A 276,667-nucleotide genomic window follows, 5' to 3' on the forward strand; every position below is an offset into this window, starting at 1 on the left:
AAAAAGTCAAAAATATTTTTTTTTCTCAAAATTGTCGATTTTTTTTTATAGCGCAAAAAATAAAAAACGCACAGGTGATCCAATATCAACAAAAGAAAGCTCTATTTGTGGAAAAAAAGGACATAAATTTAATTTGGGTACAGCGTTGCCTGACCGCGCAATTGTCAGTTAAAGTAATGTAGCACAAAAAATGTCCTGGTCAGGAAGGGGGGTAAATCCTCTGGAGTGAAAGTTAGGGCTCATCTGCCCTCCCTTACCCCTCTTTGCCTGCTCTGTACAGATTTTAGATTAGAGACTATTGCTGTGCTCTCACTTTATAAAATCCATAATGCTTTGCAACACCAATGTCATGGGTGACTCTGTTTAATGTTTATTTGTAAAATAACGATTTTATATAATTATTTAAAAAAGATGTGCAACATACTTTAAAAAAACGGATGGGAAATAATTCAACCCCATTATATTTTCCTTTTAAATTTATGTGGACACTTTTTTATGTGCCATTGATAGCCCCTGCATGGGCGTGTCTTGTTGCTCAAGTCTTGTTGAAATGTTTACTAAATTAATAAAAACCATTGAAATACTAATTTATGTGGACAATGAAAACAAGAACCTTTTGATATATTTAAGTTTTTTGGGGATTTTTTTTTACATTTCACTAAGATATTTATAATGTTAAAACAGAACAGAACAGATTAGTGGTTATCTAGTTTAGCACCCTCCCAGCATAGGATACTAGGCAATTTTTGTTTTTTGCTCCTTCTGTAGTCAAGGGAACAGAGGTTGTTGGTTCTGGTCTGTTCAGTGTTTCACAGGCTGGGAGTTTGGCTGCTTCCCCCTGCCTCTAGAAGAAGCTTCCAGAACATTGCAAGGGAAATTCAAATTACCAGCCTGAATCATTTTAAAGTAGCCAGTTCCTGAAAAGGAGTGTACAGAAGGTGGCTGGGGAGGAGATAAACAGACTGAAGCACTTCGGATATTGTTCTTTCCTTGGCAGGGAGGGCTCCAAAGCCTCTGGGGCTGCTGCCCCCTGAGGCAGCCTGTAAACTGTGAAGCTGTTCTTTGAGGTCTCAACAGTGGTAGAGCTGAAGGATTGAGGCAATCTTTCAAGGAGCTGGCTGTTGGACTTCACCATAAGGCATCGGGTCTGTACAGGGATTATCTCCTTGACTGGACCATGTCCAGAGGAAGCTGGAAGGTGTGCAGCTGTCCTGGGGACTTATGGGTACTGATCCTGAATTATGATCCCTGATGACTGTGTGCTTTTGCCATGCAAGTGCCAGGGGTAGCTATGGACTGAGATACACTATATTGCCAAAAGTATTGGAACGCCTGCCTTTACATGCACATGAACTTTAATGGCATCCCAATCTTAGTACATAGGCTTCAATATTGAGTTGGCCCACCCTTTGCAGCTATAGCAGCTTCAACTCTTCTGGGAAGGCTGTCCACAAGGTTTAGGAATGTGTCTACAGGAATGTTTGGCCATTCTTCCAGAAGCGCATTCTCGGCAGTATATAGCAGCTGGCTATACCTTAGGAGCTCAGCCCTATAACTACAAATACTGCAAAAAGAAACTTTGCTCACTTCTAAACTACTTGTTGCTACAAAGTAAGGGAAGTCTGCTATTTGCTCCAGCTAAGACTTCTACATTGCTCAACTAGAGATCAGCTAGATGTCCTCAGTGTGAATAGTTCTAATTTTGGAGTATCCTACTACAATTCCCCATCCCTATCCCCAGTTGTACAATAAAACTCCAAAACAAAACAACCCCTAGACTGGTCATTGAAGACAACAGGCTAAAGATTGTGTATGTGTATTTAGCTGCAGAAATGCACTATGCCTGGCTGTGAGGTGAAGCAGTGGGAGCCCGTGGAAAACATACTAGTGGCCTCATAAGGGTTGTGCTACACTTACATCAGATTACATATCAACAACAATACTTTTAGTGAAATAAACTTTATTAGGTTTGAAAATAAACAAATCTGTACAATTGGTATAAAATTGCTATATGTGTATGGACAGCTTCATACACATCATTTGTCACTTGAAAAACCTGACCCCTGTCCATATATAATGGTGGGTATATCCTGTCTTCTGCTGTAGGGAAGTGTCAGTTTTTAGAGAGCCAATAGGATCATTCTAAAGTACAGCATATGTAAATGAAATTGTTAAAATCTCATATAAGCTTTACCTATCAATTTAATTTCAAACTTTTTTGATACTTTTGAATTTGCAGCTTTAATTTAGATGATACCCGATGATCCTGCCATGAAGTTCTTTGCTCAGGCTCTTCTTTTTATATGTTAAAAAGTTCCTCTGACTCTGCCTCCCAATTATGGTCCTAATTGTCACTCCTTCACCTGGCTTTCTGAAGGAGAATACAAGTGACTATTGGTTTACTGTTGTTACCATTAGAAAAGCTGCCCTAAGGAATTAAAGAATTGCATTCTCAATGGACAGAGTCAATTTTAAAGAATTGACATTTGTTTACAATACACAGTGTTTTAGCAAACTAAATGGCATTCAGCTAGGGTACACATCTACTTCAATGGAAACATTGTGCATGCCAAATGTACATATAATCAGTCTTATTCAATGCATGGAAAGTAAAGGCAAAGTACAGTTAATAGCTATCAATCATAATTCATTTAACTGCAGTCATACCAGTAAACCAGTGCCAGGAATGGCCAATGAGCCTACTTCACCCTTCACCTTCCATGATAGATAGGGCCTGCCTAAAGGTCTTCATGTACTCAGAATGGGATTTTTATGTCTTAAAAGATATGGGGCCCATTCACACTGGTATGTTGCACTTTGTTTCCTTCACTGTACATGCTTTAGCAGATTATGGTGCCATTCATGGACAATGGCACCCCAACTCACTAAGCCAAAGCGCCATTAATGCAGATGCATTGCAGCGCACAACAAAACAACAACTTTACTGGGGGTTATATGCCCAGCATTGGAAAATATTGTGAATGTCAAATTTGTGGGTTTTTTGGTGTGTTGGTAACCATTCAAATTAATTGGTTGCTTTAACACAATTCATCTTAAGGAATTGACTGCAGTGGATTCCACCAAAGTGATAGTGGCCTAACTAATTTTAAATGCTTCCGATTCTGACATTGTATTTTATAACATCCCAATTTTGTGTGTTCTTCTGTGTACAGCCATCTTAAAACTAGACCATGTCACCAGGTAGCATGTATCTCGATTTCTCCTTGTGCACAATGACAAACAAAAAAACAGGTGAGATTTATGGCTGTTGCAGTTTTTAGGAAAGGACATTTCGGCAAGGTTAGCTGTGTAAAGTCACGTTAAAAATGTGAGTTTTTCAGCTTTTTTTAGCGTTTTTGCTTTAGCATTTTGTTGCAATTAGTCACGTTTTCCTGCGGGTTTTTTTTGGTAAAACAAAATCCAGAAACACTGGTTTGTGGCGTTTTACTGCGTTTTGCTGTGTTTTTAAGCATTAGAGTGTTTTTCCAGCTAAAAAACTCCTCTAGAAACCCACTAGTCCTGTTTTTTTTTTCCAGCTAAAAAAACGTCCCAGCCAAAAAATGTTGATTACAGTCTATTTGTGCATGGACACATAGGATAACATGCTGGGGAATTTACTGGCTGTAGAAAACAGCCGTCCTGTTTTCCAAGCGCCGGCATCTTCAGTGTGGGCAAACCAGCTGTGACAGCTTGCGGCTTCACAGCCAGGTGCCCACTGCGCATGCGTGAGTAGTGCTGCACCTCCTGAATGGCCCCGTTATCTTCTGGGACCTGTCACATGTCCCAGAAGACTACAGGGAGGGAGGACAACTTACGCTTCCGATCGCCTAGGCGATTGCAGCGGAAGTGGGGTACCTGTCAAATTCGGGAATCCGTTCCCCCTCCGCTCCCCAAAAGTGCCAATCCTTAAAGGGGAGCGGGGAACCAATCTTTAAAGTGGAACTTCCCCTTTTGGGTGGAACTCCGCTTTAATGTCAAATGGGTGAATTTTTTTAATGAATCTCAAGAAAGCGTAAAACAAAAACCTTAATTTTTTTAATGGAATATTAACATGATAACGATGATGATGTTATTGATCATGACTAGTACATGGAGCCTGAGGAAACACATTTATAATTAGAGTTTATTAATGTAGTCATCACAGACTATGCATGGCTACTAGGTGACAAGCAGGGGTCACTTCTTATTTAGTATCTGGTGCATTATATATCAGAAGTTAATGTCAGAATATGTTTAAAATAGATATAGACACTTTACAGACATATTAACAATCAACATAGATTTTGTTAAGCATGCCATATAAATTTAATCTTTCCAAAATATTGCTAATCCCTCTCTTATTATGCTTCCTTGTGACCGCTATAGCCCCACTGCTCTATTGATGGAGTGACTCAGGCTGACTACAGGCACATCACGCTTTAGCACAGCTTCTGTAGTTTGAGGTTCATTAAAAAAAGGACACAGCCTGACTTCACTACCACAGTTCTGTCTCGGTGACTCACATGGCCAGGAAACATGAGGACGCCCTGTATGTATAAGGATACTAAAATGTGGGCAACACGCACTTTAATCAAGTGTTTGTCATGGCCATCCTTGGCTTTGAACAATCTGTGTTTATTTTCTGGATACCATTCTGTGCTGGGTAAGTGCAACAGTCTATCACCCCTTTTAACCATTTATTCCAATTTGGTATAGCTACGGTAGGCATACTTTGACTATGACCCTTTTGTTTCCTACTATGCTCTTGCAGGCTCTCATCCTTCCTCCTTTATCCCCCCTGCTTTTTAAAACCCACCTTCCAGCTTGTTTTATTATTATTATTATTATTATTATTATTATACAGGATTTATATAGCACCAACAGTTTGCTCAGCGCTTTACAATATAATGGGAGACAATACAGCAACAATACAGTTCAATACAAGAGTTTTATAAGGGTCCTGCTCCTCGGAGCTTAGAATCTAAGTTTTATGTATAAAGAATGTGGTTGGTCAGGGAGGAGTCAGCTTGGTTCACGTCAATGTTAGTGACAATGCTGAGGTGCCAAATCATTGTACCTATTGTCTTATGACCCAAAACTAAAGATGTAATATATTGCAGCTAACCTGTCATTGGATGTGGTGGCTGCATAAGTTTTCTTCTTTTCAGTCTTTTTTCACTTAGGTATCCTGCAAACACATCCTTCCTATCCCTTTCCCTGCTACGCATACTCCTTTAGTTTATCTATGGAGCTAGGCAAAGTTGTCACACAGAACTTCAAGCATGTTTTTCTTTATTCATCTCTATTTTATGGTAGTTGATGGGATTAATCATTTACAAAAAAAGAAAATTTGTTTTGGATGGCCCTGACACTTACTGGGGGATGGTATTGTTGAGGATTATTGTCACTAGCCCTGGAACTTGCTGGGAGTTTGTATTGCTGTGAATTATCATCAATGGCCCTGATACTTACTGGAGATTATTATTACTGGGGATTATCACTGCTGTCCCTGACACTTACTGGTTGTTAGTATTGCTGGGAATTATCACTGGTCCTTACACTCACGGACGGTGCTAGACTATTTTGTGCCCTAGGCAAGACCAGCTACTTGCACCCCTCCCCCCCCAAAAAAAAAGATAATAAAACTTTACCTGTAATTCTACGTCACCCCTCCTAGCAAACATCCCTTTTCATATCAAATTTTTCACCCTAGCACAAATCCTCTCCACAAAATCTCTCCTCTTAGCATAAATTCCCCACCAGTCCTGCCTCCCAGCACAAATCCCCCTAAATCCCTCCTCCTAGCACAAACTCCTCCAAATTACCCTTCACAGCACAAACCCTTCCTACCCACCCAAATCCACCCTCCTAGCACAAACCACACCAATCCCTCCTAACACAACCCACCTAATCCCCTCTCCTAGCGCAAATTCCCCCCAATCCCTTCTCTAGTACAAATTCCACTTTCCTAACAAAAATCCCCACAATCCTCTCTCCTAACACAAATACTCCCCCCAATTCCCTCTCCTAGCACAAATCCCCCCAATCCCCCCTTCTATTACAAATCCCCCCAATCCCCTCTCCTAGCACAACCCCTCAATCCCCACTCCCAGCAACAATCCTCTTCCTTCAATCCCCCCACCAAGGACAAATTCTCCCAAATCCCACCTCTAGCCAAAACCCCTTCAAATTACCATTTCCAGTATAAAATCCTCCCACCTTACCCAAATCCCCCCCCCCCCTTTAGCACAAGTCCCCCCAACCTCCCCTCCAAACCTCCTCCCACTCCTAGCTCATATCCCCTCATTCCTTCTCTTAGCACTAATCCCCCCCCTTGCATTCCCATTAATCTTCCCAGCACAAATAGCCCCTGCCCCCCTTCTGCACAAACCTGTAATTTCAGACAAATGATTGTTACCCCTCATCACCTTCATTGTGTACAGTTCCCCCGCCCTGTAAGCTCCCCCGAACTTACAGGTGAAAAACCAGGTAGTGGTGCGGGTTGTGCTGTGTTCTCACCCCTGTCCATGGAGTGATCCTCCATACAGCAGATGACACTGGATTGCTACTGGATCAGGCTGTACACAGTTTGATTACCCCGCCCCCTATCTCCTCCGCTCATTTCTTCGCAGCATGGAGCCAGAAAATGAATTAAACACTGATGCTTAATGAGGGTTAGTATTGTTGGGGATGATCATCACATTTGCTGTGGGTTCCCACATGGAAGGAAAATATATTTTAAATATATTTTAAAAATATTCTTCCCAAATATATTGACATATATTTGAAATACTACAATTTTGCCCATATTCAATATATTTCAAAATATATTTATTACAAAATATATGAAAAATATTTTTAAAAATACATTTTCAAATGTACTGTATGTCTTTAAAAATACATTTACTCTACATTTTTGGTATGCATTTACAAATATATGTAAAAATATATGTAAAATTGCTTTTTTATATGTTAAAAATAATCTGAAGAATATATTGTAAAAAATATATATTTTTTAAAATTTTGTTGATATATTTTGTAATATATTAAAAACGCATTTCAACTTGTAGTATATATATATATATATATATATATATATATATATATATTTTTTTTTTTTTTTTTTAAGTATATTGAATACGGCCAACATTGTAGCATTTCAAATATATGTCAATATATTTGGGGAGAATTTTTTTAAAATACATTTCAAATATATTTTTCTTCCATGTGAGTTAGTTTAACTGTGAATTCGCTGGCCCTGACACTTACTGGATGTTAATATTGCTGGGAATTATCATCATTGGTCCTGACATATGCTCAGGTTTATCATGCTGCCCCAATTGGGCCTGTTTTACTCCTTTGCAATCTTCAGTCTACCTCCAAGCCCTATTTTACCTAATCAAAAGAGTAAAGGTGGCAAACAATATGGCTATACAGAGTAAAGCAGCATTTTGGGCACACCCACTCTTTGATCGGGTCTGCAAATGCACCACATTAGCCCTGGAACTTTTATTCCCAGCACCTGCGCAGCACCCCCAAAAATTTTGTCTGGGGGCACCCCTTCCCCAGCCTGAGAGTGGTAACCACCCTCCCATTTTTGACACTTGTGGTTCTATATCCACGTTGTGTCCATTGAGCGGATTCCTGCCCCTGGCCAGGCCAGTTGTCTCCAGCAGAGCAATTCCTTTGTGACTTTTCCTGCACTCACTTTACCTGCCATTGGCCCACATGTGTGTGAATGAGATTTGGTAGCTTTTACTACAAAAAATAAATGATTGACTTACTACATGATGGCTGTGTTTCCTCCACTCTCCTCTATTCTGTTTTATCAGATATTGTTTTGAGCTCCTGCTGCTCTCCTGATAGGTCTAGCTTATACATGAAGTTGGGAGGGGAGTGTAAAAAACAGGTGGTTGAGTTGTGTTTTTACCACCTCCTTAAACTGCATGGGCAGCTGTATAGGAGTATACACACACTGAAGATGCAATACTTTTCATTGTGTTTCACCAAAAACTATCCCATCGCATTAGGGGGAAGTACTATCTACTGCACGCATCCTATTAAAGCAATTGGGACTGCAATGCATATGGTTGCAGCAATACAGAGCTGTCTTTTAGGGGTTAAAAGAGGGACACATAACGCCTCCTCACTGCTTGTCAAATGCCCCATGGAAAGTATTCCGCAGCAGATTACTCTTCAGAGGGCTGCTGCTAGTGTAAATGAGCCCTTACAACTGGCTGCATCACCCCCTACTGGATTTATAATAGCTGCATTTTAATTAGTTTCTTACACTGCCTCTGCCATTTCACATAATGTTACTTTATTATTGTCTTCATTCTTAGGTGTTTGTTAATCATCTTTATCTTCTTTGTCTCCCCTATCTTTCCTTGTTGTTACCTGAGTGCCACAGCATTTTTTTTGGTTCATTTAATAGCGTTGGTGGAAAGTACATAAAAATTGTCACTTCGCTCTGTTCACATGAAATACATAAATAAATGTGAAAAGATCATCTTGTAGAAGTCGTATAGCTGTTTTGGTAAATAGGCAGTTGCTGAAATCTCTTTTATGTTTTTATTGCTCTGTCTGACTTTCTCACTATGGTCACTAACACAGGAAGTAAGGACTGATAATTCCGAGGATGCAATAAATTATCACCCAATTTCTACGTTATTTTCTTAGTGAATGATTTTAAAAAATGCTATCATATAACTGGTTATTCTAAACAATGTTCCTGATTTTGATTTTTCTCATTGAGCTTTGTATCCGTCATTTATTTTTCCAAAACATTTTTATTGAATTGTACAGTTATCCATTTCAAATAAACAGTGTGAAAATTCCGTAATGCAAGATAGCAGTACCTTAAAGTGGCCTACTGAAGTTTGTAACCAACACATTGTAGTATTGGCCAAAGCTGGCCATTGATGGATCAAAATTCATCCAGTTCAACAAGAGCTGGACGAATTTTGATCCATCTTTCATCGTTCCCATTCATGAGAAGTTGATCTAATCATCCACTTCTCATGAATGGACTTGTAGAAAATGTTATGTTTGACCAGCACTGCAGCCAATCAGCTGCAGTGCTGATCTGTATATTCTGACAGTGGAGAGCTCCCTCTCTCAGAATACAGTAACACAGCGGGGAGAATTCCTCTATCCACCTCACTTGTGTGGATGAGGGAATCTGCTGATTTTTCTTTGATCAGTTTTACGGCTAATAAAGAAAAAACTGACCCATGTATGCCCAGCTTAGGAATAACAATCCTGGTGACATCCAGTGCCAGGAATAAAGGGTAAAGTGTGGGAAATGACATTCACCAATTTCAATGCTGTTTTGTTTGATTTATAAGCTGTTTCAGTGATTGGTAACATGTATAGGTGGACAGATTTTAAGAAAACCTTTGTTGACAAAAAAATGTAGACTGCCATTGCTTGCTGAAAGTGTTGGATGTCTGGCTGCCAAATTATTAAATGTCATCAACAATTTCTGAGTCACTGACCTGGAAAAAGTTTGCAGATCAGCGATTCTGTTGTTATTTAGTGTAACAATGGGCACAAAATTTGCGCCCATGCTTGTGAATTTATTTATGGCATTATGGGAAGAGGAAGTAATTTTCGGTAGACAGTGACCATGTTTGCGGTTTTACAAAAGATATATCGATGACATAATTCTAGTTTGGACTGGGGATGAGGAATCTTTACAGGATTTCATACACTTTCTAAAAGCCATCTTTAAAAATATCAAACTGACCCACACTTTTAGCGAAAGAGCGGCAAATTTGACTTACAATTGTTGGAAATACTATTGAAACTGAAACATATTTTAAGAGTATGGATAGAAATAGCTATATTCCCCTTACGAGCTGCCATAATCCTACATGTTTAAAAAAACATCCCTAAAGGTCAGTTCATTAGGATGAGCAGGAATTGTAGCAGAATATATGACTATTTTGCACAGAGCCAGATCCTCACACATAGATGTTTGCAGAAAGGCTATAATGTGAAGGACTTGGACAGATTAATACAGGTGGGATGCTTAGAGAGACCTTCTTTGTTTGCTAATAATGAGAAAGTTATGAACTCTGAGTGCTCTTGTTGGTTTATTACCAATTTCTCTACTCCACATTGGCAAATTAAGCAGATCATCTGGAAACATTGGGGCATCCTAAAAGGCGATTCTCTGTGATAGCCCAGAGTAGGGTGAGCAACTCAAGTTTAAAGGAACTGTAATTATGGGGATTCTTTTCAGTGGGTTGCAAGCTGTGGCTGGTAGAAATGTACAGTTTGTTCAATTACAAATCAAAATACAGACAAAATTTTTGTTATTCAGAGATTCGGATGTATTCAAATTTTGGAATCACAATAATAACAAATTACAACGAATCCAAAATATATTTGAATTAGAAAAGTAATTGGAATTCAAAATGGTAACATATTGCAATAAATACAATAAGGTATAAAAGTGAAATAAGATGATGATCCCTACTTAGAATAAAACAGAATAGAAAAGAATAAAAAGTAAAGGAATAGAAAGAAATAGAATAAAATAGAAGGAATATAGCCGTCTTCCGAAATTCGAACTTTGAAATTTAAATTTTGAATAGAATAGAATAAAATAGAAAGAATCTAGCCGTCTTCAAAAATGTGAATTTTGAAACGAGTATAGAATAAAATAGAAAGAATATAACTATCTTCTGAAATTAGAGTTTCAAAATTTGAATTTGAATAGAATAGAATAAAATAGAAAAAATACAGCCACCTTCTGAAATTCGAATTTCAAATAAAATAGATAAAGAATATAGCCATCTTCCAAAATTTAAATTTTGAATGGAAAGAATATAGCCATCTTCCAAAATTTAAATTTTGAAGTTCTAATTGTTTCGAAAATTGTGAATTTACTAAACAAATTCAAACATACGAAACAAATTCCAAAAAACGAATCATTCTAACATAACAATAAACGAATATGAAAAAACAAAATTATTAACTTAAAGAATGAATCAAACACCCTCTCGCCAGACCCTGGAGACTCCCATCCTTGTACACCCGAAATGGCTTGCTGTAGTCTGCATAGGCCAGTAATGGTGCCAGAGGTCAGTTTCTGTTTTAATGTCTCGAAGGCCTGCTGCTGAGAGTCCTGCCACTGGGCCTGTATAGAGGGTGAAGGCCCGCTTCTCTTTTGGGTGTTATCTTACATAACTAGTTTTATTTATATGTATATATATATTAAAAAAACAAAAACCACACAAAAAATACAAAATGTTTTAGGTATGAATCAAACAAAAGTCATATTCAAAAACTCAAGTTCAATCAATAAAGTGTTCATTCAGTGAACCCTCCTTTGGTTACCGAAAAATATGTGCATCTGTCATCAATTCCCGTGCAAAGACATCCTCCACCATATATCTGCTCACCTAATGCAGTGTGACCTCACATTATACAATGCTACGGTCCAACTGCACTTTTGGTCCCATATGGACTTGCTGAATGAAGACTCCAAAGTAAGCTCCCTCCTGATAAGCATCATTGTATGAGCTGTATTCCTCATTAAAATGGACTCAACATAGTGCTTTATCCTTTTAAACTTTTATTCATCAATTAAACATGAAATGCAATCACGTTACGGAGGTGTATTTTGCACCAGCTATGATGAACATCCAGTGATGTACTGATTAGACACAAGATGGCAGTATCATCCCAGCAGCAGAGTCCTGTACATGCTCAAAACAGACACCATGCCTATTGTAATGCAAGGCAAAGCACAGGACCACCAGTGGTGTATTTATGTTTTGTGCTGCCCTAGGCAACACAAAAATCGCCCCCCCCCCCAGTGCACCCCCACTTTCTCTAGTGCACCAATGTTTGCTGGATGGAACTTAGTTGTCTTCCACATTTTTCTGTGAAGGTGTAGTTAGTGATATGATAGGCAAGGTGGTGTCATTAGTGGTATGAGTGGCTAGAAGGTGTCAGTTAGCGGTATGAGTGGTGTGAAGGTGTCAGTTAGTGGTATGAGTGGCGAGAAGGTGTCAGATAGTGGTATGAGTGGCGAGGTGGTGTCAGATAGTGGTATGAGTGGCTAGAAGGTGTCAGTTAGCGGTATGAGTGGTGTGAAGGTGTCAGTTAGTGGTATGAGCGGCGAGAAGGTGTCAGATAGTGGTATGAGTGGCGAGGTGGTGTCATTAGTGGTATGAGTGGCTAGAAGGTGTCAGTTAGTGGTATGAGGGGTGTGAAGATGTCAGTTAGTGGTATGAGCGGCGAGAAGATGTCAGATAGTGGTATGAGCGGTGTGAAGGTGTCAGTTAGTAGTATGAGCGGCGAGAAGGTGTCAGATAGTGGTATGAGTGGCGAGGTGGTGTCATTAGTGGTATGAGTGGCTAGATGGTGTCAGTTAGTGGTAAGAGCGGTGTGAAGATGTCAGTTAGTGGTATGAGCGGCGAGAAGATGTCAGATAGTGGTATGAGCGGCGACTTGGTGTCAATTAGTGGTATGAGCAGCGAGGTGGTGTCAGTTAGTGGTATGAGTGGCGAGGTGGTGTCAGTTAGTGGTATGAGCGGTGTGAAGGTGTCAGTTAGTGGTATGAGCGGCAAGGTGGTGTCATTTAGTGGTATGAGCGGTGAGAAGATGTCAGTTAGTGGTATGAGCGGCGAGGTGGTGTCAGTTAGTGGTATAAGCAGTGAGGTGGTGTCAGTTAGTGGCATGAATGGTGTGGAGGTGTCAGTTAGTGGTATGAGCAGTGAGGTGGTGTCAGTTAGTGGTATGAATGGTGTGAAGGTGTCAGTTAGTGGTATGAGTCAGTCACCTGGCAGTCTCTCTCTGGTCAGTCTCTGTCAGCTCTCTGCCCCCCCACAATAATATACATGGTATACAGAGTAGCAAGATGGAGATCACTCACCAGGCCTGGTGGAGGGGCGGAGACTGAGGGGGGAGCCATGTACTGCCGGTATGTATCCTCCTCACAGCCGCATTTCCCTTCCCTCTCTGTGACAGATTCCTGCCTCCACTGGACACTGCCGTCCTCCGGGATCATCACTCAGCCCTGGCTCCCCACCGCCATCCACTGCGGAAAGCTCTGCCCCTCAGAGCAGCCTACAGCCTGGCCGGGGATTGTAGTTCGCTCTTGTGGAGGAGGCAGGTCTGAGGTGGAGAAAGACTACAACTCCCAACATGCAGTGTGCCCGGTCAGGCTGTAGGCTGCTCTGAGGGTTGGAGCTCCTGGAGCTCTCCGCAGTAGATGGTAGTGGGGAGCCAGGACTGAGAGATGATTCTGGAGGATGGCAGTGTCCAGGGGAGGCCTGATACTCCTACTCCTCACTGGATTCCTCTGTTGTAATGATATCACGGATGTCCCTTTTTCCGAGGCGCGGCACCGCCCCCCTGAAAAGTGCCTTATTTGCCTTGCGGCAAATACGCCCATGAGGCCTACTTAGTGAATGCTATTGCCTGCTGTAATTTCATTCCAAGAGCCGTTTACAGAGTACTACAACTCCTACCTGACGTGTTTCGTCACTAGTCACGTGACTTTATCAAGGTGATAGTGACGAAACGTGTCAGAGAGGAGTGTGACGTCACAATGTTACCATTCATCAGGACAGCGGTTGTAGTGCTCTGTAAACGGCTCTTGGAATGACATTACAGCAGGCAATAGCATTCACTAAGTGGGCCGGTGCTTTGCCTTGCATTACAATAGGTATGGTGTCTGTTTTGAGCATGTACAGGACTCTGCTGCTGAGAAGATACTGCCATCTTGTGTCTAATCAGTACATCACTGGATGTTCATCATACCTGGTGCAAAATGCACCTCTGGAACTTGAGTGTATTTCTTATGTTTAATTGATGAATAAAAGTTTAAAAGGATAAAGCACTATGTTGAGTTCTTTTTAATGAGGAGTACGGCTGATACAAAGATGCTTATCAGGAGGGAGCTTACTTTGGAGTCTTCATTCAGCAAGTCCATATGGGACCAAAAGTGCAGTTAGACCGTAACATTGTATAATGTGAGGTCACACTGCGTGAGGTGAGCAGATAAATGGTGGAGGATGTCTTAGTACGGGAATTGATAACAGATGCACATATTTTTCGTTATCAAAAGGAGGGTTCACTGAATGAACACTTTATTGATTGAACTTGAGTTTTTGAATGACTTTTGTTTGATTCATACCTAAAAAATATTATTTATGTGGTTTTTTTATATACATATATATATATATATATATATATATATATATATATATATATAATTTCAATATTAATACTTTTTTCAACAATTTGATCTTCTATATTTTTTTTATTTTTTCATTTTGTTTTTTGTTATATAATTATTGTGCCATTTCATGTAGCACAGCATTTTTTTCACTTCACAATATAATAGGATGCTGTGCAGGCAGCTGACATCATCCTTGTCAACTGATGATGTCATTGGTTGTCAGGACACTGGCGGCTAGAAGGTTGTAATGGTGCACAATGAAAACCTGTGGCTTTGTGTAACTAAAAGGCAGGCTTGTTCCACCTGCTGGCTTGTATACAAGTTTTGGCCAATTAGACATTTTGACAAGGCTCCCCTGAAGAAACCTCAAGGCGCCCCTGAAGAAACCTCAAGGCACCCTAGTTGAAAAAGGCTGTGATAGAAGACAGCTCTGTATAATTGCAGACCGGTCACAGCTCCATCAGTGTGAGGAAGTCTCCTCCCTAGTGGGCGGGGCTTTCTAGTGCACGACCTGTCTGCAGATTCCCCGCCTCCCTGGGGGCAGGGAGTGATGTTCATGCTACACGTTAATATCGTTGCCAACATTGCCCACAGTAACAATGGCCGCTGGAGCTCTGTCTCCGCCTTTACCAGGCTAGGGGAGTACTCCAGCAGGAAGTCACGTGCTCCCGGGTGTCACGGGGAAAGGAGGCGGGCGGGGTTGGTGGTCATCCCTGGATAGGACGGTGATGGCGGCGACTACGGAGAGCCTGTCCCCGGACTGGGAGTTTGATCGCTTCGATGATGGCTCGCAGAGTAAGACCTGTCATTCACTGTACACACAGGAGCGGTCCTCATGTGAGGTGTCATGTCAGAGCATCACCTGGACTGACACCCATGACAGGGCAATTCCCAATACCTGTCACATGGCAGAAGTTGCCGCAGGTCTCATCACAGACATGACAGGGGCTAATAAAGCCTGATTCCTGCTAGTCACACATCACTCGGGGCTCCTATGCTCTGTGATCACTGCATGGCACTTTGTATGTGCCATGTCTGAGCTCAGTGCTAATTGTATGTCACTATGGTATGGCTGACACTGCCCACTGCATGCCAGTGTGTCCTGTCACTGGCCCATGGCCACTACCAGACCTTATCTGACAGACTGGATGTGCTTTGTTTGTGCCCCGATCTAATGCCATCATCTTATGTACACTGGGCATTGCCCACTGCACACTCATATGTCCTGCTTGCCAAATGTCACTGTCTACTGCCCACTGCATGCCGATATCTAATGCTGCTCTATGGCCACTGCAAGCTGCTGGCTGATAATCATGTATTGGCATTGATTAGTGCCACATGTATGTGTCATGCCACCTGCTGCTATCTAATGTTTGTCATGTCAGTGCCAGCTGTGTGACACCATGCCATCATTATCCTATGTACAATGAGCATTGCCCACAGCATTCCAATATCTAATGCTTTGTTCAAGTTACTGTTTATTGTCAGAAAAGCTCATAACTATTGCTTGCCTCATGTTCCTAGCCGGTGCCTGCTGCATGCCACTACCTAGTGCTTGCCTAATGTTCCTAGCCGGTGCCTGCTACATGCCACTACCTAGTGCTTGCCTCATGTTCCTAGCCGGTGCCTGCTGCATGCCACTACCTAGTGCTTGCCTCATGTTCCTAGCCGGTGCCTGCTGCATGCCACTACTTAGTGCTTGCCTCATGTTCCTAGCCGGTGCCTGCTGCATGCCACTACCTAGTGCTTGCTTCATGTTCCTAGCCGGTGCCCGCTGCATGCCACTACCTAATGCTTGCCTCATGTTCCTAGCCGGTGCCTGCTGCATGCCACTACCTAGTGCTTGCTTCATGTTCCTAGCCGGTGCCCGCTGCATGCCACTACCTAATGCTTGCCTCATGTTCCTAGCCGGTGCCCGCTGCATGCCACTACCTAATGCTTGCCTCATGTTCCTAGCCGGTGCCCGCTGCATACCACTACCTAATGCTTGCCTCATGTTCCTAGCCGGTGCCCGCTGCACGCCACTACCTAATGCTTGCCTCAGGTCTCCATCCAGTGCCTACCTTGCCCAATGTCTAATAATTGCCTCGTTTCCAGTCAGAGCCTACTGTATGCTTCTATGTAATGCTTGTATCATGTCACCAACCACTGTCTACTGTACTCACAACCTAATGCTTGCCTTTTGTCACCTGTCAGTGCCTAATGTACACCATCACATAATGCATGCCATTTGTTCCCGGTTATTGCTTACTATACACTGCATAAAGCTCACCCCATGTTACCAGTCAGCACCTACTATACCCACTTCCTAAAGCTTGCCTCATGTCACCTATCACTGCTTAATGTACACCAGTACCCGATGATTTCCTCAGGTTAGCAGACATTGCCTACACTTCCTCATGTTGCCAATCATTGCGTACTGTACCCATTACCTAATGCTTGCTTCATGTCACCAGGTATTGCTAACTCTGATGATTGCTTCATGTCAACAGTCATTGCCTATTTTGTCCAATACCCAATGCTTGCCTCATGTCAGCAGTCAGTGTCTACTGTAAACTTCTATCCAATGCTTGCCCCATGTCGCCAGTGAGTGCCCACTCTGATGCTTGCCCCATGTCGCCAGTGAGTGCCCACTCTGATGCTTGCCCCCATGTCGCCAGTGAGTGCCCACTCTGATGCTTGCCCCCATGTCGCCAGTGAGTGCCCACTCTGATGCTTGCCCCCATGTCGCCAGTGAGTGCCCACTCTGATGCTTGCCCCCATGTCGCCAGTGAGTGCCCACTCTGATGCTTGCCCCCATGTCGCCAGTGAGTGCCCACTCTGATGCTTGCCCCCATGTCGCCAGTGAGTGCCCACTCTGATGCTTGCCCCCATGTCGCCAGTGAGTGCCCACTCTGATGCTTGCCCCCATGTCGCCAGTGAGTGCCCACTCTGATGATTGCCCCCATGACGCCAGTCTTTGCCTATTTTAATCATTACCCAATGCTTGGCTTGGCAGCAGTCAGTGTCTACTGTTCACATCTGTCCAATGCTTGCCACATGTCACAAGTCAGTGCCTGCTCTAATAATTGCCTCATGTCTCCAGTCATTACCTACTGTATACATTACCCAGTGCTTGCCTCATGTCAGCAGTCAGTGCCTACACTGATGATTGCCTCATGCCACTAGTCATTGCCTACTGTATCCATTACCCAATGCTTGCCTCATGTCAGCAGTCAGTGCTAATTGTACGCTTAGTGCTTGCCTCAGGTCACCAGTCAGTGCCTACTCTGGTGTTTGCCTCAGGTCACCAGTCAGTGCCTACTCTGGTGTTTGCCTCAGGTCACCAGTCAGTGCCTACTCTGGTGTTTGCCTCAGGTCACCAGTCATTACCTACTGTATACATTACCCAGTGCTTGCCTCATGTCAGCAGTCAGTGCCTACACTGATGATTGCCTCATATCATGTCATTGCCTACTGTATCCATTACCCAATGCTTGCCTCATGTCACCAGTCAGTGCTAATTGTACGCTTAGTGCTTGCCTCAGGTCACCAGTCAGTGCCTACTCTGGTGATTGCCTCAGGTCACCAGTCAGTGCCTACTCTGGTGATTGCCTCAGGTCTCCAGTCAGTGCCTACTCTGGTGATTGCCTCAGGTCACCAGTCAGTGCCTACTCTGGTGTTTGCCTCAGGTCACCAGTCAGTGCCTACTCTGGTGTTTGCCTCAGGTCACCAGTCAGTGCCTACTCTGGTGTTTGCCTCAGGTCACCAGTCAGTGCCTACTCTGGTGTTTGCCTCAGGTCACCAGTCAGTGCCTACTCTGGTGTTTGCCTCAGGTCACCAGTCAGTGCCTACTCTGGTGTTTGCCTCAGGTCACCAGTCAGTGCCTACTCTGGTGTTTGCCTCAGGTCACCAGTCAGTGCCTACTCTGGTGTTTGCCTCAGGTCACCAGTCAGTGCCTACTCTGGTGATTGCCTCAGGTCACCAGTCAGTGCCTACTCTGGTGATTGCCTCAGGTCACCAGTCAGTGCCTACTGTGTCCATTACCCAGTACATGCTTCATGTCATCAATCACTAATTGTTGTCCCATGCCACCAGCCATGGTGCACTGCTTGCCTTTGGCCAATTCTTTACTCATACTTCTAACAGTTTTAGGGTAATACCTTTGCAAATTTTGCTAATAGCAGAGGTGCTACTTTGGCTATACATAGCCTCTGACCAGTTATGTCTTCTCTGCATGTCATGACATTTTGTTATTATGGGCAGTGACCATCCACATCAAGAAGTTTGATTTTGTTTTTGTTTCTATAAATATATGATCTGACTTCTCTTATATGTCATAAAGCATTTTGTTATAGATTTACATTATTGTGCATTTTAGTTATTTCAGGAACGTGTAAACCTCTGACACAAAATATGTGCAAAGCATATCAATCTATTGTGTGTGTGCTTGTCTCAATTCAGAGTACTAAGTGTGATTTCTGACTGCTGCTTTGTTCTTCTGCTTTCTGGATGAGTCACTTCTGACAAGTTTTCCTGACACCAATAGAAATAAGGTGACAGGATGGAGCTCACAGCCTATGATTGATATCCTCAACTCTGTTCCTGTGTGCTGTAAAGGGGATGTGTTCCTTCCCTCTAATCATGGCTTAGAGCTCTCTTCACGATGCTCTGAATAGTGTAACTTCAGCTCCCCGCCCTCTGCTTTTTGAAAGCTCAGACAAGCTGCATAAATTGTGTACATTGAATGTCTGTAGAGAATAGAGTCTGCAGATAAACAGATACAACTTATGTTGGAGGATTTTTTTTTATCTCTGTGTGTAATCCTAAAGCCAGCCACTTCACTGGGTATATGTAAGGGTTTACATCCACTTTAACTAGAATAATTGGCAGTTATAGTAAGATTGTACATAATGATTTGTTTTATGATTTGCTTTCTTCTATAACCGTTCTTCTCCCTCATTTGTTTTATATTCTTCCTTATTCTTGCTCACATAAACATTTATACATTTGTTAATACAAAAAACAGCTATTTGTTGTTATGTCTAATTTGAACTGAACGTTTTCTTTAAAAGCATCCACAAGTCCAGGGACAAACGTGATGGTGGAAGAGGCTTTGAGCTTTCCCATACTTTCATTGAGGCAGCTGTTCTCTCCTATGAATAGAAGTCACACTGAATGAATTTAGATGCTCCATGCCTCTTCGATGAACTTGAGTTGAATTAATGAATGGGCACGGCAGCAATCTGTAAGCCTATCAAAGAAATGTCTTTGTAAAGCAGCGGCTTATTTGCCATGCTAGACCCTCTTAAGGACAGTCTTCTTCATCCAGCATCCCTTTATCTTTGATATTCTTTATAATCCCAGGCAGAATACGGAAACATAAAGGCATTATTCCTGAAGCTTGGGGTCACGAAGAGTCATGAGCATGGCTGACTTGGCTCACGAGAATAAGTCTTCCTCGCTGGGTAAAACAGACATTAACCACTTGCCCTCCTGAGGATTTACCCCCCCTTCCTCACCAGGCAATTTTTTGCGTTACGGCGCTACGTTACTTTAACTGACAATTCTTGCAACGCTGCACCCAAATGAAATGTACATCCTTTCTTTCCCCCACAAATAGAGCTTTCTTTTGGTGGTATTTGATCACCTGTGCGGTTAGTTTTTTTTTTTTTTTTTTTTTGCACTGTAAAAAAAAGCGACAATTTTGAAGAAAGAAAACAATATTTTTTACTTTTTGCTATAATTTAAAAAATTTTATTTTTTCATAAATTTAGGTCAAAATGTATTCTGCTACATGTCTTTGCTAAAAAAAAATCCCAGTATGTGTAAATTAATTGGTTTACGTTAAAGTTATAGCGTTTACAAATGGCGGCATAGATACTGGAATGTTTTTCTTTTCTTTTTACTAGTAATAGCGGCGATCAGTGACTTTTATAGCGAGACTGCGGCAGGCATTCTGACACTGGGAGGGGACTGACTTGGTGTCACTGACATCCCCAGTGTCACCAATACAGTGATCAGTGCTAAAAAATAGCACTGACACTACTAATGGCGCTGGGCAGGAAGGGGTTAACTGTGTGCTGTTTTACTTGTGTCTGTGCTTCATTGTAATCACACTGTTTTGGATGGCTGTGCTGTGCACAGCCATCCAAAGCAGAGTGCATGAGCTGACAGGGAGAACTGTATTGTTTACATTCAGTTTCTCCCTGTTGAGATGCTCGGAAAATCACTGGGCGCCAGCGAGTAATCACTGGACAGGACCTGGTGATTGACAGCCGCAGCCGCGAATGGCAGCACGGGTAGCATCATGCGTGCCCCCTGCCCAGAAATGCAAAATTACACGTGTGTCTATATTATTTATAGCCCTGTGGCAGTATATCTGCTAAAGGGCAGTTGGGAAGCAGTTACATTTCTCATAGATGCTTTTTGTCAGATTGAGATTTTTGCGAAGTATGCACAGGATCCTCAGCCATGTTTGTACTTTGTTAGAATATTCCATAAATACCTATAACTTTTTCTTGATGATTGCCTCATTTGTTTAAGAAAACAATTCTACATATGTGTGAACATAAAACACATATGGTGTTATAGTGGCGCTTAATTAATAGTAATAAATGACTACAGATAAGTAAGTTGGAAGTGACGAAACGCGTCAGTGTGACGGTGCTGCGACCGGAAGTGATGCGACGGCGTTAGTTACCAACAATCCGGAAGTGGTGAGAGCACCTACGGTCTATGGCCACTTCAGACTCATCCATGTTTATGACATTGGGCTTTTTACACTCGTTGCTTGTGAGTAACGTCCATTCGTTAAATGAAAGGATCTTGCGTTTATACTTGTTTTACATGATAAATCTCAAGACAGTGGAGTTTCATACTTGTACAATTTATAAGCATCGGTTGCAGTTCGTTTATATTTGGGAAGATTATCCCTTGAAGCCTGTTCAACCACGAGAGTGGAAGGCAACTACCTTTGGTGAGTGCACATCAATGTGGGGGATTTTGTGAAGCACTCAGTTACCAGTAAACAGCACTTGGTGAATTCTAAAGATAAAGAATTAATTTTCATGGATTTTGGATCACTATATTGTATTTCATTGATTATTTTGTGTGCACATTAATTCATGGATGCTAAATTTGTTTGTTTGATTCACATTCATTTTGTGGTATTCACTTTACCACTTTAGTACTAGGGTTGTTGGTTCGAATCCCAACCACGACACCACCTGTCTGGAGTTTGCATGTTCTCCCTGTACTTGCGTGGGTTTCCTCCGGGGTACTACGGTGTCCTCCCACACTCCAAAGACATGCAGGTAGGGTAATTGGATCCTGTATAAATTGGCCCTAGTATGTGTATGTATGATTGTGAGTTAGGGACCTCTAGATTGTACGCCCCTTGAGGGTTAGGGACTGATGTGAATGTACAATATATATGTAAAGTGCTGTGTAAATTGACAGCGCTAAATAAGTACCTGAAATACATAATTGCTATTAATTTAGCGCCTCTGTAACACTATATGTGTTGTCTAGTCACTCATTTGTTACGGTTTATGTAAACTGGAAGCTCTCTTTTTGATTTTTTGATTATATTGATTACATTCAGCGCAATTCAATAGGTGTCGCTAATTATCACAATTTTATCACATTTATTATTTTGTTTTACATTCTACATATGTGTTTGTTACTGGATTTTGTTGTTCTACCAAAGTATTAAAGGAGAACTATATTTAAAATGACCTAGTTCTCTTCTATATATAAACACCAAGCAGCTTTGCTAAATAGTAACCTATTATTGCTGCATTTTCTGTCCTGTGCTTTGCAAGCTGTTACCACAGGCCCAGGCCAGTGTAAACATTGCTGTGTTTACTTTCAGCTTGAATGCATCTGCATTATCACCTCAGACAAAAAGGGAGAGCAAGGACAGCATCTGCCTTGATTTAAAGTGGAACCTTACTCATAATAACTTCATAAAAAATGTCTTTTAGCAAGAAACATACTTTCTACATTAATATTTATTCTATCAAAATTAGTATGTGCTGTAATTGCCTACAGCATTGTTCCTGTTTCTTCTTGCCGAAGGCTGCCATTTTGCTGAAGCCCAGAGCCACGAGCAGCAGTAAATCTTTAGGTTGTCTCTACCAAGCCAGTGCCTAAAAATAGAGAGCAACTGAGCATGTGCAGAGCAAGGTGAAACAGTGTATTACTGAATTTTAACCACTTCAGTACTGGACACTTTCACCCTCTTTCTGCCCAGGTGAATTTTCACGTTTCAGCACTCTCACATTTGAATGACAATTGCGCGGTCATGTAACACTGCACCCAACTAAATTTTTATCATTTTGTTCACACAACTAGAACTTTCTTTTTATGGTATTTGATCACTACTGGGGTTTTTATTTTTTTACTAAATTAACAAAAAAAGACCGAAAAGTTTGACAAAAAAAAACACTTTTTTTTTTTTTGTTTATAAAAGTTTGCAAATTTGTTCTTCGTACATTTAGGCCAAGATGTATTCTGCTACATGTCTTTGAAAATAACCCAAATCAGTATTTATTATTTAGTCTGCAGGAGAGTTTTAGAGTTCATAAACTATGGGATGTATCTTAAAATTGATCAATCCTGAAGTACTGACAGACATCTAATTTCTTGAGGGCCAAAAATGTCAGAACAATATAGATATCCCCCAAATGACCCCTTTTTGCAAAGTGGACAGTCCAACGTATTTCATAAGAGGCATGGCGAGTTTTTTGAAGTTGTAATTTTTTTTCATAATTTTTTGGAAAATGAAGAATTGTAACATTGTACTACTTTCAGGAAGTGATCAGTATTTTTTTTTTCAGTCCTTAGGGTTCAAAAGCTGCCAGAAGCAGGCAGTACTTATAGCAGGGATGGGCGTTAACTGCTTTGCGCCGACTATAGCAGAAATACTGCTACAGCACGGAGGAGGTGCGCAAAATCATGTGTACGTATATATATATGTATATTTACATGAGTTTGCATTTCCACGTAGGGGTGTGCGCGAGCGCCCTACCCACGCCGCTGTTTGTGGCCTTGGCTGTCTATCACCGGGTCCCAGCTGGTGATTGCCGAGTATTCCCGACGGGGGGAGAAATCGGTATGTAAACAATACAGTGCTCTCCCCTGTCAGCTCCAGCGCACTGCTCTGTATGGTTCTGCATAGCAGAGCCATACAAAGCAGTGTGCTTAGAGTGAAACACACACACAGCGCATAATGTGAAACAGCACACGGTTAACCCTTTGATTACCCCAGATGTTAACCCCTTCCTGCCCAATGCCATTAGTACAGTGTCAGTGCTTTCTATTAAGACTCATCAAAATTCCAGTATCTATACCGCCAATTTGTAAACACTATAACTTTCACTTAAACCAATTAATTTACACGTATTGGTTTTTTTTTTTTTTTTTTAGCAAAGACATGTAGAATACATTTTGGCCTAAAGTTATACGAAATTAGATTTTTTTTTTTTTTTTTTTTTTTACTGGACATGATTAATAGCAAAAAGTCAAAAATATATATATTTTTTTTTTCTTCTTAATTTTAATTTATAGTGCAAAAAATAAAAAATGCACAGGCGATCAAATGCTACCAAAAGAAAGCTTTACTTGTGGTGGGAAAAAAAGGATGTAAATTTCATTTCACAATATGTATGTAAAGCGCTGTGTAAATTGATGGCGCTATATAAGTACCTGAAATAAATAAATGTAACCCTAGGTTCACACCTAAGCGTTTTCTGCAGCATTTTGCAGAAACGCAGTACAGTCCATTTAACATGATTTCCTATGGGACACGTTCACATCTGCACTTTTTCACTCGGTGCGGTTTTTGGAAAGGGTCAGGGACTTTTTGAACGCAAAAAGTTTCGTTTTTTGGTTTTGTAGACTTCAATGGACGCTGCAGAAAAGCATGTATTGGGTTTTTGATTTTTTTGTGATGCGATTTAAATGCCTAGCAACAACAACCTCCACAACCTTTAATAAATGAAGCAAAATGCGTCAAAAACGCAGTGCAGAAACGGCTCAATCGCAACCTGCATAGATGTGAACCTAGCCTAATATAAAGTAACAGTACATCAATTTTTCATGATGATTAAAGAAGTAGTAGAGCACAGATCATTTTGTTGTACTACTTTGTAGGAAGCACAGATTGAACATTTAGGGTTGATTCACATCAAAATGCAATGCGGAAAAGGCTCGTTTCATGCATGATTCACACACCACGTTCAATACGCACTGCCTTTATGATCTTCAGTGGCTTTTGATACATGACACCCAAACGCAGATAACAAACGCAGTGTTTGTGGGCATCAGATCACATGGTACCACAGTATCATGCAATTAGGTGCAGTGCATTTTACAAAAGTAGTGCATTCATTACTTCTTGTGTGGTCTGGTGCAATTTGCAGTCCATTCAAATGAACGGGCTACCAAATTGCACTGCAGGTGATTGCACATGAATCGCACTGGAATGCAGAATGAGTTCCTGTGACAGTTTGCTGTGAACTGGCCTTTAGTGAGTAGTTGTGGCTGCGCTTTGAACACGTACTTGTAGACTACACAGTTTCTTTGAATGAAGTTCAGGAAAATGTAGAATGTTCTATCGCAGTGGTTCCCAACTTCAGTCCTTAACAGGTCATGTTTTTAGGATTTCTTTCACCTTGCATGTGTGCTTTAAAGCCCAATTCCCAGCTAAAACTATATTTGTATTTATTTATTACCATCCCTCCCACTCCCCTGTAACCTATGCTACGATGCATTTTTTTCTCCTTACCTTTCAAAGACAGATATGTTCATCTAAGTCCCTCTTTCAGGTCCCTCATCAGTTTCAGGTGGGGGAGCCACTGATTCATGGCTGGGAAACCTCACTGAGAACACTAGTCCCCTGACAATTTTAGGCTGACAATTTTGAGGAAAAAAAATAATATTTTGGACTTTTTGCTATAAAACATGTCCAGTAAAAAAAAAATTAATCAAATTTAGTCATAAATTTCTGCCAAAATGTATTCTGCGACATGTCTTTGCTAAAAAAAAAAACTCCAATACGTGTAAATTAATTGGTTTACGTGAAAGTTATAGTGTTTACAAATGGCGGGAAAGATACTGGGATGTAAATTTTTTTTTTTATACTAATATAATGGCGGCAATCAGTGACTTATGGCGGGACTGCAGGACTACGGCGGACATTCTGACACTGGGGGGAACTGACTTGGGGTCACTGACATCCCCAGTGACACCAATACAGTGAGCAGTGCAAAGAAAAAAACACTGACACTGTACTAATGGCACTGGGGAGGAAGGGGTTAACTTTATTATTCAGTGAAAGGGTTAACTGTGTGAGGGGAGTGTTTTACTAGGAGGCGGGGGTGTGTACTGCACAGGGAAAGACAGAGAAACGCTTCTGTCCTGATCAGCCTGTCAGGAGCTGTCAGGGAACTGACAGAAAGCAGAGCTACTGCAGCTGTGCTCTCTGTCAGTGATTGCCGCTAATCGCCAGGACACGACCGGTAACGACCGGCTGTGACCCGGCAACTGACATCCGCGGCCATAATCGGTGGGACAGATAGGGCGGCGGCACGCCTCATGTGCACCCCCTACCTGTTTTGAAAACACATGTTTTAAAACGTGGTTTTTCCCAGCCGTGCCACCCTGCTGCCATATTTCTACAGTGGCTGGGCGGCATGTGGTTAATTTAGCAACTTTTTTTTTCTTTAATCACTTTACACCCGCCTGCCTGCAATGTAATGCGGATTGGCAGCCGCTGTAGGCAAAGTGCCTACTTCCGGGTTTCGGGCGCAGGCCCCCTTCCCCCGGCACCCGCTGAGACTGTCAGTAAGTCCTGGCCAATGATTCACGGCCGGGACCTGCTGATTGGCTGTGTACAATCACAGCCCAGTGTCATTAGAACAGTTACAGTGTATAGTATTATCACTGATCACTGTATTCATGTCACTAGAAATGTTATTGTCAGATTGTCTACCACAGTCCCATTATAAGTCGCTGATCACTGTCAGTAGTAGTAGTGTATAAAAAAAAAAATCCCAGTATATACAGTGGATATAAAAAGTCTACACACCCCTGTTAAAATGTCAGGTTTCTATGATGTAAAAAAAAATGAAACAAAAATAAATAATTTCAAAACTTTTTCCACCTTTTTAATGTGACCTATAAACTGTACACCTTTTTTTGAACAACAAACTGAAATCTTTTAGGTGGAGGGAAGTAAAAATAAAAAAGTAAAATAATATGGTTGCATAAGTGTGCACACCCTTAATTTAATACTTTGTTGAAGCACCTTTTTGGCACTCAGTCTTTTTGGCTATGAGTCTATCAGCATGGTATATCTTGACCTGGCAATATTGCCCACTCTTCCTTGCAAAAACACTCCAAATCTGTCAGATTGTGAGGGCATCTCCTGTGCACAGCCCTCTTCAGATCACCCCACAAATTTGTGATCGGATTCAGGTCTGGGCTCTGGCTGGGCCATTCCAAAACTTCAATCTTCTTCTGGTGAAGCCATTCCTTTGTTGATTTGGATGTATGCTTTGGGTCGTTGTCATGCTGAAAGATGGAAGTTCCTCTTCATGTTCAGCTTTCTAGCAGAAGCCTGAAGGTTTTGTGCCAATATTGACTGGTATTTGGAACTGTTCATAATTCCATCTACCTTGACTAAAGCCCCAGTTCCAGCTGAAGAAAAAACAGCCCCGCAGCATGATGCTGTCACCACCATGCTTCACTGTGGGTATTTTATTCTTTTGGTGATGTGCAGTGTTGTTTTTGCACCAAACATATTTTTTGGAATTATGGCCAAAAAGTTCAACCTTGGTTTCATCAGACCAGAACACATTTTCCCACATGCTTTTGGGAGACTTCAGATGTGTTTTTGCTGGACTTGGATGTTTTTCTTCATAAGAAAAGGCTTGCGTTTTGCCACTCTACCCCATAGCCCAGACATATGAAGAATACGGGAGATTGTTGTCACATGTACCACACAGCCAGTACTTGCCAGATATTCCTGCAGCTCATTTAATATTGCTGTAGGCCTCTTGGCAGCCTCCCAGACCAGTTTTCTTCTTGTCTTTTCATCAATTTTGAAGGTACATCCAGTTCTTGGTAATGTCACTGTTGCGCCATATATTTTCTGCACTTGATGATGACTGTGTTCCATGGTATATCTAATGCCTTGGCAATTCTTTTTGTACCCTTCTCCTGACTGATACCTTTTTAACAACGAGATCCCTCTGATGCTTTGGACGTTTTCAGCGGACCATGGCTTTTGCTGTAGGATGTGACTAAGAAAATGTCAGTAAAGACCTACTAGAACAGCTGAACTTTATTTGGGGTTAATCAGAGGCACTTTAAATGATGGCAGCTGTGTACTGACTCCAATTTAACATGATTTTGAATGTGATTGCTTAATTCTGAACACAGCTACATCCCCAGTTACAGTGTAAGAGGGTGTGCACACTTATGCAACCACGTTATTTTAGTTTTGTATGTTTACTTTCCCCAAAAGATTTTAGTTTGTTTTTCAATTGAGTTGTACAGTTTATAGGTTACATTTAAGGGTGGAAAAAGTTCTAAATTTATTTCTTTGTCTAATTTTTTTACATCACAGAAACCTGACATTTTAATAGGGGTGTGTAGACTTTTTATAGTCACTGTATACCATAGTTTGTAGACGCTATAACTTTCATAACCAGGCAATAAACACTTACTGGAATTTTGTTTTATCAAAGACATGTAGCAGAATACATTGTGGTGAAATATTTATGGGATATGTTTTTATATCAGAAAGTAAAAAAATATTGTTTTTTTTTATATAAATAACATTTTTCTGTCATTTTTTGTTTCCTTTTATATTGCAAAAAATAAAAACACAGTGGGCATCAAATACCATCAAAATAAAGCCCTATTTGTTTGAAAATAATTATATAAATTTTTGTTTTGGGTTGCATGACCGCGCATTTACAAGTGGGGCTCAGAGGTAAGGGGTTGAATGATGCTGGTCAGGAGAACGTCTGGCAGCAGACAAAAGTACTGTGGGGGAAGAGTCTGCATTAAAAGTGAATACTACAGCAAAAGCTAGTTTTGTTATTTTTATTGTTCAATGTGCTATTTTGTTGCTTGTTGTCATGCTTGTTTTAATACATTGAATCACTATCCCAGGTATGCAAATTAGGATTTATGGCTTTTTTTCAAGCTTTTTCTAAATGTGTCAAAGTATTAAACTCAGAACACCACCCTAACAACCAGGAAAAAAGCCTTTTTTAAGGATAAGTTTTTTTACAAGGATTTCGCCAGCGGTATCCCCCATATATCATGTTAGTATACCATGGTCCTAAATGTTTGTTCTGTAGTGCTTTAAAGGAAATGCTTTTAGCAATCTGTTCTTTCTGCCAAAGCGATTAGAAAAGAACTAAAGGAATCTATTTGAAATAAGATATCATATCTGCTGCTGACGATGCGATTTTTGGAATCTGTTAATGAAATCTGCTCATTGAATATGCAGTAATAATTAGGAAGCAAAATCACACTTTAGAAACTGCTGCATGCTGGGTTTACTGTGGAGATGATAAACTGTAAATGCTGATTCATTTCAGGAAAAGGCAGTTGAAATCAACTGCTTTTCATTTTTGTAAATCCGCTTCCCTTTTTTTTTTTTTTTTTCCTTGTAGCAGAAGCAAACCTAGAATCGTGTATTTTTTTTTTTTTTTTTCCCTAATTCTATAAATCGCACTTGTGTAATTCAAACACAGGTGTATTACCACTTAAATACCTGTACCTGACAATGCAATTATTTTCCTTTTTTTCTTTTGCCATCTTATAGCCTTCGTCCTAACTCCACATCATGAGATCATCACAATGCTGGGCCAGGGATGACACAGGCATGAAAATCCTAATGCCTGTACAGTAGCCTTTATGTTCTTGGCTCATACAGCTCAGTCTTCTGTTGCCCCTCACCCTTTAACCAGGCAGTGTAAATTTCCATCACGCTCCCAAACATCAGTCTCTTGGTTAGGGCTCTTTTAGTCTAGGTTCACACCTACCTTTTGCAGAAACGCACAACAGTCAATTTAATATGATTTCCTATGGGACACGTTCACATCTCCGCGTTTTCACACGGCTGGTTTTTGGAAAGGGTCAGGGACTTTTTTAAATGCAAAGCATTGCCTTTTTGTTAGTAGTGCACCGAAATGAAAATTCTGGTGCCAAAATCGATACCAAAAATTCAGAATGCATGTGGCCGAAAACTGGAATGTCTGCGTATGTGGGGGTGGGGAGGCTCCAATTATTATTTTTTTTTTTTTGTATTTTTCTACTTTCGTGTGTATGTATGTGTGTGCATGTATGTATGTATGTATATATATATATGTATGTATGTATGTGTGTGTGTGTATGTATGTATATATATATATATATATATATATATATATATATATATATATATATATATATTTTTTTTAACTTATGATTTTATTGCTACCACATAGGGGGACCAATAGTCCCCAATGTGATAGCATATGAATGACAGGTCCTCTTTGTAGGGGGGAGGGGGTGGGGGCAGGAGAGGAGCAGTGTATACAGTAAGGGAACAGTGTATACAAAGAGGCTCCCTTACTGGCTGTCACTATATGTCGGTGTCGATTTTTAAATGCAATTGCCGGCTTTTTTTTTTTTCTTCACTATAACTCACAGAAATAGCTGTCACTTTCCCCGGAGCTAAAGGAAACTTTGTTTCTTTTATTTTGGGAAAGAAACTAAAAGAAAATATTGTTTCTTTTAACTCCAGGAAATAAACCCCCAGCTAAAAGAACCTTTGTTTCTTTTAGCTGGGGGAAAGTGACAGCTACAGTTGTGACCAAAATTATTCAACCCCCACTGAAATTGAGTGTTTTGGCCAGTTTGACATTGCTTTTGATCATTCAGTCATCTTGCTTACATTTACATTAAAGAGGCACTTGTAGGTCAGACAAATATAACATAACAGTTATAATGAAATAACCACAAATGTCTTTTCTGTGCTCACAGCATTATCAGTTTTATTCAACCCCCAAGTGACATTCAATCTTAGTACTTAGTACAGCATCCTTTTACAGTTATAACAGCTTTTAAACGTGAAGCATAGCTTGACACAAGTGTCTTGCAGCGATCTACGGGTATCTTCGCCCATTCTTCATGGGCAAAGGCCTCCAGTTCAGTCACATTCTTAGGCTTGCGCACTGCAACTGCTTTCTTTAAGTCCCACCAGAGGTTCTCAATCGGATTTAAGTCTGGTGACTGCGATGGCCACTCCAAAATGTTCCAGCCTTTCCTCTGCAACCATGCTCTAGTGGACTTGGAGGTATGCTTGGGATCATTGTCCTGTTGAAAGGTCCAACGTCTCCCAAGCCTCAGGTGTGTGACGGACTGCATCACGTTTCCATCCAATATCTCCTGGTACTGAAGAGAATTCATGGTACCTTGCACACGCTGAAGCTTCCCTGTACCTGCAGAAGCAAAACAGCCCCAAAGCATGATTGACCCTCCACCATGCTTCACAGTAGGCAAGGTGTTCTTTTCATCATAGGCCTTGTTCTTCCTCCTCCAAACATAGCGTTGATCCATGGGCCCAAACAGTTCTAATTTTGTTTCATCAGTCCACAGAACACTATCCCACAACTTTTGTGGTTTGTCCACATGGCTTTTGGCATACTGCAGTCGACTCTTCTTATTCTTTGGAGACAGCAAGGGGGTACGCCTGGGAGTTCTGGCACGGAGGCCTTCATTACGCAGTGTGCGTCTTATTGTCTGGGCTGAAACTTCTGTACCCACATCTGACAAATCTTTTCTCAGTTCCTCAGCAGTCACACGGGGACTTCTCTCCACTCTACGCTTCAGGTAGCGCACAGCAGTCGAAGTCAGCATCTTCTTTCTGCCACGACCAGGTAGCGTTTCAACAGTGCCCTTTGCCTTGAATTTGCGAATGATGCTTCCTAAGGTGTCTCTTGGTATGTTTAACATCTTTGCAATCTTCTTATAGCCATTGCCCTTCCTGTGAAGAGAAATCACCTCTTCTCTTGTCTTCCTGGACCATTCTCTTGCCTTCACCATGTTTGTAACCACACCAGTAAATGTCTAGAAGGAGCTGAGTATCACAGTCATTTTAAAGCTGCCTAATTGGTGCTTATTATGCTTGATTGCTGCTCGGTGACATCCACAGGTGTTTTCAATACCTGATGGAAAGCACCTGTATGAACCTCTGTTCTTCAGAGTGGTAGTCTTTAAGGGGTTGAATAATTGTGGCAATGAAGAAACCACATAAGAACCATTTACTACTGTATTACATAAACAATTGATGTCATTTTAGTTGCATTTGGGTAGTTACAACGTCCTTGTAGGATTTGATTCTGAATACAATTCCAAATGTACACTATAGTCCCTAAACCCCTTTACAGCATTGGGGGTTGAATAATTTTGGTCACAACTGTAATTCTCTGAGCTATAGTGAAGAAAAAAAAAGCCGGTAATTAAATTTAAAAACCGGCACTGACCTATAGCGACAGCCAGGCACTGTATACACTGCTCCTCTCCTGCCTTTCTCAGCTGCCTCCCTCACATCTGCAGTATGCAGCCTCCTGTATTGGCTAAATTTTTCCTTTCAGCAGAATGCAGATAGTGCTATTTTTGGCCAATATGTTTCGGTGGACGAAATTTTGGTGCATCCCTACTTTTTGATTCAATAAACTTTAATGGAGATGCTGCAGAAATGCACGTAGTGCGTTTTTGATGTGTTTTGCATTTTAATCTGCCCCAAACCCCTTGCAAAACGCAGGTGCAAAAACACAAAAAGCACTGCAGAAACGGATCAAAAGCAAACTGAATAGCTGTGAACCTAGCCTTACACATGTGTTAGCCCTCTGAAGAATGATCCATGGTGAACACTTTTCAGAGGGCATTTAATAGGTGATGAAGAGGCATTAAGTTGCTTCCTCACCACCTGTTTTAATCCCTAAGAACTTGCATTGTGGCATGGACTAATTCACTGTCGCATATGGTGGGTAATACCCATTGAAAACAGTGGGTGCTCAATTTTTGCCACACTACATTGCAAAACATGGGAGCAAGGCATGGCTGCCTTTGCATTATACTCACCTAGGTGCATCTGTCCCCCGCTGGCTTTACACTGAGAACTGAGCAATCAAAGACAGGTGACTGCTCAGTTCTCCCCTCCTCTCTGAGCAGAGCCATGGCTGTCAGTCTCCGTCTCTCTGCACTGGAGCGTTGGGCTGCGGAGGGGGCAGGAGGGGCCGGTTCAGGCTCTTAGCAGTATCCTGAAAAGCTGAGCCAGCTTCTGGTCCAGGCTTCTGGGTGGATCCCTACCAGGGGCGGACTGACCATTTAGGCACTTGGGCACTGCCCGAGAGCCCGAGGTCAGTAGGGGGCCCCATGAGATGCCCCTGGTACCTTTCATACGCTTTTTTGGGTGTGGTTTGAGTGTGGGCGAGGACACAGGGGCCCCATGATTTCCTATTGCCCGGGGGACCCATGAGTTGTCAGTCCGCCCCTGATCCCGACCATATGGTCAGGATCTTTTCAGAGCTTGGACTGGCTCTGTGACTTCAGCCGATAGTGGGGAAAAAGGTCACAGGAGTGCAGAACAAACTGCACTCCTGTGAACCATAGAAGTACAGCCAAGAAAGCTTTGGCTATACTTCTATATGCATTTCTCACTTACTGTATAAATAATGGTGATTAAAGGAGAAGATTTTTTTTTTAGATCAGAAGTTCTTAACTAGGAGGATGTAAACCAAATGGTGACAGTATGTGGCTAGATCTCTGACTTAAAAAAGAAAAAAAAAAGAATTTCTGCCTTATTGACCCTGAAATCAAAGTGGGTCCAAAAATTACAAAAGCACCTACAGTTTTACCTGTCAATCAACTCATTCACTTAAACTTCACTCCTGGCATTGATCTGATTCATTCTCTGCTGGCGACTGTGGTTCCTCCTGATGACTCCTAGTCACTGCAAGACACTATGTAAAGTAGAGGTTGTTCTGGGGAGGGGGGGGGGTCCAAGTTTCATATTAATAATTAAAAAATCAAATTTACTCCTGTATTGGTTGCACTTATATATAAGTAAGATAAATCCTTGTATAACGTTCCTTTCTTGAGCAACACAATTTTTATATCGTATTGCATAAGAACTTCCTTTTAATAACACAAATGGGTATATCGATGTAGTTTTAAGTTGTTGGGTTTTTTTTTTCTTTCTATGCAGAAATTCATGCTGAGGTCCAGTTAAAAAACTATGGGAAATTTCTGGAGGAATATACATCTCAGCTTCGCAGGATTGAAAATGCCCTGGATGACTCTATTGGAGATGTGTGGGACTTCAGTTTGGATCCAGTAGCCCTGAAGGTGAATTTTCTATTATAGAGAGACATACTATATTGCATCTACAACATTAGATTATGGAACTGACCCAGTTTCCATATATCAAAAAAAAAAAGAAAAAAAGTAAGGTCAATTTAGGGGATGCTTGCCTTAAGCAATTTAGCAGTGATCTAAAAGGATGTATTTGCAGATTTAACAAAAAATTGCCTTATCTTTGGTTCAGTTTCCTGAATAGATTGGTTTCCTTGTTTAGGACAATGTGTTATTTATTACTGACTGAATGCTTGGAAGATTAATCAGTCCATTTCCTTTTGTTTGCCTTATAATGCCGGGCAGGCGATTTTTGCACTGACACAAAGAAACTGATTTAAAATGATTTTGCAATTGAATTAAAAAAATGGTGTTTGCATACAGCATTTCATATACCCGCTTGTAGCGGTTCTCCAGCCTCCTGTAAAAAAAAAAAAAAAAAAAAATTAAAGTCAGCAGCTACAAAAGCTGTAGCTGCTGTTTTTTTTTAAAAAATAGCCACTCACCTGTCTCACGATCCCGTGATGTGCTCACCCCAGCTGTTCTTTCCAGCAGTGTCCTGTCCCAGGCGCCGGCATCTTAACTGTGGGCATCAGGCTGTGACAGCTTATGGCTTCACAGCTGGGTGCCCACTGCACATGTGCTATTAGTGCTGTGCATTGTGAATGGTCCGGCAGTCTTCTGGGAGCTGTCAGATTGCCTAGGCCAGAGGTGGGCAACCTGCGGCTCTCCAGCTGTTGCAGGACTACAAGTTCCATCATGCCTCTGCAAGTCATAGCTGTAATGGTCAATTTTGTAATGTCTCATGGGAAATGTAGTTCCACAACAGCTAGAGAGCCGCAGGTTGCCTACCCCTGGCCTAGGCGGTCAGAGTGGCTCCCATCAAAATGGGATACCTGCTCCCCAAAAGCTCCAATTTCTTTACCAGAAGGAGCAGGCCTTAAAGTGGAACTTCCCCTTTTGGGTTCACATGTACACCCCCTATGGAGCAGAGCAGTTTTTACATTTCTGCTATAAATCTGTTTGGCAATAACTTCGGCATTGCTTAAAAGTAACATATATTGAGGTTTTTTAGGCCAAACAAGCAATAATAATTTATTATTTATGCAACGTATAGACATAACAGAATAAAAAAAAATTGTAATTTGATTTTAAAGTAGAAAAAAGTATACACTTTATTTTATCATTTGTTCTGTATAACCTGACACTAAAATTATGATTTTGTTATAAAATAAACTACTAAATCATCAGGAAAATGTTTATTATAAAATGAATTAGAAAAAGGGATAAAGTAGGGGTTGGTTAATAAGGGACTAAAAAGAAAAAAACGTTTTTAAAATTCGAGGGTTTGCTTTAACGGACATCATCTGCACATTGAAGCTCATCACTTTGATGTGCAGATGAAATGATAATGAAACAGAATAATTTTAAAAGCAATAATGTTACTTTGTATCTCTCTCATACCTAAACAGTGTTTTAACCTCTTCCCGTCCCGCCCATGTTGATAAACGGCTGGAGGGGAGCGCTGCCAATGTGGGTGGACATTTCCAAACATCCCTCCACATCCATTGCCTGTGCGCGCTCCCTGAAAGTGCGCAGCACCGCGATCGGAGGACACAGCTGAACACAGATCGCTGTATGGGACCTCTGTGTGAGGTCCCAATTCATGTGATCACTGATTGGCCAGTTAGTGATCACGTGAACACTAGTAAACACTTCCTGACATCATTGCTTACTACTTGTAAAATCTGTGAATGATCACAGAGGTCACATGGTTCAAGGTTATTTACAACAGCCTTGTACCATGTGACAAGCTGTGACCAATCACGGCTCGCACAGTATTTCTCAAAGGCTGCAGGAATGCAGCCATAGAGAAGGAGAAATTATTGCTTTTACAGCCTTTATGGGTGTAAAAGCAATCAGTGTAAAAAATGAAAAAAATCATCACCCCCCCACAAGTATGACAGTATGTTGAGAAAAAAAAACATAAATAATAATATAAAAAAAAATAAAAATGTATACATTGTATTTGAAAAATAATTTTTGCTTTTAAACTAATTTGGGTTTTTTTTTCTACTTGAAAGATAGATGAATACATTTGGGCCAGGATTTCTGAAGAAAGATTATTTATTTGCAACATTTTATAGGAAAAACACTTTTTTTTATTTTTTTTATTTTTGGACTTTCATATTTATATAGCAAAAAAATAAAAATCTCAGTGGTGAATAAATACCACCAAAAGTTTTATCTGTCTCAAAAAAATGCTAAAAAATTCATATGGGTACAGTGTTGCATGATCGCTCAATTGTCATGCAAAGCGTTATAGCACTGAAAGCTGAAAATTGGCCTGGGCAGGAAGGGGGTGAAAGTGTCTGGACTTGAAGTGGCTAAACACTGTGTCAGAGGGCCTGTTTTTTGACAGCGGCAGTTTTTACAGCTGCAGTATTAACTTGACTCGTGGCTCTCATTTCAATGGCTACAATTTGCTGTCAGTTACGGGGGAAGGGGAGCAGCGGCAGTGTGGTACGCTCAGTGTCTACTACTGGTTAAAGTCATCTTGGTTTATTTAACTACTTCCCATCTATCAGGAAGGGTGATATGTCCGTCATCGCTGCAGCTGTTGGGCCAGGAATTCTGAAAAAAGGAATGGTAATCAAATTGGCTAACAAGCCGCCAGATTTCTTTTACAGGCAGAGGAAAGGGGCCCCTCCACTCTTCCATGCGATCAGAGAGCCTGGCAAGGATGTGACCAGTGGCATGGTGAGAGCAACGGATGTTGTTCCTCCCACTGTGTGATATCAGAAACGGGAAGTGACAGATTTTGTCGCTTCCTGTTTTGCTTTTTTGTTTACCTGGCTGTTACTGCCCAGGAAAACAGCCAGTGAGACCGATCTGTGTCTGATCGGTTGCATTGAAGACCATAGGAGACATCTGGGGTCTAATAGACCCCAGATCTCCCCATAAAGAGGACCTGTCCTCTTGCTTTTGAAAAACTGCGCAAATATTGTGTTACATGAAAAATAGGCAGTGTCCCACCATTTTATTCTCCAGGGCCTCGGATACAAAAACAAAAAACATAATGTTTGGGGGTTCTAAGTTGTTTTCTAGCAAATAAATGATGAGAGGAATGCCAGAATTGGCTCAGACTGGAAGTGGTTAAAGTGTCTCTAAAACCAAATCTATTTTTAGCTTTTGAATGGGTAAGAAATAGGACCCTGGTTATGTTAATTACCCTCCCTAAGTTTCCCAGTAACCATTGTCTCCTGGGCAGAAAATGAGGGAAAGTCCACCAGACCAGAAATAGATCATCTACCTTTTCTATTGTTGAAAGCAAAAATCTGTATCTGTACGTAATTTGGGATGTTGGGATTGGAAATCATTCAGTGTCATTTATAATTGCCATATAAGAATGAGTTAATAATAGACTGAAAATATTTCCTGCCTGAAAATGAATATCTGTCATGATCTTGTTTACAGTCCAGGACATGATCTATTCATTCCCCATATCTGTAAATCAGGATAAAATAATTAGATCTTTTTAGAGTGCCTGGGATCAGTGTTGCTGACTAATTATATCATAATTATTACAACCAGCATACAGATTAAAAGAGCTACATAGCACCTATACATCTGGAATAAGATCAGATGCTGAGAATTACATTCGGGGTACAGAATAAGAGCAATGCTGCACAAGGTACAGAACAAGAAAAGAAGCTGTGGACTGTTGTCATACAGTATAATATAGATAAAAGCTACTTGGAACTTCAGCAACCAATAACAGACAACCCAGTTTATAAAACTCAAAAGCGGATCTCCACTTCTCAGTCAACAGAGACTATTTTAATCCTTATGCTGCTAGCATTAGTAAGTAGATAGGAAAGTATATTGTTTTAAACTTTTTTTTTTTTTTTGTACGTTTCTTCAGTTACTTCCTTGTTTCTATGCCTAGACAAATTATATCATACATCCCAGGAGTCTTCAGGAGGGGAGGGAGGGTTCTCGGTTCAGCCAAAACCTGAGTTAAGGGCAGATGGAGTCCAGAAATTAAATGCTACATGAAGCATCTGCCCTTACTCAAGATGTCCACTGTGTGAAATGCCAGGGTGTGTTTTTCAAAATGAATTCTCAGCAAAATAAAGCAAGGAGACATGGAGGGATGGGTGAATTTGCTTTGAATTTTAACCCTTTCACACCTAAGGGTAAAACAAATCTTAATGCCTAAGCACAAATTTTGAAATGTTGCTATGTGTTAGTAAAACCCTACAAATCATCACAACTACTTTGTACATCCAGGTGAATTATGCCTTGTTTTTTTCAGGACAAATTGGGCTTTCATTTGGTGGTAAATGGTAATGGATATCTCCCTGTTTTATTTTTTTTTTTATTTTATTATCAAAGGAAAACTGGCCCAAAATCATAAAAAAAAAGAATCATTTTTCTTTATTTAGCTGTTTGTTTCTTGTTACTACCATAACCTACCACCGAAGAACAACCCAAAATACATTCTCCAGCTCTTGACGATTGCAGCGATACCATATATGTGTATGTTATTGTATGTTATTTGGTGTTTGCACCCGTAGTACAGCACAGAAACAATAGTGTGCATTTTGTTTTTTTTTTGTTTTTTTTTACCTAGAACACATTGACACCAATTTTTTTTTTTGTTTTTTTTTAATCCTGACCTTTTGACTTTGACTCTGACCTTGACTCAAACACTAACCCTGGCACTGAACTAGATCAAACCTTGATCTAGGTATTTTTTCTTTATTTTTTCTTTTATCTTTTAATATTTATATATTATATATATTTTTTTTTTCTCTCTCTCTCTATGCCAGGAGTTGGAGAGATACAACGTATTTCTTTCCTCCATTCCTCGAGAGAGGAAAAAAAACAAGGGGGCTGGGCTGTACAGTGGCTATCACAGCGATTATGTGACCCAGAAACGGGAGTCCTGGGTCCCGATCATTGGAATGAGACCCAGTGCTCTCAGTGACACCGGGGTCTTTGTGCTGGGAGTGCGCCGTGTGCCGCGCTCCCAGAACAAAGACAGGTACGCAAATATGTGGCCCCACGGAAAATATCCCAGTTCTGTGAGGCCGCATATTTGTGTTACATCGGCGTCAAGGGGTTAACAATAGATTAAATAATATTTGTGGTTTGTGGTGCTTTAAATCACATAACAGGAACCCTGCCCATTGGTGTATTGAAAGCATTCTGTCCTATGTTGTAATTTATCTTTTTGCTGTACATTGCAGTTTTCTACAATCTGCTGGCGACTGTAGTTGGGAAGGGAAAAGAGACCTAAATAATGATATAATGATGCTGGTAAATACAGAAGAATGATCGGGGGGGGGGAAGTGGAGCTTGACCTGCAGATCTGGAATTAGAAGTGACATTGCTAGTCACAGAGCAGATTGTGTATAAATGATTAGGGATTGCAGAAGTGAAAACCCTGTGTTAAGAGCTGTAGGATTTCTTTATTGTATCACCTACAAAAGATTAACATTCTGACACTATTCACATTGGCAGAGCATGGATTTGGATTACAGCAGTGGTAATGAGGATGACATCATTAATGGTAGCAACATAAATGGGCACCATCCTCAGCCTGGTCCCCTATAAATTAGTGCCTTTCTTTCTGTTTTTGGTGCCAACATTTCTGATAACATTTCCGGTAGAAGATACTGGGAGACCTGAAAACCAGGGAGCCCTGATATGCAAATAGTGACCTCTACTGCCTGGGCTACCACTTACTTTCACCATGCCAATCTATAACTTACAATTGCAATTTTATTAATTAGAGGCTCGTTTACTTTGTCTTCTGACAGTGGACTAAAGGTATGTGCCAGACAAAAGTTATAACTTTTTCAAGATATATATTTCTGTCTGTGCCCTTTCAAGAGAACAATTACAGTGGGGCAAAAGAGTATTTAGTCAGCCACCAATTGTGCAAGTTCTCCCACTTAAAAAGATGAGAGAGGCCTGTAATTGACATCATAGGTAGACCTCAACTATGAGCGACAAAATGTGAAAAAAATCCAGACAATCACATTGGCTGATTTGGGAAGAATTTATTTGCAAATTATGGTGGAAAATAAGTATTTGGTCACCTACAAACAAGCAAGATTTCTGGCTCTCACAGACCTGTACCTTCTTCTTTAAGAGGCTCCTCTATCCTGCACTCATTACCTGTATCAATGGCACCTGTTTGAGGTTGTGGACAGATGTCTTTTATACTGATAACAAGTTCAAACAGTCACACTCCAAACTCCACTATGGTGAAGACCAAAGAGCTGTCGAAGGACACCAAAAACAAAATTGTAGACCTGCACCAGGCTGGGAAGACTGAATCTGCAATAGGCAAGTAGCTTGGTGTGAACAAATCAACTGTGGGAGCAATAATTAGAAAATGGAAGACATACAAGACCACTGATAATCTCCCTCGATCTGGGGCTCCACGCAAGATCTCACCCCGTGGGGTCAAAATGATCACAAGAACGGTGAGCAAAAATCCAAGGACCACACGGGGGGACCTAGTGAATGACCTGCAGAGAGCTGGGACCAACGTAACAAAGACTACCATCAGTAACACACTACGCCGCCAGGGACTCAGATCCTGCAGTGCCAGACGTGTCCCCTGCTTAAGCCAGTACATGTCTGGGCCCGTCCTGAAGTTTGCTAGAGAGCATTTGGATGATCCAGAAGAGGATTGGGAGAATGTCATATGGTCAGATGAAACCAAAATAGAACTGTTTGGTAGAAACACAACTCGTCGTGTTTTGGAGGAGAGAGAATGCTGAGTTGCATGCAAAGAACACCATACCTACTGTGAAGCATGGGGGTGGCAACATCATGCTTTGGGGCTGTTTCTCCGCAAAGGGACCAGGACGACTGATCCATGTACAGGACAGAATGAATGGGGCCATGTATTGTGAGATTTTGAGTGCAAACCTCCTTCCATCAGCAAGGGCATTGAAGATGAAACGTGGCTGGGTCTTCCAACATGACAATGATCCCAAACATACCACCTGGGCAACTAAGGAGTGGCTTCGTAAGAAGCATTTCAAGGTCCTGGAGTGGCCTAGCCAGTCTCCAGATCTCAACCCCATAGAAAACCTTTGGAGGGAGTTGAAAGTCCGTGTTGCCCAGCGACAGCCCCAAAACATCACTGCTCTAGAGGAGATCTGCATGGAGGAATGGGCCAACATATCAGCAACAGTGTGTGCCAGCCTTGTGAAGACTTACAGGAAACGTTTGACCTCTGTCATTGCCAACAAAGGATATATAACAAAGTATTGAGATGAACTTTTGATATTGACCAAATACTTATTTTCCACCATAATGTGCAAATAATTTCTTTCCAAATCAGCCAATGTGATTGTCTGGATTTTTTTTCTCATTTTGTCTCTCATAGTTGAGGTCTACCTATGATGCCACTTACAGGCGCCTCTCATCTTTTTAAATGGGAGAACTTGCACAATTGGTGGCTGACTAAATACTTTTTTGCCCCACTGTACCTAATTTCGTATATCTCTGATCAATGGGAATGCATACAAAAATAAAATCTATTTACATAAGTATGGTGTAGTGATGAACGAGATGTCTGAAGCTGAATAATTTAGAGTTTTGCTGTTTTGTTTTCTGTTAAATTAAAAATATTCATTTTAACAAAAATAAGATTATGTGCATTTAATGTTGTTTATACTTGTTACTTTCCTGTAAAAGCCCCTAAACTGCTGCTGGGTGTAGCTACTTTGGATGTGATGTCAGCAGTCCCAGCAGAATCGGAGCTGTCACTTAAATGCCAAACTATATTATTCAGTATTGCTCCTCCACTGGTAGCTACATAAAAGGTTTTGTATTGAGAGACAGTGGAGTGGTGGAGCTGTACCATCATGGAGCGTAATTAAATTCTCCCAGAAAGGAGAGAGCTCTGTTGGCAAGGGGATAGGGGGCTGTGATTGGGAATGGACTTTTGCTGGGTTACTTACATTTTCTAAGAAGATCAAACGCAATGTAAGTGAATAAAAATTTCTGTAAAGGAAATACTGCAAGCATTTAAAATGCCAAATTTTTTTTTATCCTTTTACCTTCACTTTTTACAGCTGATGACAGGGTCTCTTTAATCCATAAATGGAATAGTGACTGGTTTGTCTTTTATTTTTAATTTAGCTTGTGCCATATGAACAGTCTTCTCTTCTGGAACTCATCAGAACAGAAAACAAGGTAAAATATTCATGTCTTTTTCATGAGTCACAATAAAGGAAACAGTGTGGAAGTGTATTGTCACAGTATTGAAGTCAAGGCAGTCGGGCAACTAGCATTTTTGTCAATGGCAGCCTCCATGTTTCTTTTAGTACAGATTTAACGAAAACAGAGAAACATGCATCTAATTTGCTCATAGCAATAAGTATTTGTTTTTGGTTCCTCCCACGGCTGGAACATTGTACGTGGAAGTCAAAGGAGTCTGGGAGGTTAGGGATAAGGGAGCTCCCATTGACATATTAAAAAAAAAAAATATATATATATATATCTCTTATTGAAAAAAGCAAGATATTACAATACAAAATGGTTCAAATGGTTACATCCAACTGAACAAATAGGAATAACCCCCTGGTGACATTATGTGAGATAAATCAAAACAATAACAAGGTCCTGCATCATTGGCACTTTGGTTGGCACTAAAAAATAATAAACACATCCCCGTGCAATAGAGACCACTCTTCCCCAACCCATCAAAAGTACACAGTGTGGACATACACATATAAGAGTATATACTGCCCTGGAATATCCACTGCTTCTGGTGTGAACCTAGTCAGAGAGCCTCTGACCTGGAAAGAGCATACAGCTATGGAAGTCTGAAAAGACTTACTACCATACTGCATGCTTATTCCAAGTCACTGATTCCCTATGTAGTAAAAACAGAATCAGGGACACACCTGTAGCTTGCACCATTACAAACAAAATTCAGCAATGGCAGAGGACGTATTTCTGTGTTCACAAACAACACAGCAGCTGAGGATTTTTAAATCTGGGTGGTCAAAGCCTGATGGGGATTCAGAAACTAGTACCCCTGGTCTGCTCCTCTTGTGATTGCCAGCGAGCAGTGGTCCAATCCATAGCCGATAGACAGTCCAATATTGTCTCGAGAATAAGCCCACTGCTTGCTGTCAATCACAAGGAGAGAGCAGACCTAATGGGGAATTAGTGTTTCATACTCTCCATCAAGCTCTACCCACTGTTAGCATCACAGGTTGCTATCAGCTATGAAACCGACGGTATCCTTACCAATGCAAAATATGCCTCCTGCGACTCAGCGTACAGAGACAGGCACACTGCCTGCCTGTACAACAAGATAATAGATGGATCTATGCTGAACCAGCCCAATTTCAATCCATCATGGCTGTTCCCATTCCAAAGAAGTCTAATGATACACTTCTCTCAAGTCAGCTTGTTGGAACATTTTTTCTTTGAGGAAATGGAGTCCCTGCTATTGGAAAACAATAACCCAGCGGTGAGGATTCCTCCGTCCACCTTGATTGTGTGGCTCTTTTTCACCTTTCCTGCGGCTCCGGAGCACACTGCCCACCAGGTGACAGGCAATAGGGTCGGCAAGCCGCGGCTCTTTTAATGTAGATCTTCTGTGTGCCGGGCGCCCGCTGGCAAACATTGGCTGTCAGGATGTAGGCGGGGCAGCCCGGATGTAGGCGGGGCAGCGTGACAAACTCCTCTCCTCTCACAGTCCGCCCTGAAGACCAGAACGGCGCGGGAACCCAGCAAGAGGAACGCGCGGAGCAAAGCTAAGTGAATTCACACAATATGGGGAATGAATTACTATGGGGAATGAATTACTATGGGGAATGAATTACTATGGGGAATGAATTACTATGGGGAATGAATTACTATGGGGAATGAATTACTATAAGGGGGATGAATTACTATAGGGGGGATGAATTACTATAGGGGGGATGAATTACTATAGGGGGGATGAATTACTATAGGGGGGATGAATTACTATAGGGGGGATGAATTACTACGGGGGATGAATTACTATACGGGGGATGAATTACTATACGGGGGATGAATTACTATACGGGGGATGAATTACTATACGGGGGATGAATTACTATACGGGGGATGAATTACTATAGGGGGGATGAATTACTATATGAGGGATGAATTACTATGGGGAATGAATTACTATGGGGGATGAATTACTATAGGGGGGATGAATTACTATAGGGGGGATGAATTACTATATGGGGGATGAATTACTATATGGGGGATGAATTACTATAGGGGGGATGAATTACTATATGGGGGATGAATTACTATAGGGGGGATGAATTACTATATGGGGGATGAATTACTATAGGGGGGATGAATTACTATATGGGGGATGAATTACTATAGGGGGGATGAATTACTATAGGGGGGATGAATTACTATAGGGGGGATGAATTACTATAGGGGGGATGAATTACTAGGGGGAATGAATTACTATGGGGGATGAATTACTATGGGGGATGAATTACTATAGGGGGGATGAATTACTATAGGGGGGATGAATTACTATGGGGGATGAATTACTATGGGGGATGAATTTTCAGTTTTAAAAATGTTTCTCTCAAAATAAATTTCAATCGTGGTTTTGGCGAGATTTGGCTCAGTCGAAAAAAAAGGTTGCCCACCACTGACCTAAGGCTATGATTGTGATTATGACGATACACTGTGGCCCTGATCAACCCTTTGCTTACTGGGCCCTTAAACCCCCTTCATGACCAGAGCGTTTTTTGAAATATATGCAGTGTCGGATTTGTTTTAAATGTTGCAATGGTTTTGCGTCTCCCAGTCTTTTTTTCCCTCTCGGAAATGGGTCCAAGTGGCTCTTTATGTCTTAAAGGTTGCAGACCCCTGGTCTAGGCCATTGGATTTTGCCCACATATTTATCTGGCATTTAAATCGTATCTCTTAAATCTCATATTACCTTTAACATGATATTGTGTTTCCAAAATCTATTTTAAAACAGCAGTTTGTTGGTCCTACCTTGAATGTGTTTGGTTAGGCACTTGCTTTTGTAGGGCGACAACTCTAAATTGTGCCTCTTTGTTTTCACTGTGTCCCTGATGGAAATTACAGACAGCCTTGTCAACATGCAGGCATGGACCAATGTTGTCACTATCAGAATGCTGGTCTTGAGCAGTAATGTGCAGCTGACACTGGAGCAAATGCATGTAGACAGGATGTGGTTGGAAAAGGCCGGAAGAGCTTAGCAGCACTAAGATGGAAAAAGCTATGCCACAATTGTTTGATATACAGAGCTTTGGAAAAGTAAATGTTACCCAGCTATGGTTTACATCTACTTTAAGTTCTGAAATTTGTTTTAGATAACTACTCTTTGACAGTTTTTTGTCTTCTTTTGTTAAACCTAATTTTCTCTTGTTATGCATTTCCTTTCTAGGTTTTAAATAAAGTTATAACAGTATATGCTGCTTTGTGCTGTGAAATTAAGAAATTAAAGTATGAGGTAAGTACTTTTCTCAGGAGTTTGAGCTTGTTTGTAAATTAAGACAGACACAGTATTCTGCACACAAACGGATAGCAACTAATTGGCCAGTTTTTTTCGGCAATAGCATAGAGTGCGCCTGCGTCCAGAGGTGGTGTTTGACATAGTAAACTATTTGCCCCTGGCAGTCCGTGCGAATGGAGCCTAAGGCTGGCCATGGACAGTGCAAATTTTTTTCCTGCAACCAGTGGAACCAAGAAATGATACCCCCATAAACACGGACCGTGCTGACAGGGGAATCCCTCCTGCCGAGCAATTGTTTTCTCTCGGACGGCGTGGAGCGGGGAAGCTGTCCCCACCGGGACAAGACAGTGATTATCACTAGCGGGGATGCACTGAAACTTCGATTGCCAAATTGTTTCAGCCAATTTTGCCGATTTATAAAAAAAACAACTGATACAGGTGCCGAAAATGTCCTTTGGCTAGTGCAGTAGAGGAGAGCAGATTAAGAGACTGCTGCATCTTGGTTCTGCATTGCTCCGTTCTGACAGGGGAGAAATGTGGGTTGCGCTGACCCCTCCTCCTACAGGAGGGAGGCGCAGCTGCGCAGTGATGCCCTGGCGCATGCCCAGTGTTAGTGGTTGTGACGCTTGATGGACCCAGCTGGGCTGCTTTTAAGTTTACTAAACGGTGAGGGGAGTAGGCTATGCGTGGAGCCAGTTTCAGGGGCCGCAGGCTATACATAAAATGGGTGTCGGGCTGCAAGCTTTGCATAAAATGGGTGTCAGGGGCTGCAGGCTTTGCATAAAATGACTGTCTGGTATGTTGTAACACCCATCCCATGCACAGCTTGTGCAACTGATAACCATCCCATGCACAGTTGATACCCATCCCATGCGCAGCTGACACCCATCTTATGTACGGCCTGTGTACCTGACACCCTAACAGTGTCAGGAGGCGCAGGCTGTGCATGGGATGGGTGTCGGGGAGCGCAGGCTGTGCATGGGATGGGTGTCGAGGAGCGCAGGCTGTGCATGGGATGGGTGTCGGGGAGCGCAGGCTGTGCATGGGATGGGTGTCGGGGAGCGCAGGCTGTGCATGGGATGGGTGTCGGGGAGCGCAGGCTGTGCATGGGATGGGTGTCGGGGAGCTCAGGCTGTGCATGGGATGGGTGTCGGGGAGCGCAGGCTGTGCATGGGATGGGTGTCGGGGAGCGCAGGCTGTGCATGGGATGGGTGTCGGGGAGCGCAGGCTGTGCATGGGATGGGTGTCGGGGAGCGCAGGCTGTGCATGGGATGGGTGTCGGGGAGCGCAGGCTGTGCATGCGATGGGTGTCGGGGGGGGCGCATCTGACACCCATCCCATGCTCAGCCTACACACCTGACACCCTTTAACTACTTCCCACCCGGCCTATTATACAATGACGGCCGAGTTGAAACCCTCCAGCGTGATCTGTCACTGGCTGTGTCCACGGGACACAGCTGATGACAGATCACTACACAGGCTCGTTGCCAGTGTCTGTGTCCATTTCGGTTTTCGGCCAAGTGCATCCTGAATTTTCATTTCGGTGCACCCCTAATCGCTAGTGGATATAGCAGATCGATCAACATTCAGCCTGCCCATACACGGTTCGAATCTCTGCCTGTTCCTGCTGTACCGGGTGAGATTCGAACCGTCTGTGGCTGGACTAAGAGTGTAGTGCAAAGAAACAGATAATGGCTCACCATCCCGTACATCAACTCTGAGCTGGAGGTAATCTCTCAGCAAAATGCTATATGGAAAACTGCAACATTCCCTCTGTTATGAGCAGACCCTGAGCTAGTTTCCATTTCAGCAACTGGGAGGGGTGGTGCAGATAGACCTGAAACAGGTTTATCTGCTTAGTTATTTAGTATGACGCACTCCACTCTTGACAGTTTAATGGAATCTTTAATTACCTGGCCTGTATAAAAATGTCAATACCCTTACTGATTTATCAGAACGGGAGGACAGAAAAGAAGAAAGATAGTGGTGCTGTTGCCAATAGCAATCAGCCTGGTGTCAGCTTTAATTTTTTTGGAAAACTTTAAACAAGAACTCTGATTTGGTTACTAAGGGTAATAAATCCACTTTTTAGTTCTTGCTTTTTTTCACAGGAGTTGGTCAGCCATACCTTTGTACTGTAATCAGTATGGCAATGCAAATAGTGATAGTTTTATGACACAAGACAACACAAAGTAAGGTGTTACCATGAACTTTGACTGCATGCTAAAGAGAGGCCTTTTTTCTTTCCTAGATGCAAGCTTTAAGACAGTCTTCCTTACTATCACACATAGATATATGTAAAATTGCATACTAATACACATAGGCAAATGGACGTTGTTAAGAAATTTATAGCCAGTGTATAGATGTAAACCAAACCGAAGTGCAGGAAGCAATAGCAGCAGTTTTGATTTTAATGTGCTGAAGACTGATAAATGAAAGCTATGGGTTGTCTCGCCACACTTACTCTTTGTACCTTATTCCTGTATAAACCTGCATGGAGTTTAGTTCTAAAAGATGGAGCTATTTTCATTTCCAACAATAGAAAACAACGTAGGAGAGGAAAGCGGATATCTGCCTGCTATGGACATCCACTCCAGCTTTCTTTTGCCTTTTTCAAAGGACCTATACAGTGGATATAAAAAGTCTACACACCCCTGTTAATATGTCAGGTTTCTGTGATGTAAAAAAATTAGACTAAGATAAATCATTTCAGAACTTTTTCTGTAAAATGTATGTTTCAGTTGAAAAACAAACTGAAATCTTTTGGGGGGGGGGGGGGGGGGAGTAAATAGTATAATAAACTGGATGTGGTAATTTCTTCTCTGCTTCCATCGATGATATATTTTCTACTGGGAAACAAAAACTGTTTAGTACCCACTTTTTGTATTGTATACTCAAACTGCACTTTATATGCTGGTTTGTGTTCTAACCTGTTCTCTTTTACCATGCAGGCAGAAACAAAGTTCTATAATGGTCTGTTATTCTATGGGGAAGGAGGTAAGTACCTACTATTTTCAGTGTGCTTCTAGATCCGAATGCTGAAATAAATGTTCCCTTGATCTGACCTTTTTTGTTGCCCAGTCATGGAAGGCATGCCAACGGCGAGAACAGCAGAAACTTTTTAAAGTGAAAATGAAACTATAGAAGGACCTGTGGTTTTCCTTTTTTTTTTTAATTTATGGGTAGTTCTTTGTGTATAAAGGTTTTGTTTAACCACTTCAATACAGGGCACTTTTACCCCCTTCCTGCCCAGGCCAATTTTCAGGTTTCAGCACTCTCACACTTGAATGACAATTGCATGGTCATGCAACACTGTACCTAAACTAAAATGTTATCATTTTGTTCACACAACTAGAGCTTTCTTTTGGTGATATTTAATCACCACTGGGGTTTTTATTTTTTGCTAAATTAACAAAAAAAACCCAAATTTTGAAAAACAAAAACCACATTTCTTTGTTTCTGTTTATAAAAGTTTGCAAATAAATAATTGTTCTTCATAAATTTAGGCCAAGATGTATTCTGCTACATTTCTTTGGTAAATATAACCCAAATTCGTATTTAATATTTAGTCTTTAGGAAAGTTATAGAGTCCACAAACTATGGGATATCTCTGAAAATGTATCAGTCCTGAAGTACTGACAGCCAATCTAATTTTTGGAGGCCCAAAAATGTCAGAACATTACAGATATCCCCCAAATGACCCCTTTTTGCAAAGTAGACAGTCCGGCATTTTTCATAAGAGGCATGGCGACACTGACTTGTGACAGTACAAAAAAAATTGCTAATTTTTTTTTTTCATTTTTTTAAAATTTTTTATTACAATTTTCTCTTTTTTTTTTTTAAGATTTGTTTTTTCATATTACACTATGACCAAAGTAGTATAATGTTACCATAGTAACATTGTACTACTTTAGGAAAGAGAACAGTATTTTTTTTTTTACATAATTTGATTACTTATAGCATAGAATTTCTTTGCTACAAGCAAGCATTTAAATGAATGAAATCGATTCATTCAGGTTTTTTTGTTGTGATTGGCCACAGCTAATTACATGACACAGATGGAATGTAATTGGCCAAGCCTGTGCATGTGATCACTGTGACCATTCACAGCTAGACACACTTGAATACAATGGATAGCATGAAAGGAATCCATCCATTGTATACAACTGTCATGTGACCTGCTGTCATTGGTCACAGCAGGTCACATGGTACTGGCAACGGGCCGGTACACAGATCTGTCATCGGTCGTGTCCAAGGTACACAGCCAGTGACAGTGCTCACCAGAGCGCGGCCCTGTGGGCACATGCAGGGCGTGATTCGGGAAGGACATCATATGACGCCCTTCCGGAGGGAGGGCGTCATGAAAGCCTTACAACAATTTTGTACACGTTATAATGTGTAACATTTTCAGGTAGACCTTATTTGTGCCACTTGTAGAATGTGTCACTATTGCGACAACAAATTCAGATTTTACCGCCAGTTCCTAGATAAGGAAACTGAAGTTAATTAAGACCAACTTTAAGTTGGTAGAGAGACAGATCAGTTTTGCGCTGCCTTGCAGTGTGCCTTGTCTCTCACTCTTCTTCTCCACTTGCTCTGATTGTTGCACTCTTGCTCTCTCCCTGCCTGTGGTTGTCTCATCCCTCTCTGTGTAAACAAAATGGCATGGATGCTGGTTGGTGTCAGTACTCAAATATGATGGTAGTCATATATGGTCAATGACATCAGTCAGCATCCCCACCCCTTTGTGTACACTCACCTTTCTCTTTTGAGGTTTCTCCTGACCGGCAGCTGCATGTGGTCGGGAACACCTCTTTGGTTGCTAGGGTGCTGATGGCTGCACAGCCAGTAGTGTTCTAACAAGGGTTTGAGTATGCACCAAGGATTGAGGGTTGGCAGTATGGACCCTCCAGCCTCAGTGCTGCTGCCCATCATCAGACCGATTTATGTACCTGTGACGGGTGCATGGATGTGTCATATAAATACCCTCAGGGCAAAGACCCCGAAAAAAGCAGTCACCAACCATAGGAGGAATTCCATCAGCAAAAAGTTTTTGGAACATCATTCTATAAGTAAAAAATAACCTTTTTTTTTTCATCACAAGTTAAGACATAAAGTGCAAAGCATGCCCCCACCTTTTATGGGACAAGACAAGACAACGTTGGGACAAGACAACGTTGTCTTGACCCATAAAAATAGAAAAACATTCGGACACTATAGGGTAATTATACCCAGATCAAAATTGACCGTCAGTGCATTAAATATAAAACAAATGTGGAGTCTGATTCGGACATAATGCCCTTTCCCTGCAAACATCACTGCAGTGCCAGAAATCTTTGCAAGCCATATCATTAAAAGATATACAGTGATGGCCAAAATTATTGGCACCCCTGTATTTCTGTCAGATGATGCACCACTTTGCCCAGAAAATTGTTGCAATTACAAATGTTTAGGCATTCTCATGTTTATTTCCTTTGTTTGTATTGGTATGAAACAAGTGGAAAAACAAAAAGCTAAATCTGACACATTCCACACAAAACCCCAAAAATGGACTGGACAAAATTATTGGCACCTTCAAATGAATATTTGGTAGCACACCCCTTGGAATAAATAACTGAAATCCATGGCTTCCTGTAACCATCAATGAGTTTTACACCTCTCTACTGGAATCTTGGACCACTCTTCTTTAGCCAACCTCTCCAGGTTTCTCAGATTTGAAGGGTTCCTTTTCTCAACTTCTGTTTTGAGATCTCTCCATGGGTGTTCTATGGGATTGAGATCTAGACTCATTGCTGGCCAGTTCAGTACTCTCCAGCACTTTCTTAAACCATTTCTGGGTGTTTAGATGTGTGCTTTGAGTCATTGTCCTGCTGTAAGACCCATAACCTCTGTAAGACCCAACTTTCGGTCACTGGGCCTTAAATTGCATCACAGAATTCTTTGTTAGTCTTCAGATTTCATAACGCCTCGCACACGGTCAAGATATCTAGTGCCTGAAGCAGCAAAGCAACCCCAAAACTGTGGAATGATGGGCCAAAAAGCTGTAATTTTGTTTTGTCTGTCCACAGTACAATCTGGCTTTTTTATGTTTCTGTGTCAGCAGTGAGGTCCTCCTGGGTCTCCTACCATAGAGTCCCTTTTCATTCAGATGGTGACAAGTGCAAGCTGTCACAGTTGTACCCTGAGCCTGAACGTCAGCTTGAATTTGTCTGGAAATTGATAGAGGTTCTTTATCCACCATTCGAACAAACCTTTGTTGCGATCTTTGATCAATTTTTCTCTTTTGTGCACGTCCAGGGAGAGTAGCTACAGTGCCATGGGCTGTAAACTTTCTGACAATGTTGCGCACAGGGACACAGGAACATTAAGATCTCTGGAGATGGACCTTGAGATTGTCTATGCTTTTCCACAATTTTTTTTTCTCAAATCCTCAGACAATTCTTTGCTGCTTTTTCTCTTCTCCATGTGACATACAGAGACACACAACAGAAAGGTTGCATCAGGTTTTCACCATTTTAACTGGTTGCCGGTGTGATTTCAATATTGTCATCACTTGTTAATTGATAAAGGAGCAGGAGCATCACAAGCCTGGAATGCAATTATTTCTTACAATTTTCAGAAGGTGCCAATAATTTTTTCCAGTCCATTTTTGGAGTTTTGCGTGGAATATGTTAGATTTGGCTTTTTGTTTCTCCACTTTTCTTTTGTGTCATACCAATACAAACATAAGAAATAAACGTGAGAATGCTGAAACGTGTCATTGCAACAGTTTTCTGGGCAAAGTGGTGTGTTATCTGGCAGAAATGCAGGGGTGCCAATATTTTTGGCTGTATATAACCAACCTAAGAAAAATGTCCACTTAATTTCCCAAAGGGATAGGTGTTATTGTCCAAAGTAATAATAAATCCCTGGCTCCTGAAGGGGTGCAGTTTTTTAACTTCTTGGCGCAGGCCGAACGCAAATTGGCGGGCTCCCGGCGTCTGGGCCTAGACGCCGAGCGACCGGACATTTGCGTTCTGTTAAAAAAAAAAAAAAAAAAACACACTGAGAGCGTGCGCTCTGCGTGCTCCCTGCACACACATTCGGTACTCACGGAAAGGTCCCGATCTCCTCTTTCGATCGGGACCTTTCCCGATCATGTGACCACCGTGACAGCAAATCACGGCGGTCACATGACCCTAAACCCCGCCCTGCCTCCCGGCTTCTGGAACCCTTAAAGGGTCGGGAGTCGCCGGTGCCAAGGGGTTAAGCTTTGCTGCTTAATGGAGGCTCTGATAGCATGCAGGTATTTGTTGTCCACATACTAGGAAGATCCCATTGACACATACGAGACTGTCTGCATATAAAGGTATCTAGAACATGAAGTTGTTACTGCCTGATCCAGCTAATTTTCACTCAAGTTGGCTGATGAGCATCATGTCCTCAAAACAAGGACTGGTTGTGTATTCTTTCCATTCTCCCACCACATTTCTCATTTCATCATTTATACACATTAATATTCACACTCTGGCAATATGAGCAAGAGTCAGTGGAATAATTGTTTGGCAGTTGGAATGCCTTACCCCCATCCAACAATGTCTATTGCTAGTGTCAGAGAGTGAAAGCTAAAATTGGCTTGGCTGCTACCGTCAATAGCCCAATTTTTTTTGTTTGTGTTTTTATAAACAGACCTCAGTGTAAACTATTCACGTTTTACTGATTTTAAATGTATTTTTGGTTTTCAGCAACAATTTTCCTATTAAGCTTAAACCGGAACTACACTTCATCTGAGCATCAGAAACCAGAAATGCTATTTATTTCATTTTTTAACTCATCCACCCATCCATGTGTGTGTGTGTGTGTGTGTGTGTGTGTGTGTGTGTATGTGTATATATATGTGTGTGTGTGTGTGTGTGTGTGTGTGTGTACATATACAGTCAGGTCCATAAATATTGGGACATCGACACAATTCTAACATTTTTGGCTCTATACACCACCACAATGGATTTGAAATGAAATGAACAAGATGTGCTATAACTGCAGACTGTCAGCTTTAATTTGAGGGTATTTACATCCAAATCAGGTGAACGGTGTAGGAATTACAACAGTTTGCATATGTGCCTCCCACTTGTTAACGGACCAAAAGTAATGGGATAATTGGCTTCTCAGCTGTTCCATGGCCAGGTGTGTGTTATTCCCTCATTATGCCAATTACAATGAGCAGATAAAAGGTCCAGAGTTCATTTCAAGTGTGCTATTTGCATTTGGAATCTGGATCTCATCTTGAGAGTTGACAGCAACAAAGAGCTGTCACTATCAGTGAAGCAAGCCATCATTAGGCTGAAAAAACAAAACAAACCCATCAGAGAGATAGCAAAAACATTAGGCATGGCCAAAACAACTGTTTGGAACATTCTTAAAAAGAAGGAACGCACCGGTGAGCTCAGCAACACCAAAAGACCCGGAAGACCACGGAAAACAACTGTGGTGGATGATCGAAGAATTCTTTCCCTGGTGAAGAAAACACCCTTCACAACAGTTGGCCAGATCAAGAACACTCTCCAGGAGGTAGGTGTATGTGTGTCAAAGTCAACAATCAAGAGAAGACTTCACCAGAGTGAATACAGAGGGTCCACCACAAGATGTAAACCATCGGTGAGCCTCAAAAACAGGAAGGCCAGATTAGAGTTTGCCAAATGACATCTAAAAAAGCCTTCACAGTTCTGGAACAACATCCTATGGACAGATGAGACCAAGATCTACTTGTACCAGAGTGATGGGAAGAGAAGAGTATGGAGAAGGAAAGGAACTGCTCATGATCCTAAGCATACCACCTCATCAGTGAAGCATGGTGGTGGTAGTGTCATGGCGTGGGCATATATAGCTGCCAATGGAACTCGTTCTCTTGTATTTATTGATGATGTGACTGCTGACAAAAGCAGCAGAATGAATTCTGAAGTGTTTTGGGCAATAGTATCTGCTCATATTCAGCCAAATGCTTCACAACTCATTGGACGCCACTTCACAGTGCAGATGGACAATGACCCAAAGCATACTGCAAAAGCAACCAAAGAGTTTTTTAAGAGAAAGAAGTGGAATGTTATGCAATGGCCAAGTCAATCACCTGACCTGAATCCGATTGAGCATGCATTTCACTTGCTGAAGACAAAACTGAAGGGAAAATGCCCCAAGAACAAGCAGGAACTGAAGACAGTTGCAGTAGAGGCCTAGCAGAGCATCACCAGGGATGAAACCCAGCGTCTGGTGATGTCTATGCATTCCAGACTTCAGGCTGTAATTGACTGCAAAGGATTTGCAACCAAGTATTAAAAAGTGAAAGTTTGATTTATGATTGTTATTCTGTCCCATTACTTTTGGTCCCTTAACAAGTGGGAGGCACATATGCAAACTGTTGTAATTCCTACACCGTTCACCTGATTTGGATGTAAATACCCTCAAATTAAAGCTGACAGTCTGCAGTTAAAGTACATCTTGTTTGCTTCATTTCAAATCCATTGTGGTGGTGTATAGAGCCAAAAATTTTAGAATTGTGTTGATGTCCCAATATTTATGGACTTGACTGTGTATATATATATATATATATATATATATATATATATATATATATATATATATATATATATATATATATATATATATATATATATATATATATATATAATTTTTTTTTTTTTTTTTTTTTTTTTTTTATTGTTTTACAAAATACCTTTTGTAAAACATCCCCTTGCATTTATGGCCATGGTTATCTTAAATAAGGGCAGAGGATTCATTTAGTTTTTACTTCCTGGAATCCATCTACTCCTAGCTGATGCATGCAGGCAGGAGGGTGTGCTTAGTTGAGAAAACCCCTCCTGAAGAGTCCTGAGATGTATGACCTAATTTGCCTAGTACTGGAAACCAGGAAGTAATGGCCTCCAGCCTTCAAAATTGCCTCCTGTACGCCTTCTGCTGCTAGACTGCCCTCTGAAAAACAATCCACCAAGGATCACTTTTCAGAAGGTAGTAAGTATTTCCACCAGTGTGAAAGAAGCCTTCCTGTTGTGTCTCTTGGACAGGAAGTTATTATTATTATACAAGATTTATATAGTGCCAACAGTTTGCTTGTCACTTTACAATACAGCAACAATACAGTTCAATACAAGAGGGATAGGAGGGCCCTGCTCCTTGGAGCTTACAATCTAAGAGGGAGGGGCTAGTGGTACAAATGGTAGTAACTGTGGGGGATGGACTCGTAGGAAGAGTAGAAGATTCCATTATTAGCTGAGGGCAGGATAGGCTTTCCTGAAGAGAGAGGTTTTCAGAGATCTCTTAAAAGTGAGCAGAGTAGGCGATAGTCTGATAAATTGGGGTAGAGAGTTCCAGAGGATGGGGGAAGATCTGGAGAAGTCCTGGAGACGAGCATGGGAGGAGGAGACAAGGGAGCTAGAGAGTAGGAGGTGTGGCGAGGAGCGGAGAGTACGGTTTGGGTGATATTTGGAGACAAGATCGGTGATGTAATTTGGGGCACAGTTATAAATGGCTTTATATGTTATTGTTAATGTTTTGAATTTTATCCGTTGGGCAACGGGAAGCCAGTGGAGGGATTGGCAGAGAGGGGTGGCAGATACAGAAATGAAAAGAAATTTTCTCCAGGGTTACACAGACAAGGAAAGAAAACCTGACCGGTGTATTAACCATTGCCTACACTATCCAAAAAATAAAAAAAAACTATTTTGGTATATTTACTATAAAAAGTAGAAATGTTGCAGGATTTATTGACACAAGGAATGTTTTTTTGTTTTTTAGCTGCAGAATCCAGTATTTTGGAGGGAGATTCCCAGATTCAGATGGGAAGGTTTGTTTCATTCCTACAGGTAAATTTTCCTTTGGAAGGAAATTTCTCTTCTCGTGATGATTTGACTTCTGCTATTTGTTGGCATCATTTGCTGCTAACGTTTGCTGATGTCAGACGGGCGTATTTATGAGAAATGGACAAAAGCAAGATCATTGTTTTGGCCTTCATTTTAAATGCTTTTACTGATTTGCTCTCGTTTTCTTTTTCATCAAAACAAAGAAAAACGCTGGAGGTTGGGGATCGTTTCTATTCAGCAATTTATGCATTTTTTTGTCAAAATATTTGTTGTGTATAGATGGTAGTATTTGTGCATATTTGTGTGATGATGGTTATTATGTTTTGGTTTAGAGCAGGGGTCCTCAAACTTTTTAAACAGGGGGCCAGTTCACTGTCCCTCAGACCATTGGATGGCCGGACTATAGTTTAAAAAAAAAAAAAAAACTATGAACAAATGCGGACACAGTACAGGAGATGACCAGAGACTGCGGATATAGTACAGGGGATGACCAGAGACTGCGGATATAGTACAGGGGATGACCAGAGACTGCGGACACCGTACAGGAGATGACCAGAGACTGCGGACACCGTACAGGAGATGACCAGAGACTGCGGACACCGTACAGGAGATGACCAGAGACTGCGGACACCGTACAGGAGATGACCAGAGACTGCGGACACCGTACAGGAGATGACCAGAGACTGCGGACACCGTACAGGAGATGACCAGAGACTGCGGACACCGTACAGGAGATGACCAGAGACTGCGGACACCGTACAGGAGATGACCAGAGACTGCGGACACCGTACAGGAGATGACCAGAGACTGCGGACACCGTACAGGAGATGACCAGAGACTGCGGACACCGTACAGGAGATGACCAGAGACTGCGGACACCGTACAGGAGATGACCAGAGACTGCGGACACCGTACAGGAGATGACCAGAGACTGCGGACACCGTACAGGGGATGACCAGAGACTGCGGACACCGTACAGGGGATGACCAGAGACTGCGGACACCGTACAGGGGATGACCAGAGACTGCGGACACCGTACAGGGGATGACCAGAGACTGCGGACACCGTACAGGGGATGACCAGAGACTGCGGACACCGTACAGGGGATGACCAGAGACTGCGGACACCGTACAGGGGATGACCAGAGACTGCGGACACCGTACAGGGGATGACCAGAGACTGCGGACACCGTACAGGGGATGACCAGAGACTGCGGACACCGTACAGGGGATGACCAGAGACTGCGGACACCGTACAGGGGATGACCAGAGACTGCGGACACAGTACAGGGGATGACCAGAGACTGCGGACACAGTACAGGGGATGACCAGAGACTGCGGACACAGTACAGGGGATGACCAGAGACTGCGGACACAGTACAGGGGATGACCAGAGACTGCGGACACAGTACAGGGGATGACCAGAGACTGCGGACACAGTACAGGGGATGACCAGAGACTGCGGACACAGTACAGGGGATGACCAGAGACTGCGGACACAGTACAGGGGATGACCAGAGACTGCGGACATACAACGGCGGCGGGAATACTGGGCCTGCCGCTCCATAAGACGCACAGACATTTCCCCCCAAGTGTGTCTTATGGAGCGAAATATACGGTAAACGCAGGACACCTTGTTGGGTCAGATCTGTGTACAATGTAAAGAGAGGGGGGGGGGGGAGAGAGGAGGGGGAGGGAGAGAGGAGAGAGGGGGGGAAAGAGAGAGGGAGGAGATCGATCATCTATTGCACTTATCTAGGGTACGTGGCCGTGATACCCAACATGCAGCGATGGAGTCTCCTCTCTTGCTCCCCCTCTTCATGGTCAGCTCTAGGCTCCGCCCTCCAGCCGTGACGGTTACATGCACTGATCAGAATAGATGGCCGGCTGGCTGCAGGGAGGCCAGGTGAGTGGTGCGGGTTCATAAGCCGAGCCCACCTTCCCCTGTTCTAGAATTGCTGATCCCGCCCTCCTGCCTCCCGCCCGAGCCCTGCCGAGCTCTCCCGACCTGCCAAACCCTAGTCCCTTGCCTCGCCGCAGATATGCCCCTGCCCGGCGGGCCGGATAAATGTCCTCGGCGGGCCGCAGTTTGAGGACCCCTGGTTTAGAGCTTTAAAAGTAGATAGGTGGATTTAGTCAAAGGTTAGGTTTATATTAAACTTCCTGCCACTGAATTCAAATGAAAGGTTCTTTGTATCCTTTCTGTGTGTGTGTGCGTGCGTGCGTGCGTGGTGTGCGCGCGCTGGGGGAAATAGGTAGGCAGCCAGTATAGCTACTAAGATTTGCCTTCTAAACCTAACCCCACTCCACCATTTAGGTACTTCAACCCCTTTCACAGGCTGTCTAACCCCTCCCATAGGCTTCCACTAAAAGGAACTCAATTGGAACCTGCTGATATTGTCTCAAGACAGAAAAATATCAATATCTGAAAAAAGGAGGCATATAAAAATATTTTTGGATGACTTCAGGGGTTGGAGGGGGGATTTATAATGTTTTTCTCCTTTGCCGGAGGATGATTTTTAATTTGTGGTGACTATTAGACCTGATGAGTTGGTGTTTAGGGTGTGATGAACTGGGTGTCCCCAACACTACTGCATCCAAACAACTGTACCAATGTTCTTACTTTGAAAGTGAATCAGCTGGAACCTGCTTGTTTGAGGCGGCTTTTCATAAGTATTGTTTATGTTCATGGGTAGTAATGATATTATTGAGGCTAGCTGTTCCTCACATGAACAGTTCGGCTTGGTTCTTGAACTAAGCATTTGGAAGCCCTTTAGGTCTCTACATGATCTGACATCATCAGATAACAAGCCAAATCCCATCTCAATGTTTTATGTAAAGCAAAATAGGCAATCGCTTTAGAAAAAAAGTGTTGCCAAACATTTTATTGAATTATGTTGTGTTAAAATATGTTATTGCTTGTTTTCCTATGAACCTAGGATTAAATCTCTTTGCTGTTGAGGAATTTTACTTACTGTTCACAATCATCTTATAGGTTTCACACTGTTTGGTTTTAGTATGCAAGAGATGAGATGACTGCCAACAAGAAGTTAAACCTCGGTAGCAAAAAGCATAATTGTCCGTGTAGACAAAAGCTAATTCTATAGTTTTTATTTTTTACACTTCTGTTAAATTAAATTTTTTATAATTTTTTTTTTTTTTTTCAGGAGCTTTCATGTTATGTTACAAGATGTTACGAGGTAGTAATGAATGTTGTCCATCAGTTAGCAGCCTTGTACACAAGCAGCAGGTAATTTTTGCGAGGAATGTACAGGATGCTATATCTATCTGTTCATATTGGCTATCCAGTTCCTAAAAAAAATAAAGGAACTGGAGTTAGAGTGGAGTTCCAGCCTAAGCCTAGGTTCCCACTACAGCGGTGCGGTAAATCCCTAGTCTGCTCTGGTGCAGTCACATGACCCTCGGCTGCGGATTCCCATGTCAGTGAGTGGCAGCTGCAGGGGAGAAGAGGGAGTGGCGACAACGGCTGGGCCATGGGAGCCTATGAGTTATGTTAAAGCTTTCAGAATTCCCAGCTGCTGCTCTCCCAGCCCCCCGTGCAGCCATCACCCACTGACACATGGGATTACTACCACCTTATGATGTTTACTATATACCACTTCTCTTATTTTTTTTTTCTCTTTGCTACTGCCTTTCCTAGAGGTTTTGCAGCTGAGGGAAAATGATTTCCTGCTGTTGAGAATTGATTCAAGTAGTGTAAGTACTTGAATTTAGCTTAGTATTAACCTTTTGCAATGAATGTACATCAAAGCTTAGAATGGAAGAGTGCATGGAGTCAGTTCATGTACTGACAAGAAGTATGCTGCTATTGGAGGGAAAAACACAGTAACAAAAAGACGAGACTATCTCTATGGTATGTCTCCCTCAATGCCAAGTCACAGGCTGGGAGCAGGTCCATGATGGCCTGGTCTCAGATGAAGTGGGTTAATTGATGCTGGCCATCATTCAACCTGCAATACTGATGACAGATGAGAAGTAATGTGGGGCACAGCTCTCAAATGAAGGTGAGTATTGCAGCAAGAGCAGTTTTGTATTGTCTAATCATTAGACTCTAATGGGCTATTTTTTGTTTTCTTTTTTCTGGAGTTTTGTTGAAACTTTAATTTGTCTTCTTTGCCACAGTGCAAGACATTGCTGGGTGTGTGGTGTACATGTAGCATTTGTATTCAAATTGTCTTTTACTCTGAAGTGTAATACATAGAGATATATAAGCTAGGATGTTGCTGGGTGTGTGTATACCCATACAATTTGTATTAATAGGCTATCGTGGCAAATTTTAGTGAAACCTTTTTAAATGAATGTTACTCTTGTGACTTTTTGCAGGAATGAATCGAAGATAATTGAAACATCAGGAGTTCATTTTCTGGTAAGGATTTTAAATGATGATGACACTTTTTTAAGGGTTTTTTAAAAATATTTAAAGGAATAAATTATAATTTGGGTTTGTCTAGGGAGTCGTAGAACACAACACATAATCTCGCCTAACAAGGTCATGCATCTGTTTGCCATGTAAAATTATACCCAGAAAAAGTGTATAGACCTCATTCTGGTATGGCTTTTGTTTAACCACCTTCCGCCCGCCCTATAGTACAATGACGGGCGCAAGGTGGTTCTCTCGTTCTGATAGGACGTCATATGACGTCCTACCATTCTCACTGCGCATGCGCGGCTCAGGGAGCACGCAGCGCGGCGATCGCCGGTCGATCACGGAAAGAGCCGAAGATGTCGACTCGGTCATGTGATGAGCTGTGTCCAATCACAGCTGATCACATGTAAACACGGAAATGCCGGTTATCAGCATTTCTCTCCTCTCGAGCTGTCACGCTGACAGCTCGAGAGGAGAGGAGAGCCGGTAATCGATGATGATCAGTGTGCCCTGATGATCAGTGTGGCCCCAGAAGTGCCACCTGTCAGTGCTCGCCAGTGCATACCAGTGCACATCAATGCCACATATCAGTGCCCATCTGAGCTGCCTTTCAATGTCACCCATCAGTGCCAGTCAGTGCCAGTCATGCCGCCTATCAGTGTCATGTATCAGTGTCCTGTATCAGTGCTGCCTTTCAGTGCCCATCAGTGATGCCTGTCAATGCCCATCAGTGCAACCTACCAGTGCCTCCTTATCCGTGTTCATCAGTGCCCATCACTGCAGCCTCATTAGCGCACATCAGTAAAGGAGAAAAATCACTTATTTACAAAATTGTATAACAAAAACTAAGAAAAAACGTTTTGTGTTTTTTTCAAAGTTTTCAGTGGTTTTTGGTTTGTTTAAGAAAAATTCAAAATCCCAGAGGTGATTAAATACCACCAAAAGAAAGCTCTATCTGTCTAAAAAAAAAATGATACAAATTTCATATGGGTACATTGTTGCATGATATCTGTGTGACTTACGAGCCAATTTATATCCACCCAATATTAACCTCCCAAAATCATCAAAAAAATCAAAAAAATGGACACACACTGTCCCAAATATAAATAGGATCGCTAACACTCAACACACTACTACCTCTGTGTCCATAAAGTTAATAATTCATATTGTGTTGCGCTCCCAGTGAGAAAATCTGTGATATTAATAACTCTATTTACCCTTGGTGAACAAATATATAATCAGGGGATTTTACAAAAAATATATACAGAATAAAAAATATATATATTATTAAAAAATTTATATATATATAATCCACTGATGAAATTATAAATGTGGAAATAATATCCCCAGAAACAATAAGTGATAAAATATTGTGTACTAAAACATAAATATAAATAAATCAATATGCATCATGATTGGTGAATAATCAAAAAATACAAATAACTTAAAATATATATATGTACTGCAAATTAATTTGTGATATTAATGTCCTTTAAATTCAGTGACTTTGTGCTTGATTAAATCTTGATTTCGTGACTTATTGTGAATCCGTGACTCTCTTTGAATCCTTAATTAGTGAAGATGTATGCTCACCTCCTTGTTAGCCTGCAATTAGGCTATACACACTTGTGGTTCACCTCCTATGGAACCTGCTTAGATGGAATTCCTCCTTTACAGATTGTAAAAACGTGGATATCCGTTATCCTCAATTAGCCCATATGCGTTTTTCCATATGTGGGGACAAATTGCCAAACATAGTGTTTTATCCTTATAAAAAGGTTTTGCTTTATTGCTCTCCAACAGGTACACTCACATAAATAGTATGCGGTATAGGATGAATTGCTCAGCTCAAGTAATCCGCCAGCCGTCTAGCCATGCACTCGCCGTCTGTAAAACACTCCGGCTCTCTCCGAGTGACACCGCAGCCCCACCCCTACGCGTTACGCCACTGGTCACGTGGCTTCATCAGGGGGTTGTGATAGGTTAGTCACTCTTCCATTGCCGGTTTAAATAGCCCAGCCGCGCCATTTTGTTGTCTATCCCATGGAGGCGGCCATATTATTGGGGGCACTTTGCACAGCGATATTAGTGCCAATTGTTTCATTTGTATCCTTACTGCTATGTCCACCCGGAGAGGTACATAGTGACATGACTCTACGGCTGAGCGGTATGCAAATCAATCATTTATATACATAAATGTATCAATCTAATACCTCAAAAATAACAAGTTCAATAATACATATAGATGTATGTGTGGAACCACACACACCCATATATAAACAACTATTTATTTTATATAAAATGTATATGCCAATAAAAATATATACACAGAATGTACTGTATATATATATGGATAGAAAAAATATATAATAAAATAAGGAAATATACAGAATATTTTGAACAAATACTCTAAGTGTGTATCTCCTATACAACATAACTACAGTCTGCCATTCTTCTGAACTATAGAAATGTGAATTATATATATAAAATACATAAAATTAAAATTATAAAATAAAATAAATAAATGGAATATACATTATAAACCACCTAAATATAATTCTACTACCCCACATGAATAGGTGGGCACGGATTTTGCCTTTAACCATAGACCATCAATTATATACTCTTCTAACCTAATGGTTACCTGTATAGGTAATGACTGACATGTATATATATCTGTGTGGCAAAATGAGAGAAAAAACCAATATATAGTATCTCTCCATTTTCATCAAACAGGTACATATACTAAACCAGATGATGGAACAGGAGCCATGTGTAATTTATAATAATATATCATGCTAAATTCTACACATCACTAATGAAGCATGATAGATCGAATTCCTTATTTAACCCACCTGGTGCTAAACTACCCAACTCGTATATCCAGAATGACTCTTTTTTACTAATTTCTCGCACCAAGTTATCTCCCCTCCAATGTGGATTATGTTTGGTAATACCCCAAAATTCTACTTTCTCAGGATCTTGGTTATGGTGCACTTTAAAATGTACTGATAGATGATGATATTTATAGCCTATACTAATATTGTGTATGTGTTCTTTCACACGTTCTTTAAGACATCTTTTTGTGCGTCCTATATATAAATAATTACATGGACATTTCAGGGCGTATACTACACCCTTACTATCACATGTAATAAATTGATCAATCTCATATTGTTTCCCATTTTTGGGGTTAATAAATGATTGTCTGCATCTTGGATTTCCATGCGTTCTTTTACAGCTATAGCAACAACCACATCTATAAAACCCTGTCTCATTAAAAAAACTCAAGGTACTAATAGATTTCCGGGGAGGTTCTAATACGTTTTTAACTACTCGATCTCGAACATTAGATGCCCTTTTATAAATAAACCGGGGTTTATCTTTAATAATAGGTTTAAGGGTCTTATCTAATTTCAGTATGTTCCAATGCTTAGATATAATTTTCTGTATATCTCTATGTTGTTTATTATAAGGTAATATTATCGATATATCTTGTTCATCTGCTTTTTGTTGTACTTTCTTTTCTAATAGTGTTGATCTATCTATGACTTCTATTCTCCTACTTTCTTCTACTATAATTTCTCTCTTATACCCTTTATCCACAAATCTTTGAGTCAATATTTTACTCTGCTCTCTATAGTCATCTACATTGGTGCAATTACGTCGCAATCTTAAGAACTGTCCTCTAGGGACATTCTTAATCCATGGTCTGTGATGACAACTACTAACAGGAATATATGAGTTACGATCTGTTTTCTTAAAATAATTTGTTGTTATTAAACCATCCCCTGTATTTGTAAGATTAAGGTCTAGAAAATTTATCTCTTTCTTATTAATATTCCAACTTAATGTGATGTTTTTAGTGTTCTGATTCAAATTCTGGTAATACTCAATCAGTGATGGAACATCCCCTCTCCATAATAGTATAATATCGTCAATAAATCGACCATATTGAACTATATTGCTGCTAATGTCATTGAATATTACTTCCTCCTCCCATTTCGCCATATATAGGTTGGCGATGCTAGGTGCGAAACAGGCACCCATCGCCACACCCCTTACTTGTAAGTAATACTCTCCTTTATACCAGAAATAATTGTGTCTAAGAGAGAATTGTATGCATTTAATCAAAAATTTAATTTGTTTTTTGCAAAGAGAGGAGTATTTATTCAAAGCCCATAATGCTGCATCTAACGCTCCTGTGTGATCTATAATGGTGTATAATGAGGAGACGTCCTGTACTAAGAATCAAATCACTATTTACCTCAATCGTTTGTATGGTGTTGATAACATGTGTAGTTATCAACATCCAGATAACATTCTGGATATACGAGTTGGGTAGTTTAGCACCAGGTGGGTTAAATAAGGAATTCGATCTATCATGCTTCATTAGTGATGTGTAGAATTTAGCATGATATATTATTATAAATTACACATGGCTCCTGTTCCATCACCTGGTTTAGTATATGTACCTGTTTGATGAAAATGGAGAGATACTATATATTGGTTTTTTCTCTCATTTTGCCACACAGATATATATACATGTCAGTCATTACCTATACAGGTAACCATTAGGTTAGAAGAGTATATAATTGATGGTCTATGGTTAAAGGCAAAATCCGTGCCCACCTATTCATGTGGGGTAGTAGAATTATATTTAGGTGGTTTATAATGTATATTCCATTTATTTATTTTTTTTTATAATTTTAATTTTATGTATTTTATATATATAATTCACATTTCTATAGTTCATAAGAATGGCAGACTGTAGTTATGTTGTATAGGAGATACACACTTAGAGTATTTGTTCAAAATATTCTGTATATTTCCTTATTTTATTTTGTTATATATTTTTTCTATCCATATATATACAGTACATTCTGTGTATATATTTTTATTGGCATATACATTTTATATAAAATAAATAGTTGTTTATATATGGGTGTGTGTGGTTCCACACATACATCTATATGTATTATTGAACTTGTTATTTTTGAGGTATTAGATTGATACATTTATGTATATAAATGATTGATTTGCATACCGCTCAGCCGTAGAGTCATGTCACTATGTACCTCTCCGGGTGGACATAGCAGTAAGGATACAAATGAAACAATTGGCACTAATATCGCTGTGCAAAGTGCCCCCAATAATATGGCCGCCTCCATGGGATAGACAACAAAATGGCGCGGCTGGGCTATTTAAACCGGCAATGGAAGAGTGACTAACCTATCACAACCCCCTGATGAAGCCACGTGACCAGTGGCGTAACGCGTAGGGGTGGGGCTGCGGTGTCACTCGGAGAGAGCCGGAGTGTTTTACAGACGGCGAGTGCATGGCTAGACGGCTGGCGGATTACTTGAGCTGAGCAATTCATCCTATACCGCATACTATTTATGTGAGTGTACCTGTTGGAGAGCAATAAAGCAAAACCTTTTTATAAGGATAAAACGCTATGTTTGGCAATTTGTCCCCACATATGGAAAAACGCATATGGGCTAATTGAGGATAACGGATATCCACGTTTTTACAATCTGTAAAGGAGGAATTCCATCTAAGCAGGTTCCATAGGAGGTGAACCACAAGTGTGTATAGCCTAATTGCAGGCTAATAAGGAGGTGAGCATACATCTTCACTAATTAAGGATTCAAAGAGAGTCACGGATTCACAATAAGTCACCAAATCAAGATTTAATCAAGCACAAAGTCACTGTATTTAAAGGACATTAATATCACAAATTAATTTGCAGTACATATATATATTTTAAGTTATTTGTATTTTTTGATTATTCACCAATCATGATGCATATTGATTTATTTATATTTATGTTTTAGTACACAATATTTTATCACTTATTGTTTCTGGGGATATTATTTCCACATTTATAATTACATCAGTGGATTATATATATATAAATTTTTTAATAATATATATATTTTTTATTCTGTATATATTTTTTGTAAAATCCCCTGATTATATATTTGTTCACCAAGGGTAAATAGAGTTATTAATATCACAGATTTTCTCACTGGGAGCGCAACACAATATGAATTATTACAATGTTGCATGACCGCGCAATTGTCATTCAATGTGTGACAGCGCTGAAAGCTGGAAATTGGCCTGGGCAGGAAGGGGGTAAAAGTGCCCTGTAGGCTAGCCGTTAATTGTTGTTTTTTTGTTTTGTTTTGTTTTTTTCTTCAAGTGATTGTACTTTTGGCTTTTTCTGACTGAATTGTTTCTTTTTATCGTATATTGCTTCCTGTCATGGGTAATGTATCATTCTATTGTTTTATGTAGACTATGTATGAACACTTAGGAGAACTGCTGACTGTTCTGCTTACTCTGGATGAAATAATTGAAAATCATTCCGCATTGAAAGATCACTGGACAATGTATAAAAGGTATGGTAGTTGTTTTGGTTTGGACCTTGTTAATCAATTTGTGCATGAAAGTGATGTTCCCTTCCATGTCTTTTTTCTGAAGATGATTCATAATATTTAATCATTAATGAGCAACATCTTGTTCTTTTCTAAGCTTGCCATGTGTAGATTTTCAGACGAGAATATTTGTAAGAAACATTGTATGAAAATGCTTTGAATCTTCGATAAATGGAAGAATGTCTTTCGAAACTTGTCTTTTGCTTTTAATATTCAGCTTTAAAATGAATGTAATCTCTGAACTATAACCACATACACTGGCCAAAAATTCCTTTGAAAAAACTTGAGAGGTTTTCCTTCCTGCCCCTACAAATTTTCCCATCACTGATATCAAAAATGAACATTGATTTGACCCCACTAACGATTATCAAATCAAATGAATGTTCTTGAAACTAAAATTCTCAAACGAAAATCTATATGTGTATGGCCAGCTTTAGTCTTTTACAAAAGCCAAAAATGTGTTAAAATTATACCACCTATTGGAGAACTCCTAGTTAAAATATTAATGTGATTACAAAAGGTAAAATTAAAAAGGACATGTATTGTTTAGTCTGCCACTAGTATTAAATATGTAAACCCAACATTTCATATTCCTGATGTGTACCTGCTGTACCATGTACTTGTATGAAAACCTATCCTGTTCTCTTTGTATGGCTTCCTTTGTGTGAAATCTCTGGTGTTCCTGCAAGCCCCTCTGTTTTCCTATTAGCAACTGACCACACTAGGAATGAGAGCACAGCGTGGTCCATTTTCTAGCTGTGCTGGGAACTCAGCCTGCCCTCCTCCAATTACCAAACTTGTCCTGACATGCCCCCTCCCCCTGCAAAGCCATTTACTGGGAAGTTCAGTGTGCTGCTGTTTCTCATACAGCTTTTAATACAGCTGAGAGCAAAGGGTATGTGATCGCTTATGAAAAAAGGTATTCGTAACATGTTTTTTATCTTTTCATTTCTATTTTAAACTGTTATAGGTAAAGTTTATCCAGGGATAATCCGAATGCCTCTTGGGGGATCAGGAAGGAATTTTTTTCCCCTGCAGGAGCAAATTGGATCATGCTTTGCTGGGGTTTTTTTGCCTTCCTCTGGATCAACTGTGGGTGTAGGATTATAACTTTTTTTTTTTTTTTTTTAATGGTTGAACTGGATTGACTTTTGTCTTTTTTTCAGCCAGACTAACTATGTAACTTTGTAAGAGCTGTTTTACAAGGTGGGGGTTTCAATATATTTTAAAGCCTAGCAATAGCTTTGCTATCACTTTTAAATTGTTTGTTCTAGGCTGGCCCAAATGAACTATTTTATTAATTCTAATACATGCAGCAGCTGTTATGTGGAGGGGCAGGAGGATGACGTCACAATCTCCACCTCAACCACTCATTGGAAGCCTTGCATGCATTGATAAAATACAAGATTTCGTGAATGGCTGAGTAGCGGTCAGCCCAAATCCATTTTGTTCTGGGAATAGGACAGGAAGTTCCTGTGCCACTACCGGAACTCAGCTCTGTATACTGTATGTAACTGATGCAGTTTATATAACCAACAGCCTCCGGTATTATTAATGGATATAGTTGGTTTGGGCAATCTTGGCCTAAACAAACTATTTAAAGTGATAGCAAGGCTGGCGTTAGGTTTTAACGAACCAGTCTTTGTTTTTTTGAGTCCCCCTGTAACTTATTTTTTTCAACCTGTTGATCTGGCTGTTTTTTTTCAATTTTAACATACCAAGCTGTCCAGAAAAGTGGCACTTAGAGGGTTGAGACAAACCATTCAACACTGACAGCTTACAGTGGTCAGTTTATATATGATAGTCACTTAGAAAACTCCATCTAACACTACCCTCTTAAAAAAGTGTTGCTGTCCAAGATTGGCTATGCTGCTCCTTCATAGATAGAGGAGCCACCCTAAGAGAGAGAGTGTGTTACTGGACAGGTCACCAGTTGAAAATAAAGGAAAAAAAGACTAAAGAAAAGCAGACTTATGCAGGCCATAGACTGGTTGTTTATCGGCCGAATTTTCGTCCTGAAGAATAATGCGTCAATATTCGCATCGTTAGTGGGCAATGTCGTCGGCCGATTTTCGCGGTTCCTTCTCGTTTCTTTTATCGGTAATGCTGGAAAATCTACAAAAAAATGGCCGATTTTCGTAAGCATTGTTGGCAACAGAACGACCGATTTTTCTTTTTTCGGCCGACAATTTAGCCGATAAACGACTCGTCTATGGCCTGCATAATACAACCAAGACATTTAAGGATTGGTAAGCTACAAAATGTAAAATATTTGATTAATTTCCTTTATCAGCATATTTATCAAGGATGCTGTAATCTAAAATGGGCATATTTACCTGTTTTGGTTTTATTTTTAAAGTGATATTAAATACAGATCATTTGTGTGCAACAGAGCTTGGTAAAAATGTATATTCATGATGCTTCCGGTTCTCATTAAGTTCCAGGCTGCGGGAAAGATCTGAGTTTCCTCTAGCAGCGCCTGCCATTTCCATCTCTCCTTTGGCTAGGGACATGTTGACATGGAGAAGGAGGGAGGGGTCACAATACCTTTTTAGTTCCACCCGCCCAATGGCTAAAAACACATTGGCATGGAGGGCGAAAGAGGCAGAGGTCATAAAGCCTGTTAGTTTGCCCCCCCAATGGGCTAGGAACATGTCTGCATGGAGGAAGAGAGAGTAAGGGGTCACACCCACAAATGTAGCTGTATAGTCACTTGTGATGCCTAGAATGAGGCAAAAGAGAAACAAACAGCGTGCCTTGCCAGTCACTTCTGACATCATTGCTTACTACTAGTGAAATGTGTGAATGATCACAGAGGTCACATGGTACAAGGCTATTCACAACAGCCTTGTACCATGTGACAATCACCGCTCTCACAGTATTTCTCAATGGCTGCAAGAATGCAGCCAGAGAGAAGGAGAAATGATTGCTTTTACAGCCTTTATGGGTGTAAAAGCAATCGGTGTAAAAAAAAAAAAAAATCTTCATCATCCCCCACAAGTAGTACAGTGTCACTATGGTGTAAGTAAAAAGATAATGAATACATTTTGGCCAAGATTTATGAAGAAAGATTATTTACTTGCAAAATTTTACAAGAAAAACACTTTTTTTTCCCCTCAATTTTTGGGCTTTTTCATTTATAAAGCAAAAAAATTAAAATCCCAGTGGTGAATAATTACCACCAAAATAAAGTTTTATCTGTCTCAAAAAATGCTAAAAAAATTCATATTGGTACAGTGTTGCATGACCGCGCAATTGTCATTCAAAGTGTGATAGCGCTAAAAGCTGAAAATTGGCCTGGACAGGAAGGGGGTGAAAGTGTCCAGACTTGAAGTGGTTAAAATGTGAGCATAGGATCTTTTCAGTTCTCTGCTGCTATTTGTGATCTTAGCTCACATAAGTGGAGTACAGGGTGAGAAACAAGGGAAGATGATGAAAGAGAAATACATAAACATAGTAGTGTTTTGAAAAAACTTTGTTTCAGTGTGTGTTCAAAAAACGATCTGTAATGTGTGCTGTGCAAAAAGCTTGATCTATAAATCAGAAGACAGCGGTACATCATCATGGCCTACTCTCAGTGCAAATAAACCCAGTTCTTTAATGGATGGCTGCAGAATACAGGATTCTGTATAGTACGGCTTTTTGGGAGCCTCCCTATAGACTTTCAACTATCCTCTGTCTCCGTTGGCTCAATAATATGTTTATTCTTTCCTGCAGGTTATTAAAATCAGTACATCATAACCCAGCAAAATTTGGAATTCAGGAGGATAAGCTGAAACCTTTTGAAAAGCTGCTATTAAAACTGGAAAGTCAGTTGCTCGATGGCACACTGTTGCAGGTAAAAAGCCATATCAGGTGCACTGGTTAAGGATCTTGTAATTGAAGCTTTGTTTTCATATTGCTGGTAGTGAAATTGTGTCTTTTTTAAGAGAAATATCACTGAATATATTCACTATTAGGATAGTTCCACCACTGTGCTTGTTTAGTTTTGAATCCTATGTTTGGCAAGGTGGCCGACAAGTTAATTTATGATTCTAAATACTTTCATGTGACATAAGAGTTTGTGTGTATAGTACAGCACAGCACTAGTCTTTGCATACTGTGTGATCTGAGCCAAAAGTAAACACACCCAAACTCAGCAGAGGTACTCACTGCTAGTTCCGTAAACTGGAGTAGCAGGGACATCTACAAATCAAATTATAAACAAATTCAAAGTAGACATTATTGTATACAATATGTGTTTACTTTTATGTTTTTTATTTCATCCTTTCTTGACTGTATGTATACTCCTAAACACTGCAGATTTTTCTTGGGGAATTTTTTCAGTATAATACTAGTACATGTAGTTAGTTTCTAAAGTGTTTTGAGTGAGACACGGGGTATATTTTGCTAGTAATGCATCTGATGAAATTATTTGTTCTTAATGGGCATTGTAGCAGAGCAAACTATACCCATTGAATATTTTTTTTTATCGAACGTGATTCTATATAGCTTGTATCTGCAAAGTGTAGCTTTAGTCATCTGAAACCCTAACTTCTGGTGTATAGTAAGATGTGGCATGCCTCCTTCCCATAGTGTCACAATTACCTGTCACTAGGGATGGATGGATGAACAGGTAGTAGGGGGGGCTAGGCTGCTGGGCTATGGAGGAGTCTTTTTGGAATGTTGAAAGTATGCTTTTACCCCATCTAGTTAGCATCAAAAAATGTATATTGTGTACAGCTGTATTTTGGTTCAATCATTGAAAATATGTGAACTTGCATGCCCATCTATATATAGTCCTACCTTTTCATTTGTAACACCTTGTGACCATAAGTGCTCTTTTATGTCTCACAGGGATGTGTTGAACAACAGTTTGACTCCTCCAATGGGGGAATATCTGTCTCAAAGAATGGAACCTTTGCTGAAGAGTTTGCACATACCATTCGCACAATATTTTCTAATGTGGAAGTTAAACTAGGTGAGTCCTGTTCAGCTAGGAGATCTACAAGCTTTCCTTCCATGACCTGTGATGTCAGCTAGTTTCCTTCTCCAATACTCTGCAGGAGAAGCCTCTGAAATCGATCAGCGGGAGCGATATGTGGGGCTCTGTGGCCTGTTTGTACTTCATTTCCATATTTTTCGGAGTGTGGACAAAAAGCTTTACAAGTCTCTCCTGGATGTGTGTAAGAAGGTATAGTGTCATTTTGCATAAGGCACTCAAAATATCCTTCAAGTATTGTTGATTTGAACCCAAGAGCAAAAATGTATATTTCCTTACCAGTCCTGTGGCTGCATTGCTTTTCTTTTCAGTCACAGTACATTTCTAGATGTCTGATATATCTATGATGAGGTACTGTCCTTGTAACTTTCTGTGCTGGACGAAATTGGGGTGTTCGGGGCCGTGCACTTGCATGGATGTCACACTGGAAGCAGTGATTGTGTCCATGCAGTCACCGTGTCCCAGTTGACAGCTGTGGGACTGCCTGCACGGGGATGCATAGAACACTGTGCATCCCCATGTGGAAAAACCTGGACCTGACATGGTGCACAGATTCATGTGCTTCGTGTGAATGAGGCCTAATGCAGCTACTTCATCCAAGAACTGATCAGCTATTGTGTATACATTTTTTTTTTTTCACTTGGGTTTAAATACCCTTGAACAATTGCAAAACGCTGAAATGGTATACTGCCAAACAGAAATATAAATGGATAAACCAGCTTCAAGCTTCTCTACGGTATTTATAATACAGTACATCTGACACAATATATTAATCCTTTCTTGTTAGAGAGAGAAATGCAGTGACAACATTCAATTGGCCTAATGAATACGTTTAAAATTGAAGCATTCTAATATTCTGGATCTCCTCATCTGGCATGAGAGAGATAAGGAAGCATGGATGCTTATGTTTAGTATTAAGTTAGTTTTGAAATGCTGCTGGATCATATAGTATAATAGTTAATGACTGTAGCCAAGGTGATAATATACAATCCTTAAAAACAATCTCATGTTGGTAAAAGAGTTGATGAGCAGAGCCTTAAATATAATTTAAAATATTTTAGTGTATGTAAATGTGACCGGAATAATATAAACGAGCATTTGCCCATTCTTTGAACTGAGAATTGCAAAGGGGAAATTTTAAACGAAATAAGGTAGAGCTACCATATCAAGTCTAGACCAGTGTTCCTCAACCTCCTTTCAGTCAACTCACTCTTTAAAATTATGGACAGTCTTGAGGCACCCCATTCTATGGCCTCATGTACAAGGGACACTTCTGAACGATGGAAACCGACTGCTGGAAAACTTAGTTTAAAAAACGTCTTGTTTAGCCACGTTTGCATAAAGAGTTTATGTGCATTTGCGTTTAGAAGCGTTTTTTAAAGATAAGCACAGGAGAACCTCCCAAATGCCCAGAATGCACTGAAAAGTGGTAAATTAACTATTTCAGACTGTTTCAGAGAAATACAAAGAGTAGAAGGAGAGACAGCAGTAGGTGTTGAGATTAGCTTACCTGTGAGTTGCTCATTAACATTTCTTTTGTTTCCAAGGGTGGGAAAGGTGTTTGGTGGAGTGAATCAGTAAGGCCACCTGGCAGGGGGTCTGCATGAGGAATTTGAGGTGTGAATGGTCACTAACATATCTTTTGTTTCCAAGGGTGAGAGATGTCTGAGGTGTGAATTGGTCATTACAGTGTGACAAGCTTGGTAGGAACATCCTGTGTTCAGTGTTTTGTCCATTTGAGTACCTTGAATACGTATTGCATGCATTTTTCATGATGAAAAAAAGCTCTGAACAGCATTGGGAACTGGAAGAGTTAAAAATATTTTTCAAACACTTGTAAACACGATTTGCCGCGTTTAGAAACCTTTTGCGTTTGAAACACTGCTAAAACCGTTTGCTGAACGCAAGTTTTCTGCGTTAAAAAAAACAGCTGTAAACTCAAATGCCTGTAAACGACGATGAGTACATGGACACATAGGCAAACATTAAGGTGAGTTCAGGGGCTGCTGAAAAAAACGCTTAACAACTCCTAAATGTAAGTTTATCAGCTGCAGTGTACATGAGCCCCAAAATTGGGTACCTCAAGACTGTCCATAATTTTAAAAGGGTACCCCATTCTAAAATGTAAAAAACTATTCTAACAACAACATCCACACATGTAGGACACCCAACATTAGAGGTGATTTATTCTTCCAAAGCAAATACACTTTTTGCACACTGGTACTGACTGGTACGGACTAGTATTCCATTGTTTCTCTTCTCTCTGTTTTGTTTCCGTCACTGAGCTAATGTAACCCCAGGGCTGATGGAGAGGGGCAGGGGAGGGTCAAACTAGGATGCTGTGCAGGCAGCTGACATCAACTGATGTCATTGGTTGTCAGGACGCCGACATCAACTGATGATATCATTGGTTGTCAGGACGCCGGCGGCATGTGGCCTTGGTGTGTGGTATTTCAATGGACTAAAACACTTTTATATATGTTTAGTTTTATGTAAAAATGTGTTTTTTGCAAGAAAATTGTGTTTCAATTTATTGCACATTAGCACTGGTTTACTTAGAGTGCAGGCTCTTGAATTTATTTCACAAACTTGGTTGTAGCTTTGAGTGCTGAGCTTTTGTTAAGGGAATTTATCATTCTTGGAACATTTGTTTCCACTTAATTGAGGGGTAATTGGCACAACAGCTCTATATTGTAGGGGGTTCATTTATACTGTCTTATAACGTGGAGTAGAGGTAATTTTTATGTATCTTGCATTCACAAATGTTAGCATAGTAAGTAGTTTTTTGCTAGTAACTCCTAAATGTACATGCTAGACAGGTTATTCTGCAATGCTATTCCGTCACATTTTTTTCTGTACATTTTTTTGCCAAGAAAAACTTAGAAAACAGTGACTTAGAGTATGTAAGATAATACACATAACATGAAAAAATGAGAGCAGGCTCACTTCATACTGCATAAGAATATTCATAATAAATACCGTAAAAATGAATTCTTGTTTCAGAGATCCAGTATTTCTGTCTTGTGACTAGTTTAATTTAATGTGGATTTTGGGAAGTGGAAAAATATGTGCATCTAATTTGAACATTTTCTTTGAATTATGTAAATCTGAGGTTTTGCTATGCACATGTTTCAGTATAAAGTGGAACTTTTTATCTGTATTGTAGGTCCCGGCAATCACTTTAACAGCCAACGTTATTTGGTATGCTGATAGTTTTCTAATTCAGAAGGTACCGCCTGCAGCCAAAATGATGGACCGGAAGAGCCTGCTTGCTATTAAAACTCATAGAGAAACTTATCTACAGGCTAAGGCCCAGTCTCTTACCAAGTAGGTTCATTAAACCTGCTAACCAATTCAAATGTATGTGCTATAATTATAATCACAAAGATTAAATGATTGTGTTTTGGGTAACTATATTTCTTTTAATAGTTGAAAGTTGGGTTATTCAAATCTGCTGTTTCCTTTTAATTTGGCACATTTTGATTTAAAATTTATGTTGTTGTAGGTGAAACTGGGTAAGAAAATGCCATTTGTTATCTCTAATTGGCTAGACATCTTCCTGTCTTATGCTGGCCATACATGGCATGAATTTATTGCTGAACTGGCTGAAATTTGAGCCGTGGGTGGCCCTGTTGGCACCACTCAGCTATACGAACTTTCATCTGAAAACCAGAGGAGCTGGGTGGAAATTCCTGGCCAAACTGACTGCATCCAATCAGATGCTGTCACAGTTTGGGTTTTCTGAATGCATGTCAGAAATACATTAGCAAGCATGGGAAATTCCTTTATCCACACCATTTAACATGGATGGAGAGTTCTATTGAAATCTTTACATCTACGGGTTAGCCTTTACAGATCCTGTTAGTTGAAACACACAGGGGTTTAGTCTGCATCAGTTTGTGTTCCTGCTCAGAAAAACTACATTTCAGTTGTTTACATAAGCCTACATTACTGGACATTTTCTAAGGTAATTTTTATACTAGTCATAAAAATGTAAATAGATTGATTTGTTTTACACTGTGTGTTGATTGTGACACAGTTGACAGCAACATTTTCTGTTGCTGGATGTGTGGTCACCATTATTCAGCTTTAAAGCTAAGCTAAACTCACCTTTTCTTCAATGGCCCATGTCCCTTGGTGGCGCTGGCAATATCTTTCTGGGTGCTAGTCTTCAGCCGCCTTCATTGGCCAGCATGGGATGACACCACTCTTGAGCATGCGCAGGAGTCAGTCATCTCGACACAAAGGGACCACGCCAGTGGTGTAAGCTGAGCTGCGCATGCGCAGCTCAGTTTACGTGCCGGGGAAGTCAGTGGGCAGGCAGGTAGATCTTTTCTGCAGTAAAGAGCCTAACTGCTTTCAGTTTGTGACAGTGGAACTTTAGTTCTAGTCTCTGTCCACATTCTCGTTTCTTAACCACTTCCCATCCGGCCCATGTAGATAAACGGTTGAACAGGAGTGCTGCTGAAGCGGGTTGATGTTTATAAACATCATCCGCATTCTGCCTGTGTGTGCTCCCTGGGAGCTCGTGACACTGCGATCAGTGCCCGCTGTGTCCTCCAGACACAGCGGGCACCAATCGCTGTATGGGACCTCTGTGTGAGGTCCCGATTCATGTGATCACTCATTGGCCAATCAGTAATCACATGAATAGTAGTAAACAAGATGTCACTTCTTGACATCATTGCTTACTACTTGTGAAATCTGTGAATGATCACAGAGGTCACAAGGTGTAAGGCTATTCACAACAGCCTTGTACCATGTGACAAGCTGTGACCAATCACAGCTCTCACAGTATTTCTCAATGGCTGCAAGAATGCAGCCAGAGAGAAGGAGAAATGATTGCTTTTACACCCATAAAGGCTATAAAAGCAATCAGTGTAAAACAAGAAAAAAAATCTTCATCACCCGCCACAGGTAGTACAGTGTCACTGTGGTGACACTGTACTGCTAGGGTGACAGCATGTTTATTAAAAAAAAAAAAACAAATAATATAAAAATGTAAAAAAAAAAGTTGCAAAATTATAATTTTTGGTTATAAACTAATTTGGGTTATTTTGTTTTTACTAAAAATATAGCTGAATACATTTTGGCCAAGATTTATGAAGAAAGATTATTTCTTTGCAAAATTTTATAAGAAAACACTTTTTGTTCAAAATTTTTGGACTTTTTCATTTAAATAGCAAAAAAAACAAATCCCACTGGTGAATAAATACCACCAAAATAAAGTTTTATCTGTCTTAAAAAACCTAAAAAAATTCATATGGGTACAGTGTTGCATGACCGTGCAATTGTCATTCAAAATGTGATAGCACTGAAAGCTGAAAATTGGCCTGGACAGGAAGGGGGTGAAAGTGTCCGGACTGGAAGTGGTTAATTCATAAAATCCATCTAATTAAAAAAAAAAAACTCAAAACATTGTTTCAAATGATAAGCTGTTACAATTACAAATTTCTAAACTTTTCCCTGCATATGAATTGGCAACTAATTTACAGTTCAGAACATGACATAATGAAGAATTGTGTCTGTGCCCATCCCTTCACTTGACAGAGGGTTGTAAGAAGACAAGGAGTGGCCATGCTCACAGATCCTATCTTACTTAGGTATTTGTGTTTATTTTTGAATCTTCCATATGTCTTTGCTATCAGAATCATTTGGGTCTGCTCAATAAAGTGTATCTGAATTGTACCTAAACCTTAGGGATGCATATATTCAATGGAGAAGATGGGACTTTCAGGGTGCATGAACATGAATACCAAACATATTAAAAAGTTTTATAAAATGTTTGTTTCAGATTTTTTTTTTTTTTTTTAAATATCAAAAGGAAAAAATACAGAAACATAAAAACAATTTCAGTACTAAGGGATATACTTAGTGGAGTACTTAGGGATGCATGTGAAGCAAATCATAAACTTGTCAATATGCTCAGAACAATGTCAGTCCGGCAAGTGTATGGCTTTCCTGAATTTTACTGTTCATTTCACACTATAACCAAAAGCTTCAGTGACCAGTAGTTTGGGATGGGGCCCACTGTAGCTGTAGGAACAGAGGTTTCCATTTGCATATTAGGGCAACATGGGCCTCAGGGCTTTTTAGATCTCTACAAGGTAGATGGCAATATGTGCAGGTCACACCCGTGCATGCATGCAGGTCACACCCGTGCATGCATGCATGCATGCACGTCACACCCGTGCATGTATGCATGCATGCATGAGAGTTCATTCATCTGGGCATTGCTGATATTTATACACTGTGTATAGGGCATACAGGGCAGGTAATTGAACTTTACTGCAGGGGAAACATAGTATGTCTCTTCTGCATTAAATTCCTGCCTGCTTGCCAAATGTTTTTCTTCCTACCTAAAGCTCCACTTTAATGTAGGTAGTTTTTTTATAATGTCTGTTGTGTGTTGCGATTCTTAATCCTAAATTTCTAAGCTGTATGAATGTGGCCCTTGTGTATTAAAATTGTAGAAAAGAAAAATTGTTGTGTTTTCAACAGCAAGAGTGTGCTTTAATATTCTGCTCTGGAAACATTTTTGGATAGAAGCACCATGTTTCTGTCCTATACCTTTTCACTGGTTTCCTTTTTCTCTAGAGATGTCCAGTCCTACTATGTGTTTGTAACCTCTTGGATGATGAAAATGGAATCTATTTTGTCAAAAGAACAGAAAACCGAAAAATTTGCAGAAGACCTGACTAGCAGATGTAATATATTTGTACAGGTATGCTTTTTAAGGTCAGAATTTGTATCTTTTTTTGATTGATGAAAATGTCCATTTACACTTTCTTCCTTATGAATATTGTGATGCAATTGTAATATTACTACTAAATGGAAAAGACACAGTTTTTTCAGGATTTACTCATATTTAACCCAAACATTCCCTTCTCCCTGGTATATCATGTCCCAACATTATTATAACTTTTTTTTTTATTCTATCTTGTTCTTTTTGTGAGAGCTTTTTATGTACGTATAACCATAATAAGAAGTATCTAACATGGGATTGTTATAACAACTGTGCAAGAGTTTGCAGCCTGAGTAGTTGACAAGCGGAAGCGATATGTTGCCTCTTTAGTCTCTTTAATCCTCAGTAGTCAGCAATGTCCCTGTGACATCACCAGGCTTCTAAAATTCGTGCTGGGGTAGCCCCTGGGAACAATTTGACATAGGCACACCCCCAGAACTACATTTTCCTACAGCCCATTTCCCTATACACAGTGTGTAGCAGGCTGTTGGAAATCAAGGCGTTGTTAGCATTGTATTGCTGGGAAAGACAGTATGCATTTGGAGGTTGATTTTGGGGTGGTGGGCAGGAAGTAGGAGGGGTTCTGTAGTTCAGCTGACAAGACTGATCATGCTCGTTTGGATTTTAGAGCAGCAGAGGCACCAGGTTAAGCCGGCCATACACAAGATGAATTCCGACAGAGTTTTCTTTCAAAAATCTCTTCTAAGCATTTTTGTTTGAATGTCACACCATTAGTGGGTCACAGAAATGGGCGATTTCCGTGTGAACATCCGAATTTGAGTGATCGGACATGTTTGGAAATTTTTTGAAAAACAAACGAATTTCGAATCAATGATGGAAGAATCGGGCAAGAGATGTAATTGAAAAAAGAAATAAGCCTGAGCTGTGACCTGAATAGAAAAGAAAATACTCGGCCATGAAAATTCTTTTCTGTTGCAACTCGAAGTGAAACTGAAGGCTTGGTTGGTTGAATTTCGAAATCAATGGTGGCACCGTCAGATTACAAAACGCACAAAATGTCCGATTTTTTTTAAAGAAAATGTGTTTGGAATTTGACCCATGTATGGCCTGTATTAGCCCAAACAGGAAAGTTAGCACACTGGATTTCTAGCAAAAACACAAGGATTTTTCTGTCCTTTTTTTTTTTTTTTTTTTTTTTTTTTTTTTTTTTTTTTTTTTTTTTTTGCTTGTATTGCGGAAGCATACTAAAGGTTTATTTTGCCTTGACATACACTTTAAATTGGTTCTTAAATTCTTATTGAATTTGTTGTGAATGAATACCTTCTGGCCTCATCCACATGGGTGGCCAATAAATAAGGGAATGAGCTGCTCAGGGTTGTACATATGCCATGACCATGATGCTTTACTTTGCAGTCACAGCAAAAAACTATATATCCTCTGCATGACCCATTTGAGTGAATGGGGGCATGCCGCTATCATCCTGCAACTATGTGTAATGCACAGGAGGAGGCAACGTATTGCCTCCCAGTTGTCTGTCAACTACTGCTGTCAATTTGAACGAGTTCTCAGGCTGCAAACTCTGGAACGGTTGTTACAAGATAATATTCGTCATATGTTTGGGTCAAGCACTTGTTAAATGACGATATTTAACTTGTCTTTTTTTTATCCAGGGATTTCTTTATGCTTGTGGCCTTAGCAACATCATCAAAACCACAATGAATCTGTACATGTCTATGCAGAAGCCAATGACCAAAACCTCTTTGAAAGCATTGTGCAGGCTTGTAGAGCTTCTCAAGGTACTGTTTGAGTTAGTGTGAAATAAAACATACTTGAACATCAGGCTTAATGTGTACTCTTAGTAGAGATGAGTGTATTGATCTACTTACTGGGTGGATTTGGTGAACCTGACATCCTGTCGTCAAATCATGGTTCTCCTGAATATGAGCACATACACCCTGTTCCAAATTATTATGCAAATGATATTTTTCTCATTTACCTAAATAATTGATGTAAATAACAGTCAGCATAATTCTCATGTTATCAACTATTAGGAGTACAATTCAAATTATATTGAACAAACCTCCTAATGATAACAGTATTTTTGTTAAACATAAAAAACTTCCAATGCACTGTTCCAAATTATTACACACAGTAAGTTTCCAAACACTTTATAGGTTGTAAAGAACTGAAAATTGTCATTTGTTGTGTTTGCAGCATATTTACTGAAATCAAAAGCTATTTCAATCAAACTTTTAACAACATTTTAACTTTTTAAACATTTTAACAGGTCACGTTACATTGTAACATAGGACCCCTTTATTTGATAGCAGCTTCACAAGTCTTGCATCCATTGAACCTGTGAGTTTTTGGACAGTTTCTGCTTGAATTTGTTTGCAATATGTCAGAATAGCCTCCCAGAGCTGCTGTTTGGATGTAAACTGCCTCCCACCCTCATAGATCTTTTGCTTGAGAATGCTCCAAAGGTTCTCAATAGGATTGAGGTCAGGGGAGGATGGAGGCCACACCATGACTCTCTCCTTTTATCCCCATAGCAACCATTGTTGCAGAGGTATTCTTTGCAGCATGAGATGGTGCATTGTCATGCATGAAGATGATTTTATTACGGAAAGCATAGTTCTTCCTTCTGTACCAGGGAAGAAAGTGGTCAGTCATAAACTCCACATACTTTGCAGAGGTCATCTTTACACCTTCGGGGACTTTAAAGAGGCCGACCAGCTCTGTTCCCATGATTTCGGCCCAACACATGACTCCACCACCGCCTTGCTGACATCGCAGCCTTGTTGGAACAGGGTGGCCGTCCACCAACCATCCACTGCTCCATCCATCTGGACCATCCAGGGTTGCACGGCACTCATCAGTGAACAGGACTGTTTTAAAATTAGTCTTCATGTATTTTTCTGCCCAGTGCAGCAGTTTCTGCTTGTGAGCATTGGTTAGTGGTGGCCGAATAGAAGGTTTATGCACAGTTGCAAGACTCTGGAGGACTCTTACACCTTAATGTCCTTGGGACTCCAGGGGCATCAGCAGCTTCAAATATCTGTTTGCTGCTATGTAATGGTATTTTAGCAGCTGCTCTCTTGATCCGATGCATGGATCTGGCAGAAATATTCCTCAGTGTGCCTTTATCTGCACAAACCCGTCTGTGCTCTGAATCAGCCACAAATCTCTTAATGGGTGCGATGATCACGCTTAAGTTTTCGTGAAATATCTAATGTTTTCATACCTCATCCAAGGCATTGAACTATTGCACTCTTTTCAGCAGCAGAGAGATCCTTTTTCTTCCCCATATTGCTTGAAAATGGTGCTCTGCTTAATAATGTGGAACACCCTCCTTTAGTAGTTTTTCCTTAAATTGGGCTCCCCTGCCAATCTAATTATCACAGGTGTCCGAGATTGTTTTCAGTGATCAAAAGAGCCCTGACACACAATGCCATCCATGAGTTAGGGCTCGTTCACACTTGACTGTTTTACCAACGCTTGCCAAAAGCCCCTATAGCGTTTGGCAAGCGTTGGTCCGACGTTTGCGGAGCGGTTTTTAACGCTCGGCAAACGCTCTGCAAACGCATGTGCGCTTTAGCGGCGGTTGCTAGGCGTTTGCTGAGCGTTAAAAACGCCCCACTAACGCCTAGAATGAAGTTTGAATGGTGTTACTGCTCCGCAAACACCCCGCATCCATCAATTGCGTATTTCCAGAAATATGTACTCGAGTAGTTTGGAAAACGAATTTGCTGTGATCAGATTTTCCCAGTTTTCCTATCACTAATCCTAAGAATAGAACAAAATATCTATACATATCCTGTCTATCAATCTATCCTTGATTCCTTGTAACTTGATAAATACAGTTATGCATATGTGATTTTGTATGGGTCAATTTTTTTTTTTTCTTTTTATTATTATTTGGTAATTTTCACATACCTTTGCATGTGAAATCCAGCGAACTTCTGTTCTCTGATCTTTCCTACTAAGAAGTCAAAAGCGACGTGAAATGTCACTTTCAGGTTTGGCTGTCACTTTCTCTGGGGAAGAAGATAATGTAGTGCGATCTGCAGTCCATTAGCTTCAGTAGAGGTTAGGTGAGACATCAGAGAACCTTTCACCAAACAAATAAATAAAATGACATAGGGGACTTTTTTATTCCCTATGTGATGAAAAATAATGCATAGAATGCATGAAGATAGAAAAAAACCTTGTGCCTTTAAAACCACTTTAACTAAACTAAGAGCTGTAGAGGGTGTAAAAGCATTGTCTATAAAAAATGTAGGTTACCAAAATTTGCCGCTTTTTCACATGCACATACAATTTTTAGACTTAACATGTGGGGTTTTTATTTACTTGACACAATATATAGTGTTTTAGAGGTTATAAGTAATCATGAGGCCTAAAATGAATTTTTTTAAATGTGCAAAAAGATCAAAAATGGCCCTGGCAAAGAAAGGGTTAACGGCTAAGTCCCTCTTTTGCAAAAAAATAAAAATAAATGCACATATATTTGCAGCAAAAAAAAAGTGCATTTATTTTTTGCAAATGAGCCTGCAAAGCATTGCACCCATGATGAGTGGCTTGCAGGTGCTACACACAGTCTCCTGCAGACTCTTGTTCCATGTGAATGGACTACGTGTACAGTAATCACCGCACTTCAACTGAGAATTACAAGTCTGTCTGCTGTGGTAGTAGATTGGACTTGTAGCCTATTCATTCACAGATCTCTGTGAGTGAGTAATGTGTCTGTGTGGAACAGAGCCCTGCATAGGTGTGCAAAATTCAAAGGTGACAATTGTTGTGGAGGAGACGAGCCCCTGCACACTGTTTTGAGGTTGGGGAGGTCTGCTTGGCACTCTGAATATGGGTGTAACATGGCCTAAAAGGTGGAATTAGCCTTTAAGTAGGAACATTCCTTGTATTTTTTTTAAATCTTTTGAAAACGTAGATGTATAAAATAGAAAACAAAATATATGTACAGTGACAAAAGTTATACACTGTATATACACATTTTATTTGAATTTACCTATATTTTTTTCTTACCACCAGGCAATTGAGCACACCTTCCACAGAAGGAGCATGGTTGTGGCAGATTCCGTAACGCATATCACTCAGTATCTGCAACATCAAGCATTGAATGCTATTGCAGTTGCAAAGGTAACATCATTCCTAGGGATATTGTGGTATCTGTGGTTAACCGCGTTTATAAGCGTTTGCGTTTAGGAGCGTTTTTTAACTGTTCCATATCCAGATGCTGTCCAGAGCCTTTTTTTCATCATCAGAAATGCATGCAAAGTGGTTTCCATGTATTCAAATGGACCCAGTACACCAGTGCAGTCAGTTCCAGGTTTCGTGAGAAGGAAAAAATGGTAGCACGTGCTGCACTATGCTCATGATGGGATCCATAGTGAATACAACCAGAAAAGACAGGTCATCTCAACACAGACTGCTCTCTCTATTCCTCTAAAAATGCCTGAAATAGTTAATTTTTTACAATTTTCAGTGCATTCTGGGCATTTGGGAGGGTCTCCTGAGGTTATCTTTTAAAAAAGCTTCCAAACGCGGTATGCAAACGCAGGTAAAGTAACGTTTTTTAAATTACATTTTCCAGCAGTCAGTTTCCATCGTTCAGAAGAGTTTTCTAAACTCCCCGTGTACATGAGCCCTTACACTGCTTCTTTGATGTGATTTGGGGAGCAGGGGGGTCACTATGGCTGAAAATAAAGACTGTAATGGCAAATAACACATTTGTTCTAATTTTGGTGCATTGAGCCATAAATTGATGTAGTGTTTTTGTTGTGTATTTAGAAGCGGGTCATTTCAGACAAGAAGTACAGTGAACAGCGATTGGACGTTCTTTCTGCTCTGGTACTGGCAGAGAATACACTAAATGGACCGAGCACAAGACAGCGAAGACTTGTGGTGTCACTAGCACTAAGTGTTGGGACACAGATGGTAAGTGCAGATAGCGTGTAAAAACACAGGCCTGTGGAATCCTTTCATTTTAAAATCTATATGGCTTTCTGCTTTATTGCTTGCATTTGTTAGTCTTTGTATGCATGCGAAATGTTAACCTGTAGCTATAGTGATGTTATTTTGTATTTTTGTAAATTTTATTTATTTTTTTTTTATTTGGTACATGCCTAGCCTGTTTACTGTGTTTATGCTCTCATTTTTTTGTCCTGAAGAATGCTTTTCTTGCATTACATTTGGGGAAATGAAAGCAATACTTAAGCTGTGTTATCAGTCACATGATAAAGTACCTTGTCTGTACTGTTTGTATGTATGCCATGTGTATCTGTATGCAGCTTTTTAGTTCTATGGAGACCTTAGGGTAGCCCATAAAGTAATATTAAAGAATGCCTCTATCTCCTGTGAGACTGGAAAGTGGAAGAGCAGTGCTGCAGCCGGAGACCGCACTGCTTCAGTGAAAGGATTCAAGAAATCGTTAAGGGGTAGGCTGTGGGTGGGGAGTTGAGTTAATGGGACATTTGTTACCTTAATGCAGAGAATGCATTAGGTAAAGAAGTTTACTCTTTAGAACCACTTTAATAAATCAAGATGGAAGGGTGGGGGATGGAAAAGTCTCTACACTGATATGTATCCAAAAAATAATTTCGGTTTGGCTGCCAAACGCCAGCTGAAATTTACATTCTACTAGTTGGTTCAAATGTTTTCATATGTCATGCATATGACGCCAATGTCACTTTCGATCAAGTCAGTGTGACAGCCTAGGAGTTAGCATTTTCAGGAGAGATCAGAAATGGCAGCCTTCCGTGCTTCTATTGTTACAGGTTTAAGCACTGCCAGACATAATGGGGAACCAACCCATTGTATCCTGCTGAAGAGGGAAAAATAGTTTTGAACTGAAGAGTATTTACATTGAAAAGCTTTCTCTGTTTTTTTTGATTTGCAAAGCAGTCTTCCCCTTTTAATTTCTTTGCAATTAGACCATTAGGACTTTTATTCTATTCAGGTAATTTAACCGACTTCCATAATATTTTACAGAAAACTTTTAAGGATGAAGAGCTTTTGCCTCTGCAGCTTGTTATGAAGAAATTAGACCTCATAAGTGAATTACGGGAAAGGTAAAGATTATGGACTAATACTCCTGATATGAGCGGATATGTGTTTGGCCCAAAACAGTCTTTAGGCTCCATTCACAGAGCTGGAACACAAGGATAAGTATCTTTATTTTAGCCCAGTGGCTGCAGTTTTCAAATCTCACTGGACTCTGTGGAACAAAATGACCCTTTATCCAGCTAAGATTTTTTGACATGAAGTTAGGTCATGTTTTCTGTTTGTAACAAATGTTAAATTGGTTTAATGCTTTAGTGGAGGTAATTTGTCTTCTATGTTTGACCATATTGTTTTAATGAACAGAGTGCGAGCTCAGTGTGACTGCTGTTTTCTGTACTGGCATCGAGCAGTTTTTCCTATCTACCTGGACGACGTATATGAAAATGCTGTTGATGCCTCTAGAATACATGTGAGTAAAGTTTACCCTAAATACTTAATATTTGTCTCATATCAAATATTAATAACTGAAGTAGAATCTAGTTTTCATGATTTCCATTGAGAGAGATTAATGCAATTCATTTGATGCATTTTCTGTGCAACTTTTGATGCAGAGTTTATTAGACAGCTCTGCTCCAAATGAGGCCTTCCAGGGCTTTTCTAATGGCTAAGATTTTTAGATATAATCCAAAAACAACTGTGTCCGTTAGGGATGGTTGAAAACACCCCTTTTGGCTGTCGGCCAAAATGAAGAAAAGTACCTATACAGGTGCCGAAAAAACCCCATCCCACGCCACCGGCCGCTGCCGCCACCGCCACACTGGCCATCGCTCAATAGTTCAGCCTTACCTGAGAAGCCATCGATCCCAGCGCTGGGCATAGAGATAAGTAATGGAAAGATGGCTGCAACACACCTCTATGCCTTTGGAGGACCGGAACGATGTCACTTCCCTTTCCGGCCATTTTTGTTTTGTTTTTTTTTCATCAAAAGATCAATGCTTTTTTTTTTTTTTTTTTTTTTTTTTTTAAATCCAATGCTTTACATTGTAGAGGAGAGATGTGGGGACAGTGCAAAAAAAAAAAAAACAAGCTAAAAAATATTAAATACATTGTTAAAATAAAGTTTAAAGTGCCCCCATCCCCTCGTGCTCACACATAGTGGTGAACACATACGTAGACCATGCCCACATATGTAAACGGTGTTCAAAGCACACACGTGAGGTATCGCCATGAATGTTGGGGCAAGAGCAATAATTCACGCACTAGACCTCCTGTGTAACTTTACACTGCTAACCTGTAGACATTTTTAAAACCTCACCCATGGAGATTTTTAAGTACCGCAGTTTCACGCCATTCCACGAGCGTGCACAATTTTAAAGCGTGACATGTTGGGTATCTATTTACTCGCCGTAATATCCTTTTTCATATGTTACAAAAAAATTGGGGTATATATTGTTTTTTTTTTTGTTTTTTTTAATCAAAGTATTTTTTCACAAAAAAATATATATTCATTTTCAAAAACTGAGCATTTCGGTTTTCAGCACCAGAATTTTCATTTCAGTGCACCACTAGTGTCAGTTACTGAATCTGTGTAATTAATTGATCTCATATAGCAGACACCCAGAAGGATTTACTGTCTTTTGTCTTTCCTGCTTAAGATTATCCCTTACATATAAACCCTGAAATAACTAGCCTCAGGTGATACACATAGATTAATTAAATCCTAAATAAGTTGTACCTATTTATCTGCAGCGCTCTCTTCTCTCCAGCCTCCTAAAGCACATGTTTTACTCGGCATCTCTGAGCTATAGCAAGGTGGGGGTGAGGATTTGATCTTGCACACTGCAGAGCAGGGAGCAGAATGTAATCTGAGACCTGGGTGGAGGGAAAGGGCACACATTCTACAAAGTCTCATAGGGAAACATGCAAAGCTGAGGCTGTTAGTCACTTGTTGTGTGCTGGAGGGGGAAGACGCCCTTCCTCTCCAATCTATGGTATCAAACGTGTCTAAAGTGACTCATGTTAAAAGAGAGAGAGCAGGTAGGAACCACCATATGCGCTTTAGCTTGAGGCTAGCGCACACTATAGAGGGATATGCTTTGTTCATTTTCAGTGGTTTACAACCACTTTAAAGTTTATGATCAGGGTGCAATAATGCTATATGTGCCTGCTGCCTCCATAGACAAAAGTTAAATGGGAAGGATGAGTGACCATACTCAGTTTCTGTTATATATCAATATGTTTTACCTTCCAAGCAGGTCCATCTGAAAAACTGAAAGGTGGACCTGCTCAGAATGCCTGTGGGAAATGGGCCTAAGTGTACCACTTAGCTCTCTTAATGTGAACTTAAATTATGAAAAGTCTGGAACAAGTTAGCTAGTAATCAGAGAGAAGAAATTCATCTTGTATCTTGTTTTTCTAGGCCTCCATACCTGTCACTGTCATGCTTAGGGGAGCTCTAGCCTTTCTATTTATTGCGGGGAATTTATCAAAACTGGAGCAACCACAATCTGTAGGAGTTGTGCATAGCAACTGTTCAGCTTCTATCTTTTATTTTCAAAGCTTAACTGAACAAAGCTGAAGATAGACGCAGATTGCTTGTCATGCACAGCTGCATCAGATTCTGTCTGTTCTAAGTTTGATACATTCTCCTCATTGTATTTTATAACTAGAAAATCTACAATTTCTGGGGAAATTGTGTAAAGTGTTCTTGCCGCAACCTTTACCAAGTAATGATGACATGTAAGCAGTGCACATTGCAAGCCTGACAGAGGGAGAAATGCATTTCAGCTTGTATTTACCATCTCACAGTCCAGCCTGTGTGACTCAGCTGTGTGTGAGTCATGTTTGGTTGCTATAGCAACTCACTCTGTCAGGAATGTCATTAGCTGTGCTCTAAACACGCTTTTTAAACTTGGCAAGTTCACTGGCGATTGCCATCTTCAAATGCTTGTAGTTTTAAAAGTATAAATGCTACCGTGAAAAGGTTTATATTGTGACAATCACAAGCAAAAGACCTAAATTTTGATGTATAGTATGTCTCTGAAAGATAAAAAATGAAGGCACAGTCGGAGTTTAAAAACGTTCCTTAAAATGTCTGGTGTCTAGAGTGGAGTTTCAATGAAAGTCAATGGGAGGGGTGATGTGCAAACAAATGGTCATATTCTGAAAACTATCAGGAGTATGTCCTAGCCGTGAACATTTTTAGTGACAGCAGGGTTAGCTGAACATTTGATATAAGATATGTGTAGGTGGGCTTGAAAATGAAAGAGTGATGGCAGTTTACAAATCATGTTCTGATTTTTCTGATTTTTCCTTTGCACACTCTAGCTGTGCTGTTTTGCTCAATGCATTCCTATGGGAAAATTTCGCCACAAAAACCGCGATATTTCTTGAACGATTCGGCGAAACGTTCCACAAAGTAATAGCAATCCGATCGGGAACAATCCGCACGTTTTGATATATTACTTGTCTTTGTAGTGTAAAAACTGTGGGAGGAGTTAGCGTGGCAAATTTGCTATAAGAATAAGAACTAGAAAATCTACAATTTCTGGGGAAATTGTGTGAAGTGTTCTTGCCTCCACCAGTAGTCTACAACTGGAGTGGGCGGAGTAACTGGGCGGAGTAGCTTTTGTCACTCTGCTGCCTGCTCACACACCTGGGTTCCTATGGCAACTCACTCTACAGGAGAGGCATGGTTATAAACAAACTGCTCCAACTTGCTCACTTCACTGGCGGTTGCCATATTCAAACGGTTGTCGTTTTGAAACTATAAATCCTACAGCGAAGAGCTTTATATTGTGAGAATCACAAGAACCAGACCTACATTTTGATGCATGGTATGTCTCTGAAATATGAAAAATGAAGGCACAGTCGCAGTTTAAAAATTTCCCTTCAAATTTCAGGTGTCTAGAGTGGAGTTTCAATGAATGTCAATGGGCGGCGTGAGTTGCAAACAAATGGTCATATTGTGAAAACTATCAGAACTATGGCTTAGCCGTGGACATTGTTAGTGACAGCAGGGATAGCTGAACGTTTTGATATAAGATATGTGTAGGTGGGCTTGAAAATGAGGGAGTGATGGCAGTTTACAAATCATGTTCTGATTTTTCAGCTCACACTCTAGCTTTTGTCAGCTCCCACTCTAGTTGCGCCATTCATTCCTATGGGACCAATTTCACCACAAAAACAGCAATGTTTCGTGAACCATTCGGCGAAACGTTCCACAAAGTGATAGCCCACCAATCGGGAACAATCCGCACGTTTCGGTATATTACTGTCTATGTAGTGTAAGAACTGTGGGAGGAGTTAGGGTGGCTATAATAATAAGAATCTATATGTGAGATAACAGGGAGGGGTCTGCAATGCAGGAACACCTAAAAAAGAGAGGCAGGGAACAACGCTCAACTTCCAAGTGTTCTGGAATGGGGCTCAGAGAAGTCTGTATTGCCCTCAGTGTCACTGAACTTCTCTGTGACATCCTCTTTGTCAGTATCATTGAACTTCCCCAGAGAGATCCTCATTGTCCGTATCACTGAACTCCCCCTGAGAGATCCTTATGTATCACTCCTGTCAGTAATCACTGAACTTCTTTCAGAGAGATCCTCACATCAGTATCAATGAACTTCCCCTCAGAGGAATCTTCACATCAGTGTCACTGATTCGGCCCCAGAGAGATCCTTCACCTGGTGTCCATTGAGCTTTCCCAACCTCTCCATCTGCTCAGTAAGCTTCGAGTCTTTTTAAACCGTCCGAACTACCAAAATATCAACCTATGGAGAGTCAAATTTGAATTTAACATTAAAATCTTTCTTTTGGCTTGTATGTTCACTTCCAAATATTTTTGGCTCTATAAACCATCTAAAAACACAAATAATTCAGATTTGATCAATCCTGAGGTGGCAAAACCCATTTCCCAGAATCCTTTGCAAAGATATGCAAATGAGCAGGTTCAGCCAGTAACATTCAAATCATACCTGTGCTGATAACTGTCACCAGTGTACCTATGAGAGCTCTCAACTGACTTTTCATGCCATAGCTGGACACAGGAGCAGGACCACGGCAACCGCCTGTAAAATGACAGCTTTCTTAACTACAAAGGTTGGGAGGGGGAGGGGGGATTCTGCTTTAACCATTTGCCACCCGCCCTATGGCCGAATGGCAGGCGGGAAATGTCATCAGCGTTCCAGGTGGACACCACACAGCGTCCTCCCGCACATGCGCAGATTGCGCTCCTGCAGAGCGGCGCGATCTGTCACCGGCCGTGTACCTCGGACACAGCCAATGACAGATCTGAGTACCGCCCCCCGTTGCCGGTACCATGTGACCTGCTGTGACCAATCACAGCAGGTCACATGACAGTTGTATACAATGGATGGCTTCATTCATACCATCCATTGTATACTACTGCCTAGCTGTGAATGGTCACAGCAGGTCACATGCACATGTCATGTGATTAGCTGTGGCCAAATCACAGCTAAGCACCAAAAAAAAAAAAAAACCTGAATGAATCGATGTCATTCAGGTAAATGCTTGCTTATAGCAAAGTAATTCTTTGCTATAAGCAAATTGCGGAAAAAAAAAAAAAAAAATACTGATCACTTCCCCAAAGTAGTACAATGTTACTATGGTAACATTGTACTACTTTGGTCATAGTGAAATATGAAAAACAAATCTTAAAAAAAAAAAAAAATAAATAAAAAATAAAAAAATTAAAAAAAATAATAAAAAATAAAAAAATATATAATTTACTGTCACCACTCATTGTCCCTGATCTCCGCCATGCCAGTTATATGATGACGCTGTACTGCACTGGTGACAATATGTAAAAAAAAAAAAAAAATAGTGAAACTAATTTTTTAAATTTTTTAATTTTCCAAAAAATGACAAAAAAAATACAACTTCAAAAAACTCGCCATTCCTCTTATGAAGTACGTCGGACTGTCTACTCTGCACAAAGGGGTCATTTGGGGGATATCTGTACCGTCCTGACATTTTGGGGATATCTGTACCGTCCTGACATTTGGGGGATATCTGTACCGTCCTGACATTTGGGGGATATCTGTACCGTCCTGACATTTGGGGGATATCTGTACCGTCCTGACATTTGGGGGGATATCTGTACCGTCCTGACATTTGGGGGGATACCTGTACCGTCCTGACATTTGGAGGGATACCTGTACCGTCCTGACATTTGGAGGGATATCTGTACCGTCCTGACATTTGGGGGGATATCTGTACCGTCCTGACATTTGGGGGGATATCTGTACCGTCCTGACATTTGGGGGGATATCTGTACCGTCCTGACATTTGGGGGATATCTGTACCGTCCTGACATTTGGGGGATATCTACCGTCCTGACATTTGGGGGATATCTGTACTGTCCTGACATTTGGGGGATATCTGTACCGTCCTGACATTTGGGGGATATCTGTACCGTCCTGACATTTGGGGGATATCTGTACCGTTCTGACATTTGGGGGATATCTGTACCGCCCTGACATTTGGGGGATATCTGTACCGTTCTGACATTTGGGGGATATCTGTACCGTTCTGCCATTTGGGGGATATCTGTACCGTTCTGCCATTTGGGGGATATCTGTCCTGCCATTTGGGGGGTATCTGTCCTGCCATTTGGGGGGTATCTGTCCTGCCATTTGGGGGGTATCTGTCCTGTCATTTGGGGGGTATCTGTCCTGTTCTGACATTTTGGGGATATCTGTCCTGTCCTGACATTTGGGGGATATCTGTCCTGTCCTGACATTTGGGGGATATCTGTCCTGTCCTGACATTTGGGGGATATCTGTCCTGTCCTGACATTTGGGGGATATCTGTACCGTCCTGACATTTGGGGGATATCTGTACCGTCCTGACATTTGGGGGGAAAGTGGGCGGAGTAACTGTTGTGTGGTTGGAGTGGGCGGAGTAACTGTTGTGTGGTTGGAGTGGGCGGAGTAACTGTTGTGTGGTTGGAGTGGGCGGAGTAACTGTTGTGTGGTTGGAGTGGGCGGAGTAACTGTTGTGTGGTTGGAGTGGGCGCAGTAACTGTTGTGTAGTTGGAGTGGGCGGAGTAACTGTTGTATGGTTGGAGTGGGCGGAGTAACTGTTGTGTGGTTGGAGTGGGTGGAGTAACTGAAAAGGTTGGAGTGGGCGGAGTAACTGTGTGGAGTGGGCGCAGTGAGTAAAGATAGTAAACATGACACTAACCAATTGATTGATCAAATTTAAAAAGTGCCCATGGCAAGCTTGATAGAGTGAGAAATGCATTTCAACTTTTATTTTTCAGCTCACACTCTAGCTTTGGTCACTCTGCTTCCTGCTCACACACCTGGGTTCCTATGGCAACTCACTCTACAGCAAGGGCAGAGAAGAGTGGTTAAAAACAAACTACTCCAACTTGCTCACTTCACTGGCGGTTGCCATCTTCAAACGGTTGTAGTTTAAAAATTATAAATCCTACAATGAAGAGCTTTATATTGTGAGAATCACAAGACCCACACCTACATTTTGATGCATAGTATGTCTCTGAAATATTAAAAATGAAGGCACAGTCGCACTTTAGAAATTGCCCTTCAAATTTGAGGTGGCTAGAGTGGAATTTCAATGAATGTCAATGGGCGGCGTGAGTTGCAAACAAATGGTCATATTGTAAAAACTATCAGGAGTATGGCTTAGCTGTGGACATTTTTAGTGGCAGCAGGGATAGCTGAACATTTTGATATAAGATTTGTGTAGGTGGGCTTGAAAATGAAGGAGTGATGGCAGTTTACAAATCATGTCCTGATTTTTCAGCTCACACTCTAGCTTTTGTCAGCTCCCACTCTAGTTTGGAACATTCCGCCATTCATTCCTATGGGACCAATTTCACCACAAAAACCGCGATATTTCATGAACCATTCGGCGAAACATTCCACAAAGTAATAGCAATCCGATCGGGAACAATCCGCACTTTTCCGTATATTACGGTCTTTGTAGTGTAAAAACTGTGGGAGGAGTTAGGGTGGTAAATTTGCTATAAGAATAAGAACTAGAAAATCTACAATTTCTGGGGAAATTGTGTAAAGTGTTCTTGCCGCAACCTTTACCAAGTAATGATGACATGTAAGCAGTCCACATTGCAAGCCTGACAGAGGGATAAATGGATTTGAGCTTGTATTTAGCATCTCACAGTCCAGCCTGTGTGACTCAGCTGCGTGTGAGTCATGTTTGGTTGCTATAGCAACTCACTCTGTCAGGAATGTTATTAGCTCAGGTCTAAACATGCTTTTTAAACTTGGCAAGTTCACTGGCGATTGCCATCTTCAAACGCTTGTAGTTTTAAAAGTATAAATGCTACCGTGAAAAGGTTTATATTGTGACAATCACAAGAAAAATACCTACAGTTTGATGTATAGTATGTCTCTGAAAGATAAAAAATGAAGGCACAGTCGCAGTTTAAAAACGTTCCTTAAAATGTCTGGTGTCTAGAGTGGAGTTTCAATGAAAGTCAATGGGAGGGGTGATGTGCAAACAAATGGTCATATTCTGAAAACTATCAAGAGTATGTCCTAGCCGTGAACATTTTTAGTGACAGCAGGGTTAGCTGAACGTTTTGATATAAGATATGTGTAGGTGGGCTTGAAAATGAAAGAGTGATGGCAGTTTACAAATCATGTTCTGATTTTTCTGATTTTTCCTTTGCACACTCTAGCTGTGCTGTGCTGCTCAATGCATTCCTATGGGAAAATTTCACCACAAAAACCGCGATATTTCTTGAACGATTCGGCGAAACGTTCCACAAAGTAATAGCAATCCGATCGGGAACAATCCGCACGTTTTGATATATTACTTGTCTTTGTAGTGTAAAAACTGTGGGAGGAGTTAGCGTGGCAAATTTGCTATAAGAATAAGAACTAGAAAATCTACAATTTCTGGGGAAATTGTGTGAAGTGTTCTTGCCTCCACCAGTAGTCTACAACTGGAGTGGGCGGAGTAACTGGGCGGAGTAGCTTTTGTCACTCTGCTGCCTGCTCACACACCTGGGTTCCTATGGCAACTCACTCTACAGGAGAGGCATGGTTATAAACAAACTGCTCCAACTTGCTCACTTCACTGGCGGTTGCCATATTCAAACGGTTGTCGTTTTGAAACTATAAATCCTACAGCGAAGAGCTTTATATTGTGAGAATCACAAGAACCAGACCTACATTTTGATGCATGGTATGTCTCTGAAATATGAAAAATGAAGGCACAGTCGCAGATAACAATAAGGCTACGTTCACACTAGCCTTGTGTGCAGGCGGCAGAGAGGCGTTTCGGAAGCGTTTTTACCGCTTCTCAAACGCCTCTGCCAACTCTGCACATTACAGCACATGGTGCTGTTCTAACGGGAGCGTTTGCGTCGCGGCAAAACGGACGCCTCTGGTCGAGTCAGGAGGCTTTGAAGCCTCCTATTCTCGTCTATGGTGCCGCTCCGCAAACCCCCGGCCGGCGTTTGCGGTGCGGTTGCGACGCGGTTGCGGGGCGTTTGCGGAGCGGTAACACCACTCAAACTGCATTATAGGCGTTTGTGGGGCGTTATTAACGCTCGGCAAACGCCTAGCAACCGCCGCTAAACCGCGCATGCGGCGTTTGCGGAGCGTTTGCCGAGCGTTAAAAACGCTCAGCAAACGCCGGACCAACGCTTGCCAAACGCTATAGGGGCGTTTGGCAAGCGTTGGCAAAACAGCCAAGTGTGAACGAGCCCTTAGTGTTCCTTGCTATGCAAGAACACTTAATAAAAAGAATGTAACTTGGGGAATGACATCAATCCAGGCTGCCCTGGAACTCCCAAAATAGTCAGTAGCAGAGTTAGGCAATATCACAGCAACGCTTTCCTCTGGTGTTCCCAAGATACGTCAGGGACAAGTAAGGCATTCCGCCTATTAGACTGCATACAAATTGTATTGATGCCTTAGGATGGAGCTGCCACTAATTAATCTACTAATTTTTATTTCATATAGTATATGTTCAGTGCATTGTGGAGCTGTGTCCCTGCAATGATGCATGCCAGACACTTGGAGTCCCATGAAGTGTTGCTAAACAGTTATGAAAAGGAAATAATGGATGTTTTAAATGAGGTAAGAGCAACTTGTCTCAAAACAGTTGTTCTGTGTTGGCTTTGAATACACTTTTTATTTTTAAAGAGGTTATTCTGCTGAGATTCTCTTCTGTACAGCTGCTGCTGGGTCCCGCATCATGTTCATCTGTTACATCGTCCGGCTATTCCAGGTTCTTATACAGCCTACCATTAACGTGCCACTAGGCCTGCCCCCCCTTCTCCATTGGTGAATGGAATGACGTGTGGGGCTCTTGGTGCCTCCTGAGATATGCATGTCAGATATCCCAGGAGGTGCTGGGGGCACAGACATCATTGGCCTAGGCCAGGGGTCCTCAAACTGTGGCCCACCGAGGACATTTATCTGGTCCGCTGGGTGTTTTGTAACATCCGGCACACACAGGAGATACAAAATTCACTGCCTCACCGGCCCCACCCCTCACCCTCCAACCAAGCCATCGTTATGGAGATGACACGATGGGCGGGGCTCGCACAGTTCCCAGCATGCCGCAGCGGAAACATGAGTTCCCCTATGACAGGGGTCCTTAAACTACGCCCCGCCATATGCGGCCCGCCGAGGACATTTATCCGGCCCACCGCGTGTTTTGTAATATCCGGCACACACAGGAGATACAAAATTCACTGCCTCACCGGCCCCACTCCTCACCCTCCAACCAAGCTGTCATTATGGAGATGACACGATGAGCCGGACTCGCACAGTTCCCAGCATGCCGCAGCGGCAAGTTGAGTTCCCCTATGAAGATGTATGTCCCTGACGCATCTGTGCATGTCACGGTTTTCGGATCGCCGATCAACAACCATAGCACAGAGCTGTCACAGTTAACCCTTTTCTGCTGCACTGCTGATTACACTTACACACGCCGCTCATCCCGCGGATCACTAGTCGCCGATGCTCCAGCAAGATGGATCAAAGATGCATGTTGGGGAGCATCATGGATCGGAGAGAGGACAGTTACATGGGGGAGGGCCGTGACATGGGGAAGACACTGGCATGTGGGGGGCTAGTGACATGTGCTGAGGACAGTGACGTGTGGGGGTCAGTGACATGGGGGGGCTGTGACATGCGGAGGACAATGACGTGGGGGGCCAGTGACGTGTGGGGGTCAGTGACATGGGGAAGACACTGACATGTGGGGGAGGTTCAGTGACATGGGGGTGCCATAACGTGAACAAAACTGCGGGTGTCATTAACTTTTTTTTTTAAACTATAGTCCGGCCCTCCAACTGTCTGCGGGCAGTGAACTGGCCCCCTGTTTAAAAAGTTTGAGGACCCCTGGCCTAGGCGAATGATGGCAGGCTGAAACTAAATTGAAAAAGAGTAAACAAAAAACAAAATACAATAAATTTGAAACTGAGAGTGGACGGGATGCAAAGGAGCCATATCTTTGGAAGGGGTGAAGATCTGTTTTAATGTCAGTAATTTACTGTTGGACTGCTGTCCCCCCTTCATTGCTGCTTCCTGTCTATCATTTTTATCTGTTTCTTGGGGTTTATTGTATTTTTTGACACAATCAAAGGAGCAATTTTGATGGTCACTAAATCTGTTTAACTTGTAGTCATAAAACTTGTACCATGACTCAATTTCTTTTGTTTGCATCACTTGTAATATATAAAATCTATGATTCATCATCACTTGGGAATGAATCATTTTAAAATTTTTATGTTGTAATCGTAGAGTTAACACCAACACCTCAATTTCACCTTTTTCTCACTTTTAGCATTTATTAGACAAACTGTGTAAAGAAATAGAGAAGGATCTCCGCTTGTCAGTCCACACACACCTGCAGCTAGATGAAAGAAATCCTTTTAAAACTGGGATGAAGGATTTGGCCCATTTCTTCTCCCTGACTCCACTTCGTTTCTTCGACAGGTTCATTGACATTAAAGGTAAAGCCAATTTATCCTTCTTTTAGGAACACGTAGGCATCAAGTACCCTAAGCAGCTGCCTGATCTTGTCATTTTTATCCACTTGTAGCCATAGCTAGAGTTATTAACAAAATTCTTGTCAGAATGTAGTATTCTCATTAGGGACACAACACTACTAATATAAAAGTCCAGTAGAAGACAGCTTGATTTTGTTATATGCAGAACAAGCGTTCCTGGAACTTTAAAAGCTTAAAAGAGTTTAAAGATTCACCATATGCTGCGTGCTGACATTTTGTCAGTGCTAGTTGTTTGGCAAGGCTATCAGAATCAAGAATATACGTAAATCCTGCAGTTCACATAAATGTCTCTACCACTAAGACACCTGATCCCTAAAGAGAGCAGTTAACACTTAAAAGAGAAGTTTTTGGGGTTTTTTTAAGCATACTTACCTAGGTGGATGTAGCATCAATCTAATGCTGCATCTGTCCACTTCTGGCTCGAAGGGTTAGAACTGAGCAATCAAACACTGCTGATCACTTAGTTCTCCTTGCAGCTCCCTGTCTGCTCAACCCCCCCCCCATGCTGGAGTGCTGGGCTGTGGAGGGGGATCATGCTCTCAGCGATTTGCTGAGAGGCTGAGCCAGGTGCTGGTCCAGACTTCTGGGTGGATCCCGGTTTGAATCTTTCCCCAGCCTGGGAGACGTACAGGGGAGACATTGGGGTCTTTTAGACCCTAAATGTCTAACAAAAGAGAACTTGTCACCAAAAATCATCACATAGGGGACTTTTTGTCCGCTATGTGATTAAAAAAAAAAAAAAAAAATTTAATTTTTAAAAAATGGAAGTTGCACCATAGCATATAACCGCCCCCCACCCTCACATATGTACGCACGAACAAACGTAAAAGCACGCACTGGGGGCGCCTACACATAAAAACGACGATTGCAATACACGTGACATATCACCACGCATGCCAGAGCGAGAGCAATAATTCTAGCACCAGACCTCCTACCTAACGCTAAACTGATGACTTATAAGGATCTTTAAAAGCGTCACCTATAGAAAATATAGGGTTGTAAAGTTTGTTGCCGTTTCACAAGCACACACAAATGTAAGGTCTCACATGTTGGATATCTATTTACTCGATGCAACCTCGTCTTTTATATTTTACAAACAAATTGGATAATTTATTACTTTTTGTGCCCTAAAATAAACTTAAGTGTATTTTTTACTGAAATTTTGCGTTTCCTAGACCTTTATGATAATATCATGTGACATAAAAATTTGGAACATTCGCTATTTTATTCTCTAGGGTCTCTGCTTTTGGAAAATATATAATGTTTGGGAGTTTTGTGTAATCTTCAGTTATTAAATTATTTTTTAAACTTGCAAAAACCACAAAAATGGCTCTAGCAACAAAAGGGATATAATATAAGTCCAACACGCCTCTCTCCTAACTAGCAGCCAATCAGTGCTCGTTAGACTGCAAGGTCTCCCCGCCCTGCTAGTCCCCGGGTGCAGTGCTGGAGACAGGCAGGCAGGGGTGGAGATAAAGGTTTAATATTTTTAACATTGCGCTGGATAATTCGTCATAAAGCCCTTTTTGTTTTTAAAAGCCTCAGACATTCCATAAAGCACCTCCGATTTAAATACGGTTTTAGTTAAATTGTATTTATTTTGATCAGGACAAGTAGATTGTCATGAGGGACAAGTTGATTGGGGCACCGATTTAGTCCCTGGACAAGTAGTTTTTTAAAAAATTTCCACACCCCTGTACTAACATAATCACATGTAAGTAATATGTTTTATAGGCTTCTCTTCTGGACACTGCAAATGTGACCTATTTTCTATAGGTCAGATCTCCATAAAGTGTTTATAACAGTTACAGTACGTTTACAAATATATTGTTGTGTTTTTTGTTTTTTTTTTTCTAGCTTACGTTACACATTATTTGGATAAAACTTTCTATAACCTGACAACTGTAGCACTCCATGATTGGGCCACTTATAGCGAGATGAGAAACTTGGCGACCCAACGCTATGGTTTAACGATGACTGAGCCTCATTTGCCAAGCCAGACATTAGAGCAGGTATTCTTTGTTGAATCCATGGTTATATGTTGTCGTGTTAGTATTCATTTAGTATAAGTATTTAGTAGTATTCTGCTACAGTGTTTTAGTTGTTTGATCACTTATGGATTGCATTATCAGTTGTATAAGAGAAAGTGCATGGTACAACTGTTCTGTAATAGCTAGAATGAGCAAGACCCTCCTAAACCTCTTACATTGAATTGTATTGTAACTGAACTGTTTTCCTTACAGTAAAGTGCAGAGCAAATTGTTGGCCCTATATAAATCCTGTATAATAATAATATGTTTTATTCATAGCAGGTTCCCTGGCTGTCAGTCTTCTCAAAATCTGAATCTATCTAGTTACAGCAGCTGGTACTGTTACTGACTTGTTCTGCCTTTCATTTCAGGGCCTAGATGTTCTGGAAATCATGAGGAACATTCATGTCTTTGTGTCTCGCTATTTGTACAACCTCAATAACCAGGTGTGTTTTGATTATTATATGCTTTATCATTCGAACTTTCCGGTAAAATTTACATGGATGTAATTAATCTACTGGGAACATTCAAAATGTTTAGTAGTTTTCACTACTCTCCAATTATTGATGTTTTCTTGCGAATGCCTTAAAATGAACCAGCCAGGAATGAACATTTTGCAATCCTAACTCCTTTCCGCCACTGCCTTTTAAGCGAATTAAAATACTGGGAGGCGGGTATTCAGATCATGTTATCGCTGTGGTTGGTTGTCACACTGGTCGACTGAGCGAAAGCTCCCGATTGCAAATATGTATCAGGGGCTTTCTGTGAAAACTTTGTTACTGTGCTGGGATTGCACAGTCAGCACAGTAAACTGTTTATATATAGATGCACATACACATGTGGTTGGCAGAAGAGGTTAACCACTTGCTCTCCAGAGGATTTACCCCCCTTCCTGGCCAGGCCATTTTTTGCGAAATGGCGCTGCGTTACTACAATTGACAATTGCGCAGTTATGCAATGCTGCACCCAAATTGAAATTTATGTCCTTTTTTTTTTTTCCCCCCACAAATAGAGCTTTCTTTCGGAGGTATTTGATCAACTGTGCGTTTTTTTTTTTTTGTTTTTTTTTATTTTTTTTTTATTTTGCGCTATAAAGAAAAAACGACAATTTTTGAAAAAAAAAAATAACAGTATTTTTAACTTTTTGCTATAAAACATGTCCAGTAAAAAAAAAAAAAAAAAATAATAAAATTTCGTCATAAATTTAGGCCAAAATGTATTCTGCTACATGTCTTTGCTAAAAAAAAAAAATCTCAATACGTCTAAATTAATTGGTTTATATGAAAGTTATAGCATCTACAAATGTCAGTATATATACTGGAATTTTAAAAAAATAAATATATTTTATACTAGTAACGGCGGCTATCAGTGACTTATAGCGGGACTGCAAGATTGCGGCAGGCATTCTGACACTGGGAGGGAACTGAGTAAATGCCATTGACATCCCAATGACACTAATACAGTGACACTGGGCAGGAAGGGGTTAACATCTGGGGTGATCAAAGTGTTCACTGTGCGCTGTGCTGTGTTTTACTGTATGTGCTGTGTGTGTTTTACTATGTAAACGTGCTGCTATGTATTTATCTGCTGTGCAGAGAAGTACACAGCAGCATGTTACTGCTGGCAGGAGAGAGACCTTTGTTTACACACAGGCCTCTCCCCTGTCAGTGTTCCTCGGCGGGTGCCGGCGGGGAATCTTTGGCCGGGACCCGGTGATCAACATCTGTAGCCGCCAATGGCGGCACGGGTAGGGCAGGACGCATGCCCCCCACCTGGAAATGCAGAATCTCATGTATATATACGTGATTTAGCACAGCCCTTCCATCCTGTAGCAGTAGTTCTGCTATAGGCCAGTGGAGAAGCAGTTAAAAGGACACAAAACTCTGCCTGTTGGAGGGTGGCTATGTTTGTTCTCCATGATCCCATCGGATGTAGGAACATAACCACACTTTGTTTAGGAGCTCACTGATGACATTACAAGAAGGCAGAAAAACACAGTAGGAAAGAATTTCATGAAAAAAAGATTACATGGCCATTAAGCAGAGGATTTGTATGGATTATGTTTGGAGAATAACGATGTTCTTTTTAGTGTCCCTTTAATCCTCACCCAGAGAATGTGGCTATGAATTGATTTTTTTCCTCTGTCGGAGAATATCAGTGTTCAGCTATCTGACGCTAGACTGTCTCTACCTTGAGCATACAGTATGTGTGACTAATGGCAAAGCACGTTCTTTTGTGTTATCGGGACAGGAGATTAGCTGTATGGAAGTTTTTGTGTGTCTGCTATCAGCACTAAGTTCAGGCTGGAAACTAGGACATGTGAAGCTGCACTATTATATCAGTTTAAGGTGGAGACTCCAATTTCTATAGATGTCCGTTGATTTGGTGAAAACGGCTTTAAGAGGAGAACTACTCATCAACAGTCAGTGGGGACAATTTAGTGAAACATTTGTGACACTATTATAGCATTTTGACCAAAATTCCTGAGCCAAATTCATGCAACTTGCAGTCTACAACATTCAGTGTTTCTGGCTCCTGCTCTTGTTGTGCTGCTTCCCTGAACTTCTGATCTTCAAAGAAAAGGGTTAACAATGGACAGTATAGACTGGGGCCAGTCCTTTCAGTTGGAGAGAAAGGATAGTGAGGAAGGAGGAGGAACAGGGCAGTGCCTTGCCCTTCCGAGGCTACAGGGCTTTGTATTTCAATTGATGCACACAGTGTAGGGAGACACAGCTGTAGTCCCTGCATGCAAGATGAAAGAGCCACCCTAAAACAGGAAACCTGGGACAGTGGTTATGGTACCAGCTTAATCTGGAAAATAGGCAAGGAGTGAAAGGTAATAAAGCTGCATACTAAGTAAATTATTAAACCAGTTGCTGAAAGTGAATAAAATGCTGAGGGTTTGGACACAAACGTGAAGAAACACCGCTCAGGTGAGTGGAGTAGCCAGTCCCAAAGCCTTTCCCACTGACAGGTGCCAGCCTGGCACGCCACCATGATGAGTTGTAAAGAAAAGGAAGGATGGCTGCGCTCCACAAAGGGATGCTGAAGATAAAATGTCTTCATTCCAGATGACCGGATACAGGGAAATGGTTGACAGGTTTCACACAATTTCAGTGCTTATTCATAAAAAAATGTTGAGGGTTTATTTGTACTTTCTAAAAATGCAGTCAGTACGTCTAGTGACTGATGAGCTGTAATATATTACATTTTGTTTTGGACTTGTACTTCGTCTAGTATTGTATCCTCAATCACCAAAAAGGAGGGATATGGAGGTAGTCCTGCTACAAGGTGCTACAGTGATGCTTTTTCCCATTAAATTGTCAAATCCTGTAAATATTATAATGTAATGTTCCCCCCTCCCTTTGCAGATATTTGTAGAGAGAACCAGCAACAACAAACACCTGAACACCATCAATATTCGGCACATTGCTAACTCAATTCGAACACATGGCACAGGAATCATGAGTACAACGGTAGGTGTTAGCCTTTTGGTAGTAACAGACATTGCTGAGCTTATTCATGTAGTCATTTTCACTTGCCCTTTAGCTATCTAGTGAATGTTAAGGTGTATTAGTCATTTACATACTCTATTCCTAAGCAGACATGACCCTTCTATAAGTACTATTACTTGACTGATGTCCTTTGTGCTCTGTTTTACATTCAACCTTGCTAGCTTTCTACCTTATTATACTGCATTTTATTAATTAGGCTGTCTGGTGTACAGTGTATTGCCCAGGATATGCTTGCATTATTTTAGAACAAAGTAGTGGAATAAACATTACAGCATACTGTATGTAAACACTGTGGGGTTGATTTATTGAAACTGGAGAGTGCAAACTCTGGTGCAGCTCTACATAGAAACCAATCAGCTTCCAGGTTTTATTGTCAAAGCTTAACCACTGCAGGTCTGGACACTTTCACCCCCTTCCAGTCCAGGCCAATTTTCAGCTTTCAGTGCTATCAAACTTTGATTCAAGTACAGTTCTTAGGTGGAGGTGGGGTAGGCTTCCTTGAAGAAATTAGTTTTCAAAGATTTCCTAAAGGCAGACAGGGTGGGGGCTGACCAGACATACTGTGGTAGGGAGTTCCAGAGAATGGGAGAAGCTGTGGTGAAGTCCTGGAGGGGAGCATGGGAGGAGGTTATGAGGGAGTTAGAGAGGAACATATCTTGGGAGGAGCGGAGTGGGCGATATCGGCGATGTCTGCGGATGAGGTTGGCGATGTAGCTAGGGGCAGTGTTGTGGATGGCTTTGTAAAGCTGTGGTTAGTATTTTTAATTTTATACATTGGGTTAGTGGAAGCCAGTGAAGGGATTGGCAGAGAGGGGCAGCAGTCGCTGATCGGTTGGGAAGGTGTATGAGTCTAGCAGCAGCATTCAAAATAGCCTGTGTAACGGTAGACCAGTGAGGAGGGACTTGCAGTAATTAAGGCGGGATAAAACCAAGGCCTGGATAAGTTGTTTTGTGGTGTCATTGGTCAGAAAGGGGCGGATTTTGGAAATGTTCTGGTGGTTGAGGTGGCAGGATTTAGCCAGTGATTGAATGTGGGGCCCAAAGGAGATGTCAGAGTCTAGGATTACGCCTAGCACCTTGGCATGAGGGGAAGGACCAGTGGTTGTGCTGTTGATCTTAATGGTAAAGTCGTGAGTGGAGGATCGGCGGGGAGGAAATATTACAAGCTTGGTTTTGGAAAGATTGAGTTTAAGGTAGTGGTGTGACATCCATGCTGATATGTCACTTAGTAGATTTGTGATACCTGAGGAGATTGAGCTGGGAAGTGGAGAGATAGATCTGGGTGTCATCAGCATTGAGGTGGTATTGGAAGCCATGGGAGGTTAGGAGTTGGCCCAGGGAGGAGGTGTAGAGAGAGAAAAGGAGAGGCCTAAGGACAGAACCTTGGGGTACCATAACAGAAAGAGGGAGAGGAGCGGAGGAGGAGGAGTTGTATGTGGCACTGAAAGTGCGCTGAGAAAGGTAAGAGGAGAACCAGAAGAGAGCAAAGTCAAGGAGACCGATGGAGTGCAGTTTACTGAGGAATGGTTGACTGTGTCAAAGGCAGCGGAAAGGTCAAGGAGTAGGAGTATGGAGTAATGGCCATTGGTTTTAGCAGTTAGTAGGTTGTTGGTGACTTTTAGTAGGGCAGTTTCAGTGGAATGTTGTGGGCAGAAGCCAGACTGTAGGGTATCAGGAAGGTTGTTGTCGGTGAGGTAGCAGTTCATACGGCTGTGAACAAGGCACTCGAGAAGCTTGGAGGCAAACGGGAGCAGGGAGATGGGTCTTAAGCTATTCAAACAGGTGGGGTCCAGCTAGGGTTTTTAGAGTATGGGGGTAACCAGTGCATGTTTGTGCGGGGAGGGAAAGGTGCCCATGGAGAGTGAGAGGTTGAAGATGTGGGTTAGAGAGTTTAGGATAGAGCAGGAAGGAGGCTGCAACAGTCGTGAGGAGACAGGATCCAGGGCACAGGTGGAGAAGTGGGCCTTGGAAAGGAGTTCGGTAACTTCCTCAATGGTAACCGGGTTGAAGGAGGAGAGTGTTGAGTGTGTTGGGACTGGTATGTTGGTTGGAGGAGGAAGCTTGACACTGGAGATCTCATCACGAATTGTGTTGATCATCTCGAAGTGACTGGCAATCTCCTGTGCAGTAAGTAAGTTGGTGGGTGGGGGGTGGAGTAAGGAATTAAGGGTAGAAAAGATTTGACAAGGATTGGATGAGAGGGTCTTGATGAGAGTGTTGTAGTAGGTTTGCTTAACAGTGTGGAGGCTGGAGTTGAATTTGAGAAGAGCAAATTTGCAAAGGGTAAAGTCTTTCAGGGATTTAGTTTTACGCCATGCTCACTTAAGAGTGCGGCTGTGTCTCTTGAGATTTCTGGTGTCATCTGTTTGCCAGGGTTGTGACAGGCGAGGCCTAGTTCTGCGTGTAGAGAGTGTGGTGGTGGAGGTTTCTACAGGTAACGGTTTGCTGGTTGCAGGCATGGGAGGTAGGAGGCAGGGAGAGTGTGAAGCTGATAAATTTGTGATCAGAGAGAGGAAAAGGGGTGTTAGAGAGGTTACAGGGAGTGCATAGGTGGGTGAATACAAGGTCGATGTTGAGGGTGTTGCCATTGGGTGGATTGTGTTAGGTTAAAAGAGGTTAGGTTGAGTAGTTGAGAGGTGGCAGAAGTGTGAACATTGACTGAGATGTTAAAGTCACCGAGGATGATGGCAGGCACCTCAGGAGAGAGAGTACGGTAGCAATGCTGAAAAGTCATCAAGAAAGCGTGAAACTGAGCTTAGAGGCTGGTAGATGATTGCGATCAGACAAACAGGAGAAAAGAGACGAATACAGTGCACTTCAAAAGAGCGGAGGGACAGAGACGGAGGGGCAGGAAGAACCTGGAACCTGCTTTGTGGGGAAAGAAGAAGTCAGACTCCACCCCCTTTTCGTCCACTGGGTCTGGGCGAGTGAGTCCAGAGGTGGCCACCATGAGAGAGTGCAGCTGAGGAGACAGTCGGAATCCTGGAGCCAGGTTTCAGTAATAGCAAGTAGGTTGAGGGAGTGGGAGAGGAAGAGGTCATTGATAGTAGAAAGTTTATGAGAGGCTGAGCGGGCATTCCAGAGGGCACATAAGAGGAAGGGGAATTGAGATAAGAGAGTGAGGGTTGCGGCCAGAGAGGCGAGGCTGCTGTGGTTGGAGTTTGATGGTGGAGGGCCAGGGTTTGGAGCGATGTCTCCAGAAGTTAGTAGTAATAGGAGGGTGAGGGAGATGAGGTGGAAGTGAGATTTATATGAGGGAAAATGCTGCAGTGCTTTTGTAGTGGTGACATTAGTGGACCAAGAGAGAACAGGAGATAAGTGCAATGATAATAAGAGGGTAGAAGTGAGGGTGCTATGTACAGGCTGTGGGGTGGGGCGGAGGGGTAAACAAGAGAGGGCATTATAGGAGTATTGAGGGTACAGGCATAACATTTATAACAAGTATTAGCTGATGCATTGACGTGTTTCGTACTCAAACATGCTTTAATTATAAGGCATATGATAAAAAACATTTTGAGTGTCAAAAACGTCAAGGCTGATATGTTGTAATTTGTGCTTTTACCTTCAATAAACCTTACTGTAGAGAACTTACAAAAGCATTTATGGATTCAACAGTAAATGTGACTTATAACAAAGACTAAATGAGGATGATTCTTAGATCTGTACTCAATGAACCACTCTCCAGTGCTCAACTAAAATTTACTAAACGGAAAACAGATCATGAAATTGTTAATCCTCTATAAGAAATAGATTTACAGTGTTCTGCTGGCAGCTTTTCACATGGCTAGATATTTGTCACCTAGTCTTTGCTGACGGGAGAATCAGCAATGAGGCAGAACTTTTGATTTGTCTGCTGTGCCTAAGCCTTATTTCTAGAAACCTCTTCCACAGCATTCTAGTAAACTGTTGCAAACTTGGTAGTTAACTTAGTAGTATGTTCTCTTGTTTCTATTAAATACCTTGGTTTGTATGTAGGCTTACTAATCCTTTAACTGACATATTATCCTTTTAGGTAAATTTTACATACCAGTTTCTGAGGAAGAAGTTTTATATATTTAGCCAGTTCATGTATGATGAACATATCAAATCCAGGCTGATCAAGGACATTCGATATTTCAGAGAAGTGAAGGACCAAAATGATCAAAAGGTACTTGTTACATTCATAAGTAAGGAAGCTGCTGCTACTTGTGGCATGTTATTGCAGAAGTTCCTGAACCGTGACTGTTGGCTGTGTTGGATGTTGCACAAGGCAGCCTTTTCCTAGATGCCCTGTACATTTCTCATAAGCTTGAAGTCAGTCATAGATGGACTGTTTTAGCTAATGTTGTTAAAATGTTTCACAAATGTGATTCTGAATGATAAAAGCTGAGATGTTGGTAGAAGTTGAACTGTTCTTAAGTAAGATTTCTTGTGCTCATGGTCTATTGATACATTAGATTAGTGATCTAAAGCAGTATTGTGGTAAGCCTTGAACAGGGTCACTGACTCTCTCTGAGGACTTTATTAAATTCAAAATACCGTATTTTCCGGCGTATAAGACGACTGGGCGTATAAGACGACCCCCCTACTTTTCCTGTTAAAATATAGGGTTTGAGCTATACTCGCCGTATAAGACTACCCCTCTTCCAACGCACACCAAATAAAAATGAAAAAACATCAGATTTGATTTCAATATGGTAATTTTAATTCAAATGCTTATGACATGCAAATACCTAGCAGGAAAACTGTCACTTATAAACATAAGGCTGTTTGTCATCAAACATGTAAACATAAAACAGTGCAAGTGGATTAAACTTTTCCTAATTCACTCTAAAGCTGAAAGGAAGGATAAGACAATAAACCCATGGCAGCTGCCATGCTGTTTGTTTTCTAAGCAGTCAACCAAACTGGAACTGATGATGATAGGCGGAAGATAAACAATAGAAAGAGATCAAGTTCCTGGCGAGTCAGCAACACCCATCATAACTGCAAGATTTTGCTGGTGTGACAGTTTCCCTTTAAAAGCCTTCAAAATCCTCCTGTTCGTCATCTGATATCATAAGTTCATCAATGACATCTTGTGATACATTTGTAAGGCAGTCATCGTATGGATCTAATTCCGTATCAGATGGTGTGCTCTCAGCTTCCTCTTCATCTTGCCACAAGTAGTCATCCTCCATACCATCTAATGAATTTGATATGCCACACTTCTTGAAAGACTTGACTACTGTTTCTGCATCAATATCATTCCAGGCTTTTATGACAAACTTGCACAAAACATCCAACTGTGGAGAACGCATGTTTCCTCCTTTTGTGAATGACTTTTCGCCGCTAACCATCCACTCATTCCACTGTTCTCGAATGCGATCTTTAAATGGCTTGTTTAGGCACACATCCAGTGGCTGTACCAACGATGTCAATCCTGCAGGAATAACTGCCACATCTGTGTTTATTCTTGCAAGCCTTTGCTTGGTGCTGGGAGTTAAATGAGCCCTGAACATATCCCACACCAGTAGACTACGTTTTTGACGAAGTCCACCTGGTCGCCTGCTCCATACATTATCAAGCCATAGCTTTACCCCTTCTTCATCCATCCAGCCTTTTTCATTCACATGTGCAAAACAACCAACAGGGAACTTGAGTTTCGGCATTGTTTTTCTTTTAAAAATAATCATTGGTCTCAGTTTGGCGCCATCAGCTGTGCATGCTAGTACCACTGTAAAACTGGACTTCTCATGTCCTGTTGTTTTAATTAAAATTGTTTTTTCACCTTTTGGATGGACAGTTTTATTTCCAACCATATCAAAATTCATTGGAGTTTCATCCATATTTCCGATACTACTTAACGCATAGCCATGTTTATTGCGCTGTTGTATTACGTATCGATGGAAACTATTTACTTTGGCATCAAGATCTGCAGGTAATTTTTGTGCAATTTTCGTCTTTTGCCTCAGTGTCATTATTATGCCTTTCCAAGAATCTAGTACACCAGGATACAGTGGCCTTAAATCTGTTGCTGTGATCTGGGTTAGATTTGGCCCACTGAAGTGCAAACAAACGTATTTTATTTCGTGTCACTATATAACCGTTTTGGCGATGCTCATTCACCATGTCTGCTACATGTTTTTCGAGTTCTGGCCAATGTGGGGTGCCTCTTCTTAATGCACACTTACCCCTTGGCATACTCTTTAATGCTTTTTCATTTGCTTTCCAGTCCCGAACCATCTTTTCTGTTACTCCATATTTTCTTGCAGCAGCACAGTTATTATGTTCCATGGCAAAGTTTACAACTTTAAGTTTGAAACTGGCTTCATATTTCTTTCTTCTTGCTGGGGGAGCCATGATGGGGTCTTGACTGTTATCCATTTGTATACTGTACTGTATGAACCGGTACAGATACTGGAGCTGTACTGTATGAACCGGTAAAGATACTGGAGCTGTACTGTACGAACTGGTACAGATACTGGTGCTGTACTGTACGAACCGGTAAAGATACTGGTGCTGTACTGTACGAACCGGTAAAGATACTGGTGCTGTACTGTACGAACCGGTAAAGATACTGGTGCTGTACTGTACGAACCGGTAAAGATACTGGTGCTGTACTGTAAGAACCGGTACAAATACTGGTGCTGTACTGTAAGAACCGGTACAGATACTGGTGCTGTACTGTATGAACCGGTACAGATACTGGTGCTGTACTGTATGAACCGGTACAGATACTGGTGCTGTACTGTATGAACCGGTACAGATACTGGTGCTGTACTGTATGAACCGGTACAGATACTGGTGCTGTACTGTATGAACCGGTACAGATACTGGTGCTGTACTGTATGAACCGGTAGATACTGGTGCTGTATTGTATGAACTGGTAAAGATACTGGTGCTGTACTGTATTCACCACCACATGTATCTGCTCACCAGATAGACTCTGTTTTTTCACCACAGATAAGATGCACACCAAACTTCATTAGAGATGGCCAACATTAGAATTGGCTGAAGTGCAGATGCTCCTGCTTCCCCCTGCCTTCCCTCAGAATAGCCTATACAACAACCAACCAATCACGGCAAGCGATGTACAGTATTTTCTGTGCACACTGTGCACACTGCATACAAAGCCTGCTTGGATTGGGTGGGTCAGCTCTCCCTGCCTGCCCAGCCCTGCCTGTCTCCAAGATACCATAAATTGCACAGAACTGCCACAGACATTATAATATTAATAATTACCGTATCTCATAGAAGTTAAGGGGACAAGGTCGGATGCAGCAGTACCATACCGGTACTTCCGAGCTGACGCTTCTGCACATGTCTTCGGCAGCAGTAGACGATCACTGATCACCATTCCTCGCAGAACTGCATGAGACGTCGGATGCAGCCGTTCAGTGCTCGATTGATCGTGACTGAAACTGTGACATGCGCAGAATCACTGTGTATCCCTTCTCTGCATATCAGTTTCAGTCAAGCTCAATCGAGCACTGCTGCATCCGACGTCTCATGCAGTTCTGCGAGCTATGGTGATCCGCGATCGTCTACTGCTGCCGAAGACATGCGCAGTAGCGTCAACCCGGAAGTACGGTAAGGTTTCAGCACAGCACCCGGCGTATAAGACGACCCCCGACTTTGTAGACGATTTCAGGGGTTAAAATGTCGTCTTATACGCCGGAAAATACGGTATGTTTTCTTTGAGAAGCAAAATTAGAAACATGATCATTTTTGTTGACTGTAAAGGTAATTTTGGGAATTCTTCCAGACTCTTAATACAGTTAGTAAAATCATCAACAATAGATCTATTCGTTATCACTGTACACTTTTGAAGCACTAGCTGTGTAAAGTGCGTAAGCCTTAATGAGATAACTGTCACCAGATCATCATTTCAACAAAAACCTTCCTATAAGAGCATGTGGACTTAACATATTTTATGCATGTTATTTACCTGTAAAACCCTCCTCTGTGTAGACATCCTAAAGCCCTGACACTGCTGCTGAGCACTGCCATCTTGGATGTGATGTCAGTGGGTCCAGCATCCTCAGACCTGTCACTCAGATGACACTGCAGTATTTGTAGCATTCCTCTTTTGCTCCTTACCCATTAGATACATAAAAAGTTACCAGGGGGGCTGTTCCAGCACAGGGGGTAGTTGGAGACTTCCAGAAGGGAGAAGGTCATGATGTGCAAAGAAGAAGGCTGTGCTAGGGAATTAACTAGTCAATGTTTCTATCCATTTAAAAAGCAAGTTGAGAGTCTAAAAAAATTTATAGAAAGGAAAAGCACTTCATGTAAGCATTTATCATTGAAAGTGAAAATAAAAGTTCTGGTGACCTGGGGGTCCCCAAGGAATTCCCTTAATTTGCAAGAATTACTTCTCGCTTCCTTTTTAGCTATGGGACAGGGTATCTCCGCAATTGGACACAGATGGCGAAAAAAATAACGTGATAGGGGTTATAATCTTCCCTTACTCTATCCAAAATGAAAAAAAATACCTATAGTTCTGCTTTAATTTTGAAAATCCTTGGTGATTATAGACATTTGTAGTAGTTATTTGTTGCACAGCCTCTGAAAAGATGCAAGGTTTATTTATTTTTTATTTTAATGAATTAATTTTAACATAGCTTTCACAATCCAATTTACCCTCACCCTTGGCTATCCAATGAGAGTATCTAAACATAGCCTGCTATGAGGAATTGTTGATTCATAGTCACCCAGAATGCCCTACTTTTAACTCCATCAGATCAAACCAAGAGCCGTATTTCCTGAATGAATAATATAAAACGCTTGTGATCTGTGAATGTGATCTGTACCCTACAGTTTTCTTTATCTACTTTTTACATGTATTATTATGGGCTGTGTTGTTTACATAGCTGGAAAAAGTAACACTGGCAGATCTGATTTTGTGATACTAACTTTTTTTTTTACATTTTCTGATAGTATCCTTTCGAGCGAGCAGAAAAATTCAACCGTGGAATTCGGAAGCTTGGGCTCACCCCAGAAGGACAGAGCTATCTCGATCAGTTCAGACAGCTTATTAGTCAAATAGGTGAGTAATTTTATTACAAACTCCTACTAGCAACTGATATCTTGTCATTTTAGAAAACAATGACACTTATTTAAGATAGCTGCACACCAAACATACTCCTTTATCACTCAGAAGTTCAGCTGATGCATGCACCTTAAATCTGCTGTGAAGTAACTGATCCCCCCACATCACATGCACATTTACAGTACTGCTTCCTCCACGCACCCTCTGGCCAGTTGATGAATCTAAAATATATAACCTTTATTCAAATATATAAAAATGATGCTCAGTTGTTATTAATGCCTATTGGAGTGGAATGTACTGCGCACAACAATATGACTGGATACCATTGCAATTATTTACCTTACATCCAAATGGTTAATAACACCAAACCAAATCAAATACCATACCGTTTTAGATAAAGTAATGGCATACAAAGAGGCACTGTAGTTTGATCATAAACCTATCAGCTTGAATATATAATCTCTGTTAAGGAAATGGAGTTACCCCATGGATAAAACTAATTAGATAGTATAATCTATCTTGCTATGGATATGTAATATGGGTACACTCATCCACGGGCTTAAATGTCAGCCTCCCATGGATAAGCCCCATACGTCACCATATCCACCAAAAATACCTCACTGTCTTGAGGAATGCAAATGATGCACTGTAAAACGCAGTACAGACCTCTCCAAAAAAGGGGGGTGAGGATTGAATAACATGTGCATTCAAAAAGTGCTCCCAAAGAAAGACCCAAAGAAAAAAAGAAACTCTATACGTTTCCTTCCAGAACACAGAGCTTCGTCAGAAGTATAAAGAATTAAAATAGGTCACATAGTGGCTGGAAGTTGTGCTCAGCTGCACATGGTGGCAAAAGCATTTTTTTTAGTATGATGGTGAAATTCCCTTCATCATTCCAGCATGTCCTGACCTGACCCTTGTCATCTATGGAGTTTCTCTGTCTACAGCTGATGTATTTGCCAAGCTGCTTCTTTGAGGAAACTCAGTGTTCAGATCACTGCAAACTTGAAAAATAACCTTTTGCAGTTAGAAATGTGGTTATTGATTGGAGTTTCTCAACTTTGTATTGCCCTTGTCATAAAGCCAATTAAGGATTGTTTTTACACTTAAAACTAAGACTTCAGTGTAGGTTTACTTTTTGGTGCTTTGAAATGCCACTGCCAAAGGGTCTGTCACGTTTATTCAGATCAGTGAGAAGAGGTGTGCACCCATTTTATATTGACTTTACCTACGGCTATGTACGATTACATAGGGATTAAGTAGGAAGGAATTTCAATAAACTGGATAAAAAAGCATGTTCATTTTGCAACTCTGCTTCTAAAAATACAGAGCAGTTTACAGGTCCGCCTGCCACATGCATGTAGGAGGTGAATCTTATCATATATAACAAATTGGTTCCGTTGTATTTATGAGTTAACAGTGTAGCAAGGTGTTCTAGCTATTTCAAAGATAGAACTGCTGTTGGTGGCTCTTATACACAGACTGGGACCTCGGCTGTCAAACCAACAATGTAGGAGTGTGTACAGTGGTGAAAACAGGAAATGTATGAATTACTCCTTTGGAGGTTTTAATGAAGTACTAAAACTGGAGACATGGCCCATCCGTGGCTGCTTTGATGTTCTTTACCAACCCTTCCAATTAGTTTGCTTCTATTTTTAAAATTAAGCAAATAAAAGTAAATTGATACATACGTGAAGCTTTTTAAAGTGACAATGTGTTTGTATTTGATATTGCAGGAAATGCCATGGGTTATGTGAGGATGATCCGGTCTGGTGGACTCCACTGCTGCAGCAATGCAATAAGGTATTGATTGAGAATTTAATTGGGATGACTTATTTGCTTCTTCCGTTAAGCAGTATAACTTTATACAGCTCTGATGACTAAGCGACATTCCCTGTTTTATTCACCTTGTGTAACGGTGTTTGTGATCTGCAGATTCTGTAAAAAATGGAGTTTTGACATGAGGACCGATGTTCGTTTATGGTTATTTTACCTTGATGCATTTTCTGCATTAAGGTAAAAGCACATCTGTGTTCAGCTCCCCCCTCCCCAAGCCTTGTCTTGCCTGAGCCCAATCTCAATCCAGCACTGTGCCCAGGAGCAGTGGCTCTTTCTTCTCTAGCCCTGCTCACAGGGCATATTGATAGCTGTGTGAGCAATTGGCTCCTGCTGCTGTCAATGAAATCCCGTGACGAAGGAGCAGGGTGAGGGGCTGAGCCCCGCTGTCTGTCTATAGATGCAGGCAGCACAGCTTCAAGCTTGCACAAGTGTCTCTGTAGGAAAAGGCTTCCTATTATTTATTACAGTTACTTATATTTACACACACACACACACACACACACACACACTTATGGATCATACAATCTAAGGTCCCTAACTCGCATTCATACATACTCATACTAGGGCCAATTTAGACAGGGGCCAATTAACCTACCAGCATGTCTTTGGAGTGTGGGAGGAAACTGGAGTACCCGGAGGAAACCCGCACAGGAAGAACATGCCAATTTAGACAGGCGCCAATTAACCTACCAGCATGTCTTTGGAGTGTGGGAGGAAACTGGAGTACCTGGAGGAAACCCACCCAAGCACAGGCAGAACATGTAAACTTCAGGCAGGTGGTGCCGTGGCTGGGATTCAAACCAATGACCCTAGTACTGCCAGTCGGAAGTGCTAACCATTTAGCCATTGTGCTGCCCATGAGAGCACTTGCTGAAGAGGTGGAGCCAGGAACACCGGTGGGGGTGCTGCTCTGTGCAAAACCACTGCATAGAACTGGTAAGTATGACATGTTTAATATTTAAAAAAAGGAAGAGAAAAAAAAGGTTTACAATCACTTTAAGGCAGGCCATTCATTTAAATTGGCTGTGTAGTGCACCAAAAAAGTAGCCAAAATGTAGCATTTCCACTAGAGATGAGCGAATTATTCAAAAATTCGATTCGGCGAATTCGCGGAATAAATTCGATTCGAGTCGAATATATTCGCTGCGAATTTAACTTATAAAAAGGGTGTTTCTAGGCTTCAGAGAGCCTTTATATTAGTGCAGAACACTGTACCTTTAATTTAAATGCCCTTGGAGTCTGCTGGGGAAGAGAAATAATACTGTCAGTCAGTATGACATGCAGATGAGTGCCGTCGATCTTAGAATCACCGCACACTTCACTCATTTGGGCAGTCACGGGGCCAAAACCAGAGTGTGGAGCCACAGTGTGGCGGTGGAGGCAGCAGCAATGGGAGGCCATACAGCACCCTATGACAAAATGGAACCCACCAGCAGTGTGAGGAGACCTGAAAGTGGCACATGGCAGAGTGTGGCGATGGAGACAGCAGCAATGGGAGGCCGTACAGGGACCCATGACACACTCTGGACCTGGCAGCAGCAAGAGGAGGCGGTACAGGGGCCCATGGCAGAGTGGCGAAGCGTAAGCAGCTTAAATTGAAGGCCATACAGAGGCCTATGTTAAAAATAATAATAAATAACATGTTTGGGGCATGATTCATGGCGGATTTAGTCAGTTGTGTCAGGAACTGGTGGTTTGAAATCCAGACTAATCCACGCCTGATTCATTTTCACAAACGTGAGTCTCTCCACACTTTGGGTGGACAGTCGTGTCCTCCGCGGAGTTACAATACCTCCTGCCGCACAACACGCACTCCGATGCCACGCTACTGGCCGGGCATGACAGCCTTTCAAGGGCAAATTCAGCTAGTTGGGGCCAAAGGTCAAGTTTCGTTGCCCAGTAGTCAAGGGGATTGTCTACCTCGGTTGGCAGGGTGCTGTCCAAGTAGGCCCAAGCCTGTTGTTTGAGGTCCTGCTCTAGGTCCACCTGATGCTGCTGCTGCTGCGGCTGGTTAGTAGTTTCCTCACTGCGCTGGTGAAGAAAGCTACTCATCATCGACTGCAGAGGCAGCCGCTGCTGGTGGAGCTGCCACTGCTCCTACCACCCCACCCCTCCCCTGCTGCCATGGCAGCGGAACGCGAGCGCACAGGGCCCACAGTGTCTGAGGATGGACGTTGGCGCAGAAAGGCAGAGACCAACTGACTACATAGGTGGTTTTTATAGTACGTTATTTTGGCCTCCCTCTCAACAGGTGTGAAAAAGGCCACCATTTTTGAACGGTAGCGAGGGTCCAACAAGGTGGACAGCCAAAAGTCATCCCTCTGTCTGATGGTTATTATTCGGCTGTCGCTACGCAAGCAACCGAGCATGCTATGGGCCATTTGTGCCAAGGAATGGGAGGGACACCCTGCCTCCATCTCCACAGCATACTGCCACGGTGCGTCTGGGTCCTCTGTCTCCTCCTCCTCCTCTACCAGATGCTCCTGCTCCTCCACTCCTGTCCGCTGAGTGGAAAAACCACCCACTTCACTCAATAATTCCTGAGCACCAATGTCCTCCTCTACCTCCTCCTCTTCTTCCTGTCCTGCCCCCACAGGGGTCATGTGGCGTTGAGATCTGTGCGCCACGTCTACCGCACCCTGACCAGCCATTGTTAACAGCATTTGTTCCAGGACGTGCAACAGAGGAATGACGTCGTTCATCCCATAGTCCTGCCGACTCACGAATAGCGTGGCCTCCTCAAAGGGCCTGAGCAAGCGGCAGGTGTCACGCATGAGCTGCCAATGGCTGACATCTAAGTTACACAGGGGAGTACCTTTATCCGCTTGTAACATCAGGAAATCGGTGATGGCCTTTCGCTGTTCGTAAAGGCGGTCTAACATATGTAGGGTTGAATTCCACCTTGTTGCAACGTCGCAGATCAGGCGATGCTGTGGAATTCCGTTCTGCCGCTGCAGCTCAAGGAGGGTGTGCTTTGCGGTGTAGGAATGGCTGAAATGCATGCAAAGTTTACGTGACATTTTAAGGATGTCTTGCAGTGGGATGGTGGATTTTAGGAACCGCTTGACAACCAGATTGAACACGTGAGCCATGCATGGCGCATGGCACAACCTTCCTTGATGCAGAGCAGACACCATGTTCTTTCCGTTGTCGGTCAACATGGTTCCGATTTTCAGTTTGCGCGGAGACAGCCATCTGTCGATTTCTCTGTTCATTACACTCAGAAGTTCCTCCCCTGTGTGACTACGTTCGCCAAGGCATACCAGGTGCAGCACAGCGTGACACCGTTGCGCCCTGCACATGTGATATGCCGGTCGGGTAATGGGACTTGGCACGGGGGTGGCGGCTGAGGACACGGCGGAAGAAGAGGTGGTAGAGGCGGACATCTTTGCTGGACCAAGGACGTGCAAACGTGGAGGCAAAAGCGGCGTGACCTGTCCAAGTTGCTGGTGCGGCTGTGCCGGCACCACGTTCACCCAGTGGGCCGTAAATGACATGTACTGTCCCTGACCGTAGTTACAGCTCCACACGTCGGCGCTGCCGTGCACGTGGCAGAGACCGACATGCTCAAAGACTGGCCCACCATCTCTTCTACATGTGAATGCAGGGCTGGCACTGCCTTTTTGGCGAAGAAATGCCGGCTTGGCACTCTCCACCGCGGCGCGGCACAAGCCATCATTTCTCGGAAAGGTGCTGAGTCCACCACTTGGAAAGGGAGGGACTGCAGCACCAGCAACTTGGACAGGAGGACGTTCAGCTTCTGCACAGTCGGGTGCGTGCTCGCAAACTGTTGTCTCTTGGAAACGGATTCCAAGAAAGACTGCTGACGGAATCCGTGAAGAGGAGTAGCGGGAGAAGGAGCATCTGAACGAGCGGAAGATGCCAACGAGCGACAACTCCCCTCAGCAGAGGTGTTGGAGCCTTGACTGGCTGATAGAGGGCGATTGACGTCGGGTGACGGAGCAAGTAACGGAGCGGGTGATGGAGCGGGGGCTGGGGCAGGCAGAACCGCTGTATCTTTATCACGGTTTTCCCAGGCCACCGAATGGCGACGCTGCATATGCTGACGCAACGCTGTAGTCCCAACATGAGCCCCCTGGCCACGCTTGACTTTCTGGCCACATAGTCGACATACGGCTACGTTTACTTCCTCGGGCGGCTTGACGAAAAATTGCCACACCGCCGAGTAGGAAACTTTGCCCCCGCTACTCCTCACTGGCTGACTGCTACTTCCTCCGTGCACACCGGCGCCACTACTGGCCGTGGTGGTAGGCTGCAGTGGAGCTGGTGCTCTACTCCGTGGCCGTTTGCCTCCACTGACACTGCTGCGACCCTGCTGCCTCCTGGGCAACCCACCGACTGTTTTGCTCGCTGCCAAGCTGGCACCCTCTTCTCCTGATGATGCGGAAGCAATAGCCTGATGACGACGAGGCTGCCAAGTGCGATCAGCCTCATCATCAATTAGGGTCTCCGCGTCACTACTAGCCCCCTCGGCTGCCTGTGGGTCAGGAGACAGACCTGTCTCTAGACCGGCTACCTAGCCACTCTCCTCGCCAGTACTTCTTCGCCTGGCTGCTGAAGAGGCGGATGTCTCCCCCCGTTCCTGACCGCCCTCTGTTAGCTCTTCCTCACTGTACAGTGGGGCTGAGCCCACAGCATGCGATACTTCGCTTGGTGAGGGAACACCAAAGGACAGGGGCAGGTAGAGGACACGTGATTTCAGTGGGCTTGCTCCCGGGCCATGCCAACTAACGGTTGTGTCTGACGTACCCACCGACCGTTGGCTGTAGGTGTCAGAGGTGACCTGGGAAGAGGAAGACGACCGAGCCAACCAATCGATGACGGCAGGGTTGTCGGTGGAGACACGACCGCTGGATGACACCGGGAGCACTGGCCTCTGGCTGCGACTAGTGCTGCCTCGACCCCTTCCTCTGCTGCCACGTCTGCTCGCTCCTGAAACATTGCCTCCTCTGCCACTCCTCTGCGTGTTGTCTGACATACTCTTTAATTCAACGATTCTGTGTCCCTGAGTAACGATTCTGTGTCCCTGAGTAACGATTCTGTGTCTGTCCCTGAGTAACGATTCTGTGTCTGTCCCTGAGTAACGATTCTGTGTCTGTCCCTGAGTAACGATTCTGTGTCTGTCCCTGAGTAACGATTCTGTGTCTGTCCCTGAGTAACGATTCTGTGTCTGTCCCTGAGTAACGATTCTGTGTCTGTCCCTGAGTAACGATTCTGTGTCTGTCCCTGAGTAACGATTCTGTGTCTGTCCCTGAGTAACGATTCTGTGTCCCTAAAGTCTCTGTGGCCCTAACTCTGTCCCTAATACACAGAGGTCTGTCTCTCTTGAATGACCGGAGGCTAATGGAGAATTCTAAGATGGCCGCGATTTATAGCTCCACCATTACACAGTGCTGGCTGGCTGCTGATTGGCTAATGCGATCACGTCATGAATGAATGCATTATGGGTCAGCGCGCCTTGTCTGCGCGCCTTCCCAGAGATCCCCGCTCCGTCGCCACACATGTCGCCGCCATTTTTGGGAAAATTCGATTCGTGCTTCCGAAGTTTGCTAATTTTCGGATTCGGCGCGAATCGAATATTTCCTAATCTTCGAAACGAATTCCACTTCGTCATGTTCGATTCGCTCATCTCTAATTTCCACAATGCATGCTCATATGAAAGGTGGCCCATCACACCAGCTTATATAATGTGCATTTCTGGTCGTTGCATTGATCCAGTGCAGTTTCATCGTGTGGTGTATTACACTTGTAGCTTTTCATAGCTCATGCCTGTGTATATGAGCAAAGTACAGTGTATCTCTTTGTTCGTAACTGATCCGACCTCTTATCTCTCAGATATTGATGAACAGACAGGCAAATTCTACGGTAACATTGCATTGTGCTGTTCTACATTTATAAAGCTTCTCCAACTTTCCAGCAAATAACATAAGGTTTTCACTGCCATTAGTGGTATTCTTCATGGTAGTTGGTGAAACCTAATTTGACATTGTGACAGGTCTGTACAAATAGAATGTACATTTGTGAGAATGTACTGACTGTGAAGGTATAGCTTTCAGGGAGTGCCATAAGCTCCTCATAGAAGGAACATATGACAACCATTTTTGTGTAATGTTTCTGCTGTTTTTATAACTGAATAGTTAGTATGTCTGTATAAATGTATTCTAATCAGTGCCACTGTCAAAAGTTACTGGGACCTTTTATAGAGCTCACACATCAGCCTTTTCGATTTTCAGATTCGTTCCAGACTTAGAAGACATAGTCAATTTTGAGGAGCTTGTAAAAGAGGAGGGTCTGTCAGAGGAAACTCAGAAGGCTGCAAGGTAAGATTCATCTCTACTGAATGTGATCCGTTCTAGCAGCACACTGATTGGTGAAAATGTATAAATAACATTTGACAGTCAATGTTTCATCTGAGTGTAATGCAGTCATACTATACTTATTGAATTGTATTTTTTTTTATAAATCTATAGACAGCTGGACTCTGTTCTGAGTGATCTCACCCGGAATTCAGCAGAAGGTACAGAGTATTTCAAAATGCTTGTGGATGTGTTTGCTCCTGAATTTCGCAGTGCAAAGAACATTCATCTCCGAAACTTCTACAGCATTGTTCCACCTCTGGTGTGTATTAAACATGTTTTATTGCTGTGCTTATTGCTGATTTTATGTTTGTGTTAGAGTGAGCACAATTTCTAGCTTGCTGGTTCATTGAAAGGCTATAAAAAAAACTCTCTAAAATATGTGCTAAGCAATGAGTGATGGTCAGTACATAATTTTTCATTATTTTATTAAAAGTAACTTCAGTATTATACTCATAGAAAGCAAAAAACTTTTCACCTTTGTTATTTTTCAATGGATTTCCTTGTTCTCAAATTTTGTGCTTGTACTCTTGCAACCAGTGTCCCAGGTATATTAACTGATGCAACCAGTAAAAGGCTAAAAGGGAGAGTGCTGAGCTAAATATGTAGTTCTAGGAAATATGTGCTGTGTCATGTCAAAACCTATCAATGCTTCTCAGCTGTTTTCTGTTAGGCCTAGTTCACACTGGCATTGAAAGCAGGCACGTTTGAGGGGTGTTTTTAACGCTCCTCAAATGCCTATGCAAATGATACTATGGACCAGTGTTTCTCAACCTTTTTTCGGTCAAGGCACCCTTTAAAATTATGGACAATCTTGAGGCACCCCATTCTAAAATGTGTAAAATGATTCTAATAGTTTTATATCATACAGCAACATCCACACATGTAGGACACCCAACATTATAAGTGATTTATTCTTCTGAAGCAAATACACTTTTGCACACAGGTACTGACTAGTATTCCAGTGTTTCTCTTCTCCCTCAGTTGTTCTCAATGTGACCCCAGCACAGATGGCGAGGTGCAGGGGAGATTCAAACTAGGATGCTGCGCAGGCAACCGACATCCTCATCGATTGATGATGTCATTGGTTGCCAGGACGCCGGCGGCTAGAAAGTCCTAAAGGTGCACAATGAAAACCTGTGACTTTGTATAACAAAAAGGCAGGCTTCTTCCACCTGCTCGCTTGTACACAAGTTTAGACATTTTGCTAAGGCACCCCTGAAGAAACCTCAAGGCACCCTGGATGGGAGAGGCTGCTATGGACAGCACACAGTGCTGTTCACTTTGTCAAAATATGAAAATCTGTAGTATGTCACTTTCCATTCTTTTATTGTGCAGGTTGGTATTCAGTGCTGGAAGCCTGGCACCTGATAGTTTATAGCATGTTCACCTGATCCAAAAATTATATGTATCGTTTGGGGTACCTCTCAAACTTTCCACTTTCTTTCAAACTCTAAAACTTCATCTGATACCTAATAACACTTGATCTAATCCTCAAACTTGGCATGTAACCCTAACCACCCAACCTTAAAATCTGAACCTGAGAACCCTTGGTCCCATAAAACCTTTCCTCAACCCCAAGCCCCAACTCTTCAACTTTTACGTTAACCTCTTCAAATCCATAATTCTTTACATCACCTTTAAACCCAAAGGACCACTTCACACAGCAGTAGGTATCAAAAGTTTCCTTTTTCTGTGCCAAGCAGCAGATGTGCCATGATGTCAGTGGTAAAACCACATTACTTGCATTCTTTATTATCATTCTGACAAGGCAATATATATTTTTAATTTACTATAGGTACTTATTGCATTGTCAATTTACACAGCGCTATATATATATATATATATATATATATATATATATATATATATATATATATATAAAAATATATATTTTATACATTCACATCAGTCCCTGTCCTTAAAGTGGTTGTAAACCCAAAAAAATCAAAATTGAACTGAACATTGTATCTAACTCAGCAGTGCACCTCAGTTTGGCCAGGAAAACAGCATCCTATCATCAGCAATCCACTCCGCTCTTCTACAGTAAAAAATTCCGACACCTGAGTAAGAAAGGTGTCGCCACGCCCTCCTCCCCTCCTTTGAATGACAGACTTAATGAGGTGTCTCACGCAGCCGCAGCTTGAACATGGAGCCCCCACTGTCACTTGCTCTCCCCTCCTCTCTCCTCTGGACCTGCAGCATTGCCATCCAACAGACTTACTGGGCATTGAAAGTGACCGGCCGATGTGCGCACTGCTATACTGCGCTAGGGAGAATGCCAGGGGTGTGTACAGCTGGGAGGGGAGTCGAGTGACATCATGACTTCTCCTGAGCTTCAAGCAGTGTACACGCCCACAGGCCAGCAGATATTCAGCAAGCTAAAACAGGAAGACATGGAAAAACTGAAGAACAAATAATGTGCTTGTGATGTTCATTCTACAAATTGTAAGGAGATGTGCGTGTTTGATATTGGTAGATATTGGATTTACAACCACTTTAAGGAGTTTACATTCCAAGGTCCCTAACTCACATTTTTGCTTACACATACTAAAGCCAATTTTAGACAGGAGCCAGTTAACCCCTTCACGCCGGCCGTATGCATATATGTGGCTTCTCGGAGTGTGGCCCTTAACACCGAGAGGCCACATACAGTTTTGTTCAAAATAATAGCAGTCAGACATCACTAACCTGATCAATCACTGTTTTTGGTAGAAATGATATTTCTACATGGCAAATAATTTACTAGCAGGTGTAGTAGAGTAATAGAAATCCAACAGACCCAACAGTCATGACATGCATGCTGCTGATTCTGTGTAATTGAATCACTAATTGAAAGGGGCATGTTCAAAATAATAGCAGTGTGGAGTTCTATTAGTGAGGTCATTCATTCTTTGAAAAACAGGTGGCAATTATTGCCCTTATTTAAGGAAGGAAGGCAGCAAATGTTGTACATGCTGGTTACAGTGCATCTCTCTCTGAAATTCAGAGGAAAATGGGTCATTCCAGACATTGTTCAGAAGAACAACGTACCTTGATTAAAACGTTGATTGGAGAGGGGAAAACATATAAAGAAGTGCAGAAAATGATAGGCTGCTCAGGTAAAATGATCGCAAATGCTTTAAAATGGCAACCAAAACCTGAAAGATGTGGAAGAAAGCGAAAAACTACCATTTAAATGGATAGAAGAATAGCCAAAATGGCAAGAACTCAGCCAACAATCAGCTCCAGGAAGATCAAAGAAAGTCTAAAGTTACCTGTGAGTACTGTTACAATTAGAGGACGCCTATGTGAAGCCAAGCTATCTGCAAGAAGCCCGCGCAAAGTCCCACTGTTGAAAAAAAAGACGTGCTGAAAAGGTTACAATTTGCCAAAGAGCACATTGACTAGCCTAAAGAGAAATGGCGCAACATTTTGTGGACTGATGAAAGTAAGAATGTTCTTTTTGGGTCTAGTGGCCGGAGACAGTTTGTCAGATGACCCGCAAACACTGAATTCAAGCCACAGTACACTGTGAAGACAGTGAAGCATGGTTGCGCAAGCATCATGATATGGGGATGTTTCTCATACTACGGTGTTGGGCCTATTTATTGCATACCAGGGATCATGGATCAGTTTGAATATATCAGAATACTTATTGAAGAGGTCATGCTGCCTTATGCTGAAGAGGAAATGCCCTTGAAATGGGTGTTCCAACAAGACAATGACCCCAAACACACCAGTAAATGTGCAACATCTTGGTTCCAGACCAACAAGATTGATGTTATGGAGTGGCCAGCCCAATCCCCGGATCTTAATCCAATAGAAAACTTGTGGGGTGACATCAAAAATGCAGTTTCTGAGGCAAAACCAAGAAATAGAGAATAACTGTGGAATGTAGTCCAATCATCCTGGGCTGGAATACCTGTTCACAGGTGCCAGAAGTTGGTTGACTCCATGCAACACAGATGTACAGCAGTTCTCAGAAACAGTGCTTATACAACTAAATATTAATTGATTCAAAATCTTCAAACATTTTTCAGTTTATATAGTGAATGTTTGAGTTTGTAAAGAAGAATACAAACACTGCTATTTTTTTGAACAGTCTAATATTCACTTTTCTTCAATTTTTTTAGAGGAACAACACAAATTTGATATATTTTTCTTCATGTTTTGATTTGGAATAGAATGTGTAGTGTTCCCAATGCATTTGTGTGTATGGAAATAAAAGCTATTAGAAGGATTTTGAGCTTTATTCACTTTTTTCAACACACTGCTATTATTTTGAACACAACTGTATATGCATACCAGAATGTAGGCAGAACTGTGCCAAGAGCCTGTGCCCTGCTCACTCCCGGCACAGTTACCGGCGGCTTACGGAAAGCTCCAAATCTCTGCATGCAGTTGGGAGCTTTCCGTTCATGCGCCCACTGTGACAGCCAATCATGGCAGTCACATGATCAGAAACCACGTCCTGCTTTTCAGCATCTGAAGCTCTTTAAAGGGCTGGGAGACACCAACACCATGGGGTTAACCTACCAGCATGTCTTTGGAGTGTGGGAGGAAACCGAAGCACCCGGAGGAAACCCATGCAGGCACAGGGGGAACATGCAAACTCCATGCTGGCAGTGCCGTGGTTGGGATTTGAACCGACTATCCTAGTTTTGCCAGACAGAAGTGCTAACCACTTAGTCACTGTGCTGCCTTGTTTAATTTTTTTTTTTTTTCCTTTAGACGCTTAACTTTGTTGAGCATTCTATAAACTGTAAGGAGAAGCTCAATAAGAAGAACAAAGTTGGTGCTGCTTTTACTGATGATGGCTTTGCAATGGGTAAGTCGTACTTCTTATTCCATGGTGAATCTGCTAGACAATATGTAAACATATATTTGGCGAAGACAGGTCTTTTTGATGTATGCTTGGCAGCTTCTGGGGCCCTTGTCTTCAGTAAGCTAATACCCATATATCCACGTGTTTTACATGCAGGTGTTGCATACATCTTGAAACTCCTGGATCAGTACCAGGAGTTTGACTCGTTACACTGGTTCCAGTCTGTGCGAGAAAAGTACATGAAGGAGAAAAGAGCCGTTTCCAAACAGCAGAATGTACAGTCTAATAATCAAGATGAAAAACTGCTCCAGACAATGAACTTGACACAGAAGAGGCTGGACATTTATCTCCAGGTACACATTCTTTGTTTTTATAGATTTTATTCAAATAACATAATTATTGCTTGGAACACAAGGGCCTGACCAGTAATTGTTTCAAGTGTGTCCATTTGGAAAGAGGAGGGTTGTAACCAGCTAGATCTTCCTGATGCGTGCACACAGCCTCTGATCTGTAGAGCTTTTTTGGAACCTGAAATCTAAGACGTCATTATACAAATAATGATTACAAGGAGATACCAGTCCTTCCTTGGCAGTGGATCTTGGCTTGTTGTGTGCCACCTCATGTGCCTTACTACTGGCCATTATCTGTAATAGGCAGTCTTTCTAGTCCATTAGAGAAACAGGCCAGAGCAGAGCATGGAGTTTGGTTGCTGTTTTCAGGTAATGTCCTGCATTTCAGGGGTAATGGGGCTACTTGTATCAAAGCTATAGATATGGTGGGAGATGGGGGCAAATGTCCCCAAATCCTTGGTAAAGGGATTTACTGGTACCACACCCCTTGATTGAAACACTGTGAATGTGACCCTAACCAAAAAAGCTAATGGGGTTTTAAAAGTACCATACTATACATTAGAAAACACTCAGCAAGATTACTTTTATTAATTAAATTAATTAGAAAAACCACCATAATGGTGGAACATATCATTAGAACACATAGGGCATATTGGACCCGAATACAAAGACAAACAATATTACAAAATGCAGCCTACTAACACATGTACTAACACATGAAACAGATTGAAGCTCAACATCGTTGGTACAAAATAGTACTTGTAGGTTGCTCCAACATATTTGATACAGTTGAACGCTTATTCGTTACTCCAACGCGTTTCACGGGACAAGGCCCGCTTCTTCAGGGAGACAAGGTATAAGTTTTTAGAATCAAGCAAAAGTAGGCCCAAAACATGTTCTAAATATATAACCATTACAATACTCAAGAAATGGAATAAAAAACTGTCAGCATTTTCCGGTTGGTAATATTGATGACTGCACATAAGGCCAATGAAAGACAACTCAAGCACTTGTGTTCTGGGAGGACGTCATACGACGCCTTCCCAGAACTGGGTAACCCTGCTGTAGTCGTTATTTGTCTATAACGCAGTTAGCAAGTGGTTAACACACATGTAGATTTCAACATCATTTTTCTTTAATGTAGAAGTAATCCTGTGTTTAATTTGTATAGGAGTTCGAACTACTTTATTTCTCGCTGAGTAGTGCAAGAATTTTCTTTAGAGCTGATAAAACGGCGGCTGAAGAAAACTTGGAGAAGAAAGAGAAGGAAGGTGAGTGCAAAGTGTGCTGCTGAATTAGTTTTTCTCTTATGTTGTGCCAGTCACCAGTTAGACCTTCCAGACTACATAACCAGCTCACAATATACTGCTTTTGAGTGAATTTATTTCTTTTTCAGCACTTGCAAGAGGTTTTGTGTGCTCGATTTGAAATGCTAATGGTTGTGTTTTATTTTTAGGGGTTCCCTTCCAAGGCTTGGAAAGGAATGTTTAAAATTGGGATAATTTCCATACTACATCCAGATATGGAAATCCTAAAGGACAGATTAAATATTCACACATAAGGGGAGGCTGCTCAAAAGATGTGCATTTAAAAGTTCAGGTTGTATGGCTTCAAATCCAACTCAGTGTTGGTTCCAAGGCATATGCAGGATGAAATGTTCAATTTGTCAAGGGAGGATTCCGTGGAAAGGAGTACTTGCCTTAATCCATGGTTTCACAGGCTTCCTTCTCACATGTTTCAGTAGTTTAGACAGGTCCCTCAAAACTACTTTTCTCTGGTCGTGTTGCTGCTCCTCTCACCAATGTTATCACATACAGCGCAAGACTAGCAGCCACCACTGGTTCATGCATTGTACCTGATGGTGCAAAGGCCCACCCACATTCCGCGATCGAGACAGGAGCTGCAGGTGCCATGGGATTGTGAATTGAGGCATTATTCTGGAATCTTTGTTGTCTTTTAGTGCTACACCGGCCACTGGAATCCTCATCATCCAAAACTTCTGTGTGTGGCAAAGCAATACTGTTCACTTTGTAGGTTCACCCATCAGCCGCTATGTCACTAATACGTCTCTTCAGAGCTGCAGGGAAATACTAGCAACAGAGCAGGTAGCAGAAGGAATCGCCACACACAGTTCTGGATGCAGGCATACACCACAACTGTGTTGGATGATGAAAATTCCATCAGCAAGTGTAAGATGCTAGAGAGCAAAGATTCTATGCATCATGGACTGGAAATTTTTATTATTCTTTTTCAGGCTGTCTTTATTTTATTTTGTTGGTTTTAATTGGCGGGGGCATTTGAAAAAAAGGTTTACCTGCATTCAGAAATACTCTGCATGGCTGCTGGAAGGTGTACCAATTTACTCTACATAATGACTTTTGAGTGCAGGGCACCTGTGGCTACCAGTAAAATGTGGAAATAGAAGGATGAATCAGAAATGAACAACCAAGGCAAAAATGTGAGAACTGGGAGTAAATATTAAGGCCTCGTGCACACACAGCGTTTTTGCAGCCACTTTTAGGAGCGTCAGGCGGTTTTTTTTTTTATTGCTTCCAAACGGCCCTCCATATTATCCTATGTTTCCATTCACACATAGACTTGTAGAAGCTTTTAGCAGCAGTAGCATTTACCAGCAGGAGGAAGAACCCAGGGTCAGTGCGTAATCAGGGCAGAAAAGACTCTTGACAACTCCTAAACTCTATTAAACTCTCCTAAACCTTGGGCACCAGCATTTAGCAGTTTTTTTTTTTTTTTTCACTGGTTGTTAAGGAGAGGGCCGGGATGCCGCTCACCCTGTCCTTAACAAATGAGTCATCAGCTGTCAGCCTGTGAAAGAAATGGCAATCCATACCAGACCCTTTGGATCGGGTATGGATTTCAAGGCAAACCCCGCGCCAAAAAAAAACAACAAAAAAACGGTGTGGGTTTCACCCCCCCCTAAAGCCATACCCAATCCTTATCTGAACATGCAGCCTGGCAGGTCAGGAAAGGAGTGGAGGGTGATGAGTGAGTGTACCAGGCAACTTGCCCTCAACATGCATGAGGAGTGCTTTGGGGGAGGGCCCCCCCCAAAGCACCTTTTCCCCATGTTGAGGACAAGGGCTTCTTCTCCACAACCCTGGCCGGTTGTGGGGGGCAGGGGGCTTATCGGAATCTGGAAGCCCCCTTTAGCAAGGCCCGCCCCCCCCATTTGAATGAGTATGGGGTACTCCGTCATCAAAAAAAGTGTACAAACTAAATAAAAACACAAGTTTTTGCAAGTCCTTTATTGAAAAATCTACTTCGGGGGGGGGGGGAAGGCGGGGCATTTTTTTTTTAAATAAAGGACTTGTAAAGGACTCAAAAACTTTTTTTTTTTTTACACTTTTTGGGTGAATGGGTAGAGTTACTATGTACCCCATATTCATTCACATGTGGGGAGGGATCTGAGGGCCCCTTCTTAAAGGGAGCTTCCAGATTCTAATAAACGCTCCACTTGCAGACCCCCACAACCACCAGCCAGGGTTGTGGGGGATAGGTCCTTGTCCTCATCAACATGGGAACAAGGTGCTTTGGGGGGGAGACTCCTGCCCCAAAACATCCCCCCATGTTGAGGGTATCGCTCCTGGTATGGTTCGGGGGCACGCCCCCTCACTCATCTTCCCCCATCCTTTCCTGACCTGCCAGCATTTTTTTTTTTAATTGCCAGCAATGTGTTTTTTGTTTTCTTTTACATCCAGCTTTCAGCGGAGAACCCCGCTGACAGCTGATGACCTATCTGTTGTTAAGGATTTCCTTAACAACAGCAGCCCCGCTCCTTAGCGCTGAAGCTACTAAACGTAGCTTACACACTAGGCTAAACGCCAGCAAAGAAACGCCAAAAACAGTGTGTGTTTGTGCAGTGTTTCTAAAGCAGTTTTTAGTTTTTCTAGTGTGCATGAGACCTAATGAGAATAGAAAGCATGCACAGCACATAGGCCACAGGTAGAGTGATTCATGATGGTGAACAGTGGATTTAAAGATTACATGAATAGCACAGTCTGACCAGCATTTATTTGTTTTGTAGAGTCTTCTAAAGCAGATGACAACATTCCAAATAATTCCTCAGCTTCAGACTCCGTTATGAAGTGAGGGTGCTTTAGAGCTCACCTCAGTGCCCCAGGAATATCTCATCTCTCAGCTTGGATGCGTTACATGCAAGAGACTGGAAGCAGACATTGCACTTCACACACAGCTCTGATCACTGTGATTCCAAGGAACATAAAGTGTGTGCACAGTTATCCAATGTATACTGTGAAAGCCATTAGGCAGAGCTAGGAAGTGGACTGCAGATATTTTTGGAAAAGTAATGTGTGTCTCCTTACTGATTATAATGTAAACATCTCAGAATGCAGGGATCCTAAGACTGGAACAGCCACAGACGGATGCGACGCAGAAGAGATTCTTCTTGTTGAAATTCACATAAATGAAGTTGCAGACCTATATATCTGAGAGAAGGTTATCAGTTTGTATATGTGTACATGTGCACTTTTTGTACATCATTTAAGTATTGTAAATGTCGTATCTTCATATGTAAAAATGTATAAAATATATACATTATTTCAACCTGTTAACGTGTCTTCTTATTCTCAATGTGTTTCTTCATGTTGAGGCTCTTGTAATGTGAGAGTTCCAACTAGAGAAACTCCAACCTTATCCAGGGCTGTCTTCCTTCGCACTCAGTGCTGATCCCCTTTCCTCAATACATTAAATAGCTGACCTGAATCAAGAACGCAGTTAAGGGCTTCTGATTTTTAATTTGCATGGTTATTCTGGTTCAGTAACTCAATGAAAAAAGAAAAAAACATTTACAATCACTTTAAGAATTGTAAGCTGCAACATATTAAATGTCAAGTCTTCCATTCACTTGCTGTTTTATAAAAGCTTGAAGTGGTATTAAACTCAAAACCAAAAATGTAATATAATGAAGCGTACCAATCCTTAGATGTGGCAGCAGCATTCGTTTTTTCTTTTTTTAGGCTTTCCCCCCCCTCTGTTTTCACTTGGTGATCTGGCTATTCATCGAGAGTGCCCCCACTCTCGATGAATGAGCACAGGGGCACCTTAGGACAGCAGCAGTGTTAGTCTGGGGGGAGGGGAGTGTTTAGATTTAGATGCACTAACATATTTAAGTAAAACTCCAACTCACTTCAGTTACAGCAAGTTTTTTTTTTTCTCTTTTGGGATAAAGGTTTTACGTAAATGAATTAAAGTTGATCATTGTAAGCACCCGTCAGTGGTAAATGGTTTGTCTCAACACAACTGGTGCAGTTGAAGGAGAGCTTGTTGTGTTGAAAAACTGCAGACTTACTGGCCAGATCACCAATTGAAAATAAAGGAAAGAAAGTTTAAAGACGAAATTTAGTGAAGCCATCATATCTAAGAATTGGTAAGCTGCAATATAATGTTTGCTTTTGAGTTTAATACTGCTTTATTAGTTCATTAGTCATTAACATGATGTGACAAGTTCATGCCATGTGTGGCTACCTATACGTTTTTGTAGTGAACAGGTTTTGGTAATGAAAGTTTCAATTATTCCTTTCTGTAGATGATTTTTGCTAGAAGTCCATTGACTAACATTTCTAGGTTTCATTTCTGTGCCCCTTTGGCTATTTTGTGTACAGGTTTTTGATGATCATAAATGTTTAGTCCTTAAGAGACCCCCTACAAGTAATTTGTTCAGGGTTTCTTAATTTTCCAGAGGAATTTTAGTCTGAGAAATAAACCAAAGGTGATATATTAAGGAATATTGTGAGTAGCTCACTTGCTGCCTGTCATGTTCATCCCCTGGCTTAAAATGTAAGCTCACCTTTTCCCAAAAAATGAGAGTGAACTAATACCTTACACCCTTCCCATCCTCTTGATCCCTGCTGCACTTACCTCCAATTAGCTGTCACTGCCCATGGGGCCGGTGCCGTGGTCTGTGGATTTGAAAGCCTTGCTTTTCATTTCTTAAGGTTTTCAGGATGGATCAGAACAATTCTGACTGGTCACGTGCTAGGGGTTATAAAGGGGCTAAAACATAAAAATAAAGTTTTTTTGTTTTTTTTTTTACACCAAACTGTAATTCATGATTGCATAATACAATTGCAGTATTTATATATAAATGTGGAGCAGGGCCAGATCAATCAAAATGATAACCCAGTCTTGTAGATTACATAGGTGCGCATATTTCCCTGTGCAATCATCAGAACTCCATGACAGCAAGGTGATGTGCTCTTGATACAGAGAAGACTTAAAAATGACAGCAGTGTGACACTGGTTAATACAGGGAGAGTCATGATCTTTCAATATAATCTGCAGGACTGAGCTGTCAATTTGACAGCTCAGTCCTGCACAGTGGAAGAGATGACAGAGCAATGCAAAAGCAGGAGGCTCCCAGCTCCATCCCCCTCAGCACCATGCCCAAGTCCAGTTCATCTTCTGTTTACAATGAAATGTAAAATCAATGACACGTATTTAGACAGCCTGTCAGTGATGACAAAATACAGAAATCTGAGTAGAGCTTAGTTGCAAATATTATTCAAATGGTTCTCACTGAGAAATGCAAAGTCTGTGCTATTATTCAAAGTTTCTTTCCCATGCCAGCAATGGTTAACATTTAAGTAACCAAAATGCATAACAACTGTTTACTTTTCATTATGGGACTGTTCATTTTATTTTCTAAACATTAGTGGAGTCAAATCAACATTCATTTTGAACTGCAGTGGTGAGAAGATTCAAAGGAATAGAATGGAACATTTTTCTTAAATGAAGTAACGGTGTATATGTTTTTGATTCGGGGAAAGTCATTCATTCTTAAGTCGAAATTTTTGAACATTTGTTAAGTCATGCTATGTACTGAGAATTTTCAAATGTTTGTATGAAATTCTACTAGTGCCAGCTTTAGGGTAAGCATTGTTTCACCTACTCTGTAGACGCAATCATTTTTCTCAGTAGAATGGCAGGTGGTACGACGCAGTGAAAGAACATTACCACTGCCCAGTCCAGTAATGTAATCCTAAGGTTATGCAGGGAAGTGTTTTGTGGTCACATCTTGGTTACTGAATGAGATTTAGCATTCTCAGTGGCTCTGTCATGATAGGCCAGAGCTCCTGGGAAAGCTGCATGCCACCTAGCAGATGGTGGGCACCATGTGAGGAGTTCTACAGTAATCTTGAAATGACCACACTGGGCTAGGCAAAGGTAATGTTGTTCCAAACTTCCGTGAATGCTTTCCACCATTTTATCAAGCGTGTGGAAGTCTCCCTAAAAAAAAAAAAAATGCTACTCCCAGAGCCACAGAACATTGTCCTTGATACGCTAGCATTATCCACAGCAACATAGACTTCCTGGTGGCATGACAACACCCTGACAACAACTAGCTCTAATGGCATTCTCTCCACATGCAGATGTTACGGCGCTCCCTCTGATAATTTCCAGTTTGACAATCTCTCAGATCACAGGGTAGACCTGTCCAATAATATAGCATGGTAACATAAGACACTCTTTGTATATAGTAACACCCTGCTAACAAACCTGCCCTTAAAAATTTACCAGCTGCAGGTGTGCATGTTGAACTGTTAAGCAGAACTCCAGAAATGTAGTCGCTTTTTTAAAAGGTGTTTTTTTTTTTTTTTGTTTTTTTTGTAGGTAGCGTACATGAACATACAGCCATAGGCACTTGTCACTTTTTAAAAACTTGCTGGCTTATAATGGTTTAAAGTGCTTGTACAGGCTGGACATTTTTTTTTCCCCTTAATGCATTCCTTGCATTAGGGGAAAGAAAATGCCCCATTACTTGTATTGCCCCCATTATGTCTCTTCTCCTTACCCGAGTCTTTTCTCGATCCTGTGCTGTACCTGCTTGAGTGGCTCTCTCCTCCCTCTACTCTCATAGGCAGCAGCAGGAGCCATGGTTTTTGTTTTTAAGTGATTGTAAGGCATCCCATTTCTATATGAAGTCCAATGAGGTGTATGCTACCTCATGGACTTCTATTATTTTATTTACAGTTTATAACTACTGCACAAGTGACTGCAGAACTGAATCCCAGTCCTGTGAAGACTGAGATTGAGCTTTGAAGTCTTTTGCAGCAGTTGCTTTCTTATTCTGGGTCACAATCCTGCGCAATGTTCGTTTTGTCTCTCGGTCAGTTGACCATGTTGACCCATGATTATGCATGCCTCACAACGTCTGGGTATGAACCTAATGAGACAACAGATGGTGTCCTGGGGTATTTCCTCCCAGATATGGACTAGGGCATCACTGAGCTCCTGGACAGTCTGAGGTGCAACCTGACGGCGTCAGATGGACCGAAACATGATATTCCAGAGGTGTTCTATTAGATTTAGGTCAGGGCGAGCGAGGGGGCAATTCAATGGTATCAACTCATTCATTCTCCAGGAACTGCCTGCATACTCTTGCCACATGAGGCCGGGCATTGTGCACCAGGAGGAACCCAGGACCCACTGCACCAGCGTAGGGACTGACAACGGGGCCAAGGATTTCATCCTGATACCAAATGGCAGTCAGGATGCCATTGTCTAGCCTGTAGGGGTGTCAAACTGGCAGCCCACCAGCTCTTGAAAAACTAAAAGTCCCATCATGCCTCTGGGAGTCATGCTTGTAACTGCCAACCTTGCAATGCCTCATGGGACTTGTAGTTTGGCAACAGCTGGAGGGTCACAAATTTGACTCCTGTGCTGTAGAGGTCTGTTTATCCCTCCATGGATATGCCTCCCCAGACCATCACTGACACACCACCAAAACAGACACGTTGAACAATATTACAGGCAGTATAACATTCTCCATGATGCTCCTGTTCCTCTTTGTACAAAGGAGCAGATACCTGTCCTGCTGATGGGTTAATGACCTGTCAAGCTCTCCTAGAGTAACTGCCTGTCTCCTGGAATCTCCTCCATGCTCTTGAGACTGTGCTGGGAAACCCCACAAACCTTCTGGCAATGGCATGTATTGATGTGCCATCCTGAAAGAGTTGGACTGCCTGTGCAACCTCTGTAGGGTCCAAGTATCACCTCATGCTACCAGTAGTGACACTGACCCTAGCCAAATGCAAAACTAGCGAAAAGAAGCCAGAAAAGATGAGTAGGGAAAAAATGTCTATGGCCTCCACCTGTAAAACCATTCCTGTTTTGGGTGTCGTCTCATTGTTGCCCATCTAGTGCGCCACCTGTTGTTAATTTCATTGACATCAAAACAGCTGAAACCGATTAACAACCCAGTTAATTAACTGATCAGATCAATATCCCAGGAGTTTATGCTGATCTCTTCCCTTGCCAATGTAATAGGAATTTTGTAATCTGTAACAACCTTGGCTTTAACTCACAATTTTTGTGAATTCATAGAGTACCATACGATCAGCACTTATCAGCTGACATTTCACACACAAATATCTTTATCAAGGTTTCTGAAACAACTAGTGATGTATAATTCATAGTATAACACCTGAAAGTAAAATAAGCAAGACCATCACATTTTAATTTTATTAGTGCAAAAGGATAGTGGGCTTAGATTCCAACCATATAATGTTCACCATTCCCCAGGGTGGTGCTGGATTATTAGAAACATGTACATATAACAGATACATCTTCTGCATTGTTTCCTCACTACTAAATTCCATTTCACGACAGACATTCAAGATTTAAGACTTCTGAGACAGTAGAAATAATTGATTGAACACTTAAATGATTAGCAAGTTTATGAAAAATTCCAGTAAGGTATAAAAATAGAATACATTTTACTGTTAATTGGTCATTGTTCTTTACAAATCAATCTATATGCATATTATAGTGCAGAAATGGCCATCTGTATTCATTGCAAATGCTGAATAACTATTCCTTGTAGGAGAAGTTTATTGTATATCTAATATTAATCCCCATTCAGGCATTTTTTTTTTTAAGCTTTGGCTATAATGGGAATGGTCAAATTGCTTGTATTGCTGGCTTCTATCTCCACTTGTAAGATTTCCCCTTTTCCCTGGCCCAGCAATCTACAGGATGTCACTGGAACAGACAGCGTGTGTGAGGAAATCTACCCAACTGGGACACAGAGAGCAATAGGAATACTTACTCTACTAAGGCCCCATGCACAATGAGCTTTAAAAAAAAAAAAACGCTGTTTATGGCATTTCACTTTTTTTTTTTATTTCAGCCTGTAGAAGTATTTCTATGTTAGCCTATGTGGCCATGCACATTTGAGCAATTACAGCCATATTTGAAGAGGAGTGTTTACAGGCTTAAAAAAAAAACATAAGTGCATTTGTGAGAGAAGCTTTCGGGCACATAAAACTAGATGGGCTTAAATGTGGAGTTTAGGCATGTTCAGTATTTTCAAGTGTAAACTGATTATAGTTGAAAAAAAAATATGAGCAGAAGGGAATGTTTTGGGATAAATGCATGTGAAATACAAGTGTTTTTGTGACGGTTTTCTGGCAGAGGTGTGGGTATATTTTCAGGCTCCTAGTGTGTATGGACCCTTAAAGTTTAAGTCTTGCTCAAACTCTTGTCACTAGAACAGGAAGTGAGCGAAAAAAATCTCTCTAATCAAGCCCAGATAGCAGCAAAACCTGACAATCTTTCCACACTCTCTCCCAAAAAAAAAAAAGAAATTCATCACCTATATATTGTGAAATTTCACAACATACATTAAAAAAAAAAAATCTCTATTCAATTCAAATCAGATAACGCATTTTTTTAGAAGGCTCACAGGTCTGACAGATAAGGCCTCTTATCTAAAGAAAATATGTTCTTGCCAGTTGCCACAAGTGATATTTTTGTTTATATCATAACTGCAAAAATAATTGTTGAAATCTGACTGTATGGACAGCAAAAATACTTGTTTTCATAAACCAATTCATGAGCTCATATGGTTCATTTTATTTTTTTGTACCTTGAAAATCGAATAATGGTGCCCTTGGTCTTGTTTATAATTGCATGCTTTTTACATAGTTAGTATTGTCTTAAAGTATACTTAAAAAAAAAAAAACTTTTTTTTTTTTTGGATGGAGTGAAGAGGAGGGATTAGAACATCTGTTATGTTTTTACTGGTTTCTGTAGCCCCCTTAGGGAGATTCACCCTCTCTGTGTCTCGTACTATTGTCACCAAATGTGAAAGTAAAAGAAAATCCCATTGTTTGGAATGTCACCAGAACAGAAGCAGAGGAAAAAAAAAAAAAATCTTACAATGGAGGCACTAGTTCTGGTGACAACCAGAGATTCTCTCATTTTGGGGATTTCTTTTCACTTCCTATTTTTGGCTTTGGGACAGGAAGCAAAGGGAAATCTCCCCAATGGGACATATGGGGGATGGGAACCTGACAAGCATTATAACCCTCTCTTACTCTACCCAAAAGAAAAAAGTTTTGCCTTAAGTCCTACTTTGGGAATAAGTAGATACAAATCAAGCTATATTTTAGAATCAAAAATGCTTTTCTCTTTGATAAAAAGAGATCTACTGTTACAGTCAATAAAGAATACCAATTCTTAAGAGCAGCATTCCATAGCACCCAATTAGAATTCATGCCTTTGATTCCTCTTGTATTGAATTGTAATGTAACGTGTCTTCCTTCATTTTGTAAAGCGCTGCGCAAATTGTTGGCGCTATATCAATCCTGTATAATAATAATAAAAATAATAATCATGCTGAAGCCAGATCAGGACAAGAAGAATTCAGACTGACTGAAATACTTTGTTGCTCTTATGAATTAGTATTTTAAGTTAAAAAAAAAAAAAAAAAAAGGAGAAACACAATCTATCATTTTAAAATAAATCTATATCAAATAAACAAAAAGTGTCACATGAAGATGGCCCTCAGAAAGAGCCCCAGAAACCAACAGTCACTGAACAAGGCAAGGGTTCTGGTTGAGCTGCTAATGGCAAAATTAACAATACATCTTAAATGAATACAAAAGCATTCTATTATATATAATTTCTCTTAGAAATGAACAAATAACGGCTTTTTCAAGATTACGTCAAAATGTAATCCACTTGCACTTTTATTTTTTTAAACTTGATTTTAGTTTGACGTCAAGAGATGCTTTCAAAGGAGAAGTCCAACTTTGTTGTGTCATATTCGAACATGCCAAAGCTACAACGTTGATGTACTGTATACGTTGTTAAGAAAATGAATCTGCTAAGAGATACAAGATGAGCCACCTGTTATCTCCCTGTTTAGCTCTGGCCTTGCATGATCCCCTATGTAAAGCTATTAACAGTCATACGCATGAATCATTTCTATTTTATGGTACACACTTAGTTATTTTGATTAAGTTGCCTGCCCACTCACAGACAGAAAAATGTAAACACTGGAGAGGGTTCAATTAGGAGTACTCGGAGTAAATAAGCATGAAAACCTATATCAGGCATCATGCGTGGCCTTCACCCGTTACCTATCAAGTGACTCAAGAAACAACTGGATACATCTACTAAAATTTCAAAGAAATTCTGTATTTGTATGGTGCTGAGACACAGATATAGTAAACACTTCATATGACCGGACCTCAGAGAATCACATTGGCTTTAGCATCACAGTGTTTACCAGTATTGAGAAGGTCTGTGATAATAGGCTGCCTGCAGCAAATTTATGGAATCGAAAACATTCAACACCAATAGGTGGCCCAATTTTAGCTCTAAAGTAATTATTATTTATTGTCTTTTGTCAAATGTACTCAAAGCGTGGATCTGCCACTACAGAAAAAATACCCATATTACATGAAATGATTGAAAATTATAAGCACAGATATTATAGTATCATATATGCATGCACAGAAAAATGGACAAAAGTGTTAACTTTTGGGTATCTTTTCAGGAAGATGGACAGAGATGATCTCTTCTCTTCAAAATTATTAACAGGACTACAAAAATTTGAAAGAAAATCTCTGCATTATGCTCCTGGAGAGGTCATTGTTATTTATGCCATATTCATATTCTATATGTAAACATCCGTAACCTGTTATTGATAAGGTTATAAAGAGCACATCCAAAAGTTGCACTTAGGGTTTATTGAGCTGTAAGGATGCAGGGCCATCAAAGTACATAAATATTCATGGTGTACAGCATTTCATACTGTATATATAGCTCAACTGATACTAGGAGCTCAAAATGCTTACAGGGGCAACCTCCTCTACACATGAAAGGGCCACACACACACAGGAGCTGATGAATTGTGGGATTACCCTATTTGTGTGCAAAGCTGCATTCCATGATGTGGACTCGCTCACAAAAGATGAAAAGGTCCCTCAGCTCCTGTGATCTTTTCAAGCACAGACAAACGACCCCAAAGCATCATTCCATTTAAGTTGGATACACACAATGTTTTTTTTCTTCATTCAACCAGTGGGTTGAATGAAAAAAAAAACTCAAGAGATTCCTGCAACCACATAATAAATGTGGATGCAGGAATCTCCCCCGGTGCGCTCTTGTATTTGAGAGTGGGGACTCCCACCATCAGAATACACTGATCAGCACTACAGCAGCTGATCGAATGCTGGTTTTCCAGCAGGACCATTTGACAGAAGCCAGTTTAATGACCAGTTTCTGTTGGTCAGACAGGATAACACACAAATCAAAATTCAAACATTACAGCTGAACTGGCCAAAAATCAGTATGTGTGTACTTGGCTTTAGTCTACCTCTGAATAAATATGTACAGTGCTGACACCTTGCAGGTATGAAATGACTGCGCAGTACCAGCTGAGCACCAATCACCCTGTACGGAGCAATGCTCAGATCAAACCACAAATATGGAATCTGAGCATAAAATCTTTATGGAATTAACCGATTATATATGAACTAATGATAAGGCTAGTCATGTTGGTATCATTAAGTGTGACTTACATTACCAATCCAATTCAACTGTTCTGCCTACCCTGCCAGATTTACAATACAGACTTTGTCACAACTGGTATACAATCCCTTATATTGATAATCAAAAATTACCAGCAGAAAAATGTATTTCAACAATGTGGAATCTAGACATTTCACCAACAATCAAAGCAGCCTTGAGAATGTATAGAAGGATTTCAGAGATGCTATTTAAGCTTCAGATTCCAGTCCTTCTTCGGATGGTTGAATTTCATCACTGTCTTCTGACTTGACATTCAGAAGAACAAACTTGCCATCATTTGACAGGGGAACTGACGACATAAGTTGTGCCAATGCTTCTGGGTCCTACCAAGAAAATATTGTTAAAAATTCAATTTATACAAATTGAGAACAAGCCACGTTTATAGTAAGCTACTTCCTGTATATGTATTTTGTACAGTTGAGCAAAACTTTGTAAGCAATCTTTAGCTATGTGAGCTGCAGCCCAATTGTCAAACCATTATTATACAGTATATTCAAGATTTAGTAGTAGAATATAGCTTTGCTTATACACCTTTAGCTGACATCACACATTCTACACACTGTTTCTAAATCTGTTAGACACACCCTTCAGTACTTGGAACATATAAAACCAATTGCTCTTGGCATTTTAGGATTTCCAGCAGTCGTACTCTCTGCTTGTACAAGGTTTCAGTAAAGTTCTTTGTATGTTTGACACAGACACAAGAAAGATAATTTAGGACAATGTTATGAAAGTGTCAGGTCTTATGTCTCATTGGCACATCAAACATTTCCCTGCACTCTCCCACTACAAAAATTCCTCTCTTGCATGTTTGAAATGTTGAAGCAACAGTGAGTCCTATTATTAAGCCACACAGTGATGTAGTGGGTGCAAAATGCTGGCCCAATAATGGCAAGTTTGAGATCAAGATTTCTACTTACTGTTGGTAGTCCCCATACATGTGCCTCATTATGAGCTTATAAAAATGTGTACATGTTTAGCAGAGTCTAATTGTCTTTGGTTTTCTGCAGTCAGTGCATATCCACACTTACTGCCTTATAAGACAATACAGAATGGCTCCAACCTACTGGGTCTCTTGTGACTCTGCTCTACAGAAAGTGCACTGCTCAAAAAAAATTAAAGGAACACTTTGAAAACACATCAGCTCTCAATGGGGAAAAATATCATGCTGGATATCTACTGATATGGGCTGGGTAATGTGTTAGGAACATAAGGATGCCCCATCGTTTGATGGAAATGAAAATGATCAACCTACAGAGGACTGAATTCAGACACTCCGAAAATCAAAGCGAAAAAATTATGCAGCAGGCTAGTCCATTTTGCTGAAATTTCATTGCAGCAACTCAAAATGGTACTCAGTAGTTTGTATGGCTCCCACGTGCTTGTATGCATGCCTGACAATGTCGAGGCATGCTCCTAATGAGACGACGAATGGTGTCCTGGGATATTTCCCCCCAGATCTGGACCAGGGCATCACTGAGTTCCTGGACAGTCTGAGGTGCAACCTGGCGTTGTTGGATGGACCAAAACATGATATCCCAGAGGTGTTCTATTGGATTTAGGTCAGGTGAGCGTGGGGGCCATCCAATGGTATCAATTTCTTCATCCTCCAGGAACTGTCTGCATACTCTCGCTACATGAGGCCGGGCATTGTTGTGCACCAGGAGGAACCCAGGACCCACTGCACCAGCATAGGGTCTGACAATGAGTCCAAGGATTTTATCCTGCTACCTAATGGCAGTCAGGGTGCCATTGTCTAGCCTGTAGAGGTCTGTGCATCCCTCCATGGATATGCCTCCCCAGACCATCACTGACCCACCACCAAAACAGTCATGCTGAATGATGTTACAGGCAGTAATATGTTCTCCGCAGCTTCTCCAGACCCTTTTCTCATCTGCAACATGTGCTCAGGGTGAACCTGCTCTCATCTGTGAAAAGAACAGGGCGCCAATGGCGGACCTACCAATTCTGGTGTTCAATGGCAAATGCCAATCAAGCTCTATGGTGCCGGGCAGTGAGCACAGGGCCCACTAAAAGATGTTGGGCCCTCAGGCCACCCTCATGACATCTGTTTCTGATTGTTTGGTCAGAGACATTCACACCAGTGGCCTGCTGGAGGTCATGTTCCTGGACTCTGGCAGTGCTCATCCTGTTCCTCCTTGCACAAAGGAGCAGATACTGCTCCTGCTGATGGGTTAAGGACGTTCTATGGCCCTGTCCAGCTCTCCTAGAGTAACTGCCTGTCTCCTGAAATCTCCTCCATGCTCTTGAGACTGTTTTGGGAGACACAGCAAACCTTCTGGCAGTGGCATGTATTGATGGGCCATCCTGGAGGAGTTGGACTGCCTGTGCAACCTCTCTAGGATCCAGGTATCACCTCATGATACCAGTAGTCACACTGACCCCAGCCAAATGCAAAACTAGTGAAAACCAGTCAGAAAAAATGAGTAGGGAAAAAAATGTCCATGGCCTCCACCTGTAAAACCATTCCTGTTTTGGGAGTTGTCTCATTGTTGCCCATCTACTGCACCTGTTAATTGTTATTATTATACAGGATTTATATAGCGCCAACAGTTTGCTCAGCGCTGTACATTATAATGGGGGACAGTACACAAGACAGTACAGTAACAATACAATTCAATACAAGAGGGGTTCGAGGGCCCTGCTCCTTGGGGCTTACAATCAAGGAGGGAGGGGATAGTGGTACAGGAGGAAATAGCTGTGGGGGATGGAGTGGAGGAGTTCAGTAATTAGCTGAGGGCGGGGTAGGCTTCCCTGAAGAGATAGGTTTGCAGAGTGTGCCTAAAGGTGAGGAGAGTAGGTGATAGTCTGATGGATTGGGGTATGGAGTTCCAGAGGATGGGGGAAGCCCTGGAGAAGTCCTGGAGACGGGCATGGGAAGAGGAGACCAGGGAACAAGAGAGTAGGAGGTCTTGTGAGGAGCGGAGAGTACGTTTTGGGTGGTATTTGGATACCAGATCGGTGATGTAGTTTGGGGCAGTATTATGAACAGCTTTATACGTCAATGTTAGCATTTTGAATTTTATCCATTGGGCGATCGGAAGCCAGTGGAGGGATTGGCAGAGGGGGGTGGCAGATACGAAGCGGTTAGTAAGGTGGATGAGTCTGGCCGCAGCATTCAAGATAGACTGAAGCGGGGATAGCCTGCGGTGAGGTAGGCCAGTGAGGAGGGAGTTACAGTAGTCAAGTCATGATATAATAACGGAGTGAATGAGTTGCTTAGTGGTTTCCGAGGTTAGGAACAGACGTATTTTGGAGATGTTGTGGAGGTGAAGTCTACATGAGTTTGTCAGCGAATGGACCTGGGGCTGGAAGGACAAATTGGAGTCTAGGAGGGACTGATGGTGGTGTTGTTGGTCTTGATAGAGAAGTCGGGGGGGGGGGGGGGAGGCGCGGGCTGGGGGGAAAACTAGGAGCTCAGTTTTGGAAAGATTTTGTTTGAGGAAGTGGAGTGACATCCAATCCGATATATCGCTCAGTAGGCTTGTGATACGGGTGCAGACTGAAGGGGTAAGGTGAGGGGTACAGATAGATAGATTTGCTTGTCGTCGGCATAGAGATGGTAGTTGAAGCCGTGAGAGTGTATCAATTGGCCAAGGGAGGAGGTGTAGATGGAGAAGAGAAGAGGCCCAAGGACAGAACCTTGAGGGACCCCAACAGAGAGGGGGAGTGAAAAGGAGGTGGCAGCGTTATAGGTAACACTGAAGGACCGTTGTGATAGACAGGAAGAGAGCCAGGAGAGAGCGGAGTCTCTGAAGCCAAGAGAGTGTAGTTTTTTGAGGAGGAGGGGGTGGTCAACCATGTCGAAAGCCACAGAGAGGTTGAGGAGAAGGAGCACTGAATAGTTGCCATTAGCTTTGGCAGTTAGCAGGTCGTTGGTGAGTTTGAATAGGGCAGTTTTGGTGGAGTGTAGGGGGCGGAAGCCAGACTGTAGAGGATCAAGGAGGTTGTTGTCGGTGAGGTGGGAACTCAGGCGATTATAGACTAAGCGCTCTAGGAGTTTGGATGTAAATGGCAGCAGGGAGATGGGTCTAAGGTTGTTCAGGTCAGTGGGATCCAGGGAGGGTTTTTTAAGTATGGGAGTGACGTGCGTGTGTTTTAGAGGGGAGGGGAATGTGCCAGTAGAGAGGGAAAGATTAAAGATGTGTGTGAGGGAGCGTAGGATGGAGGAAGAGGGTGATCGTAGGAGTTGTGAGGGGACAGGGTCAAGGGGGCAGGTGGTGAGGCGGGCTTCAGAAAAGACCTTAGTGACCTCTTCAGTGGTAGCGAGGTCGAAGGAGTGGAGTGATGAGGGGGTTTTAGTGTGAGGAATGCTAGGTGGGGTGGGAGTTAATCAGTTTCAGCTGCTTTGGTGTAAATGAAATTAATAACTACCCCCTCTGCTACTTAACTGACCAGATCAATATCCCAGGAGTTTAATTGACTTGATGCTATACACTGGTTAAAAAGTGTTCTTTTAATTTTTTTGAGCAGTGTAGTATTAAATCTATAAATTTTTTAATCTTTTCTTACTGTACGGTATTTCCACCTTGTGATCTGGCCAGTAAGTAATTTTCCAACTCCTTTTACCAGAACAAGCTGTGCAGCAAAGGGGCAGTTGAAAAAAAAACATAACACTGACAGTGCTTTCAACGGTCAGCATTTATTTGTGTAGAACCTTGATCCCAAAAGGAGAACAAAGTAATTTTGTCTCGTCTGTAAATTCCACATCTTAAACTACACAAGCAACTTATGCATACACCATGGGTTGTACCTTCATATAACTGGACACTGGCAAGCTTTTGAGGACATGCCCCCTGGTGTACCTTCCCTATAACCCTACTCAGCTCCACGAGTCCTCAGTTTTGTAGCAAGCAAAGCAAAATAACAAAAAGAAATTAGGGAGGGTGGCCTGTGTCCTGTACTGTACTCTAAGATATGGAATTTACAGGTAAGTAAAAATTCCTCTGATTTTAATCATACAGAACAGGACACAGGCAATTTATTCACACAACATGGGATGTCCCCAATTAATTAATATAAGGGTGGTAAACAACCAGGCAAATGGAACTGTGCCAACAAGCCCAAACAATAACATGGGTAAAAGATCTATGTTTAGAGTGTAGCTGCAAGAAACTTGCAAAGCTGCATCTTCAGAGGTTGGATATCCAACTGGTAAAACTTTGAAAGAGTATCAGACCAAGTGGCGGCCTTACAGGGTTGGGCGACTGAGTATCCTGGGCCTTTGGGTGCCAAGCCTCTGAAAGATCTGGTGGTGTGGGTACATAAGACTGCATGAGGGGGTTTTTGTTTTTGAGCAAAAAATCTTGCATTCAAATTCGTTATCCACCCTGCAGTTGTAGATTTTGAAACAGGATGGCTATAGAGAGGTACTGAGGGAAAAAAAAATAACAGGGAATCTGTCTAATGGAAACAGTAGCTTTCAGGTACATTGGAATGGCTTTGACTACTTCCAGGCAATGTAGAGAGACCTCTATTGGATGCTTAGGAGCATCCAACCAAAACCAGAAATATGTGGAGGAAAACAGAAAATTACCATTCAAATGCAAAATTGAAGAACAGCTAAAATGGCAAAGACTCGGCTAATGATCAGCTTCAGGGTGATCAAAGAAGGTCTAAAAGGTACCTGTGAGTACTGTAACAATTAGAAGATGCCTGTGTGAAGCCAAGCTATTAACAAAAAGCCCCTACAAAGTCCCATTGTTGAAAAAATTAACATTTGCCAAAGAACACATTGACTATCCTAAAGAGAAATGGTGCAACATTTTGTGGACTGATGAAATCAAGATTGTTTTTTTGGGTCTATGGGTTGCAGACAATTTATCAGACAACCCCCAAACACTGAATACAAACCACAGTACACTGTGAAAACAGTGAAGTATGGTGGCGCAAGCATCATGATTTGAGGATGGTTCTCATACTATGGTTTTGGCGCGTATTTATCGCATACCAGAGATCATGGATCAGTTTGAATACACCACAATACTTGAAGAGGTCATGTTGCCTTATATCAAAGAGGAAATGCCCTTGAAATGGGCGTTTCAACAAAACAACAATCCCAAACACACCAGAAAGTGAGCAGCATCTTGGTTCCAGACCACCAAGATTAACGTTATGGAGTGGCCAGCCCAATCCCCGGATCTTAATCCAATAGAAAACTTGTGGGGTGACATAAAAAAATGCTGTTTCTGAGGCAAAACCAAGAAATGCAGAGGAATTGTGGAATGTAGTGCAGTCGTCCGGGGCTGGAATATCTGTTCACAGGTGCCAGAGGATGGTAGACCCCATGCAACACAGATGTGAAGCAGTTCTCAAAAACAGTGATTATACAACTAAATATTAGTTCAGTGATTCACAGGAAATCTAAATATTCAAGCATTTTTCAGTTTATACGTTAAATATTTGAGCTTGTAAAGAAAAATGCAGACTCTGCTATTTTTTTGAACAACCTAATATTCCCTTTTCTCCACTGTTAACAAATTTGAAACATTCAAAAAAGCAGAGTTTAGTGAGCGCTTGAACAAATACACAGCAGCTGTACACCAAAAAAGGCACCATATACAACCTTCTGAAACGTAAATATTCAAAAAAAAAGGGGGGGAGGTGCAGCGCTTTACAAAACAACAAACACTAATAAAATTAAAAGTCAAACATATAATGAATAGTGACTGTGTGCAAGTAAAATAAAGCCACTAAATGGTGGCTATAAAGTGAAAGAGGTGCAAAATGAATAAATAAAAGAGTCCAATGAAGGGGTGCTCTTAAGATCCAGGATGATCCTCAGACGTCCAATGATTGGAACAGCCAGGTGATAAATAATATAAGGATTGCGCACTCACCAGATACGCAATCTTTACGCGCATTTATATATCAAATCACTGGACCTCTGGTGTCATCAAATTGGTCTGGTCAGATCTGGTCATATGGCTCTTGCTGCCTGGCACTCGAATAGATGCGGCTGCTCTGTAGATCTGGCTGGTTTTCACCAGAGCTGGAGCAGTGCAGGGTGTCCCATTGAAGGAGGGCTGCAGGCAGGGATGGGAAGGGCTGACACCGAGGGGCCTGCAGCATACAGCCAGGGGGTGCAGGGTGATGGGGGGCCTGTAGACTACAATAAATGGCTGCAGGTGGTCGCTCCTCTGGTAAGGGGCGTGCAGACTATTCCAGTCCAGTGCAGGCTGCACACTGTAAATGGGAAGAATTGTCAGAGGTACAATGAAGACGGGTCTGGAGGGGAGGTGGACCTATAGTGGCCGCACTCTCCGGGGAACCTGCCGCTGGAAGACGACGACGCCCTGCTTACAGAAAGGCCTGCCGCTCCGCTCAGTTGTCTCTTCAGACCCTCCAGACAAGGTCAAGTTGGTTATTCATTGTCCTAGTCCATTTATCTGCAATCTGATATGCAGATATAGCAGCAAGAGCTGGCTGCAGGACTGAGCCTGTCAGGTTCAAGAGAGCTTTTAAGAGCATCCCAACATGTCTGTCAGCAGAATCTTTAAAAGACGGAACATCTTCATTACATAAAATGAGAGGTTTGCTTAGGAAAGAGATGGCAGGGGGGGTCAATCACAGGAACATCCCGCTTTTTTTGCAAACACTTTTTTCACTGGGCAGGGTTCAGCAAACATTTTTGAGGGAGTGAAAATCCTTTCAGGAGTGACCCAATCATCATAGACTGCACATTCTATCTTTTTATGGACAGAGAATGAATTGCAAGTTTTAGTAGGCTCCTTTGTGCCCAAAGGGGTGTGCAGAGACAGAGGAAAGCAAACCTGCACAATGTCAAGGCTTTTACAGACAGAAGCAATGAGCTTTTCATTGTTAGCAAGCAAGTTGCGTGATGCTCCCACTTCAATAAATTGATAGTGTGGGGGATAGAAATCTTCTGCAGCTTCCTCAACATCCTCTTTATTACTCTCTGATTCAGTGTCCTCTAGAGCTGTCATATCTGAGTCCGACTCAGGCTGAGAAACTGGAGTAGGGGAAGAGTTTATAAACACTGGAGGAACATCCCCTCCCGCTGCTTGCAATGGCATCACTCCGGTGTAACCACCAGGGGAAGCGGTTAATATGTGTCAAGTATTTCTTTGAACCTCAGGTACCCCCCTACAAGTATTTTCAGAGTTTACAGAGGCATTTAAAAACTGAGAAACCAGAGGTGATTAATTAAGGACAATTATGAGACATTGAAGAGGCTTTTTAAACGGAGAAATAAACCCGCAGTAATTATTAAGGAAAATTTAAAAAATATGACCTAGCTCACTGTCTGACTGCCACACTCACCCTCTGGCTTATGTAGACTAAGAATTACTGGTGATCTAGCATCACCTACTACATAACTTGTTGGAGGTTGGTGACTGAACATACATATTTTTTTGGCTTCCATACTGGCTGGTTGTCTGATTTTCAACTGCTGTATGATTGTTTCATGGTTGTGATTCAGAAGTATTGAAGCCAGAAACAGCTTGGGTAATTAGCATTTACATATAACACCCAGCAATAACAATATCTTACGAAGAGCATATTTTAAAGTGGTTTGTCTACAGTAATTGCTTTTTTGATCTGTCACAAATACCTTGCCAGCCTCCTTGCATTTAGAATGAGGCTAGTCCAGTTTTTTAATGTGCTTCTTTGGTCACAAAGACTGTAGCTGCTGACTTTTAATAAGCAGACATTCACCTGATCCAGGATCTAGCACCATCCTCACCCGGGCCAATTTCTTCACCGGTCTTCGGTCCCTTGGCACCAGCATATTAATTGTGGGCAGCCAGCTGTGACTGCTTGCAGCTTCACAGCTGGCTGCCCACTGTCCATGCGTGAGCCATACTGTGCTTTGTGAATGGTCCTGCTGCCTTCTGGGACCTGTTACTTGTCCTAAAAGGATGCTGGCAGGGATGGCAGAGGAGAATTTCTGCTCAGATTGAGCGGAACTGGGAGAAGGTACCTGTCAAAACCAGATGCCCGCCTACTGCCAAAAAGAATCATGTATCAAAAGTGAAGGGGGGGGGGGGGGAGTAGGAGGAGATGTGGAACTTCCCCTCATGAGTGAAGATCTGCTTTAATCGCATACCTAATCTTAACCTATGTAGTTAAAAATTAAGCTTACCTTTTCGGCAGCAGCAATTTCTTTTCCAAAACTGATTGAGAAACAAATCTGTGGAAAACAAACCTTTATTATACCCTATTTAGTACTTGCCATAGGCAAACATTAAAGTCAATGTTACACAGCATAACGTTCTCTTAATACATTGTGGAGAGTGTAAACTTGGGTTTCCAAGGTTGAACTAGTCCCAGTTTGCATGTGCTAGAGGTCCAAGGCACAGTCAACCAATGCACATACCTAAATATGGTGGACGGTTTATTTTGCGTGGGTGTTACCCCATGAATAAGTTGCACAGGAATGTCTCTCCAGATTTACATCTGTCAGTCTATCACCACCTGTAAGTATGTGCCTGCAATGTCTGATAATCTGTGGCCATGGATCATAGCCTACAATATTTCTATTAGTCAGTCTTAGAACTTTGCAAGACGTTATGCTCAACGCTTATAGCTGAACTTCACATTGAATCCCAAAGTCATTATTATAACAAATGACATCAGATGGCACATTAGACCACACATTTTAAAAGATGAACTCATTAACAGTACAAGAAGGCAATATAATGTGCAAAAGTCAGATACCTACAATGACCAGATTTTACTTTAATGTGCCCAGATGACTGAAGGTCAGTTATGACTGCTTGCTAAAAGATATTATCCATTAGTATGCTGTAGAATTATGGAATCCGGATATGTAGAACAGGTTCAACATAAGCCTGATAGATAATTTCTGGAAAAAATTATGTATCCTGTTCCTCCCTTTTTACTAACAATTGGTGATGGGAAAAGGTCCTCTGGCACCCAAGGAGAGGATGCTAGAGTGCTCCTCCCTTCTCTGAGCTCTTCAAATCAATGGTACAAAAACCAAAACAAATTTAAAACAGAAAAGAAAACTAGGGAAAGGGAATTAAGGAGTGAAATAAAACAATCAGGAATTAACTAAAGTTTTGATGACACCTTTTAGGCTTTAAAACTAATTAATAAATATAACAAGGCACTGAAATCATGTTTCTGGTACAAAGCACTTTTTTTTTAATTTGGTGCTACAAACAAAAATTAAAAGCTGCACTAAACCCATTAAATTACCAGTTTCTCAAAACAGTTATTTTCAAGGTATGTTGTGAATTATAACTGTCACTAACAGTTCATGAATAATACAATAGCAATATCATTGAAGAGCAGGACCACAACTGTCAAACAGATTCAGTACTGCAGATTACACAGAGAGAGTGCACAACTCCCTGTGCAATTGCCAGAGCTTCATGACAGCTGGATGATGTGTTCTGTTCGATCTTGATACAGAGCAGACAGTTGTCAAAATGACAGGAAAACAGAGTGCTGCTGGTTACACAGGGAGAATCATGATCCTTCAGTTTAATCTGTAGGACTGAGCTGATAGTTTGACAGCTCAGTCTACACCCAGCAGGAGATGGCTCGGTGATGCAGATGCAGAAAAGGCTCCAAGCTGCAGCACTGCCCCCAAGTTAGGTTCACCTTCTGCCTCAGCCAAGGCCTGTTGTAAAATCAATGACTTGTATTTAGATGACAACATACAGAAATCTGAGTTCAGCTTAGTTGCAAATATTATTCAAATGATGCAAAGTCTGTGCTATTTATCAAAGTATCTTTCCATTTTCAGCAATGGTTAATGATTAAGTAACCACAATGCATCAGAACTGTTGCTTTATAAACAAACAAAAAAAAAAGCTGGACCCCTTGGTTCTGATGTGTGCTTACTTGACGGAAGCTGGCCATAAAGCAGTAGATTTTCAAACGAATGTTCCTACGCCCATTCTCATCAGTACATTTGATGTACAACTGAATGGCCTTTACTGAATTAAACCACATTCACTGTTAGATATACATTTGAGAAAAAATTTCATTGAACAAATGTTCTTAAAACAATTATTTTTTAAAATAGAATTCTACTAGTGTATGGCCAGCTTTAGGGTAACTATTGTTTCATCTACAGTTACACTGTAGACACAATCATTAGATGTAGACATCTCAGTAGATGTGAAAGACTGGAAGGCAGGTGGTACATTACCACTGCCCAATCCGTAACGTACTTCCAAGGTTACTAAAACTGCGCTGGGAAGCTTTTCTCTGGTCGTCCCTTGGTTAGTGAAAGAGATTTAGCATTCTCAATGGCTTGCTCAGGTGTTATGATGGGCCAGAGCTCCTGGGAAAGCTGCATCTTGCCCAGCAGGTGGTGGGCACCACATGAAGAGTTTCCCTACATAGCTCTACAATAATCTTGGAATGATAGCACTAGGAAGGCAGTGGTAATGTCATTCCAAAATACCATGAATGTTTTTTATAATTTTATCAATACTTTTCACTCACTTGGAGTGTGGTAGTCTCTCTAGAACTATACATCACTTCTCCCTGAGCCACAGAACATTGTCCTTGGCAAGCTACCATTCTCTAAGGCAACTTAGCAGACTTCTTGGTAGCATGGCAGTTTCTTGGCAACATCTGGCTCTCACGGCATTCTTTCAAGTAACATTCAGATGTTATGGCACACTCTTCGATTATTTCTAGCTTGTTTGGCAGATAACAGGGTAGACCTTTCTGATATCATAGCATGGTAACATATGATGCTTTTTGTAATATGGTAGCACCCTGCTAACAAACCTGCCCTTAAACATTTATCAGCTGCAGGTGTGCAGGTAGAAATGTTTAAAAGCAGAACTTTGGGTATTTAGTCACTTTTTAAAATATGCTGGGTTATAATAGGTTACGTTCAACGAGGTTAACACCTTCCTATATGCCACCTCATGGACTTGTCTCTTTATTTACAATTTACGGTTTTACTGGGTGTCGGGAGTATAGCTATCACTATACTCCTGGTGTTCTGACAGGTGCATTGTCACTGAAGCTGCTCTGCCCACCCCTCTCCTTCACTGTCAGTTCACAGAAGGCTTTGTACTTGTGAATGAGTTGACATAATACATAGCATTTCATGACTGGGAAAGAAGAGAGGCGGGCAGAGCTGCAAGGAATGGAGACCAGAAGTTCCAGTGTCAGACCCTCGAAAGTATATAAATTGCTATACTTTCTGTGCTCAGTAAAAAGGAAAATTGAAAACAAAACTGATAAGTCTGCAAGGTGGTATACAGGAAGGCATGAAAACTTGTAACGTACAATATCCCACGCTGCAGTATGGGTGTTACTGCAACATGAATAGTGTGAATGGGCTCTTCCAGCTTCCATATTTTACAGTTTCCTTCTTTTCTGCCAGTTACAATGCAAATAAATTATGTTAAAATTGTTTTTCGCATGGAAAGCCCACTTTCAGTGCTTAGTTACATGTATAAAACTTTATATAATTGCAAATTATTTTGGTTTTTCCTGTGTACTTGTAGTATAGAGGCGTTATTCAAACTGTAGGTTATAGCTAATTGGCCGCAGGGACACCCAACTCCTGATATAAAAGAACATAAATAATGTCTTCCAAGTTCCATCAATAGTACAAATATGAAAAAAAAGGGTTAAGACCTTTTCACCCTCTGTGTTACTTTCCAAGACATATGCACTCAGTGATTCTCCTCCAGATGCTTCAGGGGTACAAACCACAAATCCCACCAGTCGCTTGTTCTCTTGATGGGCAGCAAATTGTGTGATGTTTTCAAGGTCAAACTGTAAAAGACACAAATTTTAATTTCAAATGTAATATGACCTAACTTATACAATGATGTTGGTACATTTTATAAAATAAAAATGATTTCTACCAAAACACATTGGTTTTAGTATGTTATGATTCACAAACTCCTACAGGCCCATCTTCAGGTAAAAAAAAAAAACTTTACAATATTCAAACAAATTATACTTGGTATATTCCAGGCCCTGTGTTTTTTTTTTTTATAACACACACAACACACACACACTATATGATATATGAATATATGTTCCTTGACAGGGAACAGTGTGAATGGTATGTAGTCTGCATGCTAAGCAGTACATCTACAGTAACAAAAAGCTACAGCTATGGTGTGGCTTTAAGAAAATCATTAAAAGACCAGAAACAACCTTTTGTGATCTAAAGTCGATCTATAGGAAGATATAAAAGACACACATTTTTGCAACTATGCATGCAGTAATACATCACGAAATGTATTTTTGTAAATGCAGGCAGTGTTAGTAAGTGATTTATTAACTAGTTAACCTTTTGAAGTCCCTTTACAGTAGAGCTCAGACTGGGAAAGGGAGACGCAGCACAAAGGAGATAGTAGTGCTAAAGTGCTCATGCGCTAACAAGGAACATGCCGATAGGAGAGAGCCGAGAGACAGATTAGCTCCTTAGTCTACTGTTTCTCTTTGTACTATCTCGGCACAGTATGGGGCAGGGACAAGACCTAGTTGTATTACTTAAAGTGCTATTAAACTCTCATTTTAAAGTCTACCCTACAGGTAAGCTTAAGTCTTACCTGTAGGTACCTTGGAAATGAGCGAAAACTTGTGCCATTTAGTAGATATTTATGTTGGCTTCAGCCAATTATGTCCCAGGCACATGCGCAGTACACTTTTCACTCATGACACACTGAGTGTGCCATAATTGCAGAGAGTGCTGCCCTGCAATAGAGACTCCTTCGTGCATGCATGGAAATGACGTCATTGCGGCCCGGCCATTCAAACAGCCAGAGTGCAAAACCTGAAAGGAAGAGCATGTGAGGATAGAAGTGCCAGAAGCGGTTACTGCTCAGCGCTGGAGGGTTCCATTTGAAAAATAGGGCTATCATAATGTGCTAGTATGCGGTACATACTAGCACATTATAGCATAAACCTGCAGGGGGCCCATTTGAGAAAAAAAAAAAAAGAACAAAACAATTTTGTAAAGTTTAATGCCACTTTAACTGCGGCAGGAAAAAGTCAGGTGTCTTGCGTTGCTGTATGGCCATAATATAAATCCTTTGGCAGATAAAACAGCTCAGTTTGAATGCACTTCAGAAACCAAGTGGTTAAGAAGCAGAATATTAGTGACAGCGTGATTTGACTAAACAAAGTTCCATACTATTTCAGAGCACTTCCCATTCAAATGATGACACCAGAGAAGTGTCTAACTGAAACAGCTGGTGATAATGTTTTCTACTGCTTTTGTAAGACAAAACACAGTTGCATGTCGAAAATCAGATGACTGATCATTCTGACTGCACAATATGGACTCAACAAAAGAGTTACAACTTACTAGTAAAACTAAAATACATTTTGATATTTTGCCCACACTGTCCCATGCCAAGAAATATAACCTCCTGGTGCAGCAGGAATCTTAAATCTCCTTGGTGGAAATAAAAGCGTGAGAAGCAAACTATGAGATTCCTTGTAATGGTTTCAGCAGGTTATCATTATACTCACACTTATTCTTGTAACTTGTGTTTGTGGATCTATTAATCTAGAGGTAAAAAGAAAATGACCAGTTAAACCCTATAATTTAAAAAAAATATGCACAATTTCTAATTTCCATGATAACACAAGCTACCTCATAGATCAGTTTTCTTGTTTCTAAGTGATAAATATCTGCACAATACAATGAACTGCTGTATTTACCTCTGCAATGAAAACAGCTGTCCATGATACCTTTTTTGTGCACTAACATCTACATTTTCAGGACAAGCTTTCAGGGGGTTCCTTTGTTCTCGGTTCAAGCAATACCAATACATAAAGTTTTCATAAAATATTAAGTAGGATAGATACTGTACTGAACAAAGATCACTGCTGTACAAAAGGCATATACAGCAGACTAAAATCAGACAGAAGGGGGCGCCAATCTGAGTGTAGAGGGTTAATACTTTAATGGTATCAAAAGGAGTAAAAACTACTCACAAACATATGCAGTTAAAAGGCATGGTATAAAATCATCATCTGGTAAGCCTTTTGTCAGCCAGAAGTGTAGTAGCGTGTCCTTGTTGCTGCCTTCTCTTGTCATTCCCTATCTGGGACCCTTGAACTTTTTGGACTTTATGCCTATAATATCATATTTCATCTATATTGTATGATTGTAATTGCTGCATTTATTCCCACTAGGATCTCCCTACTTGTGGATCCCTCCCAGCGCCAATTCTGTCTTTATTCTCCTGGATATACAGCAGACTATGATCATTACAGCTTGAGCGAGGATGTACTTACCATTGAAGAGGGTAGGCCTGAGCCCATAGGAGTCGGTACAAAAGAGGAGGCTTTTTGTGTATTTATCAATATACAGAGCCTTGACATAGCGGTCTCACAGGATGTAGGTGAATGGCACTGGGCACCATTCAACCCTGAAGACAAGCATCACAGGATCAGTGATCGGATAAGTCTGTGGGGTACAGCGTGGAAGATAGGGCGAGTCCAAATCTCAGCGCTACTTTTCAGTTTCAGGAGCTGCCTGGGTAACCGTAAATCTTTGCTCAACCTAGATTTGTCAAAGTCACAATAACTGTATTCTGGGTAAGGACCAGTAAATATTATTTTTTTCTGCATAAAAGATAGGTGATCCTGGTACTGAGCTTTTTGCTGGGGCACCAACGATTGTGTACCTACAGTCTCCAACACTGAAAGCAAAGTTACTTCACTAATAAGAAAGGTGTCATATGGCTTAGGCTAATGTTATCTTATTTCTCTAACAGACACTAATGCCAATAATCACAATCCTTAGCTGTATTAAGACTGCTTTGACATTTTACAGCATTGTATTAAATAGGGTTGATTAACGTAAAGTGATTCTAAAGGAAGGATTAAAAAAAATAAAAAACATGTTATACATAGCTGCTCTGTGCAATGGTTTTACACAGAGAAGCCCCAATCCTTTTCTTTTGGGTCCCCCACTGGCGGCTCCTCTCTGCTGAGTGCCCCCCAATAACAAGTCTCTTGCTATAGGGGCACTTGAGCAGGCTCGATCCTGAGATGCATTCTGTGTGCCAATTCACCCCCTGTTCTCTCCATATTAGCTCACTGGTTGTGATTGACAGCAACAGGAGCCATTGGAGGAAAGAGAGACCACGGAGAGCCACTGCTCTCATGCGCATTGCTGGATCAAGATGGTGCTTAGGTGGGGGGGGGGGAGCTGCACCCAGAAGGTTTTTTTTTACCTTAATGCATAGAATGCAAAGAACCTTGAGCCTTTAGAATTACTTTAAGGGAAAAAAACATGTGTTTCCAAGGTATTACCAACAAAGAGTTTTAGAAACTATGGTTGAGAAGCTCTTGAACCACTTATACACAGGTGTCACAGAATTGATTGATTCCTGCAATTTAATTTGACTAGAGATTACAGAATCCATCTATCAAGTTTAAGAATTGACGCAAATCTGACAAATTTGAACAGGTGGATATCCATAAGCATAAATTAGTCTCTGGTTGATTGGACAGTCCCAATCTGTCAGACAACATGGAGTCTCCAACACATAATATGGAGCGGGCATAGCAAGGGACTAATGGACCACAAGTTAACAGAAAGGCGTTTGAGAACACAGTGGTGACAACATAGAGCCTTCCACACATAATATGGAGTTGGAATAGAAAGGGACTAATGAACCACAAGTTGGCAGAAAGGCAGGTGAGTACATAGCGATAACAACATGGAGTCTCCCACACATAATATGGAGCAGGCATAGAAAGGCGCTGATGGACCACAAGTTGGTGGAGTGGCAGATGAGAACCTAGTGATTATACTACTGATTGTCTATACTTATTACATTGAAGTTGTTTGGAAGATTCTGTCCAAAACATTTTATACAAAACTGCAATTCATGTGTGGCACAGAAGCTGCTCAGTGATAGCGAACACACAACACATTAAACTCTTGAAAATCTATCATATTCTAAGATGGATATATAAAAAAAGCATATCTACAAAAAATAAATAAAAACAATACCTTATGCTTTTACTGGTTACCATCAAGTGAGATTCTGTCATCCGGAATATATTATGAATAGCTCGAGCAGCTAAAACTTGTCGCATGGCCTCAAATATGACCTTGCTGGTGTGATCCGATTTTACTGCCATTGATCCTAAGAAGCGAACTACAAACATCTGCTGTAAAAGCAATCCTGAAAAATAATATAATTATAACTTAAAAACAAAACAGTAATTCAGCTATAACAAATATTTTCATAATGCTTCCTAAAAATATGGAAGTTTCTAAACTTTACTAGCTTTAGCACCAATAAACAAGCTTTTCTCAAGTAACCTGCATCTCAGTACTCGCATTCCAAAGTCGGTAACCTTTTTGTTAACTTTGTTATTCAGCAAGGCTTCTAGAACTCAGTAACCATGGATATATGTAAAATAGTCAGTGAATGCAGTGTTCTTTTCCCCCCAAGATGTTACTTCATTATCAAGATATTAGTAGGATAGTTATCAAAAGACCTTTACCATCCTAAAGATATAAACCCAAATGAAATTCCTCATTGTTAACCAGCAACTGTAACTCAGGAAACACTATGAAGCAAGCCGATGGCCAAATTCCTCTGCGTAACTATGGCCACACAGAACATCTTTTTTATTTCTAGGATGACATTTCTTTCTAAAATATGATAAAGAAGAATGAACAAGTTCACCTATCGGAACTGGTTATTGACAACCTGACCACCTGCCCTTTCCAAAATGACCTCCAGGCAACATGGAGCTTAGCCAATGTCCAGTTCCAAGAAAACTGACTAATAAAGGCTAATAGTGGATGCAAGTGCAATACTGAGGACGAGGGCAAAGAAAGGACCACGTTGCAGTAGAGTATAAGAAATGAGGAATGAAACACAGAGGAAAGCAGAGAAGAAGAGTATGTTCCCAGAAAAGCCCTTCACATTGTTGCCACTCAGCTTCCTCACTTCCAGAAGATCTGCCACTATCTCTTACTATGAAGCAACTGTCTCCTACTAGCTGTGAAACACACATTTCTAACACTACCATGGAGGCATGTCATGTCCCTCAAAAAAGGGCCCTCCAATCGGAAAGCTCTACTCCAGAGTCCCACACACTTAAAGCTTGACAAAGGTTTACACTACAGTGGCTAGGCCAGGGGTAGGCAACCTGCGGCTCTCCAGCTGTTGAAGGACTACAAGTTCCATCATGCCTCTGCAAGTCATAGCTATAACTGTCAGTTTTGTAATGTTACAATGCCTCATGGGAAATGTAGTTCCACAACAGCTAGAGAGCCGCAGGTTGCCTACCCCTGGGCTAGGCAATTCCTGATAAACATAAAGACAACTGTGCCGGTGTTCTCTCCATATGGCTGCCGAGCACAGCTGAAACATACCAGGACAGCTACTGGAACACATATCCACAGTCCCAGTACCTTTAGAAACATGTGTGCACACACTCCAAAAAAGGAACTTCAGAGGATTTGGATTAACAAGGCTGCATACTCAGCTACTGAGACAATTACACTGCAAGCCACCTCTACATCTCTGCAAACCAGGACGAAGCAAAGACTTCCTAATTAGAGTCCCCTGTCAATATAGGTTATGATTTCCCCCAACAGCTGTATATTAATATGAACCCCTTGTATAAAGTCCCAAAAATAAGTATAAGGGGAACATAGTAGTTATTAAAAACAAATGCATTTAAAAAATTACATTTAGCCTTTTGCTAACATTATCTGTAACCTGCACTAGAATAATAACATATTAAATGTATCGAATTGCTGATTTGCCCATAAAAAGGTTTCATGTGTACAGTATGTAGTATATATTTGCGTAGATAAAAGGTACATTTGCTGCTATACAAGGTACACCAACACAATAAGTACTTCAAAGTGTCTTATAATAAAAGAAAAGAATATGTACAAAATGTACAACAGCAGTTATATAACAAGCTGTAGACTTAGGAGGATATACATATGCAGTAAAAATGCTAGAAAAGACAATAGCCCTTGACCATGTCAAAGTACATATGTAAATATGTAGTACTGCATAATAAAAGCAGTAAGAGTTAAAGTGGTTGTAAAGGCTGGACGCTTTTTACCTTACTGCATTCCCTGCATTAAAGTGGAAATCTTTTTTTTTTTTTTTTTTAACTTTTATTAAAGCTTACCTGTAGGTATAGTGAATATCTCCTAAACTCTCACTGTTTACGAGATAGTCACACTGCATGCAGCCAGTAACATCACCAGCACATGAGCTCTGAAGGGACAGCATACCTGTACCATCCCTTCAGAGCTCGTTGCCGTGGCTGAAACTCCCGCGAGCATGCGCGGGAGTGACGTCATCGTGGCTTGGCCGCTCAGAAGGCCAAAGTACACGAACCCAGTAAGAAGACTGGGTGAAGATCTAAGGCAAGTACTTCATAATGTGCTAGTACTAGCACATTATGCCACTGTCTTGCTGGTTTAAAAAATAAATAAATAAAAAGGCCATGGTTTACTACCGCTTTAAGGTAAAAAATGTCCCTCTATTTGTTTTGCCCCCTCACCCCCTTGTGTACTCATCTGAGCCCGATCTCAGTCCAGAGCTGTGCCCATCTAAGCGCCTCTCTCCTCGCTCACAGAGATAGCAGCAGCCATTGGCTCCTGTTGCTGTCAATCAAATTCTGTGAACAGAGAGTTGAGCCGAGACACTGTCTTTGTCTATGCATGCCGGCAGCATGGCTCGGGAGCAAGCCCACAGGAGGGCCTCCATAAGATGAGGTTTCCAATGGGGCCCACTGAGAGGAGGAGAAGCAGAGAGCACCAGTTGGGGACCCAAGAAGAGGCAGATCGGGACCGCTCTGTACAATACCCTTGCAAGTATAACATCTTTTTTTTTTTTTTTTTTAATTTGAAGCCTTACAGTCACTTAAACAACCTGTAATGACTTACGGACCAGGTGGAAAATGAAGCTCCAATCACCAACCCCTTTCTCAAGGTGGATATTTGCTCCATCCCCCACTTGAATTTATATAAACAAATCTGCGCCTGAATATTATAATGATCACAGAGCAGTATAAATGACTATTACCATTGCATGTGCCAGTAACTTTAAGCAAGAGCGTTCTTGTCCTTAACACCTATTTGACATTAAAAAGTGAAATTCACTAATTGTATCAACTACCAAGTCAAGTAAGAACAGAATAAATACAGAAAAACAAATAGCTGGTGTAAGTGCTAGGTCACTACAGAGACCAGTGGTCTCCCAGGGGCCAAATGCAGCCCTTTGCTTCCTTTTATCTGGCTCTTGGGGCACTATTTTCATCCCCATTTACCAACAATGTGACAAAATTCCCCCCACTGACACCAATGAACGGGTTAAAAATCCTCTCAATGATACTAATGATGGGGAACAATAACGGGGCAAAATTCCTCCCAATAACACCAATGATGGGGGACAATCTCTTTCAATGACTCCAATGATGAGGCACAATTCCACCCACTGACACCAAAGATGAGGTGTTGTTTATTCTCACTGAGGTTGGGACGTTTTCTACTCCCAATGGCTACAGTGTGGCCCCCCTTAAGTCTGAAGGATAGTAAACCGGCCCTTTGTTTAGAAAGTTTGGAGACCCCTGACATAGATTATTTAAGTACATCTAAAGGCTCCTGTATGACAATCTAAATACGCAACAATCCACTTATCTAATTACTTTATGAAGTCTCATACAAATAAACAAAAACTTCCTTTACCTTTCCTGACTCAGCCAAATTCCCTTTGATTGAGCTCACAGTGGGGGGTCAGGTGAGCAACAGAGATAAAACTGTCAATCCAGAAAACAATTGGCGGGACTGAGTGTGGCCAGGTGATGTTTGACAAGCTACAGGTTTGTGAAACAGCAGTGACAATGCTGATAGCCATGCCCCCTGCAACATTTTTTTTTTTTATCCCACTGTAGTTCAAGTATGAATAGCTTACATGAGAGAAGCAACTCTTCTCTGATTTCAGAAATAGTGCAGCATCATGACCACCAACAGTAAGCTGCAGTAGCTGGACATCACTGGTCTGATCAAAAGGTATTTGTGGGAATTTGCAAGAGGAATAAGAGAAAACTGTGCATATACACATATAACTACACTCACCAACCACTTGATTAGGTACACCTGTTCAATTGGGAGTTTGGAGCTGCGCTGTATGTCTTTGGATGAACACAGCCGGGCCCATAAGTGCACCCACGCGGGTGCCCCCATAGTATATGGCTTGCTAAGGGGGCACTAGGAAGAGAGGAGGAGAGGCCAGCGCTGGTGGGGGACCATCAAAGAAGAGAAGTTAAAGGACTATATTCTTGCACAGAGCAGGTAAGTATAAACCTCTTATTTATTTTAATAGGAAAAAATAGCTCTTGAAACCACTTTAAGCTTGTTTCTGACCTGGTCTATTAATATTGTCAATGTGCTTTGTGTATTACCTTCCTCTGCCGGGTTTTCACCAGTGTCTTCAGATTCTCCAAACGGATTTGTGCGCCTGAAAGTAGAAAACATAAAAGAACTATTTGTACTACACAGCACGTATATCATGTAGGCTTTATAGTATAATTCATGGAACACTGTAAGTAAATTACCAGTGCTCGATATTGTGCTAACTTTATTACATTATCATGGACATTTTCTGCATCACTGACCTGTAACAAATATCTAAACAATTTACAAACTATGAAAGGCATGCATCTCTCAAATGAAAATTCAGCATTAAGGCCTCATTCACACCTCGTGTGCAGAAAAACTGATAGGAACTGATGCACAGATTTCACTTGCAGAGATATCAGTTTACATCAGTTTTCATGCGCGTTTCAATGAGCTTTATACTGGTTGCAGATTCCTGCGCAGAAAACATCTGCACTTGATTTTAGTGTTGTGGTGTGAACAGGGCACATAGAGAACAATTGATTTAGTTGTGCCCTTGCAGAATGCGTGCAGAAAAACTGACATCTCTGCACCATGGTGTGAATAAGCCCTTAAAATGGAAAACTGAAAAGAGGAGACCAGCAGAGTGCCTCAAATTTTTTTCTCTTACAAACACAGAAACCTCTCTCCACTGCCTAGAGGTCCAGATACAACTTAATTCCAATAAAAGTCAGAAGGACCATCCAGAAAGTAGCCAAAAACCTACTTACAAGGCCTGGGTTTGTAATCACACTGAAAGAAATACCAGCAAAGGTCTAGTTCACTTCTAGTCTGTTCACATTGTTTTCAATGAATTCCTGATGAAGGGGGCATTTTTGGATCCCCAAATTGGCTACTTTTGGATTGTCCCTCTGACTTTTATGGGAATAAAGTTGCATCTGGACCTCTAAGCAGTGGTGTGGCACTTAAATGTTTATTTTAATTAAAGTACACTACAAGCCAGAGAGACTGTGGATATCCTCAGGGGTGTAGGAGTCACGTGACCTGGAACCAGATTATTTACATCAACATCAATACTTTAAGATAGCAATAACAATAATATGAACTTATGGGTTCAGTGCTATTTCTTCAACTTTCCCCTTTTAATTTTTATTCTGGCATTTGCTGTCCCACTATCTAAATCACTATTATTGCAGTATTACTCACTCTCTGTATTGACTTGAACCTGAGTCTGTATAAATGAAAACTGGCATGTTGCCTAGTTCAATCACCACCCTTTCTTTGAGCCGACTCTAGTCTTGTCCACCCCCATTAAAGCACAAAAACAAAACTTAACAGCTTAGAATCATGTGACATAAAGTTGCATTCCCAGCAAAAGCAGATTTTTTGATTTACAAATATACATGGAATAGAGTTCCTCTTTGAAGTGACAGATCTCATCTAGCAGTTAACATATGAAGTAGAGAAAGGTGCACAGTCATGACAGTGACGTTTTATACCGGTTTCCTCTGTTTTGGTCCTGGAATTCAGTGGCTGGCAGAACAATGTCAAACTGAATAGGTGTGCCCGGGACTATTAACTGCTCTGGCTGCAGTTCCTCTGTGCCATCTTCAGTCATGTGGTTAGTAGGCTCTCTTTGTGGTACATTCTGTCTTAAACTCTCACTGTACAGATAAAATGTAGAAGCACAAGCCATCATCACATACTGTATATTAAAGTCCGACTTCAGCCATTTATTTAAGTTTTGAACAGATTTAAAAAAGGTAAATGCTTCTGTTGAATTTTTATTGCTGTCCAAGATCCCTTGGGGAGATATTACCTCTATTCCTGGCCCTCTGACAGCCCGTGACAGCAGGAAAAGAAACGTAAGGAGCAATTGTCAAGGGGGCAGGAAGTCACAGACCATAATAATAACTTGACAAATGTTCAAATTATTCCCCATTTTACTGTAAAATTAAAGTGTTACTAAACCCACAACAGTAAAATCAGTCTGTATATGCAGTAAAGCATGCTTGTTATACTCACTGTGGAACATAAGGGGTTAATCCTCTGCACTGTGTAAAAAGGCTGTTTGATCTTTTCTTCTCTGCCCCTCCTCTTGTTTAAATGCCTATGCTGATCAGACAGATTGAACTGTGCCTTTCTGCACATGCTCAGTTTAGTGTGTATTGCTAGAGAGGTTTTTTTTTCTGGGGAGAGTGCATGTGATCAGAGCAGGGCCAATCAGCACTCTCCAGACAGAGGTCAGGGGATTTCCATCCTCCTAGAGAAAACTCCTCCTACAAGCTTTAACCAGTGCTCTGCTGAAGTCACAAAACTGCTCTAACTGCTGATGGGAAAAGGTAATTGGCAGGTTATATTTAGTAAAATAATTGCACTTCCATGTTCTGTGTACTGGTGGAGACCAGATATAGTGAATGCAGGGTCTTGGGTTTAGAAACACTTTTAAGTTGTGTAACATCTGTATCAACACTGGAGAGATTTACCTTTGCCTTCCCTCCCAACAAGAAGTGTGGGGAAATCTCCCCAGTGGGGACAGATATCACAATAAAAAGCTGAGACAGATGTTCTAGGTCTTCCCTACTCTGTCCAAAACTAAAAATAGGCAAAAAAATACAAGGTATATTTATTTTGACAGTCCCAGAAGGTCTGCACCATACTATATAAAATTAAAAATGTTGGAATGTAACAAATACAGTCCACATGAGGGATTTTACCTGTTCTGTGTATTTTCAAGTCTCCTGTCAAAGCTGGTAATAGGGGTAACTGCCTCTTGAGCTGTTTGGTTTAACTTGATAGCTACAGCCTAATAGAAGAAATTGATAACAGTCAGACCATTAGGGCACACACAACACCGCCAAGATAATCCTTCAAGAATGAATTACCTCTGGATTATCTGTCAAGTAGATCTGTCTTGAAATGTTATTAATAGCACAAATCCACTAAACCAAAAGGAAAAGAAAAAAACAAATGTAAATTTCATGTAAGTGGTCCATCTTCAGCATACATTCGTCTAAATACTTCCAAAGTTTGCTGTTGCAATTTAAGATAAAATGAACACAATTTACTGTTTCAGGATTGAGGTCTCCAGGTCACTCTAGAATGTATGAGAACATATGGCCAAGCATCTTGAATTCCCTGCTTTATATGTTTTCCAGAGAATTACCCACTTGTGAAGGCAAGTTGACTAGAAGTCCCAGAAAGCAAACTTCTTAACTGTGAGGTGTGCATGTGATCATTAACAGTGGTGCTATACTAGAGGGCATAAATAAAAAGGGGGGCACCTATATATAGTAAAAGAGAGAGAAATAGTTCGGAAAATAAAAGTATAATGGCGGGAACCACATAAAGTTCATAATGCTCACCACTAAATATACACACTAATTAATTTGCTTGGCCAAAATAGAAAGCATATTGGTAGGTGTCCAAAACCTTACTGACAGATGTAATATGCAGAAGTGTATTAGACCATAGAAACCTATAAAATGATCATTAAAGCCCAACTCCAGGAAACTTGAATGTTCTCCCTTGCAGTGGGGTTGCATCTTCAATGCAAGGGTTAACTGCTCCTTTAAGTCTAGGTGGCATAGAATAGAAGATTTACTTGCTTGCTGATTGAATTGCTAGACCAGTCCCTGCAGCTTCTTCTACCCTATGCTCTAGCAGTCTAAGGTCCTAGTGTCATTAAGACCGCTGCAGAGTTTATAGCACTGCACTGGACGTGATGAAAGCAATGTATAGTCCACCATCAAAGAATGAGGGAGCATAGTCCTGCCAGGAGAGCAGAGGACTGCAAAAGTAAAAGTATTTTTACTCTCTCCTAGAATAAGTGTGCAGTTAACCCCTGCATTGCTGGCATAGTGCTCTAAAGCCTTGTACATACAGTATGGACTTCAGCATGTGAAAGACCAATGTGTACAGCAATCTTCAAACAGTGAAAATTTAAAGAATCCTCTTACTCCCTATAAAGAGCAGAGATATGTGAGTGGGACTATATATATGCAGCTGAAAAATCACACAAATGGATAAAATCAATTTTTTTTTATAAATTTTTTTTAAATGACACAAAAAAACCCCACAAACTGCTTAATGAAAGTTCTGATCTTATGTATATTACCAATATGTGGTATCTGGCGTTTCATTGATCCTAAACTCGCTTCCCCAGGATCCCCGTCCATTATATATACAGTAAGTCAGTTGTTCTCTATATATGCAGCTTGTGTCCTCTAATATCACCATGTATTAATGTGAGACCATGCAGAGATCCAATAATAATAAAATCCCTCAACCCTTAAAAACCAAATTTCAATATGTATGCCCATACACTGAATATGCATGGGAATCCCCTATAAATATATAAATGTGCTATAAAGGCCACTTGGCATTTTCCATCACACCAGCATGTCATCAAACTCTATGCAAAGATGCGCCTATGCGATTGGGCTTTGCGAAGCGTGTTAACCACTTCAATACCGGGCACTTTTACCCCCTTCCTGCCCAGGGCAATTTTCAGCTTTCAGTGCTGTCGCACTTTGAATGACAATTGCGTGGTCATTCAACACTGCACCCATAAAAACATTTTATCATTTTTTCACACAAATAGAGCTTTCTTTTGGTGGTATTTAATCACCGAGTTTATTATCTTTTGCTAAATAAACAAAAAACCCTGAAACTTTTGAAAAAAACTAATTTTTCATTTTAATAAAAATTTGCAAATAAAAAACATTTCTTCATAAATTTAGGTCAAAATGTATTCTGCTACATTTCTTTGGTGAAAATACCTCAAATTAGTGTATATTAATTTAGTCTGTAGGAAAGTCATGTCAGGTGACAAGTAGAAATTCAATGTTGGTGATCCGTGAGGAAGTGGCTGAAAAACGCACTCACCAGAAAGAAGATATATATAAGCAGTATATATCAAAAGCCCATGGATCCTCAATCCAGAAGGAAACAAAGCTGGTCCGGTCACAGAAAGTGGGTCCCTCCTTTATGGATGCAGCAACAGATCTTCCTCCTCCCAGTTAGGTGTAGGATTCCAAAATCAGGGTTCTGCAAACAAAGTGCTCCTGTTTCTTGATAGTTGTTTTCACTGGGGATGCAGCAGTCCTCCGAGATTGGAGGCAGTGGATTATTTCTTCCCTATCTCCCTCCTCTATTCAGCAATACACCTGTGTGAAAACCATCTCCATCTGGTTTTCACACAGGTGTATTGCTGAATAGAGGAGGGAGATGGGGAAGAAATAATCCACTGCCTCCAATCTGGGAGGACTGCTGAATCCCCAGTGAGCAGAAAACAACTATCAAGAAACAGGAGCACTTTGTTTGCAGAACCCTGATTTTGGAATCCAATACCAAACTGGGAGGAGGAAGATCTGTTGCTGCATCCATAAAGGAGGGACCCACTTTTTGTGACCGGACCAGCTTTGTTTCCTTCTGGATTGAGGATCCATGGGCTTTTGATATATACTGCTTATATATATATCTTCTTTCTGGTGAGTGCGTTTTTCAGCCACTTCCTCACGGATCACCAACATTGAATTTCTACTTGTCACCTGACATGTTTCTATGAACTGGACTTGCAGTGGACTTATTTCTGTTTTATCATTATTACCTTCAGCGCTGCACTGTTTTTTTATGTTAATCTTTTTGTTGTGATTAGCTGTGATTGGGCAAAGCTCATCACATGATACAGATGGGCTGTGATTGGCCAGTCTGTACCATGTGACTTCTTTGATCAATCACAGCTAACAACACAATTGTATACAATGAATGGCATGACAGGAAGCCATCCATTGTATACAATCGACCTGTGATCTGCTGTGATTGGTCACACGGTCACGTGACACTGGCAACAGGCCGGTGTAGTGATATGTCATCGACTGTGTCCCGTGGACAGATCACACCGCTGTGCGGCCCCACGGCCATGTGAACAGCTGCTTTTGACAGGATGTCATATGATGCCCAGTCACAATGGCGAGTGTCCCGCCTGGCCATCAATCTGCTATAGGCCAGGCGGGAAGGTGTTAAACCTAAACGCCAGACACCACATACTGTTTATATACATAAGATCAGTATTTTTATTAAAGTGATATTAAAAGGTTTGCATTTTTTTATTTTTTTTTTTTAATAAACACGTCATACTTACTTGACCTGTGTAATGGTTTTGTGGGTCCCCCTGCCAGAGCTCCTGGCCCCTCCACCCTGCTGAGTGCCCCCATAGCCAGCTGCTTACTCTGGGGGCACTCTTGCATGCTTGCTCTGGAGCTGCCTCTGTGTGTCTCTGAGACCTTCACTGGCTGTATTTTCGCTACACTTAGTGATGGTGTCCACCGAGACATAATGTTCAGTTCATGGACATGGCAACTCCAAGCAACTCTACATACAAGCACCTTTGTTAAATCCTTTAAAGCAAGCTTTGGTTTCAGAAATGGGAAGTTACATAGATCCTAATGGGAGTGATGACTGTCACTTTTATCAAGCTACTAGCAAACTTCAGCAGGCCTTTAACAAGCTTTAAGTTGTTAAGTTGTGCTAAAACCTAAAGTGGTTGTAAACCCAGAAAACAAAATATAAACTGAATATTTATAGAATACAGCAATAGAGTATAACTTAATTGTCCTTCGTATGGCAGGGAAAAGAGAAGTCTGCCAGCTGTACTCCTCCCCGCTTTGCTAATGAAAAAAAAATATCTGACACCTTCAAAAAAAATGGTGATTCCATGCCCCCTCTCCCATGATTCATAGACAAGAATAGGAGACTCATGCACAAGAGCGGAAGTGTGCTTAGTTTCAAGTGGTTGTAAACCTTATATGCATCAGTTCTCAAAGACATGCACAATTTTTTAGTATATTCAATAAAAATCGAAAGCGTTGTATTTTTACCTCAGTATTTTCATCTCTGTGCCTGTCACAGCGCTTTCAAAATCTCCAGTCTGTGGGCGAGTCTATGAACCAGAGCTCAGGAGGCAGAGTAATGACATCACTGGCCCGGAAGGTTTTACCCCCTTCATGACAAGAGCATGTTTTGCCACTTTCTGGCAATTGCTCTGTCATGCAACATTGTACCCAAATTAAACTTATATAATTTTTTTCACATAAATAGAGCTTTTTTTTGGTGGTATTTGCTCATCACTGGGTTTTATATTTACTTATTTGCGATATAAACAAAAAAAGACTGAAAAGTTTGAAAAAACTGTTATAAAACATATCCAATAAAAAAAATCTAATTCCTTCATAAATTAAGGCCAAAATGTATTCTGCTACATGACTTTTTAGTTAAAAATAAATCCCAATGGGTGTGTATTAATTTGTTTGTTTGGTTTGTGCGAAAGTTATAGCGTCTACCAACTATGGTGAATATACTGTAATTTATACTTCGTTAAAAAGTGCTTGAAGTTGGTTAACAGCTTTGTATATGTGTTTTAGAAACTTGCTGTATACACTCCTCTTATACAAACTGAAGCCCACATGCACAAAGCCTTACCCTTATCACTACAATTAATGGAAAGCCATGTTGTCAGTTACAGCACCTCTGAATTGTGCTTTTTGCATCGTTCAGAAAATGTATGGTTTTGTAAATAAAAGGTAAGAGAATGGACAGGGAATAAAGTTGTTGGAGAACGACAGCCAACAGCAGCTTACCTCTTCATATTCCCTTTTTCCTTCTGCTTGGAGGATGATGCTCCTAGAAAAGCAACACAGAATAATGATTCTTCAAAGGAATTTGTCACAAAGCAGAACATCTGTGTGAGAAGGCTTTGATGCAACTAACCACATCCAACTTGTGCCTCAACAATAGATCCAGCCACTTAACACAAACCTTCAAAGAATCACTGCCTGGAGCTAGCAAGTGGCATATGAACTGAGAAATCGCTGCTTCCATCAGAACCTTCTCAAGTAGGTAATATCATAATGACAAAACCCATGTGCTTGTACACATGCAACAACCAGAAGCAGATGACATGTTTTTTGGTTTGTTGGGAAGATATGAAAGCGCTCTTTCCACTGATTACATAGCTTTAAAGGACTATCAGTCTATGGAAATTACACATTTTCCAATTATGTGACCAGTGATAGGCTTTGACAAAGAACCAACACATTGAGAATATGCCTTTAGATATTACAAAGTTGCAATGAAAGAGGATTGCACCATTTAAAAGATTTCATTTTGGCAGATAGAGACTTTTTTTTCTTACTTTTAGTGAATTGTAAAAGTTTCCCCACTGCCCAAAAATGACATAGGACACCTCAAGTCATGTACTGGAACTATAGCCACAGCTGCCCACCTTACTGAATCCAGAGTAGTGATTTAACCACTATAGTCACAATGTATTTTTTTTTTCTAATTTTTTTGGACTATATTAAAGGAAATCTACAGAGAATCATATAATTCATTAAAAGCAAGTAGAATATTTGGCGCACTCCGAGACAGAGTAAGGAGGTAGATGCGGCATACAATAGTATGTATACGCATATAATCATGAACAATATACTGTAATAAATATACAAATAAAATTCCTATAAAGAGTCCTAATGGTAATTCTGATGCACCATGGAGTGGGGAGGCAGCCAGCCAATAATGAGCTAGAGGGGTCCTGCGGAAGATCAGGAAGAAAGGGAAGGCACACTCGAAGTGCAGTATAAAAGCTTTTTAATGAATAAAAAGTGTAGTAATACAGGCCACTCACAAAGCATAAGTAGGCTTGTGCTTGTAAATTAATAAGCATCCGCTGTAGTGAAGGAGTGTGAAGCCTCTGGATGGATGGTGGTCACCGGCATCTGGCGGTGGTGCTGGTGGCTTCCAGCACGTCCTCCTAGTTCCTGGATTCCCTCGGTTGAGACGTCACTTCCAGTCTCACAGATGGACTGATGAGGGAGCACGCATGCTTCGAACGCACGCCAATACGCACATGATAACGGGGTTGGCATGCGTTCGGAGCATGTATGCTCCCTCATCAGGCCATCAGATGGCCTAAAGAGAAAGCATGCATGCTCTGAATGAGCGCCAACCCCCACTATCACGTGACCAGAAGTGACGTCTCAACCAAGGGAATCCAGGAACTAGGAGGACGTGCTGGAAGCCCTCAGCACCATCGCCAGATGCCGGTGACCACCATCCAGCCAGAGGCTTCACACCCCTTCACTACAGCGGATGCTTATTAATTTACAAGAGCAAACCTACTTATGCTTTGTGAATGGCCTGTATTACTACACTTTTTATTCATTAAAAAGCTTTTATACTGTACTTAGAGGGCGCCGCCTCTTTCTTCCTATAATTCATGAAATAAGATCATCAGGAGTCCACAAAAATGTAAATCTCCAGAGACCAGAGAGATCCATTTCAAAATATTCTAGAAATATAGAAGAAAAAAAAAACCGTATCTCAAGCCAAACAAAACACAAATTTCTCTACTGTGAGCAAAAGCAGACATCTCTAACTAGACCGAAGGCTCAGTTCAATAACTTATAATGCATGTGCTATTTGCAATAATTTTCAGCCATGTGACTGTCACATTCAGCTATCCAACACAAGAGAGAAGCATTAGTGATGTGCATAATGGGATATTTAATAGGGATCATTTACAGTAAAATATATCAGTCATTACAAATTCACATTCTCCATTCATGACCATTATCACTGTGACAGAAAGTGATGCTATACACAATTTTCTTCCCCAGAATATGAAGTAAGGGGACACCAGTTCTAATGTAACTACTGACAACTGTCTAAGTGGAACATTCCCCTCACCAGAGATTTCCTCTGATTTCTGTTGTGTCTCTGAAACAGGGTGTTAATGGAAAACTTTTCAGCAGAACACAGAAAGCAAAAAATAAAATTTACAGGGGTTTTGCAGCCCTTCCCTACTCAATCCAAAAATAAAACATAAAATCATTTAGATTATACATACACTTTAATTTATGCCATATTGTCAATTCTGCCCTTTGGAAAGGTGAGAATCGTTTTGGAATCATCTTGTTAAGGGTTACATAAGGTACAGCTGCTCACAGACAGCAGGGGCAATTGAACATGCAGGTACAATCTGATTGGCCACAGGACAATGAATGAGTGTTCTATGTAAGTGTAGAGTAGGCCATAGGTAAGTAAAAAAATAAAAGTTCTGTAGATCGAAAATCAAAAATAGTTCATATAATTGTGCCATTATATGATTGTGCCAAATAAAGTGTTTATCACAATTATTTTAATAATCTAGTTTCAGCTGAATTCCTCAATAGGTTTTCCAGGGGAGAAATTAGGATTGGATTGTTCAAAGTCCTAAATTGGGTCTGGATAGCATGTCAGAGCTGGTAATAGTAAAACAGAACAGTAGGTGGGAGATCAAAGTCCTCTTGCAGTTGTGAAAAGGATTTAAACCCCTGCAGGGTATATAAGTGAGGTATTTAATTCCTCTGCAGGACCATCTCTGAGCATCAGGGATGGAGAGTAATTCAGCCTGCAGAATACATTATACAACATCAAGGGCAGTTGTTTACCAGAGCTATCTGCACTCAAGTTATTTGCACATTTCCATTACTCACGTTTTTCCACTGGGAGAAGTGATCTGGAAGCAGTATCGCCTGTCCTCGCAGTCCACTGCCATAACAGAACAATTGTCCAAGTCTTGAATAAGGCCCCCAGCCACCTCACCCCGGTGCTGACACATTAGGTTTCCACCTTGTGTAAAGAAATATAGTCTCTCCCAAGTTGTGGTGACCAGGCCTGTTTTACTGAAATGTTCAAAAACTGAGATTAGTTTACAAGTGAAAAGTACAAAGATTAAACAGCAGTTGACTGAGGTAACAGGCATCTAGATGTATAATCTTTAACCATTCTTTCATCATTTAAAACTGTTGTCAATTAGAATTATTTCATTACCAACTAGACTTTGATCACAAACTAAACTTACTTTAAATAAAACACAATGGAGAACACCAAATGGCACCACTAAATGTTACTGTAATTTATAATCATAAGGCCTACAACACGATGGATAAAACTGTAGCAGGCTCAAATTCAAACCACCTGGAAAACCAATCCAGATAGAGAGGTAAAAATGTCCAGTTGCCATAATTCAGCTGACATCTTGAGGTGTCTTATTTCCTTTTTAGAAAAACCCTGAACAGACTAATACGTTTGATAACATGAAACATCTCATTGCCAATTCTGGAACATTGGCACACTATTACATGTCAAAAGAAGTGACAGTTGACAGTGACTCATCCTAAAAAAAATCGGAACTGTATTTCTGCAAGAAGGGACACCAGTTACTTATGGCTGCAAGGTACCAACAGAAACACACATCAGATATGCTCAAATAGAAAACAAGATGAACATAAAATTGTATTTGGTCGAAATGTATCCACCAGTATACACTCACCAGCCACTTTATCAGATACACCTTTCTAGTGCCAAGAAAATATCCCCCACACCATTATACTACCACCACCAGCCTGAACCATTGACACAAGGCAGGATGGATCCATACTTTCATGATGTTTACGCCAAATTCTTACCCTACCATCTGAATGTCGCAGCAACCAGTCTGCCCATTCTGCTCTGATCGCTGACATCAACAAGGCATTTTCGTCCACACAACTGCCGCTCACTGGATATTTTAACTTTTTTGGACCATTCTCTGTAAACCCTACAGATGGTTGTGCATGAAAATCCCAGTGTATAAGCAGTTTTTGAAATACTCAGACCAGCCCGTCTGCCACCAACAATCATGCAACGTTCAAATCAATTAAATCTCCTTTCTTCCCCATTCTGATGCTTGGTTTGAACTTCAGCAAGTCGTCTTCACCATGTCTAGATGCCTAAATGCATTTAGTTGCTGCTATGTGATTGGCTCTATAGCAATTTACCAATCAATTGAACAGGTGTACCTAATTAAGTGGCCGATGAGTGCATATTGATGGGCGGTGAGTAGCAGTTACATCAGATCATGGATTCTTGAAAATAATTAAAAAACTATATATTCTTTTTTATCTGTCCCACTTGGGTGACAAAGGATGATGATATGCCTCTAAAAATATGGCAATGTGGTGAATTAAAAGGCAGTGAACAGGATTCTAGATGTCAATATCCGAAGAAGGTAGTGACACCAAAATAGGAGTACTACCGATGAAGCATTGGAGACTCAAGTATTGTTAATTAAGTCCAGGTTCCCATTTCAAACAAGAAAAAAAAAGTAAAGTCACTTGAATGTCAGTACTGAAACACTTCATACTAAAAACAAGGCCAAAGACAGATTTTTCTCCAAGTGTAAATAAGATTAGAAATTTTCATAAAGGAGTTAGATGCTATGTATGATCTGATCTGCAAAGGTGAAAGGGGGTAAAAAAAAATCCACTATATGCAAATGAGAATTAAAGTATATCCAAAGCCCAATTTTTCATTTTGGATGCAGTAGGGAAAAACCTAAACACATCAGGTTTCTTTATTTGTCTAAGTTCTACTGGGGTGATTTTCTTTTATTACATGTCACTTGAGCACAACAGGATATCTTTACAAAGAGAATAAAAATACCCTTTTAGCTGTCACCAGAACAAGTGAGCCCACAGACAGATTTCCCCTCTAATACTGTTCTGGTGACAATTCAAAATTTCTGGTTCACTTTCAGCCCCGTTAACAATTGAGTACTGTCCGTGATACTTTTTTTATTTGCACTAACATACAATTTTGAGGACAAGCTTTTGGGGTATGTCCCCTTCTTCAAGGTCTAAGCAGTACTCACAAAGAGAGAAGGTAAATCTCCCTAAAGGAGACAATCTGAAAATGATGGTGCTGATGTAAGGAACACAAAACAGAACAAACTCTTTGCTAATTTAGATGGAGCAGATAAGGACTACAGCTACAGTGTAAAGTGAATATATATACCATATTCAAAAGAAACAAAAAATGATCCTACAAACATCAATGTAGCAGAAAACAGCAAACTGCAGCTACGTAGTGAAGCCACTATATCATTTTGATTTATAAAAATGCAGCATTTTGTGGTCACTATGCTAATTATTTATCTGTACATTTATCTCACTTGTTTGTAATGTTAATTTGAAATGAGATATATTTAACAATATGGTGAACTTTAGGGGGTATCACATTATGCTATTGTTTGCAATCATTGTCTTAAAGTAAAACTGCAGCAAATAACTCTGGAGAGATATGAAATTGTCTTTTCTGACTTAGTCTTAACCACCTCCCGTCCGGCCGTTGTATATAAACGGCCGGACGGTGGCACTGCAGGGTCGGGTGGCCTTCTATAAACGGCCTCCCCGCACCCTGCTTGTGCGCGCTCCCTGGGAGCGCGCAGCACCGCGATCCGGTGCCCGCTGTGTCCTCCGGACACAGTGAAACACCGATCGTCGGACAGGACCTCTGTACGAGGTCCCGATCATGTGATCACTGATTGGCCAATCAGTGATCACATGCAAAGTAGTAAGCAAGATGTCACTTCTGACATCTTTGCTTACTACGTGTGAAATCTGTGAATGATCACAGAGGTCACATGGTACAAGGCTATTCACAAAAGCCTTGTACCATGTGACAAGCTGTGACCAATCACAGCTCACTCAGTACTTCTCAATGAGTGCAAGAATGCACACAGAGAGAAAGAGAAATGATTGCTTTTACATCCTATATGGGTGTAAAAGCAATCAGTGTGAAAAAAAAAAAAAAAAAAATCTTCATCACCCCCCACAAGTAGTACAGTGTCACCATGGTGACACTGTACTGCTAGGGTGACAGTATGTAAAAAAAATAAATAAAATAAAAAATAATAATATAAAAAAATAAACTAAAAATGTAAAAAAAAATGTTTAAAAATTATAATTTTTGCTTATAAACTAATTTGGATTTTTTTTTTTACTAAAAAGATGACGGAATAAATTTTGGCTAAGATTTATTATGAAATATTATTTATTTGAAAAATTTTATTAAAAAAACACTTTTTTTCAAAATTTTTGGACATTTCATTTACATAGCAAAAAAAATACAAATCCCAGTGGTGAATAAATACCACCAAAATAAAGCTTTATCTGTCTCAAAAAAATGGTAAAAAATTCATTTGGGTACAGTGTTGCATGACCGCGCAATTGTCATTCAAAGTGTGATAGCGCTAAAAGCTGAAAATTGCCCTGGTCAGGAAGGGGGTAAAAGTGTCCGGTCTGGAAGTGGTTAAAAAACTGCAAAAGAGCGCAGATGTACCATAAGTTGATGATTCTGAACCATGTGCTACTTTTGTTTTTAATTTTTTTTAAGAATTTGTCAAGGCAAATAAAGTCTATGGGTCCACTATTTGTAGCCAATTGCAAAGTAATTCCTGCAAAATACTCCCAGAAATATTTCTTAGAGCTCTCTTTTCTTGAAGTGTAACTATAGTCTCAAATTGAACGATTGTGAGCAGACAGGCTGTATACTGCAGAAGAGACATGCAATGACTCTTCTGCAATAAAATAAATCTACCTGCTTGCTCAGTCTTACTTGAAATGTACATAGAGCTCTGCAAGATCTTGTGTGGTAGGATGAATGAACACCTGCAGATGTGCAGGAGTGACTTCATCCCACTCCGGCCAATACTGGGTAGAAGATCCTGGCGCCATCGAAGGATGTTGGACCACTGAAAGAAATGTAAAGATCACAGACTTTATTTCCACTTTAAAGTTGTAGTAAACTCCTTAAAGAAAAGAAAATGTGGGCCCCTGGGTGGTTTAAGCCACATTGTGCTAGTATGCAATGCATACTAGGACATTATGACAGACTTACCTTAAAACTAAACCCTCCGCTAATAGGGCTTCCATCTTCACCCGATCTTCCTTCTGCGCTCGCAGGCTCTGGCCATTTGAATGGCCGAGCCGCGATGACGTCACTCCTGTGCATGGGAGTCACAGTGGTGGCACAGCGCTCTGAATTGACAGTATACTCAATATACTATCAATTCAGAGCATAGTGTGCATGCACCAGTGACATCACCAGCTGTTTAGGAGATATTCACTGTACCTACAGGTAAGTCTTATTATAGGATTACCTGTAGGTACAAGCTCAAAAGCAGAGTTTACTACCGCTTTAATGTGTTAACTTATTACTTAATGGTGGGGAAGGAGCCATTTGGTTATTCTTGGTTATTAGATGTTCAATATACAGCTAGATACAGCAAACATGTACTCGATGTCCTTATTGTCTCCAGGAGCAAAACACAGAAAACACTATAATAGGACGTTTTTTTCAGCAATTAATGCATAATATTCCAGCGATTTTAAAAAGCGCTTAAATACATGTAAGTACAGCCTAGCACGTTTATAATTACATACTGGAAAATGGTGAGCAGACATTGTATAACTGGATGGCTTTAGTTTATTTCTCCAGTGAAATTTACCTCCTCATGTTTAAATACCCAGCCTTTTGTATCAGGTTTCGGTTGATGATAGGGGACGTGACATCATAATCTGGAGTATACATGGCATCACTACCAGACAGAAGTTCTTGCTGAGAAAGCCTCATGGCCTCTGCTTCTGTATCGAGTTCTCCTTGTATCCTGCAAGGGTAAGTCACATCACTATTATGAATTGACTTTTACTGAATGACAAATTCTTTTACCCAAACCATAACGCTGAGGTTTAATCTGCTTTTATTTTGTCTTCCCTGGATCTTTCCATATCACTATGTTGCTCTATGTAATGCAGGCAGATCTTAGCTGGTAGCAGAGGCAACCAGGGTGCTGTACACAGCCTACTGAAAACATGATAGCATCCTGCCTCAGTACTCCTCTAAAAAAGCCCTCAGTCCTGATGCAAGCAATGAGCCGACTCTTGGAAGAGTTATACTAATATCAAAATGCCTTAATGGGTGAAGCTCAGCCTGGAGGATTTGGCATTCCAAGGCAAGCTGTGTTTGTATGCAGACCAGTCTAGGTAATGCCCACACCTGATTCTGAACCTCCACGATTAAAAGGTACAGTCAGACTGGGAAGGAAGGGTTGGTTCAGTGTTTACCAACCTCATTTGTCAAGTATTCCCAATGGACCATGTTCTGGAAATATCCCTTCGATAAAATATCAGTCAAGTCATTGATATTGATTTAGAGGACAAGGAGAAGGAAATCCTCAAAACATGATTTGTTAGGGGTACTTGAGGACTAGGGTAGGGAACCACTGAGCTAGATGATGCTGGACATCCTCCAGCCTGGAAATGAGATCTATCTGACTTTCTGCAGTTTCTAATGCACACTGTAAGAAGCGGACAGTGTGCAATAAAATCAGAGTAAGCAATATTAGTACAGTACAGGAGACTGTACAACTGTGCAAGACTGAAGGTCGAGCTGGAGTTCACCTATCATTCTGCATCATTCAGAAATTCATATTTTAGTTTCAGAATCTTCACTCTAATGCAGAACAGGAAATTCTCTTCTGCATAAAGGTTAACAATTATGACCACCTACAGAAAGAAGAAATGGCACACATGGGTGTGCTGAGGAACAAAGCACCATCTGCATTAAACCATGAGTGTATCGCTCATCACAGAAAGCAAATACAATGATTAAATATTTACCATGTATGACATAAAAAGTGACATCCAGCCGTTATTTCATAGCATACTACAAAAAAGAAAGATGTACATCAACCCAGTACAACTAACCACTCAGATATCAGCTTTGTGCTTGAATTCATTTGGATGGAAGACCATTTCTGACTGTTTAACAAGCAACATTGCGCTTCATGTTGCTGTGTTTTTCCTAATTAAAAGGAGGATTGGGCTTCATGATAAAATGGATACTTAGAACAATGATATGCACAGGACAATTGATTTTGTTGACTATGCATATAAAGGAACCTAAAATTTAGTCCTGAATATGTATAATGTCACCTGAAATGTTTTATGGATCACTTTAGATTGATGAGAAAGAAGAGAGGAGAGAAAATTCATAGGTGTGTATGAAAAAAAAAACAAAAAAAAAAAAAAACACAAACACACACACACACGATAGGCCAAATAATTCAGGCCAAGTCTTTCAATGCAATGAGTCACATACACTATCTTGGGCTTCGACAGTAACAGTTATTACTGCATACCTTACCTCTGAATCATGTTTGTTACAGATGACAGAAATCCATCCATTTTTTGGGAAAACATTTCATATCCTTTTTTAAAACAGTTAATCTGCAAAACATTGTTCAAGAGAAACACCAGTCACATACACATATGAGATGAGCACAGCACAGTATTTTAAGTACAACAAATGCCAACTACGTTCTGGACATCATCCAATCACAGTGTATAGGGCAATGGCTGACACAACCAATCTCAGCTTAGCTGCCATTCCATTTATCCACTGAAAGCTGATCTGATCTGTAAGTGAAGGTAAATGACAACTTAAAGAGTAACTCCACTTTTGCTGACAATAAAATATTCTTCTCAAGGTGATCTATGTACATTACAGGGATTGTAACAAACGTTGTTGCAGATTCCCTACATTTTGTTATTCTGAAGAAATAGTTGTTTGTGTCCATGTGCAGAGAGAATCTGTATGGGAGTGGTTTTATAGCTATCAATCAGCTGCTACACCTGCAGGGCTCTAATGAGGAAAGTGGCAGGGTCTGCATCCCTTTAGATGTGGTTTCCCTTTGGGAATATTTCACAGAAAATTACATTTTTGTTGCAGGGGATGCTCAAAATCTGACTTGTATCTTAGTGCAGACTTCTGGGAAAATCAGTGAGCCAATCACACAAGCAGGAAATGACATTTCCAGGGGACATTCTATATACCAACTACAAAGCACCACCAGGTAGCCATATTGCATATTACAGAAAATTAGAGAGCTGCAGATTTAAAAGGAAAGGTACTTTTTAATAACATTCAATTACAATATGACTTGTGTCACAATTGTATATGCTATATTAGGTTTTTTTCCCCCCATGAAAGTGAAGTTACCCATTAACTGTTATATATATTAAGCCCTAAAGTTGTTATTACAACTTAAACATTTTTCTTTATTCTTTTGTCAGATAAATGGTGAAAACACTGCATACATTTTTTTCATGTTCTTACCTGCCAGCCAATGGGTGGAGAAAAAGCTAAGGCATCACATTTTCATCAAGCCGATTTACTACTATGTTGTTAATAGATCTAAATAGCAATAGATTAAACAACGGGACACACTACCATCCAGGGGCAGACTGACCATTTGGAAACTCGGGCACTGCCCGAGGGCCCGGGGTCAGTAGGGGGCCCCATGAGATGCCACTGGTACCTTTTTCATAGGCTTTTTTGAGTTTGAGCAAGGACACAGGGGCCCCATGATCCCCTATTGCCCGGGGGCCCCATGAGTTGTCAGTCCAACCCTGATACCATCATTTTTTCTTCAGAAAAACATCTCTGGATTTGTCAGTCTGCAGAGGTAGCCAACAGGTCAGCAAGCAGTGCTGAGCTTTTTAAATTAAAAAAAGAAACAATGGGAACACCAAGAGGTCTACTTCTAAACAAATTGCTGTGAGAATGTTGTAGCATTTGCACAAACATCACAAATAATCCTCCTGTTTGTAATATGTGTGTGAAATGTAATTTTCCATTTCCCATGTTCGTCAACTCCTACTACTGGCCATAATGTGGTATTTTCCTACAATAAGACAATCAGGAAATACCACATTATGGTCACTAGATGTAGCTGTCAATCATAGGAAATAAATAGAAAATGATATTTCACATAAATTACAGAGGCTATTTATGAAGTCTGTGTGAATTCTGTGCTTGGAATTAATAAAACACCAATGTTGCAAAATACCAGTGAGGAATTTTTAAACATTGGTGTAATTCAACTGGGTAAGGGCTGAGGATGGGTGGAATCTGTGCATGTACTGTAAGACTGGTAGCCGGGTCTTCCTAGTGGCAGGAGAGGATAATTTGTGTAATAAATGGAGCGCTACAACATAAAATACTTGTGATGAGAGAATGAGAACACAGTACCAACCCATCACCACCTATGCACATAATAAAACAGAGTTCCAGCCAAATAGTAACTATACTTAAACTTGCTCCCACCCCCGTTCTAAGCCTATTCTAATTACCCTGTAAAGCAGGGGTGTCCAAACGTTTTTCAAAGAGGGCCAGATTGGATGAAGTGAACATGGTGGAGGGCCGAACATTTTTCCGAACATTCTTTGAACCATTACAATTAAATGCAAATAAATTATTTTATGCCAAGTTAATTGCAAACGACATACTTTTCATTTCATAACATTAAGATCAACTGACAGCTGAGTTTTTACAATGTATTGAAAATAAATTAAAAAAAAACGTACCTGCACTAATGTGAAGGGTGAAAAAGGTAGCTGGAGCTGAAGTCTCTGCTCGGCAGCTGGGAGGGGAAGAGAAACACACTTCGTGCTGGAAGCCCGGCCCTGACGTCACCGCCCTCTGTCGCTCCCAGCGCGGCGCAGTCACGCATGCGCACTGCTCTCAGGCAGAAGACTGTCTGCCACAGAAGGGAGGGCCATGCGACTGCCGCATTTACACAGACCAGGGAGAACGTGCCGCAGTCAGGCATGCGCACTGCCCTCTGCTCTCAAGCAGAAGACTGTCTGCCATAGAAGGGAGGGCCGTGGGAGGGCCACATTACACAGAGCAGGGAGGGCTGTTGGAGGGCCGTATTAAACCGACCCCCAGGCCGTAAATGGCCCACGGGCCAGACTTTGGACATGCCTGCTGTAAAGGAAAGATGTCTATACTTGCCTATTCTGAAACCGCTCTGGTCAAGTCACAGATCTCTTCAGATTTCTTCAGTGGGTGGCCACAGTGAAGAGGAGAGATCACTGAAGATGGCGTCACTCATAGGCTTACTATGTGACATCTGTTCTTGGCTGTCTCTCCCCTACACTGAATCCAGCGGTGGAAGCTGATCATGTGCCTGGACCAGAGCGCCCTCGTATTAAGTACACACATCATTCCTTTACAGGGAAGACAGAATTGGCGGGGTCAGAGCAGGTATAGTCAGTATTTGATTGGAATTCTATTTTAATGTATAATCAACATTTATAACTGCAATAAAAAGCAGCATAATGTTTACACTGACAACACAAAAGCTGTCATAAAGCATAAAAACGGCAGGGCCGGATCTAGCCTGTCTAATCTGGGGGTGCAGTAGAAAAAGTCAGGGGGGGCACACACACTATCATTTTATCCTCTCCTCTATTAGTTCTCTACATCTCAACGTGACTGCAATGAAAAGCACATCTATTAAGCCAATGTTTTTCAACTTTTTTATTTTTTTAATGCATATACCCTTTAAAGATATTCAAAATCCCGAGACCCCCCAGTCCTGAACTGCATTTATTGGACAGAAGGATACTGACATCTGTACTGGATGATGATGTCACCCACTCCTTGGTGTCACATGGGGCAGTCCCCTCTTCACATCAGATTCCACCTATCACTTCAGAGTCAGCCACTTTTATATCACAGTCCCTCCATTACATCCCCTCCTTGAAATCACCCCCATTTTACAAGAATCCCCCCTTCCCATTGGAGCCCCTGCCATCACAACAGAGCCCACCCCATCACAACAGAGTCCTGGTTTCATAACAGAGCCCCCCCCCCCTTTTATATAACAAAAATTATGCCATAGATCCTGAAGAGGCTACATATGGCCGCCTCACCACCTGCGAAATTCCTCTGAAAAGAAATCTATGCATGAATTGCTTTTCAGAGAAGTTGCAGTCTTTTTCAGTCAAAACAGCAGAGGAGAGGGGTATTAAGTGTGCCTGCACTCACCAATTACTTCCTCAGACTCAGCCAGCCAGAATGTACAGCCTCTTCATGTTCCCTGTACGCAATCCAGTTTGACCCCTGCACATACAGAGTAATCCCCCCCCCCCACTGCTGTGCGCACTGTATGGGGGTTGAGTGTGGACGGGGCAGACAGTAGGGATAGGATGGGACGCAGGGCACAGTCTGCTCGTCCTGTTCATGTAGCACACTGTGCTGTGGACTGCCGATCCTGTGTTTCTCATGATCTCACTGACAGGATTTGTGTTAGTGAGATAATGAGTAATAAGAGGATCGGTACAGCATAGTGCACCCGCCCCCCGCCAGCACAGAAACTCCGGGGACCAGCAATGACAGTGGGAATATATAGGCTGCTTCTGACAAAATACACTGTGTGCAGTATGTGTGACAGGCAGCATGATTTGTCATTGTTCCTGGGGGGGCACCACTGAAATCTGGAGTGGCAAAGCCCACCCCAGCACCCCCCTAGATCCAGCCCTGATAACTGGCCCTCCAAGTTTTACCTGCTGAAATCTGTGTTTGAGTGATACAGTACTGGCAATTACAATGTTTAATTCAAATTGACATGTGAATGAAAATAAAGACATAACATGTACCTGTCCTTGTGTGTAGCCCAGTATAGGATCAAGCATCGCAGTCCTCTTTCTATACTGGAGGGCATTTAATGCACAGTAATACTGCAAGGATGAGAGGTGCTGCTTTCTTCTAGCCCCGGCAACTTCCTTAGCAACTTCAACCTTTAGCTACAGAAAAGACACATTTTTGTCGATACTTTTAGGCCAGCTGCACATGGACATACTAATTTACAGATGTTTAAACTTAGGAACTTGTTGACAGAGATGTATGACCTTGCGTAAACGCGTGTATGCATATATCTACGTAAAATCAACAACAAACAAATAAAAATTGTTGACAATTATGTGAGACATTTTCATCAACTGTGACTGTACAAAAATGGCACAATGAACTCTGACAGAAATAATGCATGTTGCTTTGACTTCACCTAAAGTGAAACTTTACCCATAACAACTTGATAAAAAAAATAATGTTCTTTAGCATGGAAAAAGTACATTCCACATTAATAATCATGCTACCAAAATTAGTGTGTGCTGTAAATTGCCTCCAGCATTGTTCCAGTTTCTTCTTGCTGGAGGCTGCCATTTTGTTGAAGCCCAGAACCACTGAACAACATTAAATCTGTGGAATGTCAACAGATCAGCCTCTACAATTTCAGCACAATGCTTAAAAATAAAGAGCAACTGAGCACATGCAGAGCAGGGTGAGACCATGTATTACTGGAATTTAAACAGTATAGACACTTATTTTTAATGTTTTACATAGCTATAACTGAAAATGGGGCCAGCCTGAAGTGATCTAGCAGGACTTAATTTTCTGATTAAAGTTCCAATTTAAAAGTGCCCGGTAGGCAAGTGGTTAACAAGACTCTTTATGTGTATACCTCTCTCTTTGATTGCGATTCACTTGAAGTGCAGCTGTACCAAAGATTTGTTGCTCTGTATAGATTGAAGTGTATACCTGAGCCTCATTAGTATAAATTGATGTTTTTCCCAGTTGCTGTCTATAGATGTTGACCCCAAACATCCAAATACTATTCCTAATTTATGATGTGAAGCGCTCCATAGAAAAACAGTGCATTACAAAAAATAAGTTTAAAAAAATCTAAAATATATATCAGCATACAGTGATGTATAAAATATCTACATCATCCATTGATACCTTATGGAATGATGCATAGAACATAAACCATATACCAAATCTTTAATATCACGTACCTTAATATATATACATATACACAGTGAATACATATCAAAAAGTGCCTACAGTACTAGCAAAGTGAACCATATAAAAATGAACCATATACCATATATGCCAATTGCTACATCCCTTGTTCATTTTCTGGCTGCCTGTCTGTGTAACTACAGAATTAAATAGTCATCATTATCAGAGATTTTTATAGTAATAGAATATGCAAAATCAACATGCGAAAGCCATTGATTTAAAAAGGTTAATATGTTATGAAGTGATAATTTAAAGATGTAATTTGAGATCAATACAGACTTTAGTAAGTAAAATGAATTAAGTATACCTTGATACCATATATTATTTTAAGCCTGTGTACAGTAGCCCATATAGGATCTGTTAAAGTATCAGGATGCGCATACTCATTTGTTTAATGACACTCTGAAAAGGCAATTAAAATTTTTGATTGATTACATTTGCATTTTCTTTTTTCAGAAAAGATATTAAAAAGATAAAAATAGTTCTATATTGCATTGACTACAAAACAGGATGAAATGTACCCATACTTTTGGAGAGCGGTAAATAAAATAATTACCTTGTTTATTGTAGATGAGACCAGGACAAAACATTTTGAACTGATAACATGACAACGTGTAATTTTGTAACCAGCAATTTTCAGAGTCATGACCATTCCATTTTGTAGAACATTAAATGTTCATAGCAAGTGGCAACTGGCCGTTCATTCCACTCCCTTTAAATCACATTCCGGATGGGCACTGGGTTCCTAATCATTAATTAACATCCTTCAGCTTTCCACAACATAAGATTATATTTAGTTGCTGTCCAGTCCTAATGGCTTTCATAAATCACCCATAGTGCCCAACCTAGGGTGCTTGGTGCATTTTACTTCTTAGTTATAAGCCCAGCAACTGATTTAACCCAAATGTTAGCTACTAGATTATCATACTTCACACTAACCTCATTTAGCCATCCTAGATCTATGCTATGCAAAGTTATACCAAAGTCTTTCTTAAAGTGGAGCTCCACCCAAAAGGGGAAGTTCCACTTTAAGGACTGCTCCCCTGCTCCCCATTAAGAATTGGCACCTTTGGGGAGCGGGGGGGGGGGGGAGTGGGTGCCCACTTTCAGTCCGATCACCTAGGCGATCGGAAACGGAAGGTGTCCTCCCTCCCTCCCTGTAGTCTTTTGGGATACATGACAGGTCCCAGAAGACTACAGGACCATTCACAAAGCGCAGCGATACTCGAGCATTCATAGTGGGTACCCGGCTGTGAAGCCACAAGCTATCACAGCCAGGTGCCCACACTGAAGATGCCAGCCTCCTGGAATACAGGACGGCTGGTGAAACGAGCTGCGGGGGACACACCACGGGACCGAGGGACAGGTAAGTGGCTGTTTTTTTTAAAATCAGCAGCTACAGTTTTTGTAGCTGCTGACTTTTATTTTTTTGATAGGTCGAGTGGAACTCTGCTTTCATTTGCAAGAATATCTGAATTTCAGAAAACAAGATCTTAACAGATTTTCCTAGATGTAAAAAAAGCTAAGTACCAAGAACCATATCCATTGCCAGAGGCCTTGTTTCCTACAGAGAGCACAATTTTTACAGTGAAGCAGGAGGTCTCCATTGTTGATTTGCTTACCTTTTCATTTTCTCTCTTTTTTGGCAGTCTGCTGTACTTTGCCATTGATAAATCATGTTCTAAAAAGAGAAACAAAAAAGGCTTCTAAATTATGTATGGCTATAAAATGTCTAAAGCTGATGTCAGGGCAAATATACAGAACAGCATAATCGAGAGAGGTATTGAGTACAAAAGCAAACATACCATTGCTAGCAAGAAGAAAAAGATCTTTTAACGTGCTTACTTCTGCAAAACAAAAATTAAAAGGTATAAATTAAATGGAAATTTAAAAAAAAATAAAAAATTCCAAAAATAATGTTGATACATAAAAATGGATGCTTACCAAAAATTCTTAAAAAAAAATTGCAGCAGGTTATTCTAGGACAGTAAGGAGGATATGGAAACTGAAAGGAGTGTGACAGTGGAACTGGGAACAATGAAAGTTAAAAAGACACCAAAATGTTATTATGTCACTAAAAGGGACTTTGTCATGGGGTCCAAGAGAAGTGGAGGTAGTGTTGGGGACGTGGGAAATGGCACAGGATTTGCCAGGGATTATTTAAACAGGAAATTGACCAAAGAAGCAGAGATTCCCACTGGACCAGAGTTAGTGAAAATGATACAGATATTTGGCATGGTACACTGAATAAATGCGAGGGATTATCACACATGCACTAGAGATAGGGTGCTGAGGGGTTAAAGCACATGTGCTAGACACAGAGGGGTTTGTACACATGTGCAGTGGGTAACTGCAGACTTAAAAGTCTCTGGTGGAGAACCTGAAGAGTGTGTGCTGGAGAGGGGATACAGGGGAAAGACCAATGGGTATGTGCCAGTGGTGGGATCTCCCTGGGAAAAGGCTGAAGATGTGAAGTCTGAAGTCACTGGAAAAAGGACCAGGAAGAGGCAGATTTCCACAGAGGCAAATTGAAACTAGAACTTAGAAATTGTTTAATATAGGCTATTTTATATTTAAACCCAGTATTTAGTAATGCCTGAAAAAAAAAACTTGTGTTTTGATGTCTTTAAAGCAGAACTTTACCCATAACAGTTTGAGAACAATTAATGTTCTTTATTGAAAAAACATACATTGCAAATTAATAATTGGTGCGTGATGTAAATTGCCTCAAGCATTGCTCCTGTTTCTTCTTGCTGGAGGCCACCATTTTGTTGACGTTGTTGAAGAGCTTCCTTACTGAGAACCCTCCCGCTCTCCTTGGTCTTAAAAGCTCAAAAGTCACATTCTGTAATTAAAATATGTGCATTTCCAGCCTATGTATGTCTTGTTTCAGCTAGAGGGAAGGGCTGCAGAAGCTTTACAGCGCTGAAGTTCATAGGCTGCCAGAGAACATCAGGGAAATAGGATAAGGCACTATCCTTGTTTGACTGTCTCCCTGGCAGCAGAGATTGTTCTGTCACTTCTCCTGTTTTTCTTTTCTCTCTTCCTAAAAGAGCAGGGTGGGACAGGGCATTACTGGATTTTAAACAGTATAGGCAGTTATTTTTATTGTTTTACATAGCTATACCTGCAAATGGGGACAACATGAAGCAAACAAAATAAAATTTTCTCCACCTTAAAGGATAAGCTCACCTTTCGTAACATGTTACATATTCTGGGCGTAACATATACCAGGTTACCAACAGACCAGCCCCCACTTCCCCCTGCTAGCTGTCACAATTTTTAAAAAATGCGCCCATCAGGAGTGTCATGGTAGTTCATTGAGTCCTCCTGTCAGTGAGTATCTGCCTGCCCATATCAGATGTGCGAGATGGGTACAGAGATACACTGACAGGTCTGTAGGAGACCTGCATGGCATCAGCAGATCGCAAAAAAAAATGTGTATTTATTATTTTTTGTTAAAAGATGAACGTCGCTTAGTCCTCCAAGGGCATAGAGATAGATATCTTTCTTTCAGTTATCTCTATGTCCAGCGCTGGGATCGTTCAATGGTTTCTCAGGTAAGGCTGAGAACCACCGAGTGGTGGCAGTGGCAGGCGGGCGGCAGAGTTATTTTTGGCACATGTATCGGTGCTTATTTTCACATCAGCCAAAGACCAATAGGGGTGTTTTTCGTCCGAAGCATTAGGGTGCATACCTATTACCGCAAAATTTGTAAAAATATCAGGTGAGGCCCATGACTATAGACACCTACACCAGATCTCAGATAATCTTACTTTCCTTAGCAATGAACTCCAACCTCTACAGAAGACCAGGGGCGTATTTACCACAAGGCAAACAAGGCATTTGCCTAGGGTAGCATTTTTTAAGGGGACAGCACTGCCCCCTGGAAGAAGGGACATATGCGGCATGGGGACCAGGTGGGATCCTAGAGAGGCTGCGGGCTGCTTGAAGGTGTATGCAGAGCCCAACTGTCATTCTCAGGGATGTCCAGAGCTGTGAAGGTGTCTATCACCATGATGGGGGTGGAGGGGGGGGGTGGATGTTAGTGGAAGGCTCTCTCGGGTGGGGGGATGGGGCAGGTGTGTTGTTGGTCACTATCAGGCTCTCTGCCCAAGAAGGGGGGGTGGAGGGGTCTGGTGTTGGTCAGTGTCAGGCTCTCTGCTGGGGAGGGGTGTCCGACTTTTGTGTTGCCTAGGGCAGCACAAAACCTAAATACACCACTGCAGAAGACTACACATGAAGCATTCCTACAGCATTATACTAGAACTACAGGTCTCAGTACTGCAATACAGCTGTTATAACCTCTTAAAGTACCTTTCCAACATACATGTAAAATATGTGCTTGGGTAAGGTATGCTGGCTTTGGGGGTCTAAGAAGACCTCCTTAGTCACTTTAGAAAGCTCAGCTAAGGAGGCAATGCAGACATTCAGTCAATATCTCCAGGAACAAATGAGTATTAAAAAAATAACAATCAAGTAAGAGAGCACATGCATAATTTCAACAAACTTTTAGATTTGTGTTTATTATATGAAAGTAACCATAATTAAGTTGCCTGAGTTTCTAGTAGAAGAGACTGGATAAAAAAAAAAAGTTAGATATTATGGAGGCGGAAGAATGCCTAACAACAGGTAAAATGGAGAGCGCTAGTAAGATATGGGCTCTCTGGCTACATTATATCTAAGGGTCACTGACCCAGATGAATTTAACTGCTGACTTACCCTCACCCTGCTCCCACCAGGGAGGTGAGGATTGAACTTCTACCTAAAATGATGGACTAAGACAAATTTGGAAAGCAGCCTGTTATTTCTTGTGTGGAGTAACTATTTGTATTGTTTTTACAAGTAGGAGTTTCTGCGTCCTGGAATGGGAATCCCTGTTAAGTGATGATTATTGCCTTGAAAATGTTCTCTCTCTCATTTTTTGCTTTCTTTTATTTTAGCTTTTTTTATATACTCAACATTGGATCAATGACTTTATTGTACAGATTGTAAAACTACCTTACTTGCTGACCTCCCATGTTTACATTTGAGAGGTCTCCTCAACCTCAGACATACTAAATGTTGCAAGTGATAGACACTGGATAAGTGTTTGTTGCCTATATGAGACTCCAAATCTTGTGGTTGGATCTTCCTTGCTGTTTACTTGGCTACTTGTGCGCATATAACAACAGTGTGTACTCTGGAAGTTTCTAAGGCCTATTTGGTCCTTTCGTGACTTATATTTGCTTATACAGACAATTGTCATGTGTAACCTTGTCATTTCTTTACTTCAAATGTATTAATGTTTGTATTTTTTTTTATATCTGAAAATAAAATATTTTACAAAAAAAAAAAAGCTAATAATAATTAAGTTGTTAAGGTCATAAACCTTTGTGAAGCATTACCTTACCTGTAAGGTCCTTTTCACGGAACTGAATTAATGGCAGCACCATTGTGTCTGCCAGCTGTTTTGCCAGTTCGGTATGAAGTACATTAAGCTGCAAAAAAAAATGAAAGAGAAAATTTCAGGTGATTTTAAAAGTAATTACTTGAGTAAGGTCTGTGTAAGCACTTTGCGTGATCAGTGCTATTTTTCCAAACTTCCACATTTTAAGATTTCAGCAGTTTTTAATTTCTTTAAAAACACATAATGCTTCTGGGTCAACTTTATGTTTATATGTTTTTAGTTATGTTGTGGTATACAATCACTGTTTTACTAATATATACATTTAATACAAGACATTGGATTCACAGAGCAATATCTAAAGCAGGCAATAGCAACCCTTAGCATGCAATGCAATTTGTGCTGCCATCTGCCGTCGTTGGCTTTAACTGACAATTTGCTAGGCTGTTAACCACTTGTCTACCAGGCACTTATACCCCCTTCCTTACCAGGCCAATTTTCAGCTTTCAGTGCTGCCGCACTTTGACAATTGCGCGGTCATGCAACATTGTACCTATATGAAATTTTGATCATTTTTTTCTCACAAATAGAGCTTTCTTTTGGTGGTATTTAATCGCCACTGGGCGCTTTACTTTTTGCGCTATAAATAAAAAAAGTGCAAAAAATTAAAAAAAAAAAAAAAAAGTTTATTTGTTTCTTTTATAAAATTTTTCAAACAGGTATTTTTTCTCCTTCACTGATGTGCGTTGATGAGGCAGCACTGATGGGCACTGATAGGCGGCACTGATGGGCACTGATAGGCAGCACTAAAGGGCACCGATAGGCAGTACTGATGAGGTGGCACGGATAGGCGGCACTGATAGACAGCACTAATTAGGGGTCACGGATAGGCGGCACTAATATGCAGCACTGATAGGTGACACTGATGATGGGTACTGATAGACGGCACTGACTGGCATCACTGCTGGGCACTGACTGGCGGCACTGACTGGCACAACCCCTGGGCACTGACTGGTGGCACTGACTGGCAGCACTGCTGGGCTGCACTGGTGGGTGGCACTGGTGGGCGGCACTGGTGGGTGGGCACAGGTGGGTGGCACTGCTGGGCACATGTAGGTGGCACTTCTGGGCACAGGTAGGTGGCACTGCAGAGTGGCACAGGTGGGTGCACTGCTGGGCACAGGTGGGTGCACTGATGGGCACGGGTGGGCGGAGCTAGTGGGCGCACTGCTGGGCGGAACTTGCGGGTGGCACTGCTGGGCACCGATCTGTCGGTTCTCGGCAGTACTTTCCTCACGATCCGACAGCGTGAGGAAAGTGCAGCCGAGAACCGGCACTTGCATTTCCTTCTGATCAGCGTGTCATTGGACACCGCTGATCAGGTGGTAAAAGGCCGCTGTGATTGGCCTTTTACCACATCACGTGATCAGCTGTGTCCGTAGGACACAGCGATCACGGAGATCGCCGGGTGCGCGCCCCCTGGGGCGCGCAGGAGAGCGCGTTCTGGGAGGACGTCATATGACGTCCACTCAGAACTGGCCGGCCGCAGTGAAGCCGTCATTCGGCTATCTGCGGTCGGCAGCTGGTTAAATACTAAGCCTGCTTTACCCACCCACCTACCTACCTGATGTCACTGAATGCCACTAGTGGCTGAGACATTGGTGTACTGCGCGAAAAGAGCATACAGTAGTACCCTGCAATTCTAAAGGTACTAGGTTTGGGCTGATCGGAGATCTGAAATGCATACATTGGAGCTTATCTGAGGTCTAAAGTGCATGCATTGGGGCTGATCCAATCATGTGAAGTACATACATTGGAGCTGATCTGAGGTCTAAAGTGAATACCTTGGAGCTGATCCAGTGGTCTGAAGTGAATGTCTTTAAGCTGATCCAATAGTCAGAAGTGAATGCATTGGGGCTGATCGAATGGTCTGAAGTGCCTGCACTGGGGTTGGTCCAATGGTCTGAAGTGCATACATTGGGGTTGGTCCAATGGTCTGAAGTGCATACATTGGGGTTGGTCCAATGGTCTGAAGTGCATACATTGGGGTTGGTCCAATGGTCTGAAGTGCATACATTGGGGTTGGTCCAATGGTCTGAAGTGCATACATTGGGGTTGGTCCAATGGTATGAAGTGCATACATTGGGGTTGGTCCAATGGTATGAAGTGCATACATTGGGGTTGGTCCAATGGTATGAAGTGCATACATTGGGGTTGGTCCAATGGTATGAAGTGCATACATTGGGGTTGGTCCAATGGTATGAAGTGCATACATTGGGGTTGGTCCAATGGTCTGAAGTGCAAACATTGCGGCTGGTCCAATGGTGCATGCATTGGGACCGAACATGTTTTGTGTGTGTACCAGTTAATCAATTTTTATACCTCAAGTTGTGCTGCTAAGGTAAATTAAACTCATGAGTTTAACTTGCCAATAGTGGTACATTTTGGAGTATAAAAATTAAAAACAAAGTAAGATTACAAACAAATCTGGATGTCAGCACTCTTCATAATTCTTATTTTATTGGTAAACCTTAAAGTATAGCTAAAGGCAATTTTGTTTTTTCAGTTTTGAACAAAGTCAAGATGGATTAGAAAACCTGGTTTTTATTGCTGTCTGTGCCCCCATTAGGGAGATTCACCATCTCTATTTGTCCTGTATATCTTTATCATCAAAAGTGAAAGTAGAAGAAAATCCCAAATTTTTGGTTATTCCCAGAAAAGTAATAGAGGGGAAATTTTCCAATGGGGACACTAGCTCTAGTGACCTGGGGGTCCCCAATGAATTGCTCTTTTTTGCAGAGATTTTCTCACTTCCTGTTATAGGATAGGAAATTAAGTTAAATCTCCCCATAGGGGCAAAAAATAAATGGACAAGGGTTATACCCCACCCTTAATCTATCCAAAATGGAAAAAAAATAAAGTTTTGCCTATAGCTGTACTTTAACCTGGTTAATATTAAGCGCATGGTGGGCACAGACTATATTATCCATCTTCTGTCTCCCATTGTGATGTGTTGTCCATATTGTGACTTTTACCAATAAAGCTTATGAAGAGTGCTGCCATCTGGATTTGTTTGTAGCAGTGGTTTGAGGGCCAGGCATGCACCTTTTGGAGGAGTTTCTGCGGCGAGATAAAAGCAGGTAAGTGGAAGCCTTGAGTGGCATGTAGCTCTTTAAAACTAAGATTACAACATGCTATTGGTCACCGGCATGCCAGTTGTTTAATGCCTGTGGAATATGATTCGTTGAACAAAATGTATCTTTTTGCAACCTGACAAGTAGCTATGACAGTTAGAGTCTCTTTATAAACATTTTCACACAAGATTAACACAACTTCCTCACATGATTAAATGTGTGAATCCTGATTGAAAGTTGTGTGATTCTTGTGTGAAAACATTTATAAATAGATCGTTTAATGTGGAGAAGTTTGTTGACCCCTGGTCTAAAGAGAAAGCTGGAGCAGCCTGCCCTAAGGCTCGCTTTTGCTGACTGAAACCTTGGACTGAGCCATCCAATAAACTGAGTCCCTTCTCTGCATCATTTATTTTTCAGCTTAGATTCTTGAGTTCTATCCAGCCCACATGAATGTTTTTTGATACAGAAGAATACACAGTATGCAAATGCAATGTTTAATGTTTTCCATCTGTGTCTCATCATGGAGATGTCTCTTCACTTCCTGCCCTGTGGACTTAATAGGAAGTGAAATGATAATCTTTCCAGTGTGATGAAAATCGCCTTTTAGACAGGTGTCACAGAAAGAAGTGTCCCTGATGTACAGTTGCAAGAAAAAGTATGTGAACCCCTTGGGATTACGTGGAGTTTTGCATGAATTGGGCATAAAATGTGCTCTGAACATCATCTAAGTCACAACAATAGAAGAACACAATCTGCTGAACATAATACTACACAAACATTAGATGTTGCCATGGTTTATTTGCACATAACATGTAAACATTCACAGTGCAGGGAGGAAAAAGTATGTGAGGCCCTAGCTTAATGACTTCTCCCAGAGCTAATTGGAGCCAGGAGTGAGCCAACCTTGACTCCAATCAGTGTGATGATATTGGATGTATTGCTGACAGCTGTCCTGCCCTTAAAAAACACACACCTGTTTTGGGTTTACTGGTTTCAAGAAGCACTGTCTGATGTGAACCATGCCTCGCAGAAAAGAGCTCTCAGAAGACCTACCATCAAGAATTGTTGACTTGCATGAAGCTGGAAAGGGTTACAAAAGTATCTCCAAAAGCCTTGATGTTCATGTGTCCACGGTAAGACAGACTGTCTACAAATGGAGAAAGTTTAGCACTGTTGCTACTCTCCCTAGGCGTGGTCGTCCTGTAAAAATGACTGCAAGAGCACAGCGCAGAATGCTGCATGAGGTAAAGAAGAATCCCGGAGTGTCAGCTAAAGACCTACAGAAATCTCTGGCACATGCTAACATTTTTGTTGACACATCTACAATAAGGAAAACATTAAACAAGAATGAAGTACATGGGAGGACACCACGGAGGAAGCCATTGCTGTACAAAAAGAATATTGCAGCACGTTTGACATTTGCAAAAGAGCACCTGGATGTTCCACAGCACTACTGGCAAAATATACTGTGGACAGATGAAACCAAGATTGAGTTGTTTGGGAAGAACACACAACACTATGTGTGGAGAAAAAAAGGCACAGCACACCAACATCAAAACCTCATCCCCACTGTAAAACATGGCGGAGGGAGCATCATGGTTTGGGGCTGCTTTGCTGCCTCAGGGCCTGGACGGATTGTTGTCATTGATGGAAAAATTAATTCCAGAGTTTATCAAGACATTTTGCAGGAAAACGTACATTTATCTGTCCGCCAACTGAAGCTCCGCAGAGGATGGGTGATACAACAGGACAATGACCCAAAGCATACAAGTAATTCAACAAAACAATGGCTGCAACAGCACAGAATACGCCATCTGGAGTGGCCCAGTCAGAGTCCTGACCTCAACCCGATTGAAATGCTGTGGCATGACCTTAAGAGAGCAATTCACACCAGACATCCCAAGAATATTGCTACACTGAAACAGTTTTGTGAAGAGGAGTGGTCCAAAATTACTCCAGATCGTTGTGCAGGTCTGATCTGCAACTACAGGAAACGTTTGGTTGAAGTTATTGCTACCAAAGCAGGGTCAACCAGTTATTAAGTCAAAAGGTTCACATACTTTTTCCTCCCTGCACTGTGAATGTTTACATGTTATGTGCAATTAAACCATGGCAACATCTAATGTTTGTGTAGTATTATGTTCAGCAGACTGTGTTCTTCTATTTTTGTGACTTAGATGACGTTCAGAGCACATTTTATGCCCAATTCATGCAAAACTCCACGTAATCCCATGGGTTCACATACTTTTTCTTGCAACTGTAGGATCTCTCCTAGTCTTGTTCTGGTGGTAATTTTGGATTTATCCTCACTTATATTTCTGGTGACACTGGTGATCAGGATAATTAGGAAGAGGGAATCTCCCTGATGGGGAAACAAGAATAAAAACCCAACAGGGGTTCTAACTCCTCATCACTCTATCTAAATCGAAAATAAAGTTCTGACTTTAGTCATACTTCAAGGAAAACAACACTTAATAGCTGAGTTTGGAAGCAATTTTCACCTTCAGTTTTCAGAATTGATCATAATATTGTACTCTGTGGGAGTTATTGTAGAGCAGGCTCCAAGCTCAAAGCCTGCACTTTTCTAATCCATAATATTGATTACCTGGGCTGGATGGTCATCCTAAAAATCACAGATGCTCATTTATCTATTTCGCAGTTTTCGTAAGATTTGCAACTTGGATAATGATGCTTTGAAAGTCAGCTCGAGGCTGTCAGAATAACAGGTCTCAAATATAGGTTTTGTAATACCAGCAGTCACAAAGTCTTACAGCTTTCATTAGGTTGTTAGATAAGATGTAATTACATTGTACCATTTTATAGTACCATACTTTGTATGAACACAAAGCCAATGTCCTCATTTCAGGCAAGGGGGAAAATATAACTAATCAATCCAACAGAAGAAAAAAAAAATAACATACATAAGGATGCTGTGTTATTTTCCAGTATTTGTGTTGGGTGAAATGTTTCACATTTGCATTTCTGTCTATCCAGCCCTGAGATTTACATATGTTTGTCACAGGGCACAACCCTGTCTGCCAAAGAGACCTGATTTTTCCCTGCTGCAGACTGACTTTTGCGTACAGGTCTTGTCCCTACCCAGTCTTTGACTGGACATTGAAAAGAGAAGCAGCAGACTAATGAGCTCACCTCTGTCACTCTGCTCTCTCCTTCACTCTGTGCTCGCCTTGTGTTAGCACAAGAGCACTGCAGCACAACTAATTGGCTGTTGTTCTGCTTCACCATTGTGTTGCAATGCCCTGTGTTGTCCCATTCTAGTCTATTTAATGGAACACTGCAAAACAAATGTGAAAATCTACAGCAATGCACGTTGCTTTATACATTATAACCAAAAATATGCCATAACTGCATCTAATTATTGGCCTGTGAGCTTTCACACATTGTTAGTTCAGAATAACTTAATTAGTCAGTTTAGAACCCCTCAAGCTACTAAAATAGGAGGTCAAGGTAGGACAGAGACTACAGTTGCAAGAAAAAGTATGTGGACCCCTTGGGATTTTTGGAGTTTTGCATGAATTGGGCATAAAATGTGCTCTGAACGTCATCTAAGTCACAACAATAGAAGAACACAGTCTGCTGAACATAATACTACACAAACAGTAGATGTTGCCATGGTTTAATTGCACATAACATGTAAACATTCACAGTGCAGGGAGGAAAAAGTATGTGAGGCCCTAGCTTAATGACTTCTCCCAGAGCTAATTGGACCCAGGAGTGAGCCAACCTTGACTCCAATCAGTGTGATGATATTGGATGTGTTGTTGACAGCTGTCCTGCCCTTAAAAAACACACACCTGTTTTGGGTTTACTGGTTTCAAGAAGCACTGTCTGATGTGAACCATGCCTCGCAGAAAAGAGCTCTCAGAAGACCTACCATCAAGAATTGTTGACTTGCATGAAGCTGGAAAGGGTTACAAAAGTATCTCCAAAAGCCTTGATGTTCATGTGTCCATAGTAAGACAGACTGTCTACAAATGGAGAAAGTTTAGCACTGTTGCTACTCTCCCTAGGCGTGGTCGTCCTGTAAAAATGACTGCAAGAGCCCAGCGCAGAATGCTGCATGAGGTAAAGAAGAATCCCAGAGTGTCAGCTAAAGACCTACAGAAATCTCTGGCACATGCTAACATTTTTGTTGACACATCTACAGTAAGGAAAACATGAAACAAGAATGGAGTACATGGGAGGACACCACGGAGGAAGCCATTGCTGTCCAAAAAGAAGATTGCAGCACGTTTGAAGTTTGCAAAAGAGCACCTGGATGTTCCACAGCACTACTGGCAAAATATACTGTGGACAGATGACACCAAGATTGGGCTGTTTGGGAAGAACACACAACACTATGTGTGGAGAAAAAAAAGGCACAGCACACCAACATCAAAACCTCATCCCCACTGTGAAACATGGCGGAGGGAGCATCATGGTTTGGGGCTGCTTTGCTGCCTCAGGGCCTGGACGGATTGTTGTCATTGATGGGAAAATGAATTCCAGAGTTTATCAAGACATTTTGCAGGAAAACGTACGACCATCTGTCCGTCAACTGAAGCCCCGCAGAGGATGGGTGATGCAACAGGACAATGACCCAAAGCATACAAGTAATTCAACAAAACAATGGCTGCAACAGCACAGAATACGCCTTCTGGAGTGGCCCAGTCAGAGTCCTGACCTCAACCCGATTGAAATGCTGTGGCATGACCTTAAGAGAGCGATTCACACCAGACATCCCAAGAATATTGCTACACTGAAACAGTTTTGTGAAGAGGAGTGGTCCAAAATGACTCCAGATCGTTGTGCAGGTCTGATCTGCAACTACAGGAAACGTTTGGTTGAGATTATTGCTGCCAAAGGAGGGTCAACCAGTTATTAAGTCCAAAGGTTCACATACTTTTTCCTCCCTGCACTGTGAATGTTTACTTGTTATGTGCAATTAAACCATGGCAACATCTAATGTTTGTGTAGTATTATGTTCAGCAGACTGTGTTCTTCTATTGTTGTGACTTAGATGACGTTCAGAGCACATTTTATGCCCAATTCATGCAAAACTCCACGTAATCCCAAGGGGTTCACATACTTTTTCTTGCAACTGTATAAGGTCTGCTTTAGGAGCTGCAGAAGATACACAAAAGAGGACCCTGACAAAAGTATAACGTAACACAGCTTCCTTTAATTAAAGTAATTCTAAAGCTAAAAAACATTTTATATATTTCTATCCTCCCCCTTCCCTGTGTGAAGGGGAAGAGAGGGGGAAAAAATCAGCACTCTGTATGACTGCATTACTTCTGCCCTCTCTTCCTCTTCACACAGCACTCAAGCATCCTTGGCTCCTGCTGCTCTCAATCAAAGGCAGTGGGGAGGAAGTAGGAAGTGGGGCTAAGCCCCGCTGTGTGTGTGTCTTTGGACAAACGGCTTGAAGAAGAGGAGCTGAAATAGCTAACGCGGAACCCAAGAAGAGTAAGATCAGGGCTGTTCTGTGCAATACCATTGCACAGAGCAGGTGAGTATAACAGGTTTGTTATTTTAATTTAAGGAAAATAAAAATTATCTTAACTAACACTTTGAAGTAGAACCTTATTCAAAATAAAACTCACCAAAACTGCACTTAGTGTTAGTCTTCCATTTTCATAAAAGTACAAATAATTTAATGTGGGGGAGAACCAGTGGTGTAATTAGAACCTTCAGGGCCCTTCAAGAAATCATGAAGGGCCCACCTGACCCTCACCCGGCACCCTTCCCTCCGAGCCTAATTTTTTACCATCGTCACATTTTGTTCTTTTTTTGGGGGGGGGAGGGCTGGATGGGAGGAGCAGGAAAAAAAGCTGGATAGGAGAAGCGGCAGGGCAGCTGCTAATAGATATAGATGAACCGATCTTTCCATGTTCCTCCTGCACTTGTTCAATGCCAGCTTCTCCTCACTCCTGCAGGCATTCAGCTGCTGCAAGAGGAACATGGAGAGATCGGTTCCTCTATATGCAGCGGCCTCCACGCCCTTCTCCTGTCCAGGTGTACAGGGGGACCATATGGGCCCCCTGCAACATGGGGTTGGATCGCAATTGTGACCCCTGTAGGTAAGCCCCAGGAAAAACAATCCCCTCCAAATAAAGGCAATTGACAGAGAGCATTCAGTGTTTAAAATAACATATGCTGTGACCAATGGCTACACAATAATACAGAACCAGCAGATGTGGAACAATATTATATCTAAGACAGGCTTTATTTACTGCTACATAGACATACAGCTCAGGAGAGAGCATTCACTGTGTGTCCCTAAAGCAAGCAGCTTGAAGAAGAGGAGCCGAAATCGCTAACGGGGAACCCAAGATGAGTAAGAACAGAGCTGTTCTGTGCAATACCATTGCACAGAGCAAGTGAGTATAACATGTTTGTTATTTTAATTAAAGAAAATAAAAATTACCTTAAGTAACACTTTGAAGTAGAACCTTATTCAAAATATTTACTGCTACAGGTCACAATCTTTATAACAGGGCTTCCAGAAATAAAAAAAGCTAACAACATTTAAATTGTTTATTACTTAACCCCTTCATGCCTAAGGGTAAAACAAATCTAAATGCCTAAGCACAATTTTGCAACATTGACATATGTTAGTAAAATCATACATATCATCACAACTACTTTGTACATCCAGGTGAATTATACCTTGTTTTTTCAGGACAAATTGGGTTTTCATTTGGTGGTAAATGGCAATGCATATCTCCTGATTTTTTTGTATTATCAAAGGAAAACTGGCCCAAAATATAAAAAAAAAATACTATATTCTGTGCAGAATAGTGGTCTCTATGACTTGTGCAGGGATCTGTAGTTCTGGATGGGAACATTCAGTCCTGGGTCTGGGTTTTGCTAGACACCTGCAACCTGGCTGAGTACACAGGTGTGCAGTCTCATTATATACTCAGGTCTGAGGATAGCTCAGGGCTCCCAGTTTGGAGACGGCTCCCAGTGTGGAAGACGAAAGGTCTCATTGAGGGGTCAGAGGGCCCAGCCAGAAGCCAAGAGACAAAAGGGTCTCAGTTCCAGGAGTCGGGTCAGCTCCTGTCGGGGTGTCAGGAGAACCCCAATCCATAGGGCACAACACAGTCTGACAGGCTAGTAAGAGGTACAGTGTGGTATTACAAATGAAGCCGAGTGAGCTGATTAGACTGCTGAAGCTGGAGAAGATTTTTCTGTGTGGGAAACCTTATATTGGACGTCGTTTTGATTTCTGCTGTTTTAATAAAAGTGAGCTACCTGGCCCTTAAATATAGTTCCTGTTTGCTTTGGACTGTATCAACGCATCTACCATGAGAGCTAACTACCCCATATCACAATATATAATTTTTGTTAAAAAAAAAATCAAAGAGATCATCCTCTACAGCAAACCAAATACATTATGGTAGCTGGGACCACCAGTAGCACTTTTTGCCCTAAGCTCAGAACACCAGTCAAAGCCAGGGATTCTATTCCCATGATCCATAGGCATGAAGAGGTACAGGCATCCAAAGCAATAAATGTAGTGGATAAAGGAAACGCCGCTCTTCTGACCAGCCACCATGACATGTGAGTGAGGATTGGCTTCAGCCTACATGTCTCTGCCAAGTAACCATGCCCCCTGACGTGTTTCAATCTGCTCACCGGGGCTTTGTAAGCCCCAGTGATGCAAGCTGAAATTTAACATTTCGTCTACCAACGTAGACTTATAAACATCCTGGTAGTAAAGGTGTTAAAAATAGCTCATGGCTGCAGCTTGGTACTGGGCTTTTTTTCCAGCAAACTATGGGCTGGGCTGTAAGCCACAGATCACTTTTGCAGTAGAGTAAATGTGTCACCTCCCCCATCACCCACCGTGGTTCCTGGGCTCTCCTGTTCCTTTGGGGGGCTTTAAGTTAATTTGTTTCAAGGTTTTAGTTTTTTTTTTTGTAACATATTGTAAACAGTTGTGTAGATATTGTACAACATTGAAATTCCAACTACTACTATTCTCTAGGGCCTCTGCTTTCAAATAATATTTAATTTTTTTTTTGGGGGGGGGGTTTAAACTAACTTTCTTTAAAAAAAATGCAGATTTTAACATTTTAAAACAAATTGTCCCAATAGAAGAGTGGTTAAGCACATTTAGTTTTTATGTGCTGTTCATATAATAAAAGCACATGCTGCACAGCCTAACACAAACAATATAACTGGCAGGCTACAAACATAAATGTGTTACGAGTTTAGTCATTGATTTCCTTTAAAGGCTGAGATGTCCAGCCTGTATCTAACTGAGGTGTAAACTGCAATTTTATATTTACCACCAAAGATTCTGTTCAATCAGCACCTACCTCATCTTCCCTGCCTATTACATAAAATCAAAGACAAGATAAAATTAAAGCCTATCTAAAGGGTCAGTCATGTGAAATCATGTACACACAAGTACATGTACACATTTTCAGAGAGATCATATACAGTAGGTATTTAAAAAAACTGAATAACTAATTTTGTTTTCTAAAGATTGTACCAGTAAGGCCTTGTTCAGACTAGCGGTTGGAGGGTAGAAAAAAAATGTGCAGTCGAGATGCATTTTTGCTGCCCACCAGCCGCCCCTCCATCTAAAGCAGCAGACCGGGATGTTTTCATACTGCGGACACGATGCTTCGTGCTCGAGGCGGTGTTGGCCTGCCATGGATCGTTCTTGTCGCCTGCTGAATGCTACACATACAAATCAATGGGGAATCCTGTTCTCTTTGTATTGCTTCCTTTGTGTGAAATCCCTGGTGTTCCAGCCAGTCCCTCTGCGTTCCTATCAAAAACTGACCACACTAGGCATGAAAGCAAAGTTTAGTCAGTCCTCTAGCTATGCTGGGAACTCAGCCTGCTCTCCTCCAATGATCACACTTCTGCTCACCCCCTCCCCTTCCCGTACAGCCTTTCACTGTGCTGCTGTTTCTCCTCCTCCAGCTCTTATGCAGCTGAGAACAGAGGAAATGTGATCACTTATAAAAAAAGGGAAATAAGTGTTTATAATGGTGGGGTTTTTTATATCTATAAACACGTGTTTTGCCTTTCACTTCTATTTTAAACTGAATGGGCTGTTTTACAAGGTGAGGGTTTACATACTGTATACTTTAAGGCCCTATGCATGAAACCTTTAATAACTTTGTACTGAGAAAATATGAAAGCTGACACGGCAAAGCTATCATGCCATTCCACTGTTTTAATTATGTTCAAGATAAATATTAGGAGCTACAGCTGTCAAACATGGCAGGATCTATGGCCACATCCAACGCACATCGAGACAAGGCAGAGGTTGCCATCTCCATGTTAGTTGGATGTAGACCATAGACGCAACCAGGTTTGACAGCTGTAGAGCGGGTCTGATGGACACTGGTACCAGGGCTTGTTCACCATCTTCTTGCCTTCCATCTCTTCGCTTCTGGCTTTCTGTACCAGTTCAAACATTCATACATGCAGGATACAGGCAACCTCTATTGTAAGTGGATAATATTTGTTTATGGAATAAATGATATAGTATTTTTTTTTCATTACATCTCTGCACCCTTGTTGTTTTTAGAGATCAGTCAAGAGGACCAGTAGGGAACTTTTGCTTTTTAAAGACTTTCAACTCCTCACTTCTTGGATATTATTTGCATTTTCATTTATTTATGCCTTTTTTTGCTAGTAATACATGTGTGGTTTGTGGCTGTACATAACAAACATATACACGGATTGTCATAAACTGATCTCCAGTTGGTTACTATTGATTAATACACCCAATTTCTCTTTGCACGGTCTTGACCTTCTAAAATTATAAAAAAGACCACTGCTTAGAAGATCGTCAATCACTGTTTTGACCCCTACAAAAGACTTTTATAGGTAAGACAGAGTTCCAATTAATTTCAATCATTTACTACACTGGCTGTGTTTCTAATGTACATAGAGATATAAAAAGTAAGTCTCACTTTACATTAACCTTTTTATCTAAGAAAAAGAAAAACAAAGTTGCACTTACCTCATCTACTACATTTGCAAAGTATTGTAAGGTTGATATTACTTCTTCATCTCCTTTTCCCAGAGCAAAATTCTAGAAATAAATGATAGAAACAAAAATTAGATTACAATGAACAGCTGGTGCAAACGATAAAAAATAAACAGCATATGTTCGACATAACCAAAACATAAGGCCCTAGAATAGTAAAGATGTTGTGCATACAGTGATACAAATATAAAAATGGACTCATCACTAAAAATCAAATTTCACTTAACTCAATGGGGCACAAGTCAGCATGACCAAATCCATTATTATTCAAAGTGTAACTAAACCCAGGACCCTGCATTCACTATATCTGGTCACCCACAGTACATCGAACATGGAAATGCAATTATTTTAATAAATATAAACTGCTAAATACCTTCTCATAAGCAGTATATAGCAGACTTGTGACTTCTATCAATGTCCAGCTGAGCACTGTTTAATCTTGTAGGAGGAGCTTTCATTCTCCTCTGACTGTCCTATGAGGCTCCATGACCCCTGACCCTCTGTCTGGTCGCCGCTGATTGGCCTGATGCTGATCACATGCACACTCCCAAAAGAAAAAAAAACTCTCTAGCAATACACACTAAACTGGGCATGTGCAGAGTGACTGCTAGAGTTCTGTACTATCAGCAGATGGACTGGGGAGAGTAGAAGAAGGGGAGGAGCAGAGAAGACAGAATCAAACAGCCTTTTTACACAATGCAGAGGATTAACCCCTTAGGTTCCACAGTGAGTATAACAAGTATGCTTTACTGCATATGCAGACTGATTTCACTGTTGTGGGTATAGTAACACTTTAAAGCTTAATTCTAGGCAGATATAAACAACACAAATGAACTGATTCATCATTAAATGTATTCTTTTAAGACAAGCAAGGTAAAATACCTGAATATGACCTAGCATTAGCCTCAAATTCCCTTTACAGCAGGACTGGAGTGCGACAGGAAGAAGAAACACAAGGAACCAATCAGCTTATGCGCTCACAGTACTCTTACTGCCCAAAATCAATATAGCGTCCTCCCTCGCTGGTGCCTGAAATGCTGCAGAATCTCTCTCACTAGCAGAAGAGCAATACTGTAGAAATGGGGGAGTGTATGGGTGTTTTTGTATAGTCTCAGTAATTCTGTTGCTGGGGAGTTGTCACCAGCAACAGGATCGCCATTGTGAAATAGGCCTAACTGTCAGGGCAGGAACGCTGGAATGGGCAGGCAGGCCTATGGTACGGTCACGCTGCGACTGACGACAGCCACTACCCACAGACCAGGGCCCCTGATGGTGGGGATGGACTTGACGCAGCCTGAGACCAGGTCGCGGCCCCCGAGTGACCCCAGCTGCGATAACGACTGCCGCCAATGGCGTACAGCTGGTGGGAGCTAGATGGGAACACAAGTAGAGTAGTCAGACAAGCCGGGTCAATAACAACAGAGCAGACAGTACTAGATAGTAGGCAAAGAATACTCAGGTCACGGGCCGGGTTCAGCAACGGGAGGTCAGGTAAAGGGTTAACGCAGAGAGTAGTCTTGTCCAAGCCGAGTCGGTTACCAGGAGAGCAATGAGAACAACACAAGCGCTTGCAACAGGGCAACATACAGGACACAAGTGCAGAGCACACTTGCAGACAGGAGGTTTAAATGTGCTCAACCACACCCTTCTGAGGAGGAGCCGCAGAAGCCTGAAGGCATAAAGGTTCCCACCATGCTTTGCAGAAAACCAAGATGGATGCCAGCTCATGGAGATGCACAAGCTGAGAAGAAAGGTAGGACCTTGACACTAACTCAGCAAATGAGACCACATACTATATTTACCTGCCCAGTAAAGAATCCTCCTGTGCAAGGACAGTATACAGACCCAATTACAAATAAATGTTTTTTTAATCACATGATTAAAAAAAATGAAAAAGCTAATGTGTTTTCTAGAACTACAGCAAAATTCCAAAAAAAGACTTAATCGGCTACCTTGAAATAACATCACAGTGATTCACTGTTTTACCATTTACTTTTGAACTTAAAAAGGCCAATAAAAATAGGACCACTGACTAAAAGCTTTTGGTCATAATGTAATTTTTGGCATTGTGCGCTTTTCACTATTTAGGCTTCAATGAACATTATTTTATATTAATGACTTTGTACAATCACATTATCCTACTTTTGTTCCATTATCAAATACACAAAGCTTTATTATAACCACTCATCTGGAAAATATTTGTACCTGTTTTTCATATGCGAGAAGTTGGCTGGACAGTTGCTGGGTTGCTAGACACATTTCATTCTTCAAAAAGAACACAAATATCTAAGTCAGCAAATACCTGTACAGTTTCAACACACAAGGAAAAAACTCACTGAAAAGAAAAATGTCATTGCATAAATATTTCTCATGTTCTTCTTTGACCTCTGATTCCTTTGCCGTCAGACATACACAAAAGTGAAAAAGTATTTGCCCCTTTCTAGATTTTTTTTTTTTCGCATATTCAGATCATCAAACACATTTTATTATGACTCAAAGATAACCCAAGTAAATACAAAATGCAGTTGTTAAGATTGCGGCATGTTGTGTGGCTTTTTGAGATATTTTAAGGTACTTCACTTTGTCAGACAGCTTCTATTTAAGTAGTTTCTTGATTCAACAGGTCTGACAGTAATCAGGCTGGATTTGGCAAGTGAAATTTAACTCAGCTTTCCAGAAAATGTGACTATTCAGCGTTTATTCATGATTTAGCAAGGGGAGGGGGATTACTTTTTCACCAAAGGCCAGGACAGCTTTTTTCCCTTAACAAATTAAATTCTCATTTAAAAACTGCATTTTGTATTTACTTGGGTTATTTTTGTGTAATATTAAAATTTGTTTGATGATCTGAATCATTTAAGTGTGACATATAAGCAAAATATAAATTAATCAGGAAGGGGGCAAATACTTTTTCACAGCACTATATAAACACTATATATACAGTCTGAAAGAGGACAAAGTTCCAAGAGCAGAAAATATAAATGTGATCAGGAAAAAATTGCCCTATCTTGTCAAGATGAAATAACACTGCTCTGAGCTTCACCATGTCAACTGCAGCTGAGACGATGGTATTTGTCCTTGGCTGAAAGGTGCACTGTGGATGTCTGACATCATTAGAGATGTGTATGTGTGTGTGTGTTTAAGTCAAACCCTTTCTCATATTCCTGTATACTCAAAAAACGTCCAAAAAGCGCTGGTTTGCAGGCTTAATCAGTGTTAGAGCGTTTTTACAGCAAAAAAAACTCCACTAAAAAACCAACTGGTTCTGGAGGTTTTTTCCAGCCAAAAAACGCTGATTACAGCCTATGTGCGCATGGACAAAAAATCCAAAAAGCCAAAAACTGCAGCTGTAAAAATACCCAGTGTACATGAAGACAAAGTCTTCAAAATTTTATCCAAAATAAAACACTGATGCTTTCAATACTTAGCCTTTTATTCATTTAAGTAAAACCCTTACCCAAAAGGAAAAAAAAACTTTTGTTGTAACTGCTTAAAAATGTGTTAGCTGGCATTCTGCTTTAATCTGCTAGCCACTTATGTAAAGTCCATCTAAATCTACTAGTGCATCCAATGCTACCTTCTCCACAGGTTGACAATGTTACTGTGCAAAAAGATGTCTCCAATTCTCCTCCATAGAATGGAGACACCCTAAGACAGGTAGTGTGTTACTGGCAGGATAACTAGGTGAAAATAAAGTAAAAAAAATAAAAATAATTAATGCAGACACCACATTTAAGGATTGGTAAATTGCACAATATTACATTTTTGTTTTTGGATATACTTTAAGATAAAAGGGTTAAAGGAGAAGTATAGCCAAACCCTTTTTGGCTTTACCTTTTCCATGGATCAGAGGAGTGCCGATTGTTCTGTGACCCTTTTTCAGCCAACAGCGAGCTGAAGCCCGCTATCAGCAGCATCGCAGAGCCCATTCAGGCTCTGAAAAGATTTCAACTATATGGTCGGGATCCACCCAGAAGCCTGGACCAGCATCTGGCTCAGGCTCTCAGCAATCTGCAGAGCCTGAGCCAGCCCCTCCCACCCCTACCACAGCCCAGCGCTCCAGTGAACGCTAAAGGGGCAGAGCAGAGAGCCAGTGACTGACAGTCATGGCTCTCTGCTCAGTGTACAGAGGGAGAACTGAGCGATCACCGACTTTGATTGCTCAGTTCTCAGTGCAGAGCCAGTGGGGGACAGATGCTGCATTGGATCGATGCTGCATCCACCTAGGTGCGTATAATGTGGTTTGTTTTTTTTTTCAAAACCCCACACTTCTCTTTTAAGGTCAAGGTAAGATTTAGGGCCAGTTCACACCATAGAAATGCAGTCCAGCTACGTTCCAGATGCGTTTGTGTATGCGCATTTTGGGCACATTCAGGTGCATTTTTGATGCATTGTGGTGCGTTTTTTTTATGCGTTCCGGTTAATTTTTTTCCCTTTTTTTTTACTTCACTTTATATAGGGACATGTGCATTCCAGTGTGTTTTTGGTGTGTTTTGGTCTGTTCCGGTGTGTTTTTGATGCATTTTACCACGTTCCAGTAGAGTTCTGTGTAGGAAAAATGCAGCCTGCTCTACTTTTTTCTCTGCAACCGGCATGCACTGGAACTGCAAGCACTGATGTGAACTATGACATTGACAACCAAATAAGCTACTTTCTGTGCATTCTGGATGCAGAAAAATGCACACTGAAACATATGTAGTGTGAACTGCCCTTAAGAAAGGTGTTAGGAAATATTTAAAATGTCACTAAACTATCAATAAATGGTGCATTACATGCTGTTCATATTCATTCACTATGAGATTCATTTTCTGTATTCTGCAAAAAGCGCTCTCTCTATACCTTCTGTTCCCAACTTAGCTAGGGATTTTACAGCTGTACAGGCAACTCTGCACATGCTCGGTTTTCAGTGAGTTTCTATGCCAAGTATTTCCTTCCCATCACATCTGAGCATCCCATGTGACTATACTCACACGTGTGCCTATACACATAAATGACAGCCCACTCCCTCCCACCATCTCCATGCCCACTAACCAGCTAAACACAATGGGGGCAGGATATTGCATGTAGAATAATGGAGAAATCACCTCCCTCTTATTAAAAGACACAGGCTGGAAGGACTGTAACACAGACTGTAACTATCAGAAATATGTCCATACCATATTATTTCCACAAAATAAAAAATATTTAATTTCAAATATATATTTGTATGGTAATAATTAGTAACTTAACACCGTTTATTGATACTAATTATTTATTTTTTACTCTGTATCCCGCAGGCCGTTTTTGTTCTGTTTTTTGAACATGTAACCAACAGCAGAGGGCTAGAAGCTCCTCCTGCTTATATTTACCTGAAGACCAGCTGGCAAAGATCTGGGCCATGTGACAACTTAGAAAAAAGGTACTTAGACTTTTTTTTTATTAAAATAATTACAGAGCCATCATCTATATACAGTGGGGATCGAAAGTTTGGGCACCCCAGCTAAAAATTTGTATTAATGTGCATAAAGATGCCAAGGAAAAATGGAAAAATCTCCAAAAGGCATCAAATTACAGATTAGACATTCTTATATGTCAACAAAAGTTAGATTTTATTTCCATCATTTACACTTTCAAAATAACAGAAAACAAAAAAATGGCGTCTGCAAAAGTTTGGGCACCCTGCAGAATTTATAGCATGCACTGCCCCCTTTGGCAAGTATCACAGCTTGTAAACGCTTCTTGTAGCCAGCCAAGAGTCTTTCAATTCTTGTTTGAGGTATCTTTGCCCATTCTTCCTTACAAAAGTCTTCCAGTTCATTGAGATTTCTGGGCTGTCTGTCACGCACTGCTCTTTTAAGGTCTATCCATAGATTTTTAATTATGTTGAGGTCAGGAGATTGTGAAGGTCATGGCAAAACCTTCAGTTTACGCCTCTTGATGTAATCCCCCGTGGATTTCGAGGTATGTTTAGGATCATTATCCATTTGTAGAAGTCATCCTCTCTTTAACTTCAGCTTTTTCACAGATGGCATCAAGTTACCATCCAAAATTTGCTGAAATTTTATTGAATCCATTTTTCCTTCTACTCGTGAGATGTTCCCTGTGCCACTGGCTGCAACACAACCCCAAAGCATGATTGATCCAACCCCATGCTTAACAGTTGGACAGAGGTTCTTTTCATTAAATTCTGTGCCCCTTCTTCTCCAAACATACCTTTGCTCATTCCAGCCAAAAAGTTCAATTTTAACCTCATCAGTCAACAGAACTTGTTTCCAAAATGCATCAGGCTTGTCTATATGTTCATTTGCAAAGTTCAAACGATGATTTTTGTGGTGAGGACGTAGAAGAGGTTTTCTTCTGATGACTCTTCCATGAAGACCATATTTGTACAAGTATCTCTTTATAGTGGAATAGTGTACCACAACTCCAGTGTCTGCCAGATCTTTCTGGAGGGACATGCAGTCAAACGTGGGTTTTGAATTGTTTTTCTCACAATCCTGCGAGCTGTTCTGTCTGATATTTTTCTTGGTCTTCCAGATCTTGTTTTAACTTCCACTGTTCCTGATGACTGCCATTTCTTAATTACATTCCGAACAGAGGATATTGACATCTGAAAACGCTTTGCTATCTTCTTATAGCCTTCTCCGGCTTTGTGAGCGTCAACTATTTTCAGTTTCAGTTTTCTAGACAACTGCTTAGAAGAACCCATGGTGCTGATTGTTGGGGCAAGGTCAGATGAGTCTGGGCATTTAAAACCTTTGAGCTTGACATCACCTGGTCTGCCCAGACGATGATTGAGAACAATCCATGACACTGGCAGGTCTCAGCTTTGCAAAGGGGGCAGTGCATGCTATAAATTCTGCAGGGTGCCCAAACTTTTGCAGATGCCATTTTTTTGTTTTCTGTTATTTTGAAAGTGTAAATGATGGAAATAAAATCTAACTTTTGTTGACATATATGCTGTTACACAGTTAATATTTATGTTAATGTTCATGAGAATTCATATAGTTTATTTTTTGTACCATTTCCTATGGACATTTCTATAGTTAGTTATGCTGCCATCCAGTGGCCTTATTTGGTAATGCATTTGTTTTATATTACCTCCCTGAGATCTATGACACAGTTCCTTTGTATATGAAGCTCCTCCCTTCTTCTTGAGTACAGCACTTCCTGTGTCATGGAGGCAGCTAACAGTCCACATGTAACAGGGACACATGTATTCTGCATAGTACGCTACAGAAAGTATCTATCATCTTTTGACCGCATAATACTGGAAACCATTCATTCTGCTGTACCCTGTTGTCACATGTACAGAATAAAGCAACTTCTGGATGAACACAGTATTGGTGAGTTCAAGCTATCTAATAAGGATTGCCCACAGTGATTATATCTGCTTATACAGGCTAGGCATAGAGGTCTCACAAGGGATAAATTGCTATCACAACAATCTGAGTCAGAATATATTATAAGAATGTCTAATCTGTAATTTGATGCCTTTTGGAGATTTTTCCATCTTTCCTTGGCTTCTTTATGCACATTAATACAAATTTTTAGCTGGGGTGCCCAAACTTTCGATCCCCACTGTACAGAAAGAGAAGGGCAATGTAAATTAAACAGTGTGTGTTTAGTATCACTTTAAGGTTTAAGACAGATAAGTTTAAGGTTCACTTTTTAAAGTTTTGAAAACCCCACAGTGAACACTACCACCACTGGGTTCTATATCTGGAAAGTAATATTTTTTTTCACATGCATGTAACAGTTTAGACCATTTGATATTCTGTGATCAGAGGGTTTTCTGCTTAGCCGAGTTATTTTTCTGAAAACTAAATTGGAAGTATGTTATGTGGATATTTTAGCTTGTGCTTAGCAGAGATTATATGGTATAAACATCTTATATTTGAATTACACAAACTGTATTTGGTCTATTTTCTAGCTTCTAGGAGATTACTGTTCAACATACCGCAATAATGAAACATTTCCACTAGTGATTTGCCTGATCTGGTCATGACTGTCAACAGTTTAGAATTACTCATCTACAGTTGCAAGAAAAAGTATGTGAACCCCTTGGGATTACGTGGAGTTTTGCATGAATTGGGCATAAAATGTGCTCTGAATGTCATCTAAGTCACAACAATAGAAGAACACAGTCTGCTGAACATAATACTACACAAACATTAGATGTTGCCATGGTTTAATAGCACATAACATGTAAACATTCACAGTGCAGGGAGGAAAACGTATGTGAGGCCCTAGCTTAATGACTTCTCCCAGAACTAATTGGAGCCAGGAGTGAGCCAACCTTGACTCCAGTCAGTGTGATGATATTGGATGTGTTGCTGACAGCTGTTCTGCCCTTAAAAAACACACACCTGTTTTGGGTTTACTAGTTTCAAGAAGCACTGTCTGATGTGAACCATGCCTCGCAGAAAAGAGCTCTCAGAAGACCTACGATCAAGAATTGTTGACTTGCATGAAGCTGGAAAGGGTTACAAAAGTATCTCCAAAAGCCTTGATGTTCATGTGTCCACGGTAAGACAGACTGTCTACAAATGGAGAAAGTTTAGCACTGTTGCTACTCTCCCTAGGTGTGGTCGTCCTGTAAAAATGACTGCAAGAGCACAGCGCAGAATGCTGCATGAGGTAAAGAAGAATCCCAGAGTGTCAGCTAAAGACCTACAGAAATCTCTGGCACATGCTAACATTTTTGTTGACACATCTACAATAAGAAAAACATTAAACAAGAATGGAGTACATGGAAGGACACCACGGAGGAAGCCATTGCTGTCCAAAAAGAATATTGCAGCACGTTTGAAGTTTGCAAAAGAGCACCTGGATGTTCCACAGCACTACTGGCAAAATATACTGTGGACAGATGAAACCAAGATTGAGTTGTTTGGGAAGAACACACAACACTATGTGTGGAGAAAAAAAGGCACAGCACACCAACATCAAAACCTCATTCCCACTGTAAAACATGGCGGAGGGTGCATCATGGTTTGGAGCTGCTTTGCTGCCTCAGGGCCTGGACGGATTGTTGTCATTGATGGGAAAATGAATTCCAGAGTTTATCAAGACATTTTGCAGGAAAACGTACGACCATCTGTCCGCCAACTGAAGCTCCTCAGTGGATGGGTGATGCAACAGGACAATGACCCAAAGCATACAAGTAATTCAACAAAACAATGGCTGCAACAGCACAGAATACGCCTTCTGGAGTGGCCCAGTCAGAGTCCTGACCTCAACCCGATTGAAATGCTGTGGCATGACCTTAAGAGAGCGATTCACACCAGACATCCCAAGAATATTGCTACACTGAAACAGTTTTATGAAGAGGAGTGGTCCAAAATTACTCCAGATCGTTGTGCAGGTCTGATCTGCAACTACAGGAAACGTTTGGTTGAGGTTATTGCTGCCAAAGGAGGGTCAACCAGTTATTAAGTCCAAAGGTTCACAAACCTTTTCCTCCCTGCACTGTGAATGTTTACATGTTATGTGCAATTAAACCATGGCAACATCTAATGTTTGTGTAGTATTATGTTCAGCAGACTGTGTTCTTCTATTGTTGTGACTTAGATGACGTTCAGAGCACATTTTATGCCCAATTCATGCAAAACTCCACGTAATCCTAAGGGGTTCACATACTTTTTCTTGCAACTGTAATTTATATCTCATCCAAATACTTTCAAATTATTATTTTCAAATGCATATCCCTCAATCTAAACTATACTCTCCTGGCACCCAAGCACACTGGCTAGTCTCTCTATAGCTAAAAGACTGAAATCAACATATAAGTATACCACCCCCATTAGCAGTAAGTATTGGAATGGTGCTTTGAGATGGGGGGGGGTCACAAAAATGAAATCTACCTTTATAAAAAACACCAGCAATTTTCTGGCAAGCACTAAAAACTCAAATGTCCTTTTGATCAGTTATTTTGAGATGTCACCAGCTATGAGCCAGCAAGAACCAGGTTGAAAAAACAAGCACTTCTGGCTGTTAGAAGCATTTTATTGTTGCCTTAAACTTTAATTTTCATTTGAATACCACAGCATACAATAAATTTATCAAATTACAGGTTTGGGGATTTTACGGTCACCTGTAGATCATTCAGTAGCCAGAGAATACAATATACAGTAGCTTATATAGTTTAGCTACTAATGAGAAAGCAAACGTGTTCTGCAAATTGGCTTACCTGTGCCCCATAGACTCGTTGCATTGTTTGAAGCAGCTGGTTTGTATAGTCTGTTAGTGTTCCAGCATCTTCCTCAAATACGCTCAGTAGGGATCTGGTCTACAGTAGAAAACCACAAAACAATGATGACTATAAAATTCACTCAAACTCCAGGAATGATCTTTTTTTTGCATACTGCAATGGTCTTGCTTTACACAAAGTTAGTAAACATATCTTAGGCATGATGGACCACTGGGAAATTTGAAAAGAGCTGTAGTAGTTGGCTCTACTATAGTGATAGGCACAACCTTCCAGGCACTGCTTGGGTTCTGTGAGAGCAGCTTTAGCAACCAAAAGGTTGAGCACCCCTGGGCTACACTATGCTATTGTGTTTCTTCTATACATTATCATACTATCTACTATATATACTCCTTTTCACTGTATAATAGTATATGTCTTCAATAAAGGTAGTATATTTTACTGAAATTGATTTATTGCAGCAATACATTGGCTTATTGATTTATTTATGCAACTCTGCCTGCCTGTGTTGTCCTCAGGGTGACATTCCAGATGGAAGCATGCATTTACCTACATTTGAGTATTAATAATCTGCAATTAGACACTTGCGTCATACATCTGTGTACTTCAGAGATTTTCAGTATGCAGTTTCCATGAGGATATATTGATTGTACAGGGGCTGCATTGCATCATTGTGTTTATACACATTATTATATTATGTATTTTCATGGTTTAAGTATACTTGCCCTTAAAGAGGGTAATATATTTCACTGTCGTTGAAACCTATGACACATGTACAGGCTGATAGTGCTATCAAAATAAAATCCCAAAGGGATCTCTCTCCCCACTTTTTTGTGGTTGCATATTTTGAGTTTTATGTTTTATTATAGGTGAAAGTGAAAAAGTGGACTTTACGATCGCTTTAAGAATTGCAGCAGTCGATTTCAGATAACACCTGATAGAAAAAACCACACCCAAAAGATTTAAAGAGCCTTGTCCCCCTGCATCGTAGGTTAAAGTGGTTGTAAAGGTTCAGATTTTTGTTTTTAAATACCAAAAACATATTATACTTACCTGTTCCATGCAATGGTTTTGCACAAAGCAGACCCGATCCTCCTTTTCCCAGGTTCCCTGCCGCCACTCCAGGCCCCTCCTCCCTGCTGAGTACTCCCAGAGCAAGTTTCTTGTTCTGAAGACAATTGTGCGTGCTCGCTCCCAAGCCACCTCTGTGTGTCTATGAGACTATACGGAATGCATGAAGGTAAAAAACCCTTCAGCCTTTAGTTCTACTTTAAGGATAGAAGGACACAATGTCCTGGTTGAGAAGGAACAGAGAAACCACCTTAAGTGTCTGAGGTCATAGAACCAGCATGTCACAATGGAGCACCAGGAAAAATTCCTTACAAGAAAAAGCAGTCAATTCCAAAAGTCTCTGAGCCAAAGCAATGGCAACCAGAATCTTCCAAGTGAGAAGGACTAAAGAAATATCATGGACGATTTCAAATGAAGATTGACAGAAAGTATCAAGTTGAGGTCACCAAGGAATGTAAAACAACCGGCCTCTGAAAAAGAACAGCCAAGACCGAAATCTGACCCTTAGTTGTACTCAAAGGCCAGTACCAGATCAAATCGACCCTAAGGAAAAACTAGGATGCTGCCCATGACATACTTGCGAGGCTGAAATGTACTAGCCTCACACTAAGCAAACAAAGATTTATAAGTTATGCGGTAAATCTTCCTTGAATTTGCCTTCCTAGCCTTCAGCAGGTTAACAATGACTGAATCAGAGACTCCTCTGTCTCTCAGGACCTTGACTTTTCATGCCGTTAAAGCCAATGACTGAATAGAAGGAAAATTGGACAGGATAGGAGGTCGAGTCAATCCAGAAGGGGCCAAAGGTTGTCTGTCGGCATGTTCACAATGTTGGAGTACCACATTCTCCTGGGTAAGGCCAAGACGATTAGAATCACCAGAATACCTTCCATTCAAACCATGCAAAGTAGACGAGATAGAAGGTGTAATGGCAGGAAGACATAAATTAGGGAGAACTGGTCCCACGGTGTGTTTCGCCGCAGATGTACAAGTATCCCTGGTCCTGGAGAACCTATCCATTATTGAACTGAACCTGGATGCCAGACTAACCACATCTGGCATTTCCCACCATTGGCAGACTTCCTCGAACACTTCTGGGTGAAGAGTTCACACTGCCAGAGACAGCTGTTGACGGCTGAAAAAATTCACCTGCCAATTTTCCACTCCTAGAATATGGATGGTGGAAAGTGTGGGGATATGAAAATTCGCCCAAGACAGGATGAAATCAACTTTCTCCTGAGCAGCCCAACTTCACATGCACAGGATTTCATGGCTGAAGTGAAGGTCAGCAGAGTTGCCCTGCAATAAGAATTTAGAACATTTGCCCCTTTTTATTAACTGGAAATCAGAATATGTGGCACTATGCCCTTTAAGAATCTTTTTCTTACCTTTTAATGATGTTAAAGTAGTAGCGCACAAGCTCAAGCTGGCAATCAGGAATAGCTTTGCACAGGAAAATGAAACCTGAACACCGCGGTATGAATTCCGGGCAGTGCACTAGCCGAAGGTTGCAGTAAGTGATCACTTAATATCCACCGCCATATTCGGACTTGATCTTTATTTAAACAATTATCTGATATATCTACTACCTTGGACTTTTTACAGCTCCAAGATACAGGCAGTCCCCGGGTTACGTACAAGATAGGGACTGTAGGTTTGTTCATAAGTCGAATTTGTTCATAAGTTGAATCAGGCACTTTTATAAGCACTAACTACTAACCAAACGACAGGATATTAGATTACGTTTTTGTAATAAGGTTACAGAAAGCAGTAAAACCTCAAGAGGCTCTAAACTGGTGTTTTGCATAAGAACTGCAGCTTGGACACATGTTTGCCTTAACATATTTAACTTTTATGTTTTACATTTTACATGCTCCATTATTCTACTCTTATCTTTTAAAATTGTTGAAATTGTTGACGGAGCATAACCATATGCTTTGCAAATGGATGATGATTTTTCACCACTCTCTGATCTCTTTATTATTTCTACTTTATCTTCCAAGGAGATTGTTTTTCTTTTCTTTGCTGTGCCAGCACTTGCATCAGCTTTTTGCTTTGGAGGCATTATTGCAGGGTAAAAATACACTGTACTGTAATGTACTGTATGAGAGAACTCTGCTCTCCTTTACACAGCACACGCTGCCCCCTCCCCCCTGCACAGACGGAGGATCACTTCAGTGAGCAGCCTGACAGCCTCTCCTTTCCTCTCCCCGGAGGTGCAGACAGACAGTCTTAAATCACTTTGGAGATAGTGGGCAGACACTGCTAGCCCCACAAGTAACGAGCAATGGATGTCTCTGTCTCTTATGTCTCTCTGATGTCTCTTATCAGCTAGTCTCTTATCAGCTTGCTGCACAAGAATGCTGACAGCTTGACTTCCGGTCCCGAGGGAAGTGTACGTAAGTATGAGTATTACGTAAGCCGAATGTACTTAACTCGGGGACTGCCTGTACTCACCTTTTCTCTTTGGGAGATTACTCCACAATATTGAGCAGATGCTGTACCCTTTTCACCATTGCTTTACTAGCATTAATCTTTTACTACAGCTGACTCTGAAGTATTGATCAATTTATATGCACAGCTGCTCCATTTTTGAAGCGATCAAGATCGGTGTAAACCTACATGGTGAGATATCTGTGAGCAATTCATGTTCAAGCCTTTTGATTTACACATTATTGTGGATATCATTTACATGACTAACATTCATGTTTTCCTGTGTGTGAAACTATAATATTTGGAATTAACTGATTCAATAATTTTACTGATTACTGTTGATTTTGTAGGACTGGTTGGATTACCAATCTTGCTGTTTCACCATCGATGTTATTTCGATTATTGGTGGATGCCTTAAGTGGTGAGACAACCTCAATAACACTTTTCTAGTCATCACCGGATATTTATATGGAACTACATGCATGAAGATATATCATCTTGATCTGATCTTATGGGAACTTTTTGATCAAGTTTATGCAGCAATTTATGTGCTAGTATTTTCACAGTCTATAATCACTGGATTACCCTCACAGAGCTTTACGCTATCTGGTTTCCCTAGCCAATTTGGTGCTATTACAATATATAGGCTGAATGTTTTTAACTACACTGTCTTTTAATGTTGTTTGGCTGTACTGTATGTTCCCTTTGTGAAGAGCTGATTCTTCATATGGTCCTTGGGATCACACAATAAAATGATTTTTTGCATTCCAATTGATGCATTACTTGCACTGTCTGGGATTTTATAATACCAACTTTTTGCTGTTTGTTCTTAACAACTGCTTTTTTTTCTTGGATATGAAAATTCACCCAAGACAGGATGAAATCAACTTTCTTCTGAGCAGCCCAACTTCACATGCACAGGATTTCATGGCTGAAGTGAAGGTCAGCAGAGTTGCCCTGCAATAAGAATTTAGAACATTTGCCCCTTTTAAGGGGAATGTTTGTTTGGCCCTGGTTTAGCTGATTACACACAGAAAGTGACAGTGGTTTAAGAGTAGCCTGTAAAGTATCAAAGCCTACAGTACAGAAACTTGCTGCTTCATCCACTTCCAATAAGCATACCTTTCACCAGTCTCAGGCCTCAGGCTTCAAGCCCCAGACCCAATTCTGCAAGAAGCCATGAACTCTGATGCCCTCCATGACTGGGGACAAGTACATGGGAGTATACAGAGGACTCAGGCAGACTTGCACAAGACTCGGACAATCCCTCAATTTGCTTTTGCGTGAAAGTTCTGTGAAAGATGGTATCCTCTTTAAAGGTAGTGCCCTTTTCCCAATTTCATTCCAGGCTCCCCCAAAAGAATGTCTTAGTGGGACAGGAGATCACAGTCATTGGATTTCTCAGTGTTGTTACTCCCCAGCACATGGCTCGCTCTATACAGTTGTATCTCCTCACGAATGCTGGAGGGTCCTTACAACAGATGCCATCCTGGTTGGTTGAGGTGGAGTTCTGGACAATCTTTCCATCCTGGAATTGAGGGTTATTCATCTTGCCTTACTGCATTGGTAGGTGCAGCTGGAGGGCCTCCCTGTAAGGGTTCAGTCAGACAATGCCACTGCTGTAGCATACATAAATCATCAAGGAGGCATACAGACAAGACCCCTAAACAACAGAGTTTTTGAGTGAAGTCCACTGAGAAGCTGAAATCTTCCAGGGCTCTATGTCTTTTGGAATCTCCACTAGTAGAATCCCTCTCTCTTGTCATGTGATGGGCCCAGAACTTAAGGTTTTGGTACATGCCTAGAGCCACAATTGCTGGTTGTAAAGTAGCCCAAAACAGAGCAGATGATGCTTTAAATAAGGCCTCAGGGCGTTTGTCCAAAGTGTCCCTAAATACTGGGACCTCATTCATTGGACCCTTATTAAAATAAAAAAAATCAGATCCACCAAAGGTAAACTTAATTTCTTAGTGAACTTACTTTGCGTAGGGTAGTGCTGAGCGAACCTTTTTTTGTGGAGCAAACACCCTGTCACAGTGAGCCTAGTCTACATACAAAATTTAAGTGAGAATGCACAGAAAAGAATGGATTGAGGTGGATGCTATGATCAAAAACTATAAACTTTCAGAGAAGAGGACTTGGGAAATGGTAGTTTTCATCTAGTGTGGACCACTTTCATGAGAAAAGCCACAAAGCCCCTTTGGGTCTGAGAAAAACCCTGACCCTGGGGTCCTTCGTTAAAGGATTCCTCAGATGAGTAGTCTTCTGCATCCCTTTCTAATACATACTGCTCTTCCTCCTCTACCTCATCCTCCCCTGGTTCCTCTTCTGTCATAAGGGTGGGGAAGGAGAGGAGGAACGGTTCTGTTTGCAACCAAAGCTGTTGTGTAGACATGGTCTTCTGAGAAGTGTAAAAAGGACCCTTGCTACAGGTTAATGGTCAGAGGAAATATGGTGGCCCTAATGTGGACTGGGTTGGAGAAGCATCTCTATTTGTTGATATTTTTCAACAATTTCCCTCAAGTAATCACTTTTTCAGCCTCTTGGAATATTGTCTGAGTTTTGTCTCATAATGGACAGATTGCACCGATGGGGGCCAGACACCTGACAAGGCAGCATGCGCATTCCTCTGTATGCCTCGGACTGTCTGGGTGGGCTCTCTGATTATTCAGCTCAAAACAACCTGATGCTGAGGACTCGGTGTATTCTGTTTATTAAGGTGGGGTGCATTTACTGTGTCCTTGTCCCATTGTTATTGAGTTGCGTTACCTATTGTTTCTGTCTGTAGGCTAGTCCCTGGAGGTGCCTACATAATGGGATTAGACTGGTGTCAACTTCACCTCATTATCTAATCAGTGTGGGATGTTTATCCTAATGTATAATATTTGTTTTATTGTTCATGCAGGGACTGCCCCTATTTCTGAAGTGTATAAAAACACATCTTTCTGTTCAATAAATTAGATCCAGTTTTTGCACCTAAGCTAGGTTCGCCTAGTCTGGAGTATGATGCCCAGCTATAATACCTTGGTCCTGTGTCACAGTGGCGAGGAAGCAGTTCTCTGATGAAATCACCCAATCGGGGTGACAGGCGGTCCGTCACATTGGTCTTCTAATCACAGATGTAACTGTTGAGAATCTAGCTATTTTAATGCAGAGACTGAACAGCCATGACCAAGACACTAGAAAAAAAAACTTGCCTAGATGGGAGGGGTTATGCCTAGGAGGGAACTACCAGTCTTTTTTGCCAGTGTGCAATCACCTAAAGGTGGAAGCATAATCCTATCGTAATGGATATGAAGACACCCTGTGCCCTGGGAAGTATTATAAAGAAAAAAATATTTTACTAAACTTAAGTTTTAAATATTCTCCTCCATTGAGGGAAACCTTGCGACAGACCCAAACAAGACAGGGGCTTTTGGAGGGAACTATGGGCTAGCCTTCTACACACTGATTATGGCCCATGGAGGAGACTGGGGCAGGGGAACTATTTTTGGGATACTTTTACCATCACGGCCCGGTTAGCTCAGTAGGTAGAACATGAGATTACAGAGATCTTTGACACTGTGGACCTGCTTGAAAGTCATCTCGCTCGCATATGGTCGAGAAGCTGCCTTTGGCAATTCAGGGCATGAGTACAGTGGAGGATGACCAGTGCCAACATGTAAAGGTCATCTGTGGACATTGAGTTTAAAGAGTTGTCTGTGAGAGGGGGACCAAGCTGGAGATGAAGAGGATACAAGACACTCCTAAATTGCTTTTTCTGCAACAGAGAGCTTATTGGAATTATTTTATTTATTTATTTCAGGTACTTATATAGCGCTGTTCATTTACGCAGCGCTTTACACATATATATTGAACATTCACATCAGTCCCTAACCCTCAAGGGGTGTACAATCTAAGGTCCCTAACTTACATTCATACATACATATATTAGGGCCAATTTAGACAGGATCCAATTAACCTACCAGCATGTCTTTGGAGTGTGGGAGGAAACCGGAGTACCCGGAGGAAACCCACGCAAGCACAGGGAGAACATGCAAACTCCATGCAGGAGGCGCCATGGTCAGGAATCAAACCCATGACCCATTTACTGCAAGGCAGACATGCTAACCACTAAGCCACTTTGCCGCCCAATTATGAGACCGTCTGGTGCAGGAAAATCCACATGAATGAACATTCTAGCTGGATACAGTGGAATGACTACTGAAATCCTGTTGGAATGGAAAGCTGAGGGAGCTATGAACATTCAAGAAGATGTCCTGTTATAAATTGCAAGATGACATTTTATTACCAGGTTTAACAGTCAAGGAAGCCACGATGGTCTCTACCAACTTGAAACTCCTTGAGAAGATGGATGTGAAAAGAAAGCTGATTAATGAGATTTGGACATCCCTGGGTCTTCTTGAATGCTGGGGAATTGTTGCCAGAATGTCTGGGGTGGGGATTTCCTGTGACTGACAGTCATACTGATAAGACTTGTCTAGGTGCCTAGCTGTTAGATTACTTTTTAATTAGATCACTGTTCGTTGTTAATTGGATTGCCGTTTGAAGTTTGCATTGTTCATGTGGTGACTGCCCCTATTTTTGAAGTGTATAAAAACCTATATTTTTGTTCAATAAAGTTGTTCCTTTAGTTTTTACTTCAACATCTTGTCTGTGTATGATGCTTGGGGTAAAGGGCTAGTATTAGCTGTCTACTGGAAGGGTTTGGAAGGCAGGAAGCACTGTTTGGCGGAGGCTCCCAAGCGGGGTGCCAGGTGGTCCATCACAGAGCTTTTTTTGTCTGCCTTGAGCCACCTGTATATGCTATGGCCCTCCTTTTCAAGCAAATGTTAGTAAGTTGTAAGGTTTAGAACACTGAACCTGGTTTCACACTGCCTCTCTACAGTTTTTGATGTCATTGGTTGTCAGGACGGCTGTGGCTAGGTCGCAATGGTGCCCAATGAAAACCTTTGGCTTTGCTTAACTAAAAGCAGGCTTGTTCCACCCGCTGGCTTGTATACAAGTTTTGGGCAGTTTTTAGACATTTTACCAAGGCACCCCTGAAGAAACTTCATACACCCTGGTTGAGAAAGGCTGGTCTAAGCCCATCTAACTGACAATAACAAGCCCACGTTTGAAACAGCTTCTTTGAGACTGGGTTCACATATATGCGGTGCGGTAGGTCGCATGTGATTCGCACAGGAACATTTTGTATGGCTCTAATCGCACCGTACCCGCACCAAAAACCTGCAGGACCCTTTTTTTGGTCTGCACTAGAATCAGATCGCATGGGTATTCACATCTATGTGATCTGATTCTGCACATCGCGCCACGTTTTGCTGAGCGCTTTCGGGTGTTGTTAACGTACACACCCGCAACGGTTCGCATGAATGGGGTGCGATTCTGATGTGATGCGCAATTATCACAGAAAACACTGCAAATTATGCACCGCATCATTGTGAACCAGGGCTGAAGGTAAACTTATGTAGTTTTTTTAAATTCTATGTTGCTTGTTTATGCCACATCTGTGAACTCTGCTAATATCAAAATGTCACCACAACTAAATATAAACATGTTTTACTCATTATGTTTGAGGCAACCAGAATATCTGGTATCTACCCTACTACAAAAGGTGAGGACAGAAGAGGTGACATCACTGCAGCACTTGAAAGAAACCACTGATGAAATACTGTACATGTGTGCACTGTATACAGTAGATGGAAATGTATATAAATGAATCATAAGAAGTTACAACAATAGGTATTCATACATACAGGAATGAAGTTTGAACCCAGGAAAATGCCATCACTCTTCAGTGCCTACCATCCCATCCCAATATACTACGTGGACCTTAAAGCTTCTATTTGAGGTAAAGAGCTAGTTTGTGATGTTAAAGTGGTTGTAAAGTCACATTATGAACTTACTGTCATCCCCTATAATAAGGCTTACCTGTAGGTACTGTAATTATCTTCTAAACATGCACCGTTTAGGAAATATTTACTTGTGAAGCCACCGGTGACATCACCGACACATGCACTCTGAAAGAATGGCATACCCTTGCTGTTTCTACAGAGCTCTGTGCCCTAAACAGTGACTCTCGCTCCAATTCAAAGGACTGAATCCTGTGAACCTAAAAGGAAGACTGGGTAACAATGGAAGCCCTGTCTGCAGTGACAGCGCACCACTGGAGGACTAAGTTTGATGGTAAGTGTAACGGAACCGGACCCCGACCGCGCAAGGGTATTTCCGTTAGACTCCCGCTTCCCTGTCCGAACACAGATCCCCAGACACCACCGCTGATCATACAGGAAATAGACAGCACCAGACTCTCTAAAGACAGGAAGTAAACTGCTTTATTTTTACACAAACAAACACAAGACATATACACAGGGTGGGGAAATACAACCAGGAACAGGAAACACATCAGCAGGCCATCCCATCAGGAGGGAAGGGATGCCTGAAACAACCCCCACCAAACCAAGACACACAATAGAACAATGGGATACACCATGTGGCAGTAGACAATAGGGGAACACATGCATCCCATAATAGTTTGCTGGCCAGCAAGACACAATAGAACAATGGGGCAACCACCTGGCAGTGAACAATGGACAACCCCCACACCCAACCTATACATGTCCACACAATATCCAGACAGAGCACCCTGCGACCCTAACAGGCACAGGGTGCCTTTACACATAACAGGAATTTTGGGAGATGATACAGAGGTCCCCCCCATCCCCAAAAGTCACTCCCATCACATATCTCCCCTTTCGGCAGGAGACTAACGCAGGAGTAAATCCCAGACGGATGGACTCCGAAGTTAGTCTGTACTTCCAGTCCCCCAATGCCAGCACCCACACAGTACCCCAACCAAATTGTCCCACACAAAGCATTACTCACCCAGCCAACCTCTGCCTCTCTCGTGGACCATACCCGCCGTTGGGGAGAAGTACGGACTGGTTCTTCTCCCTGAAGTCCTCTCAGCCACTGGAGAGATGACAGGGTGGCTGGGCCGGCTCCATCAGGCTGTGGGGGATCTGGGCCGACTGCCCAGCATCCCTGGGGTATCCAGGTGGTGACTGTAGTCTCATCCACTTTGACTTGATGGACATCCCCCAGTGTTTGCAAAGTAAGGCTGACATCCTCTTGTCCCAATGCCAGACTCTCTTCTGGGGTTGTGTCAGTGGAGACCGAAGTCCCATCCACGGACATCAGCTCAAGCTGCTGTTGTGAGGTGCCGATTGCATCCTCTTCCTGTAGCTCCTGTGGTGCTAATTGTTGTGGGCAGAGGTCAACCACGCCATTCCCTGATGCCAGCTCTTCTGCGGAAGGCGTGGCGGCTGGTTCGTCCTCAACAGAAAAGTCAATCAAATCCCCAGTCTCTGGAACTGGTGTCTGGGGATAGGGGTTCACCATCTCCTGTCCGTGAAACTCAGAAGATGTTACCAGTGCTGGGCAGAGTTCAGTAATGTTTGGCCCTGTTGCCAGCTCTTCTGCTGGTTCCTCCTCAGCAAAGAAGTCTGTCAAACCCCCAGTCTCTGAAATTTCCACTGCCAATTCTTGGGCATGCTGCCGAACATGTTTTAGCAGTTGCCTGTATGCCCTTTCCAGATGCAGCTCTTTCTTCAGCAGGTATCCCAGATCTGGTTCAAGCTCTGAGACCCCTGTGAGACCGAACATAGCTTCTATGCCTTCTCGCAACTCCTCCAGGGTAGGTTCTCCTTCATCGCCAAACACAAAATGATCTGTAAGGCTCTCCCACAGCTATCCAAGCCCACCAAAGTCATGTCCCTCAGGAGAGCACTCTGTTGTCACCCCTAAATATTCCTGCTCTGCATACCATTGCAGAGCCCGATATCTGTTGTCCAGCTCTATCTCCTGCTGGACCAGCCTGTCCAACTCAGTCACCCATTGCCCCTGGGGTCGCTCTCCCAGGAATGGCATCCGTAACTTCCGATGGTGATGATAGCACTTGCCCTTGTCCATACCAGCAGGCTGGAGGGCTCCTCTCCAAAGGACCTCCCAAATCCGCTGCCTGAGCTCCAGGTACTGATCTGTAGATACAGTCCTGGGGTATGTTGCAAGAACAGTCTGCAGCAGCCCTGGGAACTCTGATGCCAGGTCCATATCTCCACTGGGGTGACTGACGTCTCCTTTCCTGATCTTTAATCCCAGTGGTGGTTTGGACATGTTCACAGCTTGGAAGCACAATCCCACCGCTTGCCACCAATGTAACGGAACCAGATCCCCGACCACGCTAGGGTATTTCCGTTAGACCCCCTGCTTCCCTGTCCGAGCACAGATCCCCGGACACCACCAGACTCTCTTAAAACAGGAAGTAAACTGCTTTATTTTTACACAAACACAAGATATATACACAGGGCGGGCAAATACAACCAGGAACAGGAAACACATCAGCAGGCCATCCCATCAGGAGGTTAGGGCTGCCGGAAACACCCCCCACCAAACCAAGACACACAATAGAACAATGGGATACACCACCTGGCAGTAGCCAATAGGGGAATACATTCATCCCATAATAGTCTGCTGGCCAGCAAGACACAATAGAACAATGGGGCAACCATGTGGCAGTGAACAATGGACAACCCCCACACCCAACCTATACATGTCCACACAATATCCGGACAGAGCACCCTGAGACCCTAACAGGCAGGTTTAGATTTACCAAAAACCATATAATATGAGGTCAAACCTAAACAACACTTTCAATTGTATCCAATTAGGCAGGCCCTTGCACTACACAGTTAAAGGTAAATCTAAAGGAAATTGGGCAGAAATTGGACAGAAAATTATATAGTGTATGGCCAGCCTTAGGCAGGGGTGCTCAACCTGTGCCCTGCAACCTCAAACCAGGGAAGTGCATGCAAGGCAGCAACTCATTGATCGTGATCTGGGCTTGTCGACTCGCCATCCCTGAGCATCAGAGTGCGTTGAGCTGACAACGGAAGAAGTAAGCGGCCGCAGAGGGAGCACGAGCCACATAAGCCGATACAGTAAACCAAAACAACATTTCTTTTAAAAGCAGCTCCAGTTTAACTCTGGTCAAAACTTTTATTTTCCTATGCAGTGGGGCTGTGCCCTCACTGCATGAGTTAAGTGTTTGTTTCTGTACAGAGGCTCAAGGAAAAGCGGATTCCTCTGATTCTCCAGAGAACCGTGCTCCCCCATGTCCAGTGGTGGACTGTTCCTGCCACTCTCAAAGCTGGAGCTGGCCTATGGACGTGATGACGTCAGGAACAGCCCATTCACAAAACTACTAGCGCACGGGGAGGGCAGGAGCAGCGGGGACTGGTCTTGCGCTCGAAGGATCGGTGGATTAGGCAAGTATATCTTTGCTTTATAGTACACAGCCACACTCATGGGAAAATAACAATTTTGCATGGAATTCTTCTTTAAAGCATTTATGATTATCACCAAGAACAAATCTTTCAATGCCAATTGAATCTTTTAATAGTAAATTCAAAGGATATTACTAAGCAGCAATAACAACCGTCAGCAATGCTCTTCATCAGTTAAAAGCAAGAATATTTCTTTGCAGCGTACCCTTGTATTTCTTAAACTTAAAAATTAAAGCCACGAAATCCTAACTCATTGGGTGTTACTACTAATAATATATACTGTATTCTATAGTCCACCAATTGTATCCTGTGTTTTTGGAGATCCAGCATCTTCTTAGTTTGTGAAGAAATTACAGTGTTCCTATATTTGGCTGCACTACTGTCCTCAAAATTTCTTAAAATTGCATTGCAGTCCTGCTCTGGACTGCTGTTAAATGTACCCCTCCCCCATCCCTTCCAACTGCATGCACTATATGCTTGTTTAGCTAGAAGGGAAAGGAATAGGTATAAATGCACACTTTACTTCTTGCTTTCACAGGCTTTCTCCTGTTCATGCGACTGGTCCTTCAAAGCCGCTTCACTTCAAAGCTTGGCTGCAGCTGTCATATGTCATCATGTACAATACAGGACCAGCAGTCCTGCACAGGAGCGGACTGACAACTCATGGGGCCCCCGGGCAATAGGGGATCATGGGGCCCGTGTCCTTGCCCAAACTCAAAAAAGCCTATGAAAAAGGTACCAGGGGCATCTCATGGGGCCCCCTACTGACCCCGGGCAGTGCCCAAGTTTCCCAATGGTCAGTCCGCCCCTGGTCCTGCATTGTACAGGAGGATAAAAGGTTCTGCCCACAACCCAGGAGTTTCGGACAAAGGAGAACAAGGTGTTCTTTTCCCCTCTAGTGAAATGAGCCTTTAACCCATGCATTGCAGGAGTTCATTTAGAAATAGAAATGAGCTGGTATTTAAATTAAAGGCATTACAAGTTATAGTGACTGGGTAAACTAAAGACAGGGGATGTAAGATATTATACCTAATTGGTTCCAAAGGTTGAAGGTTTTTTACCTCCAAGCATGAAGGTAAAATACCTTCCGTGAGAAGCTTCCCCCTCAGCCCCCCCACCCCAATACTTACCTGAGCCCAATCACAATCCAGCACTGTGCACAAGAACATCGGCTCTCCCAGGTCTCTCCCTCCTCAGTGGCTGAGATACAGCAGTAGGAGCCATTGCCTCTCGCTGCTGTCAATCACAGCCACTGAGGACGGAGTAAGGGGCAGTAAGGTGTCACACACTGTGTATTTGTATGAAAAAGTATCCTGTTCTCTTTGTATTGCTTCCTTTGTGTGAAATCCCTGGCAGGAGAGCACAGGTAATAAAGTTGATAAAGAGAAGAAGTTTTATACATTTTTAAATAGTCAAAATATTTAAATCTAAGTAGGCGAACAAGTAAGTAATATAAATGCCTAAGTGCAACAAAGTGCATCTATCAAGATAAAAATATGTATGCCGTCATTACCAATTTCAGGTTATTTCAAATGAAGCCATAGAAGGATAAATACAGCCAGGAGGCTAGCAAACAAAAAAAAAAAATGGTGACAGTGCTCATATTTCTAGTACAACAGGTTTGCTTCAAGCTTACCATACACATTACATCTCCTTTAGATCTACTAACAACTACGTAGTGCAAGGGCTTGCCCGGCAGATACAAATTAAATGAAGAGTTTTGGTAAATCTAAAGCATAATGTATATTCAGATTGTAATGTGTATAGTGTGCTTTAACCACAAGCCTACTGGGCACTTTTACCCCCTTCCTGCCCAGGCCAATTTTCAGCTTTCAGCGTTGTCCCACTTTGAATGACAGACAATTACGTGGTCATGCAACACTGTACCCATATGATATTTTTATCATTTTGTTTACACAAATAGAGCTTTCTTTTGGTGGTATTTAATAACCACTGAGTGTTTTATTTTTTGCACTATAAACAAAAATAAACAAAAAAAAGAACAAAAAAATTTGAAAAGTTTTTGTTTTATATTATATATATTATATATTTATATTATAAAATTTTGCAAACAGGTAATTTTTCTCCTTCACTGATGTGCGTTGATGAGCCTGCACTGATAGACAGCACTGATAGGCTACAGCTGGCACTAGTGGGCATTAATGAGGCACTGATGATGCTGCAATGATAGGCGGCGCTAACTGATCAGTGCCGATCTGCTCTGTGACAGCTGCCAGTTATTGGCAGTACTTTCCTCATGACAGCATGAGGAAAGTGCTGCTGATAACCGACAACTGTATTTACTTGGTGATCTGGTGTGCTGTGATTGGCCTTTTACCTCATCATGCGATTAGCTGTGTCTGTAGGACACAGTGATCACAGAGATCACAGTGTGCGCACTGCGTGGGAGGGAACGTTCTGGGAGGACATCATATGATGCCCCCCCAGAACTGGACAACCGCGCTGTAGCCGTCATTAGGTTATAGAACAGTAAGAATGTGGTTAAAATGACACTAAAGCTTCGGGTTTTTTTTGTTTTTTTTTTAAATAACAAACATGTCTATGCTTACCTGCTCTGTGCAGTGATTTTGCACAGAGCAGCCCTGATCTTCTTTCTGGGTCCCCGCTGACGCTCCTGGCTCCTCCCCCTCAAGCAGTGCCCCCAGGGAAAGGTAAAACATTTGTGTATAGATTAAAAACTATGAATACTTCCCCCCCCCCCCCCTTTTTTATAAGTGATCACATACCCTCTCAGCTACATAGAGAGGTGGGGGAGGAGAAACAGGTGTACACTGATCATTAGAGGGGAGCACACTGAGTTCTTACACAGCTACAGCACTGACCATGCTGTGCTACCATGCCTAATGTGGTCAGTTCTTAATAGGAAAGCAGTGGGACTGGCAGGAACACCAGGGATTTCACACAAAGAAATAAGACCAGGATGCTTTATCATAAAAATACGTGGTACAGCAGGCACACATCAGGAATATGAAATGTTGGGGTTTCTAATTCTTTAAACCTTAACTACAGGTAGATATAAAATAACAAATTCTGTAGACATGCATGCATCTTTAAATGTATTTAAAAAAGTAAACCCCAACAGGAGTTCTAACCCTTCCCCACTCTATCCAAAACTACAAAAAAGGTTTTTGCTTGACCCACACTTTAACCTTCAATACAGCTTTCAGGTAATTGAATAAACAACTAATATTTCAAGTATGGTGACCCTTATACCAAACAGAACATATTATGTACCAAGAGAAGCGGGCTTAAAAACAAGGTTGGGAGTATTAAAGAGATACATTTAAAAAATTGGCAACGATATCTGTACAAATGAGTTATCATCACATGTTTTAAAACCACTAGAACATTACTCATAGAAACAAGTAAAAGAGCTTTTCTTTGTATAGTTAACCTTATGGTGAAGGTGACTTACAACATATTTTAGAAAACTGCACTAAAACCGTTAACATTCTGGACTAAAATACACTCCAAAACTCAAGTGAACCTGTCACATACCTAACCAATTTAGACGGAGCATAATAAAAAAAATACATATAGGCAGAGGTCACAATGATTGAAAAGGAGATGTTAGTTTAAAAGCCTCCTTATTGTTTTTTTTCAGTATGTATGTACATTATATATATATATATATATATACCCTCACCTTGTAAAACAACCCATTGAGAACAGACATATCTCCCAGCACCCCCCTCCCTTTTATATAAATGATCACATGCCCTCTGTTCTCAGCTGCATAAGGAGCTCAGGGAGGAGAAATTGCAGCATGCTGGCCTTCCCAGTGAATGGCTGTGCAAGGGGGAGCATGTGAGCAGAAGTTGTTCATTGGAGGAGAACAGGCTGAGTTCTCAGTACAGCCAGAAAACTGACTATGCTGTGCTCTAGTGACCAGCATGGTCAGTTTTATACTGGAAAGCAGAGGGACTAGCAGGAATACCAGGGATTTCACACAAAGGAAGCAATACAAAGAGAACAGAATACTTTTTCATACAAGTACATTGTACAGCAGGCACATATCAGGAATATGAAATGTTCGGTTTACACATTCCTTATTGCAGTGAGTACCTTCACTGCACAATAGGAAGGCTTGGTTGGCAGACAGGGCAAAGCTTGACTTTTTACAGGGATACTCCAGATTCACATAAAATGTAAGCAGCCTACTTATACATCAAATTATTTAGACATAGTTTTTAACCTCTGCTTAATTTTAGCCCATTATGCAACAAATACCCTAAAGCTTTATGCATACATGAGTATGAATTTATGCTGCAAATATTCTGCCAGAAAAAATGCCTCTAATGTTGCCTTTACAGGCACATGATGTTTAGAAGAGTATGAGCACAAACTCAATCTATTGGCTAGAATATTAATTTATTCTAGTCACTAGAATAAATGAACATAAGCGCACAATTTTTTTTATGCCTCTAAACACTGCTCTTGAAAAACGCCTGGTGTGCATAGCCACATAGGCTAACAATGAACGGAGTTTAAAGGCATTAAAAAAAAAAAGAAAATGCTGAACACCTGAAAAATTTTCCTCCCATATGCATGAGGCCTTAGTATGATACTCTGAATTTATTACATTAGGAAACTGCAAAACTGGACACGTTTTCAATGGCAATGAGTTGTTGGGAATTTTTAGTAGAAGTTTCTGTTTTTCAACAGATGAAAATGTCCCCATCCTGGTTATTAGTATGAAATTATTCATTCTATCCAAATGGAACATGTAGGAAGTTCCAAAACCTTTGTAAATCAACTTGAAGCACACACGTGGTATAGGGCGGAAGTGATGTCAGCTTGGGGGTGGACTGCCTATACATCTCCTCCGGCCCTGTGAGCACCCCAAGTGCCCATGGTTTTCCATCATCGCCAGGTCCTGTGGGACGGGGACACTATGACCGTACAGATGTTAATTTGACATGCGAGATATGTATGTTTAACATGTGAGTTGTAATAACATTTTTAAAGAAACTGTTTGCCCATTGCTGCACTTTGGCACTGTCTTTCTATTCTGGGTTCACACAGGAGCGGTGGAGGAAAGCGCATGCGATTGAGACAGAAATTGCACTGCATTCCTGTTCAAACTGCATGTGAATCTTTGCAGTGCGATTTGCACCCAATCATTTTGTACTGGCTCAAATCGCACTGCAAAGACATCGGTGAGTGCTTGACCGAAAGTATCGAAACTCGTACACGCCAGCTAAAAAACAGGTATTGGTGCAACCCTAGTTATAAAATCATACCTGCTGCAGCTGGTAGTTCCACTAGGAGGAAGAAGAGGATAGGCAGGCAGGCTGCTTCACATAACGACATCTTCAGCTGCTGGCCGGCCTATGGGAAGAGGGCCAGCACCAAATATCAGGGATGCTAGGCAGGTCTCTCTGAAACATAATGAAGGTGGGAGTATCACAGACGCAGAGGGGCAGGACAGAGACCCAGAGGGTGGGCGGCAGCGGGTATATTAAACCCCTTGCCGCCCACCTACAGCCATTGTACTGTGAGCGGGCAGCAGCTCAAGGCCGGGCGATGTACTGATGCGTTGTGACCCTTCTTCCAGGTTTAGAGAGCGCGTGCACGCCCCTTTCTGATTTGTGTTGTAATTGGACACAGCACGAGCTTGGCAGCTGATTTCAGCCAATGATTTTGGCTGAAGTCAGCTGATCAGCTGTGTCCAATCACACACAGAACTCTGTACAGGGAACAGCGATTTGGCTGGAGAACAAACAGCCATACAGAAAAGTAAAAGCAACACACATTAAACATTGTTAGGCACATAGTTAACCCTTTGATTACACCTGGTTGTTAACCCTTTCCCAGCCAGTGTCATCAGTACAGTGACAGTATTAGCTCTGATCACTGTATTGAAGATCGTTCACACCCTGGTGCAGAGAAGTCAGTTTTTCTGCCCACAATCTGCAAGGGCACAATTAAATCAATTGTTCTCTATGTGCCTGGTCACACTGAACACTAGTATTCCATGCAAATTTTTTACTACGAAGGAATCTGCAGTGTGAATAAAAGTAATTGAAGCATACATGAAAACTTATGTAAACGGATGTCTCTGCAAGTAAAATCTGCACATCAGTTTCCATCAGTTTTTCTGCACATATGGTGTGAACAAGGCCTCAGTGTCACTATTGATGTCAGTCATTTAGTGCACCTTCCAGCTAGCGCTAGTTTGCCCTCCACCCCATCACAGCCTCACTATAAGTCGCTGATCACCACTAATACCAGTAAAGTGTCATAGCTACGTAAATTTCAGTATATATACACCATAGTTTGTAGACGCTATAACTTTTGCATAGACCAGTTAACCCCCCTGGCGGTATGATTCCTTCCGATTTTTTGTGCTGAAAGCGGTACCATTTTTTCGCATGGAAATAGTTTTTTATTGTAGGCTGTAATTTTTAGGAAAATTTCCCCACAAATCATTATCACTCAATTCTCTAAGTGGTTCTGATTTACTATCGCTGTTCTCTAGCCGGTCTAAAACCGCTTTTGACGTAAAGGGACGCTTTTTGGACGCCATGGACTTTTCTAAGTTTCCAGGCAGAAAGAACAGACAAAATGCAGGCAGGGCACAGGACAAAGCACTAAGGACAATATGTATGTGAAATGGGATGAAACAGCAATGTTTTACTATTTAAAATTGAAAAATAAAAAAAAATGACATTTTTTAAATTTTTTAAATTTCCCGCCGCCGGCGGCGCCCGTACGTCCCGTCGTCACGGGGACCGGAACACAGAAGCCGGATGCCGGCATCGGCCGGAGGAGATGGCCGGGGACGCTGCAGGGGACACATCGTGGGAACGAAGGACAAGGTAAGTGCTGCAGGGACCCCCAGAGCAGCGCCGCATGGTAAGCCCGAGTGTAGCTCGGGGTTACCGCTTGTGGTATAGAAATTCTACCCCGAGCTACACTCGGGAAAACCGCCAGGGAGGTTAATATACACTTATTGAGATTTGTTATTACCAAAAGACATGTAGCAGAATACATTTTAATTTAATTTTATGAATATTTTTTTTTTCATTTGATATGTTTTATAACAGAGAGTAGAATACATTGGGTTTTTTTTTATTTATATCACAAAAAAATAATTGAATAAAACAGTGTTGATCAAATAACCATCATAAAAAAGCTCTATTTTGGTAAACAAAAATGATAAAACTGTAGCGCAGTGCTGAATAGCAAAAAATGCCCTGATCATAGAGGAGATAAAACCTTCTGGAACTCAAGTGGTTAAAGCATATTTATTGTCAAAATGTAACATTATATATTCATTACCACATTTGTGACTCTGTAAAGGTCCCCGCACATTTACTTCCTTGAATCCTGTGACACATATTCACTATGTCCCGTGAGTAGGCATTGTTGTGTCACACATTTCACAGAGCCTGCTTTCTGAACTACAGAGTTGCTGAGAGGAGGAGTTTCAGGAGGCATAGTCAGAACAGGGATCACTGCTTACAGGCAGTCAGGTATCATGGGACATGGTAGTCCTTAGAGATTGGAAGTCTTGGCATAATCACATACAATACAGGGACATTAACCCTGTATTGTATGCAGGGGATGGAGTGTGACCAGACACGGCTTACAGGGGATCTGCGGGGAACTGGTTGTAGCAGTGGTGGGAGCCTTGTGATGCAATGAGTAAGGTAGGCATTTTCTCCTTAATCGTCTGCCCCTACATAAAACAAGCATTTAATTCATGCAGTGCAGGAGAGGCCCACTGCAAAGGTGTACCTTGGGGTATGTCTCTTCCCTCCAATCAGCTCTCAGATCACTGAGCTCTGCAGAGTGTAACTTCAGCTCTCCAGCAAGCTTTATAAATTCAGCTATTTGAACGGATGTAGAGAAGACTGTAGATTAATAGGTACAACTTATGTAAGAGTAGAAGTATTTGTTTAATCTCTGTATCACCTAAGGTCAGTCACTTCACTGGGCATATGCAGGGGTTTATCACTTTAAAGTGGTTCTAAAGGCAGCATCCCCCCAATACTTACATTAACCATCCAGCAATGTGCACAAGAGCCTCGACTGTCTGGGGGCTATCCCTCCTCAATGGCTGTCATACACAGCCAATAAGCCAATGAGGAGAAATAGGGGGAGGGGCCAAGCCGCGGCTGTGTGTGTGTGAATGGACATGCAGAGCAGTGGCTAAGGAGCGAGCCTGCTTGGGTGCACCCAGAGCAAGCAACTTGGAGGGGCCAGGAGCGCCGCTGGGGGGACCCGAGAAGAGGAGGATCGGGGCCGCTCTGTGAAAAACCACTGCACACAGCAGGTATGACATGTTTATTAAACAAAAAAAACTGCCTTTAAAATCACTATAAAGTGATTCTAAAGACTTACATTATAAAAACAAACAAAAAACGTCTATATGTACCTGCTGTGTGCGGTGGTTTTGCACAGAGCAACCTGGATTCTCCTCTTCTTGGGTTCCCTCCCAGCACCCCCCCCTTCCTGTCGGGTGCCCCCACAGCAAGCAGCTTGCTATGGGGGCACCCGAGCATGCGCACTTCCCAGCTGCTGCTTTGTGTGTCCATTCACACACAGAGCTGCAGCTTGGCCCTGCCCCTTCTCATTGGTTGTTATTGAAAGCAGTGGGAGCCATTGCCTCCTGCTGCTGTCTCAGCCAATGAGGAGGGGGATTTCTGGGATAGAGACTCCAGTGCACTGGATTGAGAGGGGGCTTAGGGACGGCTGGGGGAATGCTGCACAGAGAAGGTTTTTTGCATTAAATGCATGCATGCATGAAAGTAAAAAACTTGAGCCTTTACAACCACTTTAAGGTAAAACTCCTTGTACCTTTACAACCACCTTAACCTCTTCACGCCGACAGGACGCAACTATGCGGCCTCTAGGCGGCTGGGCCTTGACACTGAGCGGCCACATATTTACGTACTATTTGTAAACATGTGCTGACATCGTGTGCCCTGCACGCTCTCAGCATTTGTCAGTGTCCCACGGAAAGGTCCCGATCTCTCCTTGCAATCAGGACCTTTCTGATCATGTGACTGCTAATCCAGGTGGTCACATGACCCTAATCCCCACCCGGCCTTCTGGCATCAGAAACACCTTAAAGGGCCAGAAGGCGTCGGCGCGAAGGGGTTAATTATGGGCAGCACAGTGGCTAAATGGTTAGCACTTCCGCCTGGCAGTACTAGGGTCGTTGGTTCAAATCCCAACCACAGCACCACCTGCCTGGAGTTTGTATGTTCTCCCTGTGCCTGCGTGGGTTTCCTCCAGGTACTCTGGTTTCCTCCCACACTCCAAACACATGCTGGGAGGTTAACTGGCTCCTGTCTAAATTGGCCCTAGTATGTGTATGTATGAATGTGAGTTAGGGACCTTAGATTGTATACATCTTGAGGGTTAGGGATTGATGTGAATGTACAATATATATGTAAAAGCGCTGCGTAAATTGATGGCGCTATATAAGTACCTGAAATAAATAATGCCTACATGCTGGCCATATGTTTTGCTGGGTGGCTGGTGTCTAGGGTCACATGACCCTACACCCCACCACATCAGAAACCCTTTAAAGGGACTGGAGGGACCAGCGAGAAGGGGTTAATGCCTACATGCTGGCCATGTTTTGCTGGGTGGCTGGTGTTTAGGGTCACATTACCCTAAACCCCCCCCCCCCCTGCATCAGAAACCCTTTAAAGGGCCAGGAGGCACCAGCATGAAGGGGTTAATGCTGGGCAGCTAGAGTATATGCGCTACAGCACCAAGACTGAGGATTGGTAGCCAGTGGGACCGACTTCTGATCATCTGGCCACTGTCACAGTGGCCTCACGCTTTGCTCATCCTTTCTGCCCCCCTGGGCGTTCAGAACAGTTTGAAGTTATGGGGTTCAATCAGTCCTTTTAAAAATGTAAACATGATGTTTTCCCTATTATTCTATTCTCTAAGATTTGTCTGTGTTGTGTTTTGTAAATGACTATTAAAGAAAAAAAAATAAACACATGAAAACCTGTCCTTGTCCTCCATTTATTGGACATGTTTACTATGTAAAGCTGTGCCTGTGAGGAGGTGAGGCTATGAAGTGGCAGTGTGCTTTGCTCCCCTCCTCCACCACTGATAGCAGGCTGAGCTGATCCAGAGTGCAGGCCGTCGGGGGAGCAGTGCTGGGCCCCTGGATCACTGATGGATGTCAGTGTGCTCCAGCCACACATCCCAGCACTCTGCTTCCCAACACACAACAAGTCTATGACAACAAAGCAAACTTTCCCAGCAGCATCCGGGTCTCTCCTCCTCCTCCCATTAACCTGTCCAATGCTGGAGGCCCTGGAAAGAATAGGATTCCCCTGTAGTGTCCCCACCCTGATTCCACATGAAGGTGATCCCCCCACCTTCCAGGAACCCAGCCCGGAGAGAAGGCTCAGCTGCTGCCAGAAGCCAAGCCTCACCCTGCAATCTGTGCACCACTCAGCCCCCTCCTTGGGACTGTCTTATATAAGGCTGCTCTTACCTGGGGGCTGTCTAACAAAGCCTCCTCCAACAGCAGCTTATCCACAGCAGGCATGTCGTCCTCCACAGACAGGGCAGGTACTGAATTATTTAGCTGGATTCAATTAGCACCCCCTCCTCCAGCTCCTCTTCCAGCTCCCTCACACGTCCTGAGCCGTCGCTGCAGCTGGTGGCCGCTAGTGGTCAGCAGAGAGCGCCCAGTCAGGACAGCTTGCCTAGGGTGTCACTGAGACAATACAGTTCAATACAAGAGGGATAGGAGGGCCCTGATCCTTGGAGCTTACAATCTAAGAGGGAGGGGCTAGTGGTACAAAAAGGTAATAACTGTGGGGGATGAACTGATAGGAGAAATAGAAGATTCGGTATTATTATACAGGATTTATATAGCACCAACAGTTTGCTCAGCACTTTACAATATAAAGGGAGACAATACAGCAACAATACAGTTCAATACAAGAGGGATAGGAGGGCCCTGATCCTTGGAGCTTACAATCTAAGAGGGAGGGGCTAGTGGTACAAAAGGTAATAACTGTGGGAGATGAACTGATAGGAGAAATAGAAGATTTGGTATTATTATTAATATACAGGATTTATATAGCACCAACAGTTTTCTAAGCACTTTACAATATAATGGGAGACAATACAGTTCAATACAAGAGGGTTAGGAGGGCCCTGATCCTTGGAGCTTACAATCTAAGAGGGAGGGGCTGGTTGTACAAAAGGTAATAACTGTGGGGATGAACTGATAGGAGAAATAAAAGATTCTCTATTATTATTAATATGCAGGATTTATATAGCACCAACAGTTTTCTCAGCGCTTTACAATATAAAGGGAGACAATACAGCAACAATACAGTTCAGTACAAGAGGGATAGGAGGGGCCTGGTCCTTGGAGCTTACAATCTAGTGACATAGGACACACTTATCACCCAGTGTCACCTTATTAGCGGGTGGACACTGAAGGTACGACGCGTTGGGAAGATTGACTTCAGACACCTTCCCCTAACTTCTGTGCTATACTGTGGATCATGCAAAGGCTTGAGGCTTCTCTAAGTCTAGGTTCACATCTATGCGTTTTATGTTGTGTTTTATAGAAACGCCCAGCAGTCCATTTCACATGATTTCCTATGGGACAGGTTCACATTTCCGTGTTTGCGCCCGGTGCGTTTTTTGGAAAGGGTTAGGTACTTTTTTAAACGCAAAATATTGCATTTTTTTGGTTCAATAGACTTCATTGGAAATGCTGCAGAAATGCATGTAGTGCGTTTTTGGTGCATTTTGCGTTTTAATCTGCCCAGCAACAAGTTGAAACAAAAAAACATAAACCACATCAAATCCACATGTGCAAAACGCACCGCAAAAAAGCACTGCAGAAACAGGTCAAACGCAAACTGCATAGGTGGGAACCTAGACTAAGGGCCAGTTCACACTACATGCATTTCAGTTGCTTATGTTCTGCATCCAAAATGCACAGAAAGTAGGTTATATGGTTGTCAATGTCATAGTTCACATCAGTGCTTACAGTTCCAGTGCTTTCTGGATGCAGAAAAAAAAAGGTAGAACAATCTGCACAGAACTGCACGTATCAAAAACACCCCGTAACACACCAAAAACATACTGGAACACACATGTCCCTATTTAAATTGAAGAAAAAGGGGGAAAATGAACTGTAACGCATCAAAAATGCACTGGAATGCGCCAAAAAGCATCAAAAGCGTGCAAGCAGAAACATATTCACAATGCATCTGGACTGCGTTTCTATAGTGTGAACCAACCCTTAATGGGTTTTAGAGCCCAACTCCTAGACATTGGAAAAAAAAAGTAGTGTGGCACTGCAAGAGTTAAAGTGAAACTGCACTGTATCTGAGCACCACAAATCAAAAATGCTATATAATTTATTTTTAATATTCAAAGCAAGCTCATGCATCCATTTATGTCTCCATGCTTGATTTTGCTGAGAAATCAGTTTGAATAACATCTCCTGGCATTTCTGGCAGTGGCCATCTTGAGTAAGGGCAGATGATTCATGTAGCAGTTACTTCCTGGAATCTATCTGTCCTTAGCTCAGGCACTGGCTAAGCTGAGAACCCTCCATCCCTTCCTGAAGCCTGCTAGGATATATGACATTATTTACCTAGACATGGAAAAGCAGGAACTAACTGAAGAAACCTAAATTAAAAAAAATGAAAACAAGTAAATATGATATACTTTCCTATCTATTTACTAATGCCAGCAGTATAAGGATTAGCAATAGCCCATGTAGATTGAGAGAGTGAAGTTCTGCTTTAATACAAATGCAGCCCAGATTCATTTCTTATGCGTGTTTTTAATTTGTTTTTGACACATTTCGGTGCATTTTTTTATGCATTCTGGTTCTTTTTTCCCCTTTTTTTCTTAAACTTTAATAAAGGCATGTGTGGTCTGGTGCATTCTGGTACGTTTTTGATGCATTTTACTGCGTTCCTGTACAGTTCAGTGCAGAAAAAATGCAGCATGTTCTACTTTTTTGTTCCTGGAACTGACTACACTGGTGTGAACTGTACCACTGGAAACCATGTAACCTACTATCAATGCATTTTTGATACAGAATGCATGTCGTGTGAACTGGCTCTAAATGCTTGTTATGCCTGGCAGTACTAGGGTCATTGGTTCAAATCCCAACCATGGCACCACCTGCCTGGAGTTTGCATGTTCTCCCTTTGCCTGTGTGGGTTTCCTCCAGGTACTCTGGTTTCCTGCCACACTCCGAAGCCATGCTGGTAGGTGAATTGGCTCCTGTCTAAATTGGCCCTAGTATGTGTATGTATGAATGTGAGTTAGGGACCTTAGATTGTACACCCCTTGAGGGTTAGGGACAGATGTAAATGTACAATATACAGTATATGTAAAGCACTACATAAAACTGACAGCACAATATAAGTACCTGTAATAAATAAATAAATGTCTTGGGGGAGGGGGGGAGTAAAGGAACTTACATTATTACTTTCCCCATCCCCTGCCCTGCCCTCTTCTCACAGAAGCTCTGTGGGCCATCCTTTTGGTGTCATCACATACAATGCAGAGCTATGAAAGTGGTTCTAAAGGTTCCACCATAGCAAGCTTATCGGTTTATATTTAATAAACTACCGTATTTTTTGCTCCATAAGACGCACTTTTTTCCCCCAAAAAAAGGGGGAAAATGTCAGTGCGTCTTATGGAGCGGCCGGTCCGGTATTTCCACCGCCGCCGTGTCAGAATACCGGGCCGGCTGCTCAGCTCTGCAGCGGGACCTTACCTGTTCCTCTATCCAGCGGCGCGCTGTCTTCCCGGCTTCTGTAGTGTGGGCGCTCGGCTTGACAGCCGGGTTCCAAGTGCGCATGCGCAAGAAGCAGTGCGCTTTGTGAATGGTAAGGGGGCACCTGGGACACATGACAGGTCCCAGAAGCCGCCGGACCAATCACAAAGCGCAGCGCTTCTCGCTCATGCGCACTGGGCACCCGGCTGTCAAGCCGAGCGCCCACACTACAGAAGCCGGGAAGACAGTGCGCCGCTGGATAGAGGAACAGGTAAGGTCCCGCTGCAGAGCGGACACTAACCAAAGAACAACTCCGCGGAAGTAAGAGCGGGTACCTGTCAAATTCAGGTACCCGCTCCCCCCCCCCTCCCCAAAGGTCAGCAGTCATCCCTGTACTGTGTCTGCAGTCTCTGGTCATCTCCTGTACTGTGTCCACAGTCTCTGGTCATCTCCTCTACTGTGTCCGCAGTCTCTGGTCATCTCCTCTACTGTGTCCGCAGTCTCTGGTCATCTCCTCTACTGTGTCCGCAGCCTCTGGTCATTCCCTGTACTGTGTCCGCAGTCTCTGGTCATCCCCTGTACTGTGTCCGCAGTCTCTGGTCATCCCCTGTACTGTGTCCGCAGTCTCTGGTCATCCCCTGTACTGTGTCCGCAGTCTCTGGTCATCCCCTGTACTGTGTCCGCAGTCTCTGGTCATCCCCTGTACTGTGTCCGCAGTCTCTGGTCATCTCCTGTACTGTGTCCGCAGTCTCTGGTCATCTCCTGTACTATGTCTGCAGTCCATTGGTTCAGAATATTTTTTTTCCTGTTTTCTGCCTCTAAAATCTAGGTGCGTCTTATGGTCAGGTGCGTCTTATGGAGCGAAAAATACGGTAATTACATTTTCATGTTCTGTGTACTGTGGAAGACCAGATATAATGAATTCAGGGTCCTGGGTTTAGTATCCCTTTAATTCCTCCTAAAGCTCATAGAAAGAGAAAGCGCTCACAGTGTAATATGTCAAATCATTTATTGAAGAGGTAAAAGCATCCACTTCCATCACAGCATGTAAACATTGGCTTTACATAGTATAATGCTGTTCCTGTCACTGCCAGGAATGCTCGAAAGCCTGCAGTGAGTTGTGCCCGACGTGGTGACGGTCCCGTCCATCTGACATCTTGCGTTTTAATAGGGACTTTCTCAAAAGTAGTAACATATGTAGCACAATCAACAGTTTTGTGTATAGGTGCCCCTGACACATGCATTTACGTTCGTACGTGCGTGTGTCGGGGTGAGGATTTATTTTTTGGATTTTAGTATTTGGGTTTAACTAATGTTTTACACCTTTTTTATATATTTTTTTTTACTAAACTTTTTTTCTCTATCACATGTTATCCAATACATCTAACTGAATGCAGATCTATTAGATTCTTCCTCAGCCATACGGGCTGTGGACAGTGACATCAGGAGCTAAAGTAACATTTTACATTTAATTTCTGGGTCAGTAACAGAAAGATGACACCTGCTATACTGGTCCTGGGTCCACCAATGGCTGCACAGACAGTGAACAGTATCAAGGGTGAGTGGCAGCAATCCGGCGGCTGCACAGCCACCAGATCACTTCCATCTTACAGCCGACATGTCAGATTTACACACACTCCCCCAAAGTCACCACCGTAGTTTCTACAGCAGTGGCAGTAAAAGTGTTAAAGGAGTTCTATGGTCACAGCTTACATTTTCATTTTATAACATCAGCAATGTAATGTCGATACAAACTATAGTTTTTTTGACAATCCAATATAAGCTTACCTGAAAAATCTCTTTTCATGTTGTGAGTTCTGCCTCTCTCTGGCCGTCTTTCCACAGCTTCCTGGATTCCCTGCATGATTTGCAGATTCTTCTCTGCTGTTTACTTTCCAGTCTAAGGACTACATATCCCATGGTACCTTGCTGTCTGCAAGCTGTGATTTCTGTACTGACTCCACCTCATCTCTGTAGTAGTTCAGAAGGCAGACTCTGTGAAATGTGTGACGCAGCAGTGCCTACTCACAGGGCATAGTGAATATGTGAAATACAATATGGAAATGAATAAATTCAGTTTGACCAAAGATACACTTTAACCATTTGCCTACTGGGCACTTTTAACCCCTTCTTATCAATCTTCAGCTTTCAGTGCTGTCGCACTTTGACAATTGCGCAGTCATGCAACACTGTACCCATATGAAATTTGTATAAGTTTTTTCACACAAATAGAGATTTCTTTTGGTATTTAATCACCACTGGGTTTTTTATTTTTTGTACTATAAATCAAAAAAATGTTTTTTGTTTCTATTATAAAATTTTACTAACAGGTAATTTTTCTACTTCACTGATGTGCGTTGATGAGGCTGCACTGATAGGCAGTACTGATAGGCAGCACTGATGGGCACTGATAGGCAAGGGTGTATTTACCACAAGGCATTTGCCTAGAGCGGCATTTTTCAGAGGGGCAGCAGCATCTTTCAGGGGGGCAGCGCCGCCCCCCAAAAGAAAGGATGGCAGAAGAGACACAGAGAGGCTGTGGGCTGCTTGATGGTGTATGCAGAGCCTGACTCTTGTTCCCGGGGATGTCCAGAGCTGTGAAGTGAGTGTCTTCTCTCTCGCTGGAGTGGGGAGGGGTTTGCCAGTGTATGGGGGGGCAATGGTAGTGGAAGGCTCTCTTGGGTGGGGTGTTGTTGGTCAAAGTCAGGCTCTCTTGGTGGGGGAGGGGGGTGTTGGTCGGTGTCAGGGTCTCTCTGTGGGGGGGATGCGATTTTTGTGTTGCCTGGGGCAGCACGAAACCTAAATACACCACTGCTGATAGGCTGCACTTATGAGGCACACTGGTGGGCATTGATGAGGAGGCACTGCTGAGCCTGCACTAATGGACACTGACTGGCAGCACTGGCACAGATTGGAAGCACTGTTGAGTAGCACTGTTGGGCACTGATGGACACTTTTGGTGCTGCACTGATAAACAGGGCACTGGTAATCAGTGCCCTGATTATCAGTGTAGGTGTCTGCTTTGACAGTTGCTTGTTATCAGGAGTACTTTCTTCACGCTGTGATGGCATGAGGAAAGTACTGCCAGGTGTATTTACATGGTGGTCAGCTGTGATTGGACACAGCTGATCACATGGCAAAATGCCCCTGTGATGGGCCTTTTACCATGTCATGGGATCAGCTCTGTCCAAAGGACACAGCGATCACAGAGAGCGCTGGGTGCTCACCACTGGAGCGCACGTTCTGGAAGGATGTCATATGACGCCCTCCTAGAACTGGACTACCGTTCTGTAGCCATCATTCGGCTCTATAGTGCGGTCAAGAAGTGGGTAAACTGAGAAGACCCAATGCATACAGTGCCTTGAAAAAGTATTCATACCCCTTGAGATTTTCCACATTTTGTCAAGTTACAACCAAAAACATATATGTATTTTATTGGGATTTTATGTGATAGACCAACACAAAGTGGCACATAATTGTGAAGTGGAAGGAAAATGATAAATGGTTTTCAAAATATTTTACAAATATCTGAAAAGTGTGGCATGCATTTGTATTCAGCCCCCCGAGTCAATACTTTGTAGAACCACCTTTCACTGCAATTACAGCTACAAGTCTTTTTGAGGATGTCTCTACCAGCTTTGCACATCTAGAGAGCGACATTTTTGCCCATTCTTCTTTGTAAAATAGCTCAAGCTCTGTCAGATTGGATCGAGAGCGTCTGTGAACAGTAATTTTCAAGTCTGGCCACAGATTCTCAATTGGACTTTTGAGCGGCATAAATACTTTTTCAAGGCACTGTAGACAAGGCAATTTACCTTATGTCCCAAGTTCCATTCACCCCAATGTGCTGCACTGTTCTGCACTGAAAAAAAGTAGGAAATGCGCAAATTTTTTTCAGGACAGCATGTTACGGCGCTGTACACCGCAAGGGTGACCGTGAGTGTTGCTAGGATTGTGCGACCTTGGACACACCGAGAAGAGGAATTCTGAAGCGCATGTAGTGTGCTACAGCAAGCGGTGGGTGCAGGGCCAGGCAGAATAGAAGAAGCACCTGCCTTGGGCGCCATGCTTTGGGGGGCAGACAAGAGAGGCACTTATCCTGCCTCTGCATCACATGACTATCTGTTGCATTGTGCAGGACTGGACTGTCACATTTACAGCTCTGTACTGCAGATTTCACAGGAAGATTATGGCTCTTGTGTTACCAGCGACATTCTGCTCTGCTCTGACAGCTGCCGCCATTGTATCTAGAGCATTGTATTCTCCTGATAAACAGTCACAGAGCTATGATGATGACACAGGCAGAAGTTGACCGTTTGGATCCTGCTTTGCATTTAATTATAAATGAAAGCTACTACAGTAGCTTTCATCCATAAATTGCTATAAGTAAGAAAAAAAAAGTGACAACAAAAATGCTTTTAACCCCTTCTTGCCAACCTTATGCCTTACCGCCGCATATGTGCATACCATTGTTTGTGCTGGGATACACTTGATCGCCTACTCCCAGCACAGAAACTTTAGGCTGTGTGTACTGACCAACAAATGACACCATGATCCATGCACATCTTATGCAGGTGAAAAACACAAGATATGGGGGTTTAAAGCGGGATCCAGTTGTAAAAAAAAAAAAGTCAACAGCTACAAAAACTGTAGCTGCTGACTTTTAAAATAAAGACACTTACCTGTTCCTTGATCCAGCGGTGTCCTCACCACGGCTGGTTTCACTGGCCGTCTTCGCTCCCTGGTGCCAGCATCTTCAGCCGGGTGCCCAGTGCGCATGTGCGAGTAGCGCTGTGCTTTTGTAAATGGTCCCATAGTCTTCTGGGACCTGTCACATGTCCCAGAAAACTACAGGGAGGGAGGACAACTTCCACTTCTGAACGCCTTAGGTGATCACAGCAGAAGTGGGAGTGGGTACCTGTCAATTTCAGGTACCCGCTCTCCTCACCACTCCCCAAAGGTGCCAATCCTTAATGGGGAGTGGGAGACAAAGGCTTAAAGTGGAACTTTCCCTTTTGGGAGGAGCTCTGCTTTAACTTGCCTATAGAGAGTAATAGGCTGACTCCAGGTAAGCCTCAGTTTGTGCTAGCTCTATATGTCCTATGGGTAGATTAGATCCAAGGACCACATTTTCCCTTGACAAGCCAATATGGCAATCACACACACACACACACACGTGTGTATATATATATATTAGTGTGTGTGTGTGTGTGTGTGTGTGTGTGTGTGTGTATATATATATATATATATATATATATATATATATATACAGTATATGTGTGTATGTTAAACTAAAAAAATTAGAATATCGTGCAAAAGTTCATTTATTTCAGTAATGCAGCTTAAAAGGTGAAACTAATATATGAGATGGACTCATTACATGCAAAGCAAGGTAGTTCAAGCCGTGATTTATCGTAATTGTGATGATTATGGCTTACAGCTCATGAAAACCCCAAATCCACAATCTCAGAAAATTAGAATATTACATGCAATCAATAAAACAAGGATTGTACATAGAACAATATCGGACCTCTGAAAAGTATAAGCATGCATATGTACTCAGTACTTGGTTTGGGCCCCTTTTGCAGCAATTACTGCCTCAATGCAGAGTGGCATGGAAGCTAGCAGCCTATGGAACTGCTGAGGTGTTATGGAAGACCAGGATACTTCAATAGCGGCCTTCAGCTCTTCTGCATTGTTGGGTCTCATGTCTCTCATCTTTCTCTTGGCAATGCCCAATAGATTCTCTATGGGGTTCAGGTCAGGTGAGTTTGCTGGCCAATCAAGCACAGTAATCCCACGGTCATTGAACCAGGTTTTGGTGCTTTTGGCAGTGTGGGCAGGTGCCAAGTCCTGCTGGAAAATGAAGTCAGCATCCCCATAAAGCTCGTCTGCGGTAGGAAGCATGAAGTGCTCCAAAATCTCCTGGTAGACGGCTGCGTTGACTCTGGACTTAATGAAGCACAGTGCACCAACACCAGCAGATGACATGGCTGCCCAAATCAACACAGACTGTGGAAACTTCACACTGGACTTCAAGCATCTTGCAGTGTGTGCCTGTGCATTCTTCCTCCATACTTTGGGTCCTTGGTTTCCAAATGAGATGCAAAAGTTGCTCTCATCAGAAAAGAGGACTTTGGACCACTGAGCAACAGACCAGGTCTGTTTTTCTTTAGCCCTGGTAAGATGCTTCTGACGTTGTTTGTTGTTCAGGAGCAGCTTGACAAGAGGAATACGGCATTTGAAGCTCATGTCCAGGATCCGTCTGTGTGTGGTGGCTCTTGATGCACTGACTCCAGCCTCAGTCCACGTCTTGTGAAAGTCCCCAACACTTTTGAATGACCTTTTCCTGACAACCCTCTCCAGGCTGTGGTCATCCCTGCTGCTTGTGCACCTTTTTCTTCCACACTTTTCCCTTCCACATAACTTTCTATTAATGTGCTTTGATACAGCACTTTGGGAACATCCAACTTCTTTTGCAATTACCCTTTGAGGTTTTCCCTCCTTATGGAGGGTGTCAATGATGGTTTTCTGCACAACTGTCAGGTCAGCAGTCTTTCCGATGATTGTGATTCCTACTGAACCAGACTGAGAGACCATTTAAAGGCTCAGGAACCCTTTGTAGGTGTTATGGCTTAATTAGCTGATTAGAGTGGGACACTTTGAGCCTAGAATATTGCACCTTTTCACAATATTCTAATTTTCTGAGATTGTGGATTTGGGGTTTTTATGAGCTGTAAGCCATAATCATCACAATTATGACAAATCACGGCTTGAACTTTCTTGCTTTGCATGTAATGAGTCTATCTCATATATTAGTTTCACCTTTTAAGTTGCATTACTGAAATAAATGAACTGTTGCACGATATTCTAATTTTTTGCGTTTCACCTGTATTTATATATTTGTATTCACCATAGTAAGGGCTTGAGTTTTTATTTATAATTTTCAGATCAGATGACAGTCGCATGTAAACATACAGGTGGTCCATTTACATCCGACCACACTATAAAGAACAGTGGGTTGTGTCCTTGCCTGTTCTGCGTAAGCAGAGCTCACACAGACCTGTCATCCAGCTGCTCAGCGAGAGAATTAATGGACAGATCCCCCGCTCAGCAGGTGGATCCGCTTGGTAGAGTCCAACCATGTGCAAGGGGCCTAAGGTACAAATAAAGAAGCCCAATATCTCCTCTGGCCCTCTTCATTACAAATGCTGTATATTTAAATAGATAGCTCAGATCAGGTTTTTGGGATCTTCTCACTACATATGAACAGCATATTTATCTAGAGCTGCTGGGCTCCATATACATTTCCATCTGCAATAGAGTATAATAGATTGTATCTTCAGTACTGCCTATGGTTGAGAACTATGCCCTTCCAGAAACAGGAGGGCAGTGAGCGCACAGAACCCTCATCCTGTAACATACCAGGCTACATGCCTTTCAACTAGGGATGCACCAATACCAGTTTAAGACCAAGCATCGATCCTTTTTCTCAAGTACTTGCCGATACCAATTACCAATACCTATTTTGCCCTTGGATGCATTTATTTTTTTACGGTTCACACCAGTGCAATTGGTCATGCACTTTGACAGTTCAAAATTACATGACAAGTCACACCCCATTTGCAATTATATTGTGACTTGCATTGACATCTGTTAAATTTAGTTGCAAGCCACAATGAAATCGGAGGCCCAAATCGCACTGATCTATGGCACAATGGCTTTGAAACTGCACTGACGTAGCGTGATTTAACCCCTTTACGCGGTCTCCCAGCGTCTGGGCCTAGACACTGAGTGTTCATGTAACAAAAAACATATGTGCTGAGAGCACGTACCCTGCGCGCTAACAGCACATATGTCCGGTACTCACGGAAAGGTCCCGGTCTGTTCTTTCGATCGGGACCTTTCCCGATCATGTGACCGTCGTGACGACTCGTCACAGCGGTCACATGATCCCTAAACCACGCTCCGCCCTTCTATTAAATGAAAACCACAGTGAAATTGGAGGTACAAGTCGCACTGATCTGCGGCTTTGAAATTGCGCTACTTTAGGTGAAGTAGCACAATTTCAAAGTCGCATTCAGTGTGAACCAGGGCAAAGGCTCAGTACATACATGTATGTTATGGGATGTCTGGAAGGCATATCTGAGAGGTGCCGTCATCTCCCAGGTATCTAAAATGAAAGTGTTACTAAACCCACAACAGTAAAATCAGTCTGTATCTGCAGCAAAGCATGCTTGATATACTCACTGTGGAACCTAAGGGATTATTTCTCCATTATGTAAAAAGGCTGTTTGATCCTGTCTTCTCTGATCCTTGGAGGCAAGCTGCACATGCTCACTTTGGTGTGTATTACTAGAGAGTTTGTTTTTTCTTGGGAGATTGCATTTGATCAGCACAGGGACAATTAGCACTGTCCAGACACAGGGTCAGGGGTTATGCAATCTCATAGGGCAGTGAAAGGAGAATGAAAACTCCTCCTTCAAGCTTTAGCCAGTGCTCAGCTGGACACTGATAGAAGTCACAAGACTGCTATATACTGCTGATGAGAAAAGGTATTTAGCAGTTTATATTTACTAAAATGATTGTATTTCCATGTTCTCTGTACTGTGAGAGACCATATATAGTGAATGCAGGGTCTTAGGTTTAGTAACACTTTAAGCAGACATCTAGGGAAGGAGAAACACATATTATAAAAGCAGTTGTCCTGGCAGAAACTTCTTCTGAGACCTAGGCGGTCCGGCTGGAACAGCAGCGGTTATATGCATCATTGTCTTAAAAAAAAAAAAAAAAACTTGAACAAAAACGATTTTTTTATGCAAGCATTTTTCAGTGAGTGGGAAAACACAGGACATCTCCTGGCTACTATTGCTAAATCCCAATGCCCATTGACACATATACGGTAATGGTCTTCATTAGACTTTTACAGTGACTAGTAAAGCAGTAAAGTTTCCTATGAGAATTCAGTATTATTGTCATTTTTAGATTTCAATGAACTGCCAACTCTTTCCTCATTGGCACGTTCTATGTTAGATTCTCCTATTATCCCCTTGTCTTATCGAACAATTTCTCTTTTGACATCAGAAAAAAACTTCTTGCAAAAGTACTCGCTAAAATTAATGGAAGAACAATTCATCCTGATAAAGTGGGATTTATACCAACTAGATCTACTGCTCAAAATATTAGGAGGTTATTTCTTGATCTTATGCGAATACTCATGCAAATGCTTAGGAACCCTACTTTCAACATTGTGTGGGTACTTTGCAATGGGGGAAGGCAAAGCCTCCCAGCCTTGTAAGGCATCTTGTCGCAATGTTTATGAACAAGGGTCTTTTGCCTGCATCCTCTCCCTTGAAAATCATGTTGGGGTTTGCAGGGGGGGACTTAAAGGAATCTGTTAGCACACTTTATAATATGGGAGCCTCTAGATAACCCCCCCCCCCCCAATGTTGTAGGCATGTGGCCTAGTATGTTTCAGTTGGGCAACTGCTGTCTTGCTGCTCTCCCTTTCTTGGACACCTAAGCTACATACCTGGATAAGGTTCTAGTTACAGAGGAACCCCATGCCATTTTTTTTTTCTTTTGAAATGTCACTTTTAAAGGACTACATTGTATTGGTACAATCATTGGATTTAGGTGTTCCAATCACCTCCATGGCCACAGGTGTATAAAATCAAGCACCTAGGCATGAGGACTGATTCTACAAACATTTGTAAAAGAATAGGTCACTCTCAGAAACTCAGTGAATTCAAGCGTACAAGCGTAGTACTGTGATAGGTTGAAACCTGCAATAAGTCCATCCGTGAAATTTCCTGACTACTAAATATTCCACGGTCAACTATTAGTGGTATTATAACAACGTAGAAGCAACTGGGAACAACAGCAACTCAGCCACAAAGTGGTAGGGCACGTAAAATGACAGAGCAGGTTCAACGCATGCTGAAGCACACAGTGCGTTAAAGTCACCAACTGTCTTTAGAGTCAATAGCTAAAGACCTCCATACTGCATATGACCTTCAGATTAGCACAACAACTGTGTGTAGAGAGCTTCATGGCTGAGCAGCTGCATTCAAGCCTCACATCACCAAGTGCAATGCAGAGTGTCAGATGCAGTGGTGTAAAGCACGCCACCACTTGACTCTAGAGCAGTGGGGACATGTTCTTGGGAGTGAGGAATCATGCTTCTCTGTCTGGTAATCCAATGGACGTGTTTGGGTTTGGTGGTTGCCAGAAGAATGGTAGTTGCCTGACTGCATTGTGCCATGTGTACAGTTTGGTGGAGGGCGGATTATGGTGTGGGGTTGTTTTTCAGGGGTTGGGTTTGACCCCTTATTTCCAGTGCAGGGAATTCATAAGGCATCAGCATACCAAGGCATTTTGGACAATTTCATGCTTCCAAGTTTGTGGGAACAGTTTGGGGATGGCCCCTTCCTGTTCCAACATGACTGTGCACCAGTGCACAAAGCAAGGTCCATAAAGACATGGTTGAGGGAGTTTGGGGTAGAGGAACTTGACTGGCCTACACAGAGTCCTGACCTCAACCCGATAGAGCACTTTTGGGATGAATTAGAGAGGAGACTGCGAGCCAGGCCTTCTTGTTCAACATCAGTGCCTGTCCTCACAAATGCGCTTCTGGAATGGTCAAATTTTCCAATAGACACACTCCTAAACCTTGTGGACAGCCTTCCCAGAAGAGTTGAAGCTGTTATAGCTACAAAGGGTGGGCCAACTCAATATTGAACCCTACAGACTAGGACTGGGATGCCATTATTGTTCATGTGCGTGTAAAGGCAGGCGTCCCAATAGTTTGGGCAATATAGTGTATTTTCAGTGTTGCCCTTTAGGTCACATAAAAAGACAATCTCCTTTCTGAATGTTTTTTTGTGCATTGGTACATGTCTCTTAAGTCAGTGCCCAGCCATTTTTCAACAATAGCTTGTATATTAGTCATGAAAAAAAACATTTGCCTCCAATAGCTTTTGGGGTGGGGGGGGCTTCATCCCTAAGAGTTATAATACATGTATGTAAATTGTTCAACTTGCCAGGTGCAAGCCAGCCAGTCTTGTGAGCCAAGTAGGCAAGACCATTACATTTTTTCATTCCTCTTCACAGCAACCTGGATCCACTGAATCCAGAGCCTGTATCCATCCACACCCTAAGGATACCAGTACATCCTTTAGAGACAATTCTAATAACTTTATATATAATTTAGTATGAAAGATGGATTGTTGAAATGACACTTGCTCTTCTACAAATAGCTGTAGTGTATATTATTACTGTAAAACAGCACATTGCACTGTTCAAGATAAACCATTCAGATATCCAGCAGTGCTAAACCTTGATGCACTTCCTTACATGGTGAACCAAAAACCGTACAACATTCATGTCTCATTCAGTTTCCAGAAAAGTGGCCAAATTGCTTATTTCTGTGTACTCCATGCCAAAACAGTTCATCTAACACAGATTTGTCAGAATACTGTAAAATATGCATAGCACACACTATGTAAATACACTAATTAAATTAGTAAACAAAGTAGTAATTAAACAAAGTAAATTAGGGGAAACTCTGCTGACTTCCATCATCCAATCATGTGCAAGCAAAAAATGCTTTTTTTTTTTTTTGCATGTGATTGGGTATTCTTTACAAAGTGATGCTTTGCCTCATTTACTAAGCTCTGGAGCAACTGCAGTTTGAAGAGTGCAACTGCACTTGTATATTTGCACATACGGAAGTTGCTAAAGCAATGCCACAAGGACAAGGCAGTGCCATAAACAAAATGGGGCTTAAAGGGAATTTCTTAAGATGACTGCTATCTGTCACAGGCAAGGTTCCCATATTTTACAGAATTCTGCCATTTTTTGACAAACAGAAGTAGTCCTAGTCCCAGGGGGAGGGAAAAACAAATCCATAGTATCTCACATAGTGATGTCTGCTTCAGGGCTGACACTGTTTCTAGGGCCACTTACACACTAGGGTGACTACCTGCTTTCCAGACATTTGTCCCTGAATGCTTAAAGTGATTCTAAAGGTTGAAATAAGGAAAAAAAAAAGTTAGTCTGGCTGAAAAAAACACAAGTCCATCTAGTTCAATCAGTAAAAAAAAAAAAATATATATATATATAGTTGATCCAGAGATAGGAAAAAAAACCTGCAAAGCATGATCCAATTTGCTCCTGCATGGGGAAAAAATTCCTTCCTGATCCCCCAAGAGGCAATCGGATATTCTCTGGATCAACTTTACCTATAAATGTTAGTATCCAGTTATATTCTGTGTAGAACCAGCTTACCTGCTCTGTGTGATGGTTTTGCACAGAGCAGCACCAATCTTCTTCTTTTGGGTCCCCTGTCGACGGTCCTGGCTCCCCCCCCCCCCCGATGAGTGCCGCCAATATGATATCTGAGCTTCTTGCCATGGGGGCACTCAAGCAGGCTCGCTTCTGGGCCATGCTGCTGTGAATGGACATTGTCCATTCACACACAGAGTGCAGCTTGGCCCTGCCCCCACCAGTCCTTCCTCATGGCTCACTGGCTGTGATTGACAGCAGCAGGAGCCAATGACTCCTGCATCTGTGTGAGCCAATTAAGAGACAGATATCTGGGAGAGCCGCTGCTCTTGTGCACATCGCTGGATCGATGTGGATTTCTGGTAAGTATTAGGTGGGTCTGTAGGTGAATTGCACCCAGAAGGTTTTTACGCACAGAATGTATTAAGGTAAAAAACCCTTCTGCCTTTAGAACCATTTAATGCAGTGTTCAGCCACAGCAAATTTCAGCCTGTCATAGACTTTGACAGGCTGCAGGCAGCAGGGCTGGATGCTGCACTTCTGCCTCCCAGGAGCACCTACAGCCTAGAATTCAAAGCACAGGAGCTAGATGCCTAAGTGTGCATTAGAGTTGGGCAATGGCAGCATTCAGCAAGGAACAGTAACAGTTGTTACATGATAGATCATTTGTACTTGACACAATATTTTGGACACAGACTACTGTTGCAAGAAAACATCAGTGCTATTATGTTGCTATTACCCCTGTGATCAATTCTTTTCATTTTCATAATATGTTTTCATCCTAGAACAGGGGCAGGCAACCTTTTGAGTACAGTGTGCTGAAAAATGTTTTGAAGAAATTGAGAGTGCCGGTTTTATAAAAAAAAAAAATATCAGATTCATGCTCTCAATCACGAAAAGGAACTTTTATAAAGTAAATGCTGTAAACTACTTGATTAGTCATGTGAAATTAACATCCTGCATTTTCACGTCTCAGATCAGTCCCAATTCCTGCAACTTCACACATCAGATCAGTCCCAATTCCTGCGACTTCACACATCAGATCAGCCCCAATTCCTGCAACTTCACACTTCAGATCAGTCCCAATTCATGCACCTTCAAACCTCAGATCACTGTACCCACTGCTCATTTGTCCCACCACTGTACCCCACAACTCATCCGTCCCACCACTGTATCCCCTGCTCATTTGTCCCACCACTGTACCCCCCAACTCATCCATCCCACCACTGTACCCCCTGCTCACTTGTCCCACCACTGTATCCCCCAACCAGGGGCGGACTGACAACTCATGGGGCCCCCGGGCAAACTCAAAAAAGCCTTTGAAAAAGGTACCAGGGGCATCTTATAGGGCCCCAACGAATCCGTCCCACCACTGTACCCCCTGCTTATCTGTCCCACCACTGTAAGCCCCCTGTTCATCTGTCCCACAAATATATCCCCTTTTTCATCTGCCCCACCACTGTACCTCCCTGTATATCTGCTCCACCTCTGTACTACCCTACTTTACTGTCTCACTGCTGAATCCCCTTCTCATCTGTCCTAACACTGAATCCACTTGCTCATCTGCCCCACCACTGTAACCCCCTTTCTCATCTGCCCCACCACTGTACCACCTGCACATCTTTCCCACCTCTGTGTCCCCTGCTCTTCTGCCCCACTGAATTCTGAGATCAGAATGCATTAGTGTAGCAGAAGCTGTGTCTCACTGGCCCTTATTGCTCCACTGATGGGGAGGGAGTCGCATGCCGGCAAAGGAGGCGCACCTGTGTCGGGGGTTGCCTTCCCCTGTCCTAGTTAAAATTTAGGCTTCTATTCACCTCAGTTGTTAGGAGTATCTTTAGGTTAAGGGTCATGTTCAAAGTTTAGGATTACCTGTATTGGTTGGGTTAAATTGTACGTCAGGGGAAAATAAAAAAGCATGCAGTACAAATCTGCAATACATGCACAGTAAAGTACACCTAAAGCCACAACTTTTTTTTTCACTTTGGATAGATTAGGGGTGAGTGAAAACCACAGGCAATATTTTTTTTTTCTTTAATGTGCCTCATTAGGGACATTTTCCATCACTTCCCATCACATCACTCGGCACCAAATTAGAAGACATATTTCTGGTGTGAAAGAAATTGCCTCTGAACACAAGTGCCCCGTTGGATGATATCCTCCCCTATTCCTGTTATGGTGACAACTCAAAATTTTGAATTTACCCTCACTTTTCCTGGAGACTTTGGTGATCAGATTCAGGACAGTTATAGAAAGTAAATCTCCCTAACAGAGTCATAGGGGGGATTTACTAAAACTAGAGCACTCAGGATCTAGTGCAGCTGTCCATGGTGGCCAGTCAGCTTCTAACTTCAGCTTGTTTAGTTAAGCATTGGCAATAAAACCTGGAAGCTGATTGGTTTCTATGCTGCTCCAGATTTTGCAGTCTCCAGTTTTATTAAATAACCCCCATAGACCATTCTAGAGCACTCTTTTAAAATGTAAAGCAATAAAAGTTTTGTTTTTAGTTTGCTGCTGGTAGATGCCATAACCCTGGTATTGTTTTTCCCTTAGGTGTCACTCCCCCGACACTTTCTGCTGGTTCCCAGTGCTGGCAGTGGAAAGGCTTAGAGATGAATGAAGGAAAGATGGCCTCCACTAATCTTTATGGCCAGCCAAATATTAACAAGGCCATTTTGTTTAAAGATCTCTCCATAAATATGACCTGTCATGCTGTCTTGTTATCGCAGTTATGTTTACATTCCTTGTGATAGGAATAAAAGTGATTACCGTATTTTTCGCCGTATAAGACGCACTTTTTCTTCCCCAAAACTGGGGGGGAAATGTCAGTGCGTCTTATGGGGCGAATATGGAGCGGCCGGTCCGGTATTTCCACCGCGGCCGTGTCAGAATACCGGGCCGGCCGCTCAGCTCTGCAGCGGGACCTTACCTGTTCCTCTATCCAGCGGCGTGCTGTCTTCCCGGCTTCTGTAGTGTGGGCACTGGGCATGACAGCCGGGTGCCAAGTGCGCATGCGCAAGAAGCGGTGCTTTTTATGAATGGTAAGGCGGTACCTGGGACACATGACAGATCCCAGAAGCCGCCAGACCAATCACAAAGCGCAAGTGCTTCTCGCTCATGCGCACTGGGCACCCGGCTGTCATGCCGAGCGCCATTACAGAACCCGGGAAGACAGCGCCCGGCTGGATCGAGGAACAGGTAAGATCAAAAACTCTGCGGAAGTAAGAGCGGGTACCTGTCAAATTCAGGTACCCGCTCCCCACCTCCCCAAAGGTCAGCAGTCATCTGTACTGTCCGCAGTCTCTGGTCATCCCTGTGCTGTCCGCAGTCTCTGGTCATCCCTGTGCTGTCCGCAGTCTCTGGTCATCCCTGTGCTGTCCGCAGTCTCTGGTCATCCCTGTGCTGTCCGCAGTCTCTGATCATCTCCTGTACTGTGTCTGCAGTCCATTAGTTCAGAATTTTTTTTTCCTGTTTTCTGCCTCTAAAACCTAGGTGCGTCTTATGGTCAGGTGCGTCTTATACGGCGAAAAATACGGTACATTTTTTTTAGCCACTTGCCTACAGGGCACTTATACCCTCTTCCTGCCCAGAACAATTTTCAGCTTTCAGCGCTGTCACATTTTGAATGACAATTGCACAGTCATGCAACACTGTACCCATATGAAATATTTAGCATTTTTTTGAAACAGATAAAGCTTTCTTTTTGTGTTATTTAATCACCTCTGTGTTTTTTATTTTTGCTAAACAAACCAAAAACAACTGAAAATTTTGAAAAAAATTTTTTTTTTAGTTTTTGTTAAAAATTTTGTAAATAAGTGATTTTGCGCCTTTACTGATGTGCGCTAATGAGGCTGCAGTGATGGGCACTGATAGGCTGCACTGATGAGGAAGCACTGGTAGGTGGTACTGATGGGCATTGACAGGCATCAGTGATGGGCACTGAAAGGCAGCACTCATATATGGCACTGATAGGTGGCACTGACTGGCACTGATAGGCGGCACTGTTAGGTAGCACTGACTGGCACTGATAGGCGGCACTGACTGGCACTGATAGGTGGCACTGAAAGGCAGCTCAGATGGGCACTGATCTGGCATTGATGTGCACTGGTAGGCATTGATATGTGGCATTGATGTGGCACTGATGGGCACTGGCAGGTGGCATTGATGGGCGCTGGCACTGATGGACACTGACAGGTGGCACTGCTGGCTACACTGATCATCAGGGCACACTGATCATCCGTGCCCTGATGATTAGTGTACATGTCCCCTCTGAGGGATGCTGATTACTGGCTCTCCACTCCTCACAAGCTGTCAGCATGGCAGCTCGTGAGGAGAGAAATGCCGATAACCGGCATTTCCCTATTTACATGCGATCAGCTGTGATTGGACACAGCTGATCACATGACCGAGCGGACATCTTTGGCTCTTTCCGTTGATCGGTGATCCGCTGTGTCCGAGGGACACAGAGCACCACCGATCACCGCGCTGTGCGCCTCCGGAGCCGCGCATGCGTGGTTAGTGGAAGGACATCATATGACGTCCTCCCAGAATGAGAGAACCAGCTTGCGCCCGTCATTACCTTATATGGCGGGCAGGAGGCGGTTAAAGGGACAATGTAAAAATAAAAAATATAATAAAAACATTTTTTAAAGCTCCCCGTCCCCCCGTGCTCGTGCGCAGTGGTGAATGCATATGCACGTGTTAGGTATCGCCGTGAACGCCAGCACAAGAGCAATAATTCTAGTACTAGGCCCCCTCTGTAACTCTAAACTGGTAACCTGTAAACATTTTTAAAGCATTGCCTATTTTTAAGTACTGTAGTTTGGCGCCATTCCACGAGCGTGCGCAATTGTAAAGCACAACATTTTAGGTATTTATTTACTCGATGTAACATCATCTTTCATATTTTACTAAAAAAAATTATATATATCGTGGGTTTTTTTTAATTCATTGAAGTGTACTGTATAAAAAAAATTGCATTTGAAAAACCACTGCACAAAACCGTTTGACATAAAAAATTGCAATGACCACCATTTTAGGAGAAGCACAGTGGTTAAATGGTTAGCACTTCTGCCTGGCAGTACTAGGATCATTGGTTTAAATACCACCCACAGCGCCACCTGCCTGGAGTTTGCATGTTCTCCCTGTGCCTGTGTGGGTTTCCTCCAGGTACTCTGATTTCCTTCCACACTCCAAAGACATGCTGGTATGCATGCTTAATTGGTTCTTGTCTAAATTGGCTCTAGTATGAATGTGAGTTAGGGACCTTAGATTGTACACTCTTTGAGGGTTAGGGACTGATGTTAATGTAATATATATATATATATATATATATATATATATATATATATATAATATGTTCAGCATAAATTGACAGCGCTGTAAGTGCCTATAATAAATAAAATTATTTTATTCTCTAGGGCTGCTGCTAAAAATATCTAAGTAGTTTTCTAGCAAAAATTACTGATGTTCAATACACACCAAACTGAGCATGTGCAGCTTGCTCCAAGGCTATGTTCTATCTGCAGATGGATTGGGGACTGTGGAAGAAGGAGGATCAGAGAAGACCGGATCAAGCATTCTTTTAACACAATGCGGAGGATTAACCCTTTATTTTGCACAGTGAGTATAACAAACATGCTTTACTGCATATACAAACTGATTTTACTGTTGTTGGTGGATTTAGTGACACTTTAACTAAGCAATTAACCCTTAAAACTGCTGCCACCTACTTTTACTGAAAGTTAGGAAACTTTCACAAGATTACCATTACAATTATGATTTAAAAAAAAAAGTCTGTACACACACTGTCACCACAGACAGGTATATTGAGAGAGTTATCATGTAGAAGTGCTTTTCAATTGACAAGGATTCTTTAAGTTTGCATTAGGCATTAGAGACAGTTTTAACACATTTCAAAATATGGCTTAATAATGAAACGGTAGAAAAATGGTGCAAATAAAATATTTACAAAATATTTTAAAAAAATGCACCTGGTACATTTTTCATAGGCTTTTTTGAGTTTGGGCAAGGACACAGGGGCCCCATGATCCCCTATTGCCCGGGGGCCCCATGAATTGTCAGTCCACCCCTGCTCGGGACTGTCCATAATGTTAAAGGGTGCCTTGACTGAAAAAAGGTTGAGAAACACTGGGTTAGATAACAAATTAATAGTGACAGCTATGTACACTTTTTTCTGTGGCCCAGTTCAGGTTGGCAATGATGTCTTACTGCCATGCCTTTTATCCTTAAGGTGTTGGCAGGTACTGCATATGCTTTCCGGTAATTGTTCATAACCTACATAACAGGATACCAACAGATGTAAATAAGTAAAGGACAAAGCTTTGATTCATAGCTGCATCTTTGCTTTTTTATTTCTACAGTACATATCCTCTTAAGGATAGGATTTAGTAGTATAATATCCTTTGTGATGCCTCTACTTTATTAAATTCAATTCAAAAGCATCCATTAAGATTTGTATCGGAGGCACAGTAAATATAGTAATACAAATGAGTACACATGAAGAGCTTTGTAGGAAAAAATGGTTATCTTGTATTAACCACTTGCCGCCAGGGGATTTTCCCCCCTTCCTGACCAGTCCATTTTTTGCGTTACGGCACAATGTCACTTTAACTGGAAATTGCGCGGTCATGCAATGCTGCACCCAAATTAAATTTGCTTCCTTTTTTCCCACAAATAGAGCTTTCTTTCGGTGGTATTTGATCGCCTGTGCGTTTTTTTTTATTTTTTTGCGCTATAAAAAAAATTGACAATTTTGAAAAAAAACAATATTTTTGATTTTTTGCTATTAAACGTGTCCAATAAAAAAAAAAAATCAAAAGTCAAATTTCATCAGCAATTTAAGCCAAAATGTATTCTGTTACATGTCTTTGCTAAAAAAAAAAAAAAAAATCCCAATTCGTGTAACTTAATTTGTTTACATGAAAGTTATTACAAATGGCGGTGTATATATACTGGGATTTTTTTTTTTAATAGTAATGGCGGCGATAGCGACTTATAGCGGGACTGTGGGCGGCATTCTGACACTGGGGGGAACTGACTTGGTGTCACTGACATCCACAGTGATATCAATACAGTGACCAGTGCTAACAAAAAGCACTGACACTGTACCAATGGCACTGGGCAGGAAAGGGTTAACATGTGGGGCGATCAAAGGGTTAATGGTGTGCTATGTGCTGTTTTGCATACTGGGCTGTGTTTGTGCTTCACTGTAAGCACACTGGTTTGCATGGCTCTGCTATGCATAGCCATGCAAAGCAGTGTGCAGGAGCTGACAGGGGAGACGTGATTTTGCACACCCGTGCCGCCCTGTAACAGTACTTCTCTTATAGGGCAGAAGGGAAGCGGTTAAAATAATTTTTGGCTGTATTTGCACAAATAAAACCATCAACACGTGACAACTAATTTCTAACTGTAGAGTGATTTGTTGGTTACATGTGCAGAGCAGTAAATGTGTTCCATGTCAAGTTCATGCACAGTTGCATTATCTGCAAGCAGTAGAGTATCTATTATGCTTGCAGGGCGAGAGCTCAGTGAATTGCTGAGTGCATTATGAGCAGAGGTAATTGCAACCTCTCCAAGCACAGAAATGACAAACAGGCCTTTAATTTACACTCTCAGGCCGCTTTATTAGGTACACCTGTGCAATTGCTTGATTTCTAATCAGCCAATCACATGGCAGCAATTCAATTTATTTAGGCATCTAGACGTGGTGAAGACGACTTGCTGAAGTTCAAACCGAGCATCAAAATGAGGAAGAAAGGGGATTTACATGACTTTGAACGTGGCATGGTTGTTGGTGTCAGAGAGGCTGGTCTGAGTATTTAAAAAACTGCTGATCTACTGGGATTTTCACACACAACCATGTCTAGGGTTTACAGAGAATGGTCCAAAAAAGAGAAAATATCCAGTGAGCTGCAGTTGTGTGGACAAAAATGCCTTGTTGATGTCAGAGGACAATAGGCAAACTGGTTGCTGCGACATTCAGATGGTAGGGTTAGAATTTTAATATTTTCTTGGCACTCACAAGGTGAACCTAATAAAGTGGCCAGGGAGTGTATAATCATAATGATATGATTATATACCTACAATGAAATATGTCAGGTCAGACTACACAATCATTAAAGAATCATTAAAGAAGATGCAGATCTACTGTCTTCCCCTCTGAAAGTTTTTGTCAGTAAACATTTTTGTGAATTTGTATTTCTTTATATTTCCATAATTCTATTTCATGTAATAGTAGGCTTTTGGTCCATTCAAAATATGAAAAGATTTTCTCCTAGATTGTAAGCTCCAAGGAGCAGGGCCTTCTTATCCCTCTTGTATTGAACTGTATTGTTGCTGTATTGTCTCCCGTTATATTGTAAAGTGCTGAGTCATATCTGTGTGACAGTAAATGCTCTATTTGGTTGGGAGAGAATGAATGATAAGGATATATGACAGGTGTGAAAAAAAAAGGGGGATATCAGAACAAAGAACAATAAGGAAGAGAAATGTCTGATGAGATGGTGGGTGGAATACGGGAGAAGGGAGAAAAAAAAAAAAAAGGGGGGGGGGGGAGAGGAGTAGGGGGTTAAGTAACTGTAGAGTCTATACGTAATAAAAATCTAAAATGGATCACATCCCTATGTATTAGCCAAGCCAGAAAAGTAGTAATAAATCATAAAATATGATACGTGCAAAATCAGTCAGTGGGGAAACACGTGGATCAAAACCCCCATAAGGTATGTCATGATGTAGATCTACAGCCCATCCTTATGTGCAATAAAGGTATCCTTGATGAGTAGGGTAATCCCCCAAACAGCATTGTACAAGGACATTCAATCAGGAGATAAAGATTGATCATGTCCTAACAGATGCTAGGTAGAGGTGGATTTGAAATGACTCCAGCATGCCCATGTTTTCCTAAATCTCTCGGGATGCATTTGGAATCTGTTGCTGTCAACTCTCAAGATGAGATCCAAAGAGCTGTCACTATCAGTGAAGCAAGCCATCATTGGGCTGAAAAAACAAAACAAACCCATCAGAGAGATAGCAAAAACATTAGGCGTGGCCAAAACAACTGTTTGGAACATTCTTAAAAAGAAGGAACGCATCGGTGAGCTTAGCAACACCAAAAGACCCGGAAGACCACGGAAAACAACTGTGGTGAATGAGCGAAGAATTCTTTCCCTGGTGAAGAAAACACCCTTCACAACAGTTGGCCAGATCAAGAACACTCTCCAGGAGGTAGGTGTATGTGTGTCAAAGTCAACAATCAAGAGAGGACTTCACCAGAGTGAATACAGAGGGTTCACCACAAGATGTAAACCATTGGTGAGCCTCAAAAACAGGAAGGCCAGATTAGAGTTTGCCAAACAACATCTAAAAAAGCCTTCACAGTTCTGGAACAACATCATATGGACAGATGAGACCAAGATCAACTTGTACCAGAGTGATGGGAAGAGAAGAGTATGGAGAAGGAAAGGAACTGCTCATGATCCTAAGCATACCACCTCATCAGTGAAGCATGGTGGTGGTAGTGTCATGGCATGGGCATGTATGGCTGCCAATGGAACTGGTTCTCTTATATTTATTGATGATGTGACTGCTGACAAAAGCAGCAGGATGAATTCTGAAGTGTTTCAGGCAATATTATCTGCTCATATTCAGCCAAATGCTTCAGAACTCATTGGACGCGGCTTCACAGTGCACATGGACAATGACCCAAAGCATACTGCAAAAGCAAACAAAGAGTTTAAGGGAAAGAAGTGGAATGTTATGCAATGGCCAAGTCAATCACCTGACCTGAATCCGATTGAGCATGCATTTCACTTGCTGAAGACAAAACTGAAGGGAAAATGCCCCAAGAACAAGCAGGAACTGAAGACAGTTGCAGTAGAGGCCTGGCAGAGCATCACCAGGGATGAAACCCAGCGTCTGGTGATGTCTATGCGTTCCAGACTTCAGGCTGTAATTGACTGCAAAGGATTTGCAACCAAGTATTAAAAAGTGAAAGTTTGATTTATGATTGTTATTCTGTCCCATTACTTTTGGTCCCTTAACAAGTGGGAGGCACATATGCAAACTGTTGTAATTCCTACACCGTTCATCTGATTTGGATGTAAAATTAAAGCTGACAGTCTGCAGTTAAAGCACATCTTGTTTGTTTTATTTCAAATCCATTGTGGTGGTGTATAGAGCCAAAAATGTTAGAATTGTGTCGATGTCCCAATATTTATGGACCTGACTGTATATTACAAATATACTGTATTTTTATACAAACAAGGTACCGTATTTTTCGCCATATAAGACGCTCCGGAATATAAGACGCACCCAATTTTAAAGGAGGAAAATCTAGAAAAAAAAGATTCTGAACCCAATACTGTAGTAAAATATTTTATATCAACTGTATAAAGTTAACAGCAGTTTAAGAAAAATTTTATGCCAACCATGTAACAAATCCAGAAATGAAAGAACTCACGGTTCGGATCGTTCCACGGATCAGGAGTCACGGATCGGATCTTTTTCGGATCAGTAAAAAAAAACAACAAGACAAACATACCGGTACGTTTTGTCTTTTTGTTTAATACATCATCCACCATTGCCCCCACTCATCACGTAATGTCCACCATTGCCCCCACTCATCACGTAATGTCCACCATTGCCCCCACTCATCACTGTAAAGTCCACCATTGCCCCCCACTCCTCATCACCATCACTGTTCCAGTGCAACATTGCCCCCACATTAGTAATAATAGCCAGTAACATTGCCCCCACATTAGTAATAATAGCCAGTAACATTGCCCCCACATTAGTAATAATAGCCAGTAACATTGCCCCCAACATAGTAATAATAGCCAGTAACATTGCATTGACCCGCTCCTCACCTGTTGTTGTAGATCCGCGCTAAGGTAGGATCCACGAGCAGAGGGGGTGATGACGTCAGCGCGCACCGCCGGGTGTACTAAGATGGCCGACCGCTCCAGAGATAGGCCAAAGCCGCGGCCTTTCCTATGGCCGTGGCCGCGCCTCACGGATTCTTCCTCTATTCGTTGTATAAGACGCACCAACTTTCCCCCCCCCCAGTTTTGGGGAAGAAAAAGTGCATCTTATACGGCGAAAAATACGGTATGTATATGAAGGATGACGCAAACGTCTGAATCATTCTATCCCTAGACTTTCTGTGTTTATGTGGATGTCATACTGCACACTACTAAACCGCTACCACTTACATGTACAGTAAATCTGGTATTGTAGTATGTATTAAACAAATGTTTTTGTGGTTGTCTATGTCACGCTAGAAGAGATTTCCCATTTTTCCTATCTCTGTACGGGTTTGTTCACACTTGACTAAATTTGTAACTCTTAACAAACGTATATAGCATTACCCACATGGAAGAAAAATATATTTGAAATATATTTTAAAAATATTCTTCCCAAATATATTGACATATATTTGAAATATTACAATTTTGGCCATATTCAATATATATATATATATATATATATATATATAATCATGTTGAAATGCATTTTTTATATATTACAAACTATATGAAAAATATTTTTAAAAATATATTTTTTTAAATATATTCTTCAGATTTTTTTTTTTACATATAAAAAGTCATTTTAACGTATTTTACATATATTTGTAAATGCATTCCAAAAATGTAGATTAAATGTATTTTTAAAGACATACAGTATATTTGAAAATGTATTTTTAAAAATATTTTGCATATATTTTGTAATAAAAACATATAGTGTGTGTGTGTGCGTATATATAAAAAGTCTAATGAAGACCATTACTGTATATGTGTCAGTGGGCATTGGGATTTAGCAATAGTAGCCAGGAGTTGTCCCGTGTTTTTCCCCTCATCAAAAAATGCTTGCTGCATAAAAAATCATTTTTGTTCAGCTTTTTTTTAACAACAATGATGCATTTAACCGCTGCTGTTCCAGCCAAACCGCCTGGGTCTCATAAGAAGTTTCTGCCGGGACAACCACTTTTATAACATGTGTTTCTCCTTCCCTAGATGTCTGCTTAAAGTGTTACTAAACCCAGGACCCTGCATTCACTATATCTGGTTCCCAACAGTACAGAGAACATGAAAATGCCATTATTTTAGTAAATATAAACTGCTAAATACCTTTTCTCATCAGCAGTTAGAACAGTCTTGTGACTTCTATCAGTTTTCAGCTGAGCACTGGATAAAGCTTGTAGGAGGAGTTTTCATTCTTCTCTCACTGCCCTATGAGATTGCATAACCTCTGACCCTCTGTCTGGACAGTGCTGATTGGCCCTCTGCTGATCACATGAACCCTCCCAAAAAAAACCCATATGCACCAAACTGAGCATGTGTAGCGTGTCCCTGAAGCCATGTTCTTTCAGGAGATGAAATGGGGAACATGGAAGAAGGGGAGAATCAGAGAAGTCAGGATCAAACATCCTTTTTACACAATGCAGAGGATTAACCCATTAAGTTCCACAGTAAGTAAAACAAGCATGCTTTACTGCATATACAGACTGATTTTACTGTTGTGGGTTTAGTAACACTTTAAAAATGCTCCCCAAACGCCCTATACGATTTTGACGTGTTTTACAAGTGTTAAAACTGCACCACAAACGCCTATAATTAAATGAAATGTTATTAACGCGTCGCAACCTTGGTGCAAGCGTCCAGCAAATGCTTGCCAGAGCATTTGCGGAGCGTCACCATAGACTTGAATGGGAGGCATTGAAAGGTTTCAAACTCCTCCAGACTCGACATGAGGTTTCAATTTTGAAGTGACACTAACGCTTCACATTTTGAGCACTATGTGCTGTCCATAGTATCATTTGCATAGGTGTTTGAGGAGCGTTAAAAACGCCTGCTTTCAATGTCAATGTGAACAGGGCCTAATGGAGAACACAGTCAGCAGAGCTTTAGCATTCTATTGCTTGCAGTGCAACAACAAATATGCATAGTAACTAAAACACATTAAATACTATAAATATTGTTTTCTTACCATATTATTCCCCCTTAAAAAGTCAACACAAATTAACAACCAATATGAAATTTTAACGTACCCGCTGAGTTTCACATTATGCTCTCATAAGCAGCATTGTAGTTTTTACATAAGGGCAGTGTTTGCTGCAACACAGCGGGCACAATAAGACTCTTTCATAACTTCATGCAATGATCTCAGAAAGTTAAACATAAAGGCATTTTAAAGGTCACAAGAAATAATACTACAGTTATTACAAGAATTCTTCAATAGGAATGAGTATCACACATTCTCTGTGTCTCTGCTAATCAAATCTGAAAACATCACACTAGGATGTAAATTTGTGAGCCGGGGCGGACTGACCATTTGGAAACTCGGGCACTGCCCGAGGGCCCGGGGTCAGTAGGGGGCCCCATGAGATGCCCCTGGTACCTTTTTCATAGGCTTTTTTGAGTTTGGGCAAGGACACAAGGGCCCCATGATCCCCTATTGCCTGGGGGCCCCATGAGTTGTCAGTCCGCCCGTTTTTGAGGGTGACATACAGAGTTCCTTAAATGGAACCACTAGAGTTCGTGGCGTAAATATGCATTAAGCAACTTTAGCTGGGCAGTGGTGTCCCGAGGCGGGTGCTTTCACACTGATCCAGTTTTCTTCTGCTTTTGCGTAAAAAAAAGACAAAACAAAAAACACAACATGTGACCATGTATTCCTATGGAACACTTCACACTGATCTGTTGCATTTTTTTTAAATCCTGCTGGGTGCATTTTTGTTTCAGGAAAAAAAAAAAAAAAAACACACCACACAAAAAAAACAACAACAATGCATTCCTATGGGACCAGGGGCAGACTGACAACTCATGGGGCGCCTGGGCAATAGGGGATCATGGGGCCCCTGTGTCCTTGCCCAAACTCAAAAAAGCCTATGAAAAAGGTACCAGGGGCATCTCATGGGGCCCCTTACTGACCCCAGTCCCTCGGGCAGTGCCTGAGTTTCCAAATGGTCAGTCCACCCCTGTATGGGACTCTTCACACTGATCCATTGCAATTTTTAAAATCCTGCTTGGTGCATTTTTGTTTCAGAAACACACACACACACACCACCAAAAAACAGAACAGAAAAAAAAATAAAATAAAAAAAACCCACCATCACCACACGCAAAACAAAAAACACACCTATTAAAATAATTGGAAATACAGCAAAAACACACCTGTGTTGCGTTTTTCAGTCGCATGTGTTGTATAAAATGCACCGAAAACAAGGTATCAGTGCAGGGGCGGACTGACCATTTGGAAACTCGGGCACTGCCCGAGGGCCCGGGGTCAGTAGGAGGCCCCATGAGATGCCCCTAGTACCTTTTTCATAGGCTTTTTTGAGTTTGGGCAAGGACACAGGGGCCCCATGATCCCCTATTGCCTGGGGGCCCCATGAGTTGTCAGTCCGCCCGTTTTTGAGGGTGACATACAGAGTTCCTTAAATAGAACCACTAGAGTTAGTGTCGTAAATATGCATTAAGCAACTTTAGCCGGGCAGTGGTGTCCCGAGGCGGGTGCGGCCTGCACCAGGTGACACCGCATGGGGTGACACTGGACCCGTTCCACAAAAAGGAAAGTTGTAAAGCAAGCCGAAGATCCCCGCAGGATGGATCCGATCCATCCTGCAGGGATCATCAGCTTTCTCTACAACTTACCTTTTCGTGAAGAGGGTCAGGTGTCACCCCGTATAGGTTGCATGCCGACAATCCCCGCAGGGTGGTTCGGATCTGCTGATTGGGGAGCATAATGGATCTGAGTTCGATCCATTATGCTCAATCCACAGATCCGATCCATTCTGCGAGGATCGTTGGAGGGGGTGTCACCCAGTGTTATCGCACTGGGTGACACCAACCCTAGGGATGCCCCTGAGCCCGGGTTCACACTCTTGTGCAAATCACATGCGATTTCTGTGTGGTGCAATTTGAGCCATACATTTTGTATGGGTCAGATCGCACTGCATCTGCACCAAAATAGTGCAAGACCCTTTTTTTTGTTCTCACCAGAATCGGATCGCATGGGTATTCACACCCATGTGATCTGATCCAGCACATCGCACCGCATTTGTGAACCAACTTCAGGGTGCCGATAACTTAACATACACACCCGCAGCGGTTCATATGAATGGGGTGCGATTAGGATGCGGTGCGGAAATCACACAGAAACCGGTGCGAATTCTGCACCGCATCAGTGTGAACCCAGGCTTAATGTAAATAGTGAATTCGTTTTGCTTTATTTGTTTTCAGATGGAAAATGAAATGCTTCTTTGCACAGTTTTTGGCTTTTTCTCTGTTGATGTTCAATAAAGTAAAATTCCAGGAAAACCATTGTTTTAAGTTTGTTTTAATTAGAATTAGAGAAGGTTTAAAATGCGAAGGGCTCATTTACACAGACATCTAAGACATCGTATTTAGAGCATACAGCATAGACTTTTATACGCATCTAAATACAGCATTTTGGGGCCATCTGCAAACAAAAAATGTGTAGCAGCATACAAAAAAGTGACAGACAGTTGCATCCGGGGCCATACAGGTCTGCAGATTTTCTGCTTGTATGTGTAAATGCATGAAAAGTCATTAGAAGAACTGTACACATCTAAATACACCTACATACAAGTACTTTGGGCATGTACTTTATGCAGATTATGTTCTGCTAGTTCTGCCCACAAGAACCCGCGTTCCATGCAGAAAATATGAATATGCCAATGTGAATGAAGGCTTATACGCAGGGTTACACTAGAACAAACATTTGCAGTTGGATCATTCTGCTGGGTCATCGAGGCCACTATTAGTATAGGGAACACATACCATGTGTATGTTTTTTTTCTAAGACCACTGTGCCTAGCACTGGCAAATGAAGGAGGGATTGCAGCTATCTAGAGTCCTCCATTCAATCAGGAACACAAAAATACTGAGGGCCAATTCCCAGTTATACATCTCATGTGCAAACCACGGTGAGGTGCCATTTGTCCTGAAAGTGGCATTTACTTTTTCAGTGGCAGATTCAGTATCCATGTCTGAATCTAGGTGAACACAGCATGTTCTATCAGAGATCCCACCTACTGTATGAACACATTGGTAACCAATCGATTTTAAACTACCTGCCGATCCTTCCACGGGACGCATAGATTCCAACCCTGCTGTGCCACCAGACCTTGGCCATCACCTCTCAGATGTCACAATTAGTGGTAGGATTTGCAGAGCTAAGGGAAGTCCTAGGTGTGATGACCGTGGTCCCCGACTCCTGCCCTTCTCACCAACTCGTGACAAAGGACCAGCCAATCTCACACCGTGCTGTCACTTGCATAACAATGCCACTCTCAGCTGCACCCTGCACAAAGATTTTCCAGCTCACGGGACCACAATCTATGTGTCAGCAGACTGAGAGCGATTGTCACTGGGTTAATTAATTATGCAATTAACCCTTCAAACTCCAAACTGCCACCAGATAGCTTTGGGCCTATCAACCCTTCACAATGTTAGCAAGAACAAATGTGAACAATAAACATCTGTAACGCACACTGTCACAACAGACAGGTACAGTTGCAAGAAAAAGTATGTGAACCCCTTGGGATTACGTGGAGTTTTGCATGAATTGGGCATAAAATGTGCTCTGAACGTCATCTAAGTCACAACAATAGAACACAGTCTGCTGAACATAATACTACACAAACATTAGATGTTGCCATGGTTGAATTGCACATAACATGTAAACGTTCACAGTGCAGGGAGGAAAAAGCATGTGAACCTTTGGACTTAATAACTGGTTGACCCTCCTTTGGCAGCAATAACCTCAACCAAACGTTTCCTGTAGTTGCAGATCAGACCTGCACAACGATCTGGAGTAATTTTGGACCACTCCTCTTCACAAAACTGTTTCAGTGTAGCAATATTCTTGGGATGTCTGGTGTGAATCGCTCTCTTAAGGTCATGCGACAGCATTTCAATCGGGTTGAGGTCAGGACTCTGACTGGGCCACTCCAGAAGGCGTATTCTGTGCTGTTGCAGCCATTGTTTTGTTGAATTACTTGTATGCTTTGGGTCATTGTCCTGTTGCATCACCCATCCTCTGCGAAGCTTCAGTTGGCGGACAGATGGTCATATGTTTTCCTGCAAAATGTCTTGATAAACTCTGGAATTTATTTTCCCATCAATGACAACAATCCGTCCAGGCCCTGAGGCAGCAAAGCAGCCCCAAACCATGATGCTCCCTCCGCCATGTTTTACAGTGGGAATGAGGTTTTGATGTTGGTGTGCTGTGCCTTTTTTATCTCCACACATAGTGTTGTGTGTTCTTCCCAAACAACGCAATCATGGTTTCGTCTGTCCACAGTATATTTTGCCAGTAGTGCTGTGGAACATCCAGGTGCTCTTTTGCAAACTTCAAATGTGCTGCAATATTCTTTTTGGAGAGCAATGGCTTCCTCCGTGGTGTCCTCCCATGTACTCCATTCTTGTTTAATGTTTTCCTTATTGTAGATGTGTCAACAAAAATGTTAGCATGTGCCAGAGATTTCTGTAGGTCTTTAGCTGACACTCTGGGATTCTTCTTTACCTCATGCAGCATTCTGCGCTGTGCTCTTCCAGTCATTTTTACAGGATGACCACGTCTAGGGAGAGTAGCAACAGTGCTAAACTTTCTCCATTTGTAGACAGTCTGTCTTACCGTGGACACATGAACATCAAGGCTTTTGGAGATACTTTTGTAACCCTTTCCAGCTTCATGCAAGTCAACAATTCTTGATCGTAGGTCTTCTGAGAGCTCTTTTCTGCGAGGCATGGTTCACATCAGACAGTGCTTCTTGAAACCAGTAAACCCAAAACAGGTTTGTGTTTTTTAAGGGCAGGACAGGTGTCAGCAACACATCCAATATCATCACACTGATTGGAGTCAAGGTTGGCTCACTCCTGGCTCCAATTAGCTCTGGAAGAAGTCATTAAGCTAGGGCTTCACATACTTTTTCCTCCCTGCACTGTGAATGTTTACATGTTATGTGCAATGAAACCATGGCAACATCTAATGTTTGTGTAATATTATGTTCAGCAGACTGTGTTCTTCTATTGTTGTGACTTAGATGACGTTCAGAGCACATTTTATGCCCAATTCATGCAAAACTCCACGTAATCCCAAGGGGTTCACATACTTTTTCTTGCAACTGTATATTCAGAGGATTATTACATACAGTAGCACTCTTCAAGAGACAGGGATTCTTTAGTTTGCATTAAAAGCTTTAGAGACCGTGTCAACACTTTTCAAAATAGGGTTTTTTACTAAAAAAGGTCAAAATGGTACAATTAAAATATTTACAGAAAAAGATGTTACAAAGACAAAAAGAGAACAATAAAGCAACAGAGGAATAAAAGAAAGGAGTTAAGAAGGCAGAATACTTGCAAAGCCCTTGGTTTTAGCAGAGTCCAATTGTCCAAGCAAAAATGTTGCTTTGGCTCTCAAGTCCGTTTAAGATGTTCCTTGGATGATGTTAAACAAGAGCTCCCTTACTAGATCAGGTCAGTCTCTTTTCTATGATATCAAAGGGGTTTTGCCTGAGAACAACTGACCAATCATCCGGTTTAGGAGTGGATGCTAGGAGGTCACCAAAAATTAATGACCAAGTCCCAACTACTGTTTCATACTAATCTTAACAACTTCCAATACATGCAGGTGGTATCCTAGCAACTGGCAGATTAATATTCAGAATTATATTTCGAACCCAGGGATACTAAACACAGTGTACCTTCCTCACCCAGGAGGGAAGAGACTGCTTTCTCCCCTTTCCTATGTGCTAACATGTACAGTATGACCTTGATTTCTTTGGTATAAAATTCCCTATTCAAATATATACCTAATATTGATGTGCCCTGTTCCTGCTGAATTGAGCCTTAATGGCCTAACGGGTAATTTTTGACTGCTTGACTGAGGGGAGGACTGGGAGAACTTCACTCACTCTGCCAGGCATAGCTGCATGTGAAGTCTGTTGAAGGATTTTTTTTGGAGACGGAATTTGTGCAGTGGGTGATTTTCGCTTTGAGAGTAGATGCTGGTACTGGAAGGTTGTATTTTTGCTTGGGAATGGGGGGAGGGTTGGGGGAATGTGTGTTAGGTACTCCTGACGTCTGCACTGTGTGTTATGTACAACTGGTCTCTGTGCAGTGCGTTACATACTACTGACTCCTACACTCTGGAATTGCATAATACTGACCCCTACAATCTGTATTACTTCATACGGACCTCTAAACTCTGAGTTACACTACTGATCTCTGCATTCTGTGTTACTCCTCATCTCTAAACATTGTGTTACATACTACTAATCCCTGAACGTATTCCTGACCCCTGCACTTTGCGTTACTTATTCCTGACCCCTGAACTCTGCATTACATACTATTGATCTTTGAACTCTGTGTTACGTATTGTTGAGCCCTTCACTGTTTGTTACTTATTACTAACCTTAAACTCTGCATTACATAACACTGATCTCAGAACCCTGCGTTACCTATTAGTGACCCCCTGAACTCTTCCAAACTTCTTTACTTTTTAACGGGCCTTGCTAGGTTATCATCTTAAAGCACACTAAACCCACTGCCCTGCATCTCTTCCATGTTGTTCAGGTAGATCTCCACCTGACCTACCCCTGCTCTAAACCATATTCATACCAGAATAGAAAATTCTCTTCTACCAAAAGTCCCTACCTGCTGGCAAATTTTATTATTTTAGGGAATATATATATATATATATATATATATATATATATTTTAACGGCCTAATGGCCATTCCCTAGAATATATGCATTAACCTCCCCCTTCTAGGGACCAGTCTCTGGTAAATGTGCATTTATCCCTCAGTGACCAATCTCCGGACTATGCACATTAAACCCTGACTGACCAGACTATATGCTCAGTGACCAGTCTCCAAATTATGCTCACTAAACCCCCAGTAACCTCTCTTCACATTATGTTCATTAAAGTGTTCCTAAACCCCAGACCCTGCATTCACTATATCTATTCCCCCACAGTATACAGAACATGGAAATGCAATTACTTTAGTAAATGTAAACTGCTAAATACTTTTTCTTATCAGCAGTTAGAGCAGTCTTGTGACCTCTATCAGTGTCCAGCACAGCACTGGTTAAAGATTATAGGAGGAGCTTTCATTCTTCCCTGATTGTCCTATGAGGCTACAGGACCCCTGACCCTCTGTCTGGACAGTGCTGATTGGCCCTGTGCTGTTCACATGCACTCTCCCAAGAGAGAAAAAAACCTCTCTAGCAATACAGACCAAACTGAGCATGTGCAACTTGCCCCCACGGCTCTGTTCTATCAGTAGATGGATTGGGAACTGTGGAAGAAGGGAAGTATCACAGAAGACAGGATCAAACACAATGCAGACGATTAAACCCTTAGGTTCCACAGGGAGTATATCAAGCATGTTTTACTGCATGCACAGAATGATTTTTCTGTTGTGGATTTAGTAACAATGTAACTATCCTGTTGGATTTTTAGCATGTAATTACAGTCGGTGGATATAGTTGCTAGCAGTAATCGTGCTGTGCTGGCCGGGAAAGCCCCTGCTGACATAACACAATAGCACTGCAAGAGGGATTCTTCCATCAACACTGACTATGTTGATGGGGAAATCAGGTGGTTTTCTTATCTTCCACTACCTCCTCCATTTTCAGTCTCCAGAATAATTATATTTTAACCCAGCTGTGTCCATATCTCCACAGTATTTACATTCAGGTGGAATGTCAGATAAAAAGTCAAAAAAGAAGTGGGAATGCATATAAATTGTTCAATGTTTTGCCATTGTCATTTTATTTTGCTCTTGTGGTTCCCACATCTTTGCCACACAGCACAGCCACGTACTGTACACCACTCTACTACTTTCTAGTTTAGCTTTTTTTTTGTATTAACAATTTTTATTGATTTTTCATATATATATATATATAGAACAAAATAGAAAAGAAGCACATCGATGGTAAAATCTGCATGGTTACAAACATAATGTCACATAGCTACAGTGGGGAGGCTATCAGAACAGCACAGTTGTAGAAAGGTGGGAAGGGGAGAAATTATCCCATGGGTGCCACACATCAGCAATAATTTTAAACAAAGTTGACATCGAAGGCGGTATAGCGGATATCCAACACATAGGAATGCTTCTTCTGGCCGCAGTCAAAATATGTGTGGAGAGTTTCCTGGACACCTTGGGAAGACCTCGGAACGGCAAGCCCAATAAAAAGTATAGGGGCTCAAAGGGGAGAGAGGTATGCAATAACAATTGTAAAAAAGACAAAACCTCTTCCCAAAAAGGGACAATGGATCCACAAGTCCAAAAAATGTGGAAGAGGGAGCCAAAGTCTAGTTTAGCTTTATTATGTCCTGGATTACCATCCAGCTACCACTTACTATTGATTATTGCTTGATGAATAGAAAATATTGAATTGACAGTTTATTATGGTAAAGAGTAATGCAGGCCATAGATGGGGAGAAAAACGGCAGATTTTTCTTTTAAAAAACGAAAATTCGGTCGTTCAAGCGGCCGACGTTGCCATCAATGGTAAAAAAAATTGGCCGATTTTCATCCCTTCTACAGCCAGCAAAAAGTGTCCCTGAAGAGAGCTCTGCTATTTCTGACAGTTCCTTGACATTTACAGCGGTTGAAACATTGTATCTATTTATTTCCATTTAGGATACAGATGTTTTTATTCGGAAACAAATAGATACAATGTTTCAACCGCTGTAAATGTCAAGGAACTGTCAGAGAACTGTCAGAAATAGCGGAGCTCTCTGCAGAGACACTTTTTGCTGGACTGGAATTATTCTTATTTTCATCCTACTTCTTCTTCTTCTTCTTCTTCATCATCCTCATCCTCTTCTTCTTCTTCTTCATCCTCATCCTCTTCTTCTTCTTCATCCTCATCCTCTTCTTCTTCTTCTTCATCCTCATCCTCTTCTTCATCCTCATCCTCATCTTCTTCATCCTCATCCTCTTCTTCTTCATCCTCATCCTCTTCTTCTTCATCCTCATCCTCTTCTTCTTATTTTTCATCCTCATCCTCTTCTTCATCCTCATCCTCTTCTTCTTCATCATCCTCATCCTCTTCTTCTTCATCATCCTCTTCTTCTTCATCCTCATCCTCTTCTTCATCCTCTTCTTCTTCCTCTTCTTCTTCATCCTCATCCTCTTCTTCTTCTTCATCCTCATCCTCATCTTCTTCTTCCTCATCCGCATCCTCTTCTTCTTCTTCTTCATCATCCTCATCCTCTTCTTCTTCATCCTCATCCTCTTCTTCTTCATCCTCTTCTTCTTCCTCTTCTTCATCCTCTTCTTCATCCTCTTCTTCATCCTCTTCCTCTTCTTCTTTTTCTTCTTTTTGTCTTCCTCTTGCAGGTCACTGCTCATGCGCAGTTTTTTTATCTGTAAAAAATTGGCCGATTCGCCCACTAATTGCCGCGAAAATCGGCCGATCGCCAAAATCGGCCGATTTTTTTCCAACTTTACCGAAAAAAAAAACCGGCCAAAATACCGAAAATCGGCCGACCAAATCGCCCACTAACGATCCGAAAATCGGCCGATTTTATTTTCGGCCGAAAAATCTATGGCCTGCATAAGGCTGGGTACACAAAGGCTGCAAACGGTCGGTTTGGCAGGAACGGGACAACTTTCAGCCCATGTATCCAGCTCCTTCTCCGACAGGCTTCACTGCCAGCATTGATCAGTGTTCTCTGGCGGGGTGGGGGTGGGCGGGTCACTCCCTCTGTTAGAATACAATAGCACAGCAGGGGAGATCGCCTCACTGTTATCGATTGTGTTAGTACAGCGATCTGTAAGGTTTTTCTTTCTTTCAGTTTGCTGGGTTGAATGAAAAAAACTTTTAGTGTGTACTCCACATAACAGTGAAGCATGCATAACACAGTGCACAAGTAGCATCTGGGGGACAGTAAAGCTGCAGCAGCTCATCGTTACATTGTTGAATCAATGAGTTACATTATGTATTACCTAGAGAACATTGATCATTCCAAAGTGACGCTAAGGCTCCGCTCACATATAAGCGTATTGAATTGCAGGCAGGATTGCCGCAATTCAAAACGCTGTTAAAATGTCAAATCACACATCAGCATGTTTAAGTGCCATTAATTTCGTGCAAACTTCATTTTGGCGACACGCGTCACGCAATTGTAGCGCAATTTGTTGCACAACAATCACGGCAGAATCGCCCCACGTTTTTTGGGTGCCATTGAAATGAATGGCACCTGAACATGCTGATGTTTGATTTGACATTTTAACAGCACGTTTTGAAATAGCACACAGAATCGCAGAGATTCAAAATGTCTATATGTGAACAGAGCCTAAAGGTGGGAATACAGGATAAGAAAATCGACCGATCGGTCATCCGACGACCGAGAGACGTTCGTTCATTGAAATCGTGGCCCACATTAACCAATCTAAAAAAAATTGTTTGTTGGGCAATACATATCGTTGACGTCTTCCGTACAAGTGGAAGTGATTCAGTGTGCGTGTGACCTTGTAGCCACGCCCTTCCGGCCAGAACGAGCGATATACACAATTAATTAACAGCAATGAGTACAATATAGTTTATTACATTATCTATATACATAAATAGTGATACATAAAATATAATATGCATCATTCTGGTTTCATTCTTGTTTACGAAGATTCCTTGGACATAAACATCCAAGTCATCTTCTGTTTCCGTTTCATGCGTGATAGCGCTTGATAGATTTTTTTGTCGTACGACCTTCTTACCACCACATAGAAAATCGGCCGTTCCTATGCGAAACAACAACATTTTTCACTGTTGTTCAACCGGATTTTTTCGTTCACAATATCATTATCGGTTAAAACATCCTGCTCATCAACAAAGAGAAAATCGTTCGATCAATGGTTCCGTGAAATTTTTCGTACAATGTTCTTATCATGTGTACGGGGCATAAAGGACATCTTTATTATCCATGCCTCTTACCAGTTTGGTTGCCCTTCTCTGTAATTTCTCCAGTTTCCCAATGTTCTTTTTTGTGAATTGATGCCCAAAACTGAAATGAACTGCATATTCCAGATGAGGTCTTAATAATGATTTGTATCGGGGAGGGATGATCTCTCTGTCTATCTCTCTCTCTGTCTCTCTCTCTTCTCTTTTAATACAAGAGAGGATTTTGCTCGCTTTAGAAACCGTAGCTTGTTATTGCATGCCATTATTAAGCTTGTGATCTACCAGAACTCCCAGATCCTTCTCCACCATTGATTCCCCCAGTTGTACCCCCCCTAGTATGTATGATGCATGCATATTCTTAGCTCCCAAGTGCATAACCTTACATTTATCAACATTAAACCGCATTTGCTACATAGTTGCCCAATTAAATAGTGCACTGAGGTTGGCTTGTAAATTGGAGACGTCCTGTAAGGACGATATTCCACTGCATAGCTTGGTGTCATTTGAAAGACTGAAATGGTATTTTTAATCCCCGACCCTATTAATATAGTTTATAAATATATTAAAAAGTAAGTGTCCCAACACTGAACCTTAGGGTATACCACTGACAACCCTAGACCATTCAGAGTATGAATCATTAACCACTACTCTCTGAATACCATCTTTTAGCCAGTTTTCTATCCTTTACATACGGATTGTTCCAAGGAGTGAGGTAATGGAGATACACAGGACAGGTGGAGAGGGCATTGGCTTAGCATGTCCCTCCTAAATGCAGTCTAAAATAATGAAGGTTTACATTGATACGGGGATAAGAGAGTTACTGGGAGTCCAGTTTCTGTTCAAGTGTACACGGTGTACAGCCATCTCTACACTTGGAAGTCAGCTTAAGGTTGAGGTTTCCCTGAAAGCAGCCTTCACCTTGTCCCAGGGCAGTGATGGAAATAGCACAAGTAAAGGTACCTCATGTGCAGGAGAGTGACCCTATTCAAGGTGCCTAGTGTAGCCCAGAAGAACACACCCTGGGGTAAGCCTCCCATGAGACCCACACTTTGTGCCTAACAACGAGGGGAGGAAGTGTTACCCACCTGCCCCAGACACATGAGCTCTGGATTTCTCCTTTTTCCTCTCCTTCCATTTGTTTGGAATAATCAGTGCACATTAGTTGCAGTCATGGGCACTGCTGACTGCTCTGTGCACATTACAAATTCCATAGTCTATACTCCCTTGTCCATCTCAGGAGTGAGAGAGAGAATGTAGCCACCCTATAACAGGAAGTCAAATCACAGCTGCAAAAAAAAAAGAAATTTGGAGGAGGCTAAGAGCAATAGACTGTATGTAGTGCTACCCTCTTGAGGGCCACTGTGTTTCTGGGTCCCTCTAAGCTTCACATAGCCAGGCAACATGCATTTTCCACACTTGCATCTACAGTGAGTGAACAGTCCATAAGCTTTGTTTTTGTTATTTTACTAGGGGATGTTACTTGGATAGGGTAATAGGGATTATGGAATGCCCAATTTAACTGAATCAATGCAGGGGGAAAACTTCATTCTTATTTACAGAAATACTGTAGATCCTGGACTGTTCTTTTCCTTGAAAGCCATCAATCATTATGGATCAGTAGCAACAGCCCCTTACGGACTAGGAGCTCGCAGCCCCTATTAAGTTAAATTGGCTTGTTGCAGACTACATGCAGACATGTCTCCTCTCCCCTGTAGAACAGCTCCACAGCCTTCAGACACTACCAGCCCTCCTGGCTGCTCTGAAGATCTCCCAGGACAAGGATAAAGGATTAAGCACAGTGCTGTCCTTTCAAGGCTTGCTATATG

The 276,667-nt window shown here is 41.6% G+C and overlaps 2 protein-coding genes across 3 annotated transcripts; one reads left to right on the top strand and one right to left on the bottom strand.

Moving 5' to 3' along the window:
- The first annotated feature begins 14,835 nt into the window (after positions 1–14,835).
- WASHC4 (WASH complex subunit 4) lies at positions 14,836–130,048 on the top strand. The gene is made up of 33 exons (XM_089651845.1): positions 14,836–14,974; positions 33,438–33,577; positions 41,756–41,809; positions 45,045–45,110; positions 48,065–48,110; positions 55,899–55,966; positions 59,130–59,212; positions 60,307–60,349; positions 66,650–66,753; positions 70,507–70,627; positions 71,626–71,749; positions 71,835–71,962; positions 74,937–75,097; positions 78,368–78,494; positions 80,147–80,272; positions 83,526–83,633; positions 84,285–84,431; positions 85,485–85,564; positions 85,860–85,965; positions 95,474–95,590; positions 97,308–97,476; positions 99,391–99,545; positions 99,935–100,009; positions 102,935–103,039; positions 107,091–107,225; positions 111,980–112,088; positions 113,828–113,894; positions 120,185–120,271; positions 120,422–120,569; positions 125,021–125,117; positions 125,271–125,467; positions 126,636–126,735; positions 129,510–130,048. The coding sequence occupies exons 1-33, from the start codon at positions 14,908–14,910 to the stop codon at positions 129,572–129,574; spliced, it is 3,525 nt and encodes a 1,174-aa protein (XP_089507971.1). The 5' UTR covers positions 14,836–14,907; the 3' UTR covers positions 129,575–130,048.
- Positions 130,049–134,951: 4,903 nt separating this feature from the next.
- Positions 134,952–235,481, bottom strand: APPL2 (adaptor protein, phosphotyrosine interacting with PH domain and leucine zipper 2). Of its 2 annotated transcripts, XM_089651846.1 has the most exons (21): positions 235,319–235,481; positions 211,958–212,056; positions 203,992–204,051; positions 201,760–201,831; positions 188,635–188,722; positions 185,048–185,089; positions 184,865–184,923; positions 182,039–182,185; positions 177,738–177,820; positions 176,041–176,199; positions 171,206–171,394; positions 168,311–168,353; positions 163,556–163,612; positions 163,388–163,476; positions 162,170–162,334; positions 160,736–160,791; positions 156,300–156,474; positions 153,800–153,836; positions 151,946–152,086; positions 148,452–148,499; positions 134,952–139,647 (listed from the first exon to the last, which is right to left on the bottom strand). In XM_089651846.1, exons 1-21 carry the CDS (start codon positions 235,370–235,372, stop codon positions 139,513–139,515), a joined length of 1,998 nt encoding a protein of 665 aa, XP_089507972.1. In that variant the 5' UTR covers positions 235,373–235,481; the 3' UTR covers positions 134,952–139,512. The 2 variants fall into 2 exon arrangements, with proteins under 2 accessions (XP_089507972.1, XP_089507974.1); XM_089651848.1 differs by lacking the exon at positions 185,048–185,089.
- Between the last annotated feature and the right edge of the window lie 41,186 nt (positions 235,482–276,667).

The sequence above is a fragment of the Staurois parvus genome, unplaced genomic scaffold (genome assembly GCF_062004578.1).
Source record: "Staurois parvus isolate SC_StPar_1 unplaced genomic scaffold, SC_StPar_1.0 ptg000025l, whole genome shotgun sequence".
NCBI lineage: Eukaryota > Metazoa > Chordata > Amphibia > Anura > Ranidae > Staurois > Staurois parvus.

Excerpts from the sequence above, each read along its gene's own strand:
- WASHC4 (XM_089651845.1), top strand. The coding sequence starts at position 14,908 with ATGGCGGCGACTACGGAGAGCCTGTCCCCGGACTGGGAGTTTGATCGC. Across the intron at positions 78,495-80,146 it reads GATGTAATATATTTGTACAG|GGATTTCTTTATGCTTGTGG; the intron begins GTATGCTTTTTA and ends TTTTTTATCCAG. Across the intron at positions 126,736-129,509 it reads GGAGAAGAAAGAGAAGGAAG|AGTCTTCTAAAGCAGATGAC; the intron begins GTGAGTGCAAAG and ends TTTGTTTTGTAG.
- APPL2 (XM_089651846.1), bottom strand. The coding sequence starts at position 235,372 with ATGCCTGCTGTGGATAAGCTGCTGTTGGAGGAGGCTTTGTTAGACAGC. Across the intron at positions 182,186-184,864 it reads AAAAGAGAGAAAATGAAAAG|CTAAAGGTTGAAGTTGCTAA; the intron begins GTAAGCAAATCA and ends TCTTTTCTGTAG. Across the intron at positions 163,613-168,310 it reads GAAAAAGGGAATATGAAGAG|TGGATTTGTGCTATTAATAA; the intron begins GTAAGCTGCTGT and ends CTTTTGGTTTAG.